We start from the raw sequence: 288358 nt of genomic DNA on the forward strand, positions 1-288358 counted from the left end.
TATTATTTGTTTTAGAACATCATAATTCTTTTAGGTAAATGAAAATTAGCAGTTTGCTTCAGTAGTCTGTAGTAATTTACGGAAACTAAAAGTACATACTGTAATTCAAACAAATAATTAAGGGGCTAATCGTGCCTCTCTCTAGCATCAGGCCACTACCTGCCACCCTTCTCCCTCCACGAACTCGTCTTCCTTGTTCCAATTCCAAAATTTGTTTTTCTGAGCTCAGAAAAACAAATTTTGGAATTGGAACAAGGAAGACGAGTATATATATATATATATATATATATATATATATATATATATATATATATATATATATATATATATATATATAGTTTGGTCCACATGAACTGCTGCTGTGCAGACTGTAGTTAGAGTTTTGCATATGTGACTCCAGTTGTGCCCACTGTTGTTTAGCAATCGAAAAAAACTGTAATCGTATGAATATCAAATTTGGTGGGTGTCATCACAATCATGACCCGAGGCATCATATATTGTTTCGGTGCAGTGCCCCCAGTGGTCAAGTCATTTGAGGCTATATCTCAACATTTCTTAATCGTATGTATATCAAATTTGGTGGGTGTCATCACAATCATGACCCGAGGCACCATCTATTGTTTTGGTGCAGTGCCCCCTAGTGATCAAGTCATTTGAGGCTATATCTCAACATTGCTTAATCGTATGTATATCAAATTTGGTGGGTGTCATCATATTCATGACCAGAGGCACCATCTATTGTTTTGGTGCAGGGCCCTCAGTGGTCAAAGCATTTGAGGCTATATCTCCACATTGCTTAATCGTACGTACACTAAATTTGGTTGGTGTCTCCACAATCGTGACCTGAGGCACCATCTATTGTTTCAGTGCAGTGCCCCCTAGTGGTCAAGTCATTTGAGGCTAAATCTCAACATTGCTTAATTATATGTCTATCAAATTTGGTGGGTGTCATCACAAACATGACCCATTGTTTCTGCACAGCACTCAAGATTTGAAAAATGGCTATTTTTGCCTTAATCTACTGAAAACTTCTTAAATCTTAAATCATGACGGTCATCACCGATACTTCATTCTGTGCCCTTTTTAGCTTGACCCCGGCATCACTGCTTTGCAGCTATATTCTTATATTGGTATTGATGAGCTAAAGTAGACTAGTTTGATTAAAAAAAGAATTCAAATGAGTATGATTCGCATAATAAAAATTACGATACTCACGTTTCTTCAAATGTTTATCCGATCCAATTTGATTGCGCTGTCTTGAAAAACGAGGGGTCTGAGAATGCAGGTCACTGGGTGGGGGTCTGTAGCTGCAGTCTCACAGCCTGCAGCTTCATACTGCTGGTGCAGGTTATCTTTATTGCTGCGGTGCACATGTGCAGCGTTCTGCTGAAATTACTGCACACTGCTGTTCCTCATACAACACTGCTCCATGGCTTGACCTTTAACCTCTGCAGCTCGTCAACGCGTTTCATCATCGAAAACAAGATTTATAAGTGATGTCACAGATTAAAGTTTTTTTTTCACTTTTAGTTGCTGTTTCTCAATCAGATCCAGGTATTGTGTACACAGGTTCAGGCACGGGTAAGGACCATAGCCAGAATGGCTTGCACCGAAAGGTGCGAAGCCCTATTGTTTTTGCTCAATTTATTATTTATTTATTTAACACTTTTGGGCATTTTGGGTCCCTTAACACAGGGGTTTTTTAACCTGTCCTGGAGGACCACTAGTACTGCACAATTTGCATGTCTCCCTCATTAGACACACCTGATTTAAATCTTCAGCTCACTAGTAGAGACTGCAAGACCTGAACTGGGTGTGCGACAGTTAACTTAACCCAAACCATTTAAGTAAACCGGTTGCATTAGACCATTAAGTTTTAAAACACATAAATTTAAGTACTGTGAACTTGAGTCATGTGCAATTTTGCACTTATATTTAAGTAGTGTGAACTTAAATATAAGTGCATAACTGCATATGACTTAATTTGTTTAAGTTTACAGTACTCAAATGTGTGTGTTTTAAAACTAATGCAACCGGTTTACTTAAATGGTTTGAGTTGAATTAACTTTTAGGTTTTACAGTGTACGTATATAGATCTCATCGACCCAAACAACTTTCGCACTCAAACATATTAGCTCCGCTCAACAGGAAGGGATTGTTTCAAAAATGCGTGCAGTGAACTTTTAAATACTCCTCCTAGGGGATTCATACGATTGACACCAAACGTGGTTAACATGATGCCAAGACATTGGAGATGCTAAATTGCGAAGGGATTTTTGATATCTTGAACACTGTTGCCATGCCACTGTCAAACTTTAAATTCATTTTTAAGGCATATTTAAAGCTGACAGTTACATGCTGTTAACTTTTAAATAATCCTACTAGGAGATTCATGCGATTGAGACCAGACTAGGCCAACAGGATGTCAAGACATTGGAGATGCTAAATTGAGAACGGATTTTTGATATCTTGAACACTGTTGCCATGGCACTGTGTCAAAGTTTACTTATATTTTAGGCATATTTTGGGATATTGTCATTCTTAGATTAACTTTGGCAGACACATCACAGTTTTTAGTTTTTAAGTGTGGACAAACAGGTCGGACATATGTGTGCCTCTTAAGTCACTCAATGGCGCCCCCGTTTGTCTAAAATGTGGGGTTTCATTTACCAACAGTCCCCAAATAGGGCAGTAACAACATTAAATAGCCCACTGATATTTACCCACTCGATGCACTTTCCCACCGTGCATCATTTTCTCGGTGGCACCGTGAAGCGATAAAAAACGTGCGAGGGCCCGCCATCGCTGCTTGCAGCTACATTTAGGGCCCGAGCACACCGGGGTGTGAGGACCCTATTGTTCTTCAAGGAGTTATTAGGGCCCGAGCACACCGGGTGTGAGGACCCTATTGTTTTTGCTGTTTATTATTAGGGCCCGAGCACCGAGGAGCAGGCCAGAATGGCCTGCACCGTGGGTGCAAAGACCTATTGTTTTTGCTTCTTTTATTAGGGTCAGAGCACCGAGGATGTAAAACCGGAGCGTCACCTGCTGGTCATTATGTTTTTCCTGGTTTTTAAATATAAAAATTAAATATAAAGTCAATCCAGTTTTTAAGTTGGCAAATATATTAAATTTCACGTTAAACTCATTTTTATTTAAAAAAATCCATTTGTTACAACAGCTTAAAGACACAAATGAATGAGCTGTACAGATCCATTTATACAATGATTTACATGTAAAGCATTAATGTACAAAACTAGAGTCAGTGGAAATTACATGATTGACGAGAACCAAATGTTGGTCACATGAACTCATCCTTGCAAAGCATCGTGGGTATTAAAATAAACAATGAATTATCGAAAAACAATCTGGTCATGAAAATGAAATTTTAAAACTGATTGTGAATGAATTCTGTTCACTCCTTCAAAGTGCTTGTAACATTTTCCCCATAATTGCAGCCCTGTGTTACTTCTTAAGAAGAGCAGCGTTCCTGATGGGCGATCTCATACCCCATCAAGTGCTTCCTTATGCTGCTACTGACAAAGAAAGTTATGATGGCAGCATTGAAACAAAACTTTCTCAATCATTCACACAGTTTCAAACTGGTGCTGTACAAGTAACTTCACCGGTCCTGTAAAGTGCGGTTTAGAAAATGTAAATGCTAGTCTAAAATGTTAACCAGAAGCCCTTGCAACACAGATCATTTAAATCGGTGTGGGCATTCCTGGTTTTGGTGGGTCATTGTCCTGCAAAGTTTAGCTTCAACCCCAAACAAACACACCCGAAAAATCGAAACCAAGGCTGCAGGATGACTTGGAAATGACTTTCAGGTGTGTTTGATTAGGGCCGAAGCCAAACCCTGAAGCACAGCCGCCCTTCAGGACCAGGAATGGCCACCCATGATTTAAAGGGAGGTTTGGGGGACAGATAGATTTGGAAAAATCTGCTTGTTTCAACACACATCCATGATTGTACAACAAGCTGTTGTCACACACAGTAAATAGGAAGAATGATGCATGTATGAAATCAGAGAAGGCAACTGTGTGAACAGAGAAGACAAACATGAGATGCTTATAAAAGTCCTGGATGTGCAGAAATCTCTGTCTTAAACCAGCAGGTGAAACAACGAAACAACTATTTCAAACAACGATGGTAATTTTCACTCAGGTCACCATCAATTATAGACAAACATTCAAACAATGCAGACATCTTAGCTGATTGTCAACAACCAGAGAGCAGAAATTATCTTGATTTAAAACAAACCTCTGAAGGGTTATACTTTCTGCCATGGACAGCTTGAGCAAGAAAACTCATGGATTTGGTGTAATCAAAGCCAATAATGTCCATTTCTGCTGGTGAGCCTCCCTTACTTAAGGTTTTATAACCATAGTGAAATGCTACACAAAGAGAAGTTAAACCACTGTTTAGAAAAGCTAACTACAAACATCTCTATCATCAGTTAACAGTTAATCCTAACCTAAGGTCTTAACTAACCATCTGTGCTTGTAGTAAACTTTCTGTTGGACTTTCAGTGGGTGGACACACACACACACACACACACACACGGACACACACACACACACACGGACACACACACACACACACACACACACACACACGGCTGTATTTCCTGGTGGGATATAAACAGAGCTGTACGGCAAGGATATGATTATAGACACAAAGAATGATAGTTTTTCTCTTTATAGCTTATAAATACAGTATCTACACAGTATGCAGTACAAAAATATTTGACCTTTGTGGGCAGTGATATTTAAAAAAAAAAGTGAAAAATGATTTAAAAAACCGTGAGGCACAAGAAGTCGTCTGTGATTGTAAGCCATGTGGGTGTGACCTCAGCTGTGGTCTGGAGTGAATTCAAGCGTCCAGACAATCTTTGGTTGTGTTTTTTCCATCCACAGGTAAGGTCACACTGACGCCACTGATTTCATCTCCCATTATGCACAGCGTTCATTCTGATTTACACACCGCAGCTCTGAATCATCAATATGTGACACCGACGTTGGCGTCTGCTGCAGTTCTGCGTTTGTCACAGCTGCCGCACCCCAAACTCAATGAAGAAGTCAATGACATCTTAAATACAAAAATAGTATAAAAATATGAGTACCATCTTCTTGTGAGAGCTCAGGCACCCAGCCAGCAGCTGATTGTGAAGGTATGTTTCGTCTCAGATAAAATGGCCACCTAAGGATCACAGTGCGGTTCTGCATCCTAGCCTGCAGGGGGCGTCTCACGTATCTGAGGGCTTTCACGTGAAATATTTGGCATTGGAAAGTAAAACCATTCGCAAAAACACAATCACTGTGTTTTCTAAATCCTTCAGCATGACAGAAGGTAGTTTGATTTTAAACTCCTAGGTTAAGGCAACGCATTTACATTTGTGTTGATTTAATAAAATTTCCTCTTTAAAAAATTTACAAATTTCTTTTAATACAAAGCTCTGTGGCATAAACAATAAACACTGTATAGAAAATATATAAATATGTTTCTTTTGTTTCAATGTACAGGGCTGCCAGGCTGATGTTCTTTCCAGAATCCAGACTGGAAATTAATTCTGCCCTGCACCGTTCCAGTCATCAACAGTTATTTACACAGAGGCGATGGGCGGGGATTAACATGCGTTGGGCGGATCTCAGGATGAGTCCGTGCAGGGTGACGGGGGCGGGGGATACAGATGATGCGAGTAGCTGCGCTCTGTGTACGGTGACGGCGGACAGCTCTCACAGTTCTCCTCCGCCGACAGGTACTGACTGCGCGGAGTGGGCGGAGGGGGGAGAGGTTCCGAGTCGTAGTTGAGGTCGCTGGTGTAGCCCTTAGCCGCGGCACTGGATACCTGCGGAGGCCGACGTCCCGGTGTGTAGTCGCTGTCGCAGACGTCTGTGCTGCAGGGCGTCGTTGGAGGGGCGAAGTGGCGGTAACTGTAGGGTCTGTAGCTGAGACACAAACACACACTCAGTTAGTGTTGTCATAAATAAACCACAATAATACACTCTTTACACAGTTTATAAAGCTTCATTACAAATGGAGAGACACTCAATCTTAAACAAAGAGCTTTCAACAATATGAAGGTTTTTAAAACACATTTCTTACTTTAACTCAGAGAAAAATTATTTAAAACCCAAACATAAAAAGTAATTAAATGACAAAAAAGTTTTCTAGGACCTTTTGTAGTAGTTGGGATGAGTACTAGTGTTGGGTGGTATGCCCCATTTTGAGATCGTCCTATCGTCAGCCTGTGAAATCGGCGATACACTATAGTATCGGGGGGCGGGGCAGTAGTTTACTAATTTATTTATTTGTTAATTTTTTACTCATTTATGAGAAGTCACACTTGATTGATGGACAAAAAGAAGCAGGGGCAACACTGTCATGACTGCAACCTTCCTAAAGCTGATGCCATTTATCCGAGCGCAGAAAAGCCCAGGCGCGCTAAAATTGCCTGCGTGCCAGGAAGCGGGAACAAAACACTCGCTGATTTTAACCCTCTGCGTGCTAACAACCTCTCTAGTACAAGGAAATGTCAGAGCCGCTTATGCGCGAATCATGTCCAAGTCCAAATCATGCGCATTACAGAAGGAGTCCATGCAGCCTGCATTCAGGTCCGAGCAAGAGTCCAAGACGGCGCACATTAAATCCAAGTGCTTGCGAGAAGAAATCCGCACGCGTTACAAGATCTCTTGCCCGAAGTGAAACCCACAAACCCTCTCATGCGAGGAAAAGCACGCAATGCACATGTTAATGTGAAACTATGATGATAATAACTATCGCCAACTATCATCATGAATGCCTGCTTTAGTGATATGTCTGATGATGATGATCATCGATACATGTTTATTGGTACAACCCTAATGGGTACCGAAAACTGATATCAAAACAGACACCAGGGGCAAAATTATGAAAGACTGGAATTTCGATAAGCTCTGCCCTTATCTTGGTATAAAAATAAAATTACATTAACAGTATCTTGCAATAAAATCAAGAAATTTGTCTACAGACACCAGGGCTAACTTATGAAAAACTGGAATTTCTATATAACACACCACTCCGAGAGCGATATTTCCTTTAAACAACAGTTTGACAGCAAACGTTTGAAAAAAGAAAACTAGAAAACACAACAGAGTTATTTTAAAAGCCTCTTTTGTTGGGGAACTACTTTCTTCCACCATGCACTTGAAGTTCAGAATTCCCAGCAAACACAGAACGTTCCCCTAACGTTAGTTTTTGGTTATATTTTGGGGGGGGGGGGTTGGGTTCCAAAAATTAATGTTCTGGGAACGTTATTTTTAGGTTTTATTTTTTTGCAACCATAAAATAACGTTCCCATAACATTGTAGGGTGGTTTTTTTTAAATAACCTAAAAATAACTTATACAGAACGTTATTTTTTGTGTATTTTTTTGAAACCATAAAATAACGTTCCCATAACGTTGCAGGGTGGTTATTTTTAAAATAACCTAAAAATAACTTATACAGAACGTTATTTTTGTTTTTTTTTGGTTCTTTTTTTGGAACCATAAAATAACGTTCCCATAACGTTGCAGGGTGGTTATTTTTAAAATAACCTAAAAATAACTTATACAGAACATTATTTTTTGGTTATTTTTTTGGAACCATAAAATAACGTTCCCATAACGTTGCAGGGTGGTTATTTTTAAATAACCTAAAAATAACTTATACAGAACGTTATTTTTTGGTTATTTTCTGGAACCATAAAATAACCTAAAAATAACTTATACATAACGTTCTCTAATGGTTATTTTTTTTTAGGAAATAAAGTGAATGCATAATTAAACCCATCATTCCTTTAGTGTGCACGTCTAATATGCGCGTGCTTGTCTGCACGAGCTTACCGCCTTCTTCACGAGTACCCGCTTTATCTTGTGCTCAGGAAAAGTCGTTAATTTAAAAAATAACGGTCCTTTCGTTTTTACCTCAGAGACTAACTTTATTTTAGCGGTTCTTTTGTCTCTTTCTTGATTTAGTAACTTAAATATGTGAGAAGAAATATATATATACGAGTGATTTCCAATCGATTTGAGGAGAATTTGAGGAGAATATAATGTTAGAAACTTTTTATTGTTGTAAAAACGGATAGCCGACTAACTGTGGTAAGATCTTTTAACCTAAAGTGACTGATTTATTTGTCATTGCGTTTTAACTTCAGAGTATAACATTCTAGCGATTACTTTTTTGTTTCTTCATTAGTAGCTTAAATATGTGAAAACGAAAATATATTTTAATTATTTCCATGAAGAGAATATGACGTTAGAAGCTTTTGATTATTGTAAAAACTGAGAGAGAGATGCTGATTGTTGTTACTTAATAATGGAGAGGCGGCTGCTGTAAGGTCTGTTAAACTAAAGTGAATTAAATGTTTATATATTTTCAATAAATATCTGTTTTAAGTCTTCTTTATTGTGTTGAAGTCACTAGTTATTTATATATTTGATAAAATATAATGTTATCTAAATACATAATATGTGATGTGTTGAGGTATTTTTATATAAAATAACCTGTGTTATATAATGGTATAATATTTTAATAGACATTTTTTCCAGTAATAGCATAATTTAATTATTATAGATTTTGTATTAAATAAATTATTTTATTCCTCCTTATACGGAAATGTGTTTTACTTATTTTAGATAGATATGATAGATAAAAACACATCATGGGATGTACTAATAGACGTGCCGTACTTTTGTAAGCCTTCACTTCTTCACTGAGGCTGGAGTCTTGAGCTCTGCGCGCTCTGTCAGTGCGTGCACGGAGCCGCGGCGACGCGCCCTCGCGCCCTGGTGAGATCATTTTTCACTCCATGTCAACTGTGCATTTTCCAAGGTTTGTTTTTGGTTAGCCAGGAAAGTTTTCTTTACAGAAATAGAACGTTATTTTTTAGGTTATTTTAACGTTTTCCTAACGTTAGTTTTTGGTTCCCATAACGTTATTTTTCAAGGTTTGTTTTTGGTTAGCCAGGAAAGTTTTCTTTACAGAAATAGAACGTTATTTTTAGGTTATTTTAACGTTTTCCTAACGTTATTGTAACGTTTCCTAACGTTATTGTAACGTTTTCCTAACGTTATTCTAACGTTTTCCTAACGTTCTATTTCTGTAAAGAAAACTTTCCTGGCTAACAAAAAACAAACCTTGGAAAATAACGTTATGGGAACCAAAAACTAACGTTAGGGGAACGTTTTGAGAACAAAAAAACTAACGTTACGGGAACGTTTTGGGAACCAAAAATTGTTAGCTGGGTTACAGGTAACCCTTTCGGCCGTTTGTTTTGAATGTCATAACTCAATAGACGAAATAGCAGTTTCTTGATAATACTGTTTCTTGGCCACAAAATGTAGTTTTAAGAGTTTTAGTTCGAGCGAGAATATATGTGTATAATATTTAAATGTACAATTGATTAGAAAATATTCAAACATTTGCTTGTGTGAGTTCCAGTGCGACCAGCAGATGTCAGTGTTTGCATACCCCTTGGACCACAGCCTCCTCTCTGACACATCTATTTGAGAACCAGCAGTCTTTGGTCTCATGAATCTATTATTTGTTTCTTTTATTCATATTTAATGTCTTTGATTTTCTATTTAGAGTCTGACTGATTTTCTATTTAATCTTAACACGGTACTAGAGCATTCTCTTTTAACTGGACTTTGTCAATGTCGGTACAATGAAACAGACCAATTAAGTTTTTAAAAAAATCCTCAGAGTCAGAGAGATGTTGTTTCTGCGTAATGCTTATAAATATCAATGGTGTTGTTTCATGTATTAATATTCACATCACTGGAAATAAGTCAGCCAGTGTCCTGAATCCCTGATGTACCCTTACCAGTGCCCAGGTGCCTGTACACGATATACTAGCTGAGTTATTAACAAACAGCGTGCACCCTTTAGGGCTCCAGACTAACTTTTTTCACTAGGAGCACAGTGACCCCAACTGAAAATTTTAGGGGCGCAACCACTGATCCATATAAACGACTGGATCGCGCATAGAATGCTTAACGTAACAGCATGAGGTGAAGCCAGCGCAGAGTTCGAGCGGCCATCTTGGTATACCCAACCGGCAGAGGGCGTCATTGACTTCCATTCAAAAACATGATCTAATTTCACTCGCTTTACAGCGTATCAGTCACACAAAGTTCATTTTTCGGATATGTGTACGTAAAATAATAGTTAATTTTGGTGTTATTTGCAATATTTATGTTTAAATAAGGCAGGATAATGGATTTATAAAAAACGTTAATGTGAGTACATCTGCAGGGTTATTTCTCTAAATAAGTTTAGGTAACTTGTAAAGATAACAATTACAAAACCAGCAAATTATTGTGTGCACATACAGTACAAAGCATGTTATTTATTCAGATTTCAGAATGAGCATGTTGTTATTAATACTAAATATGCTGCGGTCTGTCCGCTGATGTGATAAAGATGAATGTAACTGTTTAAAAAGCAAAATGTACATTGTCAGTAAATAACTATGTACATGCTTAGGACGTTTGGTTGTAATAATGTACAGGGATACTTTAGATATAAAAACAGAGACTAGTAAAGTGATGTTTTATCATTAAAATCTAATAACGTCCATTGAATTAATAAAATGTTTGGGTATACCAACATGGCACCGCGGTGGCTTCACAGTTTAGTTTAGTTTAGTAGTTTAGTAGTTTTTATTGTCATTCTGTACATGTTGACACATGAGAACGAAATATGTACTCAGGACCAGCAGCGTAATAAAGTTAACATAGTATGTACATTAACTAATTAAATCACAATTTAATAGACTAAAATTATTTTAAAATAACAACTTAATAGGATATCAACAACTAAAAGTGCACCTTCTGTAATAAATAATCAAATTAATCATCAAGTTAAAAATTTAAAAGCAATCCCTAAGGCAATACGTTTGTAAGTCTCACAGCCTCAGGGAAGAAGCTACATTTCAGTCTTTTTGTCCTGGTTTTAACACTTCTTAGCCCCCTGCCCGAGGGGAGTGGATCAAAAGGTTTGTTTGCTGGATGAGAGGGATCTTTCATAATACAGGATGCTCTGCTTCTGCACCTGCTTATGTAAATTCCCTCAAGAGAAGGTAGGCTGCTCAAAGTAATTTTTAATTTTTTGGGCTGATTTGACCACCCTCTCCAATCTCCTCTTGTCAGCAGCAGAACAGTTTCCGTACCAGGCAGTGATAGAAAAGGTTAGTGTACTCTCCACTACACACCGATAGAAAGCTAGCAGGACCGAAGTCCCAAGACCGGCTTGCTTCAGCTTCCGTAGAAAGTACAGACGTTGTTGAGCCTTTTTTACAATGCTGGCAGTATTAATTACCCATGTAAGATCATTAGAGATGTATGTTCCAAGGTACTTAATGTTTGAAACCATTTCCACAGCTGATCCTCCAATGAACAGGGGAGAGGGGGTACGGCTTTTCGTTCTAAAGTCCACGACCTTTTCCTTTGTCTTCCCCACATTAATGCAGAGGTTGTTTGCTCTGCACCAGTCCACAAGTTCTTCCACCTCCTGTCTATAAAAGGACTCGTCATCATGGGATATCAGTCCCACCACAGCCGTATCATCAGCAAACTTCACGATATGACTACCCGGATACTTAGCTGAGCAGTCATATGTTAGAAGGGTGTACAGCAGGGGACTCAGGACACATCCCTGGGGGGAGCCGATGTTAAGGGTGACAGAGGAAGATGAAATGCCATGGATTTTAACTGATTGTGACCTATTTGTTAAAAAATCATGAACCCAATTACAAAGTGACGGCTTAAGTCCCAGTAAAAGCAATTTATTTACTAAAGTTTGTGGAACAATCGTGTTGAAGGCTGAACTAAAATCCAGGAAGAGCAGCCTGACATAGGAATCCCTATTCTCCAGGTGGGTGAGAGCAGAGTGGATAACTGATGAAACTGCGTCCGATGCAGACCTGTTCTCCCTGTAGGCATATTGATGGGGGTCCACATTAACATCAATAATATCCTTCATGTGGGCCATAACCAGCCCTTCAAAGCATTTCATGACTATCGGTGTCAGGGCCACAGGACGAAAATCATTCATGCATGTTACGGCCGAGCTTTTTGGAACAGGGATAATAGTTGATGTTTTGAAACACACTGGCACCACAGCCTGGGAGAGTGACAAATTAAAGATGTCAGTTAGCACTCCAGCCAGTTCATGAGCACAGTCCTTCAGAACCCTGCCTGGGATATTATCTGGGCCTGCTGCTTTCCGTGTCTTAATTCCCAGCAGTGTTTTCCTTACATCCTCAACGGACACACTTAAAGGCAATTCACCTGGGTGGTGTTTAAGTCCAGAAAAAGGGGTGGCATTTGCGGTCTCAAAGCGGGCATAGAATGTGTTTAAGGTATCAGGAAGTGATGGATCCTGAGGGCAACCATCGTCTCTCCTGCTATAGGCAGTAATGTTCTTGATGCCTTTCCACATTCTACGTGAGTCATTGGTGGAAAAATGACCCTGTATTTTCTGTGCATATTTAGCCTTTGCCCTCCTAATCCCCACATCTAAATCCCTCCTCGCCTTTCTCAGTGCAAGTGCGTCCCCCGTCCTAAAGGCTAAATCCCGTGCCTTTATAAGACAATGCACCGCTCCATTCAACCAGGGTTTCTGATTTGGACAGATAGTGATCTTCCTGGTAGTAGTAACATCATCAGTACATTTACTAATGTAACTACAAACAGAAGATGAATATTCCTCTAGGTCCACTCCACCAACACTGGTTGCTGCTTCTCGGAAAATCTGCCAGTTGGTGCCCTCAAAGCAGTCCTGGAGGATAAAGTCGGCTCCCTCTGGCCACACCGTGATGGTTTTAACCATAGGCTTGATGTCTTTCAGCAAGGGACGATGAGCTGGAACCAGCAAGATGGAAATGTGGTCAGAAAAACCCAATTGGGGGCGGGGCACCGCTCTGTATGCTTCCCGTCTGTTAGTATACACACAGTCCAGCGTGTTGTTCCCCCTGGTTGATATGGAGACGTGTTGATGGAACTGGGCAGGACCTCTCTCAAATTTACATGATTAAAATCACCTGCTGCCACAAAAAATGCATCTGGATGTTTGTTCTGTAACGTACCGATATGGTCGTGAAGTTCCCCAAGAGCCGTGCTAACATTAGCACTCGGGGGGATATAAACAGCCACAATAAACACAACTGTGAACTCCCGGGGCAGATAATATGGTCTGCATTTCAATGTCAGATATTCCACCGCTTCAGAACAGTGGCTGCTTACCGGAGAGCAATTTGTACACCAGCCTTTGTTTATGTAAACACAGAGTCCTCCTCCACGAGTTTTCCCCGAGAGATGGTTTCGGTCGGCTCGGAAGAGGAGTAAACCATCAATTTGGTAAAATGAGTCTGGATTGTTGTTGCATAACCATGTCTCCGTTAACAAAAATACACAGCAGTTCCTCATTTCCTTATAGCTGCTCATGCTGTGACGTCATGCGCAATTCAGTCATTTATATAGATCAGTGGGCGCAACCAGAAAATTTAGGGGCACACACCGTAAATCAACATGCTAACCAAATATTCACATTTCTACTAATTTCCACTGTATGACTAATAAATACTTTGATGATAGATGCAGAAATTACAATGTGCTGTTTCAAATTCCACGTCACATTTTATTGTGCACTTTTGAAGATGCAACACTGAAGGTACACCAACATTTTTTATTAAAAAGTATGGTATAATTAAAAATATACCATACATGCATAATAAAATGCTTAGTTACAAAATGCTTAACCTTTTGGTTATTTCACAGTTATAAACAATATAACAAAACAAGCTCTTTTGAATTTGGTGAAGGGTAGTTCCTCCTTAGCAACGAAGTAGGCCTTTGTTAAATTTCAATATCTTTTTTTATGTCTTTTATCTTTTTTATGTCTTTTACACCTGGTTACTTCTCTGATCAGATAGCTATAGATAGATTTGTCAAAACTGTTTCAGTTACATTCAACCACATAAATGATTCTTGGCTAAACTATCTTCTATTCCAGCACAAAATGCAAAAAACCTATTCATTACTCTGCCTTAAGAAACTTACAACAATGCTTATATATCACTAAATGTGGAGCAGTGGATGTGCGCCTGCCTGCATGGTCAAGCACCAGCAAAGGGAGAGAGCGAGAGACGGCGACAAGATTGACAAAAGATGACAGAGAAAAACTGTTAATAAAGGTTTTATTTCTTACTTAATAGAAGCGTGTTTTTCATTGTAGGATTGCAGTTGCTTTATAACATGAGATGAAGAGCTAAAGTCTCTTGTTCTCTCTGTGCTTGTGCATTCAGCAGACAAATATATAATCTTACTCAAACGCTGCATGGTGTTCAGGATATCTTGATTTTAAAATAATAAATGAAACTTATAGTGCTGTATGTTTCGTTTCGAGTCGTTCTCTGGCACTTTGAAATGCTTTCACCAACATGTTTGCTGCATTTTTGCGTCTCTCACTCTGCGCTGGTTAATTTGATTGCGTCAAAACCTCATTGTTCAGTAAAATTTATTCAGACTTTTCACTTTTTCGGCAAAACACAAGAAAATTAGATTATCATTATTTTAGCCGAATAATTTCAGTTGCCAAAATTTGGTGCACCCCTAGTCTCTCTGTATGTATGTGTGTGCGCGTGTTTGATTGAGGGAGTGAGTGTGTGTAAGTAAGTGAGTGGGTGAGTGAGTGTGCAAGTGAGAGAGTGTGTGAGTGTGTTAACCAAAACAACGATGCAAAAGACAAACAAACCTCCTGACTTCTTTTGAGACACCAAGGTATTGTAAATGCAGTAACTTTAATGTAAAAGTATCCCCTTCAAATTAAGAGTCCAAAGGTTGTTTGGAGTTTAATAATTAATTAAAGCTGCAAGCAGCGATGGAAGGGCCCTCGCACGCATGTGCACCGCCACCTTATGGCATTAGTAAAGCAGTAAACCAGGGGAATATGAATTAAAGTGGGTAAATATAGGTGGATATTCAAAGAAAAATGTATGTGCCACACCGCCTGTGTTCAGCAGGTGGCGCTATGACAGTACCTGATTATTGTTCTATTGACGTGTTCAGGCCGGGACCCTTATCAAACGTTTGAAGTCTGAAGCAGATCAAACAATGTATGCCTGAATTACAACAGCTTCCTGTTTCATGGTGAAACATCACACTTTGCCAGGCTGCCACTGACACGGCCTTCAACAAAAAGTCAAGATCTTCGCAACTTATCATCGCAGAGGGCTTAAGATCAGTCTGACCAAATATGATGATGATGATTTTATTAAATCTCTAAGAGCAGTAAATCACAGTGTAAAACATGGCGTTTCCTGCTACCTCTAGGTGGCGCTATGACTGAAGCTGAATATTGGCATTAAAATGTATTCAGGCCATGACTGATATCAAACGTGTGAAGCGTGGGGCAGACTGGACCTTGTATGCCTTAGTTATAACAACTTCCTCTTTCATGGCGAAAACGCTAAATTTGTCAGGCCGCCACGGACACACCCTCCAACGAAAAGTCAAAAGCTCCGCAATTTAACATCGCAAAGGCCTTTAGATGAGATTGACCAAATATGATGACGATCTGATCAAATCTGTAGGAGGAGTTTGTTAAAGTACGAAGCCTGGAAATGCCAAAATTCGCTCAGAAATCACAGTGAAAATAAAAAATGGCCGACTTCCTGTGGGGTTTAGAGCTGATCCTACCAAATTTCGTATCTGTAAGTTTTTCGTGAGCGGGGGGGCTGATCTCTTGAAATTTTGCATGTGGCGCTATCGAGCCATTTCTACACGCCCACTTCTGACACCTATAGCACATGTAAATTTTCACCACTTCTGACGCGTGTGCATATTTTCATGAGTTTTCGGGTATGTTTAGGCCCTCAAAAATGCGATCCATTTCGGAGAAGAAGAAGAAGAAGAAGAAGAATTAAAGCTGCAAGCAGCGATGGAAGGGCCCTCGCACGCATGTGCACCTCTACCCTATGGCATTAGTAAAGCAGTGAACCAGGGGGATATGAATTCAAGTGGGTAAATATAGGTGGATATTCAAAGGAAAATGTATGTGCCACACCACCTGTGTGCAGCAGGTGACGCTATGAGTGTACCTGATTATTATTATATTGACGTGTTCAGGCCGTGACCCTTAACAAATGTGTGAAGTCTGGGGCAGTTCAAACAATGTATGTCTGAATTACAACAGCTTCCTGTTTCATTGTGAAACATCACACTTTGCCAGGCCGCCACGGACACGCCCTTAAACGTCAATGATGATTTGATTAAATCTCTAAGAGCAGTAAATCATACAGTAAAACATGGTATTTCCTGCTACCTCTAGGTGGCGCTATGACTGAAGCTGAATATTGGCATTGAAATGTGTTCAGGCCAAGACCCTTATCAAACATGTGAAGCGTGGGGCAGATTGGACATTGTATACCTGAGTTAGAGCCACTTCCTGTTTCATGGCAAAAACACAGAAATTTGGCAGGCCGCCACAGACACACCCTCCAACGAAAAGTCAAGATCTCTGCAATTTAGCATCGCAAAGGCCTTTAGATAAGACTGACCAAATATGATGATGATCGGATTAAATCTGTAGGAGGAGTTTGTTAACGTACGAAGCCTGGAAATGCCAAAATTTGCTCAGAAATCACAGTGAAAATAAAAAATGGCCGACTTCCTGTGGGGTTTAGAGCTTCGCTCTAAGATACTTTTTTGTAGGTCTTGGGGTGATAGATGATCCTACCAAATTTTGTGTCTGTACGTTTTCGTAGCGGGGGGGGCTGTTCTCTTGAAATTTTGCAGGTGGCGCTATCGAGCCATTTCTACACACCCACTTCTGACCACATGTAAATTTTCACCATTTCTGACGCGTGTGCAAATTATCAAGAGTTTTCGCGTATGTTTAGCCCCTCAAAAATGCGATCCATTTCGGAGAAGAAAAAGAATAATAAGAATAAGAATAATAATAAACGAAGCAAAAACAATAGGGTCTTCACACTGGTGTGCTCGGGCCCTAATAATAAACGGAGCAAAAACAATAGGGTCCTCACACCCTGGTGTTCTCGGGCCCTAATAAGAAACGGAGCAAAAACAATAGGGCTTTGCACCCACGGTGCAGGCCATTCTGGCCTGCTCCTCGGTGCTCGGGCCCTAATAAAGCTGTATTAAATGCCCCCATTAACGATTCTAGAAATATCTTGCAGACCATTTATTTATGCAACCAAAAAGTTTAATAATAGAGCACTACATTGTTTACAAGAACATACAATTCTTCATAAATCTAGTCACTTATTTTTACTTTTATACCACAGGGCTGTCGAATGCTTTATTCTGATTGGTAAAGTATATATATAAAGTATATCATTTCCACCTCTGATTGGTTGAGAAATGTTCCATGAGTTTTAATTACTTTTCTCTAATAAAAGATAAGCAAGTATTAATTCATCTAAGTTGAGGTAAGAACATAGTTAAATAAAGAAAAACAGTGGTGTTTTCCTTTAAGTTACAGCACATACAGCTCACCCAAGTGCATCAGCGCTGCGTTTCACACGTTGTTTAATCGACCTACACCGATATGGGGGCACAGGGCTTGACATTAACAACCCACTAACCACTTTGGCAGGTTAAATATATTTTTTTAATTGTAGTTTTCTTAAAAGTTATGCGAAATGATAAACAATGCACAATGCGACACTGGAAACTACAACTCCCATGAGAAATCCCTGCACCAAGCGCCACGCAAAAGAGACCGTTTGTTGAGACGTGAGCGCGATCAGCGGAGCCTTGCGGACCAAAGCGCCACCTTCCAGAGAGCGCACGAAAGCTGATGGATTTGCGAATGCACATGAGGACGCAGTCCGAGCGCATACACACTTTGGGAAAAATAAAACAATGGCATGGAAGTGAATGAAGAGATATAAATTGCGTGCACACTCTTAGGGCAAGAGCGTAGAGAAATTCAGCGCATACCTGAATGCACACAAAATCAAAGGAAACCCGCCAGCTGAGAGGTTCACGCATCATTTTAATATAGGCTACTTTGGGCAACAATAATTCCCTCTTGACATTTGTCATTAAAAGTCTTAAATCACTTTTAACAGAAACCACGATAAAGCATATAAAATACAATCTGCATAAACAAGTTGACAGTAAAATTCATGTACATTTCTTGACAGTATTTACTGCTGTTGTTAATAAATATTTAAAGTGGTTGTCGAGGGGTTTTGTGTTTATCTTTTAGGTAATCTTTTACATCCCTGCTCAACCTTTATTCATTCAAAGTTAATCTATTGATGCCTTACTAGTAGGGGTGTGACGAGATCTCGTGCGACGAGATCTCGCGAGATTAAATATGTATCGCGAGATTAAGTGTGTCTCGCGAGATTTCTTGTGTAGGTGAAATTCTGGCCGTTTCTCAAATAAAAGACTGCATCCTTAGGAGGTCGCATTTTTAAACTGCATTTACTTCATAAAGACTGTCTTATTAGAGACTACTAACAATTATAAAGTTTACTAATAATTTAGTTAATTGCAAATTGTTGTAATATGCTCACGACTTGCGAATGTAATGCTCAGTTAATGATCTGAAATAAACCTTAATGACGTATGCAGCCTGCATATGCGACCTCCGGAGGATGCAGCTTTCTGTTTGACCCTTTTAGGGGCCAGTTAAGTTACATCAAAAGCGTTTATGGCATGGTCTATGGGCATGGAGCGTTTGCGCGCTGTTTATGCGCGCTGAGCGCCTTGCGGTTTGCCGGCGGCCGCAGCACGCGCCTTTGAAGGAACGCTGAGAGCGGAGAAGCCCCCGACGTCATTCGCGTCTTTGCATTGTCCACTCGAATGAGGGGAGATGCGGGCCTTACGTTGTGGTGAGGGAAGTTTACAGTTGCTTTGAAGAACCGGACCCCACTCAACGCTCACTATCTCCTGCGTGTTTGTGCACCTCTCACCCTCAAACAAGGTCAGAGCAAGCGTCATCTTTTTAAAGTTTCTGCTAATGTGACAGTTAACAGCAAAAGAGCGCACGCTTCAATATTTGATTGACAAGACAGCTGACTAGGTGGTTGCCTAGCAATATTAAAAGCCGCGTCGACTCGCACTGCTCTTTTTTTTAAAAAAAAGGCAGTGCGTCGCGCCTTGCGTTTCCAAGCGTTTAAAGCGTGGTTGGTGTAATTAGCCTCTTACAGTGCATGCATTATATTCTGTCTTTTACCGCATTTGCTTTTTTGTTTGGGTTTCCAATAATGTTCGTTTGGGAGCTCGTATGAAGTCTGAGACGTGTTGTGTTTGTCTGATGATCAGTGTCAGATGTGAAGTCTCCGCAGATTAAACCATCACAGAGTTTACATGATTTAATGTCTGCATGTTCATTTCTATTGTAAAGAAATGGACGTTTATTAATATTCAAATGGATTTAAACATTGTTTGGCTAAAAAATAAGCGTTTCTCTCCGTCTAAAGTGAAAGTGAAGATAGCGTCCGCGAGACGAGTCAACTATCTCCCCCTACAGGCATTTGTTATAATATATATATAATGCTTTTTATTTATAGACCACAAATGTAATGTGTTTGTTAATGTAATGTTGTTTAATGTAACTTGGTTTTAATACTTTATTTGAACCAATTATTATTGCATCTTCGTTATTATGTAATTTTAAAGGCTACTGCTCACTTGGGTCTGTTTTTATTACCCAAAAATAACAAATTACTTCATTATCAGTTAGTAAAATAATTGTTAGGGGCAGTCCTTGATTAGTTAAAACATTTAAAAATAACATGATTTCAGTTTCTTATTCATTTATTTTATCATCGAGGGTTTCTTAAAAAGTGTAAAAATATCGTCTCGTCTCGTTCTCGTGAACCCAATCTCTCGTCTCGTCTCGTGGATTAAGTGTCTCGTCACACCCCTACTTACTAGCATGTTTTTCATGCACCTAAATATATGATCTATACTTATATACCTGGTATATACCAGCTAATAAATGTTGTCTTAATTTGGGTGGTCAGACTGCATTTGAAATTCAATCTGCATCTAATTTAGCTAAAACAAGTAAATTTGCTCGAATTAAAGTAATTTCAGGATGCCAAAGTCAAGTTTAATCATATACAATTTATTTTACCAGCAACAAAATTGTGGCCAGTGAAAATGCTGAGTGGCTAGTAACTTTGGAAAACAACTAGCCACTTTGGCTGTCGCCCTGTGGGGGTATATTAAAAATTCATATCATAAGAAAAATAAGAAGCGGTACCAGCACTACAGTATCGTATGGGTAGTTAAACTGACTTTATAAAATCTTAGTGATACCCATCCTTAGCTAATAGTATATCATTTCCACCTTTGTGTAAATTACCTGTACGAGCGGTGTGTCGATGGGCTGTTAGATGAGTAACCAAACTCCATTGTGTAGTGTGACCTCACAGTGGCAGGTGACGGAGGAGGATTGAGAATCTGAAACAACACGGACGGACACAAAAAACACATTAATGAAAAAAATGAAACATGTCAAATTTCTTAATGTTTAAAATGTCAGTGAGATCTTAAAACATCAGAACAAATTAAAAAATGTTTGACTCACGGGAGGAAAGTAAGGGCCTTTGGTGCTGGATGAGCTGCTGGACGAGGCACCAGTCACGTGAGCACGATCGTACGGGGGGCCGCTGCTGCCACCGCCCATGATGCTCAGTGAGCCAATGACAGATTTACCCCGAGACATACCTGAGACAAACATATAAACGCACTGAAATTACTGCAGTCATCATTAGCACGCATCAAGAGTTTTTATTAATAAGTCACCTGGCAGAGATCCCGTCAGAGAGTTAGGGTGAGGGACGTATCCTAATGGAACTGACGAGGGTCCGTGGACCACAAAGTCATTGGTCATCGTCTCGCCGTCATCCTTCATCTGAGGACACAGAACGCGCTGACACACAAAGTAAACGGCACCGGCCACAAACAAGACCATGACGACGCCCACGATAGAGCCAATGGTGTTTGTTGGAGGAAAAGATGGTTCTTCTGTGGCATCTTAGAACAAAAAACAAACACTGATTAATGATCAAGGACAAACTCTTTCTTTAGAACAACATGCAATGAAGAATCACAAACAATCAGGGCCCGTATTCACAAAAAATTTGATCTTATCACCAATGAGGCATACACACCAAATGCAGGGCATCGCGTTACTCACTCTAGATTACTCGCGGGATTTAACTTCGTGTCATGCAAATTTTTCGCTTGAGTTAAATATTTTACATTTTTTGCAAAGACACATTTGAGGCGGATATCGCTTGTTTTTGCGACAATTCCGCCGCCCATTTGCATTGCTCCGCGTGAGGATACTTCTGATCACGTCTGCACTGATTTGAAAAGTCAAAATAAAGATTGTAAAATGTATGCTAATAATTAAACAAGTAAATGTTTTACCAGCCTCTTACATCTCTGCATTTCATAAACAATTATCTGATATGCCTACAGTCTTTATGATGCCATTAAAGAAACATTCAGTCAACTTCTTTAAAGATTCATTACTGTCTTACCTTTATAGCCAAAAAAAGAATTTTCCCTATTACAAATAACACTTTAGTGAAACAGAAAGGTTCTTCAGATGTTACATTTCTTTTGGAACCATGAAATCATAATGGACTATTTAAAACATTGTTTACCGGTGTTACGTCATGGGACTTAAAGTTGAGAGAGGTGATGTGTTTGTAAAATCAGGTTCTATATGTGTTTCTCTCCCCTCCCTTGTTTTCTCATTATCCCTGGCAGTGTCGCGTGATTGGAAGCACCTGCAACTAATGAGTGAGAACGGGATAAAGCACGAGAGAAGACCGTGTGCGGGAGCTTCGGTAGAGTGCGTTGCGGAGCTCACGTTCGATCGTTCTACCCTCCAGCTCCTGTCTCCTCTTTAAGGGTCTATTGTGACTCATGTGTGGGCTAGCAACTGTCGGTTATTAGCTTTAAGAGTTGGATCTCTTTATAGAGTCTCTAAGATCGGCTCCTGTTGAAATCAGAGTTTTGTAAATATTTTTCTATTTGTTTCTTATTCTTATTAATGTGTCATTTCATTCAATTATTGTTTCCTCTGTTAAATTAATTACTTTACGAGCTGTAGGTCTGGGATGGCCGTTTTAGTTTGTACTACTTTTTCTCATGGTTTTGCTTAGTTAGGGAGTGAGGGAAGAGGAGTGTTATTCTTTTGTATTTTTTTTTATTTTTGCAGGTAAGTTAATAATCTAAAATTAAGTTAGATTCCTGTTATGTTTGATATTTTGGCCTTTATCCCTTTCCGAAGAGATGCTCCACACAGAGTAAATAAAACTCTTGAACGTATTCCTGTATTTTGTGATGAGATGGGACAGGAGCGGGAGGGGGAAAACTGAAATTTAGCTTATTAATATTTTGTCATCGGACCTTTTCCCACCCTAGACGTGATGGGTTTGTGACACCAGCTTAATTTTTAAGAGTATGGTTTCATCTTACTTTAGAGTCAAAAGCTTCAATTCATTATTTGTGTTTTACTTTATTATTTTATTTCGTTTGTGCTCTTTTGGTTTAAGTCTCATGTGTAACAAGTATGATGTTTTAGTGGTTCAATTGTTTTCTAGGTCAGCATTGGACTAATCCGTCCTTCTTTCAGCATGCAAATAAATATTATACATTGCATTCTTCAATTGCATGTCCTTTCAGCTTCGTTGCGTGTTGCAGGACCATTGTTGCTTGGCCCCGTATCGCTGTCTACAGCTATATTTTCTTATTCTTATTAATGTGTCATTTCATTCAATTATTGTTTCCTCTGTTAAATTAATTACTTTACGAGCTGTAGGTCTGGGATGGCCGTTTTAGTTTGTACAACTTTTTCTCATGGTTTTGCTTAGTTAGGGAGTGAGGGAAGAAGAGTGTTATTCTTTTGTATTTTTATTTATTTTTGCAGGTAAGTTAATAATCTAAAATTAAGTTAGATTCCTGTTATGTTTGTTATTTTGGCCTTTATCCCTTTCCGAAGAGATGCTCCACACAGAGTAAATAAAACTCTTGAACGTATTCCTGTGCTCCTGTGTTGAGATGGGACAGGAGCGGGAGGGGGAAAACTGAAATTTAGCTTATTAATATTTTGTCATCGGACCTTTTCCCACCCTAGACGTGATGGGTTCGTGACAATTGGGGGCTCGTTCGTCCGTTTTTCGATAATTTTTGCTTGGCTGTTTTGAATTTTGGCAAGGGAGGAAATGTACAGGGTTTAATATGGAATTTGACTTGGTAAAGTTTAGTCTTTCGCCAACAGTGGAAGAATTCGATCGTTGCCAAAAGAAGGATTTGATTGTGATAGCGGAGTTTTTTAATGTAGCTATTTCTAAAGAGCAAAAGAAGCAAGTTATTAGAGATAAGCTATATAGTAAGTTGGTAGAGATGAGCATTTTTCCTGAGTGCGCTGCAACGGAAGATTTTGAGGCAGGGGCTGAAGAAGAAATGGCTGATGATGTGGAGTCACTAAGTGAGACGAAGCCCATTCCGTTAGTAGATCCGTTGGTTACAGTTCGCTTAAAGGAATTAGATCTAGAGATTAAAAAACAGGAGCACGAAACACAGTTACTCCGATTAAAAGAGCTGGAGATAACCGCAGAACGGGATATTAAGTTACAACAACTGGTGCTGGAAGCCCAGCGACTGCGTTACAGTCCAGCTCCAGAGCTGCCCGCCGGGTTCCCTTCTGGTGGTTCCGATCCTGATCCTCCTGTTTTTGATGTAAGTAAGTACGTTAGACTTGTACCTCCCTTTCGTGAAACAGAGGTGGATTCGTACTTTGTGGCCTTCGAACGGGTAGCGGCTAAGTTAAAATGGCCCAAGGATATGTGGGCATTATTGTTGCAGTGTAATCTCGTTGGCAAAGCCCAAGAGGTTTGTGTGGCTTTGCTAATTGAGGATTCATTAGATTATGACACTGTAAAATTGGCCGTCTTGCGAGCATATGAATTAGTGCCGGAGGCGTATCGGCAAAAGTTCAGGGCTTGTTCAAAAACAGCCAAGCAAACGTTCGTGGAGTTTGCGCGAGAAAAAAAGCTTTGTTTGAGAAATGGTGTCTTTCAACTAAAATTACTTCTCTTGAGGAGTTACAGGAATTGATCTTACTTGAAGATTTTAAAACATGTGTGCCTGAGAGTATTGTAGTACATTTAAACGAGCAAAAAGCTTCTAAATTATTTGATGCTGCAATTTTAGCTGACGAATTTGTGCTTACACACAAAACCGTTTTTTCTCCCGTGCGCGCTCCTAAACCTGCGTCCGTTGTGGATATGGGTAGAGATCATAAAGCACATAAAGCTTGGCAGCAGAAATTTAATAAACCTAAAGGGGTAGCATTTATTTCTACTTCTGAAGGTGTAAATTTACCATCAAATTCTTCCGGCTTTGAGAAGTTTATGCAAAAATGTACTGTATCGCTGGAGGGTTTTGAACCTAAATCTATACTGATGTTGCGAGATACAAGGTCCGCGCAGTCGCTGATACTGGAAAGCGCGTTACCGTTTTCATCAGAATCGTTCACGGGAAATAATGTACTTATCCGTGGTGTTGAAATGGGTTGCGTTTCAGTACCATTGCATACGGTTTGTTTGCGATCTGACCTTATGTCGGGCACCGTGAGTGTCGGGGTTTCCTCGCAACTACCTGTGGATGGTGTGAGTTTAATCCTGGGTAATGATTTGGCTGGGGCAAAGGTTTTCCCGTATCCGATTGTGTCTGAAAAGCCTGATGTTAGCGACCAGATAGCGGTTTCACAGTCCTCCTTTGTTTTTCCGTCATGCGCCGTGACGCGGGCACAAGCAAAAAAATTCAGTGACGTGATTGATCTGTCCACCTCTTTTTTGGGTTCATCTCCAAATAGTGTAGAATGTGAATTGTCTGTCCCACTACCACCACTACTGGATGGTGAGCACCTTGGACATAACTTGCCTCCTTTAAAAGCAACTAGGGAACAGTTAATTGAGGCTCAAAAATCTGACGAAACATTGAGTAAATGTGTTAGTGCTGCTGGTGATAATGCACACGTTACAGATACGCCAGTAGGATATTTTTGGGATGACGGCGTTTTGATGCATTGGTGGAAGTCATCCGGTGCTGTGCGTGAGTGTGTTCGTCAGATCGTTCTTCCCTCCGGTTACCGTACTCAAATAATGAAGCTGGCCCATGAACACGTTTGTTCTGGACATCTTGGTGTTACAAAGACACATGATCGGATTGTTAAACATTTTTTCTGGCCGAACATTAAGTCTTCTGTGTCTGCTTTCGTTCGTGCATGCCCTGTTTGCCAACTTGCGGGTAAACCAAATCAGGTGATCCCTCCAGCGCCACTTCAACCAATTCCGGTGATGGGAGAGCCTTTTGAAAGACTCATCCTTGATTGTGTAGGTCCTTTACCTAAATCTAAATCTGGCCATCAATATCTCCTCACGATAATGTGTGCGTCCACTCGTTATCCAGAGGCTGTTCCTCTGCGTTCAATTACTACGAAAACTGTTGTTAAAGAGTTGGTTAAGTTTTGTTCAATGTTCGGGTTACCTAAAGTAATTCAAACAGATCGTGGAACAAACTTTACATCCCATTTGTTTGAACAGTTAGCGAAAGAGTTGCAAGTTGAACACCAAATGTCAAGTGCGTACCACCCGGAGTCACAGGGTGCGCTTGAGCGTTTCCACCAGACATTAAAATCAATGTTACGAACATATTGTGTGGAAACTGGTCGAGAGTGGGTGGATGGCTTGCCTTTGTTAATGTTGGCTGTGCGGAGTACAATGCAGGAGTCATTAGGTTTTAGTCCTGCCGAACTAGTGTTCGGGCACGCAGTTCAGGGTCGGCTTAAGTTACTCAGTGAACAATTCCTCTCTAAAAATATTCACCGTAAACCAGTTCTGGAGTACGTAAGTACGTTTCATGAGCATCTTCAGAAAGCGTGGGAAATTGCTAGACAGCATCTTTGCAACACTCAGTCTAAAATGAAGGTGCGTTATGACAAAAAGAGTGTTGCTCGCAGTTTCCAACCTGGGGATTTAGTGCTTGTTTTGCTGTCTGTACCCAATTCACCCATGCATGCTCGATTTTCTGGTCCTTACCAGATAGAACGTAAATTGAGTGATACGAATTACATGGTCCTGACGCCTGATCGACGTAATAAAAGCAGAGTTTGTCATGTTAACATGCTCAAAGCGTATGTTGCTCGGGGAAAGCCTGGGGTAAACTCTGCTGTTAAGTGTGTGTCTGTAGAGGATAGTATGTTTGACAAGGATGATCCGGGTGTCTCAGGACGACTGTCAAACTCGACTATTTTAGCTACATTACCATCTTATCTTTCCTATTTATCGGAACAACAGCAATATGATATCACTGAGTTGATTAATAGGTATTTAATACTTTTTAATGATGTTCCTTCCCAAACCAACGTGCTAATCCATGATATTGATGTGGGTCAAAATCGACCTATTAAACAACATGCTTACAGGGTTAACCCCCGCAAACGTCAAGCCTTGCGCGAGGAAGTCGAGTATTTGGTGCGTAATGGTTTTGCTGTGGCAAGCCAGAGTCCATGGAGTTCGCCCTGCATACTTGTTCCCAAATCTGATGGTTCCTTTCGGTTTTGTACCGATTTCCGTAAAGTGAATAGTGTAACGCAGGCGGACTCTTTGCCCCTTCCAAGAATAGACGATTGCATTGATCGGGTGGGTTCTTCCCGTTATGTTACCAAACTTGACCTCTTAAAGGGTTATTGGCAGGTGCCGTTGACACCACACGCTTCCGAGGTTTCCGCCTTTGTTACGCCCGATGCATTTATGCAGTATTTGGTGATGGCTTTCGGAATGCGCAACGCACCTGCCACATTCCAAAGATTAATGCAGACTGTGTTGTCTGGTGTACAAAATTGCGAAGTGTATCTCGATGATGTCGTGGTTTATTCCATGACGTGGGAAGATCATTTACAGACACTTGAGGTAGTTTTTAAACGTTTGGCTGCTGCCTCTTTGACATTAAATCTCAGTAAATGTGAGTTTGCTAAAGCAATGGTGACATACCTTGGGAAACTGGTCGGGCAGGGCCAGGTGAAGTCTGTAAGCGGTAAGGTTAAAGCCATTGTTGAATTTCCTACCCCTGTTAATAAACGTGAGTTACAACATTTTTTTGGAATGACAGGATATTACCGAGGGTTTTGTAAGAACTTTGCAACGGTTGTTGCACCCCTCACAGATCTCCTTAGTACAGTTCGAAAATTTTTGTGAGACGATGAGTGTGAATCCGCATTTTGCTCTGCTAAGGACCTGTTATGTAATGCTCCAGTCCTGTCTGCTCCGAATTTTGATCTTCCTTTTAGCTTGCAAGTTGATGCAAGTGCTCGTGGTGCTGGTGCGGTACTGATGCAAGCTGATGCTGCTGGCATTGAACATCCTGTCAGTTACTTTTCCAAAAAGTTTTCAAAATGTCAGCAAAATTATAGTACAATTGAAAAGGAAGCTTTAGCATTGCTGTTGGCCATTAAACATTTTGAAGTATACCTAAATTCTGGGGAACCAATTGTAGTGTACACTGACCATAACCCGCTGATATTTTTGTCACGGATGTCAAACTCTAATCAGCGTCTGATGAGATGGGCACTGTTTTTGCAAGAGTTTAATTTGGACATACGGCATAAGAAAGGGGTAGATAACATCATAGCTGATGCACTGTCTAGAGTGCATACTGCAGATTAAACTCTGAATGGCAATTTAAAGGTCATGTGGTGTAACAAAACTTAATTTATTTGAATTAGGTTTTGTAAGTAAGGGTGGGGGTGTTACGTCCTGGGACTTAAAGTTGAGAGAGGTGATGTGTTTGTAAAATTGCCTTGTTAGGGGTCAAGCACCGAAGGTGCTGTGACACCTATTGGAATTGTTAGTATTATTATTATTATTCTGCGTCTTCTTCTTCTTAGCCATAGGCGTCTATGGCAGCCCTATGAACCGTACATAGGAAAATGATGAAATTTGGCACAGTTGTAGTGGTGGTCCTAAAAAGTCATGTGACCAAAAATGGGGTCTCTAGTACTAACTCTATAGCGCCACCAGCAGTGCAAAAATTCAATGTTCAAATGGTTATAACTGCTGATCCGCTTGATCTATGAAAATTCTACTTAGTACACGTGATTGCTCTCCTCATGCTTGTTGTTTTTAATACCTTACAGTAAAACTCCACCCATTACAGTTGTGGCCATTTTGAAATGTACAGTATTCCATTTATTCGCTACTCCTCCTTCAAATTTGGTTCAATTCTTATGAGATTTGGCACATGTGATCTTTGGAGTGAGCCGCATAGAAATGACTGAACAGAATTTTGATATTTTTCTTTATTCAAAAGTAATTAATGCGCGAACTTAACGAGATTGACGCAAAATTGGTTCTGAGGCTGTATCTCGGTCATTCTTTGATCAATCGAGATGAAATTTGGTACGCTTCATGTCGACCATGAAATGGGGGTCCATGCCAAATTTGGTGACAGCGCCACCTATGGGTCATGAGATAGGAAAAAAGGCTATTTTTGCGCATAACTTCTGAATCGTTTGTCAGAAAATTATGATCTTGGTGTCTACGGATTCCTTGGCTCATGCCGCATCTGCCGATATGTATTATGCCGGGATTGACCGAACCGCCTGTCCGCCATTTTGAAATCTGTGATAAATTGCTATAACTTTTGAAGTATCGGATATATCGGCGCAAAAATCGGTAGGGAGCTTCGGCATGACGTCCTGAGGAAATCAGAGAACAGCGCCACCTAGGGGTATAAACTATAACAGTTCTTATAGAACTGCTTATAACTTCTGAATTCTTTGTATGGCATGTAAGCTCTTTTCTGTTGCCCCTTGAGCTGTGTCTACTGAGTGGCGCATCTGTTAAGTCGTTTGCATAAAGATCCTGAGTTCATGGGTTCGAATCCCACCTGAGCCAGGTGTTAATCTCTTCTATTATAGTTTTGTTCTTTCTCACCTATTCTTTTTGACCTGTCTGTAGTTCACATATGTTCTATTTTTGCCATGTTTTCTGTTGCTGCTCTGCACTGCGGTGGTTCTGCTCTGTCATTGCTACGCTTTGGGTTCTTTGCTGAGCCTTGTGTTCTTGATGCACCTTGGGTGCTCAATGCGCCCTGAGTGATTGATAAGTTGTATCTTTCTTGCTGTGCTTTGGGAGCTCATTGCGCTGATTGTGCTTGTCCCCGTATCGCTGCTTGCAGCTATATTTAGGGGTCAAGCACCGAAGGTGCTGAGACACCTATTGTAATTGTTAGTATTATTATTAGGGGTCAAGCACCGAAGGTGCTGTGACACCTATTGGAATTGTTAGTATTATTAGGGGTCAAGCACAGAAGGTGCTGAGACACCTATTGGAATTGTACTTTTTTCTTCTTAGCCATTGGTGTCTATGGCAGCCCTATGAACCATATGTAGGAAAATGATGAAATTTGGCACAGTTGTAGTGGTGGTCATAAATAGTCAGGTGGCCAAAAATGGGGTCTCTAGCAGTAACTCTATAGCGCCACCAGCAGTGCAAAAATTCAATGTTCAAATGGTTATAACTGCAGATCTGTTTGATCTATGAAAATTCTACTTAGCACACGTGATTGCTCTTCTCATGCTTATTGTTTTTGATACCTTACAGTAAGACTCCACCCATTACAGTAGCAGCCATTTTGAAATGTACAGTATTTTGTTTTTTCGCTACTCCTCCTTCAAATTTGGTGCAATTGTTATGAAATTTGGCACAGGTGATCTATGAAGTGAGCCGCATAGAAATGACCGAACAGAATTTTGATATTTATCTTTGTTCAAAAGTAATAAATGCACAAACTTAACGAGGTTGACGCAAAAATGGTTTTAAAGTTGTATCTTGGTCATTATTTTATCAATCGAAATGAAATTTGGTACACGTCATGTCATGCATAAACTGGGGGACCATGCCGAATCTGGTGACAGCGCCACCTATGGGTCATGAGATATGAAAAAAGGCTATTTTTGCCCATAACTACTGAATTGTTTGTCAGAAAACTATGATTGTGGTGTCTACGGATTCCTTGGCTCATGCCGCATCTGTGGATGTGTATCATGCCGGGATTGACCGGACCGCTTGTCTGCCATTTTGAAATGAGTCATAAATTGCTATAACTTTTGAAGTATTGGCTATATCGGCGAAAAAATAGGTAGGGAGCTTCGGCATTATGTCCTGAAGGTACCTGGGAAGTCAGAGTATGGCGCCACCTAGGGGTTATAAACAATAACAGTTCTTATAGAACTGCCTATAACTTCTGAATACTTTGTCTGATATTAATTTTCTTTGTGAAATTAAATTCACTGGTTTATGCCGATTGCAACGATACCTCATTTGTCATTTTCCAACATTCTGTTAATGTGTTATTGTAAGGCATATGGTAAATGATCTTTTCGCTACTCCTTTTACAAATTTTGTTTATTTTATGCCAGCTTCTGCTCGTAGGTTCTTTGGAGCAATCCGCACAGAAATGACTGAACAGATTTTTCTGGCACCTAGGCATTTTTTTGAGAAATACCTCTGTAAAGTTGATCGTGCCTGTGATGTTGTCTATTTGTCATAGTTAATTACTGTATATTACATTTTATAGCGTTGCTCTACAGAATGTTTTTCTTGTCTTCAATCTCACTTGAGCTTCTTGATTCTCATATACATTGTATTTCTGTTATTTCTGCTCTGCAGTGTCATTTCTACATCTTTGGTAATTGGCATATGTCAATCCTTGCATCTCTGTAATTTCTTTTCTGCTGTTCCTTGAACTGTGTCAACTGAGTGGCGTGGCGGGTAAGGCACACGCAATAAGATTCTAAGTTCTAGGGTTCGAATCCCACCTGAGGCAAGTGTTCATTGCTTCTATTACATTTTGTTCTTTCTCACCTATTGTTCTCGACCTGTCTGTAGTTCACATATGTTCAGTTTTTGCCATGTTTTCGGTTGCTTCTTGGCACTGCGGTGGTTCTGCTCTGTGATTGCTACGCTTTGGGTTCTTTGCAGCGCCTTGTGTTCTTGATGCACCTTGGGTGCTCAATGCGCCCTGGGTGATTGATACGTTGTATGTTTCTTGCTGTGCTTTGGGTGCTTAATGTTCTTTGTGTGCTTGCTGTGCTTTCTGTGCTTTCTGTGCTTTGTGAGCTTGCTGTGCTTTGTGTGCTTGCTGTGCATTGTGAGCTTGCTGTGCTTTGTGTGCTTGCTGGGCTGTGTTTGCATTGCGCCGAAGGTGCTTACCCCATGTTGCTGCTTGCAGCTATATTTAGGGGTCAAGCACCGAAGGTGCTGAGACACCTATTGTTATTGTCAGTATTATTATTATTATTTTTCCGCAATGGGAGTCTATGGCAGCCCTATGAACCGTACATAGGAAAATGATGAAATTTGGCACAGTTGTAGAGGTGGTCCTGAAAAGTCAAGTGACCAAAAATGGGGTCTCTAGCACTAACTCTATAGCGCCACCAGCAGTGCAAAAATTCAATGTTCAAATGGTTATAACTGCTGATCCGCTTGATCTATGAAAATTCTACTTAGTACACGTGATTGCTCTCCTCACGCTTGTTGTTTTTAATACCTTACAGTAAAACTCCACCCATTACAGTAGTGGCCATTTTAAAATGTACAGTATTCCGTTTATTCGCTACTCCTTCTTCAAATTTGGTTCAATTGTTTTGAAATTTGGCACAGGTGAACTTTGGAGTGAGCCGCACAGAAATGACCGAACAGAATTTTGATATTTATCTTTATTCAAAAGTAATAAATGCGCAAACTTAACGAGGTTGACGCAAAAATGGTTCTGAAGCTGTAGCTTGGTCATTCTTTGATCAATTGAAATGAAATTCGGTACACTTCATGTGGACTATGAAGTTGGGGTCCATGCCAAATTTGGTGACAGCGCCACCTATGGGTCATGAGATATGAAAATAGGGTATTTTTGCCCATAACTTCTGAACTGTTTGTCAGAAAATTATGATCTTGATGTCTATGGATTGCTTACCTCATGCCGCATCTGTCGATGTGTATTGTGCTGTCCGCCATTTTGAAATTTCACATAATTTGTTATATTTTTTGAACAATTGGACATATCCGCACAAAAATTAGTAAGGAGCTTCGACATGATGTCCTGAAGGTACCTGGGAAGTCAGAGTACAGCACCACCTAGGGGTTATAAACTATAACAGTTCTTATGGAACTGCTTATAACTTCTGAATACTTTGTCTGATATTAATTTCTTTGTGAAATTGTATTCACTGGTTCATGCCGATTGCAACGATACCTCGTTTATCATTTTCCAACATTCTTTTCATGTGTTATTGTAAAGCATATGGTAGATGATTTTTTCGCTACTCCTTTTACAAATTTTATTTATTTTATGCCAGGTACTGCTTGTATAATGTTTGGAGCAATCCACACAGAAATGACCGAACAGATTTTTGATATTCTATTCTCTTTCTTAGAAATACCACTCCAAAGTTGACCGTGCCTGTCACATTGTCTATTTGTCATAGTAAATTAATGTGACTGTATATTACATTGTATAGCATTACTATGCAGAATGATCTTCTTGTCTTCAATCTCACTTGAGCTTTTTGATTCTCATATACATTGTATTTCTGTTAGTTCTGCTCTGCACTGTCAGTTCTGCATCTGTGTTGATTGGCACATGACAATCCTTGCAGCACCTAAGCTGTTTTTTGCTGCCCTTTGAGCTGTGTTAACTGAGTTGTACATCTGGTTAACCACATGCCATGAGATTCGGAGGTCATGGGTTCGAATCCCATGTGCAGTGATATTTTGTCTTAACTTTTTTCTCACTTAAGTTTTGTGAATCTCATACTATACATTGTATTTCAGTTATTTGTGCTCTCTGTTGTCATTTCTGCACTTTTGGTAATTGCTGGATATCAATGTTTACAGCTCTAAATCTCTATTCTATAGCTTGGACACACCAACTCAGTGGTTTCATCGTTTACTCAGTAGCGCATGCGGTCTCTGCGTTGCTTTGGGAACCTGAGGTCATGGGTTCGAATCCCAGCTCTTACTTTCACTTATTGAGATTTCCTTTTGTGTTCACTTTAACACGTTCTTCTCGACCTGTCTGGTTTTCCACACGTGCTATATTTTTGCCATCTTTACTGTTGTTGCTCCGCACTGCAGTGGTTCTGCTCTGCATTTGCTTTGCTTTGGGTTCGGCCTCTGTATTGCGCGCTTTCTGCGCTTTGCACATTTGCTGCGTCGTGTTGTTTTTGCTGTGCTTTGGGTGCTCATTGCGCTGAAGGTGCTTGGCCCCGCAATTGCTGCTTGCAGCTATATTTCTATATGTGTTTCTCTCCCCTCCCTTGTTTTCTCATTATCCCTGGCAGTGTCGCGTGATTGGAAGCAACTGCAACTAATGAGTGAGAACGGGATAACGCACGAGAGCAGACCGTGTGCGGGAGCTTCGGTACAGCGCGTTGCGGAGCTCACGTTCGGTCGTTCTACCCTCCAGCTCCTGTCTCCTCTTTAAGGGTCTATTGTGACTCATGTGAGGGCTAGCAACTGTCGGTTATTAGCTTTAAGAGTTGGATCTCTTTATAGAGTCTCTAAGATCGGCTCCTGTTGAAATCAGAGTTTTGTAAATATTTTTCTATTTGTTAGGGGCCAAGCCCGCAGGGCGGCAGGCCACTATTGCGTTTGATGGTTTTCTTATTATTATTATTATTAGGGGTCAAGCACCGAAGGTGCTGAGACACCTATTGGAATTGTCAGTATTATTAGGGGTCAAGCACCGAAGGTGCTGTGACACCTATTGGAATTGTTAGTATTATTATTATTATTCTGCGTCTTCTTCTTCTTAGCCATAGGCGTCTATGGCAGCCCTATGAACCGTACATAGGAAAATGATAAAATTTGGCACAGTTGTAGTGGTGGTCCTAAAAAGTCATGTGACCAAAAATGGGGTCTCTAGTACTAACTCTATAGCGCCACCAGCAGTGCAAAAATTCAATGTTCAAATGGTTATAACTGCTGATCCGCTTGATCTATGAAAATTCTACTTAGTACATGTGATTGCTCTCCTCATGCTTGTTGTTTTTAATACCTTACAGTAAAACTCCACCCATTACAGTTGTGGCCATTTTGAAATGTACAGTATTCCATTTACTCGCTACTCCTCCTTCAAATTTTGTTCAATTGTTATGAAATTTGGCACAGGTGATCTTTGGAGTGAGCCGCACAGAAATGACTGAACAGAATTTTGATATTTATCTTTGTTCAAAAGTAATAAATGCGCAAACTTAACGAGGTTGACGCAAAAATGGTTCTGAAGCTGTAGCTCGGTCATTCTTTGATCAATTGAAATTAAATTTGGTACACTTCATGTGGACCATGAACTTGGGGTTCATGCCAAATTTGGTGACAGCGCCACCTATGGGTCATGAGATATGAAAATAGGCTATTTTTGCCCATAACTTCTGAACTGTTTGTCAGAAAATTATGATCTTGATGTCTATGGATTGCTTACCTCATGCCGCATCTGTCGATGTGTATTTTGCCGGGTTTGACCGAACCGCCTGTCCGCCATTTTGAAATTTCAAATAATTTGTTATATTTTTTGAACTATTAAACATATCCGTGCAAAAATTAGTAAGGAGCTTCGACATGATGTCCTGAAGGTACCTGGGAAGGCAGAGTACAGGGCCACCTAGGGGTTGTAAACTATAACAGTTCTTATCGAACTGCTTATAACTTCTGAATACTTTGTCTGATATACATTTTCTTTGTGAAATTGGATTCACTGGTGTATGCCGATCGCAATGATACCTCGTTTGTCATTTTCCAACATTCTGTTCATGTGTTATTGAAAGGCATATGGTAGATGATTTTTTCGCTACTCCTTTTAGAAATTTTGTTTATTTTATGCCAGGTTCTGCTCGTATAATGTTTGGAGCAATCCGCACAGAAATGACCGAACAGATTTTTGATATTTGGTTCTCTTTCTTAGATATAACGCTCCAAAATTGACCGTGCCTGTGACGTTGTCTATTCGGCCTAGTGAATTACTGTATATTACATTTTATAGCATTACTGTACAGAATGTTCTTCTTGTTTTCAATCTCATTTGAGCTTTTTGATTCTCATATACATTGTATTTCTGTTATTTCTGATCTGTGGTATCATTTTTGCATCTTTGGTGATTGGCATATGTCAATGCTTGCATCTCTGTCAGCTCTGTCTGCTGTCCCAAGAACTGTGTCAACTGAGTGGCGTATCTGGTTAGTCACATGCAATGAGATTCTGAGTTCTTGGGTTCGAAACCCGCCTGAGGCAAGTATTAATTTGTTATATTAAAGTTTTGTTCTTTCTCACCTATTCTTCTCAACCTGTCTGTATTTCACATATGTTCTATTTTCATCATGTTTTCTATTGCTGCTCTGCACTGCAGTGGTTCTGATCTGTGATTGCTACGTTTTGGGTACTTGCTGGGCCTTGTGTTTTTGATTGGGTGCTCAATGCGCATTGGGTGATTGATACCTTCTATGTTGCTTGCTGTGCTTTGGGTGCTCATTTCGCTAAAGCTGCTTGGCCCCAAATCGCTGCTTGCAGCTATATTTAGGGGTCAAGCACCGAAGGTGCTGTGACACCTATTGGAATTGTTAGTATTATTATTAGGGGTCAAGCACCGAAGGTGCTGTGACACCTATTGGAATTGTTAGTATTATTATTATTATTATTATTCTGCTTCCTCTTCTTAGCCATAGGCGTCTATGGCAGCCCTATGAACCGTACATAGGAAAATGATGAAATTTGGCACAGTTGTAGTGGTGGTCTTAAAAAGTCATGTGACCAAAAATGGGGTCTCTAGTACTAACTCTATAGCGCCACCAGCAGTGCAAAAATTCAATGTTCAAATGGTTATAACTGCTGATCTGCTTGATCTATGAAAATTCTACTTAGTACACGTGATTGCTCTCCTCATGCTTGTTGTTTTTAATACCTTACAGTAAAACTCCACCCATTACAGTAGTGGCCATTTTGAAATGTACAGTATTCCGTTTATTCGCTACTCCTCCTTCAAATTTTGTTCAATTGTTATGAAATTTGGCACAGGTGAACTTTGGAGTGAGCCGCACAGAAATGACCAAACAGAATTTTGATATTTATCTTTGTTCAAAAGTAATAAATGCGCAAACTTAACGAGGTTGACACAAAAATAGTTCTGAGGCTGTATCTCTGTCATTCTTTCATCAATTGAAATGAAATTTTGTACACGTCATGTCGACCATAAACTGGGGGTCCATGCCAAATTTGGTGACAGCGCCACCTATGGGTCATGAGATATGGAAAATGGCTTTTTTTGCCCATAACTACTGAAATGTTTGTCAGAAAATTATGATCTTGGTGTTTACGGATTCCTTAGCTCATGCCGAATCTGTCGATATGTATTATGTCAGGGTTTGACCACACCACCTGTCCGTCATTTTGAAATTGGTCATAAATTGTTATATCTTTTGAACTATTGGACATATTCGTGCAAAAATAGTTAGGGAGCTTCGGCATGATGTCCTGAAGTTACCTGGGAAGTCAGAGTACAGCGCCACCTAGGGGTTATAAACTAAAACAGTTCTTATAGAACTGCTTATATCTTTAGAATACTTTGACTGATATACATTTTCTTTGTGACATTTTATTCACTGGTTTTTGGCGATCGCAACAATACCTTGTTTGGCATTTTCCATCATTCTGTTCATGTGTTATTGTAAAGCATATGTTAAATTATTTTTTCGCTACTCCTTTTACAAATTTTGTTTATTTTATGCCAGGTTCTGCTTGTATAATGTTTGGAGCAATCCGCACAGACATGACTGAACAGATTTTTCTGCTGAATGTCAAATTTTTGAGAAATACCTCTGTAAAGCGGACCATGCTTGTCATGCTGTCCCTTTGTCATATTAAAAAGAATCTGACAAAATTTGCCCATGTTGTTCATTATTGTACAAAATGTTCTAAACGAATTCAGTGCCATTTAAACTATCTGATTGCCCTACACTTTGTATTTCTGTTTACTTTTGCTTTGTTGTGTTATTTCTGCCCTTTCAGTGATTGGCATGTCAATGTTTGCAGCTTTGAAGCCTCTTTTCCACAGCTTTTCAACCCATGGTTCCTCAGTGGCGCATGCGGTTAGTGCTGTGCTTTGAGAACCTGAGTTCATGGGTTCAAATCCCATGTGCAGTGGTCTTTTGTCTTAACTTTTTTTCTCACTTAAGTTTTGTGATTTTCATACTATACATTGTATTTCAGTTATTTGTGCTCTCTGTTGTCATTTCTACACTTTTGGTAATTGCTGGATATCAATGTTTATAGCTGTAAAGCTGTATTCTATAGCTTGGACACACCAACTCAGTGGTTTAATCGTTTACTCAGTGGCGCATGTGGTTAATGCTGTGCTTTGGGAACATGAGGTCATGGGTTCAAATCCCAGCTCTTACTTTCACTTATTGAGATTTCCTTTTGTGTTCCCTTTAACACGTTCTTCTCGACCTGTCTGGTTTTCCACACGTGTTATATTTTTTAAATCTTTTCTGTTGTTGCTCCGCACTGCAGTGGTTCTGCTCAGCATTTGCTTTGCTTCGGGTTCGGGCTCTGTATTGCGCGCTTTCTGCGCTTTGCGCATTTGCTGCGTCGTGTGGTTTTTGCTGTGCTTTGGGTGCTCATTGCGCTGAAGGTGCTTGACCCCGCAATTGCTGCTTGCAGCTATATTTAGGGGTCAAGCACCGAAGGTGCTGTGACACCTATTGGAATTGTTAGTATTATTATTATTATTATTCTGCTTCCTCTTCTTAGCCATTGGTGTCTATGGCAGCCCTATGAACCGTACATAGGAAAATGATGAAATTTGGCACAGTTGTAGAGGTGGTCCTGAAAAGTCAAGTGACCAAAAATGGGGTCTCTAGCACTAACTCCATAGCGCCACCAGCAGTGCAAAAATTCAATGTTCAAATGGTTATAGCTGCTGATCCGCCTGATCTATGAAAATTCTACTTAGTACACGTGATTGCTCTCCTCATGCTTATTGTTTTTAATACCTTACAGTAAAACTCCACCCATTACAGTAGTCGCCATTTTGAAATGTACAGTATTCTGTTTATTCGCTACTCCTCCTTCAAATTTGGTTCAATTGTTATGAATTTTGGCACAGATGATCTTTGGAGTGAGCCGCACAGAAATGACCGAACAGAATTTTGATATTTATCTTTGTTCAAAAGTAATAAATGCGCAAACTTAACGAGGTTGACGCAAAAATGGTTCTGAAGCTGTAGCTCGGTCATTCTTTGATCAATTGAAATGAAATTTGGTGCACTTCATGTGGACCATGAACTTGTGGTTCATGCCAAATCTGGTGACAGCGCCACCTATGGGTCATGAGATATGAAAATAGGGTATTTTTGCCCATAACTTCTGAATTGTTTGTCAGAAAATTATGATCTTGATGTCTATGGATTGCTTATCTCATGCCGCATCTGTCGATGTGTATTATGCCTGGTTTGACCGAACCACCTGCCCGCCATTTTGAAATTTCACATAATTTGTTATATTTTTTGAACTATTGGACATATCCGCGCAAAAATTAGTAAGGAGCTTCGACATGATGTCCTGAAGATACCTGGGAAGTCAGAGTACAGCGCCACCTAGGGGTTATGAACTATAACAGTTCTTATGGAACTGCTTATAACTTCTGAATACTTTGTCTGATATTAATTTCTTTGTGAAATTGTATTCACTGGTTTATGCCGATTGCAACGATGCCTCGTTTGTCATTTTCCAACATTCTGTTCATGTGTTATTGTAAAGCATATGGTAGATGATTTTTTTGCTACTCCTTTTACAAATGTTGTTTATTTTATGCCAGGTACTGCTCGTATAATGTTTGGAGCAATCCGCACAGATGTGACCGAACAGATTTTTGATATTCTGTTCTCTTTCTTAGAAATAACACTCCAAAGTAGACCATGCCTGTGACGTTGTCTATTTGTCATAGTAAATTAATGTGACTGTATATTACATTGTATAGCATTACTATGCAGAATGATGTTCTTGTCTTCAATCTCATTTGAGCTTTTTGATTCTCATATACATTGTATTTCTGATAGTTCTGCTCTGCACTGTCAGTTCTGCATCTGTGTTGATTGGCACATGTCAATCCTTGAAGCCATCAGCTGTTTTTTTGCTGCACCATGAGCTGTGTTAACTGAGTTGCGCATCAGGTTAACCACATGCCATGAGATTCTGAGGTCATGGGTTTGAATCCCATGTGCAGTGGTATTTTGTTTGGTATTTTGTGCAGTGGTATTTTGTGATTCTCATACTATACATTGTATTTCAGTTATTTGTGCTCTCTGTTGTCATTTCTACACTTGGTAATTGCTGGATATCAATGTTTATAGCTGTAAAGCTGTATTCTATAGCTTGGACACACCAACTCAGTGGTTTAATCGTTTACTCAGTGGCGCATGCGGTTAGTGCTGTGCTTTGGGAATATGAGGTCATGGGTTCGAATCCCAGCTCTTACTTTCACTTATTGAGATTTCCTTTAACATGTCTTCTCGACCTGTCTGGTTTTCCACACGTGTTATATTTTTGCCATCTTTTCTGTTGTTGCTCCGCACTGCAGTGGTTCTGCTCTGCATTTGCTTTGCTTTGGGTTGGGTTCTGTACTGCGCGCTTTCTGCGCTTTGCGCATTTGCTGCATCGTGTGGTTTTTGCTGTGCTTTGGGTGCTCATTGCGCTGAAGGTGCTTGACCCCGCAATTGCTGCTTGCAGCTATATTTATTATTATTATTCTGCTTCTTCTTCTTCTTAGCCATAGGCGTCTATGGCAGCCCTATGAACCGTACATAGGAAAATGATGAAATTTGGCACAGTTGTAGTGGTGGTCTTAAAAAGTCATGTGACCAAAAATGGGGTCTCTAGTACTAACTCTATAGCGCCACCAGCAGTGCAAAAATTCAATGTTCAAATGGTTATAACTCCTGATCCGCTTGATCTATGAAAATTCTACTTAGTACACGTGATTGCTCTCCTCATGCTTGTTGTTTTTAATACCTTACAGTAAAACTCCACCCATTACAGTAGCGGCCATTTTGAAATGTACAGTATTCCGTTTATTCGCTACTCCTCCTTCAAATTTGGTTCAATTGTTATGAAATTCGGCACAGATTATCTTTGGAGTGAGCCGCACAGAAATGACCGAACAGAATTTTGATATTTATTTTTGTTCAAAAGTAATAAATGCGCAAACTTAACGAGATTGACGCATAAATGGTTCTGAAGCTGTAGCTCGGTCATTCTTTGATCAATTGAAATGAAATTTGGTACACTTCATGTGGACCATGAACTTGGGGTTCATGCCAAATATGGTGACAGCGCCACCTATGGGTCATGAGATATGAAAATAGGCTATTTTTGCCCATAACTTCTGAACTGTTTGTCAGAAAATTATGATCTTGATGTCTATGGATTGCTTACCTCATGCAGCATCTGTCGATGTGTATTATGCCGGGTTTGACCGAACCGCCTGTCCGCCATTTTGAAATTTCACATAATTTGTTATATTTTTTGATCTATTGGACATATCCGCGCAAAAATTAGTAAGGAGCTTCGACATGATGTCCTGAAGGTACCTGGGAAGTCAGAGTACAGCGCCACCTAGGGGTTATAAACTATAACAGTTCTTATGGAACTGCTTATTACTTCTGAATACTTTGTCTGATATTAATTTCTTTGTGAAATTGTATTCACTGGTTTATGCCTATTGCAACGATACCTCGTTTGTCATTTTCCAACATTCTGTTCATGTGTTATTGTAAAGCATATGGTAGATGATTTTTTCGCTACTCTTTTTACAAATTTTGTTTATTTTATGCCAGGTACTGCTCGTATAATGTTTGGAGCAATCCGCACAGAAATGACTGAACAGATTTTTGATATTCTGTTCTCTTTCTTAGAAATACCACTCCAAAGTTGACCGTGCCTGTGATGTTCTCTATTTGTCAATATAAATTAATGTGACTGTATATTACATTGTATAGCATTACTATACAGAATGATGTTCTTGTCTTCAATCTCACTTGAGCTTTTTGATTCTCATATACATTGTATTTCTGTTAGTTCTGCTCTGCACTGTCAGTTCTGCATCTGTGTCGATTGGCATATGTCAATCCTTGCAGCATCTAAGCTGTTTTTTGCTGCCCTTTTAGCTGTGTTAACTGAGTTGCGCATCTGGTTAACCATATGCCATGAGATTCTGAGGTCATGGGTTCGAATCCCATGTGCAGTGATATTTTGTCTTCACTTTTTTTCTCACTTAAGTTTTGTGATTTTCATACAATACATTGTATTTCAGTTATTTGTGCTCTCTGTTGTCATTTCTGCACGTTTGGTAATTGCTGGATATCAATGTTTACAGCTCTAAATCTCTATTCTATAGCTTGGACACACCAACTTAGTTGTTTAATCGTTTACTCAGTGGCGCATGCAGTAACTGCTGTGCTTTGGGAACCTGAGTTCATGGGTTCGAAGCCCATGTGCGATGTTTTTTGTCTTCACTTTTTTTCTCACTTAAGTTTTGTGATTTTCATACAATACATTGTATTTCAGTTATTTGTGCTCTCTGTTGTCATTTCTGCACGTTTGGTAATTGCTGGATATCAATGTTTACAGCTCTAAATCTCTATTCTATAGCTTGGACACACCAACTCAGTGGTTTAATTATTTACTCAGTGGCGCATGCGGTAAGTGCTCTGCTTTGGGAACCATGAGGTCGTGGGTTCGAATCCCAGCTCTTACTTTCACTTATTGAGATTTCCTTTTGCGTTCCCTTTAACACGTTCTTCTCGACCTGTCTGGTTTTCCACACGTGTTATATTTTTGCCATCTTTACTGTTGTCGCTCCGCACTGCAGTGGTCCTGCTCTGCATTTGCTTTGCTTCGGGTTCGGGCTCTGTATTGCGTGCTTTCTGCGCTTTGCACATTTGTTGCGTCGTGTGGTTTTTGCTGTGCTTTGGGTGCTCATTGCGCTGAAGGTGCTTGGCCCCGCAATTGCTGCTTGCAGCTATATTTAGGGGTCAAGCACCGAAGGTGCTGAGACACCTATTGTTATTGTCAGTATTATTATTATTATTTTTCCCCAATGGGAGTCTATGGCAGCCCTATGAACCGTACATAGGAAAATTATGAAATTTGGCACAGTTGTAGAGGTGGTCCTGAAAAGTCAAGTGACCAAAAATGGGGTCTCTAGCACTAACTCTATAGCGCCACCAGCAGTGCAAAAATTCAATGTTCAAATGGTTATAACTGGTGATCCGCTTGATCTATGAAAATTCTACTTAGTACACGTGATTGCTCTCATCCCGCTTATTGAATTTGATACTTTACAGTAAAACTCCACCCATTACAGTAGCGGCCATTTTGAAATATACAGTATTTCGTTTTTTCGCTACTCCTCCTTCAAATGTGGTTCAATTCTTATGAGATTTGGCACAGATGATCTTTGGAGTGAGCCGCACAGAAATGACCAAACAGAATTTTGATATTTATCTTTGTCCAAAAGTAATAAATGCGCAAACTTAACGAGGTTGACGCAAAAATGGTTCTGAAGCTATAGCTCAGTCATTCTTTGATCAATTGAAATGAAATTTGGTACACTTCATGTGGACCATGAACTTGGGGTCCATGCCAAATTTGGTGACAGCGCCACCTATGGGTCATGAGATAGAAAAATAGGCCATTATTGCCCATAACTTCTGAACTGTTTGTCAGAAAATTATGATCTTGATGTCTATGGATTGCTTACCTCATGCCGCATCTGCCGATGTGTATTATGCCGGGTTTGACCAAACCGCCTGTCCGCCATTTTGAAATTTCACATAATTTGTTATATTTTTTGAACTATTGGACATATCCGCGCAAAAATTAGTAAGGAGCTTCGACATGATGTCCTGAAGGTACCTGGGAAGTCAGAGTACAGCGCCACCTAGGGGTTATAAACTATAACAGTTCCTATGGAACTGCTTATAACTTCTGAATACTTTGTCTGATATTAATTTCTTTGTGAAATTCTATTCACTGGTTTATGCCGATTGCAACGATACCTCGCAAAAATGGTTCTGAAGCTGTAGCTCGGTCATTCTTTGATCAATTGAAATGAAATTTGGTACACTTCATGTGGACCATGAACTTGGGGTCCATGCCAAATTTGGTGACAGCGCCACCTATGGGTCATGAGATAGAAAAATAGGCCATTATTGCCCATAACTTCTGAACTGTTTGTCAGAAAATTATGATCTTGATGTCTAAGGATTGCTTACCTCATGCCGCATCTGCCGTTGTGTATTGTGCAGGGATTGACCGAACCGTCTGTCCGCCATTTTGAAATTTGTGATAAATTGCTATAACTTTTGAAGTATCGGATATATCGGCGCAAAAATCGGTAGGGAGCTTCGGCATGATGTTTTGAAGGTACCTGGGAAGTCAGAGTACAGCGCCAACTAGGGGTTATAAACTATAACAGTTCTTATGGAACTGCTTATAACTTCTGAATACTTTGTCTGATATTAATTTCTTTGTGAAATTGTATTCACTGGTTTATGCCGATTGCAACGATGCCTCGTTTGTCATTTTCCAACATTCTGTTCATGTGTTATTGTAAAGCATATGGTAGATGATTTTTTCGCTACTCCTTTTACAAATTTTGTTTATTTTATGCCAGGTACTGCTCGTATAATGTTTGGAGCAATCCGCACAGAAATGACCGAACAGATTTTTGATATTCTGTTCTCTTTCTTAGAAATACCACTCCAAAGTTGACCGTGCCTGTGACGTTGTCTATTTGTCATAGTAAATTAATTTGACTGTATATTACATTGTATAGCATTACTATACAGAATGATGTTCTTGTCTTCAATCTCATTTGAGCTTTTTGATTCTCATATACATTGTATTTCTGATAGTTCTGCTCTGCACTGTCAGTTCTGCATCTGTGTTGATTGGCATATGTCAATCCTTGAAGCACCTAAGCTGTTTTTTGCTGTCCCTTGAGCTGTGTTAACTGAGTTGCGCATCTGGTTAAACAGATGCCATGAGATTCTGAGGTCATGGGTTCGAATCCCATGTGCAGTGGTATTTTGTTTTGTGATTCTCATACTATACATTGTATTTCAGTTATTTGTGCTCACTGTTGTCATTTCTACACTTTTGGTAATTGCTGGATATCAATGTTTATAGCTGTAAAGCTGTATTCTATAGCTTGGACACACCAACTCAGTGGCTTAAACGTTTACTCAGTGGCGCATGCGGTTAGTGCTGTGCTTTGGGAACGTGAGGTCATGGGTTCGAATCCCAGCTCTTACTTTCACTTATTGAGATTTCCTTTTGTGTTCCCTTTAACAAGTTCTTCTCGACCTGTCTGGTTTTCCACACGTGTTATATTTTTGCCATCTTTTCTGTTGTTGCTCCGCACTGCAGTGGTTCTGCTTTGCATTTGCTTTGCTTCGGGTTTGGGCTCTGTATTGCGCGCTTTCTGCGCTTTGCGCATTTGCTGTGTCATGTGGTTTTTGCTGTGCTTTGGGTCCTCATTGCGCTGAAGGTGCTTGACCCCGCAATTGCTGCTTGCAGCTATATTTAGGGGTCAAGCACCGAAGGTGCTGAGACACCTATTGTTATTGTCAGTATTATTATTATTATTTTTCCCCAATGGGAGTCTATGGCAGCCCTATGAACGGTACATAGGAAAATGATGAAATTTGGCACAGTTGTAGAGGTGGTCATAAATAGTCATGTGACCAAAAATGGGGTCTTTAGCAGTAACTCTATAGCGCCACCAGTAGTCCAAAAATTCAATGTTCAAACTGTTATAGTTGGTGAACCATTTGATCTATGAAAATTCTACTTAGTACACGTGATTACTCTCATCCCGCTTATTGAATTTGTTACTTTACAGTAAGACTCCACCCATTACAGTAGCGGCCATTTTGAAATGTACAGTATTTAGTTTTTTCGCTACTCCTCCTTCAAATGTGGTTCAATTCTTATGAGATTTGGTACAGATGATCTTTGGAGTGAGCCGCATAGAAATGACCGAACAGAATTTTGATATTTATCTTTATTCAAAAGTAATAAATGCGCAAACTTAACGAGGTTGACGCAAAAATGGTTCTGAAGCTGTAGCTCGGTCATTCTTTGATCAATTGAAATGAAATTTGGTACACTTCATGTGGACCATGAACTTGGGGTCTATGCCAAATTTGGTGACAGCGCCACCTATGGGTCATGAGATAATAAAATAGGCTATTTTTGCCCATAACTTCTGAACTGTTTGTCAGAAAATTATGATCTTGATGTCTTTGGATTGCTTACCTCATGCCGCATCTGTCGATGTGAATTATGCCGGGTTTGACGAAACCGCCCGTCCGCCATTTTGAAATTTCACATAAATTGTTATATTTTTTGAACTATTAGACATATCCGCGCAAAAAATGGTAAGGAGCCTCGACATGATGTCCTGAAGGTACCTGGGAAGTCAGAGTACAGCGCCACCTAGGGGTTATAAACTATAACAGTTCTTATTGAACTGCTTATAACTTCTGAATACTTTGTCCGATATACATTTTCTTTGTGAAATTGGATTCACTGTTTTATGCCGATCGCAACGATACCTCGTTTGTCATTTTCCAACATTATGTTCATGTGTTATTGTAAGGCATATGGTAAATTATTTTTTCGCTACTCCTTTTACAAATTTTGTTTATTTTATGCCAGGTTCTGCTTGTATAATGTTTGGAGCAATCCACACAGACGTGACTGAACAGATTTTTCTGCTGCGTGTCAAATTTTTAAGAAATACCTCTGTAAGCGGACCGTGCCTGTCATGCTGTCCCTTTGTCATATTAAAAAGAATCTGACAAAATTTGCCCGTGTTGTTCATTATTGTACAAAATGTTCTTCACGAATTCACTGCCATTTAAGTTATCTGATTGCCCTACACTTTGTATTTAGGGGTCAAGCACCGAAGGTGCTGTGACACCTATTGGAATTGTTAGTATTATTATTATTATTATTATTATTCTGCTTCCTCTTCTTAGCCATAGGCGTCTATGGCAGCCCTATGAACCGTACATAGGAAAATGATGAAATTTGGCACAGTTGTAGTGGTGGTCTTAAAAAGTCATGTGACCAAAAATGGGGTCTCTAGTACTAACTCTATAGCGCCACCAGCAGTGCAAAAATTCAATGTTCAAATGGTTATAACTGCTGATCCGCTTGATCTATGAAAATTCTAATTAGTACACGTGATTGCTCTCCTCCTGCTTGTTGTTTTTAATACCTTACAGTAAAACTCAATCCATTAAAGTATCGGCCATTTTGAAATGTACAGTATTCCGTTTATTCGCTACTCCTACTTAAACTTTGGTTCAATTGTTATGAAATTTGGCACAGGTGAACTTTGGAGTGAGCCGCACAGAAATGACCAAACAGAATTTTGATATTTATCTTTTTTCAAAAGTAATAAATGCGCAAACTTAACGAGGTTGACACAAAAATAGTTCTGAGGCTGTATCTCTGTCATTCTTTCATCAATTTAAATGAAATTTCGTACACGTCATGTCGACCATAAACTGGGGGTCCATGCCAAATTTGGTGACAGCGCCACCTATGGGTCATGAGATATGGAAAATGGCTTTTTTTGCCCATAACTACTGAAATGTTTGTCAGAAAATTATGATCTTGGTGTTTACGGATTCCTTGGCTCATGCCGAATCTGTCGATATGTATTATGTCGGGTTTGACCACACCACCTGTCCGCCATTTTGAAATTGGTCATAAATTGTTATATCTTTTGAACTATTGGACATATTCGTGCAAAAATAGTTAGGGAGCTTCGGCATGATGTCCTGAAGTTACCTGGGAAGTCAGAGTACAGCGCCACCTAGGGGTTATAAACTATAACAGTTCTTATAGAACTGCTTATATCTTCAGAATACTTTGACTGATATACATTTTCTTTGTGACATTTTATTCACTGGTTTTGCCGATCGCAACAATACCTTGTTTGGCATTTTCCATCATTCTGTTCATGTGTTATTGAAAGCATATGATAAATGATTTTTTCGCTACTTCTTTTACAAATTTTGTTTATTTTATGCCAGGTTCTGCTTGTATAATGTTTGGAGCAATCCGCACAGACGTGACTGAACAGATTTTTCTGCTGAGTGTCAAATTTTTGAGAAATACCTCTGTAAAGCGGACCGTGCCTGTCATGCTGTCCCTTTGTCATATTAAAAAGAATCTGACAAAATTTGCCCATGTTGTTCATTATTGTACAAAATGTTCTTCACGAATTCAGTGCCATTTATCTGATTGCCCTACACTTTGTTTTTCTGTTTATTTTTGCTTTGTTGTGTTATTTCTGCCCTTTCAGTGATTGGCATGTCAATGTTTGCAGCTTTGAAGCCTCTTTTCCAAAGCCTTTCAACCCATGATTCCTCAGTGGCGCATGCGGTTAGTGCTGTGCTTTGAGAACCTGAGTTCATGGGTTCAAATCTCATGTGCAGTGCTTTTTTGTCTTAACTTTTTTTCACTTAAGTTTTGTCATTTTCACACTATACATTGTATTTCAGTTATTTCTGCTCTCTGTTGTCATTTCTACACTTTTGGTAATTGCTGGATATCAATGTTTATAGCTGTAAAGCTGTATTCTATAGCTTGGACACACCAACTCAGTGGTTTAATCATTTACTCAGTGGCGCATGCGGTTAGTGCTGTGCTTTGGGAACATGAGGTCATGGGTTTGAATCCCAGCTCTTACTTTCACTTATTGAGATTTCCTTTTGTGTTCCCTTTAACACGTTCTTCTCGACCTGTCTGGTTTTCCACACGTGTTATATTTTTGAAATCTTTTCTGTTGTTGCTCCGCACTGCAGTGGTTCTGCTCTGCATTTGCTTTGCATCGGGTTCGTGCTCTGTATTGCGCGCTTTGCGCATTTGCTGCGTCGTGTGGTTTTTGCTGTGCTTTGGGTGCTCATTGCGCTGAAGGTGCTTGACCCCGCAATTGCTGCTTGCAGCTATATTTCTGTTTATTTTTGCTTTGTTGTGTTATTTCTGCACTTTCAGTGATTGGCATGTCAATGTTTGCAGCTTTGAAGCCTCTTTTCCACAGCCTTTCAACCTATATTCCTCAGAGGCGCATTCGGTTAGTGCTGTGCTTTGGGAATCTGAGTTCATGGGTTCAAATCCCATGTGCAGTGTTTTTTTTTGTCTTAACTTTTTTTCTCATCTAAGTTTTGTGACTTTCATACTATACATTGTATTTCAGTTATTTGTGCTCTCTGTTGTCATTTCTGCACTTCTGGTAATTGCTGGATATCAATGTTTACAGCTCTAAATCTCAATTCTATAGCTTGGACACACCAACTCAGTGGTTTAATCGTTTACTCAGTGGCGCATGCGGTTAGTGCCGTGCTTTGGGAACCTGAGTTCATGGGTTCGAATCCCAGCTATTACTTTCACTTAGTGAGATTTTCTTTTGTGTTCCCTTTAACACGTTCTTCTCGACCTGTCTGGTTTTCCACACGTGTTATATTTTTGCCATCTTTACTGTTGTTGCTCCGCACTGCAGTGGTCCTGCTCTGCATTTGCTTTGCTTCGGGTTCGGGCTCTGTATTGCGCGCTTTCTGCGCTTTGCACATTTGCTGCGTCGTGTGGTTTTTGCTGTGCTTTGGGTGCTCATTGCACTGAAGGTGCTTGGCCCCGCAATTGCTGCTTGCAGCTATATTTATTATTATTATTATATTTCTTCTTCCCCAATGGGAGTCTATGGCAGCCCTATGAACCGTACATAGGAAAATGAAACAAATTTGGCACACTTGTAGTGGTGGTCCTAAATAGTCATGTGACCCACTATGGGGTCTCTAGCATTAACTCTATAGCGCCACCAACACTTCAAAAATTCAATATTCAAATGGTTATAACTGTAGAATCATTTGATCAACAAAAACTCTACCTAGTACATCTGATTCCTCTCCTCACGCTCATTACAATGACCACCTTACATTAAGACTCCACCCATTACAGTAGCGGCCATTTTGAAAAGTACAGTATTTTGTTTTTTCGCTACTACTTTTGCAGCGTTCATTGCATTGTTACGCAATTTGGCACAGATAATCTTTGAACCGAGCCGCAGAGAAATGACCGAACAGAATTTTGATTTTTATCTTTGTTCAAAAGTAATAAATGCGTACATTTATCGATGTCGACCCAAAATTCGTTCTGAGTCATTATCTCGGCCATTCTTTGATCAATTGAAATGAAACTTGGTACCCTTCATAAGGACCATGCACTGGGGTACCATTCCAAATTTGAGGACAGCGCCACCTATGGGTCATGAGATATGAAAAATGGCTATTTTTGCCCATAACTATTGAAATGTTTGATAGAAAATTATGATCTTGGTGTCTATGGATTCTTTGGCTCATGACCAATCTGTCGATATATATTATGCCGGAAATGACCAAACCGCCTGTCCACTATTTTGAATTTTGTTTTGAATTGGGATAACTACTATTCTATATAATGTATCGGCACAAAAATCGGTAGGAAGCATCGGTATGATGTCCTGAAGGTACCTGGGAAATCTGAAGACAGCGCCACCTAGGGTTCATAAACTATATAAAACAGCCCATAACTTCTGAAAACTTTGTCTGATATTCATTTTCTTTGTGAATTTTTATTCACTGGTTTATGTCGATTGCAACGATATCTCATTTGTCAGTTTTCAACATTCTGTTCATATCTTACTTCATAGCATATGTGAAGTAGTTTTTTCGCTACTACTTTTGCAAATTAAGTCTATTTTATGCCAGGCTGTGCTCACATAACCTTTGGAGCAATCCGCACAGAAATGACCGAACACATTTTTGATATTCTCTGCCATTCCCGAGAAATACCTGTCCAAAGTTGACTGTCCCTGTGACAATGTCTATTTGTAATATTAAAATATTAAGACTATAAAAATAAAAAAAGTTGTGCATTACTATAAAAAATGTTTTTATTGAATTAAAATTTAACTCTTTTCAATTAAACTATCTGATTCTCATATAAATTGTAATTTTGTTATTTCTGCTCTGCAATGTCATGTCTGCACCTTCCTTCCTCCATTTGAATGCTTGCAGCTCTGAAAACCTTGGCAAGCTACACTGCCTGTGTAGCTCAGTTTACTAAATCGCATGCATCAAAACTCAGAGGTTAAGGGTTCGAATCCCGTCTGATGCATGTGTTATGTTTTTCTATTAATATTTGTTTTGAGTTTATTCTCACCTATTATTATCAACCAGTCTGTTTTCCATGTTCTGCACGGCTTGCAATTTGGTGGCCAAGCATCATCACCAGTTCAAAAATGCAGTAGCGGCCATTTTGAAAAGTACAGTATTCAGTTTTTTTGCTACTACTTTTGCAGTGTTTGTTGAATTGTTACACAATTTGGCTCAGATTATCTTTGGACTGAGCCACATAGAAATGACCAAACAGAATTTTGATATTTATCTTTGTTCAAAAGTAATACATTTGTCAACAGGAATAACTTTTAAACCATTTAATCAACTAAACTTCTATGGAGAATATTTGATGGGATAAACTACGCCTTCCCAGTAGCTCAACCAAATGCGTGATGGGCATGAAATCCAGAGGTTGCGGGTTCAAATCCAGCGTAGGGCAGCAATTAAAATGGTTGACAAATTTGTGTCATGTAGAGTCAAATGTTCAAACAGGTTTGACTACCTACAGGGGATTAAAAAAATATTCTGTTCTAGAGAAAAATCTCTCCAAACTTGAACATACACATTGTGACTTAAGCAGCTGTGTGTAAGTATGTCTCCCCTCTAGCTCAACCAGATGAGTGACAGGCATGAAACCTGGAGATTGTGGGTTCAATTCCTGGCTAGGGCAGCAATTGAAGTCTCTTACTTTAGAGTCAAAAGCTTCAATTCATTATTTGTGTTTTACTTTATTATTTTATTTCGTTTGTGCTCTTTTGGTTTAAGTCTCATGTGTAACAAGTATGATGTTTTAGTGGTTCAATTGTTTTCTAGGTCAGCATTGGACTAATCCGTCCTTCTTTCAGCATGCAAATAAATATTATACATTGCATTCTTCAATTGCATGTCCTTTCAGCTTCGTTGCGTGTTGCAGGACCATTGTTGCTTGGCCCCGTATCGCTGTCTACAGCTATATTTAGGGCCCGAGCACCGAGGAGCAGGCCAGAATGGCCTGCACCGAAAGGTGCGAAGCCCTATTGTTTTTGCTCTGATTATTATTTTTTTTTTTTTTCAACACTTTTGGACATTTTGGGGGCCTTAACATACTCGAAAACTCTTGAAATTTGGCACAGACATCAGAGTCGTCCGTGATCGCCGAAAGCCAAAGGCTGGAACACGGGCGTGGCACGGGGGCTCTGTAGCGCCCCCTGTAATGCAAAAACAAACAGGAGTGCACAGATCGGGCAAACATGTACGCACATTTACGAAAGTTGGTACACATATAGATCTCATCGACCCGAACAACTTTCGCCCTCTAACATTTTAGCTCCGCCCAACAGGAAGACCGCCATTTTGGATTGTTTAAAAAATGCATGCTGTGAACTTTTGAATACTCCTCCTAGAGGATTCATGGGATTGACACCAAACGTGGTGATCATGATGTCGAGACATTGGACTTGCTAAATTGCAAAGGGATTTTTGATATCTCGAACGGTTCTGCCATGGCGAGCCGACAAAGTTGTGGCGAAATCAGAGAAACAGGAAGTGTCTAATAACTAAGGCAAAAAATGTCTTATTGTAATGAGACGCGGGGTGTTTGTTCATCTGAAGATTCCGATCGCATTGATGTGCCTATTGTAAGTCTCGGGTATAGCGCCACCACCAGGCGCCAGGAAGTGTTGCAGTCACAAAGGTTGATTTTTTTGACAGTTCCATGTGATGTTCTTTTAAATACTCGTCCTAGAATGTTTATGCGATTGACACCAAAAGTGGTCAACATGATGCCAAGACATAGTAGATGCGAAGGGATTTTTGATATCTCAAACGTTGTTCCCATGACAACGCGTCAAACTTTACTTTCATTTTAAAGGCATATTTAAGCCCTTCAGTTGCATTCAGTGAACTTTTCAATACTCCTTCTAGGATATTCATGCGATTGACACCAAACGTGGTCAACATGATGTCGAGACATTGGAGATGATAAATAGTGAAGGGATTTTTGATATCTCAAACGCTGTTCCCATGGCAACGCGTCAAACTTTTTACTTTCATTTTAAAGGCTTATTTAAGCCTGACAGTCGCATGCAATGTTCTTTTTAATACTCCTTCTAGGGAAATAATGCAATTCACACCAGAAGTTGTCAACATGATGCTGGGACATTGTAGACGCTAAATTGCGAAGGAATTTTTGACATCTAACGCTGTTCCCATGGCAACGTGTCAAACTTTACTTTTATGTCAGGCATATTTAAGGCTCTTGGTGTGCTTAGATTGACTTTAAATTTGGCACACACATCAGATTTGTTGGCTGTTAAGTGTTGACAAAAACGTCAGATAAAGGCGTGTCTATTTAGTGGCTCACTAGCGCCCCCGTTTGTCTAAAATGTGGGGTTTCTTTTACCTACAGTACCTAAATGGGTCAGTAGCAGCATGATATTTACCCACTTGATGCACTTGCCCACCGTGCATCGTTTTCTCGGAGGCACCGTGTAGCGGTAAACAAACGTGCGAGGGCCCGCCATCGCTGCTTGCAGCTATATTTTCTTATTCTTATTAATGTGTCATTTCATTCAATTATTGTTTCCTCTGTTAAATTAATTACTTTACGAGCTGTAGGTCTGGGATGGCCGTTTTAGTTTGTACAACTTTTTCTCATGGTTTTGCTTAGTTAGGGAGTGAGGGAAGAAGAGTGTTATTCTTTTGTATTTTTATTTATTTTTGCAGGTAAGTTAATAATCTAAAATTAAGTTAGATTCCTGTTATGTTTGTTATTTTGGCCTTTATCCCTTTCCGAAGAGATGCTCCACACAGAGTAAATAAAACTCTTGAACGTATTCCTGTATTTTGTGATGAGATGGGACAGGAGCGGGAGGGGGAAAACTGAAATTTAGCTTATTAATATTTTGTCATCGGACCTTTTCCCACCCTAGACGTGATGGGTTTGTGACACCAGCTTAATTTTTAAGAGTATGGTTTCATCTGACGCACATGTGGTAACGTGACTACGCATCTGAGCGGAACTTAACTTCTCGTCGAAAATAACAAATGTTTTGGTTTCCTTAAGATGACGGGGAGACGGTGATCATGGATCACTGCTATGCGAAGAGAGGTTTTGAAGCCGATCTTTAGTTAAGATTGCATACATTATATAGTACACATTTAACACAGTAACGTTAGCTCAATGTAGTTTTTGATACTACTCTAAAAGGACTTTGTTGTTATTAATTCTTTGTGGAGCTGTTACTGCTGAAACCGTCTATAAGCAGACCTTTATTGAACAGACTAGAATAATCATAGATGATAGTAACTCATGCAAACATTAAAGATAACCAAACTGAATAAAAGAACAGCTGTTACTTCTTGTCTAACTTTTACATGAAAAGAAGGCAACAGCCATTTTACTATTGGTTGTGATTTGGTGACTTATGACAGTGGTTCTCTAACAGTGGCCCTGCATGGTAGGGGCGACCAATTATTGACCTGTTTGATTATCGACGTCAATATCAAGCATTTTCATCTTTATCTAAATCAACATTTTGAAATGCGCTTCTTGGCTTTGATACAGGATTGATAAGGATTTAGTGAAAGCTGTGGGAATATGACACTACAGCAATGCCCGCCCAATGCCCACCTGATTTGTTGTGTTTTATGAGTCCGGCCAATCAACGCGGTAGGCTGAAGGCACTGAAAGCACTTGCTAACTGAAGCTGTTTCGGATTCATGCATCAGTTGACCATCAAAGGAAAGGCAGCACAGACAATAAATCACAATACACTACACTGAAGTTGCAAAACACATCAATATAATTAGGGCCTGAATTTCTGCACAGCTTTCACGGGATTTATGCATTATTAGCATGTAAACTGAATCCAATTCACATCGATAGTATACAATGATTTCACTCAGCAATAAAAGACTTTAGCACACGTTTTAGGCAGTTGATACAAGCTATTTTAAAGCATAAAGAACTTGAGCACTTCGGTCTTCAGTCTGTGCTTTCATGCACGCGCACACAGCTGCTCTCAAGCTGCTCACAACAAGTAACAGGCTGAGTTATTTTTCATGACTTATTACACATAAAAGTTCAGATACACAAACAGGTATGCTTAAATGTCTGTCTTGGCGACATATATACTTCGTGAATAGGCTATTAAACCAACTAAGTGTGCCTATAATATGGTATTAATGTTATAGTTTTATGAAAACATTTGCGTTCTTTTTAATAACATACACAATGAAGCTATGAAGGCAAATAAATTATTTACACTTACTATATAAATTCAATTTTTTTTGTTTACAAAATGTTCACAGAATTCTGCTAGGCGCTTTCTGCTCTTTATTGTTATTATTAATATGAATGTTATAATCAACATTTCTCAGAATTAAGACTGTGCTTTTAATTAATTTTGACATTAATTTTCATTTGTACACTAGACATACTGTATACACTCACCTAAAGGATTATTAGGAACACCATAACTAATACGGTGTTTGACCCTTCTGCCTTCAGAACTGCCTTAATTCTATGTGGCATTGATTCAACAAGGTGCTGAAAGCATTCTTTAGAAATGTTGGTCCATATTGACAGGAAATCGAGACACATCAGACCAGGCAACATTTTTCCAGTCTTCAACTGTCCAATTTTGGTGAGCTTGTGCAAATTGTAGCCTCTTCTTCCTATTTGTAGTGGAGATGAGTGGTACCTAGTGGGGTCTTCTGCTGTTGTAGCCCATCCGCCTTAAGGTTGTGCGTGTTGTGGCTTCACAAATGCTTTGCTGCATACCTCAGTTATAACCTCAGTCAATGTTGCTCTTCTATCCGCTTGAATCAGTCGGCCCATTCTCCTCTGACCTCTAGCATCAACAAGGCATTTTCACCCACAGTACTGCCACCTACTGAATGTTTTTCCCTTTTCACACCATTCTTTGTAAACCCTAGAAATGGTTGTGCGTGAATATCCCAGTAACTGAGCAGATTGTGAAATACTCAGATCGGCCCGTCTGGCACAAATAACCATGCTACGCTCAAAATTGCCTACATCACCTTTCTTTCCCATTCTGACATTCTGTTTGGAGTTCAGGAGATTGTCTTGACAAGGACCACACCGCTAAATGCATTGAAGCAACTGCCATGTGATTGGTTGATTAGATAATTGCATTAATGAGAAATTGAACGGGTGATCCTAATCATCTGTAATAAATGGTATCGACATCGGGTCTGAAAACCAAATCAGTCAACCTCAATCGACCCCACAGCCCCCAGTTTGAGAACCACTGGGAGTCCTCTTGACTACCCCTAACGTTAACCTTTTTGTAATTTAAGAGCTAGTTTTAGCGCTAAAAGACTTTGGATTAGGGTCCTAAAATTAGGACTGACACACACATTATTTGTAAGAGTTTCTGCTAAATCAGCATGTTATGCTGCGTTCCAGGCAACCCGTAAATCACAACTTCAAAACCATGACTCACGACTCTGAACTGGAAGTACATTGATCTAGTACGAGTTCACGGGTGGGAAGTCACGGATTTACTGCCACTCCAGTGCACTTTCATGGGTAGAAGGTTGGAAAAACACGGTTACAGGTTGCCTGGAACGCGTACTCCCAGTTTTAAGTTGTGAGTCGTGGTTTTGAAGTGTGATTTACGGGCTCAAAAACCTGCCTGGAACGCAGCATTAGGAGCTACTTTTAAGGGCAGTTCACATTATAACGATAACGTTAAGCTAATTGCATTTAACACTCTCCCCGCCAGCGTTTTTAAAAAAAAGTTGCCAGCAAGCGCCAGCATTTTTCATGATTTTTACAAAAGTTTAATTCCTTCCAGAAAATTTTCTTCTTTAAATATATAAATAAACAATATATCAAATGCAAGAACAGACCCTCTGCTTTCAAAAAAGAAAGAAAAAAGTTTCATCATCCTACCTTCATTAGTTCTCTTTTTATCACCTCTCAAATATGGGTAGGTTTCTTTAAAACACCCAATTTTGAGCAAAGAGCTGAGATAATTCCATTTTTGTGAAGGCCCTTTGATAGAGATCAGATGCAGAGCGATCTTTAACACATACACAGAGTTCTTCCTCTTTCACGCGAGGCGCTACTTCCGGGTTGTATAAGTTGCGGAAATGCGCCACTTGGTGGATAATAGCGGTATTGCGGAAAGCCGGAAATTCATGGGCAGGGAAGCGTTTTCTCTTAATTGAAGAGTTATCTCGTCAATGGCGGGGAAAGAGTTAATGGCAATAACTAATATTGGATATTTCTCGTAATAAAAACGTTTGCAATTGTTTACGTAACTGAATATGTAAATATGCTTTTCTTGTTGCATTTACACAGCAGGTAACCAGCAGATGTCTTCAACATGCTGCATTTCGTGTAACTCTAAACAGTGAATCTAGTAGTTTGTGCAATAATATCTTACCTTTTGGAGTTGTCAGTGTGGGAGGAAAAAAGCATTACGTAGTGAATTTCAAAGCAACTGCATTAGTGCTGGATATATGAGGTAATTTTATGTTATGGATCTCAGCAATGAGCTTCTTCACTGTCATTTCAAGTGCACGGTGCAGTAGAATAGATTAGATTGGCTGTGAATGGTTTCTCGTTCATCAGGTGGGGAAAAAACCACACAGAAAGTGATCCAAGCGATATCATTCATTGTATCTTGATCGTTATAGTTGTGGTGTGAACCAGAGTATGTGAGCGGTGCGGAGTGGGAGCGGAGCGGGATGATTTTGCCAGGAGCGAGGAGCGGATTTTTTGAATGTCGGAGCGTCGTGATTTTCTCTCGCTCCGAAAAAGCTCCACTATTGCTCAGCTACGAGCAAGAACCAAAAACACTGTGAGACAAGGGAGGGACACTAAAAATGTTTCTAAACATATATTTTGGCCCCAATTGCATTTGTTTTGTATTGTTTAACTACACAAAATTCATGTAATATCATGTTATTTATTATGTTTTTAATTATATTTTACTGACCCCATGGCCATCGGGAGAGTCGGGACATTTCCCGGTGGGCCGGTAGTGTTTTAAGGCTGCAAGGGTCGGTCTGATAATAGTTATACATTGCGAGTTATAGCAACCCCGTCTGGCGGCTTGATGTGCGGCCGCTTCCCGGTGGTCAAACTGTGCAGCCTCTTTGCTCAACATAAAAGTGCTCAACCTGTTCGACAGGTCCAACCATGTTTAGGTTTTTTTAAAAATAAGGGGGATCATTGAACGGCGCTCCCCAAATGGCATAGCCTGTCAGCCTTTGATGTAAAAAGCTGCGCCGCCGAATGCCTGTTTATTGGAGTACATGCGGCCGGATTGATCCATCAAGCAGATAGACTATTTGATAGTAAGTGTGGATTAAAAATGTTTAACTCTTTCACCGCCAGCATTTTTCATGATTTTCACAAAAGTTTAATGCCTTCCAGAAAATGCTCCTTTTTAAATATATAAACATACAATATAGGAAATAAAAGAACAGACCCTCTGCTTTCAAACAAGAAAATCTGTTTCATCCTACCTTAATGTGTTCTGTTTCTATCACCTCTCAAATATGTGTAGGTTTCATCAAAAACACCAAATTTTGAGCAAAAAGCAGAGATAATTCCATTTTTGTTAAGGACTTTTGATAGAGATCAGATGCAGAGCGATCTTTATAACATACACGGACATACAGCTGTTTGCCCTAGGGCAATACTTCCGTTTTTTATAAGTTGCGGAAGAGCGCCACCTGGTGGATAATAGCAGTATTGCAGATTGACGAGATAACTCGTTAATGGCGGGGAAAGAGTTATTTCTCTACTATGTGATTTACATATTATAAACGAGAGTATTCAACTGCAATATGGCAATATATATCCTCACAACATTATTATGTCTCAAAACTTTGACAACATTTTTTTTAAGGATTAACTGTATTCTTTCAAAGATACACACATTATTCCGCATATGATTTTAAATATTAGTTGAGAGTAACGGCAATGAACGTCTTATATGGCAATAAATATCCACATAACTTAATATAACAGCATAATGAAATGAACAAAAAGACAAGGAAGTAGGATTGGTATATAAATTGTATTATTATTACCGGAAAAACAGCAAATGAACTGAAATAAACTCTGAGGTAAATGCGCCAAACACGTTAAAATAAATTAGCAATAGCAGTGGAAAAAAACATTATTATCTCTCAAATCTGATTAAAAGTCTTAATTCTGATATAGTCTGACTATCCAGGGCCCAGGTCAGGAAACAGACGGATCAGCTTAACCGTCCGTCTGTTAGCTGGCATGATATGTCAAGATCACATGTATCCCAGCACTTCGAGTCGATCTTACCAGAATATCAACACATTTCAACTGTATCTGTTCCCCGAACAAGCAAATACAGAGCACCGCTTGCCACATCACATACAAATCTGATTAACATAAAATTAGAAAACAATACATTACCAGATGAACCTCGAATGTTAAAATTCGGCCTTCTTAACATTAGATCGCTTACCAATAAAGAACCTATTGTTAATGAAATAATTAATGACCAAAACTTAGATGCACTCTGTTTAACAGAAACCTGGCTTAAAGCAGATGACTACATTAGTTTAAACGAATCCACCCCACAAGACTATTATTATAAACACGAACCTCGATTAAAGGGGAGAGGGGGTGGTGTAGCTACAATATACAACAACATTTTTAAAGTTAACCAAAAATCTGAACTAAAATTTAATTCATTTGAACTAATGTTATTAAATATGGAAATAACTGATTGTAACAACAAACAGCTTTCTTTTGTCTTAGCTACAATCTATAGACCTCCGGGCCACCATGCAGATTTCCTTAAAGAAATAGCAAATTTCCTGTCTGAGCTTGTAGTCACTGTAGATAAAGCTCTTATCGTTGGTGATTTTAATATTCATGTGGATAACTCAAAAGATGCATTAGGACGTGCGTTTATGGATGTTCTAAATTCTCTCGGTATTAAACAAAACATGTCAGGGCCCACGCATACTCGTAAGCACACATTAGACTTAATTCTGTCACTCGGACTCAATATTAATGGCATCGAAATATCACCTCAGAGTGATGCAGTTTCTGACCATTACCTTGTGTCATACACTGTACTTCTAGATAGGATCACTCAATCCACAACATGCTACCGACTAGCCAGAACAATAATTTCCACCACTAAAGATAGCTTTATTAGCACTCTTCCAGACCTGTCCCAAATAGAGGTATGGTGTGCAGCATGGAAAGAGAGTGTTAAACACTACAGACAGGCTATAAAAACAGCCAGATCTACCCATCTCAGTACGCTTATTAACTCATTCACCGCCATTGACGAGTTATCTCGTCATTTATAAGTTCATATTTAACTAATAAATATGCCTTTCTGGACGAATTTCAAAGTGAAAGTGTAATACCGCTTTTATCCACCAGACGGCGCCAAACCGAATTTATCAAAAACGGAAGTTAAAAAGATTTAAGGATTTATTTTAACTGCCTTTATGTTTGATAGTCATTCTGAGTCTAATGTCTAACATAAATTCCTTTACAAAAACGCAATTTTTAAGCTTTTTGCTCAAAATGTTGTATTTTTGAAGAGAAATATCCTTATTTCAGTGGTTAAATTAAGTAGAAAAAGTAAATATATAATGAAACTTTTTTCCCCATTTTGTTTGCTTGTTTGTTTGTTTATTGTTTGTTTGAAAGCAGAGGGTGTGTTTTTTTATTTGATATAATTTGTATGTTTATATATTTATAGAAAATAATTTTTCCTGCAAGGAATTTTGTTAAAAAATTTTGTTAAAATCACAAAAATGCAGGTGGGCAACCTTTCTCAAAAAGGCTGGCGGTGAATGAGTTAAAGAAAATCATAACAACCCTCGTTTCCTCTTTAGCACAGTTGCAAAACTGCCAAGAAACAAAGAACAAACAGAAACCAATAGTAAACTTCAACACAACAGTAACGATTTCATGAACTTCTTTTCTAACAAAATTATGGCTATTAAGGAAAACATCGTAACTACCCAAGCAGCCATCACTCTACCCATTAGTTCACTAAACACTAGATTACCATATGAAACTCTTGATTCATTTAAACCTACTACAATAGATGAGCTCTCTAAACTAGTCACATCATCCAAATCATCGTCCTGTATATTAGACCCCGTTCCCACAAAACTACTTAAAGACGTATTCCCTGTAGTGTCAACCCCGGTACTACATATCTTTAACTCATCGCTAGAAATAGGATACGTTCCAACAGCTTTCAAGCTAGCAGTTATTAAACCGCTGATTAAAAAACCACAGCTTGATCAGGGAGTGCTTAATAACTTTAGACCAATCTCAAATCTCCCTTTTCTTTCGAAAATATTAGAAAAGGTAGTGGCAAGCCAGTTACGCACATTCTTGGCAAATAATAGTACGTATGAAAAGTTCCAATCAGGATTCAGGCCCCACCATAGCACAGAGACAGCGCTGCTTAGAGTTACAAATGACCTCCTGTTAACATCCGATCATGGTGAAATCTCAATCCTTATATTACTAGACCTTAGCGCAGCCTTTGACACAATAGATCACACAATCTTACTCAATAGACTAGAAAACTATGTTGGTATCAGTGGTCAGGCGTTAGCCTGGTTTAGGTCGTATCTAACCAATCGCTATCACTTTGTTTATGTAAATGAGGAAGAGTCATATCACTCCCTAGTTAAATATGGTGTACCGCAGGGATCAGTTTTAGGTCCTATCCAGTTCTCGTTATATATGTTACCCCTAGGAGACATTATCAGGAAACATAACATAAGTTTTCACTGCTATGCGGATGATACCCAGCTTTACATCTCCTCACATCCCAGCGAAACCCACACGTTTTCTAAGCTAACAGACTGCATTTGCGATGTTAGTGACTGGATGGCACATAACTTTCTTAAGCTCAACCCCAATAAGACAGAGATGCTTATTATTGAACCGAATCGCTACAAACATAATATGTCAGATTACAAGTTGCACATAGATGGCTGCACTGTGGTGCCATCTTCCTCGGTTAGGAACTTAGGTGTGATGTTCGACAGCAACTTATCCTTCGATAGTCATATCGGCAACATCTGCCGCACAGCATTCTTCCATCTTAGAAATATCTCAAAAATACGCCATATACTGTCTACATCTGACGCAGAAAAGCTTATCCATGCTTTTATGACCTCTAGAATAGACTATTGTAACTCGCTACTTGGGGGATGCCATGCAAATCAGGTAAACAAGCTGCAGCTAGTTCAAAACGCTTCTGCAAGAGTGCTTACTCAATCTAAGAAGTATGACCACATAAGTCCAATTCTGGCATCTTTACACTGGCTACCAGTTAATTATCGCATACAATTTAAAATATCACTTATCACCTACAAAGCCTTAAATGGCCTAGCACCCTTATATCTTAGAGAATTACTATCAGAATTCTGGTCTCTTAGTTATCCCTAAAATATCAAAAGTGTCTAAAGGTGGAAGATCCTTTTCCTACTTAGCCCCTAAGCTCTGGAAAGATTTACCAACCGTTGTCCGAGAATCAGACACAATAGATACCTTTAAATCTAGACTTAAAACTTTTCTCTTTAACAAGGCATTCACATAATTGTTTTAGTAATGGTACTCATCTCACAATAGATAGCTTGTACAACCTAATAAATAAATGAACTAAATCCTCATTTTCGTCAACACTTCAAAGCATGGTAAATGCTATTAATATTCTTAAGAAAATGTTTAATCTCTCCTTACTCGTTTACATATGTGCAGCAAACCATGAGCCGGGCATAAACTTTTAAAAACAAAGGTCACGTATAAAATAGAAAAGGCTACATATAAGGAAAAGAAACGCTACTCTGTGCACATACAAACCACAATGCAAGGCCAAAACTTAAAAACTAGACCAATAAAACCCCGAATCGGGCCATTAATTGCCAAGCGCAGAAGAGTGATTTAAAGTTATGTATGGCATTATGTTATCACTTGCTCGGCCCTCCTCCTGAGGTTTCTGAGTCGAGTAGGGGAGTACTGTGAAGCCCAGACAGGCATCAGGGAGATGGCTGGCGCAGTCACGTCCCTGTCTCCCCTTTACTCCCTTGCTCGTCCGGATTTCAATAAAGCTCGGTGAGTATAGATTTGTGGTGTTAAGCCCACTAGTCGGGGGCGGGACTTCAGTCCTTAAAAGGGTGTCACTGCATCCATTTCCAAAAACATTCGCCGTCCCGTGCATTTTTCTCGTTCTCCCAAAACCAAACTGTGCAGAGTCTGTCACTGGGATGACGTTGTATCTTCAATACGTATATGTACATGTGTGTGTGTGTGTGTATGTGTGTGTGTATATATATATATATATATATATATATATATATATATATATATATATATATATATATATATATATATATATATATATATATATATATATATATATATATATATATATATATATATATATATATATATATATATATGTTTGTGTATATGTACGTGTGAATACATATGAATGGCCCCTACGCTAATTGTGTTTTGTTTTTCTTTCTTCATGTCTCGTCCTTGTCTCCGAGGACAATGAGACAGACAGACCCAGTTCCGGTAAATGTGAAAGTCGGCACACCTCTGACCCACCGGCAGACCTTCAACATGATGCCCAGCTGATGCATGACCAACGACCACCGGCAGAACCCGCTTAGGGGGTTTTTCAACCCGGGGAGGCAGCCTTCTTGGGCTTAACTTAGCACCCTCTTCTTTGCGTTACATTAGCAATACGCACGCTTATAATGTTGATTCATAGCCGCAGCAAATTTAGCTGCTTGTGCTATCGTGTATTATGTTGTGCTATCTGTCGTTTTTCTGTGCTTTCCACTGCTTCTATTAATATAAAGCTGCTTTGAAACAATCACCAATTGTGAAAAGCGCTATATAAATAAAATTTAATTGAATTGAAAACTTTATATGACAAAAAAGATATTTAAAGGAAAAATTCTTTCAAAACAGTTTTTCAAAGATGTAAAGAAAGTATTCCATATTGCTCCCACTTATGAGCACGTTCATCTCTGGTCTCGCTCTGTTATGTAATAGCTGATTGACATGTGTGCATCTCCGTCTTTCAAACAGGTATCATTTTGTATAGTTACTCATTTAGGAAAAAAATAATCCATGATTTGATGATTTTATTATTATTATGAAAATTGTTTTTTTGCAGATTGATTACGATTTGTATTACCGTAGTTTTACTACAAATACAAGACCTTTTTTTTACCACGGTGGGCCGGTGGTATACGAAATTTCCTGGTAGATTTTTTGGTCCCACTCCGCCCCTGGACGAATTCATAAGTTATTAATAAGCACAGTTAAAGAAACACAGAAAAAAAGAGTTTCTGAAATACTACAGTGCAATAGGGGCAAAATACAAATGTATTTTAAAAGGTAATGATGGCAAAGAAGAACGCGAGTGCGTGGAGGTGATTACAACATTAAAAAGATTCCTTGTACAATCTTAAAACGCATGTGTCAAGAAAACTCAAATTTTCTGCTTACACTTGGAAAGAAAATCTAAAGGTCGGTATTAATACAGCTTTAACAACCTAAACCACCAACACAGAATAAAAGAAAAAGCCATTTAAATGTGTAAATAATTTGCGGCATTTACCTTGCTACAGCGCAGTCCGTGACACAGTTATGCCATATGCTTTATTAGAGTTGGACAATAAATTGCGCGTTCTGCTACAGAACTGCAATGGACTCTGATATTTTAACGAGCCACCGAGGTTGGTGTTGTTTCAAAAGAGCATTATAATTTACAATGGAGCGAACGCGGAGCGAGGCGTTAATAAGGAGGGCGTGGGGAGGGAGCGAGGAGCGGAATATTGTACATCCAGAGCGGAGCTTAAGCGGAGTTATTATGAAAAGCTTTGAGCGCGGAGCGCAAATTCTTTCCACTTCACTCCGCTCACATACTCTGGTGTGAACTCCGCTGTTCTCTTCAGTATAAAACTATTTTCAAAACTATATTTTTTATAGTTATCGTTACAATGTGAACGGACCTTTAGTCTTAAGATGTTTTGTGAATACTGGTCCATGATCATTAAGCGCGTTTTAAAAGATCCTTATTTATGTTGACTTGAGACAAAGGACAACTAGACTTACAGCATCCAATCTCATCAGAGTTATCTGTGCAGTCCATGTTGTGGTCACATTTCTTATGCCGTCCAATGCACTGACCATTTGCACAGGTGAATTGATCCAAAGGACAGAGAACTACAGAGAGAGAGAGAGAGAGAGAGAGAGAGAGAGAGAGAGAGAGAGATAGAGATAGAAAGAGAGAGAGAGAATTTTATTTATTCAAATGTCCATAACAAGATTTTCTACAATACTGTAATTATAAAAAACAAAAACAGTACAAATAGGCTATAGCACAATTTAGCTCAAAACAATCCCAAAAACCAGATTATTTTCCACCACAGAGCATAAAACATCTTTAAAACACCAGATGTTTGTGAATTCCTCAACATTGTTTGTGGTACTGTAAAAGTTGAAATCAACTTTTAATCTGGCTTTCATCATCCTGACAAAAACATTAATTACCTCAGAGTCAGAGGACTCTTCTATCTTATTTTTTCTGCTAACATAAATAGCCATTTTTGCTTGACCCAATACAAAGTTAAACAATTGACATTGAGAGAGAGAGAGTGAGAGAGAGAGAGAGAGAGAGAGAGAGAGAGAGAGAGAGAGAGAGAGAGAGAGAGAGAGAGAGAGAGAGAGAGAGCTATGGTTAGGAAAGACACAGGAAAAACACACGACACTTTATCCTGTGAGACAGACGGATAACTACCTTCACATTTGTTTTCGTCCGATCGATCCTGACAGTTGATTTCCCCATTGCAGCGAAGTGAAAGATCCACACACTGTTTACTGTCACACTGAAACTCCTCGTCCGAGCACACGGGACAGTCACGTTCGTCGCTGCTGTCGTCACACTCAGCAAAGCCATCGCAGCGCCACGCCTGCGGGATACAGTCAACCTCTCCCGAAGCACACGAGAACTGCTCAGGGGAGCAAGTGGGCGGCTCTAAAAAAGGTTAGATGGCATGAGGTCCTTCTGTGACAGAACAAACATTAAACACACTGTAACAGAAGACCGAGAGATCTCAGTACCTCCACAGGAGAGTTCGTCCTGCAACAGGACCAGGTGAACAGGGCACGAGCAGCGAGTCGTTCCATCGCCTTTCACAATGCAGATGTGGGAACAGCCGCCATTATCTGACGTACAGGGGTGTCTGTCTACAGAACACAGAAAGAAAGCCATCAGTGCAATCAGGCTCTTAAAAGAAACAGATTGATCTCCTGGGATGTCAGTCATTCAAATAACTAGGCACAAATCAAACATTCTTCAGCAACACAGATCGCACAGCTTCAGCGGCCTTACGCAGACGCAACGGAGGCAGGACTTACTGTACTCCTGCATGTCGAGCTCGTGGACGGCGTGGATGTCACTCAGAGAGGCGATTCTTGCCTGAATCTTCGTCCGGCCCTCGCGAGTGACCTTGTTGATTCGCTCGATCATCTGCTGTTGACGATCGATCCAGTACAGGTGATTTCCAAACACAGTCAGTCCAACAGGCTGCAGAATGTTGGAGTCCTCAATGACGATCCGATTGGCTCCTGAAAGGTGTCGTGGAGAAAGGGGAGTGGTTAGGAACGGAGGGTGTGGTGACGGGTAATTATACAGAGGAAAGGAAAAGGAAATTATAAAGAAGTGAACTAAAACGTTACATTATCAAGTTTGATCATAAATCACCAAGTACCAACAGCAGTTCTGCTCACCAGACAAATCGCTGCTCTCGATCCGTCTGAGGTCCATGTCCACCCAGAAGAGTCTGTTCAGTTCATTATCGATGGCCAGAGCGACCGGCTTCCCCAGACCGCTGAAGAACAAAACCTCCCGCTCGGTCCCGTCCAAAGCTGCCCGTTCGATCTTAGGCGAGCGCTCCTGCAGGTTGGTGAAGTACATGTACCTGCAGGACAGACATCAAACGCTGTAAAACCACCCATATTGGGACTGACACAAATAATCTGATACACAGAGGAACAACATCAGTGCGGAGAGTGTGAGAGATTTTTAAAATGTCTTAGGACTAAAACAGCCATAATCACAGCACAAAAGCACAACAGGGAAACTCACAGTGATTGGCTATGATAAACCAGACAGATTTACAAGTGTTTTAAGTCTTGTCTGTAGTGTAATTTACTTCATGAATTACGGACAGGAACCTCAATATACTTCAAATGTCCATAGAACAAAACAGTCGATTACCAAATAAAGCAAATACTTCATGAAGTGAACACACTCTCCTCAAACTGCTCTTATGAAAGATGGGGACAGAATTATATGTTTGTGCAAATTAACACAATATTTGTCTTGTGTTCTTACATCTACCATATTAAGTGTAAGTTGTACTTTCTCACCCTTTCTCAGGGTTTACCACGATGGCTCGTGGTTTGTCATGTTCCCCGCGGAGAACCACACCCACGCGAGAACCATCGGTGCGCGTGACGTTGATGACGTTGGTCACCTCACTCGTCCAGTAGATGAAGCGACTGTAGATGTCAATGCTGAGGTCATAGGGCTGCAGGCCTAGGTTGGGCCCGGCCACTGCGCTGGAAACCACTGTCACGCTCTGAGACAGAAAACAGAGCCAATCAGACGACACTATAAAACACAAACAAATTAGTCATGAGCAGTCTGTGTCGCCGTGGTTACCTGGTTACCATCCTCCTGTGCTCTGCGGATGACATTTTGTTTGGAGTCGATCCAGTATATGTGTCTGTCTAGCGGGTCGTAGTCAATGGCTCGCACGTTTCTAAGATTGTGAATAGGCAGAATGATGTCAGGACTCTGCTGCTCATCAATGACCATACGATTAATGGCCGACTTCTGACTGAAGAGCAGAAAGGACGTGGGGGCTGAGAGAGAGAGAGAGAGAGAGAGAGAGAGAGAGAGAGAGAGAGAGAGAGAGAGAGAGAGAGAGAGAGAGAGAGAGAGAGATCATGTGTTGGAGGGTTGATGCTGGTCTATTTCTGCAGTCAATTTCATTTCAGATCAACTTATGTCACAGCAAAAGCCATATCTTGATCACTTCACATGTCACATGTTCACATGCAATAAGCAGTAAAGGGCAACTGGACTTAATATCTGTTGTCTAAGGCCTAACATTTATTCTGTAAACATCAATTTAAAACTTATTACAAAAGAGGTAAAACATTCTCTGCACCTTTGATTTGTTTCACACTTTATTTTGTTTCTGAGGTTTAAGGTAGTAATAATTAGGGATACACTGATACCACTTTTCCATTACCAATACGATACCAGAGTTCTTCATATCAGACGATCCGGATCCCTTACCGCTCTTCAAGATAATGTTAAATGTGTAGAGCTTTTACTGCTACATCTGGTATCATTTTACAACTCAAAAACTCTCATTTAAAATTATTTACAAGTTACAAGAATGTCAATGTTCTTAAATTATTAATCATGGAAGTGTTTAAAAGGACATATGTAAACCTGAACCACAAATTCCTTAACCCATTCCTTGAGGATTTCCCATTTACATTTTGTTTAAATGGGACATATAATGAAAATCTGACTTTTTCCTATAATTGGGTCCCCAGTGCTTCTATCAACCTAGAAAATGTGAAAAAGAACAAGCCAGTAACTTATTTTTAGTAAACCATTATCTGAAAGCATGTGAAAAATAGCTAATTGAAATTTGGCTCCCCTTGTGATTCAAGAAGGCGATCTTATTATAATAATATAAACACCCCCCACCCCTTAATCTGCACTATACAACCACAGCACTGCCATTTAGTGCAGAGAGACAAATAAAATCTGCCCTCCTTAAGGGCTCGTTACAGTTATGCGTAGGTCCTACGGCATAGCCGCGACGACAGAGATAATTAGTAATTTTTGGCAAACAGGTGAAATGTCTGAGAGAGCAGGACAAAAGAGATTGCAGTATGCATTTGAGGGATATATCCACGACATAATATGCAATCGATTTGAAAATAATTTAATCAAAATTGAAGCTAACGCCTATAGATCCCGTGCGCTAGCGCCTGGGTTTCACACACAGTCAAGCTGTTATCAGTCGTCACCCGTCATCCACCCCTCCCCTCCGTGCTCAAGCAGGTTTCACTCACGGTCGAGCTGTTTCACGCGTCTGCAGCAACATGTCTGTGGTGTGGATGTATTTAACCGCAAAAGGCGCTAAAATGAGCAGCTTTCTTTACGCACAGAGGCACATGCGGTTGCATGTGTCCAGTCCAGACGTGATCATCACAGTATGCCCTTCAAAGATCAGAACTCTTGATGTGTAAACTTTAGAAAGAGTCACGCTAATGTGTCTCAAGACTTTTTCCATGTTTAAGTGCTATAATCGGGTCCCCAGTGCTTCTACCAACCCAGAAAACATGTAAAATAGCAACCCTGTAACTTTGTTTTGGTAAGGCTCTCTCTGCAAGCATGTGAATAAATAGGTCATTAGGATTTCGCTTCCCCCATGACGTATTAAGGGGATCTTGTTATAATGATACTGCCCCTTCATCTGCGCTATCTAACCATGAACGGCCTCACGAGTGCGATAGACAGAGAGAAAGAATGACAGCACGACGCGTTTGTATTCCTTCAAACACAAACAGGAGCCTACAATCTTATAACTTGTAGTTTTAATAATCTTTCTAAAGATTGAATTAACGTTCTAAAGGATTAACCTTACCTTAGTGCAACAGAGAGAGCGAGTGAGTGAGAGAGAGCGAGTGGGCGAACGAACGAGAGAGAGAGAGCAACGGGACGATTCGCTTTCAAGTGTGTTGTTTAATATGTTTCTCTGAAGTTTATCTGAATGAACACGAGGATTAATGCACTGCACGAGACAGAGTGAGAGAACAACGCGTATTCACTATCATACACAAATAGCATAAATATGTTGTTTAATGTTTCTCTGAAGTTTCAAATGAATACGAGGAGTTACAAGATAGAGAGTGAGAGACTGACAGAAACGTGAATGTGTTCAATATGTGTACACAATAAACTTAAACATGTCATTTGATCTGTTTCTCTAAAGTTTAAGCATTAAACGTGTTGTTTTATTACAGATCATTTAAATGTGCTCGTGTGGTTTGGTCAAAAAGTAAACTTCTGGAGCCGGTTGCACCAACAGGGCTTACGCCTGGTCTTAAGATAAGTAGGTCTTAACTCCGCATTCTAAGTCCGGCATTAAAGTTACGACAGTTGCACCGTCCAGGCTTAAGTCTTCTTCTCGCTTAAGACCAGGTGTAAATCTTACGCCTAGTCAGTAGCAGGCGTAAATTCAAAATCTAGGCATAATAGCCGTTATCATGCGATAAATAATGTTTCTATAGTAACCACATAACTAAAGACAGAAGTAAAGACATGGCGCGCCTTATACACAGACTTTACAATGAGCGGGCTTTTAGACGGGAGAGAGTTATTAGGGACAGAAGCAATCCATTGGACATTTACAATGATGAGGAGCTGATAGAGTGGTTTCGATTCTGTCGGAGGGATATATATGAACTTGTTGAAGAGCTTTCAGCCAACTTACAGTATATATCGAACCACCATTGCCACCAGCATTACAGCTGTTAATAGCGCTACGTTTTTATGCAAATGGTGCGTTTCAAAACAATGTTGGAGATATGATTAATGTCCACAAATCCACCGCATGTCGGGCCATCCGCAGAGTGTCACTGGCACTAAGCTGTCGCCTTCCGCGATCTGCTCACCTCCCCACTAAGGCCGAGGCTGCGGTGATGAAACACCGATTCTGCCGGGCCTCTGGGATTCCTGGTATTGTGGGCTGCATCGATGTGACTCACGTCAGGATCCAGGCACCATCTGAGCACGAGTATCTGTATGTCAACCGCAAGGGATACCATTCAATCAATGTGCAGATTGCTTGTGACGCCAATTATAAAATCTTTAATTTGGTGCCGAGATGGCCTGGATCTACCCATGACGCACACATCCTCCGGGAGAGTGCGTTATACCAGGATTTCGAGGCTGGAAGAGTAAACGGGCTGCTTCTCGGCGACAATGGACACCCACTGAAACACTGGCTGATGACCCTATAATTGCTCCGAGGACTGAGCAAGAACGACAGTATAACACCATCCACACCACCACTAGGTCACTCGTTGAGCGGTGCATCGGAGTCCTCAAGCGCAGGTAAAATCCTTTCCACAGTGTCTGTGCCCCTATCCATGGTGCTGATGTAGTGTGGTCACTAAAAACTATACATGGGTGGCGCTAGTGTGGGGCTAGCAGTTGCTTTATATTTGTTAAAATGTTATGGGCTCTATCTTACACCCGGCGCAATGCAGCGAAATGTGCGACGCAAGTGTCTTTCGCTAGTTTCCACCCTAATTTTCACGTTTAGCGCCGCGTTGTTTAAATAGCAAATGCATTTGCGCCCCCTTTTGGGCCCATGGGCGTTCTGGTCTGAAAACGAGGTGTGTTCAGGCGCATTGTTATTTTGAGGCAACTAAAATAGACTACGCCATTGACCAACAAAAACCTGGTCTAAAGTCTAAAGTCAATGGTGCAATGTGTTTTATGTTATTTAAAGGGCGCATTAGTAATATGCGCCTATAAACGGGAGGACAACGCGGGTTTGCTTATCACAAAGTACATGAATGCCCAGCAGCACAAAATGCTTTTAAATATGAAAGATTAAAGGATTGAATGTAAAAGATAATTATTGAGTCTCTTGGACATAAATGAGGACTAATTATGAGACGTTAGAAGGCGCAAAGAGCTGCTTCACCTGCAGCCTGGTAAGTAAATAAATGCTTTGCTTTAAACAAATGCATCTGTTTTTAAATGTTTTTTTTAATGCTACCTCGCGGATTTATTGTATATGATGACTCTGTACCTGTGGATATGGTGAGATGAGAAACATTTTTAAGTAATGCTTAAAAAAAAACCTCTTTGCTAAAAAAAGCTGTCCAAAGTGCTGAAACGTGAGGAGAGCCGTTTGTAAATTCTTTAGCTCCTGTTTGTTACAAATAAAGTATTTTTAGACTACTAACCTTTTCTTACATACTTGTAAATTATTTTTTGATGATATTGGATAGCCATACATTTAAAGCAATTACAAGCCTGCTTTTTCACTTCCATGACTAAATGAAAACGGTTTTAAAGGTTTTAATAAAAAAAATAACAATTTCAATACAATTGAAAAACAACACAATTATTTAACATTAATCTTTAACTGGGGATCTTCTTCCTCCGCTTAGTTTTTCAGTTAAGTTCGTCATCTAAATAGGGATTATACATAGCGCCAGCGCAACTTGCTTTTAAAGGGGATGAGAGCTGTGAATCTCTTTGGTTTACTGGACGTTACGCCCAAAATACTCCCATTACAATAGGACCAACCCTTTTCGACCATGCGCTCGGCGCACAAACCATTTTTCCCGTCGTTAAATTAGCAAAAGTGGATTCGGACACGCCCATTTAGACGTTGCGCTGTGCGCTTTAGACAATGCGTTTAGATCGTTAAAATAGGGCCCTGAATCTTAATTTTAATACAATTTTCATCAACCAATTGCCTGTATTTAATAAACTAGAAGCAAATATAGCAGACAATAATGAAGGCGCCCGCGCTGTCACTTGCATTGGATGTTAAGAGAGCATTTCATCCTAACTTAACGAAAATCAGTGTATGCCTCACACAGATATGAGAAATACATCAAATACACAAAGCTTGAAATGTCTTTAAACGAAATAATTACAAACGAAAAGACAAAGGCTATTCTCTGATTATGTGCATTTTTCTTTATATGCGCGTTCACTGTGAATATGGCGATCGTCAAAAAAAAAAAAGAATATTAAATATTTAGTGGCCAAGTTTTGCTAATTTATTAATAGTAAAAAAATGACACATTTAGGTTTTACAGTAATCATTGACTATTTCTTCTAGGTTTTATTGTCTTCATGGAGAAACGTGGATGCACCCTGAGCGAGTCTGCACCGTAATAGCAGCGTGCACTGTCCTCCACAACATCTGTGTCACCAAGATGATCCCTCACCCTAGGCAACACCATCAGCCGGTGCCGGACGCTGAGAGAGAGAGACGAGGAGTCGCAAGTTTGGAGCTCCGTTGAGATTATCAGCTAAATCCTATTTTTTCACTATCTTATTACTATCTATATAATATAACTTATTAGTTTATCTTAGGAATACTTTACCTTGACGATTACTGAATTGTATTACTAAGCGATACGATTATCACTAGTAACACCCAGTGTTAGCATATAGCCCGCTAGCATAACCAGCCGGTGCCGGCTAAATCTAGCATTTCTTACCGTCTGTTTACTTAAACCTTCCTTTGTTGGCGATCTAATGGCGGATTCATCCGATGTATGCTTTTCTGATCTGTCCACACCAGATTGGGAAGCTGTGAAGGAGCTGATGCCCAGCCTTCGCAGAGTCAGCGTGCCTAACATCACCCTGACCACAGACCCTCGTAGGCGGCCGAGGCGTGTTGAGAGCGAACACCCGTCTCGATGCAGCTTCACGGACAGCGTTTGGGCGAACGGAGACGCCATCACCCAGCTTGAAAACGGTAAGACTCCACTTGTCATTGTAACCTGCACTACTTGCCACATGTACAGTTTAGCTTCTTCCGTCAGCATAGAGGGGTTTACTTGTGCTAAGTGTATTGAAGTAGTAAGGCTGATGGAGAAGGTTGCAGAACTAGAAGCGCGCATCCGAACGCTAGTTGAGGACAGTAAGACCGCTAATGTTAATGTTACAAACCCTGTTTCGGGTGCGCCTAGTGTTATGCGTAATACACATGGCTCGGTTCCGACCTCAGAGTCAAGGTGGCTTGACTAACTGTGGGACTGTCAGGCGGCCTAGTCACATTCGGCATCCAAATGACGTTCCTGTTTTAATATCAAACAGATTTTCTCCACTCAGCAATACACCGGCTGAGACTTCTGTTATAGGTGCCCTGGTTATTGGAGATTGTATACTTAGGAACGTTAACATTGAGGCACCAGCCACCATAGTCGATTGTATACCGGGAGCCAGAGCGTCTGACATTAGATCCAAACTTAAAGTGCTGGCTAATGCTAAACGTAAGTTTTCTAAGATTGTTATTCACGCCGGCACGAATGACACCAGACTCCGCCAGTCGGAGATCACCAAAGATACTATTAAAGAGGTGTGTGAAATTGCAAAAACAATGTCAGACAATGTAATTTGCTCTGGTCCCCTCCCCGCCTACCGGGGGGATGAAGCTTACAGTAGATTAGTGTCTCTTTATGGCTGGATGTCAAAGTGGTGCCTTCAGCATAATGTAGGGTTTATAGACAATTGGAAGCATTTCTGGGGAAGACCTGACCTGCTAAAGAGAGATGGCCTCCATCCGTCTCCGGAAGGAAGTGCTATACTCTCTAGAAATCTGACCGATAGTCTTACTTTTGATATTGTCTGACTATCCAGGGCCCAGGTCAGGAAACAGACAGATCGGCTTACCCATCCGTCTGTTAGCTGCCTTGACATGTCAAGATCACATATATCCCAGCACATAGAGCCTTTTTACCAGAGTACCAACACATCTCTACTGTGTCTGTTCCTCGAACAAATAAATACAGAGCACCGTTTACCTCGTCTCGCACAAATCTTATTAACATAAAATTAGAACACAATACATTAACAGATGAAACTCAAATGTTAAAATTCGGCCTTCTTAACATTAGATTGCTTACCAATAAAGAACCTATTATCAATTAAATAATTACTGACCAAAACTTAGATGCACTCTGTCTAACAGAGACCTGGCTTAAAGCAGACGATTACATCAGTTTAAACGAATCCACCCCACAAGACTATTACTATAAACACGTTCCTCGTCTAAAAGGGAGAGGGGATGGTGTAGCTACAATATACAACAAAATATTCAAAGTAAACCATAAATCCGAACTAAAATTTAATTCGTTTGAAATAATACTGTTAAATATGGAAATAACTGATCGTAACAACAAACAGCTTTCGTTCATTTTAGCTACCATATATAGCCCCCCGGGCCACCACACAGATTTTCTTAAAGAAATAGCAGACTTCCTATCTGAACTCACAGTCACTGCAGATAAAGCTCTTATCGTTGGTGATTTTAATATTCATGTGGATAACCCAAAAGATGCATTAGGACGTGCGTTTATGGATGTTCTTAATTCTCTCGGTATTAAACAAAACGTGTCAGGGCCCACGCATACTCGTAAGCACACATTAGACTTAATTCTGTCACTCGAACTCAATATTAATGACATCGAAATATCACCCCAGAGCGATGCCGTTTCAGACCATTGCCTTTTGTCTTACACGATACTTCTAGATAGGACCGCTCAGTCTACAACATGCTACAGATTAGCCAGAACAATAATTTCCACCACTAAAGATAGATTTATTAGCACTATTCCAGACCTGGCCCAAATGAAACATGTAGCAGATAACGGTGAAGATCTGGATATTATAATAGAAAACCTAAACAACGTTTGCACTAGCACATTGGATGCCGTTGCTCCCATTCGAAAAAAGAGAATCAAAGAAAAAACGCAGCCCTTAAAAAAGTAGCCAGAAAAATGGAAAGAAACTACCGAAGCACAAAGTTAGAGGTATGGCGTTCAGCATGGAAAGAGAGTGTTCAACAGGCTATTAAAACCGCCAGATCTACCTATCTCAGTACGCTTATTAAAGAAAATCATAACAACCCTCATTTCCTATTTAGCACAGTTGTGAAACTGACTAGAAACAAAGAACAAACAGAAACAAATAGTAAACTCCAACACAATAGTAATGACTTCATGAACTTCTTTACTAACAAAACTATGTTTATTAGGGAAAACATTGAAACTCCGCAAGCGGCCACCACTATACCCAATAGTACATTTACCACTAGATTACCATACGAACATCTTGAGTCATTTAAACCTACTACAATAGAAGAGCTCTCTAAATTAGTAACTTCATCCAAATCATCGTCCTGTATACTAGACCCCATTCCCACAAAATTACTAAAAGAGGTATTTCATGTAGTGTCAGACACGGTACTAAACATCTTTAACTCATCTCTAGAATTAGGATACGTTCCAACGGCTTTCAAACTAGCAGTTATTAGACCGCTCATTAAAAAACCAAACCTTGACCAGGGAGATCTTAATAACTTTAGACCTATCTCAAACCTACCATTTCTCTCTAAAATATTAGAAAAAGTAGTGGCAAGCCAGCTATGCACATTCATAGCGAATAATAATACATATGAAAAGTTCCAATCAGGATTCAGGCCCCACCATAGCACAGAGACAGCGCTGCTTAGAGTTACAAATGACCTCCTATAACATCCGATCGTGGTGAAATCTCAATCCTTATATTACTAGACCTTAGTGCAGCCTTTTACACATTAGATCACAGAATCTTACTCAGTAGACTAGAAAACTATGTTGGCATCAGTGGTCAGGCGTTAGCCTGGTTTAGATCGTATCTAACCAATCGCTATGACTTTGTTTATGTAAATGAGGAAGAGTCATATCACTCCCCGGTTAAATTCGGCGTACCACAGGGATCAGTTTTAGACCCTATCCTACTCTCGTTATATATGTTACGTCTAGGAGACATTATCAGGAAACATAACATAAGTTTTCACTGCTATGCGGATGATACCCAGCTTTACATCTCGTCACATCCTAGCGAAACCAACCAGTTTGCTAAGCTAACAGACTGCATTAATGATATTAGGGACTGGATGGCACATAACTTTCTTATGCTAAACTCCAATAAGACTGAGATACTTATTATTGAACCAAATCGCTACAAACATAATATGTCAGATTACAAGTTGTCCATAGATGGCTGCACGGTGGTGCCATCTTCCACGGTTAAGAATTTAGGTGTAATGTTCGACAGCAATCTATCTTTCGATAGTCATATCGCCAACGTCTGCCGCACAGCATTCTTCCATCTTAGAAATATCTCAAAAATACGCCATATGCTGTCTGCATCAGATGCAGAAAAGCTTATCCATGCTTTTATGACCTCTAGAATAGACTATTGTAACTCGTTACTCGGGGGATGCCATGCAAATCAGGTAAACAAGCTACAGCTGGTTCAAAACGCCACCGCAAGAGTGCTTACTCGATCTAAAAAGTATGACCACATTAGTCCAATTCTGGCATCTTTACGTACCAGTTAAATATCGCATACAATTTAAAATATTACTAACCACCTACAAAGCCTTAAATAGCCTAGCGCCCTCGTATATTAAGGAACTACTATCAGAATACAATCCACCACGTAAACTACGCTCACAAAATTCGGGTCTCTTAATTATCCCTAGAATATCAAAAGTGTCTAAAGGTGGTAGATCCTTTTCCTACTTGGCCCCTAAGCTCTGGAATGATTTACCAAATAATGTTCAATATCAGACACAGTCGATCAATTTAAATCTAAACTTAAGACATTCTTCTTTAACAAAGCATTCACATAAAATATGTCCAGTAAATGTACTTTTCCAGCAGTAGTTATTTTGTCTAAAACAAAGCACTCACACACCTCATATGGGTAATACACTATTGCCGCAATAGTTAGCCTGTCTGGAACCGAGCTGACTTAAACAACTATAATGTATGACACTTGCATTACATGCGAACGGCCCCTACGCTAATAGAACTCTGTTTTTGTCTCCCTGTCTTGTCTTCGACCCCGAGGACAATGAAACAAATAGACCCAGTTCCTGTTGCTGTGAAGGTCATCGCACCACTGATCTACTGGCTGTCCTTCAACGTGATGCCTAGCCGATGCGCGACCAACGACCACCGGCTGAACCAGTTTAATCCGCTTACCCGCTTCCTATCCCTACCGTATCACATATACCGTACCCTACCGTAATACATATATTAATCTCTCCCAAGGGTTTTTGTCCTTCTAGGAGTTTTCCCACCGGGTTTTTTTCCTAGGGGGTTTTTAGTCCCAGGGAGAGTCAGCCAACTTTGCCTTAGCTTAAAACTTTACTGTATATGTAACATTATTAATACGCTTGCTTGTACAGTTTAACCTTAGCCGCTATGTTCTACTGCTTATATTATCTATTGATTTTCTGTGTTCTCCTTTACATCTACTCATGTAAAGCTGCTTTGCAACAATTAACACTTGTGAAAAGCGCTATATAAATAAAATTGAATTGAATTGAATTGGTGTCGACCCTGTGGACCATGCAGGGCATGAAGATGTCGGTGGACGACTAGTCCGTACACGCATAATTAATGCTTTATAAATGTTAAAAATAATTTTGCAATAATCTGCAGGTTGTAAACCATAAAAATAAGCCACAAAGAAAGCCCACTAGGTCTATAATAAACTTCTTTTATTTACATATAATTGTCATTGATTCATTGTACACAATTTGCCATAAGGCTTATTTACAGAAATACATAAGACCGCCCCTCCTCTTCAGAAATAGGTGAAGATGAACTGTTTATCTGTTGTTGGAGGAACTGCATTTCTAACAATATTTTTTGTTTTTAAAGTTCTAACTTTTCCTGCTCGGTCTGTAATTTTTTTGTTTCAGTCTCCACTCTAACAATTTCCTTCTCAAGAAGTGTCTGCTGCAGATTATCCAGCCTCCTCATCCGTTTCACCGGTGGTGCACCGCTGCTGTGTTCATGAGAACTTTGTGGAGTGACTGGGTCCTCCGTCGAGTCTAAAAATACAGATAATCTATCATAGGCCTATTTTTATCTGACAACTACTAAAATCCTTATTTTAGGCCATTCTAATATGGGCTACACACCTTCATAATTCATACTATCGATTGAGTGATCGACAGCTATCTCTGGAGAGACAAATGTTTCTTGCATGTCGGAACCGCCACTTTCCGTACCGACCAAACCAATAAAAGCCGGGGAATCCTCTCCAAAGATATCCACAATTATGGTACTGTACGGGGAAGTCTTTGGGGGAGGACCCCCGCCGGTCGGGTGGTGTTTTTTTGCAGTCAAATCTTTTTTTGCTTTGCTCAGGAGGTCTTTCCACTTTTTTCTTACATCGCTCTCTGTCCTAAGGCAGCCGGACTCAGAGCAATCGTTAATCGCCTCTGTTATCTGTCTCCATGTTGTTTGTTTTTTCTGGTTTGTAATTGTATTTGATTGCTTGGCAGTCAGTGTGTGTCTGTGCTGAATGTACAGCTCCATTAACTTTCGTATCTCAATGTCGGTGAAATTTCCTTTTCTTTCTCTTTGCTCCTCCATCGATATGGCTAACGTTACAACAAAACAGCGGAAGATAGTTTACAGCGTAACCTAGCAGCGCACGCTGCTGGTCAACAACACATGAACGCGCAACGCTAAGACCGGGCGACGTTAGATCAACTCTAAAGACTGGTCTTAACTAAGACCTACTTAGCAGTTAGGACCAGGCTTAGTAAAGCCCTGTTGGTGCAACCGGCCCCTGAGTGTTTATGGAAGTGTAATTTATTGTAACATGCTGAAAATCATTGTGCCTGTTTAAAACACTGGCAGCAAGAGACCTAAAAGTCTTTATTTTTATTTCATAATGTTCCCCATCTGCTGATAAACATGTATTTAGTATGCATAAAACAGATGATTGACTTTTTAAACTTGTTCAAATATATAATGCTTAACATCGCTCACTAACTTCTTTCGTGAGAGAATCTTCCTCGATGCTCCGTTTTGACTACAGCGCGAGCGCTTGAGACTCCGCCTACCTAAGCAGCTCATTTGGATTAAAAGGGATACACACAAAAACGGTGCATTTTTGCTCAGACCCATAAAGTGCCTATTTTAACATGCCACAATAAATTACCTATAGGGTATTTTGAGCTAAACCTTCACATATGTACTCTGGGGACATCAAAGATTTATTTAATATCTTCAAAACGTCTTGTGGAATGTCCCCTTTAAGTCTGTGTCATGTTAATCAAACAACCCATGACAAAGAGACAAATAGCTCTAAAAATAATAATATATTTAATTTATACAATAAAGACAGTGTTATGATTCGTTTAATTTGATTTCTGTAACTAATGCTAATGTTAGCCCTTATTAATGTACAACTTTGTTCTTTTTTATAAATGTTTGCAATTTCTTTATTTGTTATTAGATTTTTCCCACCCGCTTTTTGCTGATCTGAAAAATAATCCGATCTGTGCCTCAAAAACTGTAATGTGATCAAACTGTGAGATTTGTGATCCGTCACACACACCCCTAGTAAAGTTAGTACAAAGTGATAGCCATAAATGCTAACAGTACTAATAATTGGCATAATAATTTCTTTCGGTGGTTCGGATTTGATTTTCGGCCTTGGCTTCCAATTTTTCAGTTTCGGCTAAGAATTTTCATTTCTGTGCATCCCTAGTGTGTGTGTATGAGACACATTTTTATCCAGTTTGCTTTACCAGTGCCTTTAACTAATGGTGCTTTTCATTGCATAGTACCCCACGGTTTGGTCAGCTTACTTTTGGAGGCTTTTCTACTGGATACAGTATGTAGGATTACAAATTTATAAAATGTTATATCTAGGTTCCAATGTAATAGTATTTAAAGGAGCGGTGAATCAAAAACTCAATTTTAACTTGATAATTTGTTATATAAGAGGTCATCATACTTAAATGAACATCCTGCAAGTTTCAGAACTGAAAACGTCCGTGCTACTGAAATATAACCGTCTTTGGCACCAAGCCAGCTAAACACTCCAGTCTAAAATTCGGAAATCTATGACGTTAAAGTAGAATTGAAACACCTCCCCATAACCAAAAGGACAAGTCTACTTTTGTAGCCCCGCCCACAGCTTCGCGTGACACGTGTGTCTCAGTAAGTAAACATGTCTTTAAAGATTGACAAATTTAACCAAAATGACTTTTTAAATACATTTTTTCTGAGAGACTTTTATTTTGACGCGGTGATCTGTTATGATACCATGAAAACGCATTTTCGGTTGTGAAAGAACCGCGTGGGAACAACCATGGGAACAACACAGAAGCTAAATACTTCAATTCGGAGGCTTGGAACTTAACATTAGCAATATGCTTGGATAAAGTTTGCTTTTGAAGAAGTTCCAGCTCGTGTGGGGAGCGTTTGTTAACGTTGTGGACATGGATTCATTTGTAAAGAAGTCGATGCTGGATTTGCAGAGAGACTCAGTCAGAAGCACCACTTATATTGGATCTGACAACAATGACACAGCAGTATAATTCACAGTAAGACATTTTACTTTATTTAAGTTACTGCGTTTCACTATTGCTTTGTTAAAAGAGATTGCTTGATATGTCCTGTTGTAACATCCGTGTCTAAATACGTTTGTTGACTGTTTTAATTTACTAAAAACATTAAACGATTAATAAAGGTACAACACTTAACAATACGACTGTAATTTAAAGGTAGAAATATACAAAGTTAGTTATAAGGAAGGATTTATCAACCGCAGTTTAGATTCTGATGCCCGTTTACTGTGTTGTATACGGTAATTTAGGCATGTTGCGTTTGAAAGGTCAAACACTCAACAAAGCTTATTTTTAATCATATGACTGTGGTATTTAACATTACGTGAATGTAAAAGCAACCTAACAAGCACAATAGAAATATACAAAGTTATTGATAAGGATTTATTAGCCGCAGTTTAGATTTGGATGCACGCTTACTGTGTTGTATACGGTAATTTAGTCACGTCGAGTTTTGTTTCTACTTTAATATACGTATTGTCATTTATGTGTATCATGTTTAGCACCCAGATTCTTTTGTGTCTCAAACATATTTGTGTTCGGCTGCTATTTTTATCACATTAATGTTTTTAAAATCTTTCCCTACATGTAATGACGGGGAATGAAGCTGTCCAATCATAGCAGTGGGTGTTTACGTTCAGGTCTTCAATGCGGCCCGCCCCTTCAAACGAACCATTTCTCAAGACAGCCACTAATCCATGTTAGAAAATAGCGTATTACTTATTGCTTTTGATGTTTTTGAATGTAAAAACAACGCGAAATGCATAAGTAGACATCAATCAACGTCATAAAGCAATAAAATCGACCAATTCACGGCCCCTTTAAACTGAAAAAGTGATGTACATTGTGTTTTACATCTTGAGGTAAAGATTATGACATTCTACAATCAAGTCAGGCAGCCCAGGTGGTTAAGACATTAACCTTTTGTCTTTATGCTCTTCCTGACCATTGGGTAGGGTACCAAGTTAAAGGTGATTGCTAAGCTCAAGGCACAACTGTGCCTTTATCTCTATGCATTTGAAGGTATGGGCAATACAGTAAGGATGATTGGATTAGCACCTATCAGGGGCGTCTTTTGTGCCCCTGTGTAAATCTCAAGTTTACATTTTAGCAGTTAACTATTATATTCCTTTACAAAGACAATCGCGGCAAAACAGATCTATATGCAATGTAGTTACCCAATTCACATTTGAAAAAGCGACGCAGCAGTCGCACTGACCCATTCATGTCCGTGTGCGACTGTTTTACTGTGCGCAGCCACATATAAAGTACAAGCGATTGAGTTGGTTTATGAAAACATGACGAGACTAACGTAAGTTTATAAATTAGGGATGGGCACGGATATTCGAATATTCGATCGGCAATAATAATTCGAATTAAAAAAATGCTATTCAAATGTTTCTTTGTTTTTAATGTGCCACCAAAGGGTTACGACTTATTTAATGCTTTTTCACTTCATCTATACTCTTTTACAGACTTAAATGTAAGATATACATGAACATTAATTCGTATATATTTCTGATTGTTTGGCAATGCAGATTGCAGACGAATTTAAGTTTTTTTTCTTTTACCTCCGGGTTTGGCCGCGCCGCGCCATATTTGGCAACTGGCTCAGTGAGGGCTCACGTGTTATTAAACGTGCTTCTCCGCCGCCCGCATCAACACATCATGAGAGATTTGTAAGCTTTCTGTTATAAAGTCTACTTTATTTTGTTAATAACGAGACAGACACGGAGAACGAAATGAAAAGGAGAACATTTATAATATGCCGTGCTCTTTCAAAAATGAACCGGATAACTGCACATGGCTGTTTAAAAGCAAAGCTCCGTCTTTGTGAAATCTTGTTAAATTAAGATAACGTTAGTAACTTTGCACAGTCAACAATAATCTATCGAGCCAGCTTACGTTATTTGTAAAATAATGTTAAATACAGATATTCAATCCGTCTGTTGTTTTTATCGGATAACCATCTCACGTGCAACACGAGGAAGAGTTTTCTCTGCAGCACCATCATTATTGTATCTAGTCAGAAGAACGGGCTTTCACCGAAGCAGGAAGGGGTCAAGATGGTTTCTTTATTCACAAATACATGTCAAACTAAACTGAGAAGATATTTATATGTTGACTGAGCAGTCGGTTATGTAGATGCGTTTTTTCGTTTGCTCCGGGCTCTTATTTGGAGTCCGTTTAAGGGTTTAAATGATGATAGCCTACTTTGTCAAGTCCTCAAACTTTAAACTTCGCAAGTCCTCAAACTTCGCTTAGATTTGGGGTTAATGTATAATATTTGGTATAATATAATGTATCTAAGATCCAACAATGAATTCATACTAACGACCGACTTGAAACTAAGGGTTTGACTGACTCAGACTCGCTCCGCATGGGGTTTTAACGCCTTTTTTCTGTAGGATATTTTTTAAGAAGAATTTAAAATATATATATACAATTTACAATGTTTTCAACTTAAAAATACATACATACATATACATACAGAATAAAAGTTTAGCTTGTTGTGGATGTTTCCTAATTATAAGCCTTCTGTGAAATTATGACAAAATGAAAAATACAAAAGACGCATGTCTTAATTAACATAATTTAAATAAACGAATATTCGAATATTCGTTCTTTATGAGCTTAAATATTCGAATAGTAAATTACTGGAAAATGCCCATCCCTATTATAAATAATAATGAAAATCTTATTTTCACCCGATCATTGATGCATGTGATGGACATCAGAAATTCTTTGTGCAAAGCAGGAAAAGGGAAGCAAAAATGAGAGATGATGAGTTTAATAAGGGAGTAAAGACACATAACATCTTACCCTGTCAGGGCTCAAACATTAGAGGAAAAATCTCAGGAAAACCTCTGTCAATAGTCTATAAAATTGCATTGTTCACATACAAAAACTGTGTTATATTGTTCTGTATTTTCAGATATGAAATTAATATTTAGTTCACTAGCTCTAGGTCATTACGTAAATAAATAGCAGTAACTAAGATAGATTTTTTTTAGTAGCAGTCATAAAATGAAAATATTCTTAAAAATAAAAAAGAAGTTATTAATCATTATGTAAAATGCAAATGTGCACAAACATATTTTTTCTCCTGTCATTATTTCCAAACAGTTTATGCCTTTAAACATGTTAATAATGTTGTATATATGTATATATGAAGATGATACTTAAATATTTTTAAATAAATGTTTGTCTTTCCCAGTACTTGTTGCAATTTTGGAATAGTGGGTTAAGCAGAGGAAATTGTATCTTGCACACCGCAGGCTTTCAAGAAAAAAATAAAAAAAAAATGGGGGGCCCGTGCCCCAGTAGAGCTTTATGTCTAGCAACGCCCCAGGCACCTATGCATTTGAATGATACTGTTATGCTGATGAGATTAGTGCTGAAGCAATTCTGGTAACGGGCTGATTCCTTGACTGAATTTACATGCTTTGTTTAAAGTTGAGTGCTTTGTATTCCATTTAGGGGACTGCCCCCTAAAATGTGTATAAATGCAATGTAGGGCTACTGTAAGTCAGACTTGGTGACTCAGCGTTTCCCCTACCATTATATAAGGGGGGCGCCCCGCCCCCCTAAAGGCTCCACCCACCCCCCTTGAAGGTCAAGTACATTTTTTTTTTTATTTTCTTTATATAGCCATCAAGTAATATGTTATTTATCTTATATCTACGATGGCATGTCTTTTTTGTCCGTGTTTGAGCGTTTACAATTATTCAATTGAGTGCGCACATATTTTACTGTTCGGCTTAATTCACTGCGCGCTCTCTCTCATGTTGCCTGTAGCGCTCTCTCTCTCTCTCTCTCTCTCTCTCTCACGCACATAACTGAAAAGGTGACGGTGTTTTCAAAGTCGGTTTCTCCGTATACTTTCTTTTTAGCGTAAGCATTCACGGATGTTACTTACAGAGAAGACAGTTGATCGAGTTTTTGTAGACTTGATGAAAGGTTAGCATTAGTGACTGACACACACACACTCCCTCTCTATCATGCCGCGCACGAGTTTTAAATCTGCAACAAGGGCTCTCAAGTCTCACGCATTTACCGTGAGACACGTATTTCAGTCAGTTTACACGCTCACGCGCCACACCTTGTATTTCTCATGCTGAAAGGTAACAGTGCAGTTCTATCGAGTTCAGCTGCTTGGAGTTTTTTGTGTGTGCTCAACTTGCAGCGCCTTATAAATAAATCTCCTAAAATATCATAATTTCCTCCATGGGTTTAGATTCATGCACAAATAGATTTAAATCAACAGATGATGATTGGGCTACGTCACTGTTTTCAGAAAAAATAATAAAATAAATAAGCCTACACGAAATATGTTACACTTAAATAATTATCAGATTGACAAAACGAATAAGAAAGTATTTGAGTTTCTGCTCTTTTTTTGTGACGCGCTGTAAAACCAAAGCAGCAGAAGGCACGTCATGTTTTTAATGATTTTAAATAAGCACAAGGTTTTCTCCTTATTGTGAATTTACACAAATACACCATTTTTGAATGTTGTTTTACTTTTATCTTTATGACTATAAATTTAGGGTAATTTAAAGGAATAGTCTACTCATTTTCAATATTAAACTATGTTATTACCTTAACTAAGAATTGTTGATACATCCCTCTGTCATCTGTGTGCGTGCACGTAAGCGCTGGAGCGCGCTGCGACACTCCGATAGCATTTAGCTTAGCCCCATTCATTCAATGGTATCAAACAGATATAAAGTTAGAAGTGACCAAACACATCAACGTTTTTCCCATTTAAGACGAGTAGTTATACGAGCAAGTTTGGTTGTACAAAATAAAACGTAGCGCTTTTCTAAGCGGATTTTAAAGAGGAACTATATTGTATGGCGAACTTCGACTCGCCTGAAAAGTCCGCTCCCTTCTCCCTCTCATAATGGGAGAGGGAGGGTGTTACTGCGCCGAGTCGAAGTACTCCCATAAGTGCTATTTAGTTTTTTGGACATCAATTTGGAATCACTGTACTCATATAATCAACTTATCGGGCCATTCGTTATTCAGAATAGAATAGAATAGAATAGAATAGAATAGCCTTTATTGTCAACGAAATTTAGGGTGCTCCCACACCCACAACAAGAATAACATACATTTTCAGACAAAACAACAACATAAAGACTAAAATGTTCACTCATCATAATATTAAAAAATAATAAATATATGCAACATAAAAAATTTATAAAATCTAATAAAATCTTCAGACTGTCCATAAATTATTAAAGTGCAATTTTAAGCAGTATGCTGATTTTTCAAGGCAGTAAAATATTTTTTAGCAGGTAAGAGACTTATGTATATATAAAACCATGGGTATTAGCAGTTCGTATGGCCCAAGGGAAAAAGCTGTCTCTCATCCTTTTTGTGTGTGACTTAATAGACCTGTAGCGTCTCCCTGAGGGTAGCAGATCAAACAGGGGGTAGGCAGGGTGTGAGGGGTCTCTGGTGATAGCTTTGGTTCTCCTAAGGCAATAAGATGTTGAGATGTTTTCCAGGCTGGGCAGAGGGCAGCCGATGATTCTCTGTGCAGTGTTAATAACCCTCTGCACTGCCTTTCTGTCCTCAGCTGTAGAGCCTGTGTACCATACACTTAAACAATGTGTAAAAACACTTACTACAGAGGAGTGATAGAAGGCCAGCAGCAGCTTCATGTGCAGATTGTTCTTCTTGAGGACACGTAAAAAGTGGAGCCGCTGCTGGGCCTTCTTAACCAGGGCCCTGATGTTAATGGTCCAGGAGAGATCCGCAGAGATGTGGGTGCCCAGAAATTTAAAGGTAGTGACAATTTCCACCCTTTCTCCATTTATAAGGAGAAAGGGTGGAAATTGTCACTACCTTAAAATATAAGCGCAGCGCTCTGCCGACCGCTTAGCTGTCAATCTTCCGTTCTTTGACACTCACATTAAGTTTCACATTAAATGATAAAATATTTGTCCAAAAACAAAAGGCTAAATACTGAATCTCATATGCGACTGCAAGACATTAATAGTCTAATCTGTTTGTAAGAAAACTTACATTAAGAGAAGTACTGGTAATAAAAACTTGAGGCAGACTGTGAGACTGTTTCATCTGTTTCAGACAACAGGGTCGGGGTACCCGCGGGTGAACCGCATATATTTGATGTAACGGGTGTAATAATAGGCTATTCACGTGTCATTTGCGTTGTAGATGCAGGTCGGGACTCAATAGACAAGAGTAAAATGCGGGTCTAACATCCAAGACCAAAATTCGACTAGTTTTTAAATGGCCCTGTGCTTATTTGTGTTCAAGCTCTGTCTAAAGACAAACGGGTTGGGTGTGGAATAAAATTGCTGCTGATGTCGGATAACTGGTCGGGTGTTCTGTCAATCACAGTGGTGAGGATTATCAAACAGGACTGTGCATGACGTTGCAACAGGGAACTGTAACGCTAAAACTACAATGAAATATCCGTACTACGTACGTAGCTATGTAACTTTTTTTAAGAAAATATAGTTTAGATCAAACATAGAAAAGCAATATGCTATAAATATAAGGAAAAGTAAATGACAGCATGACAATTATAAAAAAATACATGTTAGTTTACCGTAGCCTATATTCTACACTAAAAAAAATAATGTACATTTATAATCTTCATGGGCGCCCCCTGCTGCCACAGCCCACAGCTGGAAAAATCCTAGCAAACACTGTATATATATGTGTGTATATATATATATATATATATATGTATATATGTGTGTGTGTGTGTGTGTGTGTGTGTGTGTGTGTGTGTGTGTGTGTGTGTGTGTGTGTGTGTGTGTGTGTGTGTGTATATATATATATATATATATATATAAAAAACATACATACATACATACACCCGACCAATCAACCCCCCCCCAAAGCTGTAAACCTAGGGGAAACACTGTGACTGCAGCGCCCCGAGCTCTATGCTCTGATTTGAAAGACTACTGCTCGAGGAAATCCAAGTCTCCTGGTCTTCGCTAAAAAGGTTTACAACAGATGGTGCCGCGATACGGATAGAGCTTATCATTTCACCAAAAACATCTACAAACATCGCTCTACATTGATATTTTCAGCTCAACTTTGATTTGGTGAGTGTCACTCTATCAAAAGAACCTAAACAGACCAGTACATGTGGTTAAGTGTTAAAAAACAGCTGCAGGTTTCTGTTAACAAGTGTTGGTTTACCCTCTGTTTAGGCAGGGAAGATTAGCATAACGTGCTAATATTTTTGTTATCCCCTGTTTAGGCAGAGAAGAACTTTGGTTATCCTCTGTTCAGCCAGAGAAGTAGTTTAGTTATCCTCTGTTCAGCCAGAGAAGAAGTTTGGTTATCCTCTGTTCAGCCAGAGAAGTTGTTTGGTTATCCTCTGTTCAGCCAGAGAAGTTGTTTGGTTATCCTCTGGTCAGCCAGAGAAGTTGTTTGGTTATCCTCTGTTCAGCCAGAGAAGAAGTTTGGTTATCCTCTGTTCAGCCAGAGAAGAAGTTTGGTTATCCTCTGTTCAGCTAGAGAAGTTGTTTGGTTATCCTCTGTTCAGCCAGAGAAGTTGTTTGGTTATCCTCTGTTCAGCCAGAGTTGTTGTTTGGTTATCCTCTGTTCAGCCAGAGAAGAAGTTTGGTTACCTCTGTTCAGCCAGAGAAGAAGTTTGGTTATCCTCTGTTCAGCCAGAGAAGTTGTTTGGTTATCCTCTGTTCAGCCAGAGAAGAAGTTTGGTTATCCTCTGTTCAGCCAGAGGAGAAGTTTGGTTATCCTCTGTTCAGCCAGAGAAGAAGTTTGGTTATCCTCTGTTCAGCCAGAGAAGTTGTTTGGTTATCCTCTGTTCAGCCAGAGTTGTTGTTTGGTTATCCTCTGTTCAGCCAGAGAAGAAGTTTGGTTACCTCTGTTCAGCCAGAGAAGAAGTTTGGTTATCCTCTGTTCAGCCAGAGAAGTTGTTTGGTTATCCTCTGTTTAGGCAGGGAAGTTTAGTACCACATGATACATTTTGTGTTATCCTCTGTTTAGTCAAAGAAGTTTGGTTTAACCTGTTTATCAGGGATGTATAAGAACACATGCATATGAGAAAATAGGTAATCCTCTGCTTTGCCAAAGAAGAATTTGCGCTATCCTCTACGGTGTAAGGAAGGTTAACAACAGAAAAATGGTTAAAAGGCATCATAGACTGACTCCCACAGCTGAAGAAGGTGGTCTTGCGACACCTTTGTGGTCAGATAGTGAATTCAAATCACTGTTAGGAGTGCAAATGGACCTTATAGTCACTAAGAAAGTTAGACAAGAGCTAACTCAGAAGTATGAAATCCATCCAGACAAGACTTGGTCTGTAGATGAGTGTAAAAGAGTAATAGGAGCATGTATTCGCAAAAACAATGTGAAAGGCATTATCTGCTGCCACAGAGAATTTGGTTTAACGCTAGCTACACAACAGCTTCAGTGTAATTCAGAACTAAGGAACAAAACAAAGAACTCTGTGCTAGAGTATCCTATTTGACTAAGAAATTGAACCACAACAAAGCTACAGTAAAAACTGATATGGAAGAAGTTAGTCAGCCTGATATGAATTATCCTGACTTACAAACTTTCTTTGAAACAGATGTAGCCTGTCATCTCTACACCCCTAGTAGACATCTTCGTTCTTCTGACCAGGCTATGCTAGTGGTCCCTCGTGTACGGCTAAAGCGCAGAGGAGAGCGTGCCTTTTCTGTGGCTGGCCCGCGCTTATGGAACTCTCTGCCTTTAGAAATTAGGATGGCACCCACCGTCTCTAGTTTCAAGTCCCGGTTAAAGACCCATCTTTTCTCTCTAGCTTTTTTATGATTACCCAGGGGTTCATGTTTGTTCGTTTTATGGTCTATTCTTTTTTTTTCAATTGTGTATTTTATTATATTTTTCTGTCTGGGTTTTTTTTAACAGTCTATCTACTTTTATTTTTTATCCTTGCTGCTATTATTCTTATTACTGTGTCTATGTGTGTGTGTGTAATGTCAGATGCACTGTAAAGCACTTTGGTCAGCCATGTGGCTGTTAAGAAATGTGCTATATAAATAAAGCTGAAGTTGAAGTTGAAGATGTAGCCATCCAATCAGTAGATGATGTGCCTATAAACTCAGTGAAGGTATGTGGCACTAGAAGAAGAACTCAGGGAAATGAGGGAGATAAAAGTGTTCCTCTTAACTCTTCTGTTGTCCAAGTAAAAACGGTTACAGAAGCACTAGGACCTAAAGATATAGAGAGATTATCTCAATACTTACCCTCAGCGCGCACAAATTTTTGTGAATTTAGAAGAGCATTGATCGGCAAAATACGTCTCTATGACATGTCGTTAGCAGAAGTCACACAGCTAATGTCACAAATTCTAACTGAATCTGAATTCAACAGTTATGAGTCCGCTGTTACTTCTGAACTACAACATGCCAGTAAAGGCGATTTAAGAGAAGGTGTTTTAAAGATTCTAAAGAATATCATAGGACCCAAAATCGACTGGTCCAGAATCACTAAGTGTGTACAAAGGAAAGAAGAAACTGTGAGTGAATACACTGAAAGGTTTTGTCAGGCAGCTGTAACTTACAGTGGAACAGTTGATGATCCTGAAAATGTGCTAGAGGACAAGGGACCTCTAGTCTGCATCTGGTCAGACGGCCTTGTAGCCGAGTACAGAAAAGCCTTACCATTCCTAGATCTAACTTGGTCTAACAAAACACTCAGAAGTAACCTAGACAGTTTAGCTACATGGGAAAGAGATGATGATGTTAAGGCAAAAGTAAGAGTAGCAGCAGCTACATTTAGCACAAGAAATCAATAAAATAAATATCTTATGAGGGACATCAAATGTCACTACTCCGGGAAGCAAGGACATTATTTAAAAGAGTGTAGGAGAGGTAAAAAGATACTTGGAGAAATTAACAGTGTTTCTCAGCTCTTACAAAGCCTCATTACAATACTGTATCAGCCCCTCTCCTGTACACCTAATCTGTGGGGCAACTTGCTAAAAGTCTAAACATTAAGGCTGTGAGAGCTTATTGCCGTATTGAAATTTACAAGGATGAAAGACTCTTTTGTAAAGATTCATGCAACAAAAAAGTTGAAATTTTTCCTTTTATGTATAAGTGTGGCTGGGACTGCAATCGTGATTTAAACTGAAAATCACTTACCACCACCTCTTAAAAAGAATAGTTTACTCTCACAGCCCTAAATGGTCTTTAGCTACAGGTCAGTAAGTTATACTGTCTTATGACGTCTACTATGACTGATTTTTCTTAGAGGTTTATAGGGATTTTTTTTACAGTTTAAAAGGGGGATGAGGTTATTTACAATCTAAGATGTTGATAGTGCTCATGTTGACAGGGACAAACTAGGACACACAGACCAGTGAGGAGCCCAGGGAAGATCCGAATGCAATAGGCTTTGGGGGCCAACCCTGCGGTGAAGACTCCCTCATAGGCCTTACCCATTCCACTAGTCCTTCCTTACCTCACTGTTCTTTAGGTGTCACAGGAATTAAGAAATAGGGAAAGAAGGAACAATAATACCAGACTCGGACTGAACAGTTTTTTTACAACAAATACTGCTATTCCGTCTTTTGTTCTCTTTCTTTCTTTGAGCAGATACCCCTTGATGGCTGTCCCAAGACCCATAACACACCAACCTCCTTAACTGTGTATGAAGCCACAGCCTCTAAAGACAATGAGACCCACTGCCAAGCCAACAGTCACAAAGAAAAAATACACAACGCAGAGAAACAAATACGGGAACTTAAGTCATCTCTCAGCATGATCAAGCAAAATTACACCAGATGACTGAAGACAATTCTTTATGGTTTGGAAACCTGTTGGTAAATGTTTGGTTCAACAAACAACCCATGCCCATCACAAGGAGATGACAGTTCCAACCAAAAAAAGACTATAACCCGTAGGAACTTCAAGGACTCTAGCTGCATGTTTGTTTCTGTGTCAGCATGCAGTTTGTCACTACAGACAATCAACACAGAACCTGTGCCTGTTACAATCACAGGTTACAAGAATGAACTTTTAGTGTCTTAAATTGTATTTTGTGAGTTATTATCTAGGTTCCAATGTAATAGTATTTAAACTGAAACAGTGATGTACATTGTGTTTTACATCTTGAGGTAAAGATTATGACATTCTACAATCAAGTCAGGCAGCCCAGGTGGTTAAGACATTAACCTTTTGTCTTTATGCTCTTCCTGACCATTGGGTAGGGTACCAAGTTAAAGGTGATTGCTAAGCTCAAGGCACAACTGTGCCTTTATCTATATGCATTTGAAGGTATGGGCGATACAGTAAGGATGATTGGATTAGCACCTATGCATTTGAATGATACTGTTATGCTGATGAGATTAGGGCTGAAGCAATTCTGGTAACAGGCTGATTTTCCTTGACTGAATTTACATGCTTTGTTTAAAGTTGAGTGCTTTGTATTCCATTTAGGGGACAGCCCCCTAAAATGTGTATAAATGCAATGTAGGGCTACTGTAAGTCAGATTTGGTGACTGCAGCGCCCCGAGCTCTATGCTCTGATTTGAAGATCGCTTTCTGCAATAAAGACTACTGCTCGAGGAAATCCAAGTCTCCTAGTCTTCGCTAAAAAGGTTTACAACAAGTACATAGTACCCAATACTTTTTTAGTACCACCTCGGTTGGGGTTCCAAGCAAGCTGAGCTGATACTAAAACGTCATATGAGATGTGAGAACACTGTAGATCACTGATTGGTCTGAGAGAATCGTCACTACCAGCATCATTGCTATAATGCAAGATTAGCTTTACCATTGTGCGTGCGCTGTCGAGCAAGCCTGTTGTCATCTGGGCTTTGTTGTAAGTTCCCAAACCCCCTTTTAGTGGTAAAAACTATCCACATGTTGAGAATCAGGAACACCATACTAGTGTTTTCCAGGCTTGTGGTTTGCGGCTGTACATTCACGATGCACAGGTCCGCATGCACAGCATTTTTGCAACTTAAATGAGATTCAGCGGGGCACCTCGATTTACGCCACGGATGTTTGTACAGAAACGGTCATGTAAAACAGAGGTAGTAATAAACGCAATGTGCAAACATCCGTTTGTGGTGGTCAATTTTGATTTTGTGGCGGACTGAGAAATAAATGAATTTATAGGGATATATAAGCATTCCAACGACGCTCTCACATGTATGATGTCACAGCAGTAGGCAGCGCTACAGCGACACAGCAATAATTCCCCCCACTGTAAACTATATGGAAAAGCTAACCAAGCCAAAGTGAAGTGAGTTGACCCAACCTGACCCATGGGGTACTATGCAATGAAAAGGCGCCAAAAGTAGAGAGTACTACATCAGAGTCCAATACACGAGTCAGCAAAAAGGTCTAACTCAACCCCAATACCAGTCCCAAGCATCGGTTCGGAGCATCCCTAGTAATAATGCTAATCTTATGAGCACAGTCATCAGAACAGCTGAGGTAATATACAAATGGCTTGGCTTGTTGGTGTGCTTATAAATGGCCTTTCTACCCTATCAAATATTGAGTGATAGACACATGACACATGATGGCAGCAGTTTTCATGACCACAAGAGATTCTTAAAGAGAACCAAATATCAGCACACAAGAACCACTGCTCCCCATCATAAGAAAGAACCCAATATTTCTCTGAGGCTCCCGTGAGTGCCTCTTTCTGCTCAACTGAAGCACGCACTACACTACATTAAATTTAAGCCCTGCCAAGCCCAACTGAATCTGTTCAGAGCTTTTAGCTGGGCGTACACGGTGCAAATTCTGATGGTCGGAACGTCGTGAGCTCTCGCACACAACACGAGTGAGTTTATGCGAAAATAATTTGTACGCAGTCACACACGACAAGATTTTATTGTACGACTTGACGAATTCTGACGTAAGCATTTTCGCACCTGTGAGTGGCAGAATGTACAAAAAATAAAACAAGAAGAATATGGCAAAGATATAGGCTTAAGTGCAGAAAACAGCCTGGAATTTCTGTTCTTTTGTATTTCTGTTTATGCATTCCGAAATTGCAATATAGGTCTAGTGCTGTGGCGGTGAAGGAATTTCTCTGGCAGTGGTTTTACCGTCTTAATATATCATGATTGTTGTGCCAAGTAAATATCTATATTGCTATTATTAATGTTACATATATTGTTGCTTTTTTATAAATATGACCATTTTAAAAACAAATTCAGTGGGCCTATTTATTTATTTGTAAATGCAGAATGAGGAGCAATGAGGTAAACCGCAAGGTAAGCTAACGTAACACGTCTTTCCCTTTAAGATTAAATTATTAAGACAATACATCTACAGCCAAATATTAATTTGTAAAACGAAAATCATTTAATTTAATATAAAGCACATTGTCTAGGCTTGTTTGCATTGTCTAGTGCAAATGTACTGGACCCTCTGTCAATGCGGTGTCTTGAAGTAAAAGTAAGCACGCAGCATTTGTGCCCCTGTAACTGTACAAAATAAATGCAAAAGCATTGCATATTAATATATGGCATTTTCTCAGTAGGCCTATGTAAATTAATACATAGCAATACAAATATAGTATGAAAACAAATTAATCATTATTTACATAAAGTTTCAGAGATGGCCTACATTTTTAGTCATTTAAATATTCTCATCATTTCAAAACAAGCTAAGGCTACCATAAAAACATACATTGGGCTATATCATGTGTTCCTTTGTTCGGGTTTTTTATCCACATACATATACACACACACACACACACACACACACACACACACACACACACATATATATACACATATATATATATATACATACATATATATATATATACCATTTACATATATATATATATATATATATATATATATATATATATATATATATATATATATATATATATATATTTATTTTTTTACATATTTATTTTAAACGTTTAAGCTCACTTGATAAAGCAAAAGCTCCATAATAATGTGGAAAACGTCGTCTCCGCACATGATCATCATGTTAAATGTACTCTCTTGTTCGTTGACAATTTATTTTGCATTTATTATATGTGTAAAAAGTGTCAAACAATAAATGTATATCTTATCGCCTATTGAACATGGACATTCCGTTGCTTTTTATTCTCTGTCACGGCTGTAAGATACTGGAGACAATAATATTACAGCGACAGCCCTTTTAATATCCATTAATTTATGAAACTGTGCTACAGTGACTTTGGCACAGCTTGGATTACACAAAAATTGCGACATTCTTTGTCCATCCTGTACTGTTTAAACCAGTGGCCTCTACACGGAGTCTAATAATTTTTATATTTATTTTATTTTATTATTACATATTTTTGTTGGCTTATTTTATGTTTAGCTTGTAAATAATGATAAAACATTAAGTAAGCCTAAAGAAAAATCAACAAATAAAACAAAAAAGTTTTAATATCAAAAAGTAGCCCTCGTTTTATGCATTGTGGTAGCCCTTAAAGCCTATATTCAGAACAGCGGTATAGCCTAAAACAACTACACTCTCTCCTGTTTCCACACACATCCAAAGCTGTGACATGACATCACAAAAACACGTATGACAGGTTTTTCAGGCAAAGAAGCTGATCAAGAGGTCGTCACTGAAAGGACCTGTCATATTTGTCATGATGTCCGGTCACCGGAGTGTGTGTGTGCGCGCGAAACATAGCTAGCTATAGAGTTATCGTCCAGATTTGAGGTAGCAGTGCCACATTTGTCTTTCTTCTTTTGTGTTTTGTACATTCTGATTGGTCAACTTCAAGTGCTTTGCCAGATCGTCTCGTTCACCCGCACCAACACTACGAATTTATACAGACAGCTCCCGAACTTTTTGACATGTTTAAAAATTATCGGGAGGTCATAAGGTGCTTGTAACCTGCTTGGCTCGTAATTCCTCTCACATGGTGTGAGCCGCGACCATACGAGCATGAACGATTTGCTCCCGAGAAAAAAAAAAATCGCACTGTGTACGGCCGCCTTTAGTACCAAACGCAGCAGAGCTATGTGATGAGGTTTAACCGTATCATGAGGTAGAAATTTACTTTTGAGCCACAGAGAATAAAACACACAGCATTGCTTGGAAAATCTTGATCCCAAATATTACAGCAAGCGGACCTAAAGATATTTAGATCTTACCACTGCACGTCTTGTTGTCAACGTTGAGCGAGTAATGTGCTGGGCAGCCGCACACAAAGCTGCTGATGGGAACAGCGAGACACAGATGAGAACAGTGACCGTTAGTAGACGCACACGCGTTCCAGCCGCCCTGACGGGATGAATGAAACACCAGGATGTCCATGACGTAATCCAGGTGACCCTGTATGATGGTGCGGTTCTGACCACTGGTTTTGTTGGCCCGTTCAATGCTGCGCTGGCTCCAGTCGGTCCAGTAGATGTAGTCCTGGTACTGTGTGAGACCAAAAGGATGTGGCAGGTCATCTGCGATCACCTCTCGCTCCAGACCTGCAGGAAACACAAACAACACACATTCAACTCTTAAAACTGATGAGTGACTGCATTTCAAAATCTTGCATTTTTTTACATTTATTCCATCAGATTAACATCTAAAAAGTAACATGTTACATACTATTCATAAAAATATTTAACATTAAGTAAAATCTGCATCACTGTTTTTTTTTAACATTATCCTACAGCGACAGTACAACACATCAACAGAAAACCCATTTCGCACTCTGTAGTCAATTTCTGAACATTACTTAAAGATTTAATTAATTTACCTTTGAGATATACTAGACTTAAAGAACTGCTCATTTTAAAACTGTATGAATAAATGAACTGAAGTGAACTGATGACATCAGTGATATTTACCAAGCATGTTGGAGGACTCAATCAGTGTTGTGTCAAGATCTGTCCAGTAGAGGCGTCGTTCTGCATAGTCAATGGTCAGACCATTAGCACGACCCACATTCGGCACCAGAGTGACACGACCAGAACCGTCCATGGCAGCGCGGTCGATCTTCGGACGGCCACCCCATTCAGTCCAGTACATAAAGCTGAGAAACGAAAAGCATGTCTTCATTAGGGCTGTAACGATTAATCGTGCAAATGCGCATTTTCTCAATGAATGAATTTCAACTATATTACGATGAAATCCCAGCACATCCCAAAGCCAGGGGGCGCTGTCGTGCAGAAACAAAATGCTATTACAAATGCAATTCCAGGAAATGTCTATACGGATATTTATATCGCTGTTCTTCAAATTGTTTCAGGTATTTTCATGATAATAAAGATTATTTTGAATGTTTTTGTTTAACGAGTGTTGCTTTTTTAAATGCACTTTATTTTAGCGACTCAGACTCATAATGATTTTAGATTGATAAGGACTTCGTACTGACCAAAACACTGTAGTACACACACAAGCTGTGCATGAAACACAGAATCGATTCAAAATTTGTGCCACAGAAGAAGTAGCATACCAAACACTATTCCAGGAAATGTCTAAAGGAATATTTATATCGCTCTTCTTCAGATTGTTTCAGATATTTTCATTATAATAAAAATATTTTGAAATATAGCTGCAAGCAGCAATGCCGGGGTCAAGCCAAAAAGGGCACAGAAGAAAGTAAAGTTGAATTCGGATGAGCAGTTTAAAGAACCTAGGAAAATCTCTTGATTTCAGACAAAATAATATAACAGTTACAGCAAAAAAGCTGTGTTTTCATTCAGTGTAATCTCTCCCTCTCTTCTCGAGGAGCATTGACAACTAGAACACTGAAGAAAATGTGAGTGGTGCTTGCAGTGGCAATTCTCAAAATGTTACAGTGGTGTTAATGAGTCAAAAGAGACCACCCCCATGTCTCTACCATGTTCTGATGCAGAGATATAGCTCTTGTTAAAAGGGTTGATAAGGTATCCTAATTGGTTGCTAAGGAGTTAATTGGCATGCACCAATGATCTCCAAGCCATGAAAGGAATAATACATGATGACCCAATATTTTAGATGTACTGTTGGAGTAGTTTTAGGCAAAAATAACATATTTCTATCTCAAAACCACTAGTTGGCGCAATGACAAAGTTGTGCATGCAACCTCAGGTCATAACTGTGTTACATCTAACTAGTTTTATGACTATACACTTTAGTTTAGTGAAGAAACAGTTGTATGACAATAGGGTGGATTGACTTCAAAGGTTTTGTTCAATTATAAGGCCAACTAGTGGTGCAAGCATACAATTTTTTTTGTGTAGCCTCAGACTGTGGTCTTACATCAGTGTATCAAATATGGCGAAAAAAAGTCTTTGCTTTACGAAGTTATAACAATGTATGTGTAAAAAACACAAAATGTAAAGGTAATTTTTCATTTTTTGCAATTTTCGGCCATTTCTGATGAAAATTTTAATATAACTCCAATATAACTTTTTGTTCAGAAGGTAAGGTTAGTTTCTTCCTATGGTGTTTTCGAGTCGATTAGAATAACGCTCGCGTAGCTAGTTGCGCGTGTTTGTTAAGTACTTTTTTTGCTGCGCAGGGTTAATTATAAGGTGAATTCTGGCATTTTTGGTATTGTTGGACTTGGCAACTATTCAGGACTCCAAAAAATCAAGTCCCGTGAAAATACGTTGATCACAGCCAAAGTTATAAGCATGTACAACATTCGTCTGACCACTAGGTGGCGCTGTGACGAACCTCTGCATGCCCCCTCAGATCCAGACTGGCTTCACAACTACCAAGTGTCGCGTCAATAAACATAAGATTGCCAAAGATACACACTAAAATCTGTTTTTTTGCGCTCTACGTAAAATTTGTTGATGCACCATACGACAACAGATTGGTTTATCGAAATTCTTTTGATAACTTTTTGCCAGGAGTGTCTCTAGATGCTACACACCGATTTTCGTGACAATCGGGCAAAAGCTCTAGGACGAGTTCGCAAAAGTAGGTTTTACGAATAATTCAAAATGGCGGAAAATATTTCATGACGGAAAATGACGTCATATGGTCCAATCGAATCGTCTTGAGCTAAGGAATCAGAGGAAGCAAGAATTTCGTTTCTAGGACATATGGGTCAGAAGTTATAAGCAAAAACGTAAGTGCAACTTTGGACTGTTGGTGGCGCTAGCGGGTTTGATATAGAGACTTCAATTTTACTGTGGAAACTTTTTGGACTGTCCTCTATCAGTGCGCCAAATTTCATAACTTTCCTATGTACGCTGCTATGGGCTGCCATAGACGCAATGGCGGAAGAAGAAGAAGAAGAAGTAAGAAATATAGCTGCAAGCAGCAATACCGGGGTCAAGCCAAACATGGCAAAAAATGAATCATACGTGAAGACTGCCATGAACTGATGACACCCACCAAATTTGGTGTAAATAAAATAAAGCAATACAGAGATATAGCCTCAAATGTCTTGACCACTAGGGGGCACTGACTAAAACAATAGATGGTGACTCGGAACATTACTGTAATAACACCCACCAAATTTGGTGTAAATACGATGAAGAGATGCAGAGATATAGCTTCAAAACTTTTTGACCACTAGGGGGCACCAAAAAGTTTACAAGTGCTTTCAGAACATGTTGCTGATGAACCATACCAAGTTTCATAACAATACGCAGTTGCGTTTATGAAATACTTGACTTAAAGAAAAAAACACCATTTGGTATCGTTTGACTCGACATGCTTCAGGAAATCTAACAAAACCACTCTCATAATTTTACACACATGCTTGCAGTAGTTATAAGCCAAAATACTCGATTTTCATATCTCGTGACCACTAGGGGGCGCTGTTACCAAACGGTGCATGCACCCTTACGTCATCACTGTTATGACATATACCAAGTCTCATATCAATACGCAAAAGTTTTGCGAAGATACAGGCTCAAACACATTTTGGCTTGCTCTCCTTCGCATTCTTTGATGCGTTATATGACAACGGATAGGTCTACCGAAAAGCTTTTGATAACTTTTTGTCTGGAGTGTCTCTAGATGATGCCTACCAAAAATCAAGCCAATCAAAAGAGCGCTCTAGGAGGAGTTCGAAAAAGTAGGTGTTCAATTTAATTCAAAATGGCCGACAGGAAGTAGGTTTGACTCAGACATATTTGGTACAGTCAGACTCAGCACGAGCCAAGGAATCAATAGAGTGAAGTCTCATGTCAGTGTGGCAATTTAATCAAATGATATAAAGATTTTAAACAATTTATTTACATATCCTGACCACTAGGTGGCGCCGTCCTAAAGATTTATAGGTGTGCTCAGAACATGTCACTGATGAACCATGCAAAATTTCGTAGCGATACGCCATTCTCTTTTTGAAATACTGAACTTAATGAGAAAATTCAAAATGGCCGACACCCAAAATGGCCGTGCAAAAACCGTTTGTTATCGTTTGACTCGGCATGCCTTAAGGAATCCAACAAGACCATCTTCATGATTTTAGACTCAAGTTTGAAGTAGTTATAAGCAAAAATAGGCATTTTTCGAATCTCGTGACCACTAGGTGGCGCTGTGACGAAACGTCGCAGGCACCCTCAGGTCATGACTGTAATGACATATACCAAGTTTCGTGTCGATACACAAAAGTTTTGCGAAGATACGGCCTCACGTCCGTTTTGGCGTGCTCGCCGCCTTATATGGTGTCACTGTATACGAGAACGCATTGGTCTATCAAAAAGCTTTTGATAACTTTTTGTCTGGGGTGTCTCTAGATACTCCATACCAAAGGACATGCAAATTGGACAAACGCTCTAGGAGGAGTTCGAAAAAGTAGGTTTTACGGAAAATTCTAAATGGCGGAAAGATGTGCATGACACAAATGACATCAATGTGTGCAGTTGAATCATCATGAGCAAAGGATTCAGAGGGAGCAAGAATTTAGTTTCTAGGACTCACGGGTCAGAAGTTATGAGCATGAACATAAGTGGATTTTTGGACTGTTGGTGGTGCTAGAGGGTTTGAGTTAGACACACCTATGTTGCTATAGTAACTTCTTAGACTGTCCTCTACATGTGTGCCAAATTACATAACTTTCCTACGTACGGTTCTATAGGCTGCCATTGACTTCAATGGCGGAAGAACTAGGATGAATAGGGTTTATAGACAATTGGAAGCATTTCCGGGGAAGACCTGACCTGCTAAAGAGAGATGGCCTCCATCCGTCTCCGGAAGGAAGTGCTATACTCTCTAGAAATCTGACCAATAGTCTTACTTTTGATATTGTCTGACTATCCAGGGCCCAGGTCAGGAAACAGACAGATCGGCTTACCCATCAGTCTGTTAGCTGCCTTGACATGTCAAGATCACATATATCCCAGCACATAGAGCCTTTTTTAACAGAGTACCAACACATCTCGACTGTGTCTGTTCCTCGAACAAATAAATACAGAGCACCGTTTACCTCGTCTCGTACAAATCTTATTAACATAAAACTAGAACATAATACATTAACAGATGAAACTCAAATGTTAAAATTCGGCCTTCTTAACATTAGATCACTTACCAACAAAGAACCAATTATCAATGAAATAATTACTGACCAAAACTTAGATGCACTCTGTTTAACAGAAACCTGGCTTAAAGCAGACGATTACACCAGTTTAAACGAATCCACCCCACAAGACTATTATTATAAACATGTTCCTCGTCTAACAGGGAGAGGGGGTGGTGTAGCTACAATATACAATAAAATATTCAAAGTAAACCATAAATCCAACCTAAAATTTAATTCGTTTGAAATAATACTGTTAAATATGGAAATAACTGATCGCAACAACAAACGACTTTCGTTCATTTTAGCTACCATATATAGGCCTCCAGGCCACCACACAGATTTTCTTAAAGAAATAGCAGACTTCCTATCTGAGCTTACAGTCACTGTAGATAAAGCTCTTATTGTTGGTGATTTTAATATCCATGTGGATAATCCAAAAGATGCATTAGGACGTGCGTTTATGGATGTTCTAAATTCTCTCGGCATTAAACAAAACGTGTCAGGGCCCACGCATACTCGTAATCACACACTAGACTTAATTCTGTCACTCGGACTCAATATTAATGACATCGAAATATCACCCCAGAGCGATGCCGTTTCAGACCATTGCCTTGTGTCATGCACAATACTTCTAGATAGGACCGCTCAGCCTACAACATGCTACAGATTAGCCAGATATTATAATAGAAAACCTGAACAACGTCTGCTCTAGCACGTTGTATGCCGTTGCTCCCATTCTAAAAAAGATAATCAAAGAAAAACCGCCAGCTCCATGGTATGATCATCATACTGCAGCCCTTAAAAAAGTAGCTAGAAAAATGGAAAGAAACTACCGAAGCACAAAGTTAGAGGTATGGCGTTCAGCATGGAAAGAGAGTGTTCAACACTACAGACAGGCTATTAAAACTGCCAGATCTACCTATCTCAGTACGCTTATTAAAGAAAATCATAACAACCCTCGTTTTCTATTTAGCACAGTTGCGAAACTGACTAGAAACAAAGAACAAACAGAAACCAATAGTAAACTCGAACACAATAGTGATGACTTCATGAACTTCTTTACTAACAAAATTATGTTTATTAGGGAAAACATAGAAACTACGCAAGCAGCCATCACTCTACCCTACATAGTACATTTTCCACTAGATTACCAAACGAACATCTTGAGTCATTTAATCCTACTACAATAGAAGAGCTCTCTAAACTAGTAACGTCATCCAAATCATCGTCCTGTATACTAGACCCCGTTCCCACAAAATTACTAAAAGAGGTATTTCATGTAGTGTCAGACACGGTACTTAATATCTTTAACTCATCTCTAGAATTAGGATACGTTCCAACAGCTTTCAAACTAGCAGTTATTAGACCGCTCATTAAAAAGCAAAACCTTGACCAGGGAGATCTTAATAACTTTAGACCAATCTCAAATCTACCTTTTCTTTCTAAAATATTAGAAAAAGTAGTGGCAAGCCAGCTACGCACATTCGTAGAAAATAATAATACATATGAAAAGTTCCAATCAGGATTCAGGCCCCACCATAGCACAGAGACAGCGCTGCTTAGAGTTACAAATGACCTCCTATTAACATCCGATCGTGGTGAAATCTCAATCCTTATATTACTAGACCTTAGTGCAGCCTTTGACACAATAGATCACACAATCTTACTCAATAGACTAGAAAACTATGTTGGCATCAGTGGTCAGGCGTTAGCCTGGTTCAGATCGTATCTAACCAATCGATATCACTTTGTTTATGTAAATGAGGAAGAGTCATATCACTCCCCCGTTAAATACGGCATACCTCAGGGATCAGTTCTAGGCCCTATCCTATTCTCGTTATATATGTTACCTCTAGGAGACATTATCAGGAAACATAACATAAGTTTTCACTGCTATGCGGATGATACCCAGCTTTACATCTCGTCGCATCCTAGCGAAACCCACCAGTTTTCTAAGCTAACAGACTGCATTAGTGATATTAGGGACTGGATGGCACAAAACTTTCTTATGCTAAACTCCAATAAAACAGAGATACTTATTATTGAACCGAATCGCTACAAACATAATATGTCAGATTACAAGTTGCCCATAGATGGCTGCACGGTGGTGCCATCTTCCACGGTTAAGAATTTAGGCGTAATGTTCGACAGCAATCTATCTTTTGATAGTCATATCGCCAACGTCTGCCGCACAGCATTCTTCCATCTTAGAAATATCTCAAAAATACGCCATATGCTGTCTGCATCAGACGCAGAAAAGCTTATACATGCTTTTATGACCTCTAGAATAGACTATTGTAACTCGTTACTCGGGGGATGCCATGCAAATCAGGTAAACAAGCTACAGCTGGTTCAAAACGCCGCCGCAAGAGTGCTTACTCGATCTAAAAAGTATGACCACATCAGTCCAATTCTGGCATCTTTACACTGGCTACCAGTTAAATATCGTATACAATTTAAAGTATTACTAATCACCTACAAAGCCTTAAATGGCCTAGCGCCTTCGTATATTAAAGAACTACTATCAGAATACAATCCATCACGTAAACTGCGCTCACAAAATTCTGGTCACTTAATTATCCCTAGAATATCAAAAGTGTCTAAAGGTGGTAGATCCTTTTCCTACTTAGCCCCTAAGCTCTGGAATGATTTACCAAATAATGTTCGAGTATCAGACACAGTCGATCAATTTAAATCTAAACTTAAGACATTCTTCTTTAACAAAGCATTCACATAAAATGTCCAGTAAATGTACATTTCCCGCAGTAGTTAGTTTGTCTAGAACAAAGCACTCACATACCTCATATGGGTAATATACTATTGCCGCAATAGTTAGCCTGTCTGGAACCGAGCCGACTTGAACCACTATAATGTTTGACACTTGCATTGCATGTGAACGGCCCCTACGCTAATAGAATTCTGTTTTTCTCTCCCTGTCTCGTCCTCAACCACGAGGACCATGAGACAAACAGACCCAGGTCCGGTTGCTGTGAAGATCATTGCATCACTGATCCACTGGCTGTCCTTCAACGTGATGACCAGCCGATGCCCGACCAACGACCACCGGCTAAACCAGTTTAATTCGCCTACCTATCCCTACCGTTTCTATATATATATATATATATAAATATATATTAATTCCTCCCAAGGGTTTTTGTCCTTCTAGGACTTTTTCCCATTGGGTTTTTTTTCCTAGAGGGTTTTTAATCCCAGGGAGAGTCAGCCAACTTTGGCTTAACTTAGCACTTTACAGTATACGTTACATTATTAATATGCTCGCTTGTACGGTTTAACCGCTTTCTTTACTTCTAATATTATCTATTGATTTTCTGTGTTCTTTTCTACATCTTCTCATGTAAAGCTGCTTTGCAACAATTAACACTTGTGAAAAGCGCTATATAAATAAAATTGAATTGAATTGAATTGAATGAATAATAATAAGAAAACTAACAGATACAATAGGTGTCTACGCCACTTCGTGGCTTGACCCCTAATAATAATAAGAATACTAACAATAACAATAGGGTTCTACGCCCCTTCAGGGCTTGACCCCTAATTATTGTGTTTGGCGAGTGTTGCTTTTTTAAATGCACGTTATAAACGACTCAAACTCATAGTGATTTTAGATTGATAAGGACTTCATACTGATCACAGAACCGTGGTACATGCACAAGCTGTGCATGAAACACAGAATCGGAGCCTTGCGATTCACTATCAATTTCAAGCAGGTCTTTTTAATGGTGAACGCGATGTATCGGCACAGCCCTACATTACATGTGGACAGACAGATGAAATATTACTAGCTGCTTCAATATTACTAGCTGCTGCACAGTCATGTGAACACAGTATGGATTTTAATCCACTGTGTAGATTTTTAGTGGCATTTAGCAGTGAGAATGTGAAATGTAACCAATGGCTCAGTCCACAGCTCATGAAATGAAAACTTTATTCTGACATGGACGCATGGACTGTTACCAGAGTGCGCATTTTATACACTGTGTCTATTAGTCACTATACTATGAGATAAGTTTAAATTGATGGTTTTATCAAAACACCAACTGCATTGACTCATTTTACTCATTTTAAATCTTTTAATTCACGTGAGGAAGCTGCAGTTTTTATGCACACTTTTATGTCATTGCACTATTACAGGTAACGATTTTTCGATTGATTGATCGTCAATTTAAATGATCATCGAATATGGGAAATTGCATAAATTGACATCAAAAGTGGAAAATCTAAAGTGATTAATTGCACAGGCCTACTATCACTAATAGAGGGTTACGCCCAATGAGTGGCAAAAAGTCTAAGCGACAGCGTTAACATAGCATGAAAAACGCATCTAAAATGGGAAAAGTACTTGTGTGATCGACTGTGCTAACAGATTCAACAAAAATTTGGAGCGGCCTTTTTCCAAACTGCAAAAAACAAAACACTCAAAGGAGAAGTAAATCAGCAGCAGTAGCCATGTGTAAGGTTTGTATAATTTTGGGATAAAAAAATCCTATAAAAATCAGGCATGAAAACGGGTCAGGGGTGAAAAAGGTGAGAAGGGTGCTTGAGGGGCGATGTGGCCACTGTAAACATTTGACTAGTAATCGAAATCATGTTTAATTAAATGGGTTGATAAATGTGCAAAGCTGTAACAAGTGGCATCTCCTTACTATTTTACATCTGCAATAATTTTATTTTGCCATAATATGTCAATCAGTGGCAAGGCCATCAATTTTAAGTTGGCCTTGGAATAGGGTGGACCTGAAGGCCTACATCTAATTTAAAATGACTTAATTTTACAATATAGTACTGGTTAAATGAATTACATTATGGTTTTTGAGTCATGGGTTGAATAATTTTAAGATTAAAGACAAAAAAGTGATGTGGGAAAATAAAATAAGAACAAATCAAGACATTACAAGCATATAAAATCAAAAAGAACAAAGTAGCAGTATTGATTAGGTAGAAAAACAGTATCAAGTTAATATAACACTGTTTTTATTATATAAATTAATATAATTGATCTTTTTAAAGCTATAAAAGTGATTTTCCTTTTGTCTTCTGTAGTTTGATTAATATAATGACTCAAACATAAGCATTTCTTATAAGACGAACTGGAGAAGCGATCTATACACTGACACATGATCAACTTCTCACTTATAATAAACGATGAGAATACTTGCAGAGACTGTGGTATTACAATATAGTTTGTATATCTCCTGTTAAGCCCAAAGAAATTATGTGTTTGCGTGATTTTTGAAACGCGTTTTAGTGCGTGGGCTTTGGAGTTTGTGCGCCTATGCTCACCGAAAACAAATCACTTTAGCATCTTTGCCGCTCAAATAGTTTAAAATCGCTTAAATGTTATTGTAAATGGTAAACTTTCTCATTAACGGTATTAGTAACAGTATGTTCTAATTACAGCATTTCATGCAATATTTTGCAGTTCAAGTACTTACAACCGTAGACTAGTAGACCAATGTGACTTACAAGCGAGGAGCATGTCCATCATTCGTTCCAATCCATTCCAACAAAAAATCTTTAAGGTCACTTTGCAATGTCAGTCTGTGTATATATGCTGTTTTAATTGATTGACACATTAGAATTCTACAGTTATAGTTTTACAGCGTTTTCTGTTGACTTTACGTCCCGAAGGCAGTCACTCTACGCTTCTTCAACAAGTGTGTATGACGAAGAACACAGAAAGACGGATGACATCACAGTAGCGCGAGAGCCATTCGAAAGCAGACCTCCTTATGACTTCTCGATTCACTCTCGTGATACTTTGATGTCACCTGCCTGCCTGTCGGTTTTTGCAGCGCAGCACGAACTCAAACAAACCTAATGTCTGGGATACATGTTGGATGACGGCAAAGGGCACGTCTACAAACAACGCACGCATTCCTCCCCCCCCCCAAAAAAAATGTATCTCATCGAATCTACACGATTCACGTGGGTCACCTTTTTTGGCTTCAAAACGGCGAATTTCGCCGAAAGGTAAGGGATTTTCATGCCTGAAAAATACACCAATGAATTGGATTCTATGTAATTGCAAAAATTTGTCAGTGAGCCTTCATTAGAAAAGATCCATTATGATGAGTATGGTGTTCTACAAAGGTGGGATGGTTTAATAGTGTTGGGCAAGACAAACATATATGTCAGGAAAAGCAATGTCTGGCCATATGCCAGTGTCCACAGACTACTGGTTGTTTGGCAAGTTGTTAGGGTCACAGTTAAGGCCAACTAAATTCAATTTAAGCTGATAATAGTCAATTTTACTGGCATTTTTGCAGCAGCTGCTATGAAAATCAACCATTTTGTTGAATGTTTTGACACTCAACAGGGCTCCGACGTGGTGGTCATGTGAAAAAGTGACATCGTTGCATACCCTCTATATATTTAACACACTAGTCAAACACAACACAGCTATCACACACATAATCGACTGTCACCCCCTACAGGGCACAAACACACTCACCCTTCAGCAGGGTCCAGCGCCAGGGCTCGTGGACTGTCTAGATCTTTCCACACCAGGACTTGTCTGTGCTGGCCGTCCAGCTTGGCCACCTCTATACGGTTGGTTCCTGTATCAGCCCAGTACAGGTTCTTCCCCAGCCAGTCTACAGCCATTCCCTCAGGATAATCCAGCCCAAACTCCACCACGTGCTCGAGAGCGCTGCCGTTCATAAATGCTCGACTGATCGTCTATGAAAACAGAAGCAAATTAGCGATTCTGATCAGTTCCTTTGGCTCAGTTTATTACTGCAGATTATATGAGAAATGTCTTACTCACAATAGGCGGCAATAGGATCAAAGAAAACTGTTATAAAGACAAACAGTCACACAAGCATTTAGACCTCAAAGGAGAGAAACTGTACGTTCACACCACCGCCGAATTGAAATTCCAAAAAAGCTCAGGCCGCCCGGTTAAGGACGCTTGTCAAAAAGTACAGGGAAGCTTGCTGACGCTTTGGATGCTCTGAAGTCTGTTTTCTCTAAACTATTGTTTTGGTAGGAACTAAAGTTTACATCGTATGTTTCTCCGGAATCAGCCAGCGAAGATCTAGGCTATATTCCGATTGGTTGCTGCCGTTTTGCCGCTGCTTGCCGCTGAACTGCATAATAACTTATTACCATAAAGTTGAGCTTCTTTCAACTTTCTGATTGACGCTCTGGTCAAAACGCACAAAACGCAACGCCGATAGATTTACATGAGTTTTTCTGAGAAAAGTCCTTTCATGTTCCCATTTTACATGTTTAGAACATCAATGGCACACATCACCAAATCTGACGTTTCCTCCAGAATTTAACGTATCAACATACAGTTTTTCATCGTTATGGTACTAATAAAGTTTTGGGCACTTCATTTTTCTATTTTACAAAAGCTTCAAGTGTAGTTAATTATTTGTCATGCTATACTGGCAAATGTTTGTTCATTAAAGGGGCAATAAGTAGGATTTTAAGTGTTTTATTAATCAAAATCAATGTCTTTATTCATAAATATGTCCTCGCTGGTGTCAAATGACCTCTGCAAGTGATCTGACTTTACTTTGTAAGCTTAGAATTTCTCCACTTTACTTACATCGAACGGGTAAGTCCAAGGAGGCATCCATATCGTTCCGCCGTATTGATAAACTATAGTAGCAGAGAGGGACAAAAAGCACTTGCCTACCAACGCGTTTCCACCAGGCCCGGTACTAGGCTTGCTGGACTGGGGGGGCAGTCAGGATTTTTGGGTGGGCAGCCATTTCTCGACTAAAATGATTCATACACTAAAATTATGGATGTTTCAATCAAATATTACTTTGCATGTCTTATAATAAAAGGCAATTTATATGTCATTTTGCACGTTCAAATTTTAAAAGTAGATGCAATTAGATTAATGATTTATAATGTTATAATGATTACACTAGTTTGACAAATTTAGGCACAGTTAATGAAATCAGGCAAGCAGGTGATATAAATATTAGGGATCGACCGATATGGATTTTTCAGTGCCGATGCCGATACCGATTTTTGTTTCATCAGCCTTAGCCGATGACCGATACAGGCTGCCGATTTTCTTGAGCCGATATTTGGAGCCGATACTGGTTTTTCTCACTCAATTTACATCATAAAAATTATGTAAAAAATGGCATGTTGTTAAAAAGAGATGTTATTAGTTTGCACAGTTCTTACATTTATTGTAGTCTAGGACTAGTCTAATCCCTGTCCAGGAAACCGCCCCATAGAGATGAAAAAAACCCCACTTTGTTTAGCTATGATCAGCTGTTAAGCCGAGCTTTCAATGTTGTCGTGAAAAGGTTGGTTGTTTTTAGTCACATGACCTGCAATCGCTTGCGGGTTCCAGCACTCTGTCTGTAAATTATGCCGGAAAAATCGGCAAACACGGCAGCCATGTATCGGCCGATGCCGATACACATAAAACGCGCAAATATCGGCCCGATATATCGGCCGGCCGATATATCGGTCTATCACTAATAAATATAAAGCTGTACATATAGCTATATTTTATTAATGTTTACACTGCATTTAATCTATTATTTCACTTATAGATAAATTAAAGCCATTCTTATACCTACCCTACCCAACATATGCCTTGATTCTAAATAAACACTTGTTAGGAACTTTATTTCCACTTCTCAAACATTTTCTTCATTTAAAATAATGTATTTTCAATGTGATATATGTGATAAGCTGTATTGTCATTAATTCCTGACCCTACATGCTGCTGCAGCAACCTTAAATATCACAACACAGCACAATGCTCTAAATAATATTGTTGCATCATGTAAGCAATTTGACATGCATGACAAATTCGTCAAAGGTTATCCTGTTTGCCTATAACAGCACCCGACAAAAGCACAAGCCCTAAAATACTGTGATTTGCGACGAGACCAAAGATAAATCACACTGCTTTGTTCATAACACAGCAAATTACATATTATAATACAACGCAATATTATAAAATACAACATTTTACCTTACGATGACCTTGCGGAGTGAAAGCTCCTCTTGAACTTAAAAGTCTGTAGATTTTTGCGTGTGAAGTTTTTCTCAAACGCGAGCTGAATGAGCTGATGAATGACGTTGACAAAACCCCTAAAATTTGATTTTAAAACTGCACTGCACGCGATGCTCAGCTGTTACAATACTGTATATTTACTGTATTATCATCTTATATCATTTATATCTACTATATAGTATGCCACAACCAAACTGCATATTCTAATTTTTATAAACAGAACTACGTCTAAAACAAACACATTAAATGCTGCTGGAAACTTGCCATTGGCTGTTGTATTTGCATGAATAAATAATGAGGTGAGTCTAAGAAAGGATAAGGGGCTATTTTGGGCATGTTTTACTATAAAAAAAAGTTTTAATTTAATATGTGTTGGGTTATTACGTTTATGTAATACTAAATTGCATTGTTTTTGATATATATTTTAAAGATGCGGGTTTTTTTTAGTTACCGTCATAGAGAACCATAGTACTTTTCCTGTGACTTAAATACTGCTGAAAAAACCTCAAAGGTCAGAATAAGCTATAATCAGACGACAGTGGGCGGGAGCTGTAAACGCTAGCGCTTGCCTAAAGAAGGCGTTTTTTGTGTAGAGAGACTCCGATATTTTAAGGTTGGCTGGACATTTTTGGGGGGGCAGAAGGAAAATCTGGGGGGGCAATGCAGAACACGTGAACCCGCTGCAACGGACAAGGAGATCAGCGATTACATAACGGCTACCGTAGTTGCGACACGCATTTGGAAAGGGGAGGCGCTAGAAAGCACTGTTCGTTTGAATGCAAAATACAATTCCACCACTAGATGGGGGTAAATCCTACTTATTGCCCCTTTAAACAATGTACAACATAATACGATATTTATAATTACATTTTTTATTTTCCCTTTATTTGTTGCATGCATCATATCAGCTTTGTGGTAATATATGACAGTAATTTGTCTTATTTTAATTGGAGAAACATGAAAGCCAGTGAAAAAACACTGATTTTTTTTTATTCGTTTAGACAATAAAATTAAATCTAATTCTCTTTAGACAATCTAAAATTAAAAAGTAATGCTGATGTGGTACATGAGTCCTACCTGTCAGCTTGACATTTGAGCTTGGGGGGCAGGTCTATCATACTGTAGGGTCTACACCAGAACATGTGCTATGATTTTTAATGCAAAAATAATTAAAATCAAATGAAAAACATTTTTATATTAAAATAACATTAGATAGATAAAAAGTTAGATTAAAATAAAACATGATCATGGATTTCTTTTTTGTTACTGTAAAGAATGAAAACAATTATTTATATTTTTTACTAATAATATTAATACTTTAATAAGTGAAATAACTTGAACTGTAACCGTTTTATTATAAACTGTGATCAAATATTAAAGCATCCTAAATTATAATGAATTAAGTAAATATAGTAATAAATGAAGTAAATATAGACGTTTCATGGGACACACGTGCAGTGACGCGACGTTTCTGTTTGTTTAATAGTCTGACTAGTTGCTAAACTGAACTCTTAAACAAATACGTCATCTAACACGCCAGGCAGTCTAAAAATGACTGTTAAGAGCGCCTACGTTTGGTTGCTATAAGTAAGAAATAATTGACGACGGGCCGTTGAATTATAAGAAAATAATGTACACCCAAGGTGGTAATGCAGCGGGTGTACATTATTTTCGAATAATTAAAAAAGGACCAATTATTTATTATTTTATTATTATAAAATCAATTAGAGTTCAATTATTCTGCTTATACCACGGTTACCACAAATATTGCTCTGGTGCCTATTTTCAAAAAATTTGACAAGTTAGGTGTGCGGTTTACAGAAAAATAATCAACACCCATGGAACATTTCCCAACCAATCAGAATAAAGCATTCAACAGACCGGTGGTATAATACAAACGTTTTACGTACACGTGACAGCGTATTGAACTACGCCTTCAGACAGGCAGAGATTGAGTTCCTCACCTTCAATGTGATGTCCGTCCAGTAGATCCGGTTGTCGGTAACGTCAAAGTCGAGTGCGGAGGCTTCCTTCACTCCCGTTAGCGGGATGGCGACATTGTTGGTGTAGGTTTCCAGGGAGATGCGTCTGATATCTGTGTGTCGAGAGAAGAGCAGGAAGGCCTCAGGAACAATACAGGTGGTCAAATCGGCCATGAGCTCCAAACCGATGGGACATGCACAGGAAACACCCTGCGGCTTATAGAGACACAAATGACTGCAGCCACCATTACTGACAGCACATGGATTCACACCTATATACAGAAAGAGAGAAAAGAAAGCGAGAGAAGGAGACTTCAGATCCAAGCACATCTGCACGAACATCACCATTTTAAGATTTTTTATATACATGACAACTACCATGTTCATTTACCAGAATACTTCAAAGTGCAATCATTCTTAAGTCGTTTCTCCATTGCACACATAGTAATAACGATAATAATAATATTGTGATGTGCTCACCGAAGGTCTGGTGGACGTATGTTGCTTTTATTCCCATGAGGTCAGGCAGCTGGTCTATGATGACCTCTCGCTCAGCGCTGCGTTTGTGAACGCGCTCAATGCTGCGTCTCTGCCAGTCCGTCCAATAGATAAAGTCACCGAGCAGGCTGAATCCAAAGATGTGAGGCAGGTTCTCTTGCACTAACACGCGTCTGCTCGACCCATCCATCTCCATCACCTGACATAAGAAATGTCAGACCAGCAAAGATTAAACGCATTTCAATAAATAGCAAGTGATAAAACGTTCTCTTGCACAAGCCGAGTCACTGAACATTTACCACCATGAGATCATATTAGATTAGCACCAAACATGAAGACAGACTGAATATAAACAAACTGTATTCATTCAGTGCAGAGAGAGAGCACATTTAGGAAACGAGAAACAAAGCAAGATTACTTTGTCGAAAGCTGGCAAAACTACTAGCCAATAATAACGAGAAACAGTCGTGGACACGCACACACATGGTGACCACACACTCTGACACGCTCCAACATCTGACGGGTGTGATGAAGACAACATGAAAGTTGATTAACTCCTCTGTAAACATTCACCGAGTCCAAACAGAACTCCAACATCCCAATGAAAGAGCTCATTAACTATGGAAATACAACATTCATGCACCTGGGCATCATTAAAATAATGAGATGTGCGAGGTATCACAGATGTTTACAGCAATGAGATCAAACTGGGAGGCTCAATGGAGGGATGCAGACCGAGACAAACTCTCTCTCTCTAAAGCATCTGTGCCAGAAGTCCAGACCTCAAAAATACCACACTCACTTCCTGAGATTCCTGTACCGCTGCAGTTTGTTTCAGAATTAGCATCTCAATTCATCCACTGCATTTTCGGCATATACATATATTAATAGGAATTAAAGGAAAAAAAGATTTAAAATCTGTGTTGTGTCCAATCCAACATGAATCTCTTTTGTCGTCAACCCCACCTCATTTTTAATCAAAATATTCCAACACACGCACACACAAAATGAAATTTCCATCTTCAGTGTTGCGACTTCAGCCGAAAGGTCTCTGCTGGTTTGGGAGTTGTGACCGCAGTGTGGTGCGGCTTTCAGATTCTGGGGCTATTCTAAACAGAGCCGACCGCAGCTGAGTGGAGGAGCAATCGCAACCAGATGTGCGCTAAAGCCAAAGAGCAGCAATGAACTGAGTCGAGCCGCCCCTCCACCCAATGAATGTAGCCAGAAGAGGATCGAACAGAAGAGTCCATACAAGCTTCAACAAAACACAGGAATGAAGTCCAATGTTCCAGAAGTCTCATTTCAGAGAAGTAGAAGAGCTGCAAGAGCACCAAAGGCCTTTCTCTGTTTCTGGAAACATGGCGCAGAGTTCTGAATGCTTTTGAGCTTCATCTCGAGTGTCTAGTTGATGTATGAAGTTTGGCAGAGGTCTACAGGGCCAGAAGCTTAAAGTGGGAGTGCATAATGTATAAAGTCCATTACAGGTAGAAAAAAATACAAGTACTGCGTATGTGAAAATTAACTTCTGCTTTATTTAAAAGTTGAAATTTTACTTCAGTTAATAAAGATGTTCATTCATAGGCTTGTGAAAATAGCTACTTTTCATAAGTCGGTAAAATGCCTCCGAAATAATAGCGGTAGTATATAGTATTGTCTTTTTAAGACCATTTTATGTCATTGATTATATTATGATAATAAAATAGCATAATAATCCAAGTACATCCTTTCTAAGAATACAACTTAGATTTTTAAGAATATTAGGATGAAATGTGTGAAATATTAATATGAAATTGGACTGTAAAAAAATTATAAACATTTAAAACAAATAAATATTATAAAATATGCATTTAATTTTAAACAGCTAATAGTCATTGTTCAATGTAAACCCCAGCTTGACAGGGTTTATTGATTTTCTCTGATGATCACAGCTGTGAGTATGCACCATTACACGCAGTTACGTTAATAATAGCATCACCTCAGATCTAAACACTAGGGGGCGGTTGTGCACACAAGTGATGTTTCTGGTAAGGCATGTTTGTTAAAACTAGTTATATTTCCTTAAAGGCAGGGTGCATGATTTTTGAAAAACACTTTAGAAAAGGGAGTCGGGCCAATCAGCAGTAAGGGGCATGTCTACTAACCAACATCGTTGCCTGGGTTGCGTATGTGTTGGGCGGGTCTATCAAAAGAAGGTCCAGATTCTACTGGGTTAGGTGCGTGTTTGTTTAGGTGATTTCAAATGTCAACATTGGCTTTCAAAGATCATGCACCCCGCCTTTAATTAAACTTAGTCCTAGTCCTGGCTTAAAGGTGCAGTGTGTAGATTTTAGCGGCATCTAGTGTTGAGGTTGCGAAATGCACCCCTCCCTTTCGAAGCACATAGAGAAGCTACGGTAGGTGTCACAGGACAAAGATGTCATCATCTGAGAAAATGTGGTGGCAAACGCGGTCCGTATAACAGTTTGTCTATTTAGGGCTACTGTAGAAACATGGCGCAAAATAGCGGCTTCCATGTAAGGGTACCCGCGGTGTATGTAGATAAAAACGGCTTATTCTAAGGCAGGGGTCTTCAACTAAAATTGGTGGAGGTCCAGTAAATGAACCCTCCGCACCAGCCGAGGTCCGGACATGTACTGCACGTAAAAACATAAATTGACAGCTTTCACCAGATTGAAGAAATTAGTGTAAATATTTGTTTTATTAAACAAAATATAGTGTTATCAAGTATATTGAATAATGTTTCTTCATATGTATAAGCATAAATAATCCTTCACAAAATGGATTTCATGTTAATGCTGTTCTGTTACTGCATTTCCTTTCAGAATTTATCCAGTAATGTCTGACAAAAATATGAAGGGAACAGTGCAAAATGCAGTCATCTGTAAATCTTCAAAACACACATTCATTTCCACAAAACAACTTAAAAGGAAAACTAAAGTGCTCTTTTCTGCTAAACTGAGATTAACAATCATAAATCAATGAATACAAACCTCTCTGGCTTAATCAAATCATATCACATGTTACCTTCATGCTCATTTATTGTCTGTACTTAACTAAATGTAATGTTGAACACTCTCTTCTGTGCTTCAAGTTGCACTGGTAAAAGATCATTATCAATATCAGTCAGAAACACAAACAGGCAAATGTAAACTGCCAGTGTTAGAAAAATGAAAAAGTGCCGGAAAACATTTCTCTCTTAAAGGCGGAGTCCACGATGTTTGAAAATCGCTTTGGAAAAGGAGACGGGCCGACTACCAAAACACACTTATAGCCAATCAGCAGTAAGGAGCGTGTCTACTAACCGACATCCTTGCCGGGTTGTGTATGTGTGGGGCGGGTCTATCAACAGAAGGTCCAGATTCTATCGTTTAGGTGATTTCAAATATCAACATTGGCTTTCAAACATCATGGACTCCGCCTTTAATTTGTACTGTTACTTCAAGTCTATAGAAATTTAAATAAGCTCAAATAAAAAAATAAAAAAAATAGGCTGAACTAAGTTAAACTTAAAGACGAAAGCATAAAAAGTCCTAGTTAAAAAAAACAATGTTCACTGATCATTCTTGACATGCATTTACTTTTGATAATGTTAAGGGTTGAGAATGCTGACTTGCAACTATACGTTGCCAAAAGTGCAGCATCACGCACTCCTTTACTATTTCCCCATCTGTAAATGGCTTGTTATGCTTTCCTAAAATCCACTGTATTTTCGTGAGTGGGAGAAGTGTCGCTCATATTGGGCTTTTATTTCATTTATTTTTTGCACCCTTACCTCGGACCTGAGGGTAAGTTTCTTCAAAGTGTCTGTTTAGTTTCGTAATGGTGTTTAATGTCCCCACTTTTGACAACCTCAACAGACTCGCGAGCAGATGAGGCTCTCTGCTTTATTCCCTGCACACCTGTATGTTGTGACTGTTCGCGCTGGCGCCGCACTCGAAACCTGTGTCGATGTAGGACCCATATAGCGCTACTGGGCTGACCATATATGCGCCTGATATAAATTGGATTTTATAATAACATTAAATAGCGTTTGCCATTTATGTATTTTATTGTGTTAAAAGTCTTTGTGGTCCGGATTGACGCATCTCGCGGTCCGGATTCGGACCAGAGTCCACCAGTTGGGGACCCCTGTTCTAAGGTAATAAAAACAATAAGAGTTCATTATATAAGGTCTTTATACTCCACTGAAAACATAGTTATATATATTATATTGTATTGCTGTCAAAAGATCCTTCTAAAATTACACACTGCACCTTTAAGCTAATCCCTGTCCGGGAAACCACCCCTAGATGTTCTGGTTATGTTTCAAATTTCAGCTTGAGTAATGCTTTTCCTTTGTCTGTTACTGCCCATTCTGTGTGTGTGTGTGTGTGTGTGTGTGTGTGTGTGTGTGTGTGTGTATCTAGACCCTGAGCTGCACGTGCCACTCTTCCAAGACAGACAGTAGTAAAACTACCAAGGTCATGTTCACTTACGTGTGATGAGTCGATTTAGCCATTATCTCCATTTGATGAGGTATCAAGAAACATGAAATCACACTGTACTGGTATCAACTAGTGAAACTGCGATATCATATAAAGTTCACCTCAAACACACTAACATGACCTCACCCGTCTCACGCGTCTGTCCGTCACCTGTCAGCGATCCTGTTTATGATCTCCATTGAGAAGAAAACAACTAAACTTATTCAATAAACTCATTATATTCTACCGTAACATTGGCTGCTGTTCTTCTCAACTTGTTTATCTGTATCTGCCTCATGTTGGAGTTTGCTCAAGGGTTATCTTTGAGTACCAGATACACAGTCATTTTCCTGATGGAGAGACATCAATTGAGACCAGCTCCCTAAAAGTGAAGTGACGCTCAATCTCACCTCGATGACATCCGTCTTAGCATCTCCCCAGTAAATTTTTCTCTCGGTGTAGTCAAGTGCCAGTCCGTTGGGCCACCCAAGAGACGTGTTGACCAGCACCAGCCGGTCAGTACCATCCAGAGCAGCTCTCTCGATCTTTGGCCATTCACCCCAATCGGTCCAGTACATGTACCTGTGGTGAGAGGTGGAAAATAGCATCCCTTTAGCACAACAATATTAACTTCATATTGTATATTTCTATACTACAGGAAATGAAATGGTAAATTCTGAATTAACATGCAAATACATCAAAACATCTCTTTATGCAAACCGAGGGTGTTTGAGCGTTCTGATGGATATGTATCAGTGCAGCCATTCAAACCAATGGGCAACCTTCTGATCTCTCTGATGAAGCCAATACGGAAGTGATTTAAACTGCAATTCATCGACTGGCCACTAGAGGCTGGCTCCAAACAGGATAGACCTCCCATAATTCCCATAGACCTCCATGTTAAAATGCCCAACTTTACAGCAGAAAATAATATGTTTACAGCCTGGTACAATTTTTTTTGTTCTGCATAATTAAGAGCGTGGCCACTTGGGTGACGGTTGAACAGCCACTGCTGTCACTAGAGTCGAGCTAGGCGGGCATGGTTTCAGCAACCAGTCACCTCACCTTCACCCACGTCCCGCCTTTATACCCATTTTTGGATATTCGCAAGTGATGCGCGATGACGCGCGGCCAAGATAGTGACGGCAGGCACCACCTACTTTTAAAAACGATCTTCAGAAACCTTTGGGTGACGTCACGGACACTACGTCCATCTTTTTTACAGTCTAGGGTTCAAAATCATTTTATGTAGAGACTCGGTATTAACCCAAAACAAAAGCAAGATTTTTTTTTTTAAGAGTGATGATAAAGATATGGTCTCACCCTGCAACAGGGTCCAGTACGATGGCTCTTGGCTCATCCAGATCTTCTGATATCAAAATCTTTCTCATGGTTCCGTTCAGCCGGGTCACTTCAATCCGGTCTGTGCCAGTGTCAGTCCAGTAAAGATTCCGTGCGATCCAGTCGACCGCGATCCCGTCCGGGTGATCCACCTGCGACGTCACAACAAATTGAGTCTCGCTTCCATCCAGGTACGACCTGCGAATAGCTTTGACATCATCATCTGTCCAATAGACGTGACCGTCCACAGGGTCGTAGTCGATAGCGATGGCGTGCCTGATGTCGTCAGTCTGAAGCACAATGTCTGTGAAGTCGGGGGTGTCGAGAGAGATTCTGCGCAGGTCTGTGCGTCGGGCCAACAGGAGAAGTTGAGTGGCACCTGGTGAAAGGTGAAAGATAACATCCAGAGGTCAAACAGTGTTATATCAATAAATCACAGTGAAGGGACTTGGCTGATCGGACCAAAACGCGTTTTAAACGTGTGGAAATGCAAGGAGTGCTGCACTGCCTCTTTTTTGATCACTTTAAAAAAAGAGCAGTGCGGTGCAGCTTTTTATATTGCTAGGCAACCACAGAGTCACCTGTCTTGTCAATCAAATATTAAAGTGTGAACAAACTCGAAACTGCTATATTAGCAGAAACTTTATAAAACGCCTGCTTGCTCTGACCTTGTTTGAGGGTGAGAGGTGCACAAACACGCAGGAGACAGTAGCTGTGTCCCAATTCAAGGGCTGCGACCTTATAAGCATGGGATCTTAAAGATGAGCACTCGGTCTTTCAAGGTGGCAGCCTCAGAAGTTCGCGAAGAGAAATGAAATGAGACGGTCTAACCTTCGCACGACCCATAATTGGCGTCACCTGCTGCACGCGCCTGTCAGCAGGACATAGCGGAAACGTTTCTGACTTATTAAAATAAATATGAAATCAGAAAAATATTAATTTAGTTTAGAAAATATGACACGTTGATGTAGATTCAACTATTCAACAGAATATAAAATTATCAACATTAGAAATATATGCATCATAAAAATAATAATATTAACAGAAAACGTAACTTATAATACTAAAACAGTGACAAGAATTTTTTTTTAATAAAGGTTTCAATTGTTTATTTTAGAATATCCAGCCGTTATATGCAGCCATTGCAGGCGTGCAATGAATCTTGGGATAGCCTCGGCTGTTAAGGATCCATTCGTTCTATCCTTAACAGCGTGGACAAATAAGGACGCATTTTGAGGCTTCATTCTCAGCATCCTTTGAAATGGGACGGCCTTACCAGCCTCAAGTCGAGCTGCTGTGACGCAATCGGTCTTAAAATACGTCCTTAGAAGGTCGCAGCCCTTGAATTGGGACACAGCTAGTGAGTGAGTGGAGTCCGGTTCTTCCAAGCAACTGTAAACTCCTGTAACCACAATGAAAGGCGGGCATGGTTTCAGCAACCAGTCACCTCACCTTCACCCACGTCCCTCTCCCCTCATTCGATTGGACAATGGAAAGACGCAAATGACGTTGGCCGCTTATTTACTCTCAGCGCTCCTTAAAAAGCGTGTGCTGCTGTTGGTGGCAAAAAACACAAGGCGTTTAGCGCATAAACAGCGCGCATAACGCTTACTGCCCAAAATTTTTTCAAAAAAGGCACCTGCAACTGCCATAAACGCGTTTGGTGTGATCAGCCCCTAAAGCAAATAAATCCAACATGATGTACATCACACTTTTCAGACTTCTATTAAAATTAATTTAATGGATTAAATGAAACTTTCAATAAATTGCCAAATGTAAATGTAAAAGAAAATGATGATCTATTACATGTTCAAGAACTTATACATTATAATACATTAGCAAAAAACATACTGTCTATCAAACACAGATGTAAAAAACATCATAAAAAATAAAAAGACGTATAAAAAACTCAACCTAAAGGTCTCTTCACATTGCCCCTGAACATTGACCATTTCATCGAATGCATGCGTATTGCCACAGTTATGTGCAAAGTTATCTTTCGTTCTGTGCTTGTTAGTCAGTCTGGCTAGTGACTACAAGTACACTGTTTTAAACAACTCTGTTAAAGAGATTTGGCAAATTTAGCACTTTACGCATGTTCGACTTTAAGCAGCACATGGAGAAACATCCATAAACCGTGCCTGAGGTAAATACGTTGTCTGTATCAAAACATTATGACTGATCCGAAGCTACTGATTTACCAGAAAGGTTACGTTTACTTCACACATGATCTGTTAACTGCAATTTACCAGTAATTTACCAGTAAAGAGTGTACGTGTGAAAGGGACTAGTGAGCTGCTGCTGTAAAACACTGAAGACTGAACCTGCTGCAGTAAGACTGAGCTATGAGTACATGAGAAAGACATTGTGAGACATCCACAGTTATAGAAATGTCCATCACATAATGTGTCTGCCTCGGATTGGAAGAAACAAGGTGGCGTATGAGAGGTTTAAACATGCCACGTTACCATAGCAACCACCGGACCATTTCATTTTCAGTAAAACACACGTCAGGAAAGAGAATGACTGCAAACGCTTGTACTAAATTCTGTGTTACTGGGTTTTCTACAGACACTACACCACATGCACACAGACGCTTTATCCGATTCAGCCATTATCTATCATTGCGGTCACAAATTAAAAAGACCTCAGGTTTTTCTGCTTTATCCAGTTTCTAAAAAGTTACATTTTTTCTTAACTGGACAGGACAGTAAAGTGTAGACATGAAGCATCATCACAAAAAGAATGACGTGTTTAGTGTGTGTGGGTGTGTCTGTCTGTCTAACCATCTCTGCAGGTTTTGTTGTCATCAAGCAGTTGGACTCCAGTCGGACAGGCACACTGGTAATACGGTTTAACTGGTGACAGCAAACACAAGTGAGAACATCCACCGTTCTTCAGAGAGCAGGGACTCGGCACATCTGTCAAACACACAAAGTGTTTCTGTTAAATGAATCACATAATGACTTCATAAGGATATTTCATGTTCACATAAGCAACTGCATCCTGACACATAAACCCACATGAGTCTGAGAAGAGAAGAGAAGAGAAGAGAAGAGAAGAGAAGAGAAGAGAAGAGAAGAGAAGAGAAGAGAAGAGAAGAGAAGAGAAGAGAAGAGAAGAGAAGAGAAGAGAAGAGAAGAGAAGAGAAGAGAAGAGAAGAGAAGAGAGACTCACTATAGTTATATAGGCAGATAGAAAAACATGGCCACCACTAGGCATGGGCCGGTTACCGGTTTAAGGTATATCAAGGTTTTAAAGAGTCAAGGTTTCCAAACCACTAAAATTTTCTGTGATGCCATTTTTAGGCTATGAACTGTGTTTACACAAAATTAATTAAATCATGTAATTAAATTGATGTTTACATTTCAATTACATATTTTTGAAAGAATATTAATAATTTAAAGGCTTTATTTTTACCTGGCATAAACGTTGTATGTTGCTTAAAAATAAAATGTATTGAGTTGAAAAGTTGATGTTTTTATACGCAGACATTTGAAAATAACACATTTTAGTGTTACGATGGCAATAGCGCAACACTGTGGTATTTTTGCTTACAGTTATCATACCATCAGAATCTCATACTGGCCCATGCCTAGCTGTCACAGGAGGAAAGGTTGGGTCTGGACTCCTCACTGTGACCCATACCAAACCGAGACAGAGCAGCACTTTCTAACAGAATGCACAGATATACAGAAAATCTTCTACCAAAAAATAAATTGCATAAGCAATACATTTGAAATCCTATCAAACAATGAGAAATTGATCTTTCTTTTCCTACACTAGGACTGCTATGGGGCGTTTTTGCAGACAATATTTAAAAAGAATTGCAAATCGCATTTTCTACTTGTGGGTGTAAAAACTTACTTAATTCAAACGCAAATACAAACTGTTTACATTTTCATTTACACAAACATTCAATGTATGGCATATTTCAAATGGAAAAGCAAAGTCTCTTTGTAATTGAATTTCCTATGTCTTTCGAGTTACGACCTTGCCATATTTCAATCTCAATTGCAATTCACCATTTGCTATTTCACTTCCTCTGGCGTCGCGTACGGAGCCTGGCAAAACTCAAATGAAATTGCAATCCCCTTTGCATTTGCGTTTCTAATGCCTGCACATAAACTTGTCAAATCACAGTATTAGGGGTTTGAATACTATAGGGTGTGTTTGTATTTGGAAGCGACGTCACTCACAGTCAACCACAATTTACCTTTGTCTCACGTGCTGAAATCGTATTTGTTCCTGTGCGTCCTCGCGTGTGTTAGCTTCGGCTATTTGTTTTAGATTGTTGTCGAGCATGGCCCCTGCCAGGAGAGTATTTCAACAGCAGTAAAAGCTGAGTTTAGTCCACAATTGAAGCACTTATTTAAGCAGTTAGTCCACCGCGGCAGCCCTCCTTGTTCGAAGACCGAAGAGTGTAAAAACCATCGACTTTACCACGACTCCACCGAGCCGACAGGGCACTTGAGTATTGCACTTTTTGTACTAACTTTTTATATTTCTCTATTTTTCTATCTCTTTTTCCCCTCTATTTCTCTATTTTTCTAACTCTTTTTGCACATTTCCTATTCTTATATTTTACTACGCGTTTTCAAATATCTACTGTCACTACAACTCATAAATCAGTTGTATCATGTCGCCACCAACAAAATGCTCATAACCTCTGCACTCTCTCACCATCCACCACTGCCTCACTGACTTTTCCCATTGGCTTATGGAACTGCCAATCTGCTGTAAACAAAGCAGATTCCATTACTGCTTTTGCTTCACATTCTGGTCTCTGTTCTAGCACTTACTGAAACATGGATTAAACCAGAGGACACTGCTACTCCAGCTGCCCTCTCCAACAACTACACTTTCTCCCACAGTCCTCACACAACAGGAAGGGGTGGAGGGACCGGTCTGCTCATTCCAAAACACTGGAAATTCCAACAGCAAACATGATAGCAGCTCTTTTGAGTCGCATGTTGTTACTATAATCCACCCTACTAAAATCCATTTTTTTGTTATCTATCGCCCCCCCCAGGTCAACTTGGACACTTTTTGGAGGAGGTGGATTTACTTCTGTCTTCATTTCCAGAGGATGATACTCCTTTAGTAGTACTTGGTGACTTCAATATCCACCTTGAGAAACCACAGGCAGCGGACTTCAACACCCTGACTGCGTCATCTGACCTCAAGCGAGTCCCAACTTCACCTACCCACAGGTCACATAATCTCTTCAATCTCATCTACACACGCTGCTGTTCCACTTATCACACCCAGGTCACCCCAATACACAATCACAATCAATCACTTCCTCCTCACTTTTGAGCTTGACCTAACTCCCCCAGCCACTGCAGACACTTCCCCATTGGTCACATTCCGACGCAACCTGCGCATGTCTCTCCCTCCCGCTTATCCTCTGTGGTCTCTTCCATGCTGCCCCCTCCCAACCAACTCTCTCTGATACAAATAACGCAACCGACACTCTATGCTCCACTCTTACATCCTGCTTAGACAGTTTATGCCCTCTGACATCTGGACCTGCCCGGCCCACACAATCTGCCCCTTGGCTCTCTGAGGTTCTCTGTGAGCATCACTCACTTAGGGCTGCAGAGAGGAAGCGGCCCTAATCAAAAGATCCTGCTGACCTCTGTCTCTTCTTGCCTCCTTCGGCATGGATGTCTCTTCTGTTAAGACCCAATACTATCACTCAAAAATCAACAGCTCACCTGACCCTCGCACTTTCTTTAAGACCTTCTCTATTCTTCTTTGTCCGCCTGCCCCCCCAACATTCATCTGACTTGAGCTGATGATTTTGCTTCATTCTTTGTGAAGAAAACGAAAACTATCAGCAGTCAGTTCTCCGAAACGCCGCTTCTTGCACATGTTCAAACCTCTGAGGAATGCTTGCTTTTCCAAGGCGTTTCCAAGGTCTTTGCTGCCAACCAGCTGACTACCTGCCCGCTAGATTCCATACCCACCCATCTTCTTCAGGCCATCTCTCCATTGGATATCCCTGCTCTCACCCACATTATCAAGTCATCTCTTTACACTGGTACCTTCCCTGCAGCATTTAAAGAGGCCTGGATAACCCCGCTGCTGAAGAAACCCACACTCAATCCTGCTATGCTAGAGAACTACAGACCCGTTTCTTCTCTTCCCTTCATTGCCAAGACTCTTGAATGTGTGGTGTTTGACCAGCTCTCCTCTTTCTTCACATAAAATAACTTCCAGGATAGCAATCAGTCTGGTTTCAAAAGCGGTCACTTCATGCTGCTCTCAATCATTGAAGCCCTAAGACAGGCAAGAGCAGCCTCCAAATCTTCTGTGCTGAACTTACTGGATCTATCTGCCACTTTTGACACTGTCAATCCCCACATCCCCCTATCAACCTTATGGCTATGAGTTTCTCCGACACAGCGCTTCTATGGTTCAAGTCGTACCTCTCAGGTAGGTCATTTAGGGTATCCTGGAGAGGTGACATCTCCAAACCCCAAGTCTCGATACAGGGGTGCCTCAAGGCTCTGTGCTTGGACCACTGCTCTTTTCGATATACATGACATCCCTGGGTTCTGTCATTCGAAAAACTGGCTTTTCCTACCACAGCTATGCGGACGACACTCAACTCCACTTGCCGTTCTACCCTGATGATACCACGGTCTCTGCCCGCATCTCAACATGCCTGAGGGAAATCTCACTCTGGATGAAGGATTACCATCTCCAGCGTAACCTTGAAAAGACAGAACTGCTTGTCATATCATCTGAACTGTTTCGGGTGCGCCTACGGTAACACGTAATACACATAGCTCGGTTCCGGCAACTGAGTTAAGGCGGCCGAATAACTGGGTGACTGTCAGGCGATGCCCATCTAAGACCCCCCTAGTAATTTCTAACAGATTCGACATTCTAAGCAATACACCGGCTGAGACATCTGTTAAAGGTGCCCTGGTTATTGGAGACTCGATACTCAGGAATGTGAACATTGAGGCACCAGCCACCATAGTTGACTGTATACCGGGAGCCAGATCATCAGATATTAGATCCAAACTTAAAGTGCTGGCTAATGCTAAGCGTAAGTTTTCTAAAATTGTTATTCATGCCGGCGCAAATGACACCAGACTCCGCCAGTCGGAGATCACCAAAGATACTATTAAAGAGGTGTGTGAAATTGCAAAAACAATGTCAGATAATGTTATATGCTCTGGTCCCCTCCCTGCCTACCGGGGTGATGAAACTTATAGCAGATTAGTCTCTCTTCACCACTGGATGTCAAAATGGTGCCCTCAGCATAACGTAGGGTTTATAGATAATTGGGAGCATTTCAGGGGGAGACCTGGCCTGCTAAAGAGAGATGGCCTTCATCCGTCATCGGAAGGAAATGCTATACTTTCTAGAAATCTGACCAATACTCTTACATCTAATACAGTCTGACTACCCAGGGCCCAGGTCAGGAAACAGATAGATCGACTTACCCGTCCATCTATTAGCTGCCCTGACTTGTCAAGATCACATATATCCCAGCACTTAGAGTCTATCTTACCAAAGTATCAACACATTTCAACTGTGTCCGTTCCTCGAACAAACAAATACAGAGCACCGTTTACCTTGTCTCGTACAAATCTTACTAACATAAAATTAGGAAACAATACATTTACAGATGAACCTCGAATGTTAAAATTTGGCCTTCTTAACATTACATCGTTAACCAATAAAGACCCAATGTCAATGAAATAATTACTGACCAAAACTTAGATGCACTCTCTTTAACAGAAACCTGGCTTTAAGCAGACGATTATGTTAGTTTAAACGAATCCACCCCGGAAGACTACTTTTATAAACACGAACCTCGATTAAAGGGGAGAGGGGGTGGTGTAGCTACAATATACAACAACATTTTTAAAGTAAACCATAAATCCGAACTAAAATTTAATTAATTTGAAATAATGCTGTTAAATATGGAAATAACTGATCGTAACCATAAACAGCTTTCATTTGTCCTTGCTACAATCTATAGACCTCCGGGCCATCATGCAGATTTTCTTAATGAAATATCAAATTTCCTGTCTGACCTTGTAGTCACTGTAGATAAAGCTCTTATCGTTGGTGACTTTAATATACACGTTGATAACCCAACAGATACATTAGGATTAGCGTTTATGGATATTCTAAATTCTCTCGATATTAGACAAAACGTGACAGCATGCCCGTAGACACACATTAGACTTAATTCTGTCACTCTGACTCAATATTAATGACATCGAGATATCACCTCAGAGCGATGCAGTTTCAGACCATTGCCTTGTCTCATACACGGTACTTCTTGATAGGATCACTCGATCCACAATATGCTACCGACTAGCCAGAACAATAATTTCCACCACTAAAGATAACTTTATTAGCACTCTTCCAGACCTGTCCCAAATGAAACATGTAGCAGATAACCCTGAAGATCTAGATATTGTAATAGAAAACCTGAACAGTACTTGTTCTAACACATTGGATGCCGTAGCTCCCATTCGAAAAAAGAGAATCAAAGAAAAAACACCAGCTCCATGGTATGACCATCATACCGCAGCCCTTAAAAAGGCAGCTAGAAAAATGGAAAGAAATTATAGAAGCACAAAGTTAAAGGTATGGCGTGCAGAATGGAAAGAGAGTGTTAAACACTACAGACAGGCTATAAAAATCGCCAGATCTACGTATCTCAGCAATCTTATTAAAGAAAATCATAATAACCCTCGTTTCCTCTTTAGCAAAGTTGCGAAACTGACTAGAAATAAAGAACAAACAGAACCCACTAATAAACTCCCACACAATAGTAACGCCTTCATGACCTTCTTTACTAAGAAAATTATGATTATTAGGGAAAACATTGTAGGTACCCAAGCAGCCACCACTCTACCCAATAAAATATTTAATGCTAGCTTACCATACGAACATCTTGAGTCATTTAAACCTACTACCATAGAGGAGCTATCTAAATTAGTAACGTCATCCAAATCTGTTTCTCTCTCCCTGTCTCGTCCTCGATCCCGAGGACAATGAGACAAACAGATCGAGTTCCGGTAAATGTGAAAGTCGGCACACCTCTGATTTACTGGCTGTTCTTCAACGTGATGTCCAGCCGATGCCTGACCAATGACCACCGGCAGAACCCGCTTAAGATCCGCTTAAACTCCTTATCCGTTTCAATGTATATAAATCTATATATATCTCCCAAGGGTTTTTTCCTCCTAGGACTTTTTTTACTTCCCCGGCTAATAATCCTGGGTTTTTTTCTCCTAGGGGGTTTTTCAACCCGGGGAGGCAGCCCTCTTGGGCTTAACTTCTATACGTCACATTAGTAATACGTTCGCTTATAATGTTGATTTAAAGCCGCAGCAAATTTAGCTGCTTGTGCTATTGTGTATTATGTTGTGTTATCTGTCGATTTTCTGTGCTTTTCACTGCATCTATTATGTAAAGCTGCTTTGATACAATTACCAAATTGTGAAAAGCGCTATATAAATAAAATTGAATTGAATTGAACTAAAGATCAAGCACAACTTTTCCAATCAGCTAGGTTCCTCGAGCATCACGCCTTCCAGGACAGCAAAAAACCTGGGAGTGGTCAATGATGATCTGCTTAGCTTCTCGGAGCATGTTGCCAGATTCATCGTGTCGCTCTTGTAGATTAATCCTCTACAATATTAGGAAAATTTGACCCTTCCCAAATGAGCATGCTACGCAGGTCCTAGTCCAAGCTCTTGTCCTGTCCAGGCTGGCCTACTGCAATTCGCTACTAGCTGGACTTCCAGCCTGCACAACCAAATCCCTACAGATGATTCAGAATGCAGCGACAAGAGTAGTCTTCAATGAGCCAAAGAGGGCCCACCTCACTCCACTCTTTGTCAAGTTAAACTGGCTTCCTATTGCAGCTTGCATCAAATTTAAAGCTCTGCTCTTGGCCATTAAAACCACCACTGGGTCAGCCTTACCTTCACCTGCTTATACAGCCTAACGTACCCTCTCGATCCCTGCGCTCTGTCACCGAGCGACAGCTTGTGGTGCCATCTCAAAAAGGGAAAAAAACATTATTGTGTACCTTCTCTGGAGCTGTTCCACAACTGTGGAATGATCTGCCGGTCGTGACATGATCTGCTGACTCTGTAGCTGTCTTTAAGAATCGGCTAAAAATCCATCTCTTCCGCCATTACCTCACTTCCTCATATAGGACTTACTATCTTTCTCCTATCTATTTTTCCTTTCTCTTTATCTGTACATTCTTAAAATACTAACCAACCCTTGGCTATGTATACTGTGTTGGACTTGAGACTATTTCCAATGCACTGATGTATTGCTGTTCTTGTGTTGCAATAATTGCTTCTATTGTTTACCTCATTTGTAAGTCGCTTTGGACAAAACGTATGCTAAATGACTAAATGTAAATGTACAGCTGCTTGCACTTAAACAGCACAAGAAAAGCTAAAATGATATATATAAGTTATACTACATATTAACTTACTTTTATTTTGCACTACATACTTTGATTTATTTAGGGCTGAAATGATTCATCGAGTTACTCGATTAACTTGATTCAAAAAATTCCTTGAGGCAAAAATTCTCCCTCAAAGCCTCGTTAAATTCCTTTGACGCGCACTACACGTGCCCAGATCTGATTCACACGGACCGTTGTTTGATCAGCAAGCACATCATAGCGCATGATACATTTTGAATTTAGTTGGCGCGATGGCAGAGTAAAGATGTCCATAAACGGCAGAGAGAGAATGTCTAAAGTTTGGGATCATTACATTCTTATCATTACATTACATTCAACATCTGAACCGAAAACATCCACTGCTGTTTCACCAAGCGTCGCTGAATCAAGGTAACGTAGCTTTGCTGATTGTAATCCCATACTGTATTTGTAGCGATGTCGTTATGCGGTTTGACTAGATATGATGTTTAGCGTTGATGTTTTTAAGTAGTAAACGTATTCACGTTTAATTGCAAGAGAGTATAGCTTAAAAAAGTACCCCTTCACCGACACGCATGCACCCTCGTCTCTCTCACGCGAGTCAGACCGATCGCGCAATGCATCACAATGCTTAAACTTTTATGTAGCCACGCAACAATAATTTCAGCATGCATTCACTGTATACAGCGCTTTGATGTTGTGATTTTTCGAACGGATTCTTAAACTAAAATGCACCGCAATGCAAGTTATGCAAACCAAATGCAGCGTTCTATTGAAAATGAATGTATGTATTTCTGCCGTACCAAAATGCAATGAAGCAACTGAACGTCTGACTGGGATTTCACTCTTCCTCACGCACAACATGCGTACACACACACAAACACAGGTGCAAGTGCGCGCTCACACACAGGTTGTTACCATAGCAAATAGGCTCACCCCAGAAATTATATATTATTTGTCAGTAGCCTAATGGTAAATGCTGCAGGTGTATAAATGTACATAAACCAGATATTTACTTTGATGTCAGGGCTAGATTACAGCATGAAACCTGTTGTGCATATTAATAAATTAAAGTGCTTAATTTTTGGCACTGGCACTTATAAACACTAAATGGGTAAAAATTGAAATAAATAGGCTTATTTTTTGGAGCCAAATGTCAATTTTTTAGAAATAAAAGCCAAATGCTTGAACATTTTACAGCCACGTCATTTTCTTTATGCATTATTTGTTTTGGTTGTTTAAAAACATACACAAAAATTGTATCCGATTACTCGATTAATCGATCGATTCAGTGCTAGATTAATCAATTACAAAAAGAATCGATAGCTGCAGCCCTAGTTTTATTTACTTTTAATTTTGCACTATATACCTGGTTTTATTTTTACTTTAATTTGCAAAATTTTTACGCAGCCCAGCTGCAAATTCTTTGGCAAATGTACAGTTTTTGTCATGCCAATAAAGCAAGCTTAAATTGAAATTGCGAGAGAGAGAAAGAGAGAGAGAGAGATGGGGGTGTGGCAAGAGTGTCTGGTTGTTACATTTTTTCAGCACGTTGAGAAATTCTCTGCATTCAATCAGCATAGAGAACAGAACAGAACCTCTATTGTGTGTCATAATCATCTGTGCAGGCCATCAGAGCTCTGTGTATTGTTTCAGAAAACAACTCAAAGCACTATGGGAACTGACTGCCTTATTGTTCACCAGCTCTAAAGTAAACAGAACTGAAAGGAGAACCAGTGCAGATTTTCACTTTTGTTACATTAAGGAAAATGTCAATTGGAGGAATATTTAATCTAAACATGTAAATTCTGTCAGTATCCGCTTGTTAAGTATGACATCATATGGCACCGCTTCCGGTCCAAGCGCTCGATCAGATGCTTAAGCAAACAACAAAAAATACCAATATTCACCAACACTGCATTAAAACTAAGGGGGGAAAAAAATCACATTGCTAACCTCTATCTCTATACTAAATTTCCAGATGACCAGACAGTGGAAGTGAGCGTGGAGAACACAGGGTACTAAATGCAGAGTTTAGAAAAGCTTAGCTAAAATGTGTGAAATGAGTAAACATTAAAAATGAGTAAACAGAGACTATGGCTGTTGAGATTGTAATCTCACTTGAAATGAGCAGAGGCTTGGACCCAGAAATGATACTCCTTACATTAAAGCAACACCAAAGAGCTTTTGCTCTTTGCTCCCCCTACAGGTTAGAAGCGTAATTGTCCATTACCCACTGTCATAAATACTGAGGCATAGCTGGCTCTGACTGGATTGTAGGTCTGCCGTAAAGCAAGTTTTTTGTAGTATTCACTCGGACTACAGGACCGCTACCCGACGGTTGGAAACTTCTTTAGTGCGGTTTTGGCCGATAGAGGGCTGCAAAGCGAATGTGAAAGTGCTGTTCACCCTGTTTAGAGTGGATGAACGACTGAAACAGTTTTGGAAGCGTTATTTTAAGGTAAAAAAAACTCTTTGGTGTTGCTTTAAGACTTAGCAAGTGGATTACCCTCTCGTTTTAAACCTTCATGATGTGATGTCTGCAGAATGTTTTTAATGAATTTATTGTCCATTTGACAATCACTTTAATCACAAGCTCAATCTCTCTGGAATAATGTTCACCAGGATCGTATAGGAACATAATTACATGCACTCCTGCTCTTACACATGACTGTGACGTTTCTTACCTACTGGCTGCCTCTTCTGGCTGAAGACATGGATGTCCATGGGTGAAAAAATGTTGGTGTGAATTTCTCGGCTGTTTTCTCCCATGTGTTTGTGACAAGAGTGTATGGAGTGCGTGTTCCAGTCTGTCCAGAAAAGTGTGTCCTCATACAGCGTCAGTGCAAACGGATGAGGTAAAGATCCTTTCACCACAACCTCCCTGTAAACACCAAACGAACCACATGTGAGAGCCGGACAAGGAGTCTGATCTAGGGCTGCACGATATATCGAAAATGTATCGCCATCGCGATAACTGTGTATGCGATATGCATATTGCAGGGAGCTGCGATAACTTGCATTTATTTTACGTGTCTATCATTTGTCTGTTGCATGCTTAGATCGTCCAAATTACACCGATCAGAAGGTGGTTCCCACACACTTACTTTACTTGGGCGGATCTCTCAAGTATATTAACAACTGCCCACGTATATTTAACATTAAATTTTGTCTTTTTCTGTCCTTGATAATAACATTATGCGTGCGAGCACGTCGTGTCTTTTCTGATGAGTTCGCTGTGCGTTCGCGTGCTTTCTGTTTTTCGATGAATTAGGTGTGACGCAAAGCTCAGTGTCACATTGTATCCTTCCATGTTCCTGAACTTGATCATAGTTGTATCCATTAGAGGTCTTCACGGAAGGACACGAGTCTATATTTTGAAAGGTCAGTCAGGTCCGAGTCGGTCCCATTTTAATTACTTCAGGTACCGGGTCTGTTTAAACCCAAGTCGATCAGAGACGGCCGTGAAGAGTCAGTCAGCGCTAACGCACTATAGACGGGTTGCACGGCGACGTCACTAACTGGTTGCGCGCGCAACCGAGAGGCAGAAAGAAGAGAAGTGCATTGTGTTGTATGCTAGAAGCGGTGTCTGTAAGTCAAAATGCCAAGGAATTGTTGCGTGGAAAATAGTACCAACAGAGTCAGTGCTGGGTGGCTGATGTTAACATACCAGTAGATGCGATTATTACGTTACTAGCATTATAATTATAACATTATTATTCATACATGTATCACAGTAACACTGCAAAAATAAAGAGAGAAAAACAGATCCAACTAAAATCAAGTCTTATTTATATACAAACAATAAAGAACGCTTCAATAATTAAGGTTGTTGCAGTAGCGGATCAGCTCACCAATCGGGCTTTCTGCCTCCTGGATGCGCGCGCACCCTGCAATGTTTGTAAACTTGCAACCCCTCTATAGCGCATGTGCAGTCTCAAGCGTACCTCCGGTTTCTATGGCGATGAAAACTGACTCTTGTTTATATAAAGTCGCCCGCGCTGCACTTTCTTTCTCCCATGTTTATAGTATTGTTATCAATGAACCGTCTTTTTATATCTAAAACGTTTGCTACAAAGATGGTAGCAAATAACCAATGTTAATGCCAAGCCCATTGTACTGAACGAGCAGCTCAAACTGTCAAACAATCATTATGTAAGCTGAATCTACATTCTTTATATAGAGTATACTTTTGAATCTAAAATAATGACGGATTAAGCGCTTTTAATCTGCAACAGAGGAATAGAAAGAGAGGCACTTACTGCTTCTACACAAACCAATCAACTTTATAATCTTTAGACCTATTTACAATCCACAGACCTGCATTGTCTATCATTAATATACTATACATTTTATTGTATAAAATTAGTCTTTCTACACCTCTCACAATGTTAATAAATCCCTTTAAAGGGGGTCATATTCACAAGTTCATTCAGCTTTGTTCATGTCAAAGAGAAAGGAAAGAGAGTTTGGAGTGGTTGGATTTATGAAATTAATATAAATATTCAATAAATCAATCAAAGTAACTTACTGCGTTATGGTCACACATTACTAGTTTTTTGTCACATGAATAGCATAGTTTAATTACATCTTTAGAATATGCATTACCTCTTTCTTTCATTACATATCTAAATGCTAAAATAAAAGCAAATAAAAATATAATCTCTCTAAGTAATACATATCGCAAGACATATCGCCATCGCACCCACCAACAGAACTATCGCATATCGCATATTTTCTCATTATCGTGCAGCCCTAGTCTGATCTCACCCAAGCATCTTGTGAGAGCATCTCTTACCTTCCAGAACCGTCCAGGTTGGAGCGGTGAATAAAGTTAAACTTTGCATCGGCCCAGTAGAGTTTCTTCTGACCATAATCGAGCGTGAGTCCATTGGGCCAGTAAATCTCAGAGTCAATGATAACAGATCGATGCATCCCATCCATCCCGGCACGCTCGATCTTAGGAATTTCACCCCAGTCCGTCCAAAACATGTACCTACCAGAGAGAAGAGACGTTACACAGTGACTTCAGAGGATGCTGAATGTCCTGCCTGAACGATCCAGCAGAAACAGATTGTGACTATTGCTTGGCACATGTGCTCTTAAATAACTTAAATAAATGTTAAAGGGATAGTTCACCCGAAAATGAAAATTCTGTCATCAGTTTTTGAGCACCATTGATTTTATAGTAGAATTTTTTCATACAACGAAAGTCAGTAGTGCTACGGTCTCCTGCTTTATTACAAATATCTTACTTTGCGATTAATCGGCACCGATAGTTAATTGGTGGAACAATCGGCTATCGGCAAAAATCTATACCGATTTTTCCATGCCCTTTTTCCGAGTGTGTCCGTTGCTTCATATCATTAGGAGTTATTTTGATTAGATAATCATTAAGTGCTAAAACAGAAGCAAATAAAGTAAAAGACTACACATACATGGCTCCAGACTGCGAGTAAAATGTCAAATTTTGCAAGTATTTTTCCTGCCTATGCGACTACTATTTATTAAATGTCGCACTTGCGAGACTGCGAAATTTAAATATAATTATATTAATATAATGCGAATCAATCAACTCTCCCTTGTTGCTGCCCCTCCCCTGCCTTTCTATAATATCTCAGGTGCATATCACCACCTTCTGACAGTACATTCACACAGGGCAAAAGCATAATGCTTGATGGAAGGCTGGTCTGAAGCGTAGCCAGCAATTTACTCCTGGTACTTAAATCAGTCTCTTTTGTCCACTTTCGACCACTTCCATCCTGTTTCCTTTAGGGGATGGTCTGTGGAGACTGGGCGAGTCCCTCTGCTGTCATTTAAACGCGAGCAGGAGTAATGATGGGTTTAAATTGCCGCAAACTAATATTATGTTAGAGTCCGCTGCTTGTGTTGTAAGTAAACATGCTGCAGTGTTTTGTACTTGAATATGTTAGAGTTTTCTCTGATATTTCAGCGGAATTTATTAAATAAGCTTGCACAACTTCCACATGCTCGCAAAATGGATCTAATGAAAAATGTGTAGATCAGATGCTTTACATTTATCAATGAAAGCCTAAAGATAGCACTGTACACTGTGCGTTCACGCTAGAAGGTAAAAACGATGTGGTTGAAAGTGGACGAGCTCAAAACATTTTGAACATTGTTTACACTTGTTTTTAGCGGTGTCCACTTATGATCCGATCTTAAAGGGAAACTTCACCCATTTGCATTAAGCTTTGTACCGTTAGAACCCCAGTCATGTTTTTAAATGGTCGTGCACCATTCCCTCAGTTTCCCCTGAGAGGGGAGAAATACTGATTTCAGTGAGGCACTTCCTTCTTTCAATGATGTAAAAATCGTCATTTTGCGTCATTGAAAGAAGGAAATCCTGTATCTCTATTGAGTGTGAAAGACTACAGACACTCATTCCTCATTTTTCCAAGGTGGGGGCTATGGGTGGGACCCACTCACACTTCAGACCAATTACAGATCAGTGGGTGGGACTTACGAAAATATACGAACACAGACGGAAAAAAAACGATCAGCCGCCATCTTTATGCTAAGCTACGCTAAACAGAAGTTGTGGAGCGTTTAATTGGTTGTAGTGTTTTTTATTTTGTTGTAGTGTTTTTTATTTTGTTGTAGTGTTTTTTATTTTGTTGTAGTGTTTTTTTTTTAACTTGCTGTTGTGTTTTTTATTTTGTTATGGTTTTTTATTTTGTTGTAGTGTTTTTTAATTTGTAGTTGTGTTTTTAATTTGTTGTAGTGTTTTTAATTTGTAGTTGTGTTTTTTAATTTGCTGTAGTGTTTTTTTAACCTGCTGTTGTGTTTTTTATTTTGTTATGGTTTTTTATTTTGTTGTAGTGTTTTTTTAATTTGTTGTTGTTTTTTAATTTGCTGTAGTGTTTTTTAATTTGTTGTGGTGTTTTTTAATTTGTTGTGGTGTTTTTTAACTTGCTGTAGTGTTTTTTAACTTGCTGTTGTGTTTTTTATTTTGTTATGGTTTTTTATTTTGTTGTAGTGTTTTTTAATTTGTAGTTGTGTTTTTAATTTGTTGTAGTGTTTTTAATTTGTAGTTGTGTTTTTTAATTTGCTGTAGTGTTTTTTTAACTTGCTGTTGTGTTTTTTATTTTGTTATGGTTTTTTATTTTGTTGTAGTGTTTTTTAATTTGTAGTTGTGTTTTTAATTTGTTGTAGTGTTTTTAATTTGTAGTTGTGTTTTTTAATTTGCTGTAGTGTTTTTTTAACTTGCTGTTGTGTTTTTTTTGTATTTGTTTTTTATTTTGTTGTAGTGTTTTTTAATTTGCTGTAGTGGTTTTTAATTTGCTGTAGTGTTTTTTTAATTTGTTGTTGTTTTTTAATTTGCTGTAGTGTTTTTTAATTTGTTGTGGTGTTTTTTAATTTGTTGTGGTGTTTTTTAATTTGTTGTAGTGTTTTTTTAATTTGTTGTTGTTTTTTAATTTGTTGTTGTGGTTTAGTAATTTGTTGTTGTGGTTTGCACTTCAGGGCCACCGTATGTTTATTTCACGGACGTGTTTCGGTTTACGAGCAGACGCGCTGCGGAGTATATAAGCTTGGACGGACTTGCGCCGTTTGCTTTCGGTTTAACATTTCTGGATCAGATAAGGATATGAATATTTGTTTTGTGAATGTTTCTGGTCGCGTGCTTATTTCAAAGACGTGTTTCGGTTTACGAGCACAAGCTCCAAGAGCTGAGGCAGCGCGTCTGTGGAGATATTATGCAGGGGACGCGTTTGTGTGAAGGATGCATGGATAAACGGACATCTGACTAAAGTGAGTGTTTCTATTTTCTTTGTTATACTAACGTGGCATTTATGTACACAATAGCATATCTGAGCGGTGTTTTATATGTCTACATTGTGAGAGCAGTGAGGCCAATAATAACACAAATGTAATTACAGTAAACAAGAGACAAAAAGAAAATTGGTAAAACTAAATAAACATTTTAAATGCATACCCTTTTTTTAAGTACTTGGAAAGACATTTGTACTGCGGATCTGAAACCGCACGTTACTGTTTGAATAAGACTTTGCTACACACCAGGCCAGAGTGTTATTGTGTGTAACACAATGTAACATCACGTTTAAAAGTAAATCATGATTGGTGTCTGTCAGACACAGTGGTGGTGGCTATTTTCTTTGTTTTACTAACGTGGCATTTATACATAATAGCATGTCTGAGCCATGTTCCGATTAATGGGAGTGGCTTGCAGAGCTGTGCATTGTGGTGCATAGTGGCAGTTGTAGTTTTTCATACAAATGTGCTCTAAAGTCCCATTTTGTCTTTTCTCGGTCAAATAGGCACAAAATTCTACATTTATGTTACATTTTGACTACAAATATGACTCACTTTCCATAAAGATTAATGATTCTATCGGTGAAATGGCCCTTTAATACCAAGTGTAAACACCCCCTGATGCCAGGAAAAGTGTTTGAGGAGTGGCTGTCAAAGGGAAAGAGACTAAGAAGGCAAAATTCCAAGTCCTGTCCAAATGATATATATTCAGAGTGTATTTTGTAGTGATTACAGCACAAGAATGTGATTTCTTTTCTCAAGTCTGTGTTAAAGTAGCTTTTACATCAAAGAAAGAAAAAAGTTCATTGTAAGTAAAAAAAATAATTTGAATATAAGGAAGAAAATTATCTGTATTTGTAATAAATGTATTAATCCATTAAACATGTTTGGACTTAGTTTTAGTGTTTCTTTTTTGTTTTTACACCACCAAGTGACTGGTGCCACCAAATTGAGGCCCAGCGCCATCAGCTGTACAACTTGGTGGCGTCTCAGTGGCACCCCTCTTAAATATTAGTCTGGAGCTCTGACATATAATAAAAATTTATGTAAATTCAATTTTACCAGTGGGAGTATTTCACAGAATTGTTTACTTTAATTTTTATACATTTTTTTCATTAAGCACATTCTCATGGTTCAGTACTGTTGTTTTATTATTTTTGTAATACATTTCAGCACTGTTTCACTTTCAGTGTTATGTTTTTTTATCCAGTATCCATTTAAAACGGTCCATTAATCGGTTATCTGCAATTAGAGACCAACTTAGATATTGGTATCGTAAAATCCATTGGGGACCTCCACTATCAACCTACCAGCGGTGTCCAGCCAAATGACCATTGAAACTGAAACTGAGAAAGCTGTACAGTTTAAAAACAAAAGTGACCCAAGGCAAATGTTTGGAGGGACATCTAACAGGAACACCTAAAGCCTGTCATGTGTGTTTAACTAAGACTGCTGTGGTCGTAGACATCGTCTTCCGCTGAAGCAGATTATGATAGAGGGAGCCCATCCCTGAAGACAGGTCCAGGCAGACACAACTAACGTGTATGTCCGTGGAGAAGTTGACTCATCTCACACACATGTAAACAGGGGCGGGATTTCACACGAATGCGTTTCACTTTGGTGTGAATGTGTGAGATTTGGTGTTTGGACAGCTGCACCTTGAGGGCAGAGTGATGAGTTTCATGTGAGCCCGAATATCTGAGATGTTAACAAAACAAAACCATCCATGCAGCCGCTTTCATGGGGAAATTAAAGGTCCCATTCTTTATGTGTTTTTGAAGCTTTGATTGTGTTTACAGTGCGCAATATAACATGTGTTCATGTTTCACGTAGGGGTGTGACAGTTATTATATATAACTGTGAGACCGACGTTATAGTTGAACACCGTCATTAGACCGCTATAACCGCTAAAACTGTGTTTTTAAAATATATTTTTTATTATATCATAGAGAATGTTTAAATATATTGATTAAAAACAATTGTTAACAGTCTGTTTTTATTAATGGTCTACGTCGTTTCCAACTGTATTTGATTCTTTGGAAAACAGCATAAGTGAGATGTGCAGATGACTCATGAACATGCAGTATATATCAGGTTAATATATCTGAACAATATATTTTGTTGGGATGATGCGCGGGCATTTTTGGTTTATTATAAGCTCAAAAATGCACATGACGCGATATTCGTTTATGCTGCTGAATGATCTCCGTTTCAACACAGTAAGTGATGAGCTAACTTACCCGATATCTGCTTCAGTCCAGTTTGTTGACATTTCTAGTCGTGAATGTTGTAAATCCCTCATTTTAAAGAGTTGAACCAACTTCATGTTGCCATGACACACGCCGACACGCGTCCTCACTACGGCACGTGCGTCATTGTTTATGGGTCTCATTTATCATTTCCTGATAACTGCTTCAATCTAGTTTGCGACATTTCTCATGATGAATGTTAATATGCATGTTATCTCTCGTTTTAAGGATCTGAACCATAACTTTGTTGTGATGACTCGCACGTCCTCACTATGACACGCCCATTACGCCATTGTTTTGGCTTCTTGTTCACACAAAGGGTTTTCCGTGTATCTGACTGGGTCCTCTTTCCGGCATCGATCCCCAAAAGATATATGGGACGTGTTTGTGTTCACACAGACGCTTGTCTGGCAATTTTACGGGTATTTTCTGGGACCAAAGGTCTGTGAATGGGGTTTTGTAGGAATGTACCAGGAATGGGTGATTATCATGAAATTAGACTTGAGGTGTCATGAAACATTTTGACAAAAAAAAGTAAATGCAAAAGTTAGAGCATCAAAATAAGAAGCATACAGTTACAAACCAATCATACAAACCAATTTTGTGGATAATAGCGGAGATATGAATTTGAGGTTGAAACTCCTCAGGGAACGTTTTCTCTTTATTGACGAGATGACTCAACAATATTTATTGACATTTACTGGATATCGCCATTAATTGTGCAATTGTAGACAAATAAAAAATATGATTAAAGACTGTGGTATTATTTTCATAAATCAGTATACAGCAACAGTGGTGCAGTGATACTTATGTAGTGCGGTCTGAACCGCGGGGGTTACCGGGGTATTTTATCACTGCTTAGAACGCGTTTCAACCAATCAGAATGAAAAACCAAAACGGGCCGTTTTATAAAACTATATTTTGGCAGCAATTTTGGAGTTGGGTAAACGTGTGACTGGAATTAAAATAGGCGTTTTTCCAGATATTACTCATACAAAATTTACTTTAAGTCTAAATAGAAAAAGTAATGATTTTTTATTTAATAAACATATTTTTGTATTAATGGAGACTATTAATTTAATAACTCAACAGCACTTTAGAAACATATTGTAAGCATATTCATTTAAAACAAATAAAACTCTGTCTGACGGTGGTGACACTAATCTGACGGTGGTGACATTGGCCTCATTATTGCAAAATGTATACCACTCAAGTCAATGGCTTCTTGCTTAAACTTTATGTAAATATTTGGTCCAAAAAATAACAATCCTGAGCACTGTGATGAACAAATATTAAATCATAACTTCCTAAAATACATAAAACCTGACAGAAAAGACAGAAAACCTGACGGTGGTGACATCTGATTGTGGTGACAAAAACCTAATATAGATTTAAAAAATAGATGAGTTGTTCACATTAGCCATCTTGTTTCCCCTATGTTGCTAGCTACTTCAGACCTCTTCTTAAAAATGATACATTTATTTCATAATCTAATCTAATTTTTTTTTACAAAGATGACATGTTATGGTTGTCACAGTAGCAGTGTCCAAAAATATGAACAAGTTTAAGAGAAAATAGCAAACATACAGGAGCTTGAGTGATCTTGAAGCATGCAGAAGAGCTGAAGGTTTGAAAATGGGGTCCTCAGGAATGCAGTTGACCCTGTAGTTGTCTGATTTTATTGCTTTTTAAAAATATCTGACGGTGGTGGCGAATAAGTGGGACACATTTTGAGCAATCACAAAATAATAGTAAATATTGTTCAAAACTCACTGTTTGTAGTTTTTAATACATATTACAATGTACTCTTTAATGTGGTAAATATATTATTCAATTCAATTATTACTTTTGGCTTTTTTAATCAAGTTAAAATGGTTATCTCTTAACCGAGGACAGCTGATTTTGTAGGCAATGGGCAAGCATATAATCATTAAATTAATAAAAAATAAAAATAACCCTATAAAAGAACCTTACATATGTGCAAAGGACCCCCTGATTATAACTTTGATTCTTTTTCTTCATGAAAATGTTATTAATTTCCAACAGAATTAGCCCTTTTCTTAGTGGGACATGTTTTTGCCAAAGTTTCAAGAATCAGTGTAATGTCAAATGCACCTTTATCAGATCACTGTTTCATAGAACTAGTCTTAGTGGCCAGTCACACCAAAAGCGCTTTAAACGCTTGCAAACGCAAGGCTTTTCTTATTGCTAAGCAACCACGGAGTCAGCTGTCTTGTCAATCAAATATTGAAGCGTGAGTGCTCTTTTGCTGTTAACTGTCATATTAGCAGAAACTTTAAAAAGAGGGCGCTTGCTCTGACCTTGTTTGAGGGTGAGAAGTGCACAAACACGCAGGAGAGAGTGAGCGAGTGGTGTCCGGTTCTTCAAAGCAACTGTAAACTTCCCTCACCACAACGTAAGGCCCGCCTCTCCCCTCATTCCATTGGACAATGGAAAGAGGCGAATGACGTCGGGCGCTTCTCCGCTCTCAGCGCTCCTTCAAAAACGCGTGCGCGGCAGGCGGCAAAAAACCGCAAGGCGCTCAGCGCGCATAAACAGCGCGCAAACGCGCCCTGCCCATAGAATATCATTCAAAAAAGGCGCCTGCAACTGCCATAAACGCTTTTGGTGTGACTGGCCCTTTAGAACCTACAAATAAATTAACATATAGGAAAGGCTTTTGGAAAGTAATGCCAAATTATTACAAAATGAAGAGTATTGCAAGAAATTCGAGAAAAAAAGTCTGAAATTCAAAATGATGACTCGATTATTGGTCATAGTAACAAATTTGAATTCATTTAATTCAGAATTAGAGGAGTAAGTATTTAATTTAGTAAATTACTAGCCAAAAGAAATAAAGTGGTGGAAAGAAAATTATTACAAGAAATACATACATGCTGTAGCAACACTAATTTAACACCCAATGAAAGAAGCAGACTAATCGAGATGCAGAACATGTTAATTATAAGAATTAATTATAAGTCAGCTGGCTGACAATACAACTTTGTTTCTTAAAAGTTCCAAATCCCCATAGCATTACATGTTATTAATATTTTTGCAAAAGTCTCTGGACTTCAATTTAACTTAAATAAATGTGAATTATTACCTTTAAAGGGGGGGTTCAATGGTATTTCAAGCATTCTGACTTATTAACACGGTTATAGAGTTGTTTCCTCATGCTAAACATAGGCAAAGTGTCAAAAAAGCATTTAGGCATGTTACAGAGTATTTCTGTGCCGAATGCACTTCGCCAGGGTACGTTTAAGGGGTTTTCTGTACGTATCACTTCTTTATTTGGGCACTTTCCCCCGAAAACCCTGCCCACCCGTCAATCAGCGGGAGACGCTACAACTTGCAAACATCTTATCAGCCTTGTTTAATTTCAAAACTCAACAAAGGCACGAAAGAAGAAGTGTGTTTTTGGATGTAAGGAGAAGAAAGCCAGCCTTATGAAAACAATGGATATAGTTTATTATCCGGGGTAGCAGCGGAGTTTTGCGTGTGTGTTTGATGCGCTGGATTTTCCCAACGGGGTCATGAGTGGCATTCGGTAAGTAAGGCTTGTCTTATGTTGGAAATAGGCGTGTGCATATTATATAAATAACACGAACATTTAGTGAATCATAAGTTATAAGTGTTGTAGAGTGTTGCATGACTCGTACTCGCTCCACACGCGGTAGTAACTCCTCCTTCTTCATTTTTTCGTACGTTATCGGAAAGAATCAGTAAAGCTGATCTTTCTTTTATAAATCTGATTAAACTAAAGACTCTTCGGAGATATAAAGGATGTCATACTACTCCAGGGGTCCCCAACTGGTGGACTCCGGTCCGAATCCGGACCGCGAGATGCGTTCATCCGGACCGCAAAGACTTTTAACATAATAAAATACATATTATATTGGATTTTATAATAACGTTCAATAGCGTTTGCTATTTAGCAAACGCTATTGAACGTTATTATAAAATCCAATTTATATCAGGCACATATATGGTAGGGGTGGAACAATACATGTATTCGTTTCGAACCGAATCGGTACGGGGGTCACGGTTCGGTGCATGAATTTAAACGGAGAATACACGGTATGAAAATAAAAAAAACTTGCGTGCAAAATAATTAATGTAATGCGGAACTACTGCTAGATAGGCGGGTTCTTTATGGACAGCTAATCTGTTGCCCCGCTTTAGCTCTGAAGCTCTGATTGGCGCCAATGCAGCCGAGCTCCGCCTATGTATGCGCTCTATCAGAGCCCGTCTACATTCTCTGGCACTCTGCATTTTTTTGTCACGTCGACGCCGGTCCAGTCAGTGAATGAGCAGCCGACAGCGAGTATGGCAAGTGGTGTTCCACAAGAGCTAGACGTTCCGCCAGCCTCTTTAAGATCGCAAGTTTGGCAAAACTTCAGTTTTCCAGTCAGTTACAATAGTACAGGCGAGAGATTGGTGGAAAAGACCAGGACTTTGCGTCGGCGTTGTTCAGCAGTTGTTAGGTATGTGAGTGGAAATACATCTAATCAGGGCTCTCAAGTCTCACGCATTCACCTTGACAAACACGCATTTCAGTCAGTTCAAACGCCACACTTTCTATTTCTCACGCTGAGAAGTAGGAGATAAATTGTCCTGCTATATACAACAGGCATACGCAGGGCAGTTCTGTCGAGTTCAGCTGCTTTCAGTTTTTTAAGCGTGCTCAACTTTACACAGCGCCATCAGCGTCAGAGTACCGCGAGAAATCTTGCGGAGGAGGCTGATTTCAAATCGCTCTCGCGTTACTCTGACGTCATCCACTTGTCGTTTCTTGCAGCCCCTCGTGAAGTCGTACACACCTATTAATTCATCCTACAAGCCTATTATTTGGTTCTTTAGTACATTAATATGAAATAAGGCCAAAATGTAATTTTAAAATGTATTTAGGTAACACTTGTAATACATTTGAACCTATATTTGTATGAAAGATGAGTACAAGATTACTTAAAGAGGTATACATTTTTGAAATACAAGATAGTATGTTAAATGCATTTCAGTTCATATTCATGACATCTGAAAATAACACTGATAAGGACACCTATGTTTTTAAGATTAGCTTAAGTACAAAAAAAAATGCCTTCTTCATTTTTGTTTTACTTTTCCCTCCATTGTACCGAAAGTGAATCGAACCGTGGCGCCTGAACCGAGGTACGAACCGAACCGGGACTCCTGTGCTATTTGGGTCCTTCATCGACACAGGTTTCGAGTGCGGCGCCAGCGCGAACAGTTACATACAGGTGTGCAGGGAAGAAAGCAGAGAGCCTCATCTGCTCGCGAGTCTGTTGCGGTTGTCAAAAGTGGGGACATTAAACACCATTACGAAACTAAACATAGACACTTTGAAGAAACTTACCCTATGGTCCGAGGTAAGGGTGCAAAAAAATAAATGAACTAATAGCCCAGTATGAGCGACCCACACGGGTCCTCTCTCACTCACTGCAAAAACGAGCTATGACGAGTCATCCATGAGTGTTCACTGAAAATACAGTGAATTTTAGGAAAGCAATAAGAAGCCCTTTACAGATGGGAAAATAAAGGAGTGCGTGGATTCTGCATTTTTGGCTCAACGTGTAGTTGCGAGTCAGCATTCTCAACACTTAACATTATCAAAAGTAAATACATGTCAAGAATGATCAATGAACATTGTTTTTTTTTAACTAGGACTTTTTATGCTTTCGTTTTTAAGTTCAACTTAGTTCAGCCTATTTTATTTATTTTTCATTTGAGCTTATTTACATTTCTATAGACTTGAAGGAACAGTACAAATTAAGAGAGAAATGTTTTCCTGCACTTTTTCATTTTCACAACTCTGGCAGTTTAGTTTTGTCTGTTTGTGTTTCTGACTGATGAGGATATTTTACAAGTGCAACTTGAAGCACAGAAGAGAGTGTTCAACATTACATTTAGTTAAGTACAGACAATAAATAAGAATTAAGGTAACATGTGATATGATTTGATTTGATTAAGCCAGAGAGGTTTGTATTCATTGATTATGATTGTTAATCTCAGTTTAGCAGAAAAGAGCACTTTAGTTTTCCAATTAAGTAGTTATGTGGAAATGAATGTGTGTTTTGAAGATTTACAGATGACTGCATTTTGCACTGTTCCCTTCATATTTTTGTCAGACATTGTTACTGGATAAATTTAGATATTTTGTACCAAGCAACTGAAAGGACATACAGTAACAGAACAACATTAACATGACATCCATTTTGTGAAGGATTATTTATGCTTATACATATGAAGAAACATTTTTCAATATACTTGATAACACTATATTTTGTTTAATAAAACAAATATTTACACTAATTTCTTTAGTCTGGCGAAAGCTGTCAATTTATGTTTTACGTGCAGTACATGTCCGGACCTTGGCTGGTGCGGAGGGTTCATTTACAGGACCTCCACCAATTTTAGTTGAAGACCCCTGTACTACTCTCTAGGTACTCCATATTAACATCAGAAATGCAGAAACAGCATGTGTTACGTGAGCTTTAAAAGACCAATTTATGCAATCATTATATAACATAGGTAAATAAAGAAGTCAAATACTTGGGTATTGTGGTGACTAAAGATAAAAAAAAATATCTGAAAAACAAAACATTTTAGACAATGTTGTTAATTGTAAATCTTATCTGAATAGATGGCTACAAAGAGATATTTCCATCTTTGGTCGAATATTGTTGACTAAAATGGACAGTTTATATAGATTATATCCAGCTTACTCTCTTCCAGTAGCACCCCACATAATAAAAAATATCAACAATTTAAATTTTGATTTCATTTGGCCAAATAAATGTCATTATATATCCAAGCAGGATTTAATTAGAACTTACGAGGATGGTGGTGGTAATGCAATAGATTTTGACTGTATGAATGGTATGTTGACAATTAGATGGCTGAAAAGCTATATACAAAATAAAATTTCACTGTGGTTTTATATTCCTAATTGGATTTTTGAAAAAGTAGCTGGCATTAGTTTATTCTAAAGTGTGATTTTGATTTTAAGAAACTTAAAATTGGAAACTGGAAACTGTATTGGAAGCCAATATTCAACACAATTTCACACCACATAATACGCCTATTTGGAATAATAGGTATATATTAGTAAATAGAAAATCTCTTTATTCCAGAATGGTTTTCTAAAGGTGTCTGGGCAATTGCTCGCTTTATCGATATGAAAGGAAATATTTTACAACATGTTGAATTCTGTAACAAATTTCAAATTAGTTGTACCCAAAAGATGTTTAAACAGATTGTGAAAGTTCTCCCAGTATCATTGGTAGCTATGATTAAGCAGGATACAATCATTCCTACCTTAAGACAACTTTGCATCAATGGTATTAATTTTCATAATTACAATGTAACAACAAGTTTATAAGAAATTGTTTACTTAACTGCCAAACAAGTTCTCTCAATCTTAAAGATTTTGGTAAGGAGACAATAAGAATAATTATATAGCATAGGTAAATAAAGAAGCCATATCACCCTGTAGCCCAAGACAGCTTGCCCACTGAAGCTAAGCAGGGCTGAGCCTGGTCAGTACTTGGATGGGAGACCACCTGGTAGGGCTGAACGATTTAACCTAAAATCAAAACCTTGGTTAATTTAACATTTTACATCGGTTACGATTAATGAGCGATTATTATTATTATTTTTGGCCTCATAGTTCGCTGGCAAGGTTTGCATTTTAAATATGCTCATTTTCTATTGAAAGGGCATTTGTTGTTATCTTTGTGATTTTAAAAGAATTAAGTGAAGAGGAAAGTATTTTGTGTGAAGGTTATTTATTTAACCTTTTGAATAAAACTGTAAACAAAGCACACATTGCTTGAAATGAAAACAGTCACATTTTAGTTTACTGTATACTGCAAGTTTCCTAAAGAAAAAGTAGAAAATCAATAACTAACAATTTTATAACAATGAGTTTATATGGACGCAAACTAATATTATGTCGGAGTGCACTGCTTGTTTAGCAAGTAAACATTCTGCACAGTGTTTTGTACATGAGTATGTAAGAGCTTCTTTGAATTTTCAGCGCAATTGATGAAATAGGATCGCGCAACTTTCACACGCTTTCAAAACGAAACTGCAGAGATCAGCCGCTTAGTTTTATCAATGAAAGGCTAAAAATAGCGCTGTTCACCGAATGTTCACGCCAGAAGTCAAAAAAGACGTAAAACTTGTGTTTAATATCTCAGATTAGATAAATGGGCGGAGAGAAGGCGGTCGCGTGTGGCTGTTCGAACGCATTCAACCACATATGCGTTCCGCAACTCCAAAGAGATCCGATCGAAAGTGGTTTCGACCACCTCTGGATGCGGTTGAAAGTGGTCGAAAGTGGACGAGCTCAAAACGTTTTGAACACCGTTTACACCTGGCATTAACGTCGTCCACTTGTGATCCGATCGACGAAAACACATGTTAATGCCAAGTGTAAACAGCCTCTATCTCTCTCTCATCTCTGCCTTGTCTAATTAAACATGCGCAGGCGCTCCCGCGTCTTCTCGCGGTTCTGAGGCATGTGTTGACTTTTCTCGGGCTGCGTAAACTCATCGGTAGATTCAACTGAGCGCAAGGTGACATAAAACTTTTATGCGTCATGCAAATTTGCGGTAAAAACCCATTCGCGCATTCCGTAGTTTTATCACGCGGCCCGCACATGCGCGACTACTTCGTATTTCTTTGGCACTAAATGATCTGCTCAGTTAACACAGTATTTGAGTTCTCCTCCATGTGTCTCTATGCAACTGACTGGATGGGGCGGAGCCACGTAACCTCACACGCAGTAGTATGTTTTAAAGGGAAAGTATTAACAGGATTAAAAACTGAAATAACCGACATGATAAAATAGGGTCGGTTAACGTTTCTGAATTTCGGTTTCGGTTATTTTTCGATTAATCGTGCAGCCCTAGCACCTGGGAAAACTATACGGTCAAAAAAGCACCGTCCTTCGGATGAGACGTTAAACCGAGGTCCTGACTCTCTCTGGTCATTAAAAATCCCAGGATGTCCTTCGAAAAAGAGTAGGGGTGTGCCCCGGCATCCTGGCCAAACTTGCCCATTGACCTACTTATCATCCCTCATACTAATTGGCTATATCACTCTGTCTCCTCTTCACTAATAAGCTGGTGTGAGGTGGGCGTTCTGGCACAATATGGCTGCCGCCGCATCATCCAGGTGGATGCTGCACATTGGTGGTGGTTGAGGAGATTCCCCCATTCATATGTAAAGCGCTTTGAGTACTGAGAAAAGGGCTATATAAATGTAACAAATTATAAATTATTATTATTAAGAAAGATTAGATGTAAATACTTAAAATTCCGAAAAAAATCAGAAATCACAATGTATGATTTTTAACTTTGAATGATACAGCTGCAAATAACTGAACACCTGAGAAAGTCAATGTTAATATTTGGTACAGTAGCCTTTGTTTGCAATTTGCACTCCTCCACACAGATCTTCTCTAGATCAGTCAGGTTTCCGGCCTGTTGCTGAGAAACAGGGAGTTTGAGCTCCCTTCAAAGATTCAGGAGTTAAAGCAAAAAAAGTTTTTTTGACATTTGGATATAAAGTGTTTCAACCAAAAAAATAACTTGTGACGTAAGCAGGTTTAAGCTCACCACGCCCTTGTTACAATCTTACCACACATCTGGTACGAGTTTAGTTCGTCCCCTCTATCTCCGTTGTAATCTGTCAACTTTTCTTGTATTTTTCAAATATTGTCAGTGGGTGGAGTCAGGCTCTGACCAGAGGTTTAGTTACGTTTTAGTGGTAAATACATCAATGTGGTGCATTATGACAGTAAAAATAAGTCGCTAGATCTATGAGGGATTCAGGGCTCCAGACTAACTTTTTTCACTAGGAGCACAGTGGCCCCCAACTGAAAATTTTAGGGGCGCAACCAGAATTTAGGGGCACACAATGTAAATCAACATGCTAAGTTGCTAACCAAATATTCACATTTCTACTAAATTGCACAGAACATTGTACTTTCTGCATCTATCATTAAAGCATTTACTAGTAAAAGTACAGTTTCAAATTCAGTGGCACATCACAAAAAAAGGTTAATTTACTGGTCGCACATGTGCGACTAGATGTAAAATTCAGTGGCACGCTCTCAAATTTTGGTGTCAAAATGCCACCATTTGGTGGCAGTCTGGAGCCCTGGGATTGTATGTTCTTATTAACAATTTTGTGCTCTATTAGTAAAATCTTTGGTTGCATATATGTATGGTAATAATAGGGCACACAATCCACATACACAACATGATTTTTAAATGATTTAACTAATCTAGGACTGTCACTGACAATTATTTTGCCAATTGATAGTGAAGTAATTTGATATTTTTGGTACTAAAAATAGACTCAAGTGAGCAATAACCTTTAAAATTACATAATAATGATGATTCAATAATAATAATTGTAAAATTTAGCTGCAAGCAGCGATGGCGGGCCCTCGCACGTTTTTTTTTACCGCTACACGGTGCCTCCGAGAAAACGATGCACGGTGGGCATGTGCATCAAGTGGGTAAATATCAGTGGACTATTTCATGTTGCTACTGACCCATTTAGGTACTGTAGGTAAAAGAAACCCCACATTTTAGACAAACAGGGGCGCTAGTTAGCCACTAAATAGACACGCCTTTATCTGACGTTTTTGTCAACACTTAACAGCCGAAAACTCTGATGTGTGTGCCAAATTTAAAGTTCAACTAAGCACGCCAAGAGCCTTAAATATGCCTGAAATTAAAGTAAAGTTTGAAGCGTTGCCATGGCAACAGCGTTCGAGATGTCAAAAATTCCTTCGCAATTTAGCATCTACAATGTCTCAGCATCATGTTGACCACTTTTGGTGTCAATCACATAAACATTCTAGGAGAAGTATTTAAAAGAACATCACATGGAACTTTCAAAAAAATCAACCTTTGTGACTGCAACACTTCCAGGCGCCTGGTGGTGGCGCTATACCCGAGACTCACAATAGGCACATCGATGCGATCAGAATCTTCAGACGAACAAACACCCCGTGTGTCATCATAAAAAGAAATTTTTACCTTAGATATTAGACACTTCCTGTTTCTCTGATTTCGCCATGAATTTGTCGCCTCGCCATGGCAGAACCGTTCAAGATATCAAAAATCCCTTCGCAATTTAGCAAGTACAATGTCTCGACATCATGATCACCACGTTTGGTGTCAATCCCATGAATCCCCTAGAAGGAGTATTCAAAAGTTCACCGTATGCATTTTTGAAACCATCCAAAATGGCCGACTTCCTGTGGGGCGGAGCTAATTGGTTTGATTGTGAAAGTTGTTCGGGTCGATGAGATCTATATACGTACCAACTTTCGTACATGTTTGCACGATTTGTGCACCAATTTTTTTTTGCATTACAGGGGGCGCTACAGAGCCCTACTGCCACACCCGTGTTCCAGCGTTTGCCCAGTCCTAATGGCCGACGACTTTGAGGTCTGTGCCAAATTTCCGGTGTTTTCGAGCATGTTAAGGCACCCAAAGTGCATGCCAAGTGCTTAAATATCCCTGAAAATGAAAGTAAAGTTTGACGTGTTGCCATGGGAGCAGCATTCGAGATATCAAAAATCCCTTCGCAATTTATCATCTACAATGCCTCAGCATCATGTTGACCACTTTTGGTGTCAATTGTATGAAAATCCTAGGAGGAGTATTTAAAAGAACATTGCATGGAACTGTCAAAAATCCACCTTTTGTGACTGCCACACTTCCTGGTGCCTGTTGGTGGCGCTATACCCGAGACTCACAATAGGCACATCGATGCGATCGGAATCCTTGGCCAAACATACACACTGCGTTTCATCCCAATAAGACATTTTTTGCTTTAGATATTAGACACTTCCTGTTTCTCTGAATTTGCCATAAATTTGTCGCCTCGCCATGGCAACACCGTTCGAGATATCAAAAATCCCTTCGCAATTTAGCAAGTCCAATGTCTCAGCACCATGTTCACCACGTTTGGTGTCAATTGTATGAATTCCCTAGGAGAAGTATTTAAAAGTTCATGACTGACACACTTCCTGGCACCTGGTGGTGGCGCTATACCTGAGACTCACAATAGGCACATCGATGCGATCGGAATCTTCAGACGAACAAACGCCCCGCTTGGCATAACAATAAGAATTTTTTTGCCTTAGATATTAGACACTTCCTGTTTCTCTGATTTCGCCACAACTTTGTCGCCTCGCCATGGCAGGACCAATCGAGATATCAAAAATCCCTTAGCAATTTAGCAAGTCCAATGTCTCGACATCATGATCACCACGTTTTGGTGTCATTCGCATGAATCCCCTAGGAGGAGTATTTAAAAGTTCACCGCATGCATTTTTTAAACAATGCAAAATAGCCGACTTCATGTTGGGCGGAGCTTAAATGTTAGAGGGCGAAAGTTGTTCGGGTTGATGAGATCTATAAGCGTACCAATTAGGGATGCACCGAATCCAGGATTCGGTTTCGGATTCGGCCGAATACTGGGCTTTTTGGCGGGGTTCGGGTTCGGCCGAATCCTAGATTTTTTTTCCACCGAACCGAACCCTAGGCTTGCGCTACGCTGGTCGACGTCACGTAGCCGTTGATTACACACATCGGGTGCTGACGTGGAGATGAGCTTTTTCTTTCGGTCAGCTGGACACACCAAAACTTTTAAACACCGCTGAAAACGCCTTGAGGACCCCAAATGCCAGCTGTTTTTCAGCCGAGCGCTTGGTAGCTGTGATGCTTCAGCTGTGAGCCGGACCGGTTGGTTGCTGTAGTAATGTCCTGACCCTCCTCCACTGTAATTGGACGGCCGTGTGAAGACTGACATTGACGAGCGGAGCTTCTCACTCAAAGTTAAATATAGTTTTAGCGCGGAGCTGCTTGCTTATTGGAAAAACGAGCGTGTCGCAACGCATCGCTTTCATTATGCATAGGCTGATGGTAATTGTCAAAATAGTTTTTCCAACTTGTCATCCTGGCATAATGTACAGTTAAAATTAAATAAAATGAAAAATACACTGCTGTGGACGTTTTTTACTTCATTAATGTGTTTTACTGTGTTGGAATAAGGATGCGAGTAGGATTCGGTATTCGGTTTCGGATTCGGCCGAATCTTAAACGGTGGATTCGGGATTCGGCCGAACCTAAAAAATCTGGATTCGGTGCATCCCTAGTACCAATTCTCGTACATGTGTGTACATTTTTGCCCGATCTGTGCATCAATGGTTTCTTCTGCATTATAGGGGGCGCTACAGAGCCCCTGTGCCACGCCGTTGTCCAGCCTTTGGTTTTCTGCAATGACGGACGACTCTGACGTCTGTGCCAAATTTCAAGAGTTTTCGAGTATGTTAAGGCACCCAAAATCCCCAAAAGTGTTAAAAAAAATAAAAAAAAAAAAAAATTTGAGCAAAAATAATAGGGCTTCGCACCTTTCGGTGCAGGCCATTCTGGCCTGCTCCTCAGTGCTCGGGCCCTAAATATAGCTGCAAGCAGCAATGGCGGGCCCTCGCACGGTTTTTTACCGCGACACGGTGCCTTCGAGAAAACGATTCACGGTGGGCAAGCGCATTAAGTGGGTAAATATGGGTGGACTATTTTATTTCATTACTGACCCTTTTGGGGACTGAAGGTAAAAGAAACCCCACATTTTAGACAAACGGGGGCGCTAGTGAGTCACTAAATAGACATGCCTTTATCTGACGTTTTTGTCAACACTTAACAGCCAACAACTCTGATGTGTGTGCCAACTTTTAGGTTAATCTAAGCACGCCAAGAGCCCTAAATATGCCTGTAATAAAAGTAAAGGTTGGGGCATTGCCATGGGAACAGCGTTTGAGATATCAAAAATCCCTTCGCAATTTATCATCTACAATGTCTCGGCATCATGTTGACAACTTCTGGAGTCAATCGCATGTATGTTCTAGAAGGAGTATTTAAAAGTTCACTGCATGCAACTGTAAGGCTTCAATATGCCTTTAAAATGAAAGTAAAGTTTGACACGTTGCCATGGGAACAGCGTTCAAGATATCAAAAATCCCTTCACAATTTATCATCTACTATGTCTCGGCATCATGGTGACCACTTTTGGTGTCAATCGCATGAAAATCCTAGGAGGAGTATTTAAAAGAACATTGTATGGAACTTTGAAAAAAATCCAGCTTTGTGACTGACACACTTCCTGGCGCCTGCTGGTGGCGCTATACCCGGGAGTCACAATAGGCACATCGATGCGATCGGAATCTTCAGATGAACAAACACCCCGCATGTCATCACAATAAGACATTTTTTGCCTTAGATATTACACACTTCCTGTTTCTCTGATTTCGCCACAACTTTGTCGGCTCGCCATGGCAGAACCGTTCGAGATATCAAAAATCCCTTCGCAATTTAGCAAGTCCAATGTCTCGACATCATGTTCACCACTTTTGGTGTCAATCGCATGCATCCTCTAGGAGGAGTATTCAAAAGTTCAACACATGCATTTTTAAAACAATCCAAAATAGCTGACTTCCTGTTGGGCGGAGCTTAAATGTTAGAGGGCGAAAGTTGTTCGGGTTGATGAGATCTATATGCGTACCAACTCTCGTACATGCAACTGTAAGGCTTCAATATGCCTTTAACACTCTGGGGTCGACGGCGGCGCGGGTGCTGCAAACTCTTTATTTTTCAATCACTCTGCAAAGAGAGTTAGATAACTGCTGATTTTGGGCATACAGATATGATTTATACATCATTTAAAACGTTAAAGTGTCTAGTTTTTTTCTGTCCATTCCCAATAAAAACAGAATGTTGTGCTTTTCGCAAAATTAAGAAAATAAACATGATGCGTGTTTTGTTCTCTCTCCCTCAGTGAAGTCCTTTCAGAAACACGTCAGAAAAATTAACTGTAACTTAACGAATACTTGTCATATAAACAAAAGATACACGTTTACATAATGCTTGGAATGTCTGCTTTTGGAAGATGTAAGTGAAATCGAAAACAAATATTGTAATTCGTTGTTAACTGTGTAAGAAGAGGGAGACGTACCGTCTTTCTCGTGTTACTGCATTATCTATAATGAGCCACGCCCCGCTCCATTGAAGAGAAGAGCAGAGATCATCCATATTCATTAGTCAACGCCACAGTGAATGGATACTCCGTCTCTGTAGCCATTCAGTGCTGTGTTGAGTTTTAATCCAAGTGCTGGTGACATGACATCTACTTGTTTACTCAGACTGTAACTTAAGTTATCTCCAGACGCAAGTGTGTGTGCTTCATCAAACAGACGCGATCGACGTCCAAACGCACACACAAATACCTCATATTTGACGCGCTTTGTGGTATCATGATATGCGATTGTAAACATCACATCTGTTTACTCGTGCCTAAAGTTATCTCCAAACAGAGCAAAAACAATAGGTCTTCGCACCTTTCGGTGCAGGCCATTCTGGTCTGCTCCTCGGTGCTTGGGCCCTAAAAAAATATTAAAAAATATTTAAAAAAATAACAAAAATAATAATAAATCCGAGCAAAAACAATAGGGCTTCGCACCTTTCGGTGCAGGTTAACTAACTAGTTAAAATGTTCATTCTTGATATCAATAATTTGATTGTCACTAGTAACAATGTTAATTTCTGTTATCTGAAATTGTATTTCTAATATCAATATGATTTCAGATATCTAAAATGGCTTTCTTACTAGTAACAATCCTATTCATGATATCCCATCATGATATTTATTTAGACCCGATGGGGGATGTATACTGCTTTTGCTAGCTCGCGTGCTAATTGCTAGAAGCTAACGGGAGGTCCGGACCGTAAAGTTACAAGAGACTCGGGGGTTAGCCTCGTCAGAAAAGCCGGGTCGGTAAGGCCCGGTCTCGGTTAGTTTGGCAAAACACTTAGTTTGGCAAAGCACTATTACTTAGTTCATGTAGAATTGTAAAACAAAGCTGTTAATTTTTTTTTTATCTTTCGAAACCACGCTGCAAACTATCTAGCCTGCAAAAAAGTATCTATATAGCCTACTATGGTCTACATTACAAACAATTATTCACATTACTATACATTTAAAATAGGGATGCACCGAATATTCGGCCACCGAAAATTTTCGGCCGAAAATGGCCCAAAAGTGGATTTTCGGTTTTCGGCCGAAAGACTTTTATCACCGAAAAAATACGGCCAAAATAATGTGATGACGCAAACAGAAACCGCGACCTGCACGTGCTTGTCTGAAGTAACATATCGGCGGTGTGGACTAGATTTCTCTCAAACCCGCGTCCGCCGAATTTCTGACCAGGACCTCCGCAACCTGTGAGTTCCACTCCCGCCCACGACCGTAATGTTTGTGTCCAAACCCGCGGATTTTCTCTGGGCATTTGTGTACTGTTTTCATTCGTTCAGATTAACATCCAGAATAACAGACATTTAACATGATTGCTTTTAAAATTAGGGATGTGCACGAATGGTCAAATATTCGGTGTTAGACGTGCTTCTCCGCCGCCGCATCAGCATGCATCATGAGAGATTTGTTAGCTTCCTTATATAGCCTAGTTTATTTTGTCGTTAAAACGACACGAGACACACATGGAAAGTGAAACGGAGAACATTTATTTTATCTGTGGATATGGTTATAACCAACCCGATAACTCCAAATGCCGTAACAGCAAACAATAGCTCCGTTTTGTGAAGTGTTGTTAAATTAAGCTCGTAACTTTGCACCCTCAGCAATAATGTATCAAGCCAGCTTGCGTTAGTTGTAACATAATATTAAATTCAGATATATTTGTTAGATTCGTTTGTTGTTCACACTGGATAACAACAGAGCAGAGTTTTTTCTGCAGCTGGCATTAATGAGAAAAACGGGTTTCACCGGAGAAGGTAGGCTAAATATGATTTTCTTTCTAAACAAAAACATGTCAGAATAAATAAAGAAGATATTCATATTTGACTGAGCCTTCGATCCATTCGGGGTTTTAACATGCATTAAAATGCCATCATTTTTATCAGCATTTTGTAACATTAACGTTAAAACAAAACCACAACTAGCACATCTCAGTTTTTAAATGTATACTGCAAACAAGCACCAAAGGATTAATTAAACAAACAGTTTAACTTTTAACAACCTGATGTGTCACTAGTAGCCTACTCACCAGTTTTTCCAGATGTGAGGCAGATAGCCTATATAACTGAAGTTGGGTTTGTTTATGCCACATGTTGTTTGGCTTAATTTTCTTCTCAAATTGTGTGTGTTGACTCCATTTCTATTACACACAAAAATACCATAAGTGCAATGGTAGTACTAATAATTGGCATAATTTCTTTCGGTGTTTCGGCTTTCGGCCTTGGTTTCCTCTTTTTCGGTTTTCGGTTTCGGCCAAGAATTTTCATTTCGGTGCATCCCTAATTTAAAAGGTATAATTTTACGGGATTAGCATCAATGTATGGTCTCTGTTTTGAGATACAGATGCTCTAGCATTGTAAATGTAGTATTTTGAGACAGAAGATGACAACATGCAAAATATGACGTGACTTCTTACCTTTTGTGTTTGACATAACGATCGCGAATCGAATCAAGTCTGTTTCATATGTGTGAATAATCCATGAAAGTCCAATAAATCCAATGACCATTTTTGTCCACAAATGCGCATAATCCGTGAAATATAGATACACAGTCTGTTGTTTTCATCAGATTTCACATGAATGTCTTATCGCATACAATCTGAGGACTATTTGCGTCGTAACACACTGTATATTACTCTTTAGGTTAAAATAAACACGCGTTAAAACTTTGTTTTTAAAAGTAGGCGGGAGTATAATCCATAATATCCAAATAGTGCTTTTATTTCTGTGAGACATGATAACAGCAATGAGGGTATCAGCGAAGTGACTGCTATGTGCTCTCTAGTTACCTGGTGGGTGGAGACCTGCGAGTGGGGTGGTGGGCGGGAAAATTCAAACGGAATGTGATGAAACGGCTAGTTACGTCACAACGACGCCGTGTTTAAACTTGGGTAATCTGAGACTCAAGGCAGAGGACATTCAGAAACGTGTATCTCACTCAAAACAGCATGGATGGATTTTTTTCCAAGTTTGTATGCGTGTGGGAGCATCAGAGACACAAATGAACACCCCAAAACCCAGAAAAAGTGAGTTTTTCATAATATGGGCACTTTAAACATTTTACTAGTAACTGAAACAATGTTTAATTAAATGGGTTGATAAATGTGCAAAGCTGTAACAAGTGGCATCTCCTTACTATTTTACATCTGCAATAATTTTATTTTGCCATAATCTGTCAATCAGTGGCAAGGCCATACATTTTTAACTGAGTGGACCTTGGAATAGGGTGGACCTGAAGGCCTACATGTAATTAAAAATGACTTAATTTTACAACATAGTACTGGTTAAATGAATTACATTATGGTTTTTGAGTATATAATTTTCAGATCAGCAAAAAAAAGTGATGTGGGAACAGGGCCGCCCTAACCTAATGTGAGGCCCCGGGGCTAAGAGGTTTTGTAGGCCCCCCTTCCCCTCAATTTATAGTCTCATTTTTTTAAGTGTAATATATAGGTAATCTACATCACAAAATGCATTAGTTTCTTTCGAGACATACAACAGTGAGTTTTCCCTCTTTGAGCCAGAACACCATAATATTGTTATTAACATATCATTGAGCCCACTTGAGCATAAACACAAGACACTTTATTTAACAACCACATACAGCAACTTGTGGTGATAATAAAACCAAAATGTGTTAAAGCATATATGCTTGAAAGCTTTATGTTGTTTATACAGTTTTTGGAATATACAAATTTGCAGAAAATTGCCACTCACTAACTAAATGCTCACCACAGTTTTAAAAATGTTATAAGTTAAAGTTAGTTTTAAAGTGAAAATGCATTAATGATAACAAAAGATAAGTCTTTAAAGAAAGAATCTTGTTTTTTAATCAGTTATTTATTTTGTAGCATACTGAAGATATGGTATGCATTGTATTTAGTATTTATGCATACATAAGCATGTAAAACGACCAAGTATGAATATGCACAAGACAGACAGGGAACATACCTGTATATAAGATCTTTATATAATGAGATTATAATGGTGCTATCAGGGAACGATCATTTGAGATGGTCTTGTCGCTCTTTACTTTCTTAGACTTGCACCTTTACCGTTGCGTCTCTTTCTCGTCTTTCTAAACCAACAGATGTGTGTACTGTGAGCTAACGTCGCGTCAAACTACATCGCTCCAGCTGCGCACGCGTCACCGATATAAACGCGAGTAAACTTAAACTTTATAACAACTAACAGCATTATGTGCAGGAACGCCTTTCTTAATTTAGCGGCACAGTTTCTTGTGCACGGAGAGACTTCTGCATGCCAGAGACTCAAAAGCTGCACGAGCACAGAGAGAGCGACCGAGCGAGCTCGCGCATGAAAGAGAGAGAGAGAGACCTGCACCTCACTGCTTATTATGAAATCTCAGAAATTACTCTTTCATTTGTTGGTGGATTATTTCCCGTTTCTCTGTCACACTCAGTCTAACGTGCAGGAATGTCAAGTTGACAACGCGCACTTAATTACATTACGTGGAATAAAAAATATGTTACGTCTAACATTTTATTTTACGTTAAGTTACAACGGAGCAATCAGCAGCCATGTGACGTGCAATTAGAGTGATTGACAGAAAACCTGACAAGTTACAAAACAATATGACCTTTTCAGCTCATCATGAACGCAAACTTGGGAGGCCCTTGAACTTGGGAGGCCCCTGAGCTTCAGCCCAGTTAAGCCCGTGCATTAAGGCGGCCTTGTGTGGGAAAATAAAATAAGAACATCAAGAAATAACAAGAATATAAAATGGAAAAGAACAAAGTAAGTTCTAACAATAGTATTTAGGTACAGAAAAAGAATAGTCAAAAACAAGCACTTTGAAAAGCAGAAGCGTCCTGCATTGTCCATGCGTTTTAGATGTTTATGGACCCTAACGCAATAATTACTCTGTGGTCAGATGTCGGGGCACAATCAACTTGGGCATAAAGCGGTGGGAACATCTACCACCTCCAAATTACCCGAATGGGGCTGCTGTGAGTGATGGCAGCATTGGGACAACAACCTTCAACCTAGTGTCATCATAACACCGGCCCTCGTGGCTAAAAAACTGACCAGCCCACCGGGAATTCTCACAGTTTCTGACTGCGTGGACCAGTCGTCAATCTGTCAAGCATTAACACTTAACAGTATTTCATGCAATATTTTGCAATTTAAACATGTTTACATTTATGTGTTTACAGTAGGCTAGTACACAAATGTGACTGACAAGCAAGGAGTAGCCTATGCCCATCATTTGTTCCATACCATTCCAGGAAAAATCCTTTCAGAATCATTTTGCAATGTCAGTCTATGTATAAATGTTGTTTTCACTTGAATCATTGATGCCTCAAAATTCTATAGTAATAATGTTTTACAGCGTTTTGTGTAAACTAATGTGCAATCGTGTTTTTACAGCTCATTTGCATGACGCGTCTATTCTTTCTCACAATGCACTCAGTAATCTACCGATGTTCTGCGCAGCCCCGTGTGAACTTGAAATCAAACACAGATTCAACCACGAGAAGATGTGGGGTCATTAAACATGGCATATATGAGAGATAGAGAGAGTGGGACAACTTATAAATGAACACCTACATTACAGATACTGAACCGTGACACTACCGCTACCATGAGACGATGCCATAAGGATCACGCAGAAACATCATCTCTCTGATGATTTCTCTTAAAAATTGGTTACAAGAAAAAAGTACAATTTTCCCCCATTTAAATTTATTATTCTCCAATGAAACAGGTGAGCCGGTGGCCAAAAACAGACAACCCGGAGTTAAAACTAAATACTTAAATTCATCTGCAATCTGAATTGCCAAACAATCAGAAATACATACAAATAAATGTTCATGTATATTTTACATTAAAGTCTGTAAAAGGGCTCAGTCACACCAAAAGCGCTTTAAACGCTTGCAAACGCAAGGCGCGACGCACTGCCTTTTTTAAAAAAGAGCAGTGCAGCGCGGCTTTTCATATTGCTAAGCAACCACCGAGTCAGCTGTCTTGTCAATCAAATATAAAAGCGTGAGCGCTCTTTTGCTGTTAACTGTCATATTAGCAGAAACTTTAAATAGAGGGCGCTTGCTCTGACCTTGTTTGAGGATAAGAGGAGCACAAACACGCAGGAGAGAGTGAGCGAGTGGAGTCCGGTTCTTCAAATCAACTGTAAACTTCCCTCGCCACAACGTAAGGCCCGCCTCTCCCCTCATTCGATTGTACAACGGAAGACGCGAATGACGTCAGGCGCTCCTCCGCTCTCAGCGCTCCTTCAAAAACGCGTGCGCAGCAGGCGGCAGAAAACCGCAAGGCGCTCGGCGCGCATAAACAGCGCGCAAACGCGCCCTGCCCATAGAATATCATTCAAAAAAGGCGCCTGCAACTGCCATAAACGCTTTTGGTGTGACTGAGCCCAAAGACAGTATATATGAAGTGAGAAAACATTAAATAAGTCGTAACCCTTCGGTGGCACAGTAAAAACAAACAAACATTCAAACATTCGTTTTTTTTTTTTTTTTCAAATTATTATTGCAGATCGAATATTCGAAAATTTGTGCACATACCTATCTGGAACTCACATGTCTGATAATTTTTTAAGCAAATTGTTGAATAGGTGCTATCTTTACTAATCAATTGCACATTTGAATATTAGACATATTAGTTCAGGTGAAATATATACTACTTCTGCGACCCAGAAACAGTATTTTGAATGAAACTGAAATTGAGTTATGACGACATTCAAAACATACAGCTAAAATTGTTACCAGTCTGTTATTCTGGGCTTCAAATCTGTGGCATAAGAAATAAGTTCTTCACAAAAGAGGCTTTTTAAGACGCTCGTTGTTGTTTTCTAGTTTTCAAATGTGTGCCGTTGAAGTGTTGTAAAAACAGTATCGCTCTCGACTGATAATAGAAAACTGATATACTAAAACTGATATAGAAAAGACATGACACAAGAGCAGAGATTTCAAACTGAGCCATGTTCATTTCTGAAGCTTTGTAATATGTGGCCACACGGTCGATCTGTATTCGAGAAAACCATATGTTTAACTACCGGCCTGTTAAAACATAAACATGCAGAAAACAAGTCGAAACACGCCACAGCTGCCACCGAGCACAGCTAATACTGTATATGGTTACAAGTGCTGGGTTACTCTTGCTCTGTCCATGAAAATAAAACCCTTAAACAAAGATCAGACACATGTGGATGACACCAATCTCATACAAAGCAGGTCAGTCATAAAGGAGAAAACCAGTGATAAATCATCTGTTGCTAGCACATCACACATGACAGAAATATATACAAAAACGTATCAAAACAAATACAGAATAAATCTTTTTTGATCCGACCAATAGAGGGCTCAACGCAAATTTTTTTATACTGGCCGAGTTGGGCCAGTGGGTTCAGGTTTTCCCTTGCCCTGCCAAAATTTTTACTGACCCCACTAATAAAAGATTTCTGTTGAGAAAATGATGCATGACCATTCAAAAACATGTCTGGGGTTCTAACTATACAAAGCTTAATGCAAATGGGTGAAGTGTCCCTTTAACTCCCTGCCATTGACAAGTTAACTTGTCAATTAAGAGAAAACACTTCCCTGCCAATGACGAGTATTTCCGGCAATCTGTAATACCGCTATTATCTCTTCTGCAACTTATAAAACCCGGAAGTTTCGCCCTAGGGTAAACAGCTGTATGTCCGTGTATGTTTTGAGGATCGCTCTGATCCCTCCAAAAGTCCTTCAAAAAAATTGAATTCTCTCAACTTTTGGCTCAAAATTTGATGTTTTTGAAGAAACCTAACCATATTTGAGAGGTGATAAAAAGAGAACTAATGAAAGTAAGATTATTTTTTTTTAAAGCAGATGGTCTGTTCTTTCATTTTCACTTTTTTTTACTAAATAACACAATAAATACGTGAAGAAGAACCACCGGAAGCGAGCTTTCAGTCCTGAGGTGCGTTTATTTTACAGCAACTGTGAAAATTTGTGTCACTTTCAACCGATCAGACACATGTGGATGACACCAATCTCATACAAAGCAGGTCAGTCATAAAGGAGAAAACCAGTGATAAATCATCTGTTGCTAGCACATCACACATGACAGAAATATATACAAAAACGTATCAAAACAAATACAGAATAAATCTTTTTTGATCCGACCAATAGAGGGCTCAACGCAAATTTTTTTATACTGGCCGATTTGGGCCAGTGGGTTCAGGTTTTCCCTTGCCCTGCCAAAATTTTTACTGACCCCACTAATAAAAGATTTCTGTTAAACTGCATCGTTTCCTTCGTCGTGTTTTAACAAATTAAATGTCTGGTTCCACAATGTTGAATAACTACGTTTTCGTTTGCCCACCACCGCCATCTTAACGTCTTTTTGCCAGCTGATGTAACACGCACCAGTGTCCACTAGAGGTCAACCAATTTATCGGCCGGGCCAATAACTTGGCCGATTTTTGGCATATTTTAAAAAATCGTCTTTGGCCGATTTTCCTACAAAATTAGGCAGATTAATAGGCATCTGCGGGCACCTAAACGTTGTTGTAGAACTCGTGACGCTGCCTCTTGCTGCAAGCAGATCGCTCCCGTGTGTGTGCACTGCAGCCGTGCCTTGTTCACAAACGGCTTTAGTAACAATGGCGGGATCGCACGAATTAAGCAGCCAGTACAACAGCGCGACAGGTTTATGTCTCGCGGTGCACTGTCCATGCAAAGATTAGGCTCATTTCATGTGATTAATGAGTGATGATGATCTTTGTTTGCGTGACAGAGAGAGCAGAGCCGCGCGCACGCTTTCTGTCTTTACCCGGTCTCCCTGCGTTTATTACTCCAAACAAAACTGACTTGATGGCGATATCCACCGAGAAAATGTTTTTTGTGTTGTTACAGTAACACTTTGTTTACAGTTTTGCGCTGCTCAGCCTGGATTAAAACACAACGCGTCTGATTCGCGAACTGACTCCTTTGAACGGATTTGTTTGAATGAACGGTTGAAACAACAGATCTGTCCCAACACTAAACTCACAAGACGTCACTGTCAGCAAAGTCAGTCACTTATAGTGCCTCAGAAATGAGAATGTAAATGTGTTTAGAAAGATTTGCCCTAAATAACAGTCTCAACTAAAAAACATAGACATTTACTATGTTAACTTTATGATGAATAAATAATTTATCAGATCTACCAAATAAGGATTTTATCCTACAAAGCAATAAAAGCCATGGTAAAAAACTGATCAAAGATGACAGCAGAGTGTCAGGTAATATCTGTGTCTGAAAAATGCATGGTGCAGAGGAGGTTGTAAAACTCTTCAGAAAGACCAGTCATAATTTTTTTAAATACTTTGGCTTAAATAGTGACATTTTTACATTTAAAATATCTGCTAATGATGAGAATATTTAGATTTTTATGTACATAATCGGCTGCCCTGATTTCTAAATATCGGCATCAGCCAGAGAAAAAGCCATATCGGTCGACCTCTAGTGTCCACAAAAACCAACAAAGTAGTTTCTTCTACTTTGTTGGTTTTTGTGGACACTAGAGGTCGACCGATATGGCTTTTTCTCTGGCCGATGCCGATATTTATGAAATTGCCAGAAAAGTTACCGTTCATGATGCTTAAAATGTGTCTTTACTGGCCCGACCTTCTCTCACGCTGGCCCCGGGCCATCGGGCAGTCCTTTATGTTGAGCCCTGCAATACATTTCCTTGGCTTTCTGTGCTTTTTCTAGTTTATGATTATTAGTTAAAAAAAATTCTTAACATTTTACAAAGGAGAGGCTCATTGTGAAAGAGATTTTTAAGCCAGTCAAACATTTTTTTGACAAGGTAAAAAGGTTTTTTTTTTTTTTAATTTTCATGAATTTAGGACTTTTATAGTGTTTGTGACTTTTCCAGGCTTCCCTGACATCTCTATGCATGACTGCAAGCATACTCCGTGCATACTCACCCTCGGCCGGGATCCAAAGCAATGGCCCTCGGCTGGTCTAGATCTTGCCAGAATAAAACTTTTCGGTAAGTTCCATCCAGCTCCGCCACTTCAATCCGATTGGTCTCAGAGTCGGTCCAGTAAAGTTTATTTCCCAACCAGTCACAAGCCAAGCCGTCCGGAGAGGCCAGCCCGGACACGACTGTTGTCTGCGCCCCGCTGGGCACAGAGTTGTTCAACGTGGTTCGCTTAATGGCCTCCTCGCTCACGTCGCTCCAGTATATCAGTCCATGCGCGTACACATAATCCACGGCTGCCGCGTCCTCTAATCCGCCGATTACCACGGTGGCGTTTGCCCGACCGTGAGCTGCATCAACCAACCGCAGATCTCGCCGGTTTGCATACAGTAGCAGAGGAAGACCTGTAGGGGGAGCACAAACAAGACAGGTGTCACACACACATATTGGCCTTTAAAGGAGCATTTCACCCATAGAAATATTAATCTTTACTGAAAGTGTGTTATATTTGTAGGTGAAATTTAACATACATTTAGAATTTGGTGCCTATTTGACCGAGAAAATATGTGTTTGTAGTCTCACTCCCTCAACAAAGATATTGGACTTCCTTCTTTCAATAATGCAAAATGTTGATTTTTACATAATTGAAAGAAGGAAGTGCAACACTGAAATCTGTATTTCTTCTGTCTCAGCAGCAACTGAAAAAATGATGCATGACCATTCAAAAACATGTCTGGGGTTCTAACTATACAAAGCTTAATGCAAATGGGTGAAGTGTCCCTTTAACTCCCTGCCATTGACAAGTTAACTTGTCAATTAAGAGAAAACACTTCCCTGCCAATGACGAGTATTTCCGGCAATCTGTAATACCGCTATTATCTCTTCTGCAACTTATAAAACCCGGAAGTTTCGCCCTAGGGTAAACAGCTGTATGTCCGTGTATGTTTTGAGGATCGCTCTGATCCCTCCAAAAGTCCTTCAAAAAAATTGAATTCTCTCAACTTTTGGCTCAAAATTTGATGTTTTTGAAGAAACCTAACCATATTTGAGAGGTGATAAAAAGAGAACTAATGAAAGTAAGATTATTTTTTTTTAAAGCAGATGGTCTGTTCTTTCATTTTCACTTTTTTTTTACTAAATAACACAATAAATACGTGAAGAAGAACCACCGGAAGCGAGCTTTCAGTCCTGAGGTGCGTTTATTTTACAGCAACTGTGAAAATTTGTGTCACTTTCAACCGGTCGGTGTGCTCCCGCTAGACTTGTGGGACAACTGAAAAGTAGTTGTGACAAAATATATATTTTTTATCTTGGTACTGATGAAATTTCATCGAAACCTAGGAATGAGAAAGGTATTTAAATAAATTGTGGAAATTTAGTAGTCACATTTTTTGGGGGTAGATTAGCGAAAGTAGAACATCAGAACTGCAGACATCGTTCTAAAAACCATGGGTCTGAGTCTGAATATGACAAACCAATTCCAACTAAATGGCCCATTCCAACTAAAACAGTAACTGTTTGTGATTTCATTTGAAAGAACTAACAAAATTCTACCGTCTGTTAAAATTTCTTGCAAATATCTGATGAAATGAGTACGTTACAAACAAAAACATGTGAATAAGCAACATTTTCGGTCACACACCTTCCATTGAAATCCATATATAACTTTTTCCTCTGATTTCTAATATTAAAGGGGACATTCCATGAAAATCTGACTTTTTCCATGTTTAAGTGCTATAATCGGGTCCCTAGTGCTTCTACCAACCCAGAAAACATGAAAAATAGCAACCCTGTAACTTTGTTTTGGTATGGCTCTTTCTGCAAGCATGTGAATATATAGGTCATTCGGATTTCCCTCCCCCCATGACGTAGGTAGGGGATGGTATTATAAAGATACTGCCCCTTCATCTGCGCTATCCAACCATGACGCTGCATCGAGTGCGAGAGTCAGAGAGAAAGAATGACTGACAGCATGATGTGTTTGTCAAACACAAACAGTAGCCTACAATATTATAACTTGTAGTTTTAATAATCTTTCTACGTTGAATTAACGTTCTAAAGGATTAACGTTATCTTAGTGCAAGAGAGAGAGCGAGTGAGTGAGAGAGAGCGAGTGAGCTAGCGAACGAACGAGAGAGAGAAACGCGACGGTTCGCTTCCAAGTATTTTGTTTAAACAATTTCTCTGAAGTTTATATGAATGAACACGAGGATTAATGCACTGCACGAGACAGAGTGATAGAACAACGCGTATTCACTATCATACACAAATAGCATAAATATGTTGTTTAATGTTTCTCTGAAGTTTCAAATGAATACGAGGAGTAAGATAGAGAGTGAGAGACTGACAGAAACATGAATGTGTTCAATATGGGTACACAAAAAACTTAAGCATGTCATTTGATCTGTTTCTCTAAAGTTTAAGCATTAAACGTGTTGTTTTATTACAGATCATTTAATTGTGCTCGTGTGGTTTGGTCAAAAAGTAAACTTTTGAGTGTTTGTGTAAGTGTATTTTATTGTAACATGCTAAAAATCATTGTGCCTGTTTAAGACCTAAAAGTCTTTATTTTTTTCCACAATGTTCCCCATCTGCTGATAAACATGTATTTAGTATGCATAAAACAGATGATTGACTTTTTAAACTTGTTCAAATATATAATGCTTAACATCGCTTACTAACTTCTTTAGTGATAAAATATCCCTCTCTTGTCTACAGCACGAGCGCTTGAGACTGCGCCCACCTGAGCAGCTCATTTGGATTTAAAGGGATACACACAAAAACGGTGCATTTTTGCTCAGCCCCATAAAGTGCCTATTTTAAAATGCCACAATAAATTACCTATAGGGTACTTTGAGCTAAAACTTCACATATGTACTCCGGGGACATCAAAGATTTATTTAATATCTTAAAAACATCTTGTGGAATGTCCCCTTTAAAAATATCATAACTTTCTCAATCCTCAACGGATTTTACAATCCAGGGGTCCGTTCCTCGTACGTGGCTTAATACATCCGAGATCAAATGAGACATCCGAGATGTTCAGATCTCGCTTATCCGGTTTTTTGAACACCACTGCTGTTGATAAGTATGGCAGGATTGAATAATCTGACATCATTGCACGTTCGTGCACTGCATTTTTTAACCCCTGCAGTGCGTGAGCTATTGATGGACGGATGTAATGTAATGACAGTCAGTTACAGTTTACATTTTAGTTTCTTGCCAGAATTTAAGTTGAACATTTTAATCTGTTTTTCAAAAACGGCTTCTGGTCTCCTTTTGCTAATCTTGTATAGCAGCGTTGCTATGCTAATCTTGTAGGCTTCCCTGAAGAGGGTCTTTGCTTTCAGTATCCTAACAGTGTTTGCATTTTCGGCCCATTCTTCGTACGTCGCTAACTCAGTTAGCTGGATTTGATTGTTGACAATTTGGCATGATCTTGGATCGTTTGGTTCTTCAAAGCTCATCCTAGACTTGCTGTCATAGCAACCGGTCTGTAAGCTCAAACCTGCTCGGGAGCAGGCTTATTTCATGTAAATAAGATTAGTTTGTACCTTTTCAAGCGAATGTGATACACAAAGTCTGACGCAGTTGTGTATTCACCATTATACGAGCGCAATCTGCCTAAGATGCATGATGAAGAGCTTTTCAAATTCAACACGTAATAAAAAAGTATAGATTAAATCTTTTAGCGATGTTTAAAAAATAACATTTTTTTCTGTACTTGTTTAACAGATTTGATTATTATTCTTAAACAAGACAAACATGCTGGTCACATTCATTTTAAATTTGTTTAAATTTTCCTTAATAAAAACAGCAATCAATCATACACAGCAGTAGCCTTATAGATGTTATGTACATTAAGGAATATTACTCGGTGTGAAATAAGTTTTCTTTGAATAAACTCATCTACGATTTTAGTTTTGTCTTTAGGTTGTCAAGAAGGCTTACGATGTCATGCATGAAAGGGTTTTCGTTTAGTATTTTGTATCTATTCTATCTTTAAAACTCTGTCTACAAAGATGTCTCCCTGTCCCTCTCCTGTGACAAAAATGCCAATAATCAAATATGGGGTTTTTTGCACATATTTTCACATATCTTTATCTTCTTTACACTTTTCTGTACAGACTCAGCAGATGCAGGACTTTCAGTTAATGTGGACTACTGCTGATATTGTTGTAGTCAGAAATCAGTTATATAAGAATAATGCAATTGAAGTAAACTTATTTAACCACTTGCATACTGTATAGTTTCTCTAAAGGACTGTTGTCTGAGAAGATTTATTTACTGTCATGTGCATTGCTCTGAAACAGTTGCACTTTATAATCTTTTGATGTAGAATAACATTTACATTCCCTTACTGCACATCATACTTCATTTATGCTAAAAATGTTATTGTATTATCTACAACTGCACAAAAGAGAGGATCTTATAAAAAACTACAATTCAAATTTTATTTATCAGCAATTAAATTGTTGCATTGGCTGTGGATTTAACTATAAAAAAAACTATATTATAGAAAGAGCAACTGCTCCAGAGATGATCTGTACAATCAGTCAGTTTAGGGACATCACTCCTGTTTAGGGTTGTAACAGTATACCGGTATGGCGGTATACCTTGATATTAACTTTTATGATTATCATACCGTAAACATTTGCTTATAAACGGTTTTGGAAAAAAATAAAGCAGATCTCACCTGCGCTACTACACACATGCAACTTCATTCGGCGTGACAGCTAGACTCCACTCGCTTATGTACAGCAGAGAAAATGTAACAGAGAAAATGTAAGAGACTACAATTTCTATCCTCTATCCCCTACCAGAAAGAAGTTAAAATCTACAGTATGGGAATACTTTGGGTATATGAAAAACGAACACGGGGTTGTCCTTGAAGATGGATATCCAGTTTGCAAGAAATGTGGACGAAGAGTGGCTGCAAAAAGAGGCACTAAAACCCATTTAAGTGATTTATATTAGAGATCAATTTAAGTTGATTATACTTAGGCCACATAATAAAAACTATACATTTCACTTACTATATGACGACGTGAACAAATGAATATATCCAGAGCAGCTCTGAGAGAATTTAATGAGTATTTTATAATTTTATTTAAAAGAATAAAATTAAAAGAATAAAAAATGGTTAAGAATCAAAGTTGACTTTTTTCGAAAGTGTTTTTTTATATATATTTAATAATATATTAATAATTTTATTAATAATTATATTTAATATACCGCCAAACTGTGATAGTTTCTAAACGATTATCATACCGTGGAAATCTCATACTGTTACAACCCTACTCCTGTTAGCACATTACCTGAAGATGCAGGACTACCTCCTGTGTTTTTTATTCTGCTTTTTAAGTGCTGTTACAAACAGACAAAATAGCATTTAACTGTTTTTAAAAGAGACTTAAAGTACTTTAATAAGGAGCATCAAATTTTAAATACAATCATTAATTTCAATATTTGACAAGCATAGTAAAGATATCAAGATTATATTACACAGAATATTTTACATTATGTAGGGTGATTTTATGTAAAAAAGTAGCTTTAACTGGGTTTACAAATTCAGCTTTATAAAAAGTTCACAATCTATCATCAATAGCCCGCGCACTGCAGTGGTTAAAAAATGGGCATGTTCTTGGCTATTGTAACAACCAGCCAATCACAGCGTTGCTGATCAGTGTTTCTACTATCGATATGTATTGCCTTTTCTTGCAGTGCACGAATGCGCAGTAATCTCAGATAATTCAATCCTGCCATACTTATCATCAACAGCAGGGGTGTTCAAAGAACCAGATAAGCGAGATCATAATTAGCGAGATCTGAACATCTTGGATGTCCCATTTGATCTCGGATGTATTAAGCGAAGTACGAAGAACAGGCCCCAGGTGTGTGTTTGGCATCAAGCATCGTTGTGATAGTTTATCTTCTTCACGCTTGTTTAATTTTTTCACCAGCTGTGTATGTGCTTTGTGCAGGCGCTGCACACACGTGCTTGCTTTTTCGACAATCGTTAAGTTTTAGCGATTAAATTCTTATCGACAATTAATTGAAGATTGATTAATTGTTAACATCCCTACAGTATGATGTGCAGTAAGGGAATGTAAATGTTATTCTACATCAAAAGATTACAAAGTGCAACTGTTTCTGATAGCAATGCACATGACAGTAAAGAAATCCTCTCAGATTACAGTCCTTTAGAGAAACTACACAAGTGGTTAAATAAGTTTACTTCAATCACATTATTCTTATGGCGCTTTTCCATTGCATAAGTACACCACGGTTTAGTTTAGTTTGGGTCGGGTCAGCTCACCTCACTTTGGCATAGTTAGCTTTTCCATGAAACATGTAGCTTTTCCAGTTTAGCTTTTCCATGAAACATGTAGCAGATAATCGTGAAGATCTAGATATTATAATAGAAAACCTGAACAACGTCTGCTCTAGCACGTTGGATGCCGTTGCTCCCATTCGAAAAAAGAGAATCAAAGAAAAACCGCGAGCTCCATGGTATGATCATCATACTGCAGCCCTTAAAAAAGTAGCTAGAAAAATGGAAAGAAACTACCAAAGCACAAAGTTAGAGGTATGGCGTTCAGCATGGAAAGAGAGTGTTCAACACTACAGACAGGCTATTAAAACTGCCAGATCTACCTATCTCAGTACGCTTATTAAAGAAAATCATAACAACCCTCGTTTTCTATTTAGCACAGTTGCGAAACTGACTAGAAACAAAGAACAAACAGAAACCAATAGTAAACTCCAACACAATAGTGATGACTTCATGAACTTCTTTACTAACAAAATTATGTTTATTAGGGAAAACATAGAAACTACGCAAGCAGCCATCACTCTACCCAATAGTACATTTTCCACTAGATTACCAAACGAACATCTTGAGTCATTTAATCCTACTACAATAGAAGAGCTCTCTAAACTAGTAACGTCATCCAAATCATCGTCCTGTATACTAGACCCCGTTCCCACAAAATTACTAAAAGAGGTATTTCATGTAGTGTCAGACACGGTACTTAATATCTTTAACTCATCTCTAGAATTAGGATACGTTCCAACAGCTTTCAAACTAGCAGTTATTAGACCGCTCATTAAAAAGCAAAACCTTGACCAGGGAGATCTTAATAACTTTAGACCAATCTCAAATCTACCTTTTCTTTCTAAAATATTAGAAAAAGTAGTGGCAAGCCAGCTACGCACATTCGTAGAAAATAATAATACATATGAAAAGTTCCAATCAGGATTCAGGCCCCACCATAGCACAGAGACAGCGCTGCTTAGAGTTACAAATGACCTCCTATTAACATCCGATCGTGGTGAAATCTCAATCCTTATATTACTAGACCTTAGTGCAGCCTTTGACACAATAGATCACACAATCTTACTCAATAGACTAGAAAACTATGTTGGCATCAGTGGTCAGGCGTTAGCCTGGTTCAGATCGTATCTAACCAATCGATATCACTTTGTTTATGTAAACGAGGAAGAGTCATATCACTCCCCCGTTAAATACGGCATACCTCAGGGATCAGTTCTAGGCCCTATCCTATTCTCGTTATATATGTTACCTCTAGGAGACATTATCAGGAAACATAACATAAGTTTTCACTGCTATGCGGATAATACCCAGCTTTACATCTCGTCGCATCCTAGCGAAACCCACCAGTTTTCTAAGCTAACAGACTGCATTAGTGATATTAGGGACTGGATGGCACAAAACTTTCTTATGCTAAACTCCAATAAAACAGAGATACTTATTATTGAACCGAATCGCTACAAACATAATATGTCAGATTACAAGTTGCCCATAGATGGCTGCACGGTGGTGCCATCTTCCACGGTTAAGAATTTAGGCGTAATGTTTGACAGCAATCTATCTTTTGATAGTCATATCGCCAACGTCTGCCGCACAGCATTCTTCCATCTTAGAAATATCTCAAAAATACGCCATATGCTGTCTGCATCAGACGCAGAAAAGCTTATACATGCTTTTATGACCTCTAGAATAGACTATTGTAACTCGTTACTCGGGGGATGCCATGCAAATCAGGTAAACAAGCTACAGCTGGTTCAAAACGCCGCCGCAAGAGTGCTTACTCGATCTAAAAAGTATGACCACATCAGTCCAATTCTGGCATCTTTACACTGGCTACCAGTTAAATATCGTATACAATTTAAAGTATTACTAATCACCTACAAAGCCTTAAATGGCCTAGCGCCCTCGTATATTAAAGAACTACTATCAGAATACAATCCATCACCTAAACTGTGCTCACAAAATTCTGGTCACTTAATTATCCCTAGAATATCAAAAGTGTCTAAAGGTGGTAGATCCTTTTCCTACTTGGCCCCTAAGCTCTGGAATGATTTACCAAATAATGTTCGAGTACCAGACACAGTCGATCAATTTAAATCTAAACTATAGACATTCTTCTTTAACAAAGCATTCACATAAAATGTCCAGTAAATGTACATATCCCGCAGTAGTTAGTTTGTCTAGAACAAAGCACTCACATACCTCATATGGGTAATATACTATTGCCGCAATAGTTAGCCTGTCTGGAACCGAGCCGACTTGAACCACTATAATGTTTGACACTTGCATTGCATGCGAACGGCCCCTACGCTAATAGAATTCTGTTTTTCTCTCCCTGTCTCGTCCTCAACCACGAGGACCATGAGACAAACAGACCCAGTTCCGGCTGCTGTGAAGATCATTGCATCACTGATCCACTGGCTGTCCTTCAACGTGATGACCAGCCGATGCCCGACCAACGACCACCGGCTAAACCAGTTTAATTCGCTTACCCGCCTCCTATCCCTACCGTTTCTATATATATATATAAATATATATTAATTCCTCCCAAGGGTTTTTGTCCTTCTAGGACTTTTTCCCATTGGGTTTTTTTTTTCCTAGAGGGTTTTTAATCCCAGGGAGAGTCAGCCAACTTTGGCTTAACTTAGCACTTTACAGTATACGTTACATTATTAATATGCTCGCTTGTACGGTTTAACCGCTTTCTCTACTTCTTATATTATCTATTGATTTTCTGTGTTCTCCTCTACATCTTCTCATGTAAAGCTGCTTTGCAACAATTAACACTTGTGAAAAGCGCTATATAAATAAAATTGAATTGAATTGAATTGAGTTTGGTATCACTTCGCAGTGGGAGGGATTATAGGCGTGTTGTTATATTTGCGCTGCATACTGCTCTGACATCATACAAGTGAGAGCGTCCTTGTACATTTCATTCATTTATTTATTTATTAGTCCGCCACAAAATTAAAATTGGCCACCACAAATAGATGTTTCCACATCGCGTTTATCACTTCCTCTGTCTAACATGACAGTTTCTGTTTAAACACCTGTGGCATCAGTCGACGTGCTCCGCTGAGCATTGTTGAAGTTGCATTTAATCATATATAATGCTGACGTGCTCGTCGCCAATGTTCCGCCACAAACTGCAAGTTTGGAAAAACTGTTATGGTGTCCCTGATTCTCAACCTGTGGATGTTTTTCATTGCTAAAAGGGAGTTTGGGAACTTATAGCAGAGCACAGATGACAACATTTTTCCTGCAAGCTAGCACTAAAGGTAAAGCTAATCTTTACATTATAGCGGTGACGCTTGTGATGATTCTCTCATACCAATCAGTGATCTACTGTGTTTTCGCGTCATGTTTGGTATCAGCTCGGGTCGCTTGGAACCCCAACTGATTTGGTACGAAAAAAGTATCGGGTACTACGTACTGCACCCAATGGAAAAGCTCCCAAAAGTAAGCTGACCTGACCCAAACTAAACCAAACCATGGGGTACTAAGCGCCATTATATAACTGATATCTGACTACAACAATATTAGCAGTAGTCCACATTAACTGAAAATCTTGCATCTGCTGTGTCTGCACAGAAAAGTGTATTAAAGAAGATAAAGATTGGTTATTGGCATTTTTGTTACAGGAAAAGGACAGGGCAACATCTTTGTAGACAGGGTTTTAAAGATAGAACAGATACAGATTACTAAGCAAACCCTTTTTAAGCATGACATTGTAAGCCTACTTGACAACCTAAAGACAAAATGAAATCGGAGATGAGTTTATTCAAAGAAAACTTAATTCACGTCGAGTAAAATTCTTTATTGTACATAACTAATACTTCTATTACTGCTGGGTAAAGATGATTGAGTGTGGTTCCACTTAAGAAAATTAAAACAAACCTAAACAATGTGATCAGCATGTTTGCTTTGTCATTCGTTCAAGAATAATAATCAAAACATCTCTTACACAAAAACAAGTGGCACAAGTACAGAAAAAAATATATTTGTTATATTATATATTTTTTTTTAAATAACATTGCTAAAAGATTTAATCTATCATTTTTAATTATGTGTTTACATGAAATAAGACTGCTCCCCAGCAGGTTTAAACGTATGGACCGGTTACTATGACAGCAACTCTAGGATGAGCTTCGAAGAACCAAATAAACCAAGATCAAGCCAAATCGTCAACAATTAAATCCAGCTAACCAAGTAATCCACGTACAAAGAACAGACCCCAGGGGCCTCATTTATCAAGCGTGCGTACGCACAGAAGTGTGCGTAGGAACAGTTTTACGCAAAGTGTGGAATTTATCAAATTGCACTTATACGTAAAAATGTGTGTAAATATACGCACACCTCGGAGTATGCGTACGCAGAGCATCTAGTGGTAGAATAGCAATACTACACAGGACCCTGTTCCAGTGAGTAAAGAAGTGTCTATTTATTATTCACAAGCAGGTGTTAAAAATGATTAATGTCAGTATGGTAACAGCAAATCAGTATAATGATTTATTTGTGACATCATGTATCTGTATCTGTGAAAGCTCTATATGTGATTTGTATAAATGAAGTCTCCGACAAATGCTTGACACAGTGCAATGGCTTATCTTGCGTTATTGGAAGACTTGGCAAATAATCCATTCCGCCGGTAGCGCGTTTTCAAAGATCGCGCCAATGATGCTGGTTATACTGCTGTTGTCCAAGGTGGAAAGTTGTCTGTCCTCCTCCAGTTGCACTCGTTTCATGTCGGTGTGCTGTGACGCGTTTTTTTTTTTTTTTTTGCTGATATTTTAATTTCCATTTGTTTTCTGGAAGTGTTCTCTCCTCATATTCAACGGAATTAAACTCACTGGTAATGTTCCCATGTAGATTTGTTTTCTTTTGTTAGTCATTAATCGGGATTTATCATTTAGTGCGGACTAAACCAAACGGGATGTGTTAGGATTTAACCTCATAAATTCCTGTAAATTCCTATTTTACGCTATCTTTGTCATTATTGCGATAAGGAAAAAAGCACAACCACGTGACATATAACGGGATGTGTTGTCACCATATATGGATCATTGGAGGCGTTTTGGAATGCAAATGACTATGAACGTGCACGAGCATGGTGCTTAAGAACAAGTGGGATTTATCATCAAGGATTACTTAGTGATGTGCGTACGAACCACGTGCGCACGTTTGATAAATCCCGATTTTTTTGTACTTAGGCACATTCTAAATTTCATTCGTAGGTACAAATATAGAACATTTTCTACGCAATGTTGATAAATGAGGCCCCAGGTATCTTTGTAAATGGGAATGTCTGCTTTGTCTAGTCAATAAATGTTTCAGTCTATACATTTTGAGCTTTGGTGTTTTTGAAAAATTAGTCATCATACCTAGTTTTTTTTATGGAAGGCATAAAACTTTGTAAAAATCATGACAAATGCTGGCACTGGCTGGCAACTTTAAAAAAAAAAAAAAAACACTGGGCTGGCGTTTAGGTACAGGTGCATAGGTACAGAAATGTCACAAATAAATATTATTCACACAGATATGCGTGTGCTTTAAATTAAATACACCTTGACATATCTTCTGAGTGACAATGTTTTGTCTCAAGATGCACACCAGTAATGTTTTTGTAAGGTTTTTGTATAAAAACTACTTAAATATCCTAATATAACTAAGGCCTAGACCTGGATTTGAACCCTGTCCAGGACACAACTAAATGTTTATTATTCGTGTTTTGCTGTTTGTATAAAATATTATTTGATTTGAAAGAAAACAATCAATAAACTTATACTGGCATAAAAATGAATCAATTTTCCGAACAGAAGATATCTGAACAACTGCACACGAAAATCAAATAAGAATCCATAGTGTTTAATTAGTGAATGCGCGCAATGTGACGTCAGACTAGTGCGGGAGCGCGCTCCTCTGCAGGAATCAAACCCCAATTTGACACATTCGCCACAAAACAGCAGCGAACTCAACCTTCTCCCGTGTGTCAACATGGGGAATTTCCTTTCCCAAATATTTATAAAGCAGCAGCAGCAGTGCAGAAACTCACCAGGAGAAATATTGAGCTTCACACACTTAACTTCTGGCCTCAGTCCTGCTCTTATACAAACCTCAAACCAGTAACCAACAATACACACGTTAACTTACCTACTCAATTCTACTGTCTAAAAACAAAGCGCAAGTTGGGAAGAAAACTGTTCAACTTTATAAGATAACTTCAGCTGATAGAGTAAAGAGATTCACAGGCCTTCAGCGTCACAGAGACAGAGGAGAGAAATAACTGAGATATTCGAGGGGAAAATTAGTTTTGTTGCAGCACTAAACAAAACCAAGCTAACTTAATGGAACACGCGAGTTTAGTAAACAAACGCAAGAAACAAACACCACACAAAACAAACAAAAACAACAAACACTCCAGGCCAAACTATAGATTACCAGAGAGAAACATCTAAACAGAGACGAGACAAGCTCCAACAACAACAATGCAGTAGCACAGCTAACATTAGCATCGACGGATTCATATACAGTTCGTGTTTTTACGAAGACTTGATTTACATTATACATAAATACGACTGAAGAACGGAACGAATCTGTGTTTAATGTAAACTCACCTCGTATCTGTAGACACAGAATACACAATATCACACTCTGTAGCACGGCACTCATCTTCAACGCTCAGCCGCGCCGCGCCGCTCGCATCGCTCCGGCTGCGCGTGTCTGCTGTGATTTAAATTCTGCGTTGCAATTTTTCATCGATTTGATGTTTCTGTGGTTTAATGTGACCGCGACATTTTTCCGTCCGTCCGTCCTTCCGTCTCCTTCCGCTTACAGGAAAAATGCCCAAACGCTTCCCAACCCTTCCCCCTCTCTCGGTCTCTCCCTCCCTCTATTGTTGTAATTCGTCGCTCTGTCTCTAATCATGATGCGGCAGAGACGCAGGGCAAAACATCTGATATTGTAAAAGAGACTCATGTGAGAACATGGAATCGCGTTGCGATGGCACTAGTTTCTGTTGTCGCGGCGCGCTGCGGCCCAAACAAAGACATGAACGCAATGAAAGACGAGAAAAGCCGTCAACGTCGCTCGTGTCCTGAAACGCGCCATACAGACTGTGTAATTATTCATATATACGCGTGTATTTAATATGTTATGTAAACGGATCCTTAAAGTGTTATTTTATGCTATTATATTTTCCCTATAATTACATTAATAAACCATAACCACACGTTTATACACCGGACTGAAATATTTTTTTAATATATCTTTTTTCAATTCATTCTTGTTGCTGCTGTTTTAAGGATATCTCATCAAAAAGAATGCTTTTAGTATTTAAAAGTAATATATTTTAATCGGAGATGTGGCAAATCATTACATTTAAAAAGACTTGCTTTTATTTCTTGCAAGAGAAATAATTACATCAATGTCAAATTGTCTGTAAAAGCCAATACTCACCAAAAACTTATAACATATACAATAACATGTTAAAAAATAGCGAAGCAGTATAAGAGCTAAAGATCGTTCATGCGTTTGATCAGTGATTGATCGATATCAGACCGCCTCCACTATAAAAACACAAACATTAGAGGACAAAAACCTTGAAAGTTTCTGCCTAAATTACAAATGTTGCACCACTCATACAGTTACACGTATTGAAAGTTTAAAAAGCTCATGATAATTTTGTCAATTGAAATATAACTGTCCAGTGAAATTCATTCGACAGTGTGCAAGAACAAAACACAGTAAAATAAACACCCACAACATCAGCAGTGATACACATTGAATTACAGCCTGTGTGAAAACAAAACACTTTATATTTTAGTGCTGAACGTCTAAGAACCATAGAGAGATGCTTTCAAAAGATAATTTCAACACAAGAGAATTATAATGATGTTTATATTCGAATGTCCTTTTTCCCACTTAAGCCATACCGGTACTAATCAAATGTTTCTGGTTAAGCATCATGAAAGGTCACAGAAACAAAATATGAGGCTTACAGTAATGATGCTGTTCAAGATTTCACCCCTAAGTTTCACACTTTAAGGATTCCTGAGTTTAGTGTATTGCTTCTTATTTTTGTGTCTGTTTATTTATTTATTTATTTTTATTCACCTTCACAGAAAACATTTACAATGTCTGATTGTGAGAATCAAATACTATAAACGTTAAAATAGAGAGAAAAGTGAGTTCCCCCATTTTAAGTATGGACTGGATTGTCTCATTATGAGTTAAACTTCGTAATGAAGGTCATTGAGTTCCAGTCTCGTGTAGTGACGTCGGTCGAAGGACTCCATCGCTTTACGAGCCACCAAAGCCAAAATGAGAAGGAGAAAGATTAATGTGATCACCACAACGGCCACCAGGCTGTTTTTCCACATTGTCCGTGAGAACCTGGGCTTTACTGGAGCAGATCCTAGCACAGGAGGCAACAGAGGGTCCAGTTTGAGAGCTCGCTCCTTTGAATCGATTTCCACCAGCGCTACAGTAGTTCCTGCGCTGGTCTGAGGTGCTGTAATGGATGTTGTGGTTGGAGCTGTAGTTGATGGTGTAGTGCTGGTGATCGGGTGTGTCATGGCTGTTTTGGCTTTGGTTGGTTTTACTGAATGGGTTTCTGGTCCTCTCAATGGTTTGCTGGGTTTTCTGGGTCTGCTGGGTTTGGCAGCGGGCCGTGCAGGTGGGCGCGCTTTAGTTGTGGTGCTTGTGGTTTGTGTTATCGTAGTAGGTTGTGTAGTGGTTGTAGTTGTAGTTGTGGACTGTGTGGTCGTTGTTGTCGTCATAGCAACGGTAGCGCCGGTCATAGATGCAGTTTTAAGTAGCTCAGTTGGCCCTTCTGTAGAGGTCTCTGAGGCTTCTGTGGTGGGGCCAGGTGATGGTGTAGCAGATGTTGTTGTTGTTGTTATAGGCAGTTTTGTGATTGTTGGTTTTGTTGTAGTTGTAACTGGTGTTTTGATCGTTGTTGTTGGTTTTGTGGTTGTTGTTGTTGGAGGTGGTGGTTTTGTGGTTGATGTTGTTGTGTTCAGTTGTGGGTATAGATTAGTTGCAGGTTTGGCTGCTGCTCTTCCGTTAACTTTAGTTGTTGGATGAGTCACGCCTTCATGAGATAAAAACAAAAATAGGGTTAAAAAGGAGCCTAGTCTATGACATCAGAGGTTATGTTGCTGCTTACCCTTGAAAATGTTGTAGGTGTTGACTCCAATTTCGGCTGTCATGAGAGGACAGTCTTGCTCATTTGGACAGAAGAACAGGTAACAGTTTTCACTGCTAGAGACTTCTGGTGGCTTATAAACAACCCGGTTGCATTTCACACCTGTAGGGAAATGTAGAAAAGTTGCCTTAATAAAACCTTTGTATAATGCATTATGCACTTTAATAAAGTCTGAGCTATTTTACATCACTGGCAGTAAACTCAAACATGACTGGTCAAGTACACATGCAGGTCAGACTTTAGCATGCTTGGTTGGTACCTGGGTTCACATCTTCTGAGCAGCAGGTCAAAATGCAATCTTTCTCTGATGGCTTCTCTCTGGGACTCATTATAGTTCCCTTTGTCACCGCCAAGCGTATGTTCACAGTGACACTTCGATGTTGCTGGGAATAACACGTCTCTTTGTCAGACTCCGACATCATGCTGCAGATGTGTGGCAGGACACAAGCGAGCAGCAGGATTATCCGCATGAATCCTGACTGACCTGGAATGCTGGACATGGCTCTGGAGTTTAAAGGATACAGCCGGGACGAGAGGATCCTACAGACCTGCAGGAGAAGTAACATGATCTTAGTAAAATGTTTCCATCACTCACAACATTTTGCACTAACCCTTTTCTCAATGTAAAATATTATTTTAGACTTAATAAATCCTTCTAACTAAAATCTGAATCACATTCAAGAGATTTAAAGAGCCCTTATTAGACTGCTAAAAAGTTTTTTGGGGAATTTGGGTAATACAATGTGTTTACGCGGTTCCAATTTCACATTGACATCACATTGATAAGGGATCCCCAACAGCCTGTTTTATGTGACTGTTGCCGTTTAAAGGAGATTACAAAAAGGAGAATAGATGTATTTGTATAATTACAAGATGTTTCTGCAAACACACTGGTGACTCATTTTCTGCTAGAAACACATTTAAAAGTGCAGACTGTGAGTCAGAAGCGGGCGGGATTATAATAATGACCGTTGTGTCTACTTCAACCAGCTGCGCAAGTAAACTGATGACTACAATCCTTGCGTTCATTGTAGTTCAAGAAAAGAGATTTCAGTTTGAGACGATAACTTTCCTCAACATCATTTACTTTAGGATTTGTACCTTTGCATATCGTTAGCATGAACTAATACACGCTTACACACCAAAAGAAATGTAAAGTCATGAAACAGAAAATTGTTGCTTTTTAATAGATGTTATCTGTTGTGTGTCATCTGTTCATATCTGATATACTAGCATTAGAGCTCTTCTATTGTCCAAAGAACTTTGCATTTTATATATATCAAAAAGATGAATCCAAGGCACTCTTCTTCAATGAAAAATTAAAAAGCCTTTATTAAACTGCCTACCTTCATATTAGAAAGTTAAAAATACATGGGGTAAGGAGAACAACCCACGCGTAGCGTCACAAGACAGCCTTCTTCAGGGTATGTACTCCAAACAAACAATTATCTCTTTTATATGTGTTGATTAGAAACACCTGAGTGACATAGGACATGCATATACATAGAGAATCCATAGGGTGGCTAAAAGGCAAATGTGACAAAAAAAGCACACATACTCATACACACATACATACATACATATATACTCATACACATATATACACATACACAAACATACATACATACATACACATACATACATACACATACACACACATACATATATACACATACGCCCATATACAAACATACAAAAAAATTACAAAAATGGACTAAAGTCTATTTCCTCTTTCAACACAGGGTATACTGTGGCCTGTAGCTCATGTATATAAAATGTTTCTCTCTGTAAAAGTAGTTTTAATCGATCAGACCCCCCCCCCCAATACTCTTTTTTAACGTTTCTAAGCCCTCTACCATCAGGCTTTCTGGATTGCTATTGTGTGCATTTTTAAGTGTTTAGCCATAGGGTAATCTAGATTATCTTTTCTAATGGCATTTTTATGCTCAGATACTCTATCTTTAAGACGTCTTTTCGTCCTGCCTATATAAAAGCATCCACATTGACAAGATAACCTATAGACCACAAAAGTAGTATTACAGTTGATGAATGCCTTAATGTTATACATTTTATGTGTTTTAAAATCACAAAATTCTTTACATTGTTTGATATTAGGGCAATGATTGCAAAACCCACACTTATAAGTACCTTTTAACTCTCTATGAAGCCAAGTAGTCTGTTTTTTGGCAGGAAGATGACTAGGTACTAATTTATCTCGTAGTGTTGGGGCCCTCTTGTGTATGTATGTATGTTTGTGTATGTGTATATATATATCTATGAGTATATATGTATGTATGTGTGTATGAGTATGTGTGCTTGTATTTACTTTATTTTATTTTATATATATTTTTATTTTTTTATTATTATTATTATTTTTTGGTATTTTTTTGTCTTCTCACATACACAAATGACATTGGCACAAGACACTCTTTGGTTGTCTCAGGTCATTATGCAAGAATTTCGAAGAACCACTTAAGGCCGGGGTATACCTTTTTTCCGTTTCCGGCTCGCGCGCGCACGCGTTCCAAGTATTCTCCCCGCAGCTACACACAGATGGCCGCGTTCGACACTATACGCAATACAAATGATTTCTTATTCAAATTATTAGTCTAACAGGCCGTCAGGGCAGCACTGATTTGGCAACATTTACAGTACATTAAAACATTAGGATAGATGAAGAAATGTAGTGTCATGGTTCTGCCATCTTGTCCTTTGTTTAATCTAGTCTTGAGGCAGAATCATGACAGACCCATGTTTTGAGTGGGTTCACGTGGTCTCAGTATTGGTTTACTAGACCACGTGTTCCCTGTGTCTTGTCTCTTTTACCCCGCTTCCTTGTTGTTCTCATCTTCATTGTTTAATTCCTGTCACCTGTTGCCCTCATTAGTTGTCTTCTATTTAAGATCCTTGTGTTTGTTGTCCTGTGCTTGTTGTGTCCATACCTGTGAGTACGCTGTCATCGAAGTCTTGTCTAGTAGTGTTATATATATATTAAGTGTTTTGTCAAGTTTATTGTTAAGTGTACCCTGTTAAGTGTAGTTATAGTCTAGTCTTGTTTAGTGTTCACTTCCTGTGTTAGTATCTTGTTTGTATTGTTTTCCCCCCTCGTGGGTTTTATTTTCTGTTTTTGTCATAATAAAAGTCTTTAGTGTTCATCATATCTGTCTGCACTTGGGTTCATCCTCATACAACTTCATAACATGTAGCTGATCCACCATTGCAAACACAGTTTAGAACAAACAACAAGACAACAAAGAACATGAATCAAACATTATGGTAACAAACATGCTCCACAGCTTTCTGTTCTTGAAAGAGGTTAAAATTAAAGAAGAAAAACGATAGTGTGTCTGCAAATGCTGTCTATTTCCTTTGTATAATTAATTGTTTGTAGTGGAGTGTCTGTCTAAATATTTTTACGCGCATGCGCTGTTGTACGTGGACTGTACGCGCACTGTCTGCACGGTCTCAAATTTTGGGCTGCATGCGGACCACAGACCCTCCTGATGACAAAAATGACGTCATGCGGACGGCGCGCATACGCAGACGTCCCTAGTATACTTTCGGCTTTACAAAATAGATTTTGTAAGGAATAATTGACGGGACAGTGAATCATGCGAAATTAATGCACACCCAAGGTGGTAATGATATTTTCAAATAATTCAAAGGACCAGAGTCAATTATTCCTCTTATACCACGGTTACCACAGACATTGCTCTGGTGGTTATTTTAAGTTTTGACAGGTCAGGTGTGCGTTTATCAACAAATAAAGCATACCTGTGGAACATTTCTCAACCAATCAGAATAAAGCATTCAACAGCCCCATGGTATTCACCTTATTTTTCACGACAACAAGGGCGGCGCCATTGCGCTAATTTTGTCAACGTACTTCCGGCCGCATAGATGATGAGCAGCTGAGGCAGTGGCTGAAGGCGACGCGTTAAACTTAAAAAGTTCACTCAAGCACCTTTATATTTGTTTCTTACCAATTTTAAAGGACGGGAAGCCGACTGAGGAACACCCTTATCCCATGTAATGGTTCGACTACGATTTTCCGGTAACTTTAAACCACGCCGGGGGTTAAATAGGTGGCCAGTTTCAGGTAAGCTATCTTAGCTAACTTTGTGCTCGTTCGTCTAAAGTTAGATTTGTGAAGTCCGTTCTATAAATACACTTAAGATCAGTAATGTTAGTTTATAAAATGCAACTATTTTGAATGGTTTTAATTGTCCACCTATATTTTTATATTTACGATAGTACAACGAGATATTATAGTACATTAGATTCTTACAATAGCCCACGTGATTCCTACAAGTTACTGAGATTTCAGATGCTAGAATGTCAGTTCATTTCTCATTCAGATATTGATAATGACTATTAACAACATATTATTTAACACTGAAGTTAGAGGTTGTGTGTATAATGTTACTGTCTCTTTTTAATGCATCTCTCTCTTACACACTGTTCTGTTTAAATATGGGTGCCATTTATAAATTAATTCTCATGATGCAAGTTTATTTTAAATACTAACATAAAAATGTTTATGGTTATATTATTTTCACAGATGCATTGATGTGTAGTGATGCAGTGGACAACTGTGAGGATGATACAATCAACATGTTCCTAAACTGTGATGCAGAAACACAATGGGAGGATCCAATTGTCTCTGACCACAACTACACTTTAAAATCACAAATCAACCTGAAGCAACCTACATCTGATATGGGAAAACAATGGTGCGGTTTCCCAGACAGGGCTTATCCTGGTACCAGGCTAAAATGCATATTTGAGCTACAATAATTTAAAAACACCTTTTACTGACATACATCAACATATATGAGTGCCATTGTTTTGTCACAAGATGCGCACCAGTCTTGTTTTTCTTGTTTTTTTTTTTTTTTTGTAGGGGTTTGTTTGTAAAAACTAAAATGTCCTAATATAATTAAGGCCTAGTCCTGTAAACTCTGTCCAAGAAACTGCTTCAATGTGTTGAGCTGGCACAAATGTACATATCTCTGCTGAGAAACAACCATCTTTGTCAGCTTTACACAGGGTTGATATTGCATGCATTACACAGTTGCCAAGCACTTTACCAGTACATATACCAACAGCTTCCAGATATACACTTGGGATCAGCTCCTGATGGCTCCGATAAAGCTGCGTCTTAATTTATTGCAGGGTGGTCTTGCTGAAAAGTTAGCTGTTTCTTAGTCCATAGTTATTTTTATAAACATTTACAATGTGATCTGTTGTGCATTTATATTAAACCTTTACAATGTGATCAGATGTTACCTGCCATGCAGTTATATTAAACCTTTACAATGTGTCTAACCACGAGACGATTGATGGGACAATACAAGACTATCCGAGCGTCGTATGAAGTTTTAACCATGCTCCTAATTTAAAACATTTACAGCAGTAGCGATATCTGTCATTTCGCTAAAGTTATAGTTAACTACAAACAATCTTCTAACCACCAAACTAACCACCGAATGCACTGTGCCATATTAGCAGCTGAAGTCGGTTGACAAAATGCGGAAGAGCGAAGAATGAAAAAGGGGCGTGGCGGAATAAGGTGAATAGACCTTTTGCGAGCGACGTCACAGTTACGTCACGCGCACAATGTGGTGGCAGAAAAACAGTGGAAATGAATGAGACACGAGTGAAACTAACAATATAACTCACTAGAAAATGTCTTCTTGTGCTGTTGAGTGTCAGAATAGGAATGCCAAAATAGATGACCTTCATTTTTATAGTATACTGTCGTCGAAGACACCATATGAAGATAAACGTAGGTGTTTATGGTTGCAATAAGCCCTCAAACGGACAGACTGGAGTGATGAAATAATTTGGAAATCTTTTAATAATTAGAATAGAAAATAATTAGAGAAGATATCCGGTGTTCTGTCGAAGTCTGTTCCCTCTATGTCTCTCTATAGCGCTTTTATCACGTTACGTTTATAATTTATTTAGAAAGATTAAAGATTTGAATGAATTCATAATATCAATAATATTATCATTTATTAAAGTTTTCATATTTTTTAGTTTTCTATTACTTCTTTTTACCTTCTATCTTAGCCTATGTCTTCTTCCTGTTTGTTCTAAATTATGGTGTTTACTAATAAATATATAGCGCACACACACACACAAACACACGATGTAAAGTGTTAATAATATATAAACAGGCCCATACAAATTAATTTGTATGTAAACATAATAGTTTTAGAACAACCACGTAGGCTAAAATATAAGGAAGAAATTGAAAACAGGAAATTATGAAATATTCTATAAATGATATTATACAGAATACATGATAGTATTGCTCTTATAAGTACTTCAGCGATTCATACTGTAAAAATAATTGATTTACCAATAAAGAACAATACATATACATTTCATACATGCACACATATCAGTAGCCAAGCCATTTAAACTTTTAATTTATTTAAAAAATAAACGTAACTTGGTGAAAACGTTATACAAAACATTACACTTAAGAGAAATATAGGGGAAACAGACTTCTACAGAACACCGGATCCATAAAAACGCAAAAGCATCCTAAGTATACTGGTTTGTAGCAATAAAACCAGACATTTTCTAAGATCAAACATCAAGCAAAAAGACTTGAATAACTGTTGCTGTATTATCTTTTTGATTATTGAATATAGAAAATCTAAGAATATACAGAACAAGGTTTTTCAATCTTTTCATTTAATTTCATTTCATTTCATTTATTCATTTATAGAGCACATTTCCAACAACGGGCAGTTAAACCAAAGTGCTTTACAGCCATACAACAATAAATAAATAAAAACGTACAGAAACATCTTTTCTGATTTAAGCATCTAACTAATCTATCATACCTGCATTTGAAAGTTCAACAATAATCGCAAACAAAATCTAATATACATCCATAATATCATGTGTATAATAGCGTAGAATAAAGGTGGACTAACCGATATGTTGTGTGTGAAGGCAGGTCTCCATTCGATTAGGTCTATTCATTTGGGTTCACAGTACAAAAACTCTTCAGTATCTCCAGCAGGCAGAACTTTGATCCCCTTTGAAGAAACCTTTATTACAAAGAAGATATTATACAGCAGCTATCACAGAACATCATATTATCAGAACATACTTCTGTTCTTATCAATGTCAACATGAGATCAACATGAACTTTAACTGCCTTTACATTCTGATGTCACATTATTTCAACATCATCTTTACTGAAATCACATCATGGGTATAAACAGATTACACATCTGATCACATAGATTCTGTGTTACTTTCAACACTATAAAGATCCTTCAGGTCAGAGAAAGCATAATGATGTGCATATGTTAGCGATGTATGCACATCATTATTACATATGTGATTGAAATGCATTTGTAATATGACAAACTGAAGTGTTGTGGTGCTGATGCTGCCGGTCGCTATGGAGACTGAGTGTCCAGTGTGTGTGGGCCATGTCGTGATGCAATCTTCATGAAATATACAACACATGAAAACATTCAACATCCACAGCATATATGATAAATGTTTTATTAAAGCCCGCCGTCGCGTGTCTTCGTGTACATGATGTAAATAATACGATGAAAATTAAGGGATTTTATTCGCTTTATCGACATAACCAACAAACGATACTGAACGACTCAAAACACGAATGCGTTTTTTAAGATCAATCACATGAAACCAGAAAGATCCACATTTAAACACCACAAAATCTTACAAAAATAAACCAGGGGAAACCCCGATCGAGGAATCACACAGAGAAAACAACTCACGAGCACAAACACATTTCTTAAGTGTTAATATTTCATTATATGTCATTTCATTCCATTGAATGAACCTTCAACAAATAAATGAGATGATTCACATACCATTAGATCTGTGTGCGTGGATCAGCCGCTCATGTGACCCATTTCTGTGTCTTTGTCCTGCACTGGATGAAGATGATGATCTACAGAGAGAGAGAGAGAGAGAGAGAGAGAGAGAGAGAGAGAGAGAGAGAGAGAGAGAGAGATTCAATCAGTATGCATGCAGACAATAATTCATTCTCTGTTCATATGTGACTGATTCACGTCTTTACATGTAGGCGTTTAATATCGCGTGTCCTTCTTTGTGTTGTGCATCAGCAGAGACGATACACGGATATAGAACATTCTTTTACCAAATACGTCACAAATGTTTCTTTTAGGATATGGTCGACAACACCGAGTCGTTTTGGTGTGCTGTCGTTATCAAGTTTTTTGTTGTATATAACATTTCAAATGTAGCATATTTAATGTATGTCAATTTCACGAATTGCAATCTGTATTGAACACATGATTGTGTGCAGGCAGCCTAATTAATTAAACACACAGGTTCGCGTGAGTGTTGCTAGGTTACCTAGATAAGATAAAAGACAAAACGTGTCTACATTTACTGTACACATTCATCATATTAAGTCAGTTGCAGTGAATATAAAAACACTGATGCTCTATCAATTGTTGATTAGACGTTTTAGCGACTACATTAGATATTTGTATAAATAAAACCTGCTGTTCTTCTACATATTGGGTTTCTTTTGTACACACACACACGCACGCACACACGCGTCCTCCTGTGGTGATTTATGTGAAATACACCAGACATTATATACACCTGCAATCTTTTTCTATGGGTGTAACTGCAGTTATAACGACTTTTTCTTAAATTATTTGATTCGTATTATTGATTGCTTAACGTTATTACAAGTTTTGTGTTTGTCTGCATTTTGTTGAATAATTGCTTTTTTAAGTTTAGTGATTTCGTAACAGCTGACGTCAAAGGGCGACGCGGCCAATGCGAACATCCAGAGCCATCCAGTGCATGATTCATGAACAATCTTTATCCAACATTCCAGTAAAGGAATGTATTAAATATTTAGGAATTTATATATCCAAAAACTTACAGTTAGGCTTTACAACAAACTAATTTCAACGACAGGATTAAGAAAAAAATTATTTTGATAATTGGAGGGATCTATCTATTCTAAGTAGAGTATTGTTAACAAAGACAGAAGGTTTGTCCAGATTTATCTTTTCTGGTCTTTCTTTGTTTGTTTGTGATTCAACATGTAATGATACAGATTGTTGCTTGATTTTTGTTGGATATCTAACCACCAACTTAAAACAATGTATTGAAAGGTATTGGATTATGTGGATATATAATACCTTTAAGATTAATTGGGTCAAAAAGTGTATTGTTTCCCCTGATTCAATATGGTTCTTTTTTCTACAAAATGTTTTTAAGATTGTGGGTGGTCTTGATTTTCTTTTGACTTGTAATTTTTTGCCTTCAAAATTACCCCTAAAATTATCTAAATTTCATGAGCAAGCACTCTTGGCATGGAAATTGTGCTTTATGCGCAATTTGTCTCCTCACAGAATGAACATTTGGAAAAACGAATTAATTACAATTTAAGGTAAAAGTATATTTTTGGAAAATGATTAAATTATGGTTTAGTCTACTTTTTATTGATTTATTTGAGGCACTGATTTATTTGAAGTCTGACAAAGCTGGTGGGTCAGCTGATCTTCTAGTCTTAAAAGTGACAAAAACACAGCTCCATCAGTTAACCAAGCTGGAAGACCAGCTAAAACCAACTCACCAGCATATGCTTGTTTTAGCTGTGGGTTTTTTAAGGAAAAGGGTAAAAAATACACACATATTTGTGCACCTGCTAATGATGTGACATTTAAACATTATTTTTTATTTACATTTGGGTATTTAGCAGACACTTCAAAGTTACTTACAAAAATGAGAAAAATCGAAATAGTGATTTGCCTTGTATTGAACTGAAGTACTTTTATGGCATGATTGTTTTACACACTACTATTTGTGTATATATTAAGCAGCAGATCTCCGATACAGTTAATATAAATATAATTTATTATTAGGCCTACTACAAATTTATTTTTACAAAAAAGTTTAAAAAAAAGGTTACAAAAAAGTTATCTGCTGGTCAAAGACATGAAGTGCATCTTTAAAACCGCGATTAACTGCTATTGTTTTACTTAGTGTCACTTACAAATGAGAGAGTATATAACATTCTGCGAATGTATTTTATTAAGCTTTTATTTGCAGAAGACAAAAACAATAGCATGTACAGTTAAGACTCATGCTGGTTAGTACACTGATAAAAATATTCTGCTTGGTTTAGTTATATGATGAATGTTTTTGCATAATTTTATTACATAGATCATACAAGTCTTTAAACAAACTACTTAATTTTTCTGTCTGTTGAAATATAATTTGTACATACATTAAATTTAATTTTAGCATTTCTCTAGTCATTATTTTATGTGTTCTACTTAACTTTAAGAGTTCTAAATGTATATTTTTGATTGAATCCAACTTAATATTTTAATTTTCATATTATAATTTTTAAGTTGGATTTACTTTGTTTTTTTATAACATGCATAAGATGAGCATATGAAACTCATCTTTATACTGGCATTACCAAAGTTGAGTGAAGTGTCATACATTCCACTACACTATTAACCCAGATATTGTCTTTACTTAAACAATGACCTAACCTGGTCGAGACTCAGGAGCAGGTTTTATTCTGTAAAGGGGCAGTTTCCCGGACAGGGATTAGATTTAAACACTTTTAAGAGCTCTCCAAACTGAAAACAACTTGCACTTATATATCTTAAAATACACCAGTGCCCTTTGTTTTACCTCAAAATGCACACAGGTAATATTTTTAGTAAGGCATGTTTGTTAAAACTAGTTATATTTCCTAATTAAACTAAGGCCTAGTCCTGGATTAAGCTAATCCTAGTCCGGGAAACTGCCCCCAAAGAGTTTTTTGTGGTCTCCTCCCATTTTAAATGAGTAGTGGTTTTTAATTATCTTGTTAGTTCATTTAGTACATTCATTCATTGCGCACATATGTACATTGCAAAAAACCATGGGGTAGTTTCCCGGACAGGGATTATCTTAAACCAGGACTAGGTATAATACGAGAATAAATATAAGGTTCAATAACTTTGAGTCCTCAGTTTATTTACCTCTGAGCTTTTAACCGTGATGAAAAATTAAATGTACGCATTTACATAAGCAGCAATTTCCCACAACCAGGGTTCCCAGACTTTAGTTAAGTTCAAATTCAAAGACCTTTCAAGGACTTTCAAAGTCCAATACCCTCAAATTCAAAGAATTAAATGTGGGGACACATTTCAAGTGAGAGCAAGGTTACATTGTGTTACCTTTTAAGATACACTGTTACAGTTCACTTTCGAGGGAACTCGCACTGCGTCTCATGCACGATAAATCGCATACGATATCATGCACATCTCGTCAGTAAAGCCGGTTCCCTGATTAGTAGTAAATCTAGGGTGACCATACGTGCCACTCCCCCAGGACGCATCCCGTCCAGGACCCCGTGTTCGTCTCCCGGAAGCTGTATTTGTCGACCGCATACGTCATAGAGGATTCTAATTATTATTACAGAAAAGCAACCGTTACATTTTAAGGTAAGAATGAAGAATCTTATGTTTTTAACTGAATGGCGTATGCGGTCAACAAATACAACCCTCGGAAGACGCACCGAAATCCCGGACGGGATACGCCCGGGAAGAATGGCACGCATGGTCACCCTAAGTAAATCGCCATCAGCTGCTTCCAGGTGGAGCAGCTTTACCAAACAAAGCCGTAGTTCACTGACAAGCTGGGCCATATCCCATACATATTGCAGGCGATACGTCAGTGATAATTAATGCGAAATTGCCCCGATTGTCAGTGAACTATGGCTCCGTGTAATAAATGGCGCTCCATCTGAAAGCAGCTGACGGCGACCTACCTCCAATCACAGAACCGGCTTCACCGACAAGATGCGCGTGACAATCACATGCGATTTATAATGCAGCCCTTGATCCAACTATCAAAACGCATCCGAAAATTACCATAGGGAATGAATGACTTCCGGTTTATCTGCCGTCGTTTGTCGTGTGCAGTGGAAAGGCAGCTTAAGCCAAGTTCAAGTTTTAACTGACACGAGCCCCAGATCAGCCAATGCCTTTTCTCCTTTAATTAAGAAAAGCAGAATACAACAGAAAAGTTTAAACAGTAAAATTGTATAATACTGTATTTAGGAAGAATAGTTTTTAATTCTTTAACTACGTCACTGTGTGTCAAGTGTGTTACAGCTGCCACACAAACAATACAAAGCCGGGACATCCATACAAAAATAAGTCCATTTAATATGGGCATGTCTATTCGGCATCCATCATTTCTACATCCACAGACGTGGCTGTTTTATTTCTTTTCTTTGATTGTGCTGTTGTCTTGACTTTCTTTGCAACAGGAACATTAGTCTTTTTCTGTGACATCAATTCCACTGTAAAGAAACAAACATATGATGATTAGATGACGCAGATGAATCTTTCATTAAAGGTGCCCTTCCACATAAAACCATTTTTACTTGTATTTTTTGATATGTGTTAGGTCCATATGTGTTTGTGTTGTGTCGTGAATGTGAAAATTAACTTCTACCTTCTCTGTCAGCTCCAGCCACTGAAAAGAAATACGCGGAGAAATTATGGGCCCGTTTCAATAAGGAGGTTCAACCAACTCTGAGTTTAAACTTGAACTCTGAGTTGACTTACTCTGAGATAGTAAACTCTGAGTTTTCGGTTACAGAAAAGCTGATCTGAGTTAGTTCAATCGACTCTGAGTAGGTTGACTCTGAGTTAAGCGCGTACACAGCCACAATGAAAAGCCATCATCAATGGAGCTCAGATATTACGATTTATCAGGGCAACAGCACGCGACAAAGAGGTCTTAATAATTTTTACAACTGAAAGTGTTACTGCAAGTGTACAGCAACTACGAGCATATATTTAAAAAAAAGAGATGTTTATAAATTGCTACTCTAGTAAATGCGTACATTTAATTTTTCATCACAGTTAAAATATCCGAAGTAAATAAACTGAGGACTGTACGTTATTATATTCATTTACATGCAGATGCAATCCCATGGACAATAAGATGACAGCAGCTCAGCTAAAAATGAAATTAAGCATAATACTTTGTCATATAAGGCTACGAACCTTACAAATGTTTGTAATGAATAAAACTAAAATTCGCAGAGTCGGGATTCGAACTCCGATCGCCGACAGTACATCTGCCCTATTCACTGCACTCAGTACTACCCACTAGACCAGCGATAATGACGAGTGGATACGTAAAAAATGTCAAGCCAACTCTTTAGATGTAAGAGCACCCCAAAGACTGATATTAGTCATATAAGGATATTTATATATCTAAAATGACTGCAAAATATAATAATTTCGCTCACATAAATGTAAGTGGATATGACAAAAAAACCACTCGGGGTCTGAAAATCCTCTCGCGACATAAATCTAACTTTCTACAAATGAATGCTGCATCATCATCATCTACAGGATTCTCTATAAAAGTACTTAAGTCACTAAGACGATCTATGCACCTAAGTATATCATAGCTTTAAAAGTCATTTCAATTTACTGTTTTAATTTTTTAGTTGAAAGTTTAGTGTAACATATAAAAATACAAGTAAGTTAAAATGGTTTGCACTGGCAATTTAATTATAACTTAAAGACAGCTAAAAATATTTTACAGTGTACATAATAAAAATGTGCGCAATGAATGAATGTACTAAAGCAACTAACAAGATTAAACACCGCTACTCCTTTAGAAAAGGGGAGGAGACCACAAGAAACTCAAGAGTTTACCCAATAAAAACTGCTCCCGACCAGGTTAGGTTCAGAGAGAAAGTTACCCCGTAAACAGAATCATAAGTATAAGTTACCTCTCCTTCTGAAACAGGCTTGACTTACCCCGCTGTCTCAGGTTTAACCTACCTCTCTTTTTGAAACGGAAAACTCAGAGTTTCCCTCATTTCAGGGTTAACAAACAGGATGGCTGAACGTCAACTGTACCGTATTTGGACCTTTGTTTTTTGTCGAGAGACATCATTCCTATCAAACGAGGGAAGCTGATTATGTGAGTAAAACACTTTTATGTGTCACCATCAGAGCCGTCGGTGGCTTATGCGAATTCATGCACACACGTCGAAAGGGTTTATGATAAAATGTGTCTGTGTGTAAGAAAGACACCGTGTCTTAAGACACTCACTTAACAGTAAACTGATTACACACAAGATTAAATGAGTATTGAAAGTTAGTTACTACGAAAAACTGTTATCCAATCATAGCAGTGGGCGTTTACTTCCAAGTTTGAGCCAGCCTCAAACCCAGGGTACGAAATGGCCTATTACTTATTGGTTTTGATATTTTTGGATGTAAAAACCACGGGAACATCATGAGTAGACCTTAGACAACAGTATAAAACAATAAAAACGACAGAGGAAGGGCACCTTTAAAATTGTTCTGCTGACAGAATTACTGTAAACCGTTCTATAGTTGAACACCACAAACCTTGCATGACAATTTTCTCTTTCTCTGCACGTGCCAGCTGCTTCAATAGTTTCCTCCTCTTTTTTCCAGAAAGAGTGATATTGGCTCTAGAGCTGGAGCTGTGGAGGTGAGAGGATATTTCACATCAACATATTAATTTGCACTACTTGCAACTCTATATGTGACTCCTTTCATTTCCCTGTACTTGCATGGTGACAATAAAAAATCTTAAATGTGTGCAATCTTTCTGAATGCTTTGTTTCAATGACACATTCATCTGGAAAACACTAAAGAGCTTCTGGTGTGTGTGTGTGACCGTGTGTCCAGCCATCCATCCGTGTGTGTGTGTATGTGTGTGTGTGTGTATACAAACCTTCTCTTTTTCAGGTGATGTTTGGTGATGATGTCACGATCAATTACAGCCCCTATGATGCGATTTTTCCCCCTCTTTTCTCGACTTAAAACCCTCCGTCTTTTGAAGAGCTTTTTCCCTAACTCCTGGATAAAAAAATAACACAAATATACATTAAACACAAAACACTTCATTACGTTTCCTTTAAAAAATAATTAATTTTCGTAGAGATTTATGAATTCTTATTACAGATCAATTGTTGCTGTTCACATTTACAGTTCTATATTATATAGCAGATGCTTTTATCCAAAGAAAGAGAGCATTAAACATTTTATCATAGAGCTAGATACTCTACTGTAACTACACTAGCAACTGTTTGATCTTTATTCTATAGGAAAACATATTATATCAAAGATTTTTGTCAAATTAAATCAACACTGACGACCATAATAAAATAGTGTAACGTAACACAAACATCATCCAGAGGGTTAAAACTGAACACATGCTTCTGAAAACCAAAAGTTTTTACCAATATGAACTGCACAGAGAATTAAAGAAGAGCAGTAAAAAAATATAAAGATTTGAGCGGATATCAGAATGTTCAAAATGAATTTAAATAAAAAATCTTACAGTCTTTGGTCTATTGATTTTTCCTCCTGGTGCCATGCTGCAGTCAATCCGGATATCAGAGCGCTCGCTCGAGTTTTGCACAATAAAAGTCTCCTTTAGCTTCGTGCTTCAGTTACAACTTGATCGTACGCCAACTACGCCAACTCTACTCCCGTGAAAAAAAAACAATATAGTCCTTAAAAATGTATCTACAAATAATGTGATACAAATAATGATACAAATAATGTGATACAAATAATGATACAAATAATGTGAAATTATGTGATATCTTGCATTTAAATTCTAAAACATCAACAGTAAAAGTTCAAAGTTTATTTACTTTTGGAAGAGAGCAAAGGTATGATAAATTCAATTTTACTACGATTACTAGGTGCGTGTTAAATCGGGAAATGTTTATTTTAAAAATTTCACTTTCAGACCGGAATTGACGTCACGCACGCTGCATAATCGAGTTTGTGACGGAGCGTTTTAGCAAAACATTCCCGATGGAGGAAGCGAAGGCAAACTCAGGTATTTAAAATACAATACTTGATTTTATACACAGCCGAATGCAGGAAGTGAGTATTGCGAAATACACAAATAAATGTGTCCAGCAAACTTTGGGGAAAGCAGCAACATGTCACTGAAATTAATTGAATTGTAGTGAATATGCGCAGATTTTGCGGCTGTAGTTTCTTTAAAGTGTAATTTTGAAGCGCATCATTGTTGCGCATTATCAGTGCAGAATGTCATTAAATCATGCTACACATTCTGCTTATGTAACGTTAGTAGCCTATATAGCATGGATACTACATATAAAGTGCGGACATAATGGGCGATTTCCAAACGGAAGTGAGGTTTATTAAGGGTGTATTTGGGTATTTATGCTCTCATGTAGGCTCATGTATGGATCTCTCCTGTCCTGACAGACCAGTGTTGCCCTGACTACGCTGCACGTGCACATGCAATCCAGGATTTAGTTGTTGTCACTTTTTCATATTTCTTGTCAAATGTTGTTTACTTTGTCTTATTTCAAACCGATGTTTCGCTCTGCGTGGTGTTTTAAGTAGATATGGCATGTTAATAAAAACAGCACCTACTATTTAATAGTGATGGTCGTTTTCGAATCTCTGCTTCATGAGGCCTAGAAACATTTACGAATCTTTTGTTTCGAATCAGTGGTTCGGAGCGTGTTTCAAACTGGCCCAAGTCACGTGATTTTAGCAAACAAGGCTTCTTTACGTCACAACTGTTTCGAAACCTTTCGAAAATCCGATTTTTCACCACTAGGGGGAGTTGATCACAAATGACCAGTGTCTAATATGTTTAGGTGAACTCGGGTCAGTTTTAGTATGCAAGTTCATCAAAACATTTATCCTTCGGACTAATAACACTACCATTTTGTCCACTTTTTGTTTATAGACAGATTTAATGACAAAAATGTACATAAATAAAAGGGTAGTTAGTTTTAATGATTTGTCTGCTCTAAACAAAACTAAAAACACATAATACCCTTTTAATTATGTCTTAATTAAGTTAAATAATTTTTTTAACATTTTAATCAAAATTTTGCTATTATTTTATAAAAAAAAAGTGTAAAATGTTTGGACATATTAAACACTTTACTACAAACTTACTTCCTTGAAGTGGCATGTACACTTAACTAACGGACTCTTGTAAGGGCTCTTTGCGAAGGGATTCTGATGTTCGGTTTCGTTTGAAACGCACCTACAAATTATGCGGCTTTCACATAGGATGCGGTGTGCGCTGCGCTGCGCTATGAAACCCATTCATTTCAATGGCTTGCGCCGCGCGAGGGCGGTTTTTTAGTCTACAAATTAGTCTATGTATTCCTCGTCGACTATTTAACGCAAATATAAACACTGTAGTAATTTATTGAAAACCCCGCCTACTTTGGTCTGGCCATCAGAGCACAAATCGCTTGGCTGCGCCGAACCCAGCGGCGAGCGCAGCGCACACCGCATCCTATGTGAAAGCCGCATAACACATCAGACCAGTGGCTGATTGCATAAACCTTTAAGCCTATTGAGGGGGGTTCTTTTTTTGTCAAAAAGTCTGCCTTTTTGCTGTTTTTCTCCTCCTTTTGTATTTAATTATGAGCAGAGCCATAAGTAGGATTTTGTAAATACTGAGGTCCATATAAGTATTTTTCTAGGGCAGTGTTTCCCAATCCTGGTCCTCGAGGCCCCCCTCCCAGAAAGTTTTAGATGGCTCCTTATTTAACACACCTGATTTTACTCATCAGCTTGTTAGGGAGACATGTGCTGAGTCCCAATTCGCCTACTTATACTACGAACTAAAAGTATTTACTGTTTTTGTGAGGAAAATGTACATACTTTTGAGTGTGTAGCAAAAGAGTATGCATGTTCTGGGACATATTTCGATGACGTCATGCAACCTGAATGAAAACGTGGTTGCCTATTTACGCACACAACGACTGTTAACAATATGTCATTCATTCTTATAACTTAATATAATTGTATTTACTATTCCCATCTTTTTTTCTCATCGTTTTTTTTCACAATGTATTTTACAATGTGTTCTACCAAGTTGAGGAGTGAAGCAGGGCGTCATGTTCTCTGAAACATTGAGTGGAGAGATCCACCTATGGGAGGGACATTTGTGCCTGGCCTCTACAGAAGCATCCAATTGCACCAAGTCTGGCTTGACAGACAGAAGCACGTAGCCAATGCCAGGTAAGACCACACCCTTTTACCTGACGGCATATAAGGCGTATCCGCGCTGCTGCTCCTCGGTAAGTGTATTCGCTTCTCGTGCGGCAAGCGGGGCAAAGCTTGTAGATCTCTCCACTCGATGTTTCAGAGAACCGGGGTTACGAAAGTAACCTATTGTTCTCTTTTATCATCTACAAATTAGCCTGGCTAATGCGGCTTTCACATAGGATGCGGTGTGCGCTGCGCTATGAAACCCATTCATTTCCCATATGTTCGAGATCCACCTATGGGAGAGACATGGACAGCTCCCCGATTGCCCAACACACCTACTGTGAGGTATGACAGCCAGTACAAAAAAGGACGGTCACCCCAGGGGGGCGGTGCCCGACACGTCCCATAATCATGTACCGTACGCACATACATAAGTAGCTGCCATGCGCATACAGGGCAGAAATTATGTATAAAGCACACCCCATTGAAAACCCATCAATGCGAAAGGCAAACCCGGGCAGGAATGTGAATGCATGCTTGGTAACATGAACAAGCTCATCGGCTCATATGCCTACCCAGTCTCCTGAGGATGCGTATAAATAGCACGAAGTGTAAAACTCGTGCAATACATACGCCAAATTCAATTCAATTTTATTTATATATCGCTTTTAACAATATTTAATTTTTTCAAAGCAGCTTTACATTAATAGAAGCAGTAAAAGCACATAAAAACGACAGATAGCACAACATAATACACGATAGCATAAGCAGTCAAATTTGCTGCGGCTATGACTCAACATTATAAGCGAGCGTATTACTAATGTAACGTCTAGAAGAGGAAGCTAAGTTAAGCCCAAGAAGGCTTCCTCCCCGGGGTAAAAAACCCCCTAGGAGAAAAAAAACCCTGCGCTGTTTAGCCGAGGAAATAAAAAAAGTCCTAGGAGGGAAAAACCCTTGGGAGATATATATGTATATACACACATATAAACGGATAAGGAGATTAAGCGGAGATTAAGCGGGTTCTGCCGGTGATCGTTGGTCAGGCATCAGCTGGGCATCACGTTGAAGGACGACCAGTAGATCAGAGGTGTGCCGACTTTCACATCTACCGGAACTGGGTCTGTTTGTCCCATTGTCCTCAGGGTCGAGGACGAGACAGGGAGAGAAAAACAAAATCATATTAGCGTAGCCGTTCACATGTAATGCAAGTGTCACACAGTGATGTGGTTTAATCAGCTTAGTTTCAGACAGACTAACTATTGCGGCATAATTATATTATCCAAAGTTGAGGATTTTGCAAATTGGGGGCCCACTGCGAAAATGAAACCTGTCGACCCGTTTGACTAAGGCCTGTAACCCCACTGTCGTCGTTAATACAGGTTCAGTGGCAAACGGGTCTGTATGGCATCCTATTCACAAGACACACGAAAGTTCCAAAATCGCAACCCGACCATACGTGCCAACCCGTTTGACTAAGGCCAGAGGCCCCACTGTCGTCGTTAATCCAGGTTCAGTGGCAAACGGTGGCAAACTATTTAATGCAATTCATTTTGAAGTGTTTATGCAGATAAGGTTTTTATTTATTTATTTGGTTGGTCTGTGTTATGACCGTGAGTGCTTTGTTCCATACAAATAACTATTGCGAGTTAAGTACCTTTACTAGACAAATTATGCAAATGCTTTGTTGAAGAGAAAAGTTTTAAGTCTAGATTTAAAATGATCGACTGTGTCTGATTCTCGGACATCGGTTGGTAAATCATTCCAGAGCTTAGGGGCTAGGTAAGAAAAGGATCTTCCACTTTTAGACACTTTTGATAGTCTAGGGATAATCAAGAGACCAGAATTTTGCGACCGTAGTGTGCGTGATGGATTGTATTCTGATAGTAATTCTCTAAGATATGAGGGTGCTAGGCCATTTAAAGCTTTGTAGGTGATTAGTGATATTTTAAATTTTAAAAGTGATATTTAACGGGTAGCCAGTGTAAAGATGCCAGAATTGGGCTTATGTGGTCATACTTTTTAGATTGAGTAAGTACCCTTGCAGAAGCGTTTTGAACTAGCTGAAGCTTGTTTACTTGATTTGCATGGCATCCCCCAAGTAGTGAGTTACAATAGTCTATTCTAGAGGTCATAAAAGCATGGATAAGCTTCTCTGCGTCAGATGTAGACAGTATTAGGGATGGGTATTGTTTGGGTTTTTTTCGATACCGGTGCCAAATCTATACTTTTAAAACGGTTCCGGTGCCTAAAGCGGTACTTTGAAAAAAAGAGTCACAGAAAGATGGTAGATGAAAGTACAGCATAAAACACAATGAAAATTCTTCTCTGTTTGTCATTTGTTTATTAATGATTTGCCTAAAGCACCATCATCTTTTAAGACCTGCATTCTTGATTTCTTTTTTATTAAATTTTTGATTTGTGAATTAAGTAAAATCTTCTCAACACTCCACTTTGAGCTCAGAAAAATGTTCTATGATTGGTTTTTAATAATCTGTTCAATGATTGGTTAAAGCCTACGCGGCTGCCGCTCACAAAAAGATAAAGGGCAAGTTCTAATCGAAAGTGATCCTCCCTATCAGATCTCTTGACCTCTAGAGAAAGTTGCGCAATTGTGTCTCATAGTGTGGCTAATTAAACACACTTGGCAAATAGAGCAATAAAATACAGCATCTTTTTCTCTTTATTTGGATCGACATTTCATGCGCAATCCTATTCGTGAAGTTCCCTTCAATGGCGCAAAACGGCATTTGGAATTCACCCAAAATATTTTCTTATCGGCTTGTGAAACCATTCACGTTTTGACGCTTTCTGCTTGTCTCCGATGAACTTGACACTCGTGACTGCCGCTGCCCATCTCAGGCAAATATCAGCCGAAGTACTAATAAAGACATTAGTGAGGTAATACGTTTTAGCAAATTCTCTGAAGAAATGTTACCATATAAAATATAAAATAAGCTGCCGTCAGATCAATTGCGGCAGTCACGCGCTCCTCTGAGGATCTCATTTTCCAAATTGTTCTTTTAAGTCAGAATATAAAAATAACCTGGACATATATTCTTACACAATTTGTTCGATTATTAGGGATGTGCACATGAGGATTTTTTTCACATTTTAAACTTATTAAACACAGCGCATATTTTGAATGAAAATATATTTGGCAAAGAAGTTTAAAAGTTGGCTATTTAATCTTTAACATTAGATTATTTAATATTTCCATTTATTAATAAAATTAATTTTTAAAATGTTTGTTCATTATTACTCTTAAAGAAAAACTCAACTCCAATAAAATAGTAGCTCCAATGACAAACTTGCTTATATTGCTTGTTTATTAATAAAACAAATTCGACGGATGGTATCTGCGTTAAAACACAAACAAATGAAAGATTTAATTGACATAATTTTCATTACTACGAATGCCTATTTCTTCATTATTATTATTAAAACAGAACAACAATAAAAATGTAAAATGACTCGCTTATATTAAACAAAACGTGTAACAAAAACGAATAGACGATAAACATTTTATCCGCCCTATAAAATAAATAAATCTAAGATCCTTAGATTTTTCAAAACAAATGATTGGTTTCCGTTTATTTTATCAATATAAAACTACAATAATGTAAAATATGAACAAACTCACCTAAGTTAAGCGAAGACATCAAACTTGAATTCTCTGTATTATCAAATCTTTCCGACTTTCACATTCACGTAAATTTTGTAAGTGAGGAAATTATTTACACCATATGAGTGCAGTATAATTTAACTAGTGATTGTGCTGTGCTTGTGTGATTATGCTTTTTGCGCTACAGAGCGCAAAATACTTCAGTCAACCGTTCATGCATTAAGAGGCACCGAAATGAGGCACCGAAATCTGTGTTCTGATTCGGTCCGGTAGGTACCGCCCATATAGGCTTCGGTCCCATAATGGCACCGCGTTTCGGTACTCAACCCTAGACAGTATATGGCGTATTTTTGAGATATTTCTAAGATGGAAGAATGCTGTGCGGCAGACGTTGGCGATATGACTATCGAAGGATAAGTTGCTGTCGAACATCACACCTAAGTTCCTAACCGTGGAAGATGGCACCACCGTGCAGCCATCTATAGGCAACTTGTAATCTGACATATTATGTTTGTAGCGATTCGGTTCAATAATAAGTATCTGTCTTGTTGGAGTTGAGCTTAAGAAAGTTATGTGCCATCCAGTTACTAACATCGCTAATGCAGTCTGTTAGCTTAGAAAACGTGTGTGTTTCGCTGGGATGTGAGGAGATGTAAAGCTGGGTATCATCCGCATAGCAGTGAAAACTTATGTTATGTTTCCTGATAATGTCTCCTAGGGATAACATATATAACGAGAACAGGATAGGACCTAAAACTGATCCCTGCGGTACACCGTATTTAACCACGGAGTGATATGACTCTTCCTCGTTTACATAAACAAAGTGATAGCGATTGGTTAGATACGACCTAAACCAGGCTAGCGCCTGACCACTGATACCAACATAGTTTTCTAGTCTATTGAGTAAGATTGTGTGATCTATTGTGTCAAAGGCTGCAGTAAGGTCTAGTAATATAAGAATTGAGATTTCGCCATGATCGGATGTTGATAGGAGGTCATTTGTAACTCTAAGCAACGCTGTCTCCGTGCTGTGGTGGGCCTGGGTCCTGATTGGAACTTTTCATGTGTACTGTTGTTTGTCGGGAGTGTGCGTGGCTGGCTTGCCACTGCCTTTTCTAATATTTTCGAAAGAAAAGGGAGATTTGAGATTGGTCTAAAGTTATTAAGCTCTCCCTGATCAAGCTGTGGTTTTTTAATCAGCGGTTTAAAGGGATACTTCACCGATTTAGCATTCAGCTTTGTATCTGTAGAAACCCGGCAGTATTACTGAATGACCATGTTTCCCTCCCTCATTTCCCCCTGAGAGGAGAGATATCTGCATTTTGGTTCTGCAAAAAAGTCCTCCGATGATGTAATATGAAGATTTTTGCATCATCGGAGGACTTTTTTGCAGAACCAAAATGCAGATATCTCTCCTCTCAGGGGGAAATGATGGAGGGAAACATGGTCATTCAGTAATACTGCCGGGTTTCTACAGATACAAAGCTGAATGCTAAATCGGTGAAGTATCCCTTTAATAACTGCTAGTTTGAAAGCTGTTGGAACGTATCCTATTTCTAGCGATGAGTTAAAGATATTTAGAACCGGGGTTGACACTGCAGGGAGTGCCTCTTTGGGTGGTTTTGTGGGAACGGGGTCTAATATACAGGACGATGATTTGGATGATATAACTAGTCTAGAGAGCTCATCTATTGTAGTAGGTTTAAATGAATCAAGATGTTCGTATGGTAGTCTAGTGTTAAGTGTACTAATGGGTAGAGTGGTGGCTGCCTGGGTAGCTACAATGTTTTCCCTTATAGCCGTAATTTTGTTAGAAAAGAAGTTCATGAAATCGTTACTATTGTGTTGAAGTTTACTATTGGTTTCTGTTTGTTCTTTGTTTCTAGTCAGTTTTGCAACTGTACTAAAGAGGAAACGAGGGTTACTATGATTCTCATTTATAAGCTTGCTAAGATAGGTAGATCTGGCGGTTTTAATAGCCTGTCTGTAGTGTTTAACACTCTCTTTCCATGCTGCACGCCATACCTCTAACTTTGTGCTTCTATAATTTCTTTCCATTTTCCTAGTTGCCTTTTTAAGGGCTGCGGTGTGATGGTCATACCATGGAGCTGGCGGTTTTTCTTTGATTCTCTTTTTTCGAATGGGAGCAACGGCATCCAATATGTTAGAACAGACATTGTTTATCTGTATCGGCATCGGCCCGAAAAAACGCATATCGGTCGGGCTCTACTTAAAACATAAGCATTGGACCCTGACATACAGTCTTGTTCAAAATAATGGCAGTACAATGTGACTAACCAGAATAATCAAGGTTTTTAGTATATTTTTTTATTGCTACGTGGCAAACAAGTTACCAGTAGGTTCAGTAGATTCTCAGAAAACAAATGAGACCCAGCATTCAATGATATGCACGCTCTTAAGGCTGTGCAATTGGGCAATTAGTTGAAAGGGGTGTGTTCAAAAAAATAGCAGTGTGGCATTCAATCACTGAGGTCATCAATTTTGTGAAGAAACAGGTGTGAATCAGGTGGCCCCTATTTAAGGATGAAGCCAACTAGGGCTGCACGATAATGAGAAAATATGCGATATGCGATAGTTCTGTTGGTGGGTGCGATGGCGATATGCCTTGCGATATGTCTTAGAAATTATATTTTGCTTTTATTTTAGCATTTAGATATGTAATGAAATAAAGAGGTAATGCATATTCTAAAGATGTAATTAAACTATGCTATACATGTGACAAAAAACTAGTAATGTGTGACCATAACGCAGTACTTTGATTATTGAATATTTATATTAATTTCATAAATCCAACCACTCCAAACTCTCTTTCTCTTTGACATGAACAAAGCTGAATGAACTTGTGAATATGACCCCCTTTAAAGGGATTTATTAACATTGTGAGAGGTGTAGAAAGACTAACTTTATACAATAAAATGTATAGTATATTAATGATAGACAATGCAGGTCTATGGATTATAAATAGGTCTAAAGATTATAAAGTTGATAGGTTTGTGTAGAAGCAGTAAAAGTGCCTCTCTTTCTATTCCTCTGTTGCAGATTAAAAGAGCTTAATCCGTCATTATTTTAGATTCAAAAGTATACTCTATATAAAGTATGTAGATTCAGCTTACATAATGACTGTTTGAGCTGCTTGTTCAGTACAATATGGGCTTGGCATTAACATTGGTTATTTGCTACCATCTTTGTATCAAACATTTTAGATATAAAAAGACGGATCATTGATAATTGTATCCGTGTAGAGAACGCGAGAAGCGAATATCAACTGAGGAGCAGCAGCGCGGATACGCCTTATATGCTGTCAGGTAAGAGTGTGTGGTCTTACCTGGCACTGGCTACGCGCTTCTGTCTGTCAAGCCAGACTTGGTGCAATTGGATGCTTCTGTAGAGGTCAGGTACAGATGTCCTTCCCATAGGTGGATCTCGAACACGAGATGATGAAAGAGAACCAAATGCAGGTAGTTTGTGAAGAGGCTGGTTCTGACGTTCATGTGCAATGTGTGTAACGAAAGCTACTTATTTTAAAGTCAAAATATTTAAGGATTATAGTATAACTATTGTTTAACGTATTTTATACTTAATTTTATACTTTTGTATATAACTCAAAAAAACCTGATGAAAATGAATCATGCTTTTACTATAGTAAAAGTGTAGTAACCATGTTTCTTTGGTTGGACTAATAAAGTTAACATTTGTACAGCCACAGTATTAGTGTGGTTAAGGTCAGTGTTGCCAGATAGAGTTTCCAGCCCAAAACTGTTCCAAAACCCGCCCAAACGCACAAAAAAATATTTAAATCAACATTTTGGTTTAATTTGATTAGCATTTAGTTATTTTTACTTCCACAATTAATGCACCATACTATAGCTAGCAACACCAGAACAGAACCACACACTAAAATGACATAACTTGTTTACAACAGCTACATTATGCCTCCTCGCCCACACGCACAATGCACTTTTACAGCATATAGTTAAGTGGTTTTATGATTATTCAAATATCCAATTCGTTAATAACAATTTCAACAATGTCTGTTTTTTATCTATTTATATTATTATTAATAATGTATTTTTACTCCTGATGTGTGTGAGAGAGAGATCGTAAATAGGCTTACCTTATGCAGTAAATGCAGAACCATAATAGGCTGTTGGTTGAACTTGCAAGGATGCTGAAAAACACTATTAACATCTGAACTTTTCAGAACTACACTCAAAAAAATAAAAAGTTGGATTTACTTAAAAAAACTTCGTCAAGTGGGTTCCACATAGCTTTGTTAGGTAATGTCAACAAATAAAATGTTGTATTTACTTAAAAAGTTTGTGTAAAATTGACAATTTAAATGTTGCATGGACTAAAGAAATCCTAGTTAAGTCACTATTATGAAACTTTTAATTGATGAAAACAAAATTAAAAATAATGATTTAATAACTCTATATCAACGAATCAATCAATCAGAATGCAGCTGCTCAATACAACCTTTATTTAATTACAGTTTAGCAAACATATCACAAACAAATTTGAAATGCAATGTAACATTTCAAACCGTTTGTTGGTTTGTTTTGTTCTAAAATATATCAGAACAAGTTAATTAACTTATACTTTGCCACTTATTACTCAGGTACCTATCTAATCGTGCTACACTTTTGCAAGAAAGTACAACAATTCCGCCAGAACCCCAATTTACCCATAATACACTGCAGCATCATTAGTCAATGAGATGCAAGTCTGAATTGGTTTTATTAATCTGTTACTTTTACGCAACAATGTTATATTGGCTGAACAAATAATTTTAAAGTAAAGCTGACAAGACACAGTCTTTTGTTGAAATTACTAAGTTAAATTAATCATATGCCGTTACTTGTGTTTGTTAAGTAAAGTGAACAAGAAATTATTTAGTAAAACTGACTCCAACCAAGTTCATTTTTTTGGCTGAAGTTCATGGTGCCAGAATTGACTTAATGACAGCCGAACATTTGGTTTTGTTCACCTGAAATGCTCCGATAATTCATCCACGGCTCAACCACATGTAATAGGCTTTATGCCCAGCTGCACTACTTCCTGAACTTCAGCCAGCTCCTTGTTTCCTGTCTGCCATTATAGGACAACCTGATTAATCCAGGTGTGTCTGATTATTGTTGTTGTGACTACTGAGGTCAGGCACACCTGGATTAATCAGGTTGTCCAATAATGGCAGACAGGAAACAAGGAGCTGGCTGAAGTTCAGGAAGTAGTGCAGCTGGGCATAAAGCCTATTGATGTCCGTTTCTCACTCCGGCTGCAGCCTGCGGAGGTCGCCTATGCAGGGTGCATACGTCATCAAGCCTGGTTTATTTTAGTTAACTGACCATTACATTCGCAAGTTATAAGCATATTACAACAATTTACTATTAACTAAGAATAAAAGTCAACTTTATAATTGTTAATATTCAGAAACAAGACAGTTTTGATGACGTAAATACGACCTCCGGAGGCTGCAGCATTCGCATTGAGCCACGGCCGATGTGTGACAAGCAACGTACGTTGCAATCCGGAGTCCGTGTTGCAGAATTTGCAGTGCCATTTTCCGATTTTAAAAGGCATTATCCATTGCTTCAGGCCCGGGTCACTCTCCCACTCCTTTCTGTAACTTTTTATATATTTTCCCACTTCGACATCTTGATTTCCCGCTGAGACTGAGAGAGCTGATTGGCTAAACGCGGACTCGTCATCGACGTGGCGTCAACACAAACACATGCAGTGGGCGTGTGTTTAGTAACATCAGATGAAATACATGCACACTTGGGTTTATTGCTAAATAATTAGCCTATAAAATGCACGTTTCAAACCCGCCCAATCTGGCAACACTGGTTAAGCTCCTCCCTCCTGCACGCAATGGGTTGTGGGCAATATTTGCCGTTAGAGTGTGCATTGATCTGCACTTCGAATTCGGAAATAGTAGACCATCCGGGTATCTTTGGGATACTCATTTCAACATACTACGATTTGGGACGTACTAATACTAGTTTTGCATACTATTTAGGAAGGATAGTATGCGAATTGGGACTCAGCAATGTTTACCGTTTTGGACGAAGGCTGATAAGTTGAATCAGGTGTTTTAAATTAGGAGACATATAAAACTTTATGGGAGAGGGGCCTCGAGGACCAGGATTGGAAAAAATTGTTCTAGGGCATGGACCCCAGGGGAAAAAAAACATCTTTCTCTGCTCTAGTCTACATATATGAATTTTAATACATCAGAAAACCAAAGAATCAAATAACTATAGATTTCAAACCATGTCAGTATGCAGAAGACTTGTGTTGGCCATTAGGTATACATTGTAATAATTATTTTGCCATCATGGGCACACTGGGCTGTGTCAGTAAACTAAACATATAGGCTGACTGAATATAAGATAATTTTAGTGAATTAACTAAAGGCTCACAATAATTAGTTTATTAAATTAATTCACAATATGCACCCACTCATTATGCACTTAATATGCTGAAATACAACATCAGTAATGCAGTGGTGGAACTAGAAGAACTTTATTAATGGGTTGGCCAAGGCTACTTTAGGGGGTCCATATCCCATGAAAGAAAACTGTAATTATTAAAAAAGCATAAATGAAACTACGATTACTTCACATTACCCCACATTAGATAAATATTCTTCTTGCCCTGCATGCATTACTGCATGCATTATACTAACTGTAATGTAAAATAATGCAAGGCTGAATTTTAAACTGAATTTTTAAATATTTCATCAGTCTAATATCAAGACCTTGTGTGATGATAAATAGCAAGACCTTGACTTTTCGTTAAAGGGCGTGTCCGTTGCGGCCTCGCAAAGTATCGCTAAATGAATCGCATTTTTGACAGCCTAAACAAGCTCAAAAAGTCATGAAACGTTGCACACGTGTCAAAGGTGGCGAAAATGTTCATGTGATATAGGCTTCAGAACTTGGGGTGTTAAAATGGCTCTATAGCGCCACCTACAAAAATTTAATAGACCACCCCCCCCCCCCGCCCTCCGCTACGTTAATCGTACAGATACGAAATGCGGTAGGATCATTTATCACCCCAAGACCTACAAAAAAGTCTCTTGGAGCAAAGCTCTAAACCCCACAGGAAGTCAGCCATTTTTTATTTTCTCTGTAATTTGAGGGCAAATTTTGGCATTTCTGGCCTTCTTATTTAAACGAACTCCTCCTAGAAATTTAATCAGATAATCATCATATTTGGTGTGTGTCATCTAAAGTAGGGATGCACCGATCCGATATTCTGGATCGGTATCGGGGCCGATCCGGCCTTTTTTTGCTGGATCGGATATCGGACTAACAGGACCGATCCAATTCCGATACTGCACGTTACCCATGGTTGTCACTGACAAGCGATTAAAACGACAAAGTATTATAAAGGCACCATAAACGTTTTTATGCACTATAATCAAAGTCATCTTACACTTAATAGCTTCATGTGAAGGAACAAATGCACATTTAAAGTAGGGCTGAAACGATTCCTTGAGTTACTCGATTTACTCGATTCAAAAAATTCCTCGAGGCAAAAATTCTGCCTCGAAGCCTCGTTAAATTCCTATGACGCGCACTACATGCGCCGAGATCTGATTCACACGGACCGTTGTTCAATGTTCAGGAAGCACATCATAGCGCGTGATACATTTTGAATTTAGTTGGCGCGATGGCGGAGCGAATATGTCCATAAACAGCAGAGAGAGACTGTCTAAAGTTTGGGATCATTACATTCAGCATCTGAACTGAAACCATCCACTGTTGTTTCACCAAGCGTCGATGAAACAAGGTAACGTATCTTCCGCTGATTTTAATCCCATACTTTATTTGTAGCGATGTCGTTATGCGGTTTGACTAGATATGATGTTTAGCTTTGATGTTTTTAAGTAGTAAACGTATTCACGTTCAATTGCAGGACAGTATAGTTTAAAAAAGAACCCCTTGACACACACGCATGCACTTTACAGGTGTGTGTACCAAAAAACGGCACCACAGTGCAATCATATATGGGCAACTTGTAATCTGACATATTTTGTTCAATAATAATAATCTCTGTCTTATTGGAGTTTAGCATAAGGAAGTTATTCTCTCTCACGCGAGTCAGACCGATCGCGCAATGCATCACATGCTTAAACTTTTATGTAGCCCCGCAACAATAATTTCAGCATGCATTCACTGTATACAGCGGGACGTGATGTTGTGATTTTTCGAACGGATTCTTAACCTAAAATGCACCGCAATGCAAGTGATGCAAACCAAATGCAGCGTTCTATTGAAAATGAATGTATGTATTTTTGCAGTACCAAAATGCAATGAAGCAACTGAACGTCTGACTGGGGTGTCACTCTTCCTCACGCCCAGAACGCGTGCACACACACAAACACAAGTGCACGTGCGCGCATACACACAGGTTGTTACCATAGCAAATAGGCTCACCCCAGAAATGATATATTATATGTTAAAAGCCTAATGGTAAATGCTGCAGGTGTAGAAATGTACATAAACCAGATATTTACTTTGATGTCAGGGCTAGATTACAGCATGAAACCTGTTGTGCATATTAATAAATTAAAGTGTTTAATTGTTGGCACTAGCACTTATAAACACTAAATGGGTAAAAAATTTAAATAAATAGGCTTATTTCTTGGAGCCAAATACCTCTGTTTTTTTTAGAAATAAAAGCCAAATGCTTGAACATTTTACAGCCAAGTCATATTCGTTATGCATTATTTATTTTGGTTGTTTAAAAACACACAAAAAAATTATCCGATTACTCGATTAATCGATCGATTCAGTGCTAGATTAATCGATTACAAAAAGAATCGATAGCTGCAGCCCTATAGTTCACCTATGTTTACATGCTTAAATGCCTATTTACTACTGTTCCCTTTAATTCTTATACCACGGCGTGGCGGTGTCATGTGTGCGAGGGCCCTTCCATCACTGCTTGCAGTTTTAATTCGGCTTTATTACCTTATATAAATATAAAAAAGAGCTGAAAAAACACAAGAATTTACAATCCAATCGCTGGTTCCAAAGCGGAGCGAACCTATGAATATGCATGTATGCCCCGCCCATTGGGACAGTTTTTCACCGGGACAGAATTTCACACAACACTGCACACTTTAAGAGCTAAAGCATATATATCCAATACAACAGTAATCCCCCATAACTCCGTGTGACATATTGACGTCTTGTGAAGCAAATCAATCAGTTTTTGCAAGAAACTGAACGTTATTTACAACACTATTAGCGTAAATGCCAAAGCAGGAAGCGCGCTTTACGTTCAAGGCGATCTCTTCCACTGGTGCTGTTTGGTGGCTGTTGGCTATGGATGTTGGTCTCTCTGCACCACCTGTAGAGCGGGAGCGTGAAGCGCACTTCCTGCTTGGCAAAAGCTCTGCATTAAGGCTGTAAAATATTTATATATATATATATATATATATATATTCGAATCTCAAAACTGAAAATGGAATGTCAACCCACGGAACGAATATTCGAATATTTTGGTCCAGCCATACAAATATGGGAAAATTTTCTTCTGAGAGAAACCGAGCGAAAAAACTACAACCACATGTAAACAACCCTTTTCTGTTTCCCGGCGGCGGAGTGATATATCAGCGAGCAATGAGTCTTCCAAGAGAAGTCAATGGAATTTTACAAAATGCCAAATAAAACACGACAGAAACTGTATTTCGCTACACAACTTGTTTTTGGTCATCAACGAGCACCGCGAACCGCTCGGTGAGTAACACAGTTTTGAAAATGAACGTTAAGTGTTGTTTTAATGACATGTTTGTGCATGGCCATTGACTTCCGTTCTGAAGCAGTCAAGAGATGCTTCTAAACGAGTCAAAAACTCAAGACACGACCCATTGTCAAAATTTCTGTGTCCATCACTGTAGTTCATCCAAAACAAACCAGAAATGAGACTCAAAGTGTTAAATACCGGAGTTATCCTTTAACATGTTGTGTTGATATGTCTCTCGATGTGCTTAAAATTGTCTTCATTCATACATCTCGCCATTAAGTTCAGTGGACCAGATGAAGGGTTATCGACAACCCAATTAATAATCACTAACATATCATTTATAATAGTAAAACAGACAGTCACAAGGACCTTTAATTTGCAAAATATACACTTTAATTTAACTACAGTTTTGAATGTTTATTTCAAAATACCCACCGTCACAGATGCACCATTTAGCTATGTCCCAATTCAAGGGCTGTGGTCTTCTAAGGATTTATTTTAAGACTGATTGCATCACAGCAGCGCGACTTGAGGCTAGTAAGGCCGTCCCAATTCACAGGATGCTTAGGCCCAATCCCAATTCTATTTTTTTTTTAAATCTTCGTTTGAAGGGCTACCTGGCTTTCGGAAGGATAGAACGAATGTATCCTTAACAGCCGAGGCTATCCCAAGATTCATTGCGCGCCTGCTTTAAACAATTAAAACTTTTGTTTAATAAAGTGTGTATTTAGCAGAAAACATTTTTCTTGTCACTGTTTTAGTATTATAAGTTATGTTTTGTGTTAATATAATTATGTTTATGTTGCTTATATTTCTAAGAATGATTAATTTGGTATACTGTTGAATAGTTTAATCTACATCAACGTGCCATATTTTCTAAAATAAATTAATATTTTTCTGATTTCATATTTATTTTTAATAAGTCAGAAAGGTCTCCGCTGTGTCCTGCCAATAGGCGCGGTGGGCGCGTGCAGCAGGTGACGCAAATTATGGGTCCTTCGAAGGTAGACCATCTCATTTCAGTTCCAATTTGAAAGAGCGAGTGCTTACTTTTAAGGTCTCATACTTATGGCGCTTTTCCATTGCATAGTACCCCACGGTTTGGTTTAGTTTGGGTTGGGTCAGCTTACTTTTTGGAGCTTTTCCACTGGGTGCAGTACATAGTAACCAATGCTTTTTTCATACCACCTCGGTTGGGGTTCCAAGCGACCCGAGCTGATACCAAACGTGACGCGAAAACACAGTAGATCACTGATTCGTCTGAGAGAATCGTCACGTCATCGCTATAATGTAAAAGATTAGCTTTACCTTAGTGCTAGGTTGCGCTGTCTTGAGCAAACATGTTGTCATCTGTGCTCGGCTATAAGTTCTCAAACTCCCTTTTAGCGATGAAAAACATCCACAGGTTGAGAATCAGGGATACCATAACAGTTTTTTCCAGACTTGCAGTTTGTGGCGGCACATTTGCAAGGTGCACGTCCCTATATATGCTTAAATGCAACTTCAGTGAGGCTCAGCGGAGCGTTGTCGACTGTTTGAACAGAAACTGTCATGTGAGACAGAGGTAGTGTTAAACGCGATTTGCAAACATCTATTTGTGTTGGCCAATTTTAATTTTGTGGTGGATAAATAAAATAAATAAATGTATGGGAATGTACAGCGACGTTCTCACTTGTATGATGTCACAGCAGTAGGCAGCGCAAATATAACGACACGCCTATAATCCCTCCCACTGCGAATTGATACTAAACTTGATGGAAAAGCTAACCACGCCAAAGTGAGGTGAGCTGACCCGACCCAAACTAAACTAAACCGTTGGGTACTATGCAATGGAAAAGCCCATTAGAAGGTCGCAGCCCTTGAATTGGGACACAGCTATTGAATCTTGGGATACCCAAGGCTCTGAAGGATACATCTATGGATCCTTGGTTTAAGGGAAAAAAGGCCAAATTTGGAGGCTTGTATGTGAAGGAGCCTTTGAATTTGGGACAGCCTACGTCGTGGCCTGGTGACGTCATTTGCCTTCAAATACGGCCTTTGAGTGCCGCAGCCCCTAAATTGGGATGCACCCCAAAGTGCTTGATAATTGGGGTGGGAATCTTTGGATCCTCATGAATCGATTCAGAATCGATTCTTAGGGACTTGATTTGATTCAGAATCGATTCTCAACATACTAATTAGGTTATTTGTGACGTTGTTACATCACATTTGCTCTGAAAGCCAGACTAGTGTTTGCTCTTTTGCTACTAGTATCTGAACTGTCATTTACTGTGCGTTAATGCAACTAGGTGCTCAATAAAGTCATTCTTATATACATATATTCTGTTTCTGTTGTCAGACATTAAAACACATACAAAATAAATAGTAAACGTGACATACTAATTCTAATGTTAACCGACAGTAACTTCCACGAACTAACACATCGTCTAATCATCATCATCATCATTATACACAGTGATTTTGGCATTATTAGGGGCCAGCGCTTTAAACGCTTGCAAACGCAAGGCGCGACGCACTGCCTTTTTTAAAAAAAGAGCAGTGCGACGCGGCTTTTCATATTGCTAAGCAACCACAGAGTCAGCTGTCTTGTCAGTCAAATATTGAAGCGTGAGCGCTCTTTTGCTGTTAACTGTCATATTAGCAGGAATTTTGAAAAGAGGCCGCTTGCTCTGACCTTGTTTGAGGATGAGAGGTGCACAAACACGCAGGAGAGAGTGAGCGAGTGGAGTCCGGTTCTTCAAAGTAACTGTAAACTTCCCTCACCACGACGTAAGGCCCGCCTCTCCCCTCATTCGATTGGACAGTGGAAAGACGCGAATGACATTGGGCGCTTCTCCGCTCTCAGTGCTCCTTCAAAAACGTGTGCGCGGCAGGCGGCAAAAAAACGCAAACGCGCCCTGCCCATAGAATATCATTCAAAAAAGGCGCCTGCAATGCTTTTGGTGTGATTGGCCCCTTACTGTATTTATCTACTGCAGCGCCAATTCAATTAAGTAATGGGTCTCCCAAAAACGTATATATTTAAGTTCAGTTAGGGACGCACTCATTATCAAAACCATGTCAGACCCAGCGTGATTGTCCCCCCTCCCTACTCCCCCAGATGCACGCACTTAGGGTGTACTCAAACTATCCAAACCAAACCGCGCTTGGGTGCGTTTGACCCCCAAAGCCTGCTTCATTTGACTGGTGTGATCGCTCTGTACCGAGCCTGAGCACGATTCAAAAGGTGAAGACGTCAATTGCGCGACCATTCACCCTCATCTACCGTATTTCTTACTGACTTGAGGGTGGGTTAAGTGGATTTTATGCATCTGTATTTGAGCTCAAAGCAGATTGAATACCCAGGTTGGGAGCCACTGCTCTACAGTAGTTATGCAGTAGTGTGCTAGTGACCTGATGTTGTTTCTCTTTAGGCATCAGTCTTCCCCTCTCTTCTCTGCGGCTGCTGGTTCCACCACTGCACCTGATGTCCGCCTTTATGTGGCAGGTGCTGCAGCGGAAGAGTGTGATGCATTATGGGAGGCTGGAGGAGTTCGTCTCCATGGTGACAGAGACTCTGCCGCGAGTGCTGAGTTACAGACAGGGAGCTCAGTTGAGGCTGGGCCTGAGAGCAAGGGTTTGTCTCCATCATCATCACCTTTCTCAGTAGATCTTTCCAAACATTAGAGCTTGTACTTCTCAGTTCGTATCTGAGTTGTGAATTCACGTTTCTGTTATTTTTTCTTGGTCAACTGTCAGATGGTTTTGGAGTTGTGTCGCAGCACAGCTGATTTCAGAACCATACAGGCCCATCTTGATCGAATCCAGATTCCAGCGGCAACACCGTTAGAGGTAAGTTTATTAAAGCAACATTAAACTATCGTACCATGTGTTGTATTTTTTTACATTTATTCATTTTAATATTTGTTTCTCAGAGCATTGACGCTGATATGAGACCTGCAGTTGCAAATTTTAAAGCTTTGGTTCTGGCACTGCTTAAAAACCCGGTTGAGAAAGCGTATTTCTTTCAGGTCTGAGACAAATCATATTTAAAGTATTTATACCTGAACGTATCTGTGCCATGACGTGCTATATCATATATGATTTTCTATCTCTGTCTCTCGCAGGAAGTGTTTCCAGTGGAATATGGCGCCAAGTATGACACCGCTCTTAAAGAGCTAATGTGGGATCTGCTCTCTCGCTTGGAGAAACTGTTTCCTGTGCCTGACTTCAGAAAAGTAGAGCATTTTGTTTGATTTTAACAAAGAGAAAGCGCATGCTAGGATATTTGTGATCCAGCATAACAAAACATAATTTTGACCCATGCATTGTATTTTGGGCTTTTTCTACAAATACTATATACCTGTGAGACGTACGATACGTCACATTTGTAAAATTCTGGGAACGTAGTCTCCTATTCACTCTCTCTGTTTATCGCTCAGACATTGTCGTGGCTCACCATTCCCCCTGCTCATTTGGAGGACTGCATGCAGACCGATCCAAAAGACCTGCACATTCTTTTGCAGCAGCACCAACTGTTTGGAGGTTCAGAAACTCAAAGCTCTAAACCAGGTGTGTGAACCAACAGACTGGCCATGAAGACTGTTTAAGTCTTATCAGTCGAGTAGGCAATTTCAGTGAGTTTTCTTTTACCTCTACTTCTTAGGGTCTGTTCCTCGTTCCTCTGGGGATTGCATTTTCTCCACGCTGTCCATTCCTCCATCTGCACGAGTGGTCATCGCCACAGAGCCCATCGTCTATCATGTCCAGACGTCCGGCGTGGCCCTGCTAAGTTCTGCCGCTCTGGGTCAGCTGGGCTCGGACACCATCATCGTCACAGACTACACAGAAGTGGAGCTGAGCAGCCAGGAGGTGCTTGTGGGGGGAGCGGAGTCAGGAGGATGTGTGGAGGAGAAGGTGAAGATGCTGTTAGTTAAAGGTTGTGATGTGAGGGAGACAGCGTCCCTGGAAGAAGCAGCCAGTTTTGTGCATGAAAAAACGACACAACGTGCCATCGCCTGTGAGGTTGTGAACGATGCCAAGGCAACAACATCCTGCGATGAGCTGGCCGTCCCAAGCCCACAAAATGAGGAAAGTCTACAGGAAGGCTATACTGGTGAAACCGGTCAGCTGAACTCACGAGATGAGGACGACAGCGCTAACATCTCTCCTGATGCTGGTACGGACTTGTCTGTAGTACAAGAGTTCACGGCTCCACCATTGACGGACGTTGTCCAGATAACAGTGACGCGGAGAGGACGAGGACGGCCTAGGAAGAGAGCAGGGGTGACAGACAAAAACGTGGTTAAAACGTTGCGGCGACGAGGACGACCCATCAAACAGAAGACAACAGAGGAAAGGTGAACCTGATGGCCACATGAAGCTCAAAAACATTTTGCTTTTTTCCACTTGTCGTGTTTTCAGAATTAGTTTAATGTAGAATTAAATCTTACGTACTGTTTTATTTCAGGAGTGTAGGTGAACCTCATGGAGCAATTCCAGGTAACATCCAGCTTGCATTACATGTACACCAGGGTTCTAAATTAACACCCGCCAAATGCGGGTTCAAATTCATTTTGGCGGGTGTTAAAGCTGTAGTCTACGATGTTGAAAATCAGTCGAGAAAGCCTGAGACGGTTAGTAAGTTTTAAAAAACTCATCCCGCCCCTCTGTGCTACCTGATCCCTCCCACCGGGAAACGACCTGAACAACGTCACTCAGTCAAGCTGTGATCACCGGTAGTAAACATCGGAACAGAGATTTACCGAGCAGTAAACACATAAAGCCATGAAGGAATTAGTTTACTTTATCAACAACGTTTGGCATACGTGTCCCTCCTGAGCCTCGTTTCCCCTGGTCAAAAGTGCTACCTAGCGCACTTTAATTGCACAATAATTATTAGTTAGTATTGCTAAGTTTTTGAGTAATTGTTATAGCAGCACACAGCGCATGTTGTTCAAATTCCGATCGGCTCGAACAGAAACCTGCTAGGCCTATTGAAATTCAAGCACTGTAATAAATATAATTACTTTGACCTGTGATACGCGATACTAAACGGCTAACATTCCAATGCCGACCGGCAGCATGAGCATGTTGTCAGACTGATATAAAGATATTTACGTAACACCTCACACCATAGAAGTATAAATAAATGGGTACCTGCTCAACAAAAAGTCCGCCGTGAGCATGTTGTCAGACTGATATAAAGATATTTATGTAACACCGCACACCATAAAAGTATAAATAAATGCGTACCTGCTCAACAAAAAGTCCGCCGTGTCAGCGTCAGTTTTCAGTCCCATATCTCCCTGAAGCTTCCTCAACGGTCAATGACGGACCCTATATTAATTCGAGTTTGCGTTTCCGTTTTTATCGCTGCTCTTTCTTCTACAGACTTTCTTTCAAGCAGGGGCCGCTTGCTGCTGTCAGTTAGTTTTTTCTCCATTTGTGAGCAGTGTCACAAATTTCATGTCGCGGGCGGGGTGGGGTGCGATGGGGTGGAGACTCGAGCGCAAGGTGGAGTTTCAAGTGGAGCGGGGATTGGATGAGAGCAGTCGACCAATGTAAGCTGTCCGAAGCTGGTCATGTTCTCTGCCGCTGTACACCCAATAGAGTGAATGGATTTTTTTCATTCTTTTTTCTCTTCATATTGTTAGGATTTTACTGTAGAACCATAACCACCATCTAAACAAGGTTATTAATAATGAACAATCTTTGAAATCGTAGACCATATCTTTAATAAAAACTTACTAGCCAGTTTGGCTGCATGCATTGCATGCATGATACATAATGCTCTGTTCTCAAACATTTATCCCTCTGGCAGTACTTCCTACATTTCCATAATGCTACGTGATGATGTTTCATACACCCATTGGCTGCGCGCAGTTTGCAGTGAAACCAGTACGAGAAACCATTGAATTGAACGGAGCACATCCACCAAAACACAAGGAAGGCGGCACATGCCCCACTGTAAATTGTTTGTGCCCCGATGTAAATCTCAAGTTAAAATGTTAGCAGTTAACTAGTGTATTCTTTTACAAAGATAATAGCGGCAAAAACTGATCTATATGCAATGTAGTTACCCAACTTGCGTTTGTAAAACTGACACAGCAGGCGCACTGATTTGTACACGCACAAATCCATGTCCGCGCGCGTCTTTGCGTTCATCCACGCACATCCACGCACATTCAAAAGTCCAGGTGACGCCACGCTCATGAATAAAGTTTCTAAATTATAATGATAATCTTATTTTGACTCGATCACTATTGGCTCCTGTAGATGGAAATCAGAAATGTTTGTGCAAACCAGGGAAAGGGAAGCAGAAAGTAGAGATGATGAGTTTAAGGGAGGTAAGAGAAACTACATCCTCACCCTGTCAGGTCTCAAACATTAGAGGAAATCTTAGGAAAACCTCTTGTCAAGTCTATAGGATTGTATTGATGCTAAGAAAATCAACACATGTTTGTGTTATACCAGTACTGTTCTGTATTTTTAGAATTTTTAGTTTAGGGAAGAGCGGGGCAAAACCTAACGCTTTTTTGTTTTGGCTCAATCATTCAAAAATATTTGAGTTTGATTAATTATATTTTTACACAAGCACAACACGCACATCTCTGCTACAAATGAACATGTAAAGTTTGTTTCTAGTACTAACCATTTTTGGACAATTACACCAAACGTGACAAAAGTGCAAACATTACAAATTGCCCCATAGGTGGGGTTACTTGTAACAGGCGGAGGTTAGTTGTAACACCTGCTAAAAATTAAGTTTGCAGGCAAATATTTCAATACTATTTTGTCTATATACTTGACGTGGATGTTGTTTATATATCTGTCTATAATAGACAGGTATTCACACTGTATTCATTCATCCAGTGCTTTTCTAACAACTTAACAGTTAAATTATAAATGAATACAAATGTCTAAATATGTGAGAAAAAGCAGCACAATGATGACAAAACATTTTTTATATGTGACCCAGTCTGTAATAACCATACTACAGTTTCAAAATCAAATTCTGAGATAATGAGCACCAAAGTCTGATTTTAGCCATTCATTTCATTATGATTTTATTCACATGCGGTGTTCGCGTATTTACCTTTTTTTTTACTGTGTCTATGATATTTACATTACAATCCAGGATGCAATAGCAGTCAAACTTGCTCAAACTCACACAGTGTAAACCCAAAACCCTATTCATTCACCAATCAGATCCGAGCGTTTCTCTCTTCTCTCTTCCTCATTTGCTGCGTTCAGCTGTCACTCGCGTGACGTATTACAAAGCGGCAGCCTTTAGGTCTGCTTGGACCACATCGGTTTACTTGGATTTGGAGCGACAATTTTCACACAAAAGAGAGGAAAAACGAGCACCATTGCGGAAAATCCTGGTGGCGAGGGAGAGACGATGCCACAATATTTGTTTGGGAAAAGGCAAGGAAATACTTCTGGTCTTTTCTCAATTGGAAGGCTGCAGCCTCCGGAGGTCAAATATGCAGGCTGCATACGTCATCAAGCCTGGTTTATTAAGGTAATCTGAGCATTACATTCGCAAGTCATAAGCATACTGCAACAATTTACGATTAACTAAGTATAATAGTCAACTTTGTAATTGTTAATATTGTGAAATAGGACAGTCTTGATGATGTGTACAGCTTAGAAATACGACATCTGGAGGCTGCAACCTTCAGATTGAGACATGGCTTCTGCCACGACGAGTTCCTCATCAGAAAGTTGTAACATGACTGCGTTTCTCCCTGTTGTCTCAAAATGTTGATCGTTTAGCATTTTAAATGTTTAGTTTTTAGTTTAGTTTTAAGGTTGGCCAGTTCCTTTCCTTTGCGACAGTGCTGCGGCGCTTGTGGGCTCTAGGGGCGCTAGAAGTGAAAAATACATGTCTAGCACCCCCTAGTGGCCAAAAAGTTTCATGGTGTGCCTTTAAAAAAATATAAATTATTTATGAAAAAAATTACATAAATTATTATCTAAATTTGATTTAAATTGTTTTTAGATATTGATCTTAGGGCTGTCAATAGATTAAAAAAATTAATCTAGATTAATCGCATGATTTCATGAGTTAACTGCGATTAATCGCAAATTAATCGCACATTTTTATCCATTCTAAATTTACCCTAATTTAACACTTTTCAGGTTTTTAATATTCTTATCATATATACATATATAGATGCTTTATGCAAATGTATGTTAACAACAGCCTGTTTACATTTTAACAGAATCACCAGCCATTGTTTTGTATATTAATTTTCCTTTCAGAAGATTTTTCTTTCTCCATTTTTGTTTGCTGCTGCATCATTTGTGACCTGTGCTGGCATTGGCTAGCCTGACGTTGTTATACTCAATTCTAGTCAGATCTTCCCCGTATTTCAAATGTGGTGGGCGGGGCTAAGATCGGCTGGCACCCAGGCTAGGCATTGGCAAGTTGAGTCGGAATTAGCAAATTTTTAAAAAATAGTTGTTCATATTTTGACATTCTCTATTAAAACATAGAACAATGCATGATTTGTTGAAATATAACAAAATATGACAGAACTACACGTGTTTGAAGTTGAAAGAGTCAAATTACCACAAACATTTCCACATCCATACATTATATTACCACATCAATACCTTAAAATCACTGGTAAAACTAATAGATTTAGCACACACAAAGCAAAAACATCATCAATGTATGTTCAACTTTTTTTCCTTTTGTTTGATTGACATTGAGACAGACTGCTTAAAATCTAAGTGATCTAATATAATGTTACACATCAGATAGTTTTACCCAACAGTTAACCAAACATTTACTTAAAACATAACAGATTATAGAGCCTACCTGCGTGAATTCTTATCAAAACAGATATTTGTAAAACTGTAATTTTGTGTAGATGTCTATATATCCGGGTCTCGCACTCGCGCGTCTGTGTGCACGCGCTTCAGATATCAGTCAGTCAGCGTGAGGGGATCGCTTTTGAGTCTTGTCGCTCTTAATAACTCTTTAACATTAATCAGGTACTGAACTTTATCTCTCTTAATGACTCTTTTAACATCAAGCAAGTCCTGCAGTCTATTTTCTAAGTCATGCATAAAAGCGAAACCAAAATGAATTGAGACGCATCTTTGTATTAGATTAAGCATTAGGAGGACGGTAACGTTACACCTCTCAGACGTATAAATAAAGATCATATCAGATGTCCAACGAGCATTTAGAGCATTGGATTTGGTAGACAATTTGCTTAATGTTCTTATTTCTATGAAAACCTTTTACTCATTTAGAGAGAGTCACATTTGTCTGCGTCTGTTCATTCAACTATGGGCTGGACCAAGGGTCAAACAGAAATTGCGGGTTGCGTTAATCTCCGTTAATAAAATTAGTGGCGTTAAAATGAATTTGCGTTAACGCGTTATTAACGCGTTAATTTTGACAGCCCTAAGATCTAGATGTTATGTGTTGAATTCAGCCATTTGGTGTTTAGAAAAAACTGTTTTATGGTTACAGTTTAGGAAATAAATCATTTTGACCAGCAGATGCCCATAGAGACCCATTCATTTTACTGTGTGTGGCCAACTGCTCAACATCAGTATTTTATTTATACATTTTGTGAATTTATGTTAATATAAACATTAGAAAGGACATTAAAAATAAAAAATTATTTCAAATAGTAGAATTTTTTGTAGTTTTTGATGCATTTTGAAATGTCTGTTTTTACAAAATGCCACAGAAATTTGACTGAATGTAAGGGGCTGTTTACACTTAAGATGTGTTTTCATCGATCGGATCACAAGTGGACGAGAGAGACACATTATGTTTACACCTGGTATTTAAATCCGCCTCTTTGGTCCACATTTGACCGCTTCTGTCCTGAATACTGTGAGGGGGTGGTCTGTGAGACGATGGGCGAGTCTCTCTGCTGTCATTCAAACGAAAGCGGGAGTAATTATGAGTTTATATGGACACGAACTAATATTATGACGGAGTTCGCTGCTTGTTTAGCAAGTTAACATGCTGCACAGTGTTTTGTACGTGTATATGTTAGAGCTTTCTCTGAATTTTCAGCGCAATTGATGAAATAGGATCGCGCAACTTTCACACGCTTTCAAAACGAAACTACTGAGATCAGACGCTTTAGTTTTATCAATGCAAGGCTAAAAATAGCACTGTTCATCGTATGTTCACGCCAGAAGTCAGAAAAGACGTAAAACTTGTGTTTAGTACCTCGGATTAGATAAATGGGCGGTGGGAAGGTGGTCGCGTGTGGCTGTTCGAACACATTCAACCACATGTTGAACAAAACTTTTTGAACACCGTTTACACCTGGCATTAACGTCGTCCACTTGTGATCCGATCAATGAAAACACATGTTAATGCCAAGTGTAAACAGCCTCTAAGTGTGTGTGTGTGTGTGTGTGTTTTTGTGTGTTTTTGTGTGTTTTTGTGTATGTGTGTGCACGTGTGTGTGTGTGTGTGTGTGTGTGTGTGTGTGTGTGTATTTTAAATATTTTTTTTTAATCTGTGTCTGTTTTTTTTGCCAAATTCTATAAGAAATGCTATCTGTGGCAGTCATACCTTTGTGTGTTTGTTTGTGTGTGTGTGTGTGATTGAGCATGTATTTTCTATGTAACATTTGTGCTCTAGTATCAGGCCTACCTTTCTGTGTTGAAATTTTCAGATTTATTCTGGATGCATTGATTCTTTTTTTTTTTAAAGGAAAAAAAAAGGTTTTTTGCATTTCCCATTCATTTCAATTGGGGTCATTTTTACCCCCAAAGGCACAAATTAAGAAATTTTTTTATCTTGACAGATAATCTGGAAAAGTCACAAAATCTTATTCCACTGCGATAAAGAGAACCATGTTTTTAAACTAAAAAAAAATGGCTTGGGGGTAAAATTGACCCCAAGGGTCTTATTAGGGTTAACATGACATAGCACTGGATTTGATATCTTACACACCCAACTTAGAAACCGAAAAAACATATGATGAAAAAATTTACTTGCATGCCACCAAAACACTCATTCATCAATAACTCTCTGGAAAAAAATTATACATTTCCAATAATTTGCGGGAGATAGTCTTTTGGCAGCGTGAAAAAAATACTGGAAAAATAAAACGCTCAACAATGTAAATCAAAAAAGTTAATTTAGAACCCTGATGTACACCATGTTTCACATGTATTAAATATCTGAGCTTTCTCTGTATTTGTGTATAATTATCTTGTTTAATTGACTAATATCTCAGGTAAGTGATTTTCTATGCAGAGCAGGGGCGGAGCCAGACATTGTAGACATTGGGGGCTTAGCCCAAATCTAGGGGTTTCAAAGCTTGGTCCCCTGTTGATATTTTTAAAAAAAAAATTTAAGCTTTATAAACTATTTTTTAATCTAAGTGTTCTCTGTATTGCCCAGTGTTGGGTGTAACTAGTTACTAAGTAATTTGTTACTGTAATTTAATTACATGAAAGAGTAATGTAAGGGATTACTCTTATTTTTCTTGTATTATAGTTACTTCTGATGTAACTAAATACGGTCTATGGACTGTAGAACAATTATGTATACTATAATAAATAGTTGATTTAACATGGTTTAAGTTTACAATTCTCACTATTAACTGGTTGATTATTAGCATTAATATTACTGAGATGTTGACTGTTTTTTTAGTATAGGCCTACTTAAATAGCACATATTAATGCCTGATTCTGCAAAACCTTATTCTACACCCGTAACCCTCCCCATTTCTACAAATACTTAAAATAAACAACTACTTTAGTATTAATAAGCAGTAGTTGGAGATGGAGTATATTGAGGCAAAAGTAGTTAATAATTAATTAATAGAGAGAAATGAACCCTAAAGTGGGACCAGAATAATTGATGTACTTTTATATATTGTTTCTTCGAGCCATTTCAAGCCTATCCTTGTATGATGTACTAAATAGGATTTAGAAAGTAATTAGTAATTATTAAATACTTTTTGGAGTAATTTGTAAAGTAATTTAATTACATGATTGAAGATGTAATTAGTAACTAGTAATTAATTACTTTTTTGAGTAACTTACCCAACACTGGTATTGTCATTTTGAAACTGCAACATAACAAATTTTGACAATGACACTTTAACTTCTTTTATCCAAAAATAGGCAAACATGTTTGCTGAAGGCTAATCCAGTAACTATAAAGCTACATAAGAATAACAATTTTTGACTTCATTGACAGAACAATTTCTCACCTGCTTATGGAAGCGTTTCTCTCTCTATCTGTCTGTCTGTGATCTCTCTCCACCCTCCTCTCTTCCTATTTGCACTGACAGTTATCACACATAAGGATATTTTAATGTAAGAGATTGGGGATTCACATTTTATAACTGTCTATCAATGTATTTCTGAGGTAAAATCATTGCGAATTTCAAATGCATATGGACAAAACTATATACTTTCTCACCTTCTTACTTCTGACGTCTTTAAAAATATAAATCGTATATCCATCTATAAAAAAGTATATATGCAACAATGAGCAAGTTTTTAAATGTACTTTAAATACAACGTTACCAATGATCAATGAGGCAGACTAGACCAGAGCACCACAGTAAGTTAGACGTTAGCCATGCAGATAATATATCAGTTGACGCTATTTAACAGTATTTACATCACATAACTATAAATATACACTTACAGTAATAACGAAGGCACTGTAATAATAAAGACACTTTGAAAATGCGTTTACTGTGGGGAGATTCAGAATGTTATTTTGCATTCAACACCCATCTCTTATTCATTTTCAGTTGAGTGGGGGACCGGAGTGCCGCCACCTAGCGTCCTGGATGAATTCATTTTACAGATCTGAAAAGATTCGGGGCTTTTGACAAAACATTCGGGGCTCGAGCCCCAAAAGCCACCCCCCCCGCTCCGCCCCTGATGCAGAGGTAGTTTATTTCATGTTATGTGTATCCCTCCGCCAGGGCTTTGAACCAGAATTTTTTCCCAGTTGGTTCGTTCCGAACAAAAACAATATTTTAACATTTCCGGTTTTCGGTTCAACCCTAAAATTGACGTTCCTAAATCGGTTAGAACTAAAAAATAAACTTTCCGAACCAGTTAATAACGTTCCACGTCAGCTGTGGGGCATACAAATAAATAGGCTGATCATTAGGACATTAAACTTAAATTATTAGTCTACATAATTTTCCTTAAGTGTGTAATAACTGTAATTCTGACATGCCTACATCTGTCGAGTGCACTTAACCACACAGACGGTGGACGAATGCAAAACGGCGCTTCAGGAAGAAGATTCAGCATAAAAAGTCATTCCACATAAAGTGAAAATTACGTTGTTTTTCAGTGCTTTATTCACCAAATTTATTTTAATAGACTACAGTTTGAGACACAGTAGCGCAACTCTCTCTCAAGTTTATACATCAAGAAGGGCAGAGTTGGACTGGACACATTCAACCGCATGTGGGTACAGAAAATTGCTCACTTTAGTGTCTTTTAGTGGTTAAATTGTTTAAAATCACTTAAGTGTTAACATTTGCAAGCCTTTGAAATACGTGCAAATGATCAACTTTCACCCTGCTTCCTATCCCTACTGTGTTTATATTTATATATATATATATATATATATATATATATATATATATATATATATATATATATATATATATATATATATATATATATATATATATATAAATCTCTCCCAAGGGTTTTTGTCCTTCTAGGAGTTTTCCCACTGGGTTTTTTTCCTAGGGAGTTTTTCATCCCCGGGAGAGTCAGCCAAGTTTGGCTTAACTTAGCACTTTACTGTATACGTTACATTATTACTACGCTCGCTTGTATGGTTTAATTTTAGTCGCTGTATTCTACTTCTTATATTATCTATTGATTATTATTATTGTTCTCCCCATACAGTTTATACACTATATTGCTATAAGTTTTGGGACACCTGCCTTTATATGCACATATACCTGAATGACATCCTATTTTTTACCTATAGGGTTTAATATGGACTTGCCCCACCCTTTGCAGCTATAACACCTTCAAGTCTTCTTGGAAGATTTTCTACAAGGTTTAGGAGTGTGTTTATGGGAATTTTGACCATTCTTCTAAAAGCACATTTGTAAGGTCACACACTGATGTTAGACAAGAAAGGCCTCACTCGTAGTCTTCGCTCTAATTCATCCCAAAGATGTTCCCTTTCGGTTGGTCACTACGACGTCACGTTGTGGCCAACGAATTGGGAAACTCTTTGCGGAGACTAATCTACTTCGAACTTGAAATTGGCATGAAGTTATTTGCATCTGCTGGCGTGCCCCGCCGCGCGAGTATAAAACAAGCTTCAGGTGGAGTACCAAATCAGCTTTATTTGCTTTGAAAGTCGGCAGATCTCTTGCTCACGAGAAGCTCTCTATCCTGAGGAAGTACACTGCTTTGCCTAAAGTTGATTGGACTGTCAGCACCACAGCGAAGGCTTGCAGTTTTCCACCCCTTATTTCTCTCACGGTTTTTTAAACTTGAGTTCGAGTGTGTGCATTGTTGCTACCCGGTGTGCTTCATCAGCTCAGTGCTATACAAAAGAGTGATTTCCCTAAAAGAGCAGCACGTTTGAACTTGTGTTTTTTTTTAAGACAGCTATTCATTTTAAAGATGGCATTTTGTCCGTGTTGTAGTTCCGGATGCGGCATGTACATGGCTCCCCGGAATGGCCACGATTGTTGTGTCTTGTGTTTGGGTCTACAGCACACCGAGGCAGGGTTCGTGGAAGGTTCATGCTCCGTGTGCGAGAGTATGTCCCTCGTGGATTTGCGGAGACGGGTGTCGTTTCTTTGGGAATGGTGCCCTCCTTCGTTATCGAGTCCCGCCTTCGGGTGTGGTGACAGTTAAGTAAGGATGACCTCCGTATAACGGTTCGTCCAGTGGCTCTCAGCGCCCTGATACACCACCAGCGGAGGTACCGATGGATACGAGTGGCGCATGTTCTACGTCATCCTTGTTGTCTGTCCTCCACCTGATGCCACATTTAACATAGCATCTGAGGGGGGGTTGTCAACATGAGACACCGATTCGGATCCGCTCCCTCCTTTGGGTAGGGTTGCAGAGCTCGTTTTCGACTCTGAGATGGCAGCTATGCTTTCTCGGGTGGCGCGGCTATCGGCTTGGAGTGGACTCAATCTCCCCCACCCGAACCTTCCCGCCTTGATGATTGGTGCCCTTCTCCCCCGAGATGCATGAGGAGTTGATGCTGTCTTGGAAAACCTTGTTTTCCTTCCAGAACGGACCGCATCAGCCCTCACCCCTTGCCTCTCTCCACGGTAGAGCTGTTAAAGGTTACACTTGTATCCCAACAGTGGAGGGCTTGGTTGCTGCAGGTTCACCAGGCTAAGGCTCTGAGGGACCTGCATGAAGGAGGTCATGATCTGACACCTAACATATTCACTAGATTCTATAGTGATCAAGATTGTATCCTCATGTTCTCTTCTCAAACCAGTGAGAACGCAGAGGGTCAGCTCGTGTGTCGGCTTGCAAGTTCATTTTGATTACACCGTAGTGTCATTATAGAATACAGTAAGTGTCACAAAAACGGTTTTGATACTCCTTCACTGCCTCAGTGGAGCTTCGGCTGTCAGCCTCTAACTAGATCAGGGGTGTCAAACATACGGCCAGTGCTGGGCAAGCTACTTGGAAAATGTAGTGAGCTAAGCTACCAGTTACTTCACATTAAATGAAGCTTCACTACACTGAAGCTAGGGAAATGTAGCAAGCTAAGCTACATCAAAAGTAGCTTGCTACATCCAAGCTACTTTTTTATTTTTAACCAGTTTTATTATGTAATTATTTATTCAGTTTCAATTTATCATTTTGGTAATTATAGGCAATACAAGCATAATGTAGGCCTAGGTACTTCACATTTTGGGGCTGTTTGCTGGACTTATCCTACTCCCAGAATGCATGTTTGAGCTGCCTTTATTCAAAAACACCTGGCCCTGACATATCTTAACACAAGGGTCTCCAACATGGGCCCGCAGGCAACAGGTAGCCTGCACAGAGTCTGTGAGGTGCCCGCCAAAGCACATTCTATTAATAGTTTCAATTGAAGGGTTTCGTTGCAAAAGATAACCACCGTGTTTTTAATTGTTCAGAAATCTTGTTTTTTGGTTGTGCATTCCAATTAATTTCAATGCAACTGCAGTTGGTTTGTTTTGATTTAAACCTTCATAACTTAATAAATACAGCTAAGTAGCACCATAAAACAAAATAATAACATGATAACATAATAATAAACATGTTTTGTCAAAAATGTAAAAAAATGGATTTATCTCGTTTTGCAACATAACTCTTCAATTGTAATATTTATAACATGTTTTTATATTAGCTTGGCTTGGTGACATAACCCAGTCAGAAGAGCACGAGTCTTCACAGAATGCGAGTGGTAATGTTTTGTATGAATGAAGACGTCCTGTGTCGATTCAAATGATGCGCTTATTCTCAAATTCAGGACGACTTCAGAAATGTTTGGAAAATTGTAGCTTGTGTGGAAGCTACCTCACTACTTGGTCAAAAAAAGAGCTTAGCTATTGAAAAGCTATTTGATTTAGAAAGCAGCTAAGCTACCGCCAAGCTACTGAAAAATGTAGTTAAACTACTAGCTTCGCTACTTGTAGTGAAGCTACTGCCCAGCACTGCATACGGCCCGCGGGCCGGATACGGCCCACAAAGGTGTCCAATCCGGCCCGCATGATGATTGTTAATTATTAAATACGTATTTTAAAAACACTTTCAGAGGTGTCTAGATCGTTTTTAATATGAGAAACTTGCGGAAAGCAGCAAAACGCGGACCATAGACTAATCACGGTCCCCAAAGATCTTGCTGTTTTATTGTTACTGCTCCGCTAAAGATCCACTGATTCCGCTAATCCACTTTGTGTTTTCCCGCCTGCTCCGCAGCATCTCTGTGTCCAATCTCTGCCTGGAGAGCGAAGACGGCATTTTCCGAAGTTCGTTGCATTAACAGGTAGATTCATTAAATTAAATCAGTTGTTAAACAACAGAATTAGTAATTTGGAAGTTTGTTTATGTATTTCTTCCGGTAATGATTTGCTGTCGGTGTTCTAAAAGTGCTAACAGCTTAGCAAGCAAACAACAACAAAATAGCCTCATTCTTGGTATTAACGTTACAATACTTGTCTAATTAATTTAATCTTCCCGATCAGATCTAAGTTAATATAAACACAAAATTTGCTGTTGTTGGCACACTTAGTAGACAAAAACACCAATGTCTTGATAAAAAAAAGACAGAGAACGGAAAGGGAGGCTGCTAAAGGCAGTTCAACATTGCAAACATGGATTCAAAGCTCCATCAAGCCAGCAGGTAAATCATATTGAATATTTAGCAGATTGTCACACTTTAATTCTTGTTATTATATTTCCCATTATAACCACATGCTAGTAATATAACACATCATATTTATAATACTTTATTAAAACCGTAATAATAGTACCACCCCTTAGTACCCTTTTTGGTTTGGGCCACTGCCCTATCTAGCATTTTTTATTTTCTAAATGACTGTTCTCATTACAAATATATTCTAAAGAAAAGTTTATGGTTTATAAATAATTTTGGCATTAAGGAATAATGCAAAAGAAGTTAAATTAAGGCTTTACAAACTACGGCCAGTGGATTTTGTACAGATGTAAATTTATGTGTATAATATGTACAGTATGAGTGTGACTTGTAGTTTTCACAGAGCTGTTTGTTTCTCTAGTTTTCTTGCTAAACTAACTAATTAATTGGTTTGTTTAGTTAATATTAAAACAATTATCAGCACACTAAGGTTAAAAAAATTATCCGGCCCTCACTTCGTGGCGTTATTTACCATCCGGCCCTCAGCCTAAAATGAGTTTGACAACCCTGCACTAGATGTATTCCCTGAAAACCTGTGTTAGGCTAGGCGTCCGCATTGCGTCCCCTACGCAGGGTTCCTGTGTGTAAAGTCTACACAGGCACTGGAAGGGTCAGCTTCAGTTGCGCTTTGGTAGGGATTCCCAATTCGTCGGTCACAAACCTTGTAGTGACCAACCGAAAGTAAACGTCTCAGTTGCATATGTAACCCTCATTCCCTGAGGGAAGGGGTTAGAGACGTCACATCCCGTTGCCACAGTTTGCTGTTCCACTGCTGATGCCATCCGTGCACTGAGGCTCGGCTTTCTCGGCAAGTAATAGCTGATTTGGTGTTTCACCTGAGGCTTGTTTTGTGCTCGCGTGACGGGGCAGTGCCAGCAGATGCAAATACCTGCATGCAAAGTTCATTGGCGTTTTATTGGTTTCTCAAAGTAGATTGGTCTCCGCAAAGTGGTTCTGAATTCGTCGGTCACGACGTGACGTCTCCGTTCCCTTCCTTCAGGGAACAGGGTTTACATACGTAACTGAGACGTTCTAGGTTAAGGTCAGGACTCTGTGCAAGCCAGGCTAGTTCCAACACACTACAACTCGCTCATCCATGTCTTTATGGACCTTGCTTTGTGTACTGTTGGAGCAGGAAGGGGCCATCCCCAAACTGTTCCCACAAAGTTGGGAGCATGAAATTGTTCAAAATGTCTTGGTATGATGAAGCATAAAGAGTTTCTTTCACTGGAAGTGTTTGAAACACCTGAATTCAATTATTTGGAGGGGTGTCCCAAAACTTTTGGCAATATAGTGTTTATGAATGTGCATATAGCTAATCGCTTCATGTAAATCCAACAATGTCATTGGAGGAAGTAACAGTATAAATAATGGATGTTTATTTTGAGGGTCTGATGTTTTCCACAGACTCGGAGGGCAAGATGTCCAGCAGACCTGACATGAAGCAGAATGGAGCGGAGACTGGAGCATCAACTTCTACTGGCTCACATCCAGAACAGACATCTGGGGAAACCAAGCCATCAAACCCAATGACCGCTGACAAGGCTCGTGCTCGACACTTGTGTGACACCTGTGGCCGAACGTTCACGCGCAGGTCCGACGTACGGCGACACCAGCTGACCCATACCGGTGAACGGCCCTTCCACTGCAGCCAATGCGATAAAACGTTCCAGCACGCATGGGATCTGACCAGACATTGCCGCAAGATGCACGGCGAGACCGCCTTCATCTGCCAGCTCTGTCGCAGCACCTTTGGCAACCTGCGGATCCTGGCTGCTCACCACAAGAAGAGCCACTCCGGCGATCTACCACATTACTGCTCCATCTGTGGCGAAGCCAGCCTGACGGCCGCCGCTCTCGTTCAGCACCGCAAAGCTCACAGCGCCAAGCAGCAGTACCTGTGCGAGCAGTGCGGGGAAGGGTTTGACACCCTGCTACAGAGGTCCGTGCACCGGCAGAGCCATCGTAGACTCCAACAGTTTAAATGTCCTCAGTGCGATAAGACGTACACACGACGCACGGACGTCAAACGACACTTGCTCAGTCACACAGGCGAGCGGCCACATCAGTGCTCCGTCTGTGGCAAACGGTTCGGCCTTCGCGCAGGCCTTCAGAAACACTTAATCACCCACTCGCACGAGAGGCCATTTCAGTGTCCGCACTGCCCGAAGAGCTTCAGGCAGCCATCCATTTTGCGCCGCCATGAGCGCATGCACACAGGCGAGCGACCATACCTCTGCTCGCAGTGCGGAAAAGGATTTCTTTCACACGGAGAGCTCATCAAGCATGGAAGGACCCACACGGAAGAGAGGCCGCACTCCTGCCCGCAGTGTTGCAAGGCCTTTAAGTCCAAAAGAGCTCTACAGGAGCACGTTTCGTCTCACAGCGGTGCTCGGCCATACCCGTGCAACTTCTGCGGGAAAATGTTCGCCAAGCCCTTTGCCTTGAACAGACACTATCTAATCCACACCGGAGAGAGGCCGTTCTCTTGCGCCCACTGCGACAGAGCCTTCCTCACCTTCAGTGAGTTGTCCCTCCACGAGCGCGTGCACACGGGTGAGCGGCCTTACTGCTGCGCGGTCTGTCCCAGAAAATTTCGGAGTTCTTCCGAGTTGGCGAGGCACAGGCGCAGTCATTCACTGGAGCGTCCACACAGCTGCGGTTACTGCCCCAAAACATACGCCTGTCCCATCAAACTAAAAAACCACGTCAGAATCCACACAGGTGAGAGCAAACCGAGGCGCTTGGTAGGCAGTAAACCAACTGCTGATGCACCAGAGACGGATGTACGTTTACCAATAGAGATGACGGAATCTTAACATCAATGGATAGTAAATAACAGCATCCAGAACAAGACTGACACCAGTGTTAGGTGACCGATTGGTTATTTTCCCTGATTTAACAGCACCAACTATGTAAAGTTATGGATAAAGAATTTCATCAAATATGCATGCGATCCTGTTGTCAGTTCATTGAGTTATAAGCTTTTGTTGCTTTATCATATATTATTTATGAAATTGTGTTTTGGTATGACAAACATTTGTTTATTTTATGGATGAGTAGTAGCAGTAATGAGTCCAGCAAACATGAAATCCCCTTCAGTACAGTCTCAGAACAAAGCACATGAAGTTATGTGAGAGAGTGACCAGAGTGTGCAGTACAATTAGCAGCAGATCGTCATGATCGGACTCTTTATGCAATACCATATAAAGCTGGCAGTGATTCTGCTGTAGGTAGGTTGTTCCGAAACACACGGACGCCAACAGACCACCATTCATCCTTTGTGTCCGTGTCTTTGTGCAAGTATGTTTGTGTGTGTGTAATTTTGTGTGGTTGTGTATGTCTGTGTGTGTGTGTGTTTTGTGTTGTGTATGGTTTGTTTGTGTGTGTGCGTGTGTGTGTGTGTGTGTGTGTGTGTGTGTGTGTGTGTGTGTGTGTGTGTGTGTGTGCTATTGATTGGGTTTTGTGACACAGAAAGAGAGAGAGACATAGAGATGATTATGTAATATGTGTATGTATGAGAATTAACAGTTAGAATTTGAAAATAAACATTCAACCTAAACATTCTATGAATGTAAGTCTATGGGAGTTTTTTTTATGTTTGATCGGACGGTTTAGGAGAACCGTGAATCTGATACTTTAGAAAAGATATAGCACACAGATATAGAAGGTCTGTTCAAAGTTTGGTGGCTATGGCTTGAAAGCTCTAGGAAGATTTAAGAGTTGGAAAATGTAATCTCAGAAAAATGTACTAGATAGGTACATTTTCTGAAGAAAATGTGAAGTGATGCTTGCTGTGGCTAAATTCTGGGGACAATATCATCAAAGAATGATTATACTTCAAGCCACAAGTAAAACAATCCAACCCCCTTGTCTCTACAATGTTCTGATGCAGAGATATAAGGCTTTGTTTATTCCATTTCTAGGGTACTGTATTTGGTTGCTAGGGAGAAAATTGGCACCTACTAGTGATTATACTCCAAGCTACGAGTAAATCGTTCCAACCCCCTTGTTTCTAAAATGTTCTAATGCAGAGATATAAGGTTTTGTTTATTCAGTTGCTAGGGAGAGAATTTGCATCCAATAGTGATTGTACTCCGAGTCACGAGTAAAATGGTCCAACCCCCGTGTCTCTATGATTTTCTTATGCAGATATAAGGCTTTGTTTATTCGGTTGCTAGGGTATTGTATTTGGTTGCTAGGGAGTAAATTGGCACCCACTAGTGATTATACTCTCGAGTCACAATTTAAAGGGTCCAACCTCCATGTCTATGATGTTCTGATGCAGAGATATAAGGCTTTGTTTATTATGTTGCTAGGCTACTGTATTTGGTTGCTAGGGGTGTGGTTTAATACCTCTTTAAGAATCCTGAGATACTGATTGGATGTCCGAGTAAAATGAGCCCACCCTCATGCATCTGACACTGTGCTGCAAAGATATCCATCTGGGCATTTTATAACGGCAGTCTATGGGATCGGTTGCTAGAGTGCCCAAAATGGTTGCTATGGCATGGCTTGACATCTTCATGATGATCCTGAGAGACTGCCGGAGTAAAATGAGCCCACTCACTTGTCTCTGTGACACTGTTATGCGGAAATGTACATTAAAAACCCTGTACACAATAGATATCATAGTAGAAAAAACGCATTGCTTTCCTTGCCTTGGCCATTTATTTCTATTGGGGCAATTTCGAACAGCATTTGCTCCCCAGGGGAACAACTTACACCTGATTTCAAAATATGTTCTTACTTGCAAGCCTCTTTAAGCCTTATGGGTTGTTTTTGGCCTTTTTTTTAGTCTTAATTTGGCCACAACTTTGTCTGTGTTTCTGCAAATTAAATGATTTTTGGTGACAAATGTTATATTGGGACTTATTTTGAGAAAATGCTTTTCTTCAGCACTCAAAGTGCTTTACATATAAAAATGGGGAATCTTCTCACACCAGCAATGTGCAGCATTCACCTGGATGATGCGACGGCAGCCCACCACACACCCCTACTCTTTTTCAAATGACATCCTGAGATTTTTAATGACCACAGAAAGTCAGGACCTCGGTTTAACATCTCATTCGAAAGACGGTGCTTTTTGACAGTATAGTGCCCCCATCACTATACTGGGGTGTTAGGACTCATACAGACCAAAGGATGAGCACCCCTGCTGGTCTCACTAACTCCTTATCCAGCAGCAACCTGGTTTTTCCAGGAGGTCTCCCCTACTTAACTTCAGTGGGCAAGCTGTCTTGGGCTACAGGGTTTACAATTTACTACCCTTTCGGGTTGTTTGTGTACACAAAAGCCACTAAATTAAACAGCTTTATGAAATGTATCAGTTGATTTATTTATTTTTTGCATACATTTGTTAATTAACCTCAGTACTAATCAAAACTACAAAATGTTAACAACAATTCCAGGATTTATACTCTTTAATTGCCAAGCTTATAAGTGATGTCACTGATTTGAGAAAAAAAACACACAAAATTAATGATTTTCAATATAAAATTAATTGTGGACTGGATTTTTTCCCCTTGTTTACAGTCTTGGGCATGTCAAAGATTAGTAAAAACATATACTTTGATGCATTGTTAGTTTTTGTGCAGCATCAGATTTTATTTTTTCTCCCTAGTTAGTTGTTCATGTCTTTTTTTGCCCCATTGACTTCTATTATTACACATTTTTTGAGTGCAAAGCCATGACATCAAATAATCATGGATTCTTGATTGTTGGTGGTTTATCCTTTTGCTAAGAGGTAAAACATTTCATTTTTACTGTTGATCACCATGTGGCACCGTTTACCCTTCAGTAGGCCTGTGCTTAAAGGGACACTCCACTTTTTTGCAAATATGCTCATTTTCCAGCTCCTCTAGAGTTAAACATTTAATTCTTACCGTTTTGGAATCCATTCAGCTGATCTCTGGGTCTGGCGCTAACACTTTTAGCATAGCTTAGCACAATCCATAGAATCTAGCATTAGAATCTGCCTTAGCATCACACCAAAAAATAACCAAATTTCCATATTTTTCCTGTTTAAAACTTGACTCTTCTGTAGTTACATCGTGTACTAAGTCCGACGGAAAATTAAAAGTTGCGATTTTCTAGGCAGATATGGCTAGGACTATACTCTCATTCTGGCGTAATAATCAAGGATGTTGCTGCCATAACATGGCTGCAGGAGGCGCAATGATATTACGCAGCAGCCGAAAATAGTCCCCTTAGTATCTTTCAATAGCAGGGGACTATTTTTGGGCACTGCGTAGTATCATTGTGTCTCCTGTAGCCATGTTGCGGCGGCAAAGTTTTTGATTATTACACCAGAATGAGAGTTTTCAGTGGGGTAGAGATCAGGAGCCTCATTTATAAACGTTGCGTACGCCACTCTCTACGCAATAGTTGTTATTTATAAAAAGCAAACTTGACGGGAAAATGTGCTGTCCGTCACGCAAGCTCTGACCCAGGCGTACGCACAAAAACGGGTGAAATGAGAAATGGCGACACCGACGGCAGATGGAAGAAACACGTGAAAGTGAAAGTAAAAATGACAACACTACCTCTCATAAATAACATGAAGACTTCTGTTGTGTCGAAGTCTGTTCCCCCTATGTTCCCCCTATTTTTCCCTTCAGTGTAGTGTTTTTATGGCGTTTTTATCACGTTATAGGTTTTATTATTTATATATTTAAAGTTTTAATGGCTACTGAGATGTATATGTGTGCATTTCTGTAATGTATCTGTATTGTTCTTAATGGTAAGTCAATTATTTTTACAGTATGAATAATATTATATGTATAATATTTATTTAATTATGTATGCAAACATTACATTTTTAAAACGACCAGTAAAGGAAAAAAAAGAAAAAGACAGGCTATATTTTAAAAGAAATACCCTAATAGAAAACTGTCAAATGTATGAAATATTTAATAAATTGTATTATAAAATACATGATATTATGCCTTTTTAGTATAACCAATTCAAATCTTTAATCTTTCTAAATGTAACGTGATGAAAACGCTATAAAAGCACTACACTAAAGGGCGATTATAGTCGTGCGTAGGTCCTACGGCGTAGCTACGGCGTAGGCTATCCGTAGCCTGTGCGTAGCTCTGCGTAGCCTGACGCGCACCTCACAAAATTTCTAACAGCGCGTCGGCTCTACGCGGACCGTAAGCGCTGTGATTGGTCCACCAGAACCCCTCCCATCAGGTAAAAAAACTGCGTCATAGGTATTTCCGTTTGAGACGGTGAAAACAAAGATGAGCCAAGTTGAGGAGTGATTTAACTCAAACTGAAACATAAGTCGCTGTTTATTTACTTCCATCATTGCTGGTCTTCTCAAATTATACACAACAAGTTGCTATTTCTTCTTCGTTTGTGGGTTTACTTGCTTAGCCTCTTCTTCTGTGACGACTTCTGCTGCTACTGTGGTTACACGCGTGATTACTGCCAACCAGCGGTTTCGCGTGTGTTTGCACGTCGACGCGGACGGCGACGCACAAGTATAAATGAAAACCGACGCGGAACCTACGCCGTCGCTGCTACGCCGTAGGACCTACGCACGACTATAAATCGCCCTTAAAGGGAAACATAGGGGGAACGGAGTTCGACACACTTCACAAAGCAAGTCTTACAATTAACAGCCTACACGAACACCCGTTTGATCGATCAGCAGTGAAACAAAAAAATAAAGAAATCGAAAATTACAACAGAAATTCAAATGAACACATATTTGCTAAAAGAAAAGTGAAATATGTTCTGCAATAATATTGGCATGTTGTGCAATTCATCCTCATAAAGAATATAGTTAACAGAACGAAATAATGTACAAAACTGATATTCTCGTCAATGTGTCCGTCTGGCGGAGCAGATATAGATGCAATTACATAGACAGATAGATAGATAATTAAGGATATATATAGTTAGATAGATAGATAAATAAATAGATAGATGTATTAATTGTCCACTGGGGAAAGTTGTTTTCATAGTAAACCATATCTTCATAATCTACGGAATTATGGTATTCATGCATATGCCTTTAGTGTGTTTTATTTTTGATAAAACAATGTATGGCGTATGTCTCAACCATTCAGGAAGCAACAAGAAATTACATTTGCGCTGAACAATGTCCCATTTCCACGTCGATTATTACCGACATCTGTAGCTTGTCAGATGCAATTAAATGAATGGAAATAAAATGCCCCATCACAATGCGTAATGCCCACACTGTGCCCTCCAAACAACGTTTTTCTCCTCTTTTCCCCCTCGCCAACGATAACTTCTACTTCACATTGAGTGAATTTACGTTTTTTTTATTTCCTCTATGTGTTTGCCATGATTTCGCAATCAATGCATATTAACTTGTGGGCGTTTCACGGACTATTTATGGGCAACTATGGGCGTGTCATGAAGCCGCAAAAGCTGCGCTACATTTAGAATTGATTGTGATTTATTAAGGGAAAAATGCGTAGGATGTGCGTGCGCACGGTTTTATAAATCCGAATATTTCTGTGCGTACGCCCGTCCTATGTTTCATCCGTACGCCACTTCTGACGCAAATCCTACGCAAAGTTTTATAAATGAGGCCCCAGGGAATTGAGCTGGCCACCCCATAACCTCAATCTTTTTTGTCTGGAACCAAGGTTTTGCCCTCTTGCTTGTGTGTTTGGGGTTGTTGGCTTGTTGAAACACCAATTTCTGGGGCATTTCCTCTTCAGCAAAGGGCACCATAATCTCTTCGAATATTCTGATGTACTCAAACTGAATCATTCTCCCTTGTATGCAATAAATAGGCCCAACATGGTAGTATGAAAAACATCTCAACACCATGATTTTTGCACCACCATGTTTAACTGGTGTACCATGTTTAACTGGTGTACCACAGTACCACGTCTTTACATTGTACTGTGGCTTGAATTCAGTACCCAGGAGTCGCCTGAGGTTCTGCCGATAACCACTTGACCCAAAAATTACTATTTTACTCTCATCAGGTCACAAAATGTTACGCCATTTTTCTTTGGGTCAGTTTATATGTTAATGTGATTCTGCACATTTCTTTTTTCCAACAATGGTGCTTTACGGGGGCTTCTTGCTAACAGCTTAGCTTCAATCAGATGTCTTCTGACTGTCACAGTATTTACAGATCATTTTAGATCATCTTTGATCTTTCTAGATGTGATGAAAGGCTGAATCTTTGCCATCTTGACTATTCTTCAATTTGTATTAACTGTAGTTGCTTGTTTTCTTCCATGTGCTTTGGGTTTTTCTTGACATTTTTAAAGCATTTGAGATCATTTAAGCTGAGCATCATAAACTTTGCTGCATTTCTTTATACTTTTTCTCCTCTTAAATCAACATTTTAATCAAATTGCGTTGTTCCTCTGAGCAATGATGGAACAGTCCATTTTAATTTAATTTTAATTAGAAATTCAGCAGCAGATATATTTTATAACAATGGGTGAAACATTTGCTTCCACTCTTTCCTAATAAAGGATGAAGAATGAACAGAATGAACTCATTTTTCAATTAAACTTCACACTGCTATTATTTTGATCACGCCACTTTCCATAAATGAGTCTTTAACTCAGAACAAGTAGTGTGGATACAAATGGGTCTATTGTTTTTCTATTACACTACTACATCTGTAAGAAAATCATTTCGAATGCAGAAATATTACTACTACGGATAACAGATCACGTTACTGATGTGGCACTGCTATTATTTTAAACATAACTGTATATGAAGGAACCCGTGTGATATACTGTATTACTATGTATCATTACTGGACTATGATCTCCTACACTTCTAGGATCAAAAAATCATCTCAACCGTCTTTGTTCCAGTTATTGTCACACCAGCCTACAAATCTGTCTACCTCGGAGAAATAATGTGAAGCATTGCCTTTCCTATTTAATAAGCTTCAAATTTCTGTATCATAAGAAAATGTAATGAAAAAGTACTATCTTGTCTTGCTACACAATCGTTGGTGTATAATAAAATAAAATTGGTGAGCAGATGCATCGTGTGTTCGTAATTTAAACCTCAGAATACAAGTTGTTGACTCTCACCTGTTGTGTACGGTTGTTCAAGAAAGAATAGAGCCACTTACTACAGAAAGTTCTATTAACATTGTGGTCAACAACGTGGGATTCATGGTATTAAAGGCTGAACTAAAATAAATAAAAAGTAAACGGGCATATGCCTGAGTGTCTTCTAAATGACTGCTGACCAAATGACTGATGCAATTAATGTCATCTTCAGTACCTCGACTTTTCCTATATGCAAATTGAAACGAGTTGATCCAAACCCATTAGAACGAAGGCGGAGGGTGAATCAACTCCAGGGTAAGGCTAAGGAGGATTCACGCACATGCAAAATCCGAGCTAAGCCAGTTCATATGAGAACACTGTATACAGTATGAACTGCTCGTCGAGATTTGTATGAGAGTGAAGGAAATCCCATTGCACCCTGCTGAAAAAATCAGCATAGACCAGCATCATTCCCTTGCTGGTTTAGTGCTGCGTTAGCTCGTGGTATTACAAGCATGGTGCTGGTATGCTGATGACCACCAGCTAAACCAGCATGGAAATTATACTGGTCTATGCTGGTAGTCACCAGCAAACCAGCACCAAAACATGATATGCTGGTCTTGTTGGTATGCTGTTTTTTTCAGCAGGGCATGCTAAGCACTCTCGCGCATTAACATTGTGATATTGCGTCAATAATGTTCATTAAAATAACACAAACCAAAATGAACTCTAAAGAAGAGAAGTATGTTATATCTAAAAGCTGCGAGTGGGGACTGTGAAGCTTTTAGCACCACCTTTGCGCTTTGGTCTGCCCATTTTGAGAGAGAGGGAGGGATAGAGAGGGTAGGTTAGTTAGTCATCATAGCGATATTTTAAGCGGAGCAGATACTTGTGTCTGTGGCGCGTAGTGATCAACCGAAGGCAAGCCGCTGTCCTTGCATGATAGAGCAGTCTTAAAGAAATGCTAAAAGAATGTAAGAGTGTTTTCACACCTGCCTTGTTTGGTTCGATTGAATCGTACCAGAGTTCGATTGCTCAATTGGTGCGGTTCGTTTGGGCAGGTGAGAATGCAGCAATCGAACTCTGGTGGGCACCAAAAGCGGACCAAACAAGCGGTCACCTCTTCAAGCAGTTTAGGAAATACGTTGAAATACATGTGGCCAATGAGTGATGTTGATCTTATCACATGACAGAATTTTGGTTCGTTTCAACTGGTGCGGATCAGAGCAATCAGTGTGGTGTGAAATGGAAACAAAACTGCTAAAAAAGTTACAATGTATAATTTTTTGCTTTTGGTCCGGACCAAATGAACCGAACTACAGATGTGAAAACACCCTAAGTGTCTGAGGTAAAAACAAAAAGACCTTAAATTATGCAAATTCACGCTTTTTGCTGAGCACAAGAGAAAGCGGGTACTCCTGGGCCCAGTTTTTCAAAAGTAATTTACTAGGATTTTGGATAACGGATTGGATCAAATCTTGAAAATGGGTTTTTCAAATAAAAAAACAGATTGCATAATCGGATTAGATCACATAATCCAATCTTGGTTTTGATCCTGATCAAACCTTTAATTTGGGTTTTTCTGAACTTTTTTGTAGGATTTGGATCACTTTGATCCAAAAAATCTGGATTAAACTGATTCCATCAGAAGGGTGGATTTAGCGTGGATTTCATGCCCAAAATGTAATGAAAACTTAAAAAATTTATCAAATAATACTATATTTGGATCATGCAGTATCTTACAAGATATCCTATTTATTCATTAGGTTTTAATTTTATTTGTTCATCTGTCAGGCTACAGTGATTAGGTAGGCTTTAACGTATTCAGCCTTTCAGTATAGGCCTACAGCAAAGTAGAAAGAGTTTGGCCTCATAAAATAATCCCCAAACAGCTGTCAAAATTGACCAAAAACAATACATTTTATTCTGTCACTAACTGATATATATATTAAGAGTTTAGTTGCAAAACGAGATAAATCCGTTTTTTTAATTATTCAGAAATCTTGTTTTTTGTTTTTGCATTCCAATTAATATCAATTCAACTGCAGTTGGTTTGTTTTGATTTAAACCTTCATAGCTTAAAAAATACAGCTAAGTAGCACCATTAAGTAAGGAATAATTGACGACGGGCCAACCTGATCTCACGAATTTCCGTGGCATAGTCACGGAATTTTTTGCTCATTTTCCGTGGCATTCTCACGAATCTCCGCATATTTCCGTGGCCCTGCCACAGACTTTCTTTAACGTGGTATTCTCACAGATTGGTTACTCAACTGTTTTGTCCTTACCATTGTCGCTTTGGTTTAGGGTTAGATTTACATAAACTGACATCCCTACTCAAACCCAACTCCAACCCCAACGCCAGGCGACAATTGATTAAAGTTAATATAAAAGAATACATCAGAAAAAATAGTATAAACCAATACTTAAAGTTACATACTAACACAAACACCAAATCTGGCCCTAAACCGAAGCGACAATGGTTTGAAAATAGGAAAAAGCAGTTGAGTAACCAATCTGTGAGAATGCCACGGAAAAGAAAGTCAGTGGCAGGGCCACGGAAATATGCGGAGATCCGTGAGAATGCCACGGAAAAATGAGCAAAAAATGCAATGCATTATTTTCAAATAATTCAAAGGACCGGAGTCAATTATTCCTCTTATACCACGGTTACCACAAACATTGCTCTGGTGCCTATTTTTAAGACATTTGACAAGTTAGATGTGCGGTTATCAGAAATTAATGCATACACACGGAACAGTTCTCAGCCAATCAGAATACGGCATTCAACAGACCCGTGGTATAATAATAAAATAATAACATGAAAAATTAATAAACATGTTTTGACAAAAATGTAAAAAAGGATTTATCTCGTTTTGCAACGAAACTCTTCAGTGTTTGTGTTGTAGGTCTCAGATGAGCGGACTTTTTTTATTTGTGTGCTTTCATTTCAAATAAAAATACACCCCACACTGGCTATTCTACTTGTTGTGCTTTACATATCTATAGTTCTACATTGTGATTTCCTATCCTGTTTGAGCACTGGTTATCCAGATTTGGTGATCCTGAAAAGTTCCTATCCGGATCAGATTGATCCAATCCGATGTTGCTTTGAAAAACTGGCTCAAAAGTAAGCTCAAAAGGATTACTAAATCCGGATCAATTTTATCAGGATTAAGCCTTTTGAAAAACCGGCCCTGGATGAAGCGATGGTGTAAGCGCGTGCAGAGGAGCATGCGCATAACAAACGTGCACACTTAAGAAATAATGGTTTTAATTATGTTTTCACTTAATTTCCTCAAAAAAAAAAAAACATAAAAAATAACCATTAGAGAATGTTCTGTATAAGTTATTTTTAGTTTTTTTTAAATAACCACCCTGCAAGTTATGGGAACGTTATTTTATGGTTCCAAAAAATAACCAAAAATTAAAGAACGTTCTGTATAAGTGATTTTAGGTTATTTTAAAAATAACCACCCTGCAACGTTATGGGAACGTTATTTTATGGTTCCAAAAATAACAATTAAAGAACGTTCTGTATAAGTTATTTATAAAGAACCACCCTGCAACGTTATGTAAACGTTATTTTATGGTTGCAAAAAAATAAAACCTAATAAGAACGTTCCCAGAATGTTATTATTTGGTTCCCAAAAAATAATCAAAACATAACCAAAAACTAATGTTAGGGGAACGTTCTCTGTGTTTGCTGGGATGATATTTTAACACCTAAATAAAACGTCTCACAAATGGTTTATTTTGATCTTTGTTTTCGTAGTAAATGGATGTGATTTATGTTTAATCCAACGTTATAATTAAGGTATTTTAACACCTAAATAAAACGTCTCAAAAATGGTTAATTGTGGTCTGGTTTTGTTTTCGTAGTAAACAGATATTTACGTTTTTTACTACCTAAAAAAACGTAACAATTAGGTGCTTTTACAACGTTTTAAAAACGTAATTTTTTGTTATATTGTTTTTTTAATTTAGGGTGTCGTTTTTTGAAAGTTTTTAAAACGTTGTGCTGCAACTTCACCTAATTACAACCAAAATACAACGTTGTGAAACGTAAAAACGTTTTGTGTTTGCTGGGTTGTTTGAGATGTAATAATACATTTGCTCTGACATAAACTTAAGATGTTTACTTTTACGTCTCTATTTACTTTGGCAAATGCTTTCATCCAAAGTGTCTTATAATTAAAAGTCACTTCCGCGGATATCAGATATAAAGAATATCGTGAACGAGCTTCTGCGGGGGCGCACGTGCTCGTGTACGAGAAGATTGACGGACGCATTGAAACACCGAAAAACTCGCATCAGAACTAACCAAACTAACCTAAAACTCCAACAAGTTAAAGTCTTAAGAATATAAACGCACTTAAAGCGTAACTAAACCCCTGGTCAGAGCCTGACTCCACCCACTGGCAATATTTGAAAAATGCAAGAAAAGTAGGCAGATCCCAACAGAGATAGAGGGGACGAACTAAGCTCGTACCAAGTGTGTGGTGAGATCGTAACAAGGGCGTGGTAAGCTTGAACCTGCTTACGTCACGAGTCATTTTTTGGACCCAACATCCAATAGGAAAATTCAACTGCAGTAGCCACCGTTCAACCTGAAGAGGGCAGCACTCAGACGTTTTTACACCATATATTGTAGTATTGAAACACTTTATATCCAAATGTCAACAAACTTACTTAAATCAATGAACAGCACTAATAAACCGTCATTCTTACAGATCAGTAACTAAAAAAAGTTGGATTAGGGTTTAGTTACTCTTTAAAGATATAGCCTACTTCTTTACAAGAGCTGCTGAAGAGGCGAATAAGAGAAGCGGTGAGTTTTACCTTTACAGTTAAAAAAACAACGTTATAGTGACTTTATATAGTGAAACTATTATTTCGGATTTATCTTTAAGGCTTTTATTCGGTTTTATGCTATATTTGATATTATTGAAATATTATATTTGTCATTGAGAATGTGACACACCTGTAAGCTGCAAGGTGATTAAAGTTAATGACTGATAGAAATCAAGGGCACAGTGTAATGATTCATAAAGGTTTAACATACATGTCCAACATCCATAAACAACACATTCACATGTGATAGAGACTGAAAAACATGAATCATATTAATTCAATGGTCGTCTGATCAAACTCTCTGAAAATCACACGATGAACGTCCAAAAGTCTTCTACAAAAATAACTCTTAATAATGTCTGCTGTAAATGTATGTTTATTTATTACAGAGACTCATTGCCTACTATTGTCATATTGCATATTCGCAGCATGTATTAATTCAATTCAATTCAATTCAATTTTATTTATATAGCGCTTTTCACAAGTGTTAATTGTTGCAAAGCAGCTTTACATGAGAAGATGTAGAGGAGAACACAGAAAATCAATAGATAATATAAGAAGTAGAGATAGCGGTTAAAGGTGCAATTTGTAAGATATTTGCAGTAAAATCTCCAAAAACCACTAGGCCAGTGTTATATATTTTGTCCAGCTGATTACTATCAATATCTGTAATGTTTTCAACCACTTGTAAATCGTGAGAAAATTTCCATTCAAAACATTGACACGGGGCAGTGCAGTCTCCTGTCAATGACGTTAATATCCATGTGACCCTTTGTCACCGCCTTTACTGACGTAAAAACCACATGACAACAGTGTTCGAGTTCGAAAAAATAAAATGGCGGCCAAGGAAGCGACTGGAGCACAAATTTAGTGTAAATAAACGTATATTTTCACTTTTTAAGCATTTTAATTTCATTTCTAGCGAGAAATTAGTATTGTAGTTTTCAAATATGTGATTAGTTATCACAAAGGCGCTCTCTGTTTTTATTTCAAACACGCTGCCTTTGAAGTGCGTCGGAAAGCCTTTCTCTGAGCGGCCTTCAGGCCATCCGGTGCCGAAGTCATGTCCTCATGAGGCAGCAAGGCCACAAGTCCTCACAGTCCTCACAGTCTTGAGGTTTCGGACGCAGCCAGTGTCGTGGACAAATGCGGAACTACGCGCTTGCTTATGGACTTATGGATATCTCTGTACCGTCTGCCGCTGGTTGTGTCAGCTCCTGTAAGCGTACGGGCCAACCAAACGACCCAAGAAGAGTTTGGAACAAAACGAGGGAGGATCAATTTGGTGTTGCATTATCTGGATGGAGAGAGCTTCACGACAACATTTAACTAGACCGAGATTCTGATCCTGCTTGTGTTTTACGCAATGGGTGAGTTGTTTTGATTCGTAACCCTTCAAAAAACGTATGCTATTATATTGATCACAACATTACTGTAATCAGCGCGTCTTCCCGCGGACGATATGCACATCAAAAGGTATTGTACAGCAATATAAATGGTCATTTTAAGACACTTCATATTGATCACAACATTACTGTAATCAGCGCGTCTTCCCGCGGACGATATGCACATCAAAAGGTATTGTACAGCAATATAAATGATCATTTTAAGACACTTCACAATAAGATTTGTACTGTCAATACATTATGTGAAAAATCATTGTAGATTGTAAGTTGAAAACTTAATTCTGAGCTGTGTTTACCATCGAATTTGGACTAATACTGTAATATCAATATAACTAACAATTTCGTTTTGAACATCACATATAAACTTACATAATGAAATAAACGATGTCATCAAACGCAACATTTATAAGACTTGATTACCTTATCCATCAACGTGATTTCTCGTTCTCGTCTGATATGGCAAAAGTTAAAGACTACAAATCCCATAATTCCACGCTGCTTCAGAGCGTCAGTAAACAACATCATTGTTTTTGTTTGATCTGGCGCCATCTTTCGGCGCATTTTACAAATTGTATCTTTAAACCGTACAAGCGAGCATATTAATAATGTAACGTATACAGTAAAGTGCTAAGTTAAGCCAAAGTTGGCTGACTCTCCCTGGGATTAAAAACCCTCTAGGAAAAAAAACCCAATGGGAAAAAGTCCTAGAAGGACAAAAACCCTTGGGAGGAATTAATATATATTTATATATATATAAAAACGGTAGGGATAGGAGGCGGGTAAGCGAATTAAACTGGTTTAGCCGGTGGTCGTTGGTCGGGCATCGGCTGGTCATCACGTTGAAGGACAGCCAGTAGATCAGTGATGCAATGATCTTCACAGCAACCGGAACTGGGTCTGTTTGTCTCATGGTCCTCGTGGTTGAGGACGAGACAGGGAGAGAAAAACAGAATTCTATTAGCGTAGGGGCCGTTCGCATGCAATGCAAGTGTCAAACATTATAGTGGTTCAAGTCGGCTCGGTTCCAGACAGGCTAACTATTGCGGCAATAGTATATTACCCATATGAGGTATGTGAGTGCTTTGTTCTCGACAAACTAACTACTGCGGGAAATGTACATTTACTGGACATTTTATGTGAATGCTTTGTTAAAGAAGAATGTCTTAAGTTTAGATTTAAATTGATCGACTGTGTCTGATACTCGAACATTATTTGGTAAATCATTCCAGAGCTTAGGGGCTAAGTAGGAAAAGGATCTACCACCTTTAGACACTTTTGATATTCTAGGTATAATTAAGTGACCAGAATTTTGTGAGCGCAGTTTACGTGATGGATTGTATTCTGATAGTAGTTCTTTAATATACGAAGGCGCTAGGCCATTTAAGGCTTTGTAGGTGATTAGTAATATTTTAAATTGTATACGATATTTAACTGGTAGCCAGTGTAAAGATGCCAGAATTGGACTGATGTGGTCATACTTTTTAGATCGAGTAAGCACTCTTGCGGCGGCGTTTTGAACCAGCTGTAGCTTGTTTACCTGATTTGCATGGCATCCCCCGAGTAACGAGTTACAATAGTCTATTCTAGAGGTCATAAAAGCATGTATAAGCTTTTCTACGTCTGATGCAGACAGCATATGGCGTATTTTTGAGATATTTCTAAGATGGAAGAATGCTGTGCGGCAGACGTTGGCGATATGACTGTCGAAGGATAAGTTGCTGTCGAACATTACGCCTAAATTCTTAACCGTGGAAGATGGCACCACCGTGCAGCCATCTATGGGCAACTTGTAATCTGACATATTATGTTTGTAGCGATTCGGTTCAATAATAAGTATCTCTGTTTTATTGGAGTTTAGCATAAGAAAGTTTTGTGCCATCCAGTCCCTAATATCACTAATGCAGTCTGTTAGCTTAGAAAACTTGGTGGGTTTCGCTAGGATGCGACGAGATGTAAAGCTGGGTATCATCCGCATAGCAGTGAAAACTTATGTTATGTTTCCTGATAATGTCTCCTAGAGGTAACATATATAACGAGAATAGGATAGGGCCTAGAACTGATCCCTGAGGTATGCCGTATTTAACGGGGGAGTGATATGACTCTTCCTCATTTACATAAACAAAGTGATATCGATTGCTTAGATACGATCTGAACCAGGCTAACGCCTGACCACTGATGCCAACATAGTTTTCTAGTCTATTGAGTAAGATTGTGTGATCTATTGTGTCAAAGGCTGCACTAAGGTCTAGTAATATAAGGATTGAGATTTCACCACGATCGGATGTTAATAGGAGGTCATTTGTAACTCTAAGCAGCGCTGTCTCTGTGCTATGGTGGGGCCTGAATCCTGATTGGAACTTTTCATATGTATTATTATTTTCTACGAATGTGCGTAGCTGGCTTGCCACTACTTTTTCTAATATTTTAGAAAGAAAAGGTAGATTTGAGATTGGTCTAAAGTTATTAAGATCTCCCTGGTCAAGGTTTTGCTTTTTAATGAGCGGTCTAATAACTGCTAGTTTGAAAGCTGTTGGAACGTATCCTAATTCTAGAGATGAGTTAAAGATATTAAGTACCGTGTCTGACACAACATGAAATACCTCTTTTAGTAATTTTGTGGGAACGGGGTCTAGTATACAGGACGATGATTTGGATGACGTTACTAGTTTAGAGAGCTCTTCTATTGTAGTAGGATTAAATGACTCAAGATGTTCGTTTGGTAATCTAGTGGAAAATGTACTATTGGGTAGAGTGATGGCTGCTTGCGTAGTTTCTATGTTTTCCCTAATAAACATAATTTTGTTAGTAAAGAAGTTCATGAAGTCATCACTATTGTGTTGGAGTTTACTATTGGTTTCTGTTTGTTCTTTGTTTCTAGTCAGTTTCGCAACTGTGCTAAATAGAAAACGAGGGTTGTTATGATTTTCTTTAATAAGCGTACTGAGATAGGTAGATCTGGCAGTTTTAATAGCCTGTCTGTAGTGTTGAACACTCTCTTTCCATGCTGAACGCCATACCTCTAACTTTGTGCTTCGGTAGTTTCTTTCCATTTTTCTAGCTAATTTTTTAAGGGCTGCAGTATGATGGTCATACCATGGAGCTGGCGGTTTTTCTTTGATTCTCTTTTTTCGAATGGGAGCAACGGCATCCAACGTGCTAGAGCAGACGTTGTTCAGGTTTTCTATTATAATATCTAGATCTTCACGATTATCTGCTACATGTTTCATTTGAGACAGGTCTGGAAGAGTGCTAATAAAGCTATCTTTAGTGGTGGAAATTATTGTTCTGGCTAATCTGTAGCATGTTGTGGACTGAGCGGTCCTAATAGAAGTATTGTGCATGACACAAGGCAATGGTCTGAAACGGCATCGCTCTGGGGTGATATTTCGATGTCATTAATATTGAGTCCGAGCGACAGAATTAAGTCTAGTGTGTGATTACGAGTATGCATGGGCCCTGACACGTTTTGTTTAATGCCGAGAGAATTTAGAACATCCATAAACGCACGTCCTAATGCATCATTTGGATTATCCACATGGATATTAAAATCACCAACGATAAGGGCTTTATCTACAGTGACTGTAAGCTCAGATAGGAAGTCTGCTATTTCTTTAAGAAAATCTGTGTGGTGGCCTGGAGGCCTATATATGGTAGCTAAAATGAACGAAAGTCGTTTGTTGTTGCGATCAGTTATTTCCATATTTAACAGTATTATTTCAAACGAATTAAATTTTAGGTTGGGTTTATGGTTTACTTTGAATATTTTATTGTATATTGTAGCTACACCACCCCCTCTCCCTATTAGACGAGGAACATGTTTATAATAATAGTCTTGTGGGGTGGATTCGTTTAAACTGGTGTAATCGTCTGCTTTAAGCCAGGTTTCTGTTAAACAGAGTGCATCTAAGTTTTGGTCAGTAATTATTTCATTGATAATTGGTTCTTTGTTGGTAAGTGATCTCATGTTAAGAAGGCCGAATTTTAACATTTGAGTTTCATCTGTTAATGTATTATGTTCTAGTTTTATGTTAATAAGATTTGTACGAGACGAGGTAAACGGTGCTCTGTATTTATTTGTTCGAGGAACAGACACAGTCGAGATGTGTTGGTACTCTGTTAAAAAAGGCTCTATGTGCTGGGATATATGTGATCTTGACATGTCAAGGCAGCTAACAGACTGATGGGTAAGCCGATCTGTCTGTTTCCTGACCTGGGCCCTGGATAGTCAGACAATATCAAAAGTAAGACTATTGGTCAGATTTCTAGAGAGTATAGCACTTCCTTCCGGAGACGGATGGAGGCCATCTCTCTTTAGCAGGTCAGGTCTTCCCCGGAAATGCTTCCAATTGTCTATAAACCCTACGTTATGCTGAGGGCACCACTTTGACATCCAGCCATGAAGAGACACTAATCTACTGTAAGTTTCATCCCCCTGGTAGGCGGGGAGGGGACCAGAGCAAATTACATTGTCTGACATTGTTTTTGCAATTTCACACACCTCTTTAATAGTATCTTTGGTGATCTCCGACTGGCGGAGTCTGGTGTCATTCGTGCCGGCGTGAATAACAATCTTAGAAAACTTACGGTTAGCATTAGCCAGCACTTTAAGTTTGGATCTAATGTCAGACGCTCTGGCTCCCGGTATACAATCGACTATGGTGGCTGGTGCCTCAATGCCAACGTTCCTGAGTATAGAATCTCCAATAACCAGGACACCTTTAACAGATGTCTCAGCCGGTGTATTGCTGAGTGGAGAAAATCTGTTTGATATTTAAAACAGGAACGTGATTTGGATGCCGAATGCAACTAGGCCACCTGACAGTCACCCAGTTAGTCAGCCACCTTGACTCTGAAGTCGGAACCGAGCCAAGAGTATTACGCTTAACACTAGGCGCACCAGAAACAGTGTTTGTAACATTAACATTAGCGGTCTTACTGTCCTCAACTAGCGTTCGGATGCGCGCTTCTAGTTCTGCAACCTTCTCCGTCAGCCTTACTACTTCAATACACTTAGCACATGTAAACCCCTCTATGCTGACGGAAGAAGCTAAACTGTACATGTGGCAAGTAGTGCAGGTTACAATGACAAGCGGAGTCTTACCGTTTTCATGCTGGGCGATGGCGTCTCCGTTCGCCAGACCGCGGTCCGTGAAGCTGCATCGAGATGGGTGCTCGCTCGTTGCGTGCCTCGGTCGTCTCCGGGTGCCTGGAGCCAGGGTGATGTGAGGCACGCTGTACCGCCTGGTGCTAATGCCGGGACACAACTCCTCCACAGCTTCCCGCTCTGGTGAGGAAAGGTCTGAAAAACATACATCGGATGAGTCCGCCATTAGATCGAAAAAGAAGGCAGATTTACAGTAAACAGACAGTGAGCAAGTGCACGTTTGTTTATGCTAGTGGGCTATATGCTAGCACTAGGTGTTTACTAGTGATAGATCGTTTTACTTATTAATACTGTTCAAAAATCGTCACGGTAAAGTATTCCTAAGATAAACTAGTACGTTATATTATATAGATAGGAACGAGATAGTAAGAAAATAGGATTTAGATTATGAACTCGACGGAGCTCCAATGCACGGAGCAGCGTTTCCTCGTTTGCTAATGGTACCGGGCTATATGCTAATACTGGGTGTTTACCAGTGATAAATCGTTTCACTTATTGAAACTGTTGAATAATCGTCACGGTAAGGTATTCCTAAGATGAACTAGTAAGTTATATAGGAACAAGATAGGAACAAGATAGTAAGAAAGTAAGATTTAGATGATGAACTCGGCGGAGCTCCGATAACAGTGTTTCCACTCACTTGCGTCTCTCTCTTGCGTCTCTCTCTTGCGTCTCTCTCTTGCCAAAACACACACACACACACATATATCTAGTATATGTATTATAATAGTAGCTTACACTATGTCTAATCTATGTATGGCTCTTTGTGGTTTGATGTGACTTTAACCATGTGTTAATCATAATGAAAAATCCAGCTAAAACCAGCAAAAGCTGGTAGCTGGTTTTAGCTCATTTAAGCTGGTCCTCCCAGCTTGGCAATGCTGGTTAAGCTGGTAAGTCAGCTGATCTTTCAGCCTGACCAGCTATGTCCAGCTAGATCCGCTTAAAAAGACCAAAACCCAGCTAAATCCAGCTTATGCTAGTTTTAGCTGGATTTTTCAGTAGGGTATTAACTATTTGTTAAATATATTCTCAACGATAATAATGTCTTTAATCATTCATCTATCGGACCGGTTACCATTTTGTTTTTTGTAAGTAGAAGGCAATGTCAACTGCAGGGGCATATGCACCAATTTTTTTAAAGGGCCACAGTGTTCCCAGCACCCTTTCATTATGGAATCATAGTCAACTCAATTCCCCGCCAGCCTTTTTTTAAAAAAAGTTGCCCGACATCTTTTTTTTGTGATTTTCACAAAAGTTTCACAAAATGCCTTCCAGGAACATTCAATTCAATTTGATTTATATAGCGCTTTTCACAATTGGTAATTGTTTCAAAGCAGCTTTGCATTAAAAGAAGCAATGGAAACACAGAAAAATCAATATAGACGGGTTGCCGGTTTACAAGCATTACAGGGTGCGCGTGCATCCAGGAGGCAGAAAGCCCTATTGGTGAGCTGGTCCGCTACTGCAACAAACCTGTTAGCTAGCACTTCTGTTTTTGAGCATTTTCTGAAAAACGACAACTCCAAACTAAAACATCTGCAGCTCTTAAACCCTATGGTCTATATTCACAATTCTGGTCTTGTTTGAAACTAGACACTTGACATATTGTTGCCCAATAGTCATAACAACTCAGAGTAGTAAAGAAACAGAGTAAAACAAGGTAAAATATACATTAAATGACTTCCGTTTTTCTTTAAATAACATTCACTTAGCAAAAAAGGTATGAAATGGTCATTTAAGACACCTGGGGACACCATATAGGTGAACTGAATGTCTGACCATGCTGTGATTCAAATTTGAGAATGATACTCCAAAAAATTTTGTTTCTGTGAGCTTTTATTTCAAAAAGTCCAGGCGTCCTTTCAGAAAAAGTGCACTTGGAAACTCCAAATATACACATGATAACAAAATGACATGATTATAAAAAGAAAATGAGTCAGGACTACATATTACATGATGTATATCAATTCAGAACTTCTCTGCCCACCAAAGCACATAGAAAAAACTATTTCAGAAAAAAACATCTGCACATTATAACAAAATACTTGTTATTTTGAATGTGGTCGCTCATGAATGCACTCAAGATTCCAGTCCTCCTCTGTGTCAGCTGAAGCCCTGTACAACACACACACAAAGCAAGAGAGGATTTTAGTTTGAGTCAAAAGTTAGAGACATACAACTATTTGTATGAGAAACTATGATGTAATATACATGAACATAATACATACATATACACACACAGGCCAGCTGACAGTCTTGCCTGGGCCCGGGACAAGATAATCTTAGAGGGCCCCCCACCCCTTACTTTTTACTGGTAACAAGACATTTGGCATTATCAGATTCAGGACCCACGAATATTGCATATTATACATTGTATAAAACATTTAGTTAAAGGTGCAGTGTGTAGTTTTTAGAAGGATCTCTTGACAGAAATGCAAAATAATATACAAAACTATATTATCAGGGGTGTATAAAGACCTTTTTATAATGAACCGTTATGTTTTTATTACATTAGAATGAGAAGTTTTTATCTACATACACAGAGGGTCCCCTTACGTGGAGGTCGCCATTTTGTGTCGCCATGTTTCTACAGAAACCTTTAACGGACAAACTTTTTTTACTAAGTTGTCTCTGACGATGACATTTTTTACCGGTGGTGGCTGTAGCTTCTCTATGCGTTTCAAAAGCGAGGGGTGAGTGGATTGAGCCGTTGGTTGCAATTTGCAACCTCACCACTAGATGCTTCTAAAATTTACACACTGCACCTTTAAATGTAGTACACTGAAAAAAAACATTCACTGAATTCAATCAATTCTTCAAGATAAGCGGCCGCAACCAACTCACTTAAGCTACATTCAAACAAAAAAGATTAGTAAAGTAAAATAAAATATAAAACTTTTGTTTAAATGTAGCTTAAATAAATTGATTGCAACCACTTACCCTAAAAAACTGATTGAATTCAATGAGTGTTTTTTTCAGTGTACTGACACTGTATACTGACACAAAATATCATAATCACGTATGAATTATGAACAGACTATTGGAAATATCAGTAAAACAACTTCAGCTAATATTATGCCGTGTTTGGACTAAAAATTGAATAAATATTACTCCTCTCTTTAGAAATTTGAAGTAAACATATAAACTCAATCAAAATTTCTCCAAACATGCACGCCTTTGAACCAAAAGCCCAGAGGGATATTATTTTGTAAAGAGCTTTCATGATGAGCATGCATTGCATTTTTCTCAATGAATGCGACTGAGGGTAGAGCCCTGCATTTCAGCCCAAGCCCGACCCGACATTTTTACACCCCTCAGGTCGGGTTTCGGCCAATTTTAACCTCACAGCTGATACGCGGGCGGACCTCGAGTTTATTTAGGCTTCTCCGTCTTTTTATATTTTGCAATTTAATTAAAATAACATTTTGACAGACGATGATTGCAAAACAAACGTAGTAAGATTTTTAACCTATAGCACGAGTCCGCTATAAGCACAGCCAGCCACACATTTACAATGCAGCTGTTGCGTATTTAACAGCAGTACCGCAGCGCACCGGGAAAAAATATTAATGGAGGACTAAAACCTTGGATACTGCGCATAATCTATGCAAACAGCATCCAATACATAATCTATATATGCATAGCGAAGTTGTAAGCAGGTTGCATGTTTATTCGGTTTCATGTTTATTTCGTTTCGTTTTGTAGCTATAGCCCTTTTCAGTTTTATATTTCTGCCCCCGTTGCAGCTGCGAGCAGCAGAGCAACCTGCCTCCGCTTTTAAAAAATAGTGTGTGTAGATAATAAACGTTTAAACTAACACTGTGATATGCTGAAAATATATATTTTATATAGTTGTTATTATAGGCAAGTGAAGTGTTGATTTGAGAGTTCAATTAATCAAACATGTCGTCAACTTGCTGTCGGCTGCTAACCGCTTGTTGGAACAAACAAAAATACTGTAAGAAATATAATTATTTTGCCATTTAAAACAAATCTGAACTGCTTTAATTCCTGCAAGAGTAGTACAGCTTTATAAGGAATCTGTGCAAGGAGTTATTTGTTTTATCTGCGGATTTCTTTTGCAAAATCTATGCGGAATTTTGCAGAATAATTAAACATGTTTTAAGCACATTAAGCACATTCATTTGAGAGAATGTGCGCTGTGAATATTACAAAACAATAAAATATTTTATAATTACATTTTATTAAAGGATTACTTGAATTAAACTGGACCAACATGAACCAACAGATAAAGAACAATGTGCTGTCACTACCATAGAGTTTTATATAAAATACATATATTACTGTCTACAGTGTAACAGTAAAAAGAAAAGGCTTCTCATTATGAATGTAGCCTATATCAAGATAATTTTATCTGTTTAACAATTTATATTTATCTTGTAAACGGATTTGAAATAATAAATAATTGTCGCGTCACTTAGCAATAGAGATCTCATCTCATTATCTTCTCCGCGGTAAGTTTTATTTTAAATTCAAGTTTTACACATTAAATATTAAATAGTTTGTGCTTTCTCTCATAAAAACCTCACAGCAAACAGCACATACTTCTAAACACACGCGATGCAGTGACTATATCTGCGGTCACAGATTCCTAATGGGGAGAATTAGGAATTCTATTTTCCTCTATTTTCCTCTATAAGGCCTATATTTTCTTCTTTTCTTTTATTTTCTGAGCACCGGACTTGTGCTGAGTCTGACCGGACATTTTGAGCGTACTGAACTTCAAATCAAATGAATAAAATTTTTTCTTTATTTTTAACAATTATTCCATAGGTTCCAGTTCTGGGCCCCCCTCTGGGCCCACCCCCACCCTGGGCCCGGGACAACAGACCCGTTTGTCCCCCCCTGTCGGCGGGCGTGTACACACACACACATTACATGAATATATTTATTTATAATTACAAATGTCTTATGTTTGCCAAATTACCTATATTTCTCAGCTGGTAATACTCATATTTTCCACCACATATCATATTTTCTAGTTTTTAGTTTGTATATTCTGTGCATTGGATTCATATAGCTATAAATATGATGCATTTATATAACATGTCATAGAAAAATGAAACCATGTAAAACTCGCATCTTAGTCATCTCCAATGTTACTTTATAATCAAAACAGCTAACAAGAAACAAGAAATGTAACGTAAAATAAATAATGAACAAAATAATCCAAACTTACTTTATCCAAGCGATCGCAGCTGAGCTCATAGTCCGGTCCATCTCTCCTCGACGACGCGGTTTTGTTTATATCCAGTCTTGCATTTTTGCTCCGCGATCATGCTCTTTATCAACTTCTCCAAAACACTCTCAACACAAAAAAGTAATCTGCAGTCGACGATCCACAATGGAGATGTTATATCTAACCTTTGAAGAGGTTTCTCAGCGGCTCCGGAGAGCCTAGCCGGCTGCTATGCTACCCAAACAAACAAACGCGCACGGAGGGGGCGTGGGCATTTCTCTCAGTGCGCTTCTGTAGATTTGCGCAAAAGTACACTTTACTGACGTAAGTTGAATCCTTGAAATCGTTTCATGATTGGTTAGTACTAGGGCTGTCAACGAATATTCTAAATTCGAATATATATTTGAATAGTGGAAAAAAAACGAATTTCGAATATGAAAATTAATATTCGAATAATTTTTTTTTTAAGCCCGCGGTAGTAGAAGCGTGGCTGTCTGCTTTGTGAGTGGGCGCAGTAGTGCGCTTGGTTCAGGGACAGGTCACAGTAGTCACACTGTCTGTCACGGTTAAAAGTTGACGCGTCTTGCATGGAAGATGGCAGAAAGTCGACCGCAGCAGAGAAAGCGATTTTAACCCCCAAAAATCTAAAGCTCTATAGCCTGGAAGTACTTTGGATTTTGGTCGGTAGGAGGTAAAATTGTTGAGCCGCGAGATAAAGTTGTTAGCATACCATTCGACCACTAGCAACATGTCACATCTCGAAAATGTGCACCCAAATGACTATGGTATCTGGTACACACTGCATATTAATTCGTTTGTCACTTCAACTTTTAATGCTTAATCTTGTTCTGGACACACACACACTTCAGTAATTTACGGGACTGACAATCGCATTCTACAACCGCATTAACTCCCGCAAACTGCAGGGACAACCGCGTTTACAGAAACTTTGCATGTGTAGCCTACATAACCGAACTGAACAACTAGTGTTTAAACGTGCATCATGGACATGACAGGTCTCTCTTCTGAAGAAATAAATTATTACAAGGGGGAAAAGTTCAATTCAATTCAATTCAATTTTATTTATATAGCGCTTTTCACAATACTCAATTGTTTCAAAGCAGCTTTACATTAATAGAAGCAGTAAAAGCACAGAAAAACGACAGATAGCACAACATAATACACAATAGCATAAGCAGTCAAATTTGCTGCGGCTATGACGCGACATTATGAGCGAGCGTATTACTAATGTAACGTCTAGGAGAAGAAGCTAAGTTAAGCCCAAGCAGGCTACCTCCCCGGGGTAAAAAACCCCCTAGGAGAAAAAAAACAAAACCCCGGGTTGTTTAGCCGAGGAAATAAAAATAAAAAGTCCTAGGAGGGAAAAACCCTTGGGAGATATACATGTATACACACACATATAAACGGATAAGGAGCTTAAGCGGAGATTAAGCAGAGATTAAGCAGAGATTAAGCGGATATTAAGCGGGTCCTGCCGGTGGTCAGGCATCAGCTGGGCATCACATTGAAGGACGACCAGTAGATCAGAGGTGTGCCGACTTTCACATCTACCGGAACTGGGTCTGTTTGTCCCATTGTCCTCAGGGTCAATGGGACCCAGGGACGAGACCGGGAGAGAAAAACAAAATCATATTAGCGTAGGGGCCGTTCACATGTAATGCAAGTGTCACACAGTGATGTGGTTTAATCAGCTTAGTTTCAGACAGACTAACTATTGCGGCATAATTATATTATCCACAGTTGAGGATTTTGCAAATTGGGGGCCCACTGCGACATTATATATGGTAACTAAGGGTCACCTTCCGATTTTTAAGAGAAAATGAAACCTGTCGACCCGTTTGGCTAAGGCCTGTAACCCCACTGTCGTCGTTAATGCAGGTTCAGTGGCAAACGGGTCTATATTGCATACTATTTACAAGATCACGAGAAAACGCCAACATCGCAACCTGACCATACGTGTCAACCCGTTTGACTAAGGCTGGAGGCCCCACTGTCGTTGTTAATGCAGGTTCAGTGGCAAACGGGTCTGTATGGCATACTATTCACAAGACACAAGAAAGCGCCAAAATCGCAACCCGACCATACGTGCCAACCCGTTTGACTAAGGCCGGAAGCCCCACTGTCGTCGTTAATGCAGGTTCAGTGGCAAACGGGTCTGTATGGCATACTATTCGCAATATAAAGAAAGCGCCAAAATCACCACCCAACCATACGTGCCAACCCGTTTGACTAAGGCCAGAAGCCCCACTGTCGTCGTTAATGCAGGTTCAGGGGCAAACGGGTCTGTATGGCATACTATTCGCAATATAAAGAAAGCGACAAAATCACAACCCAACCATACGTGCCAACCCGTTTGACTAAGGCCAGAAGCCCCACTGTCGTCATTAATGCAGGTTCAGTGGCAAACGGGTCTGTATGGCATACTATTCGCAATACAAAGAAAGCGCCAAAATCACAACCCAACCATACGTGCCAACCCGTTTGACTAAGGCTGGAGGCCCCACTGTCGTCGTTAATGCAGGTTCAGTGGCAAACGGGTTTGTATGGCATACTATTCACAAGAACACGAAAGTTCCAAAATCGCAATCCGACTATAGGTTAAGATAAGATTTTTATTTATTTATTTGGTTGGTCTGTGTTATGACCGCGAGTGCTTTGTTCCGTACAGATAATTATTTAGTGTTATGTAATTTTACTAGACAAATTATGCGAATGTTTTGTTTATGACAAAATTTTTAATTCTTTTTTTAAAATTCTCGACTGTGTCTGATTCTCGGACATCGGTTGGTAAATCATTCCAGAGCTTAGGGGCTAAGTAGGAAAATGACCTTCCACTTTTAGACACTTTTGATAGTCTAGGGATAATCAAGAGACCAGAATTTTGCGACCGTAGTGTGCGTGATGGATTGTATTCTGATAGTAATTCTCTAAGATATGAGGGTGCTAGGCCATTTAAAGCTTTGTAGGTGATTAGTGATATTTTAAATTGTATGCGATATTTAACTGGTAGCCAGTGTAAAGATGCCAGAATTGGGCTTATGTGGTCATACTTTTTAGATCGAGTAAGTACCCTTGCGGAAGCGTTTTGAACTAGCTGCAGCTTGTTTACCTGATTTGCATGGCATCCCCCAAGTAGCGAGTTACAATAGTCTATTCTAGAGGTCATAAAAGCATGGATAAGCTTCTCTGCGTCAGATGTAGACAGTATATGGCGTATTTTCGAGATATTTCTAAGATGGAAGAATGCTGTGCGGCAGACGTTGGCGATATGACTATCGAAGGATAAGTTGCTGTCGAACATCACACCTAAGTTCCTAACCGTGGAAGATGGCACCACAGTGCGGCCATCTATGTGCAACTTGTAATCTGACATATTATGTTTGTAGCGATTCGGTTCAATAATAAGTATCTCTGTCTTATTGGAGTTCAGCTTAAGAAAGTTATGTGCCATCCAGTCACTAACATTGCTAAGGCAGTCTGTTAGCTTAGAAAACGTGTGTGTTTCGCTGGGGTGTGGGGAGATGTAAAGCTGGGTATCATCCGCATAGCAGTGAAAACTTATGTTATGTTTCCTGATAATGTCTCCTAGGGGTAACATGTATAACGAGAACAGGATAGGACCTAAAACCGATCCCTGCGGTACACCGTATTTAACCAGGGAGTGATATGACTCTTCCTCGTTTACATAAACAAAGTGATATCGATTGGTTAGATATGACCTAAACCAGGCTAGCGCCTGACCACTGATACCAACATAGTTTTCTAGTCTATTGAGTAAGATTGTATGATCTATTGTGTCAAAGGCTGCACTAAGGTCTAATAATATAAGAATTGAGATTTCACCACGATCGGATGTTAATAGGAGGTCATTTGTAACTCTAAGCAACGCTGTCTCTGTGCTATGGTGGGGCCTGAATCCTGATTGGAACTTTTCATATGTACTATTATTTGTCAAGAATGTGCGTAACTGGCTTGCCACTACCTTTTCTAATATTTTCGAAAGAAATGGGAGATTTGAGATTGGTCTAAAGTTATTAAGCTCTCCCTGATCAAGCTGTGTTTTTTTAATCAGCGGTTTAATAACTGCTAGTTTGAAAGCTGTTGGAACGTATCCTAATTCTAGCGATGAGTTAAAGATATTTAGAACCGGGGTTGACACTAAAGGGAATACCTCTTTAAGTAGTTTTGTGGGAACGGGGTCTAATATACAGGACGATGATTTGGATGATGTAACTAGTCTAGAGAGCTCATCTATTGTAGTAGGTTTAAATGAATCAAGATGTTCGTATGGTAGTCTAGGTTAAGTGAACTAACGGGTAGAGTGGTGGCTGCCTGGGTAGCTACGATGTTTTCCCTTATAGCCGTAATTTTGTTAGAAAAGAAGTTCATGAAGTCGTTACTATTGTGTTGAAGTTTACTATTGGTTTCTGATTGTTCTTTATTTCTAGTCAGTTTTGCAACGGTGCTGAAGAGGAAACGAGGGTTATTATGATTCTCATTTATAAGCTTGCTAAGATAGGTAGATCTGGCGGTTTTAATAGCCTGTCTGTAGTGTTTAACACTCTCTTTCAATGCTGCACGCCATACCTCTAACTTTGTGCTTCTATAATTTCTTTCCATTTTCCTAGTTGCCTTTTTGAGTGCTGCGGTGTGATGATCATACCATGGAGCTGGCGGTTTTTCTTTGATTCTCTTTTTTCGAATGGGAGCAACGGCATCCAATGTGTTAGAACAGACATTGTTTAGGTTTTCTATTACAATATCTAGATTGTCACAGTTATTTGCTACATGTTTAATTTGGGACAGGTCTGGAAGAGTGCTAATAAAGTTATCTTTAGTGGTGGAAATTATTGTTCTGGCTAATCTGTAGCATGTTGTGGATTGAGTGATCCTATCAGAAGTACAGTGTATGACACAAGGTAATGGTCAGAAACTGCATCACTCTGAGGTGATATTTTGATGTCATTAATATTGAGCCCGAGTGACAGAATTAAGTCTAATGTGTGCTTACGAGTATGCGTTGGCCCTGTCACGTTTTGTCTAATATTGAGAGAATTTAGAACATCCATAAACGCACGTCCTAGTGCATCTTTTGGGTTATCCACATGAATATTAAAATCACCAACGATAAGAGCTTTATCTACAGTGACTACAAGCTCAGACAGGAAATCTGCTATTTCTTTAAGGAAATCTGCATGGTGGCCCGGAGATCTATAGATTGTAGCTAAGGCAAAAGAGAGCTGTTTGTGGTTACGATCGGTTATTTCCATATTTAATAACATTAGTTCAAATGATTTAAATTTTACTTCAGATTTTTGGTGTACTTTAAAAATTTTGTTGTATATTGTAGCTACACCACCCCCTCTACATTAGTTTAAACGAATCCACCCCACAAGACTATTATTATAAACACGAACCTCGATTAAAGAATCGAGGTTCGTGTTTATAATAATAGGCTTGTGGGGTGGATTCGTTTAAACTAATGTAGTCGTCTGCTTTAAGCCAGGTTTCTGTTAAACAGAGTGCATCTAAGTTTTGGTCTGTAACTATTTCATTGACAATAGGTTCTTTATTGGTAAGCGATCTAATGTCAAGAAGGCCGAATTTTAACATTCGAGGTTCATCTGTTAATGTATTGTTTTCTAATTTAATATTAATCAGATTTGTACCAGATGTGGCAAGCGGTGCTCTGTATTTATTTGTTCGGGGAACAGATACAGTTGAAATGTGTTGATATTCTGGTAAGATTGACTCGAAGTGCTGGGATATAAGTGATCTTGACATATCACGGCAGCTAACAGACGGACGGTCAAGCCGATCCGTCTGTTTCCTGACTTGTACCCTGGATAGTCAGACTGTATTAGAAGTAAGACTATTGGTCAGATTTATAGAGAGAATCGCCCTTCCTTCCTGAGACGGATGGGGGGCATCTCTCTTTAGCAGGTCAGGTCTCCCCCGAAAATGCTTCCAATTGTCTATAAACCCTACGTTATGCTGAGGGCACCATTTTGACATCCAGTCGTGAAGAGACAATAATCTACTGTAAGTTTCATCCCCCCGGTAGGCGGGGAGGGGACCAGAGCATATTACATTGTCTGACATTGTTTTAACAATTTCACATATCTCTTTAATATTATCTTTGGTGATCTCCGACTGGCGGAGTCTGGTGTCATTCGTGCCGGCGTGAATAACAATTTTAGAAAACTTACGCTTAGCATTAGCCAGCACTTTAAGTTTTGATCTAATGTCTGAGGACCTGGCTCCCGGTATACAATCGACTATGGTGGCTGGTGCCTCAATGTTCGCGTTCCTAAGTATCGAATCTCCAATGACCAAGGCACTTTTAACAGACGTCTCAGTCGGTGTATTGCTTAGAATATCGAACCTGTTTGAAATTACCAGGGGGGTCTTGGGTGGGCATCGGAAACGACTTTGCCGCCTGACAGTCACCCAGTTAGTCGGCCCCCTTGACTCAGATGATGGAACCGAGCTATGTGTATTACGTTTAACACTAGGCGCACCCGAAACAGTGTTTGTAGCATTAGCGGTATTAGCGTTTGTAGCATTAGCGGTATTAGCGTTTGTAGCATTAGCTGTATTAGCGTTTGTAGCATTAGCGGTATTGCTGTCATCAACTAGCGTTTGGATGCGCGCTTCTAGTTCTGCAATCTTCTCCGTCAGCCTTACTACTTCAATACACTTAGCACAAGTAAACCCCTCTGTGCTGATGGAAGAAGCTAAACTGTACATGTGGCAAGTAATGCAGGTTACAATAACAAGCGGAGTCTTACCGCTTTCATGTTGGGTGATGGCGTCTTCGGTCACCTGGACGCGGTCCGTGAAGCTACATCGCGAGGGAAGCTCGCTCGCAGCACGCCCCGAACGCCTGCGGACGTCTGTAGCTAGTGTGATGTGAGGCACGCTGAATCTGCGACGGCCGGGCAGCAGCTCCTCCACGGCTTCCCGATCGCTTTCATTCTGGGCGATGGCGTCTCCGTTCCCTCGAGCGCGGTCCGTGAAGCTGCACCGCGTAGGGTGTTCGCTTTTTGCACTTCTCGGTCGCTTGTGGATGTCTGGAGCCTGGGTGAACTGGGCGCTGTACGTCTCGTAGGATCTGCGATAACCGGGTATCAACTGCTCCACAGCTTCCCGCTCAGGTGAGGACAGATCTGAATAGCATACATTGGATGAGTCCGCCATTAGATCGGCAAAATGGTAACTAAAGCCGGCACCTGTTTGTTGATGCTAGCGGGCTATATGCTAACACTGGGTGTTTAGCAGTGATAAATCGTTTCACGTGGTAGTACTGCTCAATAGTCGTCACGGTAAAGTATTCTTGACATAAACGAATATGTTATATTATATGAATAGGAACAAGGTAGTCAGAAAATAGGATTTGGATGATAAACTCGACGGAGCTCTGATGCACGATGCTCACTCTGACCAATCACGTACAGTCTTCTGTATGTGCGCTACAGAGAATGACAGAGGCACAAGGGTTCAATTATTTCATAAACATGCATGCACATTTTGTTCTAAATGGACAGAGCTTTATAAAAAAATAAAATAAATGTTTTTAAAAAGTGTAGTAACTGTTTTTGGATTTAACAACAACAATAAACATAAAAAAATTATCTGCTAAGATAATAACAACCAATGATAATTATTTTAATAATTTAATAATATTACTTATTTTAATAATTAAAATATTTAAAATAATTATTAGGCCCTACTATGATTTATGGCAAACTAATGGGGGCTAGCTAAAAAAAATATGGGGCATGTGTGGGTTTTCTGTGGGCATGCCCACTAAAAACCCCCATGAGGCTCAAAAGGGCAAAGTCATAAGGAGTCCGCTCGCCTTGCCCATATGGGCCCTGTGTGGGGCCCATTTGGGATGTGGTGTGAGTTTGCCCTGCCCTGCCCACACCGCATGGGCATGTTTTGCTTACAAAAGGCTGAGGGAGCTGTCTGTGGCACAGTAAAGAAAGCAGAGAAAAGGTTGGATGTTATTACATTATTAATGGTATACTTCAAATTTATATTTGAAACGTTATATTTTAGACATTGTGATGAAAATATACTAAAAATAAAACAACCATAATAATGCTTACAAAAATAGCCTAATCCATCTCCTGAATTCATCATATGGAAATCACATGCCCCACCAGTGTTAAAATCAATGTAATACGGTATCCCATGGCATTTTGAGTTGTCAAACCTTTTCTGATTGGACAAAACAGAAAAATAGGGCGGGATAGTTATCGGAGCAGTCTAACGAAGCAGGAAGAGATGGATTTTCACTGATAAAAATCGATATTTGATAGAAAATAAACATGATCCCTGGTGCTAGAAGTCTAAACCCAAGAGCCCCGATTACAAGGTTGAACACACATTTATAGTAAGATCAGAGGTGGAAAAAGTACTAAAATATTGTACTCAAGTAAAAGTAAAGTTACTTTAATAATATTTTACTTAAGTAAAAGTAAAGTTACTGGTCTAAAAATCTACTCACGTAAAAGTAAAAAGTAAATCATTTTAACTTTACTCAGAGTAAAAGTTACTTTTTTTTACAGCGGGGAGAGGTGGAGGATTTTAGTATAGTTCAAAAACGACAAGGGAATATAAATCTCAAACTAGTTGTTTTTAATTGTAGGAACATCTTTACAATTAAAGTGCAATAACAAAAAGTTAATAAAATAAAAAGCTTTTTTAAACTAAGAAACATTTATGGAAATATTTGATGATTTTACATGTGAGTTATGCACTTTTGAAGGTGGTCAGCAGCTTGTAAATACAATCACTATAGTAAGGTTGTAATTGATGTATTGCTGGTAACATACATTATTTTATTAATATCTAGTTTAAATGAGCATATAATGAGATGAGTGCCATGTCATACTTTTGACACGTTTCTTGTCGTCTTGTCTTGTCATGAGTAAATGTAATTCGTTACTTTCCATCTCTGAGTAAGATGCTGAAACATGTGTAGTCATCAGTTTCTACGTCATTTAGAAGATAACCTTCAATTTGTCAGTGATTAAGAACATAAATAGTTAAACACAAATCTAGTGAAATCATAAAACGTATGTCTTGTTCTCAGTACATGATGTTTAAGTCCTTGGACATTGTACTTTGCTCAAAAGACAGAAAGAGCATAATTCTGGATGTTAGCAGAAAAACATGATCTCCATATGAATCACAATTTATGAGCTTATGATTGTAATTAAAAAAATGAAAAATAGGATGAGAAATAAAACATAATAATATGAAAATAAAAGCATAATAAAAATCTTCCACTACAGTATGTTTGGACTTATCTAACTCTGGGGGATAAGGTGTATAAGCTAAATTCCGAAAATCTGGGTGTGTTCCTTAAAGCGTAACTAAACCCCTGGTCAGAGCCTGACTCCACCCACTGGCAATATTTGAAAAATGCAAGAGAAGTGGGCAGATCCCAACAGAGATGGGACAAACTAAGCTCGTACCAAGTGTGTGGTGAGATCGTAACAAGGGCGTGGTAAGCTTGAATCTGCTTACGTCACAAGTTCCCAACATCTAATAGGAAAATTCAACTGCAGTAGCCACCGTTCAACCTGAAAAGGGCAGCACTCAGACGTTTTTACACCATATATTGTAGTCTTGAAACACTTTACATCCAAATGTCAAAAAACTTACTAAAATCAATGAACAGCACTAATAAAGCCCCATTCTTAGAGATCATTAACTTAAAAAAGTTGGTTTAGGGTTTGGTTATTCTTTAAAGTGATCAACTGTGTCTGATTCTAGAACATCAGTTGGCAAATCATTCCAGAGCTTAGGGGCTAAGTAGGAAAAGGATCTACCACCTTTAGACACTTTTGATATTCTAGGGATGGTTAAGAAATCAGAATTTTGCGACTGCAATGTACGTATCAAAGGCTGCATTAAAGTCTAGTAATATAAGAATTGAGATTTCACCACGATCAAATGTTAAGAGGAGGTAATTTGTAACTTTAACCAGTGCTGTCTCTGTGCTATGGTGGGGCCTGAATACTGATTGGAACTTTTTATATGTACTATTATTCACTAAGAATGTGCATAGCTGACTTGCCACTACCTTTTCTAATATTTTAGAAAGAAAAGGGAGATTTGAGATTGGTCTGAAGTAGGGGCGCAAATCAATAAGGGGTTGGTCTGAAGTAGGTTCTTTATTCATAGGTGTGGTTTGGGCGTAACGTCAAATAAACCAATCAGAAAGTCATCCAACATTCCCTTTAAACACAAGTGCACAAGTTCCATGGCGGGTTGCTATTATTATGACGGATTTACCAGGCGCACGCCAGGAGCAGTTCACAGCCGAGGAGAAGTTGTTTTGTATGGGGATGGGAGAAACCCGCCCAAATCAGCGTCGGTTAAACAGGCGTGGGAGGAAATAGCCACAATTATCTTATCAGCTGGCATCCCCAGGATGTTGCGCCGCAAGCGCTTTAATGATGTCAGGAGACGGGGAATCCCAAGCTTGCCAGCATAAATCGGGCACGCCGTGTAACAGGAGGTGGATCTGCCTCTACACAGGTCCTGACGCCAGCAGAGGACATCGCTCAGGGGCGGACTTACCCATTAGGCAAAGGTCGGCAATTGCCTTGGGCCCCGCGTTGCCAAGGGGCCCCAAAACGCAGGGGTGTACTTGGTGAACTGCCACTTTTTGCCCCTGGTTATCATCAAGATTTCCAGAAGACTATAATAATTTTGTTTAATTAGGAATTCTATTTAAACATCTTTTGTGTTTTTCAGTATAATCCCATAACAGATTTGAACGTTATTATTACAACTGCACGAATCCGCCCCCCATTATAGTTTAGAGTGGATCATTCCATGCACCAGCGCATATGCGCGCGTAGCTCAAATCAACAAAGCCAGCAAAGCTGCAGGCAGCAGCGAGTGAGTATGATACATTAAAAGAGCGAAGCTGCAAGAAAATAAACTAACAGTGAAACGTTGCTACACCAATGGAGCAGAAAAGATGATTCACACAAAAATGTAGCCAAAGTCTCCACTTTTCTCCACACAAACACCACACGACACGGTCTGTGCTGCTCTCAACAACCTCTTTTCCGTCAGACACCGCTCTCTCTCGGCCACGGACACTGATAGTGTGCTGGTGAGTATGCTCCGCAAATAATACAGGTTCTACAGTTTATATAATATTAGCGTGTAATCTCAGGTACAGTAGCCTTTAGGTAAGTTTTAGTCCGCTGAAATGTCTGCCCAGCGCCACTAAAGATTGTAATTCATTCCCCAATATGCACACAAATTTGTGATCGCTTTTGTCTCATTTAAATCTCATATGAAAACTGTACCATGCATCGCCTTTGCCCTGTATTTCACTAGCGAACGTCAAAGTACAAGATGTATACATTAACTGATAGATGACATCTGTATAGTTCATTAATATAAAAACTATTTACATAATGTAATGCATAAGCAATACATGACGCTTTACCTTCCACTGTATAAAGTCAAATTTCACCCTTTGTTTATCTTGTCTCGAGTTCTTAACACCTATGATTGCATTATTTTAAAACCATATTATGTTTCTTTTCATCGTATTATGTTCATTTGAATACAAAGTATTTTAATTTAACCTCTTAAACCCTGAGGACCCAGTCCCGGGTACAAAATTTCGTATTTTGACTCAAATAAAATATTCTTTTAATCTTTAATGGTCCATCATGGACCCCAGTAACACATATGAGATACTGTTTGAAAGCGTAGACTCTCTACTTTCTCCAGATATGCATCACTTTGAGAAATCTTTTACTGTAAGAAAGTTATTTACACTTAATTTACACTATCCCCCCCCCATAATTTTGTATATGATTTAATATTCACATATTTCATATTTTTCAAGTATGACAAACATGGGCAAGTCTTATATCAAATGAAAGCTCTCATTCTCAGGAATAAGGCTGGACTAGCATACTCGAGAACTAGCCGAATAAAGGTCAAATATACTTGCACTAAAGCATCACAAGGAAGTCCAGCTTTTTTGCAGCACAAAGATAATGTATTCTGGGGCGTGCCTTCGAAATCATGTACTTAATGTGGGCATCCCATGACAAGTCTGATGATATTTGGACTCCGAGCAATTTAAGTAGAAACTCTGCTAATTGCATTCCCTGAGATAACAGGGGAGGGAGGGGAGGGAATGTTGTCCTCTCTTCTAACACTGATAACCATGTCCACAGTCTTAACTCCATTTATTGCCAATGAGCGTTCCTGTCCCCAATCCACTACAGAATCCAAGGCCTTCTGAGTGAGTCCAGGTAACGATCCCATTAGAAACTCTGTTATTGTTAGGTCATCAGCATATTTTACAGGTATTACAGAAGAAGGCAAATATGAATCCAGGCTATTTATGCATAAGACAAAAAGCAATGGGGATAGAAGTCACCCTTGAGGAACACCAGCTGGAACTGAGAAGGACTTGGACACACAGGAGCCCCACTTGACACTCTGCTCTCTATTACTCAAATAGCTTTTTACTATGCACCAAAGAGGTTGTCTAACATGCAAATCAGCTAGAGAATGAAGCAGTCGAGAATGTTCAATTGTGTCAAAGGCTCGAGTGAAATCAACAAAAACAGCGTGGATGTCCATTTTGGGGGAGCTGTTAAAGTGCATCGTTCCAGTGTTGCAAAATTTGAATCAATGCAGTATCAACTGACCTGTTCCTCATAAAGCCATGTTGTGTTGGCTCGATCTTAGTAGCTGTATCCTCTAGAATGGCATCTCTGAGGATTCCTTCAAACACTTTTCCAACACAGCTGAGTAGTGAGATCTGGCGATAATCGGCTGGAAAACTAGGCTTTGCTTTTTTAGGAACAGCTTTGACTATGGCCTCCTTCCATTGTTTTGGAAAAATGTTATGCTGGATGCATGTGTTAAAGATGTCACATAACACCGGTGCCAACTCTTCATGAAAAGTCTTTTTAGCACCCAGGGAGGAATGCAGTCAGGACCTACAGTCTTAGCTGCATTTACTTTACGAAGTCTGGTCTTAACTTGTCCAATACTCAGAGGAGGTACAGTACAGTTTGACAGCTTGCAGGTAACTTCTTCCTCAGGCAGAGAGATATGACTCGCATAGTTCCACACAGAAGCAAAATGTCCAGCCAAAGTATCACATTCACGTTGAATGATGTTTTGGTCTTGAGGCACCATGTCACTCTTGTCTCCTTCCATTCCCATTATGCTCTTCAATGACTTAAACCATTGTCTTGGTTTAGAGCATCGCAGTTCTTCCACCTCATGCTGGTAAAATTGTTTCTTTGCGTTCTTAATTTGTTTTGCAGTGATTGATTTTAACTTCTTATACAGGGTTTTGTTACCAGAACAAAAAGCCCGTTGTCTGTCTTTAATCAGATCTTTAATTTGAACAGTCATCCAAGGCTTGTCTGTGTTTGTAAAAGAGATTTTCTTTAAAGGAATTGTTTTATCCAAGATGGACATAAGAGTGGAAGTAAAGGCACCGACCTTTGCCTCAGGATCCATAACTCCATGAATGTAAGAAAAATCAGTAGTGTTCATTTGGAGGCCCAATTCCCTTATTGTCTCTGGGGTGCCTTTCTGCAGACAATATGTTTAATAGTCTTGGTGGGCCAGTTTCCTGCATTTAGCAAGATGGTCTGATGGTCAGACGAACCAACAGGAGGCAAATGCTCAGGTGTATTGTACATGGAGGAAATATCGGTGAATATTGAGTCTAATTGGCTAGTCTTTCTTGTTGTTCTGGACACAATGGCCCTCATTTATCAAAAGTGCGTACACCAAAATTACAGCGTACACCTGGCGTACACCCAAAACCACGGTGACTTTGAGATTTATCAATATGGACGTTGGCGTACGGTACGCTCAAATCCTACGCCTGCTCGGGAGGTGGTGTACGCACATTTTGAGTTAGTGCAGAAATGCGCAAACACTTCCTAACACCACAAAACGCACTGACAAACTAAAATATATGATATATTATGACCCACTATAAAAAAAACATAATAATTACAAACTTCAGTGTTTATTTTTATGCAACATGGACTTCAATGTTTAATTTGAGAGACTTTACCAAAGCATTTGATTTGTATGCATATGTATTCCTTCAGTTGAGAGCCTGGGCGCTTTACCTGACGTTTGGGCAAAGCATGTGAGCGGAGGGGAGCGGAGCCTTGAGCGGTGCGGTAATATTACCATCAAAGCGCCTTTCTAAAAAGTCCGCTCGCTCAGCACCGCTCGTTGAACCCAGAACGCCCTTTGATGTAAAGTAAAAATCAAAGTTAAGATTGGACAGGAAGAAAACATTAAAAGGAAGTGCGGAGAGACTGTAAAAGTTAGCAAATATTCATCCTGGAATCTGAAGCGGCACATTGCGAGAAAGCACAAGGATGTGCTACGAAAACATGGTAATAATGCATCAAAAGGTAAGCTAGTTACTTACCATTCGATGATAAATAAATAGCTACACATGAATAGGTAAAGTAAAATGTTTGTGTTGAATGGAGCCATAAATCCGATCATGATGACATGCGGACAAAATCATGGCCACGAATTATTTTTTATGCTACATTATGAACACTTCTTTTTCTTATTTAGTCTAAAGTATGGCCATAAATATAAAATTCGTTCCCAATATTCAACAGTTTGTTCCTTGGGATTAATTATTATAATATTTCGTCATTACTATTACAATTATTATTACTTCAAATTATGAATTAGCCTAGTAAAACATGTGGATGTCGTGGAAACAAATTGTTAATTTGAATTATATCCGGAGCTCCGTATGAAACTGGATCTTAGCTAACAAACAACTGTATGTAAATACAGAAAAACACACTATAAAAGTTACTACATCATTTTAAAATATTATTTTAAAAAAACTTAACCGAACCATTAAGCAGACATATAATTTAGATGTAGGCAACAGTAAATAATAATAATAATAATAATAAATAATTATTATTCTAAATATCAATTAAGCGTCATTAATAATAAAAATAATAATACAAATATTACAAAATGTCATGCAATTATTAATGTGTCTTTAATCCCGCTCTTTAAACTCCCAAATAAAACAATTTTGTTTCTTTCCACTTCCCCGGTTTGTCTTCTTTGCCGTCTTCCATGTGTCAATGTCGTAAAATGAGGGCGTGGGGGAGGTGGAGACTTGAATTTATATGGGCGTGTTATTCTAATGACGATCGTTTTCAGCCGCGGCATTTATGAAGGGCAGATATTGCGTACACCTGAATATCAACGGTACGCACAGTTTCATAAATCAGGCGGTGAGAGGAGTGTAAGCATAATCTTACGCCAACATACGCCCGTTTCTACGCAAGAATGATAAATGAGGGCCAATTTGTTTCAGACCATTTCTGCTACAGATAGTTTCAGACTTATACTTATTTGTATCACCAAGTATGACAATTGCAGCCTGCTGGTAATTACATTCAATGTATCTGAGACAGCTGTCCAAATACTGTGACTTTAATAAATCCGGTTGAGCCATTACAGAGGAAAATGGAGGAAAATATAACACAGCAGCAATAATACAGCTTAACTCACGTGGAAGATGATTAGGACGTAACCAGACCCACAAAACTTCATGTTTGTCCTATTCTAGTTGCGTCAATCGAATTTGTTTGATGGTGTTACAAACATACAAGGCAACTCCTCCTCCCCTACCTTCTTCACGATCTCGTCGATGTATTGTATATCCAGGCAAAGTAACAACTGAATCTGGGACAGTAGCATTTAGCCAGGTCTCCGTGACGGCAACAACTGCTGAGTTATTGTTCAGTGCTATACTATGCAGCTCATCACATTTGTAGCGTAAAGAACGCACTTTAGAAAGGAGGAAACCAGGCATTTTTGGTGCTGCCTTGTGTTGGGTAATCTTGATATTAATTAAAGGGATACTTCACCGATTTAGCATTCAGCTTTGTATCTGTAGAAACCCGGCAGTATTACTGAATGACCATGTTTCCCTCCATCATTTCCCCCTGAGAGGAGAGATATCTGCATTTTGGTTCTGCAAAAAAGTCCTCCGATGATGCAAAAATCGTCATATTACATCATCGGAGGACTTTTTTGCAGAACCAAAATGCAGATATCTCTACTCTCAGGGGGAAATGAGGGAGGGAAACATGGTCATTCAGTAATACTGCCGGGTTTCTACAGATACAAAGCTGAATGCTAAATCTGGGAAGTATCCCTTTAAGTTCTTAGGATGGTGCCCACAGTCAGATAAAAACATTATTTGCCCACTTAGCTGTCTTTTAATATCCACATCAGTTCCACAATTAGGGCAATTTCCAACAATTTTACAGATTGAACGAATATGATTTCTCCCAGCTTTCTTACCCCTTGGACGAGATCTGAGTCGAAAAATCCCATTCAGCTGCAGTATGTTCTTGACTTCAGGAGCCAAAGGAGATGCACATCTTCTCAGACTTTTTAAAAAATGGAGGTCACTTAGATGCCCAATTTGTGCCATTGTATGGAAAAGATGGAAGCAGTTACTTGAAGAAAAAATCCTCAGTACTTCCTAGAGTCCACCCGGTTTAAGAGAAGTAGGCCGCATACCAGAATCCAACCAAAATCTTCCAGAAATAGACTGCAGAGGCTCGAAAGGGGCAGCCTGCAGGGCTTTCAGCACCATGGACAGGTCCCAAGGAGGAATAGAGGGAGGGCGCAAAGGATTCAGCTATCGGGCTTCTCTTAAAAACCTAATAACCAGGTTGTGCTGACCCACTGATCTACCGTTTATCGGGTTGTGATGAGCGAATATCGCAGCAATATCAACTTTAATGGTGGAGGGTGACAGCCTACCATCCAAACAATACTGAAGATATGAAAGCACAACACTGATGGGGCATTCTCGAGGGTTCTCTCGTTTAGAGGAACACCAGTCGACAAACAGGTTCCATTTTAGCGTGTAAGCGTGTCTCGTAGACGACGCTCTCATTGCAGCAATAGTGTTAGATACCGCCTGCGGTAAATCACTTAAAAACTTTGCGCGTCGAGGGACCAAACGTGGAGATTCCACAGGTTGGGGCGCGGGTGCCATAACGTGCCCTCTCCTTCAGAAAGAAGGTCCTTCCTCAGGGGAATCCGCCAGGGAGGGGCTGTCGTGAGAAGCATGAGTTCGGGAAATTAGGAATAAGGAGCCAATAAGGAGCAACCAGTAAAAGTTTCTCTCCGTCCTCCCTAACTTTGCACAGTGTGACGCCGTAGTGACCGAGTGAAAGGGAACCACAAGCAACTCACCAGTTTTGGATATATTGTTTTGAATTTATTGCACCAGTGTGTAATACTATGTTGTAGTGTGTGTGTTTTTTAAAGCTTGTGTGTGTTGTCTGCCTCGCACCTGCCCTGTATATGCGCCCGTTACAGCTGTGGCTACAATCCAGAGTGTCCAACAGGCATGAATATCGGAACGAGCATGCATTTCAGTTACGAATGGATGTATGGGAGCACTGAGACCCTGGTTTGATCCCAATCTATTCAGCTGGTCACGAGGTGGAAAGTGGTGATGATGGATGCATCGTATAACAAGCTGGGGAGCCCTATGCGATGGTGTTCCGGCTTCGGGCTTCTGGTAGGTATTCTCAGCCTCACACATCACGCCCACAGAATGTTGGCTAAACGTCTGATCCTACACTTTCCTGGAAACCCTGTGGGAATGTTGATGTCGTCTGTTGATTGGTTGAAATAAACCGGATTTCCAGGAGACGCGAGTGTCGCAATTAGTTTCGGTACCTGGAAAACAAAGCTCTGACGTTCCATTGAGGAAAAGAATCAGTCATGTTCACGTGGATAATAAAGACCAGTTATCATGATCAGCTTTACATTGGATTCTCAAAAATATGCAAAGTTTGCGGCATAGACTCTCTAAAAGACGTCCAAGAGTTTTGCTTGAGGCAGTTATTAGAGTCAAAAAGTTTGGTTCTCCTGAATTGCTTGTAGGTGTTAAAAAGTGAAGAGATATGCTTCAAACAGATGTTTAACGGGAGCGTCTCATTGGTGTGGCTGTTGATGAAGTGCACAACGTTTTTCTGTGGTGAGTAATGTTGTTTATTTAGATGCTATTCGGTTGCGGCTGGTTTTTTAATAACTGACTTGTTGCCAGCCGGCTCGTTATTGTGGTGAGTCCCAAACCTGACGCTAGATGAAACAAACTTTGATTGGTTGTTTGACATTTGCGCTTTGTCCAGGAAAATCAGCGAAAAACACCAGACCTTCAGTATTGAATCCAGAGTGTTTACTATTGAAGCTCTGTCTACGCGAGACTACCTGGTCGGAGACGGAGCCATCGTGGCATATAAACCGTCTAGAGCTCAAAGCCATCTAATCTAGAACTGCAGAGCTTTACAACGCTGATCCGGGGCTTTCATTTCATGTTCTCGTCTGGATAGACAACAATATGGTGGTCTCATATATCAATATATCAAGGGGGACTTCAGTCCTTAAAAGGGTGTCACTGCACCCATTTCCAAAACATTCGCCGTCCCGTGCATTTTTCTCGTTCTCCCTAAACCAAACTGTGCAGAGTCTGTCACTAGGATGACGTTGTATCTTCAATACGTATGTGTACATGTGTGTGTATGTATGTGTATGTATGTGTGTATATATATGTATATATATATATGTATATATATATATATATATATATATATATATATATATATATATATATATATATATATATATATATATGTATGTATGTATGTATATGTGTGTGTATGTATGTGTATATATATATATGTATATATATGTGTATGTGTGTGTATGTATATATGTGTGTATATATGTATGTATAGATATGTGTGGATATATATACATATATATGGATATATGTTTGTGTATATGTACATGTGTATACATATGAATGGCCCCTACGCTAATTGGGTTTTGTTTTTCTTTCTTTATGTCTCGTCCTTCTCACCGAGGACAATGAGACAAACAGACCCAGTTCCGGTAAATGTGAAAGTCGGCACACCTCTGACCCACCGGCAGACCTTCAACGTGATGCCCAGCTGATGCATGACCAACAACCACCGGCAGAACCCGCTTAACCTCCGCCTAATCTCCTTAATCGTTTCAATGTATATATAAATATATCCTTAATCGTTTCAATGTATATATAAATATATCTCCCAAGGGTTTTTCCCTCCTATGACTTTTTTTACTTCCCCGGCTGAGCCTGGGGTTTTTTTCTCCTAGGGGGTTTTTCAACCCGGGGAGGCAGCCCTCTTGGGCTTAACTTAGCACCCTCTTCTTTACGTTACATTAGCAATACGCACGCTTATAATGTTGATTCATAGCCGCATCAAATTTAGCTGCTTGTGCTATCGTGTATTATGTTGTGCTATCTGTCGTTTTTCTGTGCTTTCCACTGCTTCTATTAATGTAAAGCTGCTTTGAAACAATCACCAATTGTGAAAAGCGCTATATAAATAAAATTGAAAAAAAAAAAATCACCAGGGAGGGGTGTGCTCCAAACCTTGGCTCAGACAGGCAGAGATGATGCTGCTGTGGGCAGATCGCCATCTCCCCTTTTGATAAGAGCGACTCATTTCTCCGGCAGGATGAACTGTGGAGCGAACATGCCGTTGAGGAATGGCATTACCCAAGGGGAATTGTAAGGGGAACAAATATAATCGCCCTCCATCCGTTTGCCCAATGGCGGCAACCAACGGCATGGGCGAAGGATTCTAACGCGTTCTGTCTTTTCCGGCGCTTGCAGATGCACTGCAAAAAATAACTTTCTTACTTAGTATTTTTGTCTTGTTTTCAGTAGAAATGTTTAAAAATTCTTAAATTAAGATGCTTTTTCTTGATGAGCAAAATGACCTAAGAAAATAAGTCTAGTTTTAAGGCAAATAATATACAATTTAAGTGAAATTGTCCTTAAAACAAGCAAAATTATCTGCCAATGGGGTGAGAAAAAAAATTGTGAAATAAGATTTAGTTTTTCTTAAACACTTAATTCAAGTAAAATTTTCTCACCCCATTGGCAGATATTTTTGCTTGTTTTAAGCACAAATTCACTTAAATTGTTAGGATTCATCTGAATCTTTTACCATTTTCCTTAAATATCCAGAGAACACAGCATTGTGAATGATATACTGATTGGTTCTTGTAAGCCCAGGGGTATTGCCTAATATAGATACATTGGGTGATTGGTCAACATGTCTAAGGTAGGAGGTGTCTCCCAACATTAGGTTAAGTTTACTTATTTATTGTCACAGATCAGATTTGCCCATGGATGGCTGCACTGTTGTGCCATCTTCCACAGTCAAGAACCTAGGTGTGATGATCGACAGCAATCTATCTTTCGATAATCATATCTCCAATGTCTGCCGCACAGCATTCTTCCATCGTAGAAATATCTAAAAAATGCGCCATATGCTGTCTGCATCAGATGCAGAGAAGCTTATCCATGCTTTAATGACCTCAAGAATAGACTTGAGTAACTCGTTACTCTGGGGATGTCAAGACTCAAGGTTTTAAAACCACTAACATTTTCTGTGATACCATTTCCAAGGTATGAGCTGTGTTTACACAAAATGTATTAAATTGTCATGTAATTGATTTGATATTTACATTTAATATATTACAAAATAATATTTTTTGAAAGAATATTATAATTTAACGACTTCATTTTAACCTGGTAGCCTACACATGTTGTATGTTGCTTAAAAATAAAATGTATTGTGTCCAGTTGAAAAGTTGTTTGTATACACCAGGGATGGGCAACTTCGGTCCTGGAGGGCCGATGTCCTGCAGACATAGGCGGGCATAGGCGGAATAGGCAAATGCTAAGGGCGCTGCTGACCCCTTGGGGCGTCCGTGCGCCCAAATTATTATTTTTATTAATATACGTATATACACATTTAACTATAAATATTTAATTTTGCACAAGAAAACAGCACTTATTAATGAATTATTAGTAGCATAGTTTCTCGGGAGATCGTGCTCGTTAAATTGCTCTGTGGCTATACTGCACTGAAGCAGCAGTTTAAAAGCACACAAGGCAAGTCTGAGTATTATTTCTCTACTACCTCCCCCTAGTGTCTGGGAGTAAATGCGTTCTATATCTGAGACTAGACCCCGAAGCCGCCACCAGGCGCCGCCATTTACGCCATTTACGCCATTTCGAAGCTCAGCCTCCACTAGCCAATAATTTCCTAAGCCAAATTGAGCCGCCATCTGATAAAGTTTGGCTGAGCCGCTGCCGGCTAGAATTATTTGCATTAAATAATAATTCTATCACATAGAGACATACACACACTAAATATATAAAAAAATACGCGAGATCTAGCACAGTCTTGTGCTCGTTGCTAGGATACACACAGAGGCCGTTTCTCAATCCAAAGGTTGCAGCCTGCGGAGGTCGGATATGCAGGCTGCATACGTCATCAAGCCTGGTTTATTTAAGTTAACTGAGCATTACATTCGCAAACCATACGGATATTACAACAATTTACGATTAACTGAGAATAAGAATAAACTTTATAATTGTTAATATTTTCAAAATAAGCATAAAAATGCGACCTCGCAGTCCGGAGGCTGCAGTCTTTGGATTGGGAAACGGCCCGAGACTCACAGTGAATTGGACCAATTAAAATAGCTCATTTTCCGTACAGAAGAAGCGATGCATTTTTTTCTCGCACAGAGGTGAAATGGCGGAAAGACGCAAGCAAGGTAATTTTGATCTCACTTTCATAATTCCTATTTACATTATTTTTTAAACTTTGACCTACCCAGACTTTTGTTAAATCTTCATGGCACGGTTGCACAAACACCTGAATCAAAGATTGATGTTATGAACCAAATCTGGAACGGAGAGATTTAGCACTGAACGTGATATTACTGCAGTAACAAACCACCGTTTTCACATTGCTAATTAAACAACGCATGCTTCAGTGTACATTGAAGTGAAATGTACAAAACTTTGTCCAAAATAATACTGATAACAGTGTGCGTTTATATTACAGTTTATCTCATTCGCATTTCTCACATCACTATTTACATTTGCACAACAGTTAGTTCAACCTCCACAACATTTAGTCTTTTTTTTCCTGAAAATGTCTCCTACATTGAACAATTTCTGAAAATATGTGGCCAGACAGAGAGGAATATGGATGTGCAAGAATGATTACTGTACTATGTATGTTGTATTCAGTTCCAATATTGTACTGCAATATTGTTTTCAGTTGTGCACAGGCACAGCTCTACCCAAAGGGAGTTTATGTTTGTTGTAAATAAGGGTGTATTTATTTCTTTTGCACAATGCAGTGAACAAATTAGAATTGCAAAAAGCATATGCAATAAAAAAGTGAAACATACATATTCAGTGTTGTGTACTCACTTACCTCACAAAATACAGTGATGTGTAATTTTACTGTATTTTTCAAATAGCTGTGCAATAGTATACAGTGCTGTCTTGAGCATTTTCAGGTAGTGTAACCAAGATCTAACTTTTTTGCATGGAAAACATTTATAAAGTAAACTGTCATAATGAAAACATGACTAAGTCATTTGACTATCTTGTTCATAAACAATGATGTCAGGACTTTTTATTTTGATGACACTGAGACTTTCATTGACATGAATACTTGCTTTTGAGGACTAACCTATCCATTTTGAGCAAGTGACACGCTTTTGCAAGTTATCAACTAGGTTTTGCAGTTTGTACTAATTGTTTTAAGAAATGCATTAACTGTTGAGCAAATGTAAAAAGTGATGTGAGAAATGCACCAAAGCGACTGAGAAAAACTGTAAGGCGAGACACGGCAGGCAAAAACATTTTTTTTCCTGGTCAATTTTAAGATTTTTGGATATTTTTCTTCAATAGCACGTGTTCTTTCAGACTTGTGGTGAAAAAAGTCAGAAATACACATTTAGGTCTTTATTTTACTACACTTCGTCTTTTTGCATCTGTAGATTTCTCATAAATTGCATGAATGCGCCTAGCGCTAGCTAATATTACCAAATAGCTCAAGTAGGCTAGTTCTAGTTCTAAATCTTCATTTTAGGTGTTTTGTGCAACTGTTCTTGTAAGTAAGAATGCCTTTTTGTGAGAACTATATTGCCATTTTGTCATTATGTCAGGACTAGTGTTTTATGGATATTTTTGTTCTCTTTTAGGACGCGGAATTAACAAATATATCAGCACACCACGAGCACATCTGCTTAAGGATTCTGGTGTGACATGGAGGCCTCACAGTGTTGATTCTGCTCGTAGCCTTCGTTCACATTTTTGGACATATATGGGCGATTTGTATGTGAACAACAATCGCATTGATGACAAACTCTACTGCAAACTCTGCTTTGAAGCAGAAATGACAAAAGAACATGGAATGCTGTCAAAAGTGTACAGCTTGGGAGAAAAAACATCAAGTGGAAACTTCCTTGCTCATGCCAAAGCTGCACACAAAGAGAGTACAATATTTCTCAAAGAACAATCAAGTAAACTGACCAACTGGATCCAAACTGTGCCGAAAGGAAGCCCAGCTACTTCCCAGTTTGATGTTAATCGCGACATCGTGTTGTGGCTGTGCCAGGACCTGCTCCCTTTTGAATTAATAGAAAAGGAAGGTTTTCAAGCATTCAACAAGAAAAATATTCATCTCAATTTGCCAACCAGCAGAGCCCTTGCAACAACAGCCCTGGCAGATGTCTACATGGGTTTGAAGTCCAAAGTCAAAGAACAACTGGCAGACATTGTCAGTGGTACTATCATGTTAGATGGCTGGACTGATGCTCATCATCGATACCCATATGTTGGTGTGAGAATCTGCACTGTAGATGCAAACTGGAATTTCCTTCTGTTTACACTTTGTGTTAAACCTGTAGAAAATCACACATCAGAAAACCTTACAGTGTTTGTAAGGGAATTACTTGAAGAATTCCTTCCCAAAGATAAAAATGTGTTGCTCTTTGACACAACAGATGGGGCAGCGAATATGATTAAGTTGTCCCGGTTACTGGGCCATGAGAGAGTAACATGTAGGGCCCTATAATATCCGCGATCACGGAATCGCGGACGGAATCGCGGAATTGGCTAATTAACACGGAATCTAGTATTAACGCGGAATTTTGCGGAATTTTACATATTTTGAATAAAATTATGTTTTTGTGTGGGAGACGAACGTATGTCTGGGGGAAATGCAGACCGGGGGAAGTAAATCTGGGCGACACGCCCCCTCCCGTGGTTTCAGACCTCCTCCAAAACACTGAAACCATGCAATAGTAAGCGGCTCTCCACGACTCTGCTTTCGTCAGCGAAAAAATTAAGAAATTCGACGCTAAGCACTTAGTTCCGAGCAGGTCTCACATGACTTTTATGTGACCGGAGAACTGTTATTTTGGAAGTTTAGTCAACACTCTGTTCACGGTGAGCGCAAAGATACATGCACTCTCTCATCCATGTCTGTCTCACTGTACCTCTCACGGTCACGCGCTCACGCATCTGTCCGAAGTGCGAACACAAATCCTCATGTATTTGTTCAGTTTTATGCATTTCAAGCGAGCTGAGGCAAACTAACTATCCCTCGCATTTAAAATATAATCATCTGCATCATGGCGCCGCTCTCTGTCTCTCTTTCGCTCGCACGTGCAAAGAGCTGCGTGCTCATGCATGCTGTCCTAAGTCAGATCACTATCCTGTGTATGTTTGTAAAGTTATATGCATTTCAAGCGATTGTGTATAAAATATGGATCGCGTTCCGCTGGATTGATGTGTTAAGGCACTTCTGAAGGCACCACTGCGTTGACACCTTGTTGTAGCCTCCTGCAACAACACTAAAAAACAATGCATTGAATTGAGTTGTGTGTGCGCGCGCGCGCGCGTGTGTGTTTATTAAGTAATCCTGTTATCCAGTTTTTCCCCCAAATCATTTACATTTTAATCATTAACATTAAAGGCACACTCTTTTTATGACTAAAATAAAAGTAAAGGGTAAAAAATATAATTGCCAAAAATTAAAACGGATAAAACGGAATTTGCAAAAATTAAAACGGAGAAAACGGAATTTGGGAAAAAATAAAACGGAATTTGGGAAAAAATAAAACGGATTTTATAGGGCCCTAAACATGCGTAGCACACTGTTTACACAACTTACTCATAACAGACACTCTTACCAAAATCCCTGAAGCACAAGCCTTAATTTCCCAATGCAAAGATATTGTTAGTGCACTGCACTTCAAGGCACATCTAATAGAGGAATTTGTGTTGGAGCAGAAAGAGGCAGACATATTTGCCAAGATACAAGACCTGCAGGATGAAATTGATGCAGATTCTAATGATCCTATTGATGAAATTGATGATGCAGAGGATTGGCAGCTGGGAACTAAGAAATCAAACCAGGGCTCACAGACACACAAAACACTGAAGACCACAGTGCCAACACGTTGGAACAGTGTCCTCAACATGATCAGAAGCATAGTCAGTATGGAGACAGAAGTCACTGAAATCCTGAAGAGGATAGGAAAGCCCTTGTTATGCCTCCTACCTGATGACATCAAGCTACTTTGTAACTTAGTTAGCTTTTTGGAAGACTTTGAGAAATTCACTCTCATTATAAGTGAAGTCAGTCCAAACCTGAGTGCCATACCACTAATCAGGGCTCGAATCAAGAAAATCTGTGCAGTGGCTCCCAGAGATCCACTACTGATGAAGAGAGTCAAAGAACGAATAGTGAAAAACATGGACAAACGAATTCCCATGTCAGATCTGGTTAGAGCCACCGCAGTGTTTGATCCAGCTGTCAGAGATATCACCATGACAAAAGATGAAAGCAGAGAGCTGCTGCAGAATCTCTATGAGAAACTTAACTCCTCCAGGTGACATTGATATTTCTGTGTATTTGCTAACCACTTACTTTTCTCATGGTTTTGATTTTAAAAGCCATTTCCTTATGCATATATTTCCCTTTTCAGATTCAGTTCAACAGTGTTTGGGGTTGGAGATGAGAGGACAACTACTGATGGTGGTTCTGGCGGTCCTTCTGGTGGGAATGGTGACCACGACGATGGAGATGTGGTAGGATGTGCGAAACGCCTGCGACTAGAATTATTAGCAGAGGCACAAGAAGATGCAGAAGCTCATTCTTTAAGTTCTATCCTTGACCAAGAGATTGATGCTTTTCTGGCAGTGAGAACAAGAGACCAAGGAGCATTGGACTTTTGGCGAACACATAGCAATACTTTCCCCACACTGTCCGCTATGGCCCGGTGCTACCTCTCCATTTCACCAGGTAGTGTGCCGGTGGAATGCATGTTTAGTTCCACTGGCCTACTGCTCAATGGCAAACGATCATCACTTGCTCCTTCAAGGTGTAATATGATAAGCTTCATCCATGATAATGCCAAGTTATTGTATACAACTTAGCCTACATACATTTAGCCTAAACACAACACATTGTAGGCTATTTGAAAATGTTTAGTAGCATACAGACTACAAAATAAATATGTTCATATGTTGTGAAATTAACATCTGGTGTTGTCTTTATTACATCGTTTTGCATTTTGTTGAAATATAGTGTAAGCCATGCGTTGCTTGGAAAGATTGAGGTCTAGTTAATCAGTATAACATAGACATCTGTAGACATGAAGTGGCAGCTTCAGCCATTTGCAGCTATAAAAAGTTTGGCGGCTGCAGCAGCCATTTAGGTTTTGGCTGAGCCGGCTAGCCAGCCAATAACTTCATCAGCCAGCCATTATTCTCAAAACAAATGGCTTCGGGGTCTATTACACGCCCCCTCATGTTCTCACGCAGTGAAAAATACAGAGCGGAGCAGACACTGACATACAGGACAGACCAGGTTACTTTTGAGATTAAACATATTAAACAAAGTCTCACCTTTCAAATCATCTCTTCCTTCTAGTTAATTTATAGCATCAAATAAACATGAATGACCATGAGAAGGTATGTTGTTTTAACCGCGGAAAGGCGTCAGTACACTCCGCTTTTCAATTCAAATCCTCCCATGCTAATCTACTAACTCTCTTGAACGCACATTCACTGCTAGTTCTCTTGCTGTTAATTTGTAGATCAAGTAGCTAATCTGTGTCTAGTTTATTCAAACGCCGGGTGAGCACTGTGCATCGCGTCTGCGGAGAGCGTTTGCTGCGCGTGGCCATTGTGCTTTTACACCGGCTGCGTTTAATAACCATTTCAAGTTCACATTACTTTCTTTTACCTGCATTTATGAGCAAAACCTCTTCAATATGCTTTTAATCCACATTGTTTTCGTGCTGTTCTGGTCCGTGTAATGACAGATATAGACACAATTACAGACATAAACAGGCCAGTGCACAAATCTGTTTCTCTTAAGATTATTAAAATAGATGATAGGTGTGTTTTTTTAATATTTCATTGCTTTCTGTTAAATTGCTCAAAGTTATTACTGTTTAAAACACACTTCCCTTACGAAAAAGAAGTATACTTCAAGTTCATTTTATTAAGTATACTTAAGTAATGTTGGAGTATAGTTTTAAGTATACTTTATGTAGTAAGTGTACTAACATTTATGTTCTAGTAGTATACTTGTAAGTGTACTGCTTGAATACCGCTTGGGACTAAATTGGCCCACTTTTAGTATATAAAAGTATACTTCTAAGTGTACTATAAGTGTAAGAGTAGTCAACTTTAAGTGTACAACTAGTGCACAATTAGTTCTTCATTTGTACTGCAAGTGAACTCATGAGTATATTAGTAGTTTTCTAGACTTATACTTCAAGTGTACATGCAAATGTTCTGTTAGTGTACTCTTAGTAAACTAGTAGGTTACTAATTTTGTGCTGCAGGTATACTTCCAAGTGTTCTTTTAATTTATTTTTAGTTAACTAGTAGTTTACTAGTCATATACTTCAAGTGTACATGCAAGTGTTCTGTTAGTGTACTCTTAGTAAACTAGTAGGTTACTAATTTTGTGCTGCAGGTATATGTCACAGGTGACGGTTTGTGAGGGCGGAACCAAAAGTGTGGAAGACGGGTTCCGCCCGATGATGGTTCCGCCCGGACGCTTCACTCAGAACACCGGAATTTCCGGGGTTTCCCCGAAACCGAAATTAAGCCTGATCACGCTCAGGTGGGGATAATTTACACAGCGGTTGCTAATAGGCTGACAAGGAGAAGAGTCAGAGCATAAAAAGACCTTTGAAGACATCAAACGGGGTGCTTGTGGTGTACTTTGTATACGCTGTGTTGCTGCTTTGCAGAAGGACTATGCTGGCTTGATCGTTCCCCCTGGGGAAGAGAGAAAGGCACAGTCAGCTAGCGAAGGAATACTGGGAGACTTCACTCGTGAGAGAGCGGACACAGAGCATTCAACAGTGCAGATATTAGAAGTCATTGACAACGAAGAGTGAGTAACAGCTGTAATACTTATCTGTATAATACTTGGAAGAGGAGTTGCTTGGTGTGTGTTTTCCTTGTGTTTGTGGTCCCTGGCCCCACTGGAGAGGGAAGCGTGGGCGAGCCGCGGGTTGACCGGAAGCACGGACGAAACCATTGGTAGGAAGCACCGTTCACCGATAGAGCAGTGGCCCTGTGGGAAAAAGGAAGCGCAGGTGAGCCAGAGGAGCGATAAACAACACGCCGGGCCTGTGAATAACACACATCTCACTCTCATTGGCGGTCCAGCTATCGCCCAACTATCCTCTCGAGGGGGTCGTAGCCAGGTGGCGAGGGCGATCTAAAAATCACGTGAAGTTGTATAAGAGTGCTGTGGGTGAGTTTCACTGATTGATGGTGTTTATGCTTTACTTGCTGTGTGTATGCTGTGCTTGTAGCGTCCAAACTGCCTAGCCTCAGACGAGCCGCGAGACGACGACATCTATTGTGGCCTGGGTCCTACGGAGAGCGAGAAAATTTAGCCCCGTGCCCCGGGTGTGCCAACGAGAGCGTCGCTCCTCCAAAGAGCAGACAGTGGTGAAACCCAGTGAGTATCGTAGGGAGTGTACCGTGCGGATTGAGGGTCATAGCTGTGTGTGTACTGACCTTTCCAACAGAAGCTCGTGATGTGCGGGGCCCCGACGAAAGTTCGCCCCAACTCGTGACCCCGGCCGTGGAAGTAGGAGGGGGAGTTCGGGAAGCGTTCGGCTCCGTGCCACTGAGCCCACTAGTCCCTACAACGCCCGGACAGCTTGAGTGGATGGGCGAAGGATCACGGTGCACTGACGCTGTAGCGAAAGTCCACTGTCTGCGAGCGAACGAAGACCCTCAGTACTGTGAGTAACATACTCTGTGAAGGGAAGTTAATCTGTGCTTATAGCAAATACTTACCTGTGTTCTAACGAAGGCTCTGTGTGAACAAAGATCCCCAGTGCTGTGAGTAATATATCCGGTGAAGTGAAATTAACCTGTGCTTATAGCAAACGCTTACCTGTGTTCTAACGAAGGCTCTGTGTAAACGAAGATCCCCAGTGCTGTGAGTAATATATCCTGTGAAGTGAAATTAACCTGTGCTTATAGCAAACGCTTACCTGTGTTCTAACGAAGGCTCTGTGTGAACGAAGATCCCCAGTGCAGTGAGTAACATATCCTGTGAAGTGAAAGTAACCTTTGCTTATAGCAAACGCTTACCTGTGTTCTAACGAAGGCTCTGTGTGAACGAAGATCCCCAGTGCTGTGAGTATTATATCCTGTGAAGTGAAATTAACCTGTGCTTATAGCAAACGCTTACCTGTGTTCTAACGAAGGCTCTGTGTGAACGAAGATCCCCAGTGCTGTGAGTAATATATCCTGTGAAGTGAAATTAACCTGTGCTTATAGCAAACACTTACCTGTGTTCTAACGAAGGCTCTGTGTGAACGAAGACCCTCAGTACTGTGAGTAACATACTCTGTGAAGTGAAGTCAATCTGTGCTTATAGCAAATACTTACCTGGTTCTAACGAAGGCTCTGTGTGAACGAAGACCCCCAGTGCTGTGAGTAATATATCCTGTGGAGCGAAATTAACCTGTGCTTATAGCAAATACTTGCTTGTGTTCTAACGAAGGCTCTGTGTGAACGAAGACCCTCAGTACTGTGAGTAACATACTCTGTGAAGTGAAGTTAATCTGTGCTTATAACAAAAACTTACCTGTGTTCCAACGAAGGCTCGGCGTGAACGAAGATCCCCAGTGCCGTGAGAACGTATCCGGTGAAACCTGTGTGAACGAAGGTCCCCAGTACTGTGAGTAACATATTCCGTGGAGTGAAAACAATCTGTGCTTATAGTGATTGCTTACCATTTTTCGAAGACCCTCTGTGAGCGAAGAACCCCGGGGTTGATCCAAAGAGCCACGCAACTAAGACCTGAGGGAAAGAAAGAGAAAGAAGGGTGAGAAGAGTAGCGACCTAGAACAACGTACCACTGCATAACTTTTATTTGATTCTGCCTCCAGGAAGAAGCGGAGCGCGCTACGGATTCTCGGACCAGAGCCCCAAAAGAGCCCCTGTCCCCAGTCCTTGTCCCAAGTGGCCCTGGAGGCGAGAAGAAGACTTAGTAGTTTTAAATTGCCCTTTCCCCCTTTCCCCCTTTCCTTTTAAATATTTAATAAGTTTATTTTAACTGTAGTTTACTCGTCTGTCTGGTCATTGGGGTGGTCTTGGGAAACTCCTCGAGGTGGAAGAGTTGAGAGGGGCGTGACCTTTAGTTATTCGGGTACGCCCCCGGCCGTGACATATACTTCCAAGTGTTCTTTTAATATACTTTTAGTTATCTAGTAGTTTAGTAGTCATATACTGAAAGTGTACATGCAAGTGTTCTGTTAGTGTACTCTTAGTAAACTAGTAGGTTACTTATTGTATACTGCTTGTGTAACAAAGCACTTTGACACTGAGGATCCATCAGGCAAAGTCAAACAACAACAAACAAACCAATGTAGGGCAGGCAAATCTCGTAGTCATGAAACAGGCAAAAGGGTCAGAGCAGTCAACAAACATACTCATAAAACAGATAAAGATCAATAAATACAGATCGGTATGCAGGCAGGCAAACCGCTCAGCAATGACAGCCAGTACAAATCAAGATTTGCACTGACTGAATGTTTCCAGAGAGTTTATATAGGCTGTCCAATGAGCTTCAGGTGGCAGAGTAATCAGTCCAGGTATGAGGGATTATGGGAAATGGAGTCCAGAACGAAAGTTAATTTTCAGGGGATTCAGCCATATATATAGATACATATACAACCTCAAATCAGAAAAAGTTGGGACACTGTAGAAATTTTGAATAAAAAAGGAATGGAATAATTTATAAATCTCATAAACTTATATTTTATTCACAATAGAATATAGATAACATATCAAATGTTGAAAGTGAGACATTTTGAAATGTCATGCCAAATATTGGCTCAATTTGGATTTTATGAGAGCTACACATTCCAAAAAAGTTGGGACAGGTAGCAATAAGAGGCCGGAAAAGTTAAATGTACATATAAGGAACAGCTGGAGGAGGACCAATGTTTAGGAATAGGAATGTTGTCCCATTCTTGCCTAATACAGGCTTCTAGTTGCTCCACTGTCTTAGGTCTTCTTTATCGCATCTTCCTCTTTATGATGCACCAAATATTTTCTATGGGTGAAAGATCTGGACTGCAGGCTGGCCATTTCAGTATTCAGATCCTTCTTCTACGCAGTCTTGATGTTGTAATTGATGCAGTATGTGGTCTGGCATTGTCATGTTGGAAAATGCAAGGTCTTCCCTGAAAGAGACAACGTCTGAATGGGAGCATATGTGGTTATAGAACTTGGATAAACCTTTCAGCATTGATGGTGCCTTTCCAGATGTGTAAGCTGCCCATGCCACATGCACCATGCACAACACCATACCATCAGAGATGCAGGCTTCTGAACTGAGCGCTAATAACAACTTGGGTTGTCCTTGTCCTCTTTAGTCCGGATGAAATGGCGTCCCAGTTTTCCAAAAAGAACTTCAAATGTTGATTCGTTGGACCACAGAACAGTTTTCCACTTTGCCAAAGTTCCTTTTTAAATGAGCCTTGCCCAGGGAAAATGCCTGTGCTTCTGGATCATGTATAGATATGGTTTCTTTTTTTGACCTATAGCGTTTTAGCTGGCAACGGCGAATGGCACAGTGGATTGTGTCCACTGACAATGTTTTCTGGAGCCCATGTTATGATTTCCATTACAGTAGCATTCCTGTATGTGATGCAGTGCCGTCCCGAAGATCCAAAATGATCCAATATTTGGCATTTTTTTTATTTATTAATTTTGTTTGATTAGCTCACTGATAGCATACGAAAGACTTAGCTTCAAATTGAAAGTACAATTAAAAGGTATATGTCAAGTATAAAAATTAATACACAGGAACATTGT

The 288358-nt window shown here is 39.2% G+C and overlaps 5 protein-coding genes and 1 long non-coding RNA gene across 11 annotated transcripts; 2 read left to right on the forward strand and 4 right to left on the reverse strand.

Annotated features, from left to right (window-relative positions):
* Positions 1-3127: 3127 nt before the first annotated feature.
* lrp6 (low density lipoprotein receptor-related protein 6) lies at positions 3128-177350 on the reverse strand. 2 transcript variants are annotated; one of them, XM_073870813.1, is made up of 23 exons: positions 176908-177350; positions 163964-164363; positions 133651-133848; positions 131540-131736; positions 121192-121326; positions 118388-118784; positions 117475-117646; positions 112584-112800; positions 112086-112375; positions 107575-107801; positions 96484-96668; positions 95791-96117; positions 67118-67320; positions 66823-67034; positions 66181-66371; positions 65809-66018; positions 65512-65637; positions 65189-65425; positions 64504-64614; positions 20819-21049; positions 20601-20740; positions 20376-20473; positions 3128-5951 (listed from the first exon to the last, which is right to left on the reverse strand). In XM_073870813.1, the coding sequence occupies exons 1-23, from the start codon at positions 176960-176962 to the stop codon at positions 5651-5653; spliced, it is 4860 nt and encodes a 1619-aa protein (XP_073726914.1). In that variant the 5' UTR covers positions 176963-177350; the 3' UTR covers positions 3128-5650. The 2 variants fall into 2 exon arrangements, with proteins under 2 accessions (XP_073726914.1, XP_073726946.1); XM_073870845.1 differs by lacking the exon at positions 176908-177350 and adding an exon at positions 163621-163707 and having other exon boundaries at positions 163964-164073.
* Positions 177351-178227: 877 nt separating this feature from the next.
* Positions 178228-187992, reverse strand: mansc1 (MANSC domain containing 1). 3 transcript variants are annotated; one of them, XM_073870983.1, is made up of 6 exons: positions 187881-187992; positions 187373-187452; positions 186452-186556; positions 179758-180046; positions 179460-179600; positions 178228-179384 (listed from the first exon to the last, which is right to left on the reverse strand). In XM_073870983.1, exons 4-6 carry the CDS (start codon positions 179996-179998, stop codon positions 178522-178524), a joined length of 1245 nt encoding a protein of 414 aa, XP_073727084.1. In that variant the 5' UTR covers positions 179999-180046; positions 186452-186556; positions 187373-187452; positions 187881-187992; the 3' UTR covers positions 178228-178521. The 3 variants fall into 3 exon arrangements, with proteins under 3 accessions (XP_073727084.1, XP_073727065.1, XP_073727076.1); XM_073870964.1 differs by lacking the exon at positions 187881-187992 and adding an exon at positions 187582-187790; XM_073870975.1 differs by lacking the exon at positions 187881-187992 and adding an exon at positions 187574-187790.
* Positions 187993-191524: 3532 nt separating this feature from the next.
* LOC141366016 (uncharacterized protein C11orf98-like) lies at positions 191525-196081 on the reverse strand. Of its 2 annotated transcripts, none has more exons than XM_073871045.1 (5): positions 195977-196081; positions 194898-195042; positions 194289-194413; positions 193937-194034; positions 191525-191856 (listed from the first exon to the last, which is right to left on the reverse strand). In XM_073871045.1, the coding sequence occupies exons 2-5, from the start codon at positions 194931-194933 to the stop codon at positions 191732-191734; spliced, it is 384 nt and encodes a 127-aa protein (XP_073727146.1). In that variant the 5' UTR covers positions 194934-195042; positions 195977-196081; the 3' UTR covers positions 191525-191731. The 2 variants fall into 2 exon arrangements, with proteins under 2 accessions (XP_073727146.1, XP_073727118.1); XM_073871017.1 differs by lacking the exon at positions 195977-196081 and adding an exon at positions 195217-195363.
* Positions 195083-232278, forward strand: LOC141365893 (uncharacterized). Of its 2 annotated transcripts, none has more exons than XM_073870891.1 (10): positions 195083-195234; positions 195315-195407; positions 214379-214581; positions 214704-214796; positions 214880-214975; positions 215072-215182; positions 215387-215516; positions 215611-216304; positions 216415-216446; positions 230737-232278. In XM_073870891.1, the coding sequence occupies exons 2-10, from the start codon at positions 195383-195385 to the stop codon at positions 232146-232148; spliced, it is 2796 nt and encodes a 931-aa protein (XP_073726992.1). In that variant the 5' UTR covers positions 195083-195234; positions 195315-195382; the 3' UTR covers positions 232149-232278. The 2 variants fall into 2 exon arrangements, with proteins under 2 accessions (XP_073726992.1, XP_073727027.1); XM_073870926.1 differs by lacking the exon at positions 195083-195234 and adding an exon at positions 197448-197593 and having other exon boundaries at positions 195324-195407.
* An 18199-nt stretch (positions 232279-250477) lies between these two features.
* On the reverse strand, positions 250478-258654 carry LOC129412937 (uncharacterized). Its single transcript, XR_012371002.1, has 3 exons — positions 255973-258654; positions 251243-252887; positions 250478-250904 (listed from the first exon to the last, which is right to left on the reverse strand). It is a non-coding gene; the product is annotated as an uncharacterized lncRNA (long non-coding RNA).
* An 18551-nt stretch (positions 258655-277205) lies between these two features.
* LOC141366059 (uncharacterized) lies at positions 277206-282483 on the forward strand. Its single transcript, XM_073871099.1, has 2 exons — positions 277206-281877; positions 281974-282483. Exons 1-2 carry the CDS (start codon positions 281465-281467, stop codon positions 282422-282424), a joined length of 864 nt encoding a protein of 287 aa, XP_073727200.1. The 5' UTR covers positions 277206-281464; the 3' UTR covers positions 282425-282483.
* Positions 282484-288358: the final 5875 nt, after the last annotated feature.

Source organism: Misgurnus anguillicaudatus, chromosome 1 (assembly GCF_027580225.2).
Source record: "Misgurnus anguillicaudatus chromosome 1, ASM2758022v2, whole genome shotgun sequence".
Classification (NCBI taxonomy): domain Eukaryota; kingdom Metazoa; phylum Chordata; class Actinopteri; order Cypriniformes; family Cobitidae; genus Misgurnus; species Misgurnus anguillicaudatus.

What these genes read in the sequence shown, in the direction of transcription:
- lrp6 (XM_073870813.1), bottom strand. Translation starts at nt 176,962, where the DNA reads ATGAGTGCCGTGCTACAGAGTGTGATATTGTGTATTCTGTGTCTACAG. An exon ending in GCGCTGGACCCTGCTGAAGG is followed by an intron (nt 96,669 to 107,574) that starts GTGAGTGTGTTT and finishes TTCGTTTCTCAG; the next exon opens with CTTTATGTACTGGACTGAAT. An exon ending in GGACGAACTCTCCTGTGGAG is followed by an intron (nt 65,426 to 65,511) that starts GTACTGAGATCT and finishes AACCTTTTTTAG; the next exon opens with AGCCGCCCACTTGCTCCCCT.
- mansc1 (XM_073870983.1), bottom strand. Translation starts at nt 179,998, where the DNA reads ATGTCCAGCATTCCAGGTCAGTCAGGATTCATGCGGATAATCCTGCTG. An exon ending in CTCAGAAGATGTGAACCCAG is followed by an intron (nt 179,601 to 179,757) that starts GTACCAACCAAG and finishes ATTTCCCTACAG; the next exon opens with GTGTGAAATGCAACCGGGTT. An exon ending in CACCTACAACATTTTCAAGG is followed by an intron (nt 179,385 to 179,459) that starts GTAAGCAGCAAC and finishes TATCTCATGAAG; the next exon opens with GCGTGACTCATCCAACAACT.
- LOC141366016 (XM_073871045.1), bottom strand. Translation starts at nt 194,933, where the DNA reads ATGGCACCAGGAGGAAAAATCAATAGACCAAAGACT. An exon ending in CATCACCTGAAAAAGAGAAG is followed by an intron (nt 194,035 to 194,288) that starts GTTTGTATACAC and finishes TCACCTCCACAG; the next exon opens with CTCCAGCTCTAGAGCCAATA. An exon ending in AGAGAAAATTGTCATGCAAG is followed by an intron (nt 191,857 to 193,936) that starts GTTTGTGGTGTT and finishes GTTTCTTTACAG; the next exon opens with TGGAATTGATGTCACAGAAA.
- LOC141365893 (XM_073870891.1), top strand. Translation starts at nt 195,383, where the DNA reads ATGGAGGAAGCGAAGGCAAACTCAG. An exon ending in CAGCGGCAACACCGTTAGAG is followed by an intron (nt 214,797 to 214,879) that starts GTAAGTTTATTA and finishes TTTGTTTCTCAG; the next exon opens with AGCATTGACGCTGATATGAG. An exon ending in CAGAAGACAACAGAGGAAAG is followed by an intron (nt 216,305 to 216,414) that starts GTGAACCTGATG and finishes GTTTTATTTCAG; the next exon opens with GAGTGTAGGTGAACCTCATG.
- LOC141366059 (XM_073871099.1), top strand. Translation starts at nt 281,465, where the DNA reads ATGATCAGAAGCATAGTCAGTATGGAGACAGAAGTCACTGAAATCCTG. An exon ending in GAGAAACTTAACTCCTCCAG is followed by an intron (nt 281,878 to 281,973) that starts GTGACATTGATA and finishes TTCCCTTTTCAG; the next exon opens with ATTCAGTTCAACAGTGTTTG.